The sequence below is a fragment of the Sphaerodactylus townsendi genome, linkage group LG15, assembly GCF_021028975.2.
Source record: "Sphaerodactylus townsendi isolate TG3544 linkage group LG15, MPM_Stown_v2.3, whole genome shotgun sequence".
Classification (NCBI taxonomy): Eukaryota; Metazoa; Chordata; class Lepidosauria; order Squamata; family Sphaerodactylidae; genus Sphaerodactylus; species Sphaerodactylus townsendi.
In genome coordinates, this window is record NC_059439.1 from 19,522,755 (window position 1) to 19,807,577 (window position 284,823).

The window sequence follows — 284,823 nt, forward strand, 5'->3', positions numbered from 1 at the left end:
GTTCATCGCTCAGTGTCAGTGTTCCTACCTCGTAGGGTTGTTGGGGGATAAAGTGGGGGGCGGGCACCCTTAATTCAGCCTGGAGCATCTTGGAGGCATGGCAGGCAAAGAATTGAATCGATAAATCATCTTGCAACCCATGTCCTGCAATCCAGCTAAATAAACCATTCGAAGCACTACTTAGCTGGTTGCAGGAAGCTGCTGTCAACATTGGCCTATCGAAGCCCGGTATTCCCTGCTCTGACTGGCAGCAGCTCTCCCGGGTTTCAGGCAAAAGTCTTTCCCGTCACTGACGACGTGATCCTTTTTAACTGGAGATGCTGGAGGTTAAATGTGGGATCTTCTATGTGCAAAGCGGATCCTCGTCCCACTGAGCTGCAGCCCCTCCGCACCACGAAAGTAGCACTGATTGTTTGATTGATTGATTTCCTGTTTTAGAGCTATTTGCTCCCTGCTCTGGGCCGAGATGTTCACAAGGCGACTTACAGTCAAATGTAACAAAACAATGAAATGTGTACGATAGGTGGAATTATACTCAAACCAATGTAAATCCGATTTTTTTTAAAAAAACAAAAAACTGGCAAAGCTATTAAACAGTGATGAAAATTAATGAACTGTCTTCACTTGAGATTAATGGAACTTCACATTGTTTTGTCGAAGACTTTCACCGTCGGATTCAACTGGTTGTTGTGAGTTTTCCGGGCTGTGTGGCCGTGGTCTGGTAGATCTTGTTCCTAATGTTTTGCCTGCGTCTGTGGCTGGCATCTTCAGAGGTGTATCACAGAGGGAAGTCTGTTACACACTGTGTCCAGTGGCACAGTGTATAACAGGACAAAGGGGGGAGCAGCAGTGGCATAGTGGTTAAGAGCAGGTGCATTCTAATCTGGAGGAACCAGGTTTGATTCCCCACTCTGCCACCTGAGCTGTGGAGGCTTATCTGGGGAATTCAGATTAGCCTGTGCACTCCCACACACACCAGCTGGGTGACCTTGGGTTAGTCACAGCTTTTCAGAGCTCTCTCAGCCCCACCCACCTCACAAGGTGTTTGTTGTGAGGGGGGAAGAGAAAGAAGTTTGTAAGCCCCTTTGAGTCTCCTATAGGAGAGAAAGGGGGGATATAAATCCAAACTCTTCTTCTTCTTCTTTATAACTTCTCTCTGTGATACACCTCTGAAGATGCCAGCCACAGATGCAGGCGAAACCACGGCCACATAGTCTGGAAAACCCACAACAACCAGAACTTCACATTGTTAGTTTTGCTCTCCGGTAACTTTTGTGACTTGCCCCCCAGTCAGGGCATAAAGTACAACAGCAGTGCGAGTGTTCGGCGGGAGACCTGGGTTCAAATGGACACAGTTACGAAGCTCACTGGGGAAATATGATCCATTCATTCCCTTTTAAACTCTGCCATTGCCAATCCCAAGGTGCTGAATATTGCATGGGAAGAGGTTGAAACACTTGCCCCAAACCGGAACTGTTGCCTGATATGCTACTTAGTGTGGCAGGATCTAGCTAACCTTCCCTTTTAACCTAACATAGCGCACCGGGTTTTTGTGAGGATAAAACAGAGGAGAAGAGAACCCTTTATGTTGTCCTGGGCTTTCTGGAGGAAGAACTCGACAAGATTTGATAGGTCAAAAAAAAAACCCCAAACCAGAGTTCATCCCTGCTAGATGGAAAACTGTCCTATCCAAATCTGGGCTGTGCAGTGTGGTGTTGTGGTTAGGAGCAGCAATCTGAAGAACTGGGTTTGATTCCCCACTCCTCCTCATGCCTCTAATCTGGTGAACCAGATCTGTTTCCCCACTCCTACACATGAAGCCTGCTGGGGTGACCTTCCGCCAGTCCTCTCAGAACTCTCTCAGCCCCACCCACCTCACAAGGTGTCTGTTGTGGGGAGAGGAAGGGAAAGGAGCTTGTAAGCTACCTTGAGTTTCCTGACAGGAGAGAAAGGCAGGGTACAAAACAGAGGTTGGATCCAACCAGTTCTCACCACTTCTCTAGAAGTGGTTACTAATTTTTTTCTGAATGCCGAGAAGGGGTTACTAAAGCAACCTCCCTGCCCAATAGGGACTGGAGGTGCGTGTGTGCGGCGCCGCCACTGTTTGAATCCCACCACCATTGGAACCTGTTATTAAAATTTTTGGATCCCACCCCTGGTACAAATCCAAGGCCTTCTTCAACTCTCCTTCTATTCATTTTCTATTAGTTGAAAGGTCTATCCCTGTTTTACTAACTCAAGGACTCTTAGAATAATAACGCAACACATTATTTCACAGCGCTCGTTCTCTGACCGCAGATTCAACTCGGGCAATAGAAAATACCTTTTCTCCAAAGCACAATGTATTTAGAAAAAGCTGAAAGAGTTTAGTGAAAGATCAGACTTTGAATGCCTACTAGCCATGACAGTTACATGGAACTCCCATGTTTAGAAAAAAAACCGAGCTCTAAATACCAGATGAAGAAGATGAAATACAAAGTGTGCCCTTCAGAGTCATGTTTGAGAGGTTTTTGATGAAAGCCTAGAGAAACAGAAGGGGGGGGGGGGTTGGCCACGAGCTGCCAAACTAACTCTTAGAAACCCCCAAATAGTCAAGGTCTCTGCAACTCCTTACTTTTGAGGCAAATCTGAAGCACATGAAGCGCTTTCATTTTTTGGAGGGGAAAACATGGACTTCCCTTTCTTCATAAAGCCGGCAGGGTCTGCTTTTGTGACACTCAATGACACCGATGGGCCATCATTCAGTTCAGCCGAAACAGAAGAACGATTTCACATATGTTTTGCCTGTGGAATTAACCGGTGCTAGATAGCTACAGGCTTGAATGGTTCTGAAAAGCTACTTAAACAAGTTCATGGAGGATGCATTTCACAATGGCCATTAGAAGAAGAGGAAGAGGAAGAAGAATTGGATTTATATCCCCCCCCTTTCTCTCCTGTAAGGAGACTCAAGGTGGCTTACGAGCTCCTTTCCCTTCCTCTCCCCACAACAAACACCCTGTGAGGTGGGTTGGGCTGAGAGAGCTCTGAAGAACTGTGACTAGCCCAAGGCCACCCAGCCGGGGGGTGGTGGAGTGCACAAGCTAATCTGGTTGACCAGATAAGCTTCACAGCTCAAGTGGCAGAGCAGGGAATCAAACCCTGCTCTCCAGATTAGAGTGCACCTGCTCTTAACCACTGCACCACGCTGGCTCTCATCCACCCATTAGTCATGATAATAATATGGAACCTCCACAGTTAGAGACAGTGTACCCCTGAGTGACAGATGCTAGAGACAAACAGTGGGAGAAGAGAGTATTTTTGTGCCACCCCCAGGGGCATGTGCTGGCTACTGGGGAGACCTGCAGTCTGAGCCACCTGGGAATGTTTTTCATGTGCCTTTATAAGATGACACAAAGATCCATTAACAAGTTACAGTGGAAGCACTCAAGGCACACACAAATGGCTGCTCATAAAAAAATACCCCTCAAATGCTACTTGCAATGGCAACGCTGAACATGTTTTTCTAAAGGTTGCATCTCGTAAAGGAGACCATTTCCACAAGTCTGCCTTCTAGATACCCAACAAGGACAATGAGGCACTGCAGGCCGAAGGGGAACATTTCGGGATCCTTTGGGTAATGGGTACCAGTCTCGCGTGGTGCACCCCAGAATTCTCTGCCACGTTGGATAGGATCTGGGAACGCATCGGTTGGATCCTGGGACTCTAACATATCGCTCAGATTAGTAGTGCTACTAATGGCAGTCATAATTATAATAATAAATACATTGGTTCTTCAAGCTGTAATGCCTCCTTAGACATTCCTGTTGGCTAATTTAGGGGGCGGAGAGCTGAGGTCTTTGGGAATTTAATGGGGCAGAGGCAGAAATGATGGAACAATGTAGATCCTTTGAGGGAAGCAGTTTTGACCCATGGAAAATTAGTTATGTAGCTCTCATGCGTAGGTGGGTGGGGGGAATGACATATTCCCATCCATCTATTGAAGAAGATACAGGCTAAGCGTTAGGTCTGCCCAAGATCTAGCCTCAATGATTTCATCAGTTCTTTTGAATGAACCGTTTCCTGCCACTGGAGCGTCTGCTGGAGTTGTCCAGAGCACTATCTGGTTGGTTTTCCTGGGATCAGTTTCCATTATTGGCATCTGAGGATGTGGGCAAGTTGCTTGCGGGAATCCGGCCCAACGCCTTTACCCTGGATCCTTGCCCATCTTGACCGATTGAAGCTAGAGGGAGGGGAGGGGTGGCATATGGGCCCAGGAAATGGTTAATGCCTCACTGAGATGGGGAGTGATATACCACCATCAGCCTTGAAAGAGGCAGTGGTCCACCCCTCACAGCGTGGTGTAGTGGTTAAGAGCAGGTGGATTCTAATCCAGAGAACCGGGTTTGATTCCCCGCTCCTTCACTTGAGTGGCAGAGGCTTATCTGGTTCCTCACTCCTACATTCCTGCTGGGTGACCTTGGGCTGGTCACAGTTCTTGGGAACTCTCTCAGCCGCACCTACCCCTATTGTGCGGAGAGGAAGGGAAAGGAGCTTGTCGGCCACCTTGAGTCTCCTTACAGGAGAGAAAGGTGGGATATAATAAATCCAAACTCTTCTTCTTCTTCTACTGAAGTGGTCCTCCTGAGACAATGTCAAATTATAGGCCAGTGGCCACTATCCCCTTTTGGGGCAAGATCCTGGAGAAGGTGGGGTGGGTCAACCGCAGGCACACTTGGAAGAAATGGATTATCTAGAATCCATGTCAATCTGGATTCAAGTCAAGGAACCTTTACTGGCATAATAATAATACAGTGTTGTATACATAGGGTTCATTCAGTGGAACAAGGGAAGAAAAACTAGCATAAGAATATAAATGAGTTTTTATACATTAAAAAGAGGAGGAAAAAAAGGGGAAGGAAGGTATTGTTCAAATTTTGCTCCTGGAGCTCTGGCTTATGTGCAAGTCTAGAAATTTGGCAACTGCATCATTTATATCACTGCTAGGATTGTCTAATAAAAAGATAATCTTTTGTCAATTAGGCACATGTTTAATCAGCAGGGTTGATAAATATTTGGTTCTGGGTACGGTGTAAAGGGGGCAGTAGGATATGGTCTAGCACAGGTGTCAAACTTGTGGCCCTCCAGATGTTCATGAACTACAGTTCCCATCAGCCCTTGCCAGTATAGCCAATGTTCATGTTGGGAGGGACTGATGGGAATTGTAGTTCATGAACATCTGGAGGGCCACGAGTTTGGCACCCCTGGATGGAGTCTACACAATTTCCATTGCACGCACATAACCTTTGATGATAGGGAGTTTTTGGTGAATCTCCCTGTTAATACAGCTGATGGAAGAGCATTGCAGCGGGCCAACATCCTTGCTCTTTGTAAGCTGGGCACAATTATTTGATGAAGTGTTGGGCCCCGCTATTTCCAAAACAAGGAATGATCAATCTGGATTCAGGTGGGGGCTCAGCACTGAAACTGCCTTGGTTAAACTGATGGATGACCTTGTCCGGGAGTCCTGCATCGCTGTTGGATTCTTCTTGGCCCATGGCAGCCTTCAAAACCATCAAACATGGACTCTTGCTGGACTGTCTGTGGGGAACGGGAGTGGGAAGCTCTGTTTTACAGTGGTCCTCCCCAGTGGTGGGATTCAAATATTAACAAAGCTTGGCCAGCAGTACTTAAAAACACCAGAAAAAGGTGAAGGGCATGCTAAGTTCATGGACAATGGACTCCACCAAGACACAGGATTTGCATTCACCAATACTACTACTACTACTACTACTACTACTACTACTACTACTACTACTTCTTCTTCTTCTTCTTCTTCTTCTTCTTCTTCTTCTTCTTCTTCTTCTTCTTCTTCTTCTTCTTCTTCTTCTTCTTCTTCTGCTTCTGCTTCTGCTGCTGCTGCTGCTGCTGCTGCTGCTGCTGCTGCTGCTGGGAATGCAAATGTGAATCACTCCCTGGACTGAAAACCCCCACCCGCAATACAACACTATCGACCACACCTTTGCATAGCAAGTTCCACTCGAACACTTACTGACTGGTTCTTCACCCTGGGACATGGACAATATATACCCCACTAAAAATTCCCTTCTCACTGGACACAGTGGCTTCTTCCACATGCAAGCAAAATAATGCACTTTCAATCCACTTCCCCAATTGTTTGCGAGTGGATTTTGCTATTCCGCCCAGTAAAATCCAGCTGCAAAGTACACTGAAATTGGATTGAAAGGGCAGTATTCTGCACGTGCGGAAAGGGTCACTGTGTAACAGACTTCCCTCTGAAGACGCCAGCCACAGATGCAGGCAAAACGTTAGGAACAAGACCACGGCCACACAGCCCGGAAAACCCACCACAACCAATTCAGCAACTGTCTGTTTACAAGCACCATTTTGACAACCGGTTCTGCCGAAGTGGTGCGAACCAGCTGGATCCCACCACTGGTCCTCCTCCTCCCTCAGTGGGCTGTAAGCTCGCATCCCTCCAGTAGAGTTCCTCAGGGCTCAGTACTGTTCCTTGCACTATGTCACATCTATATGAAGCCCATGGCAGTGTTTCTCAGGAGCACCCTGTTTCTTCACTATTTCGCTGCTCAGGAAAAAAAACAGTAGAGGGGATGGAGGCAGAATTCCACAGTTCTTTGGAGGACTTGGGTTTCATACAAGGCAGCCAGAGAGTTCCTTCTCAAGCCAAAAGAGAGAGAGAGAGAGACAAAAAGGATACAAATTCCTCAAGGCCCAGGGAAAACATGGACAAATAATGTAAATAGGAAATTTCCAAAATGCACAGGGGAAGCAACAGCCATTCAAGCCACACAACCCTTTCCCCCCAGCTGTGGCCTTCCCCAAAATCTCAAGAAAAGCAGCAAGTCCATCTTGTGGTTTTTTGCTCTCCCAGATCCTAGTCTGACAATCTAACCACTACAGCGTGGTGCGGCAGTTAGGAGCAGGTTTGATTTCCCTGCTCTGCCACTTGAGCTGTGGAGGCTTATCTGGTGAACCCGGTTAGCCTGTGCACTCCAGCACATGCCAGCTGGGTGACCTTGGGCTAGTCACAGTTCTTCGGAGCTCTCTCAGGCCTTCCCACCTCACAGGGTGTTTGTTGGGGGGGGGGGAAGGGAGAAGAGATTGTAAACCCCTTTGAGTCTACTTACAGGAGAGAAGGGGGGGATATAAATCCAAACTCTTCTTCTTCTTGTACACCATTCTATCATTGCTTAGGGGCAAAGTCAGAGATAGTTGAAAGGTACACAGGTCATTTAATAGAGCAGTCAGTCCACTATGAACAGAAAGACCTGCTCCGTCGTGCAGCAACATTCGTGGACCCTTGGAAGTTTCTCCCACAGGATGTGATGACAGTAACTAATGCAGATCAGACTGCATCTCCTCTGATCTGTCTGATTCACACAATTAATGGGCATTCAGAGTGCTTCACATGTTTCTTCTGGCTGTCATCGTGGCAGCCTTGTGAAATTGGCCTGTAATCATCTGTATGGCCATCTTGCAAATGTGGGACTTAGGCAGGGCAGCTTGCCGTAAGGAAATCTAGTGTGTCTTGGTGATTTCCAAGCTGGATCTGACCATCTAGCTCAGTGTTCCCTTACAGTCATCACTAACCAGGTTCCCCTTGGCCCTCAAAATGGAGGGGAAGGCCTTTCCCTCAGCATGTGATCCTAGAAGATATACTGCTCCTGCACTTGGAAGTTCCTTCTGGTTATTGATCAACCAATCCTTCCTGAACAAATCTAGCCTGGGTAATAAGTCATATAAGGTCTCATAGCCTTCCCCTGTTGCATGTCACGTCCTGCTGGTTCTCAATCCTCTGCATAGAGTTCACCTTCCAAAGTGGTCATTTTCTCCAGGCGAATCGCTCTCAAGTGCCTTGAGATTAGTTGTAATCTCAGGAGATCTCCAGCCACCGCATGGAGGTTGGAAACTCTACAACCGCAACAGAGAGGAACAACATGTGACCCAGGCTGATGACGCACAAGGCGTTTGCCATGTGGTGCAGGTGAACGCCTGTTGCAGCAAGATTTCTTGTACAGATGTATTTCCTCTAGTCCCACTTTCACTTTCCAATCTCTCCATGGCAAGAGAAGCCACAGATTTAATTTGCCTCGCCGCTGTTAGGTCTTGAGCCTTGAATCAATAAACGGACCCTGGATTGTTGATAATTAGCGTTTATTAGAAAGGTAACAAAGGACACAGCTTGCAAGAAGCTAGTTCTGCCAGACGTGGCTTTTGCGACCCCCTTTATCCAGAAACAACCCCCCTCCAGTTTTCCCAAAGAATGTAGAAAAGAGATACATTGTAGTCTAAGCGCCCCAAGGTCAATGACAGATAGAGATAATGCCACCTGGCCTCCTATCCCCACAGGACAGCAGAAACAATCCTTTTCCCATGGGAATAGAAGGTGTCAGGGATAAGCCTAGTTATCTACCAAGCATGTGAAACCATAAAAGCAAGATCAAGGAAAGAATGTCCAATGACCATAGTGCAGGCAAAGCACATATATCTAAAAGCAGTTACATTGACAGGAACCCATCTCCATCACCCAGATACAATCACTGTCTGTATTTTATGTAGCCATGGCATGGAGTTAGGAACGCATCTCAATCAACGAAGGGCCATCCCAGACACGTCTCTGGCATTTGCTGCTAGAGATTCCATCTAGCTATCTTGGTGAAAAGGGATTGATAGAGACACCCTACATCAGTGGTGGCGAACCTTTGGCACTCCAGATGTTATGGACTACAATTCCCATCAGCCCCTGTCAGCATGACCAATTGGCCATGCTGGCAGGGGCTGATGGGAATTGTAGTCCATAACATCTGGAGTTACATGAATGTGTCTAATCTAATCTAATCTAATCTAATTTTTAAAAAGCTGTCTGAACTAGTAGCCATCCCAATATCGGGTGGCAGCGTGGAGAATGAAAAGAATGGTAAGAAATCGGCCTGTCATCATTTGTATGGCCATTTTGCAAATGGGGACTTAGGTAGGGCAGCTTGCCGTAAGGAAATCTAATGTGTCTTAATGATTTCTGAGCTGGATCTGACCATCTAGTTCAGTATTCCTTTACAGTCATCACCAACCAGGTTCCTCTTGGCCCTCAAAGTGGAGGGGAAGGCCTTTCCCTCAGCATGTGATCCTAGAAGACATACTGCTCTTGTACATGGAAGTTCCTTCCAGTTATTGAAAAACCTGTCAATTTTAGAGCCAATGTGGTGTAGTGGTTAAGAGCAGGTGCACTGTAATCTGGAGAACCGGGTTTGATTCCCCGTTCTGCCACTTGAGCTGTGAAGGCTTATCTGGTCAACTAGATTAGCTTGTGCACTCCAACACATGCCAGCTGGGTGGCCTTGGGGCTAGTCACAGTTCTTCGGAGCTCTCTCAGCCCCACCCACCTCACAGGGTGTTTGCTGTGCGGAGTGAAGAGAAAGCAGATCGTAAGGCCCTTTGAGTCTCCTTATAGGAGAGAAAGGGGGGGATATAAATCCAAGTCTTCTTCTTCTTCAGATGGGATGTCTTCTGCCTTCCAGCGCTTTGAACTGAAGTGAGCTTTACAGTGGTTGCATCGCGGCAGTTGGCCAGCCATAAAAGCCTCTGAGTTTCTTCCTTGGCAGCACCTCCCTTGCATGATCAAGACACCAAGTATTCTTTGATGTGCTTGGTTCTTTATACAATACTCTGGCAAGGCCCGGCACAACTGTACAATATCTCATCTCGTGTAACTGATGAGAGGAAGAGCCATGAACTTCCTGGAGCAGATGTGCACTCCAGCAGAGTAGAGGTAGAGTGCACATGGTGTGCAGCACACCTTCCAAAAGATAAACACACACACACACACACACACACACACACACACACACACACACACACACACACACACACACGTGGGGCCACCACAAAGCTAATGGCTTTGATGCTTTCAGGACGAACGCTCCAGCATTGGCTGGTGACGATGGGATACACAGACGCCAGTGAAGACATCAACAAGGGGAATAATGTCTTCACTGGCAAATTGACTGCTGTGTCTGAAGTTGTGACTGCCACTGGCAGCATCGGAAAAAGGTGAGGTGACAACGGCAATGGACAGAGGTTTGGTGGGTCAGTTGAAGAGGCTGTGTGGGCCCCATTTGGGCATCAGATGCCAGCTGAAAGAACTGATTGGTCAGATCTGCAGTGTGCCGTTTCACATCCAGTAGAGGCAACTGCAGGGTCAAAGCTATTGCACTCCCAACAGGGGCAAGTTCAAGACCGTGACTATTTCACTCCCACTAGAGGAAAATTGCAAAATCAGAACTATTGCACACAACAAAGTGATAATTACAAAATCTGGACTATTTCATTTTCACTCTCAGCTGGGGAAATTTTAAAATCAGGACTATTGCACTTCCAGAAGCAGTAATTACAAGACCTGAACTATTTCACTCTTAGCTGAGGAAATTTCAAAATCAGGACTATTGCACTTGCAGAAGTGGAAATTATGAGAACTAGACTATTGTACTCCTGGCTAGAGAAACTGCAAGATCAGGACTGTTGACTACCAGAAGGAGTAATTTACAATATCTTGACTATTTCATTCTCAGCTGGGAAAATTGCAAAATAAGGCCTCTTTCACTCCCAGAAGGAGAAAATGTAAGATCAGGACCTATGTAAGATGTTAGAGATTGGATTTATTGTTTACATGTGTATCTCATGCTTCCTCTAAGAAGGTCAAGGTACCACAGGTAGTTCTTGTCATGATATATAAAAATAAAGGTTCACAAAAGGTTCATCTTCTAATCAGCAGAAGTTTGCCAACAGCAAGGCCGGAGACAGTAAGTCTAGGGCGAAGTAGCAACAGTTGACCTTTAACATGATTGGTGAGTTCAACTGTGACTCTAGACCAATGAGAGGCTGTTGCCGGGGTGGGGGGGAAAGTATCCTTGTTGGATGTACAAGAACCATTGCATAGTTCTGAGTCTAAGTTGAGTCTGTTCAGTGTGGGTTCACCGTTGTTCTTGCTGAAGAGTTCTGTATAATTTTATAGTCTTGTGTAGCATAGACTTGTGTAACCTTGCAACTGATAAAGTAAAACCTTCCTATGGAAAGAACATCTTGCATGGAGAGTATTCTTTTCCAAGTGGTAGGAGGCTGCAGTGAGTGCAAGAAGACTATAGACCTTCTCATCTTACCAGAATGACTCCACTTTAAACTCTGCTGATAGTTCTCTGTTCCTCCATTTCAGATTAATTAATTAATTTATATCCTGCCCTTTCTCTTGGTTCACAGCGACTGCGTGTTCACTACACCCACAAAACAGGTAAGTCTGAAAGTTGATGACTGCCCAAAGGTCCTACCCAGTGAGTTTTGTGCACCTAATCCATCATTGCCCCATACCTGCTTTCAAGTTAAAGAGTACATATGGATTGCAGCAAATCCCAAATGTAACACTTGTGTGACAAGTAGCATAATCGCCAGCACTAACTTATGCTGGGCTTCCTCCATGCCCTCATTGCCAAATAGCACAGCACCAAGACTGCTGACATCTTTGGGGAGAAACTATGCAGGGGCCAAGCCTGGGGTGAGGAAAAGGCCATGATGACATCAAAAGCTCCATGCTTTTGTACTGAAGTGGGTACCGCAGAGTACTGGAGTGAGTACTGGAGAGCAGAGGTGGGATCCAGCAGGTTCTCACAGGTTCCCGAGAGTAGGTTACTAATTATTTGTGTGTGCCGAGAGGGGGTTACTAATTGGTGATTTTGCCACGTGATTTTTGCCTTAGTTACGCCCCTCCTCTCAGCAGTAGCGCGCAGAACTTGAAGCAGTCTAGCAGGAGGTGCACCAGTGTGCATGGCAACCTGCGCCTGCGTGCATTCGTTTCCCGCCCAAGGACCGGCGCAGTGGCTGCGTCCTTGCCACAGCCCTGCCCAGGAATGCCCCGCCCCCGGAATGCCCAGCCCCATTGGCGCTACGCCACAGTTTGAATCCCACCACCATGGGAACCTGTTACTAAAATTTTTGGATCCCACCACTGCTGGAGAGGCAGCATGGTGTAATGGTTAAGAGTGGCAAGCTCTAATCTGGGAAACGGGGTTTGATTCCTCACTCCTCCACATGAGCAGCAGACTCTTATCTGGTGAACTGGATTTGTTTCCCCACTTTTCCACACGAAGCCTGCAGGCTGACCTTGGGCTAGTCACAGCTCTCTCAGAACTCTCTCAGCCCCACCAACCTCACAAGGTGTCTGGTGTGGGGAGAGGAGTTTATAAGCCTCGAGACTTCTTACAGGACAGAAAAGTGGGGTACAAATGCAAACTCCTCCTCCTCTCCTCCTCTTCCTCCTCTTCACGAGGTTCCCGGGATCCCCTGCAGGATTCTCATCCAAGCTGCATACTCATTGTGAAACAATCTATTTATGTTGCTTCAGAAACATAATAGACATTTTTCTTACATTACTGGCAAGAGTGTATTGTGGGATGGGACCAGTGGTGGGATTCAGCAGGTTCATACCACTTCGGCAGAACCGGTTGTTAAAATTGTGCTTGTAAACAATCAGTTGTTAAATTATTTGAATCCTACCGCTGGATGGGACTGTGTCTGCTTTCTGAGTAGGAGGGGCACACGATAAGTCTGAAGGAGGTCCAGAGAAAGGATGTAAAGACCCTCAAAGTTACCTAGCCTGAAACGGGTCTCTGAACAGGAACAGTTTTTTCATGTATGCATACCCTGTTTCCCCAAAAATAAGACATCCCCGGAAAATAAGACATAGTAGAGGTCTTGCTGAAGTTCTAAATATAAAGCATCTCCCGAAAGTAAGACGTAGCAAAGTTTTTGTTTGGAAGCATGCCCGTCGACCAGAGCATGCAGCTGTGGAGCAGAAAAATAAGACATCCCCTGAAAATAAGACATAGCACATCTTTGGGAGCAAAAATTAATATAAGACACTATCTTATTTTCGGGGAAATACGGTAACTATATGTAGACATAGGCCCCTTCCGCACATGCAGAATAATGCACTTTCAATCCACTTTCACAACTGCTTGCAAGTGGATTTTGCTATTCCGCACAGCTGGAAAGTGGATTGAAAGTGGATTGAAAGTGTATTATTCTGCTTGTGTGGAAGGGGCCATAGACAATAAGAATGTAGCAAAAAATAGGCTGTGTATTGGTTATAATTATATTTTTTCATTGTGAGGACTATTATGATTGCTACGTTTGCTTAAATTTGCTTATTTTTAAGATCTTTAACTTCTTTCTTTTTCTGGATTTCTTCAGTTGATAAAATAAATACACATTTTCAAAGGAACAGTTTCTTCTTTGCCCTGCAGATACAGGCTTGGTTTCTTCCTGGGAAACATCTTCCAGCCCAACTGTCCAGTGTGCCGGGCAGCTCTGTGTCTGCCCCTTCCCTCTTCCCGCAGCGGATTCCAGCTTTTGGTTAGATGCAGTGATGAGTTGTGCCCAGGATCAGAAAGGTAGAGGAGGCTGGATCTTTTTTTAGTTTAGAAAAGACAATGGTGTTTATTGCTACTGGCGAGGACAGGCAGGGACACAGCATTGCTTGGATAAGGAAGAGGCATTTAGTTTGGCCACTGGGATTTAGGATGATTTCCCCAGCAGTGACTCTCGGAGGTATGACGTAAGCATGGAGCTTTTGATGTCATAATGACCTCAGCAGTGTTCCAAAGCATGGCTGTTGTGCAGCCTGATCCTACGTGTGTTTGTTCAGAGGCACGTCCCACTGAGCTCACGGCTCTTCGGCTACAGCCAAGGGGAAAAGCAGCCTTTTGCAGTATATGGGCTGATGGATCGAGGCGAAGGGACTCTGTCATCTTGAAGACACACACAACACCCAATAGAAAGCACCACAGACACATCTATTGCACTGACAAGAAGCTGCCTCCTGCAGAATTAGCACATCGAGGCTGGTATTGCCTGCTTTGACTAGCAGCAGCATACCCAGGGTCTCAAGCTGCAGTCTTTCATCACCTTTCATCCTTTGGATTGGAGACACTGGAAATAGGAACTGGGATCTTCTGCGTGCCAAGACGACGCCCTGTCTTCTCCTAACCCAGGGGTAGGGAACCTGCGGCTCGAGAGCCGCATGCGGCTCTTCTGCCCTTGCACTGTGGCTCCACGAGCCGAGCCGCTGGCCCCATCCTTGCCCGCCCTGAAGGCAGCAGGGCAGGCGCACTAACTGCCCACGGTCAGCTGGGCCGCACCGCGGGCTTCCCCTCTCGCCCGCCCCGCTGGAGCGGGGCGGGCACTTTCCCGGCGGCCGGCGAGGCCAAGCCGCCGGCTTCATCCTTGCGGGCGCATCCATGCGCTTCTCTGAATGAGCGGAGTAAAAGGTAAAAAAAACCCCTATATGTATAGTGTTATCTTTATTTTAAATGTCAAAAATTATTTGCGGCTCCAAGTGTTTCTTTTCCCGTGGAAAACGGGTCCAAATGGCTCTTTGAGTGTTAAAGGTTCCCTACCCCTGTCCTAACCAATGTATGAGTCTGCCTCCTGCTGAGTCAGTCCATTGGTCTGTAAAAATCACTATTGCCTACTCTGACTGGCAAGCTTTCAGTGGGTTTCATGTCATCTGCTTCATGAGAAGTAGAAATCTGGGGCCTTCTTTCAAAGAAGACCCTCCACCTCTGTATCACAGCCCTCTCCAAATGTTAGCACACAGGCTGGAAAGAACTGTAATTATTCTAAGGGGGGGGGGGAATAATCCTCTCAGCAAAGCACAAATTAATCCAGATATCCCCCCCTTTCCATGATCTCCCTGCACTTTTATTTTCAGAGACCACAATTCGCCCCATTTCAGTTTCCATCCTGCCTCCTTTTCCCAATTCATCCTTTCCTCTCTCTCTTCCTCCTCCTGGTGTCCCCCATTCATGCTTTCTTTGCCTCTCTCCTCCATTCATTCCCCTGCCCCCCTGCGCATCACGTTTTCATTCATTCCCTTTTGGGCTCTCGGTTCATTGGCTTCTTGGGATGTGTGTGGGATGTGTGCCTGTGTAGGGATGAAAGGCAGCCTAGAAATGTGTTTGGGCAGGGGGGAGGCAAGAAGGAGGCTGCGGTGGCATCCTCCAAACAACATGACATTTCCTTTAAGGTTTAGGGCACCTGAGGTACCAGGGAGGGGGTTTGAGGGGGTTCGGAAGGACTGTGTGTGAATGAGGGAAGAGGAAGGCAGCATCGGCAGCCAAAACGTGACCATCCTGGATCTGTGGATGCAGCCAGAGCCGCAGGCACGGAGTGGAGACACACGTGGGAGCTAAAAATAGCGCTTCTCGGCCCCCGCTCTTGCTGGCTGGGGTGGGGGCACTGGGAGCTAAAAATACTTCACATGCCAGGAGAGAGGCTGCTCCCTTCTGCACAGGGTGACCCTTGCGGGACTTCTTCCCCTTTCCTCTTCTGGCAAAAGAGTTCCAGACACGCACCTGGACTCCCCACCCCCACCCCACCCACCAATGCACCAGTCGCTCAAAACCCCTTTTATAGCATTCACCGTGTCAGCCAGCACGTTTCTAGCTGGCTCACTGCAGCGTACCTGAGCCGATCACATTTTTCTCTCGCAGCCACCTTGCGGAGCAGAGTAGGCTGGGGATGGTCATAAAGCAATCCCCCTCCATACAGTGGTCCTGATGCTCTGACCTGGGTGGCTTACAGAACGAAGAAGAAGAAGAAGAAGAAGAAGAAGAAGAAGAAGAAGAAGAAGAAGAAGAAGAAGAAGAAGAAGAAGAAGAAGAAGAAGAAGAAGAAGAAGATTTACATCCCACCCTTCTCTCCTGTAAGGAGACTCAAAGTGGCGTACAAGCTCCTTTCCCTTTCTCTCCCCACAACAGGCACCTTGGGGCTGAGAGAGTTCTGAGAGAACTGTGGCTAGCCCAGGGTCACCCTACAGCAGCGATGGGGAACCTTTTTGAGACCGAGTGCCCAAATTGCAACCCAAAACCCACTTATTTATCGCCAAGGGCCAACACAGCAATTTAACCTGGATACTGAGGTTTTCGTTTAGAAAAAACAGTTGGCTCTGAGGCGCACGTTACTCGGGAGTAAGCTTGGTGAAGCAATCGTGCAACGCTTCAAATGGGTGAATCGCGACCTTAGGAGGGTTTACTCAGAAGCAAGCCCCGTTGCCAGCAACCGAGCTTACTCCCAGGTAAAGGATCATGCCCAGGCCAGCCTAGGTGTGTGTGTGGGGGTGATTTTCCGCCCCCCCACATGATGAACTCTGTGCATGTGTGCCCACAGAAAGGGCTCTGAGTGCCACCTCTGGCACCCGTGCCATAGGTTCGCCACCGCTGCCCTACAGGAACATAGGAGTGTGGAAACACATCTGGTTCACCAGATAAGCCTCTGACACTCAGGTGGAAGAGTGGGGAATTAAACCCTGTTCTCCAGATTCAAATGCACCTGCTCTTAACCACTACACCACGGTGCCTCTAAGCAGGGTCCACCCTGGTTAACTTTTAGATGGGAGACCCGCAAGAAAAATCAGGGTCGCTATGGAGAAGCCGGCAATGGCAAACCACCTCGGTTCATCTCTTGCCTTGAAAAACCTGGGAGGTTGCCATAAGTTGGCTGCAACCTGGCGGCACTTTCCGCCATGCTTGGTACAGTGGTTGGAATCTAGGAGACCCGAGTTCGAATCCCACGCAATCTTGAAGCATGCTGGGACTAACCAACCTGGCCAATAGAAAAGATATGCAGGACAAGACATGGGATGGAGTCAGCAACAGGGAAGAGGGGAAAGGAAGTAGAGGGGTGAGACTAGGCAGACTGGCCGTGGGTGGAGGCCCAGGACAAAGCTGTACCCACTGGCAAATCTGCCCTGCTCTGGCAGCTGTCAGGGACGGCACCTAGTTGATTGAGATGCATTCCTAACTCCGTGCCACAGCTACATAAACGGCAGTGATTGTATCCAGGTGATTGAGGAGCATTCCTGACAATGTAACCGCTTTGCCTGCTAAATGTTACCGTCTTGGTAATGGAATCTTCTTTCCTTGATCTTGCTTTCATGGTTTCACACGCTTGGTAGATAACTAGGCCTATCCCTGACACCTTCTACTCCCATGGGAAACAGGATGTTTTTGATGTTCTGCAGGGGTAGGAGGCCAGATGGCTTTATCCTGTGGTGGGATCCAAAATTTTTAGTAACAGGTTCCCTCGCCAGCCCCGCCTCAGCAAAGGGGGCAGAGGCGTACCTAGGCAAACCTGAGCCCTGGACAAAACCTGAGTTGGATGCCCCCCCATGGGCAGCCACCCCACCACGACCCCCCCAATTTTTTTGCACCAGGTCATTTCTAAATCATCATCACATTATAGAAAATGCCCCAACTCACAAATCTGAATACAGCAATGGTGAAACAATGGTGAAACACACAGCAATGGTGAAACACACAGGTTCTTTGATAGAGACTGGTGAGATAAAAGGTACGACAGACTGAGAATCAATGAATTGCAGTACCTGAAAGGGATTAACCCAGTTCAGGGAGTTACATTATTAGTCGCAATTGCTATATGGAAACTTCACGTTCAAAGGCAGTATGCCTCTCGGGGAGGTGAGGGCGTGGAGATGGAGATGGAAAAGCGGACCCAATTAGTAACCCCCTCTCGGCGCACACAAATAATTAGTAACCCACTCTCGGGAACTGGTGAGAACCTGCTGGATCCCACCTCTGGCTTTATCTCTATCTGTCACTAACCCCGGGGCACCTAGAATCCAATGTAATTCTTGCTCACATTCTTCGGGAAAACGGGAGGGAGGATTGTTTCTAGATAAAGGGAGTCGCAAGAGCCAGCTGGGTCTGCAAGGTGGGTGCTTTGTTACCTTTCCAATAAATACTACTGGTCAACAATCCAGAGTCTGTTCGTTGATTCAAGGCTCGAGACCTAACAGCGGCGAGGCAAATTAAATCTGTGCTACGAGTGGCTTCTCTTGCCGCGGAGAGATTGGAAAGTGAAAGTGGGACTAGAGGAAATACATCTGTACAAGAAATCTTGCTGCAACAGGCGTTCACCTGCACCACATGGCAAACGCCTTGTGCGTCATCAGCCTGGGTCACATGTTGTTCCTCTCTGTTGCGGTTGTAGAGTTTCCAACCTCCGTGTGGTGGCTGGAGATCTCCTAAGATTACGACTAATCTCAAGGCACTTGAGAGTGGTTCGCCTGGAGAAAATGGCCACTTTGGAAGGTGGACTCTATGCAGAGGTGTACTGGGGGGAAATGGGCACGCCCCCAAACTTATAAAAGCAAAGGCCCCAGCACAGAGCCTTCCAGCTGCTTCTGTCTTCCCCAGAGGGTCCTCCCCAGAGGGGAGGGCAGAAGGGACTGCGGGCTCCAAGCCGGCAGCTGGGAAGGAGGCGAGGCTTGGGGGGGGGGGTCCCTCTGGCTTCCTTGGCCCCGCCCAGTGGTGGGATCCAAAAATTTTAATAACAGGTTCCGATGGTGGTGGGATTCAAACAGTGGCGCCGCCGCACACACGCACCTCCAGTCCCTATCGGGCAGGGAGGTTGCTTTAGTAACCCCTTCTCGGCACTCAGAAAAAATTAGTAACCACTTCTAGAGAAGTGATGAGAACTGATTGGATCCCACCTCTGGCCCCACCCATGTCTATGATGACATGGGCGGGGCCGAGGGCACCAGAAGACGACAGGGCAGCAGGACTTCCTGCTGCCTCGCTGTCTTCCTTGTCACGTGGGGGGCCAATTTTGCGCCCGCTGTGTGACCAGATCAGTGGCACAGGGGACAGAGGGCACCCCCTGTCCCTAGGCAAATACGCCACTGACTCTACGGCATTGTACCCTATTGAAGTCCTGCCCCTCCCCAAACTCCATCTTCTCCCAGCTCACCACCCAAATTCTCCCAGTATTTAACAACCCCAAGTTGGCAGCCCTAAGCACTCCCCTGGGTATTGTATATAACTACTATGATAAAATAATTAAAAGACATCTCTATACAGAGATGGGAGAGGACCCCAGCAAAGGAACTTGGGATTCTTCAAAGGGCTGCACATAGCAGAGGGAAGGACTGCTGCTCCTATACCCCCCCACCTAGTCCCACTGTGCTGCTCCAGCGTGGCCGACAACAGCTAGAGCTTTCAAAGGCTCAGGTTGACAGGAGAAATGCACTCATCGAAAAGGAATTTCCTGCCTCCATCCTGCCTCTCTTTGGAACCTTCCAGTTCCTTTTGAAACAGTCAGAGAGTGGCCTCTGGTGGCTGAAAGGAGACACTGCTATTCAATTACTATCCCCACAATAAAGAAACCGATCAACCTGAGTTTTCTTTCGCAGAATCAAAGAGTTGGATGATACCACAAGGGCCATCTAGTCTAACCCCCCCAAATGCAGAAGCAGATATCCAAAGCACCCCAGACAGATGGCCATCCAGCCTTTGTCTAAAAACCTTAAGAAAATAAGAAAGAGCCTGCTGGATCAGACTAGAGTCCATCTAGTCCCTCTAGGATGCCCTTGTGTTGCGTGCCATCATTGGCACGCCTGATATACTATCTAATCAGTACTGTCCCCTCCCGGCCTTGGGATCGGGCGCCATATATTATTGCTGCTGCTGTGTTTTATGGTTATAGATTTGTAAATTGTTTTAAATTACCTTAGTTTTTATGTGTAAAATGTTGTTTTTAGCCTGCTGTGTTTAATGTTATTATGTATTGTTGTTGCAGGCCTGCTGTACGCAGCCCAGAGCCCTTCGAGGATGGGCGGTTTAAAATCTAATAAATAAATAAATAAATGAATGAATGAATGAATGAATGAATGAATGAATGATAGATAGATAGATAGATAGATAGATAGATAGATAGATAGATAGATAGATAGATAGATAGATAGATAGATAGATAGATAGATAGATAATAGTCCAGCACTCTGCTACTCGCAGTGGCCCACCAGATGCCTTTGGGAGCTCACCTGCAGGATGTGACAGCAATGGCCTTCTGCTGCTGCTGCTGCTCCTGAGCACCTGGTCTGCTAAGGCATTTGCAATCTCGATATCCTTTTTGAGATGTGGCGACCAGAACTGAACACAAGTGCGGTCACACCACTGCTTTATATAAGGGCATGACAATCTTTGCAGTTTTATTATCAACTCCTTTCCTAATTATCCCCAGCATAGAGTTTGCCTTTTTCACAGCTGCCATGCATTGAGTTGGCATTCCCATGGAACTATCAACTAAGATGCCCAAATCCCTTTCCTGGTCTGTGACTGATAGCACTTAAAAAAATTTTTTTTTATGTATTATTTGAATTTTACAGTTTACAATAATATCCTTATTCATACATTTTCAAACAATACATTTTCCCCCTTTTCTCCCTCCCCCCGTTTCATCTTCTTCATAGTTTTGTCACACAAACAGCAGTAAGTTCATTCTCTGTAGCCTCTTCTCCCATATTTCTTCATTGACTTGAGCTTCTTTCATCCAGTCCCGTATATTGCCCATATCTTCAAAATTTCTTTCTGTTTATCTTGCCACGTCTTATTTTTGGTTAATATATCGAACATATCAAATGTCACTTGTTCTCAGATATATTCCAGCCATTTCTGAAATGTCCACTTTTTTCTTTTCTTTCCAGCCCAAAGCTATTGTTGCATGGGCTGCTTTAATCATTATTTTATACATATAACTATATTTTTTATCCACCCTTCTATCCTCCATTACACTCATGAATGTGACTGATAGCACTGACCCCTGTAGCGTGTATGTGAAGTTTGGATTTTTTTGCCCCTTCAAAGAAAGAGACCTCTCCCAACCCCTTCAAGGCAGCACACGCCGCTGTCGATCATCGCCCACCATTCAGGAGGCTCTTCCCAAAGTTCAGGTGGAATTTCCCCTCCTGCAGCCAGAATCTACTGCTCTGCTCAACTGTGACTACCCCAAGGTCACCCAGCAGGAATGTAGAAACACATCTGGCTCACCAGATAAGCCTCTGTCACTCAGGTGGAGGAGTGGGGAATCAAACCTGGTTCTCCAGATTAGAATCCACCTACTCTTAACCACTACACTATGCAGGAGCAATAACATCTCTAGGGTTGCCAGCTCTGGATTGGGAAACAGATGGAGCCTGGAGAGAGTGGAGACTATAGAGCAGAGGAAATTCAGTGGGGTATAATGCCATAGAGTCCACCTTCTAGAGAGCCATTTTCTCCACTGGGTCAGCTGGAGATCAGTTGCCATCCCAGCAGAACTCCAGCCACCCTCTAGAGCAGGGATCTTCAAACTATGGCCCTCCAGATGTTCAGAGACTACAATTCCCATGAGCCCTACCACTTGGCCATGTTGGCAGGGGCTGATGGGAATTGTAGTCCATGAACATCTGGAGGGCCATAGTTTGAAGACCCCTGCTCTAGAGACTGGGCAACCCAAAAAGTCCCTTAACATTTATCTGAGTTTGTTAACCATCATGTGCAGTGCGGCCCTGTTACCTGCCTAGAAAAGTCCTCTTGAATAATTCAGTTTTGCATAGTTGGCAGACAGCCAGGGGAGCGTGCTTTCTTGACCTCCACAAGCAGGCCATTCCATAACATGGGAGCCACAAGAGAGAAAGCGCGTGTACAAGCAGTCGTTGATTTTTGCCCTTTGGCAGGTTGGCACCTTCAGATACCTCTGCTGACATGGCCAAGACAAGAGCCAGCATGGTGTAGCGGTGAAGAGCAGTGGACTCTAATGTCGATAATCAGGTTTGATTCCCCACTCCTCCACCTGAGCGGCAGACTCTTGGGGGGGGGGGGCACAGGGGACAATCAGGTTTGATTCCCCACTCCTCCACCTGAGCATCAGCCCGTGGGATATTTCATGAATGACCCTAGCAATTGAGGTTGTGTGGTTCTTGGTGGTATAGTTGGTGATACTTTGGTGAGTTTTTAGAGATGGATATATATTTTCTATTGAGATTTTTATGTAGAGTTTTCTATTGATAAGAGTCAACCACAATGCAGTAAAAATTTAATTTATTTTAACAGATATCTATCAGACTTCGTAACCTCCTTGGGTTCCTGCTTAGGAATCTCCTAACTGATTCCCCGGATTGCAGAGATCAGTTCTCCTGGAGAAAATGGATGCTTTGGAGGGAGACAAACTCTATGGTATTTTACTCCACTGAGGTCTCTGTCCTCCCCAGGTTTCACCCTCAAATTTCCTGGAGTTTCCTGACCTTGAGACAGTAATGCTGCATCCTCCGCCCTCTGGTGGCCAGGGGGGGACATGGCAACCCTATCCTAGCCAGCACAGTTTTGCTCTAGATTGCTGCCCCCCCCCCCCAAATTAAGTTTAAAAAATCTCTAGGTGTTCTGAGCATGTAACATTTGACAATTTAAAAGAAAGAATTGCATACTGCCTCATGCAGCACCTCCCTTGGATGCATCTGGAGTCTTGGAAGCTTGACTACCCTACGTTCTCCTACAAATGGACCTTGAGGTTGTTTGCAGGTTCTAGCAGGGGAGAGCAGCTATTGCAGACCCTTGACTGCGGAAAGGTACAGTCCTTCTGTCTGGGATGGTCATCCTCTTCCACCAAGTGTGCAGCTTCAGGATGGACGCGCCTGGAGTGGGAAGGGAGGGAGGAGACACTCGCTTAGCCAGCCAGATCAGCAGAATCATAGACCTTGGTGATCAGTTTTTGCAGCCAGATTGCTTTCACATCCAAGACATGGGTTGGAGTTACCTGTAAGGACCATAATGTGAGAGCCAGCATGGTGTAGTGCATAGGTGTCAAACTCAGTCCCTCCAGGTGTTCATGGACTATGATTCCCATCAGCCCATGCCAGCAGGGCCAATGGCCATGCTAGCAGGGGCTGCTGGGAATTGTAGGCCATGAACATCTGGGGGGGCTGAGTTTGACACCTGTGGTGTAGTGGTTAAGAGCAGGTGGATTCCAATCTGGAGAACCGGGTTTGATTCCCCACTCCTCTACTTGAGTGGCAGAGGCTTCTCTGGTGAACCAGATGTGTTTCGGCACTCCTACATTCCTGCTGGGTGACCTTGGGCTAGTCACAGTTCTCTCTGAACTCTCTCAGCTCCACCTGCCTCACAAAGTGTCTATTGTGGGGAGAGGAAGGGGAAGGAGCTTGTAAGCCACCTTGAATCTCCTTACAGGAAAGAAAGGTGGGGTATAAATCCAAACTACTCCTCCTCCTCCTCCTCCTCCTCCTCTTCTTCTTCTTCTTCTTCTTCTTCTTCTTCTTCTTCTTCTTCTTCTTCTTCTTCTTCTTCTTCTTCTTCTTCTTCTTCTTCTTCTTCTTCTTCTTCTTCTTCTTCTTCTTCTTCTTCTTCTTCTCCTTCTCCTTCTCCTTCTCCTTCTCCTTCTCCTTCTCCTTCTCCTCCTCCTCCTCCTCCTCCTCCTCCTCCTCCTCCTCCTCCTCCTCCTCCTCCTCTGCTGAGAATAACTGGCCTATAGTGGTGGCTGAGTGGGGATTGAACTCCACATCCTGGGGTGATGCTCTAGCCCACAGGTGTCAAACTCATGGCCCTCCAGTTGCTGGCAGGGGATGATGGGAACTGAAGTCCATAACATCTGGAGGGCCACGAGTTTGACACCTATGCTCTAGCCATTACACCAGTTCTCTAATTCAACACATGTGGAACTTCAAGTGAGCTGAAATATTTGGTCAGCTGCTCAGGGCACTCAGTATGCACAGAGGCGCATGCCTTTCTGTACAAAAAGGTATAGGAGCATCATCTATGTGTGTGCACTTGCATGCTATGATTTAAAACGTGCATAGCTAGCGCCTGGTTGCGTCTGTTCATTTTCTTCTGATGGGAAGACGCACCTTGGGGAGATGCGCTCGATATGACAGCTTGCCGCTGTGAAGGCAGCTCTGTTTATTGCAAATGTGTATGTGTGCCTTTGCACATTTTGTGTGATATTAATGAGTGTGGGGATGTAGGTGCCAAGAGTTACAATCCTATTATACTAAGTATAGCGCAGAGACCGACAGTTTCATCCTGACATCCTCGTCAGTGTAACCTCAGCTCGTGGGTTCTGCGGGGCCGAACTTGGAACGAATCTTGCAAAACCATTTAAACTTATTTTTGTTTTTCACTTTTCAGTTGGAAGAACATAGATTAACGTAGAACTTACGAAAAGCAAACCATGATCTTATGCAAGTTTAACAACTAACTTTTCGCCTTTCCACAACTTGCCAGCCCCATTTTTTCCCCACCAAACAAGCACAGCCCTGAAACAATACATTCTAATATTTTACAATTATGTCCCTCCCTTACTAGTTCCCATACAATTATCATATGCTAATTACCCACGGGCATTGGGGTGCGCACAGTGGTGGGATCCAAAAGTTTAGTAACAGGTTCCCATGGTGGTGGGATTCAAACTGTGGCATAGCGCCAATGGGGCTGGGCAGGGCACGATGGGGGCGTGGGAGGGCATTCCTGGGCGGGGCTGTGGCAAGGACGCAGCTGCTGCACCAGTCCTTGGGCGGGAAACAAATGCACACAGGCACAGGCTGTCACGCACGCCAGTGCACCTCCTGCTAGACTGCTTCAAGTTCTGCGCGCTACTGCTGAGAGGAGGGCGTAACTAAGGCAAAAATCATGTGGCAAAATCACCAATTAGTAACCCCCTCTCGGCACACACAAATAATTAGTAACCTACTCTCGGGAACCTGTGAGAGCCTGCCGGATCCCACCTCTGGGTACGCAGTGGGACTGAAAACGCATTGGGGGAAGAAAATCTTGTCCTGACTCGATTCCTCTTTGCGGTGCACTGAGAGAGGAGGTGTGTCAGGGCAAGATTTTGTACCCTCATATGCTTCATTGTGCCCCGTGAGCGTTTCTCACTTTGCTTGGGGAAAGCAAGAGCAGTTCTGGGGTGGCTTTTCATGCCAGAGAGAGGCCAGGGCGGGAAACATCGGCACCTTAAGCAAGGTGTTAAGGGCCTATAATTAAATTTCAAGCTGTCAGCCTTGCTTCCTTCTTCTGCTTTCCATACATTTTGCACCCAATACCTATAGCAGATCTATTTCCAAGAAAGCAAGAATAAGCAGGGGTCCCGTACAGTGAAGCTCTATCATGTTCCTTTCAAGTATAGATTTCAGACATGTAAATCTGCAATGGGAAAAACTCAATTCAGAGATTGGAATACATCATATAATCTAAATTCAGTTGCGTCTGCTTTACACATTTGACTGCTGGTCCTAGCAATTGGACACCCATCCAGAATTTTCCTAGGTCCTACATACTTATCCGCCACGGTCTACGTATTCTTGGGGTCTGACTTTCTGTGAAAAAACTGAGACCGCTTGATTGAATTCTACGGTATAATCCTGATATTCAAGATATAATCTAGACGCTGAGTAACAAAATATCTGCTCTGCAGAACATCAATCTTCTTTGTGCGGGATACGTCGAAATAAAGTGTCATCCTGGTGCCAAATCATTTACATTGATATTTTGTGTATATATTTAACATTCTCAAACGTAATAATGACCATCTCCCTCAAAATGATTCATCTTCCCTTGTGCTTCATGAACCGTGACTATATACATTAACTTTTATCGTTCCAAGAGTTTTCCACTGTTCATCAACTGATAATGGCGCAGACCTTTCCCACTCATGAGCAGCTTCGACGCCAGCCGCTGTCCCTGGATCTAAAATTAATTCCAAGTCCTGTATTTTTCTCCTATCTCTTAACTCCCCTAATAGAATTATTCAGGGGTCTGGGGAAATTAACTATCCCATTGTCTCTTTGATTACCTTTATTACTTCTCCCCAATATATTCTAATTTTAGCATAAAACCACCCTAGGTGGAGAATATCTGTAGGATTTCATGGAGGTTTTTTCCCTCATTCCTTCCCTCTGCGACACTGAGGATTCGAAACTTATCTCACTCTTTCTCCAGCCCCCTCAAAAAAGGAACCGGAACCCTGAATTCTCAGTATCTGTCTACCTTTTTGCATTTGAGAGCAATTTCGGTGATGTATGGTGCCAACCGAATATGATATTCGTCTTATTCGGGCATTCAGATAATTTTATGCCCGAATGAGCCCGAATCCGAATTTTACCGAATATGTTCGGTATTGCTCAAGCCTAGTGCCAACAGGAGGGAAGGAAGCATAGCATGTATCACCCAGACTCTTCAGGTCTCCGAAGTTAAGCAGGAGTGGTACTTAGAAGGGGGGCAGTCGGAAGACTCTGCAGAGGCAGGCAATGGCAGACCACGATCCATTCTGCAGAACCTAAATAAAACATTTTGAGGAAGGAAATAAAAACATTTCCTCCATGGAGTTCCACGTTTTATTTACGTTTCCTTTGCAGGCTGTACCTAGTGATTTTTCCCCCGAAAACATTTTCATTTGCTGTGCGATCTCTTTGAGATGTCTCCCGTGCCTCCCAGACGTTTTAATCGGAGCCTGAATTGGCCCTTGTGCTATATTTCCATTGTTTTTTTTTTAATTTCAGGGGGAGGGTTATGTCTTCAAAGCTACGACGATGCAACCCCTGGAGAATCACAGTGCAAGGCTTTGAAGCCTCACAGCATTGGGTCCATGACGGTTTTTTTAAAAGAAGGGACACTCACAGAATGGCGGCCAGGAATAATTTTGTGGGGGCGAGTGCGAACAAAGGAAGGGGGACTGATGTTTTTAAAACGTTTTCAATGACTTTTGTGGAACAGGCCTACCTCTGCTTCTCACATGCCTGGAAATTCAGTTGCCCTAAATCGGCTGTGACTTGACGGCACTTCTTTACACACATGGTGCCAGGGCCATTTCTAAGTTCTGGGAAGTGCAGGCAAGATATTATCCAGAGGTCCCCTCCCTGAGCTTCTTATTATTGATACCCTCCACTTCCACTCTGAGTGAAGTGCACAGTAAAGTGTAATAATAAGATACAGTGCAATGGTACCCACATCTGTAGTCACCACGGCTGAAAGAGTGCTGATGCTGGGAGTGGTAGTGGTAGTGGTGGTGGTGGTGGTGGTGGTGGTGGTGGTGGTGGTGGTGGTAGTGGTAGTGGTAGTAGTAGTAGTAGTAGTAGTAGTAGTAGTAGTAGTAGTAGTAGTAGTAGTTTTGGATTTATATCCCATCTGGAGGAGGAGTTTTGGATTTATATCCCATCTTTCTCTCCTGTAAGGAATCTCAAGGTGGCCTACAAGCTCCTTTCCCCTCCTCCCCCCACAACAGACGTCTTGTGAGGTAGATGGGGCTGAGAGAGTTCCAAAGAACTGTGACTACCCCAAGGTCACCCAGCAGGAATGTAGAAACACATCTGGTTCACCAGATAAGCCTCTGTCACTCAGGTGGAGGAGTGGGGAATCAAGCCTGGTTCTCCAAATTAGAATCTACCTACTCTTAACCACTACACTATGCAGGAGCAATAACATCTCTAGGGTTGCCAGCTCTGGATTGGGAAACAGATGGAGCCTGGAGAGAGTGGAGACTTTAGAGCAGAGGAAATTCAGTGGGGTATAATGCCACAGAGTCCACCTTCTAGAGAGCCATTTTGTCCACTGGGTCAGCTGGAGATCAGTTGCCATCCCAGCAGAACTCCAGCCACCCTCTAGAGACTGGGCAACCCAAAAAATCCCTTAACATTTATCTGAGTTTGTTAACCATCATGTGCAGTGCGGCCCTGTTACCTGCCTAGAAAAGTCCTCTTGAATAATTCAGTTTTGCATAGTTGGCGGACAGCCAGGGGAGCGTGCTTTCTTGACCTCCACAAGCAGGCCATTCCATAACATGGGAGCCACAAGAGAGAAAGCGCATGTACAAGCAGTAGTTGATTTTTGCCCTTTGGCAGGTTGGCACCTTCAGATATCTCTGCTGACATGGCCAAGAGCCAGCGTGGTGTAGCGGTGAAGAGCAGTGGACTCTAATGTGGATAATCAAGTTTGATTCCCCACTCCTCCACCTGAGCGGCAGACTCTTATCTGGTGAACTGGAGTCATTTCCCCATTCCTCCCCATGAAGCCTGCTGGGTAAACTTGGGCCAGTCACAGTTCTCTCAGAACTCTCTCAGCCCCGCCTACCTCCAGAGGCATAGCAAGGGGGAAAAGCGCCCGGTGCATTCGTACGTCCTCCACCCCTGTCCCACCCTGGAACACCCCCGTCCCACCCCAGAATACCCTACCACGCCCCCGGAACGCCCTCGCCACACCTCACACAGGGACACACGCCCGGTGCATCATGCACCCCTCCGCTCCCTTGGATCTACGCCTCTGCCTACCTCAACAGGTGTCTGTTGTGGGGAGAGGAAAGGAAAGGAGGATCCTCTTCCTTGGATTCCCTTCCCGGTTTGGTAACGATGATTATATTGGCTACCATCGATAAGGAGGAGAGGTTGATTTTTGTGACGATACATATTTTAGTTAAAGGACCAGCCATTTCACATGTGACATTTTCAGTTTTCAATTTCACACTTCACTTGCTGTGCTCTCCTAAGTTTGGAAAGTAGGCAGATCAGTTGGAAAGAGTGAGAGTGTTGGAGTGTCAGGTCAGGCAGGTCCAGAGGCACCCATAAAGCAGAATGGCTCTCCGGGCCACGAACACCATCAGCTAAAGATGTAGGCCACCCACTCTGCAGCTAAGCAAGAAGTTGGGAAAGAAGTGGCCTGCAGTCAGATGATCAAGACCCACTCAGTCATTGGATTGCCTGAAAAATCTGACCTGGGAGGGGGGTCCAACTGAGGTTGTCAGCTTTGAGTTGGAAACATCTGAAAAATTAGAGGGCGGAGCCTGAGGAGGGTTGTGCTTCAGGAGGAGAGGGAATTCTCTGTGGAATAATGCCATAAAATCCATTTTCCAAAGGGGCCACTCTCTCCAGGTGGAACCATCTCTGTCACCTGGAGATTAGTTATAATCCCAGAAAATCTGCAGCCAACACCACCTTAGGTCCAACATAAGGTGGGTTCCAGAACTGGAGAGGAGGGTGCCAGAGGTGGGGCTACCAGGAGGTGGGGGGGGGGGTGCGCCACGCACCGGTTGCATGGTTTTGGGTCATGTGGGGGGTGCAAAATTCCCCCCGACCCCTCCCCAGGCCCCTCCCACGATGCCCCCCTGTGGCGCCCCCCTTCCCACACTTACCTTAGTTCCTTTCCTTTTCCTATAACTTTTTCAGGCTGAAAAAAAGGCCTGTTCACAGTACAGGCTAAAAACAGACTGAGGAACTACAGTTCCCAGGAGACCTTGGGGCTTGCAAGGTCTCCTGGAAAGAATAGTTCCCATCAGGCCATTTTTAAGCCTGAACTGTGAATAGGCCTTTTTTTCAGCCTGAAAAAGTTCTAGGAAAAGGAAAGGAACTAAGGTAAGTGTGGGAAGGGGGGAAGGAAGGGTGCCGCAAGGTGGGGGGCGGGGGGGGGTCGCCACAGGGGGCCATGGGAGGACGAAAAATATAGACTGCGCACCCGGGCGCAGTTTGGCCCAGCTACACCTCTGGAAGGTGCACTCCAGTATCCTTTTCCCCGCTCCCACTAAGCATATTGTCCCATCCTAGAAGAGAAAGTAGAACTTTTTCTTTGTCATTTTTCCAAAATATAATCAACACATACACCAGCAGAAACTTTTTCATGCTCCTTTAACCCTTGTGGGTGCTGGCCAATCGAAAAGGAGAGCGTCAAGGTGCCTGGCCCAGCAAGCAGTGGTGGCCTCATGCTTCTTGGTGCCAACCCTCAGGACTAGCTCTAGAACATAGCCAAGATGTTCAGAACTTGGTACAGATATGTAGTGGAAACAACATGGGGAAGGGTGGGGATCCCGTATCCTTTCTGAGCCTGGGGGAACTCTTGTAATTTTGAGAAGGGGTGGTGAACGCCACCCCAAAATGGCTGCTGCAGGAGGCGGAGCCAAATCCAAAAGGGTTGCTGCAGGAGGTGGAGCCAAACACAATGCCTCCTTCCTCCCTTTGCAAAAGGATAGAAGGGAGTAAAAAGAAAAGAAGGAAAACCAGGAGGAGGGAAGTGGGAGGAAGACAACGGGAGATAAAAAGAAAGGAAGGCTGAAGGGATAATGCTGTCTAAGGGAAGCAGAAGGGGTTCTCACAAGTCTTCCTGATTCTGCCTTGTGGCTGCTATTGAAGCCCTGGAAATCTTCTTTCATTTGCGTGGAGGCAGCTAATAATTAGCCCTGTCTCACAGTAGGGGGGCAATGCCAGATGGGGAAATTCCTAGCAATTTTGGAGCGTAGTCTCGGGAGATTTGGGAATGGAGATCGGGTTTGTGGAGGGGAGGGGGCCTCAATGTGGTAGAAGACCATAGAGTCCACCCTGCAGAGCAGCCATTTTCTCCAGGGGATTCAGACTTCTGGAGCAGAAGATCAGCTGCAATTCCATTTAAACCTCATAATTAACGTTATACTAATGTTACCATTTTAAACGGTTTAACTTACTTTTCGGCAGCCAATGAGTTGTAATTCAGGGAGGTGACCTGCCCCCCACTTGGAGGCTACATAAATTATTAAAATAAATAAAAGGGGGGGGTGAAGGGGTCGGCGGCGATGCGGAAGATGCAGGACAGGAACCGGTGGGCACAGAAGTAGATTGGAAGCAGGGCACTGGGAAGCTCCTGAGATGCTCCCTACATCTAATGATGCAAGAGGTCTCTGGAGCACAGTGAAATGCACCCATGCTTTTTGAAAACTGGCCTTGGCAACTCTCCATCCTTCCGGAGTTGATGGATTTGCAGGGCTCCTTTGAGTGAAAACCGAGATGACTCCTCACAAGTCTAGGCAGTGATACGGAGGCATGAACCGGCGGCACACATCTGAATCCCTCTTCGACGTCACGGGCGGAAACCAGATGAAATGCGACCGCCACACCTGCAGCCAACTTGAATTGGTTTGCTGTTCAGCCTTCCGAAAGGCTGTTAGGGAGCGGGAAAAGGTGTCGGAAAGGGCGACCCGGATGATGATGGAAAGGCGAAAGATTTTGCGGTGTTTTATTGTTTTAAAAAGACAAGTAATGGGATGAACTTTTTAGGCATTTTCGAAATTATGCACTGTACAAAGAAAGAGAGTAGATAGAATTATTTCTGCACTACTACCACACAGAGGCTGCTGGGGTCTGCAGTACTCTTCTGCACTACTAACATGGGGAGGTTACTTGGGGTCTGCACTACTCTTCTGCACTACTACCACGCGGAGGTTACCAGGGGTCTGCACTACTCTTATTCACTACTACCACATGGAGATTACTAGGGGTCTGCACTACTCTTTTGCACTACTACCACATGGAGGTTACTAGGGGTCTGCACTACTTTTCTGCACTACTACCACACAGAGGTTACTAGGGGTCTGCACTACTCTTCTGCACTACTACCACATAGAGGTTACTAGGGGTCTGCATTACTCTTCTGCACTACTACCACATGGAGGTTATTAGGGGTCTGCACTACTCTTTTGCACTACTACCACATGGAGGTTACTAGGGGTCTGCACTACTCTTCTGCACTACTACCACATGGAGGTTACTAGGGGTCTGCACTACTCTTCTGCACTACTACCATGTAGAGGTTACTAGGGGTCTGCACTACTCTTCTGCACTACTACCACATGGAGGTTACTAGGGGTCTGCATTACTATTCTGTACTACTACCACATAGAGGTTACTAGGGGTCTGCATTACTATTCTGTACTACTACCACATAGAGGTTACTAGGGGTCTGCATTACTCTTCTGCACTACTACCACATGGAGGTTGTTAGGGGTCTGCACTACTCTTTTGCACTACTACCACATGGAGGTTACTAGGGGTCTGCACTACTCTTTTGCACTACTACCACATGGAGGTTACTAGGGGTCTGCACTACTTTTCTGCACTACTACCACACAGAGGTTACTAGGGGTCTGCACTACTCTTCTGCACTACTACCACATAGAGGTTACTAGGGGTCTGCATTACTCTTCTGCACTACTACCACATGGAGGTTACTAGGGGTCTGCACTACTCTTCTGCACTACTACCACATGGAGGTTACTAGGGGTCTGCATTACTCCAGTGGTTGTATCTGGCAGCCATACATCTCTTCCGAAAGAGCTAAAAAGCACATTACATGTATCATATCAATCCCACCCCCCACCCCCCAAGAAGGGTCTTTTAGCAGATCCGCTTCCCTCTGACAAAGAGGCTGCCTCCACTGAATCCCTCCCTCTACCGTCTAACTCCCCTAAACCCAATAGTGTGTGGACTGCTTGAAGGCGATTTCTGGAAAGTGTGAAGCCACGGAAGAATGTGTGTATGCGTGCATAGTTGCCCGGGAGACCATAATGGATCAAAAATGTTCTGGGGAAAAATGAAATTTTGGAAGGCTGGAAATATTTTCCAAAATGTTGAGTTGGCAATCAACACTGTGTGTGTGTGTGTGGGCGGGGGGGGGAGGGCTCTCAGGTTGTTTGGATTCTGACCCATTTCTCTTTGGCCTTCATAAAGGGTGCTAATGTATGCCATACGCAAGTAGCAGCAGTTACTGCTGACACCTTGCATTGTGTGAGAGCCAGATTTACAGCTGGCGCGTGGAGGTGGCTATATCGAGCACAGCCAAGCGATGGGTGACCCCAAAAATCTGCGGCCTGGTGTGGCGATCGTTGGTGAGAAGCCCCGGGCAACGTAACGGGGGCCCAACACGTTCTGTTGTTCATTTCGCAGGATGCATCAGAGCATCTCTCCTAAGAGACAACTTGAGGGTCCTGTGCCAAGCAGTAAGGCAATGAAACGGGACCGTAAATCTGGCAGGAGATTCTGTATATTCAGGGGACTCAATAGATAGCTGGAAAAACAGAAAGGAGACTTCCCCTACTAAACATGGGGAGCACAGTTTGCCTGATAGATGGACGGACGGACGGACGGATGGACAGAGGGAGGGATATGGCTATCTATCTATCTATCTATCTATCTATCTGTCTGTCTGTCTGTCTGTCTGTCTGTCTGTCTGTCTGTCTGTCTGTCTGTCTGTCTGTCTGTCTGTCTGTCTGTCTGTCTGTCTGTCTGTCTGTCTGTCTGTCTATCATCTATCATCTATTCTATCTATCTGTCCGTCCGTCCGTCCGTCCGTCCGTCTGTCAATCAATCAATCAATCAATCAATCTAGATGGATGGATGGATGGATGGATGACAGGAGAAGGATAAAATGTGAAATGTATCCTCCCTATAAGAACCACAGCCTTTTATAATTAAGTAGCCAAACTATATTCACATTCAAAGCAAATCAACAAAGAGCTAGCATAAGAAAGACTGTCTGTAAAACTAAAACTATACAGTTTAACATTACTACTAATTGACAAGTGGCTTAATTATCCATATAGTTTCCACAGCCCAAGGACCAGTTATTACAAGTCCTTTATTAGGAAGCGGCACACGGGAGGACTCCCAGTAAGTAATAAATGTATTGTTTTACTGCCCTGGCATAAATCCGTGTATGGTATTATTTCCCTTTCAATAAAGCATCTCTAAAAAAAGATCTTCGTCCCATAAAAATCTTCATCCCATAAAAACCTTTGCCTGCCATTCTTTGCATCGAGCTTCCCACTTGTCCCTCCCAATACCGTAACACACAGATGTCAAACTCGTGGCCCTCCAGATGTTATGGACTACAGTTCCCACCATCCCCTGCCAGCATGATGCTTGCAGGGGATGATGGGAACTGTAGTCCATAACATCTGGAGGGCTACGAGTTTGACACCTATGCACGTAACATAAGGATTCCATTTCCTTTTCAAAATAGACAGACTTTGTTCCATGCTGAGCATCAGTAGGCTCTGCAGCAACGTCCCCCACCACAACCAAACAACTTTTTTTGCACCAGGTCAGTATATGGCCTGGGGAGGGGAGGAGGGGGGTTGATTTTCCACCCCCACGCAAATAAATGTCCTCCGCCCAGGAACATTTGACCCCATATGTCCCCCTGCGCGGTACGCCACTGAGGGGCACCATAAGTTGGAAGCGACTTGACAGCACATAACACTCACGCTGGGGTGCCCTAAGCCTCTGCCTCATGTGTTGCCTCCATAGTTGTGTGGTCCTGTTTTGTTGGGCCATGTGATCAGTGTGAGCCAAGAATTGGAGGAGAAGTCGATGTATGGCTACCAATCTTGATCCTCTTTGATCTGAGATTGCAAATGCCTTAACAGACCAGGTGCTCGGGAGCAACAGCCGCCGAAGGCCATTGCTTTCACCTCCTGCACGTGAGCTCCCAAAGGCACCTGGTGGGCCACTGCGAGTAGCAGAGAGCTGGACTAGATGGACTCTGGTCTGATCCAGCTGGCTTGTTCTTATGTTCTTATGTTCTTAATGGGAAACTTGTGACACTCAAACAAATCCTTGTTTGAATGCTTGTGAGTTATATGAGGCAGTGAAACATGTACCTGATTCCTGAAGCAGAGGCGTGGGATTTCATAACCACAAACTGGGTTAAGGATTGGTGTGTAACTAATGGGAAGCCGGGACTATGTGCAATTCCAGGACGGACTGATGGACTTGACACTCATATTGTGATCTGAGGGCAGAAAGGTATCTCGGTAGAACTATGTGTAACAAGGCAAAGATCTGAAGGGAATGACGGGTGGGTGGATAGGAGAACTAAATCTAGAAATCCTACTTCATCCCTTCCGTATCTCCCGGTCCCAAATTCTCTAATCTTTTAAGGCCTGAGAAGGCTTATTTCTCCCTTCTTCTCGGTCATTTTAATGGGCCGTCAGCAGCGTTCAATTTGCTGTCCTTTCCGGAGTGTTCTCATTTCATATCTTGGCATTTTAGGATGTTTTCTTTTTTCTTTTCCTTTCGGTTTATTTAAGATGTCATATTGTTCTGCAGACATGACTTGTCTGCGGGGGGTCCCATTTTGTAACTTCTGTTATTGATGCAGGGACCACTCGGTTTGCTGTTGTTGTGGTAGGGCAGTGATAGCGAACCTTTTCGAAACCGAGCGCCCAAATTGCAACCCAAAACCCACTTATTTATCACGAAGTGCCAACATGGCAATTTAACCTGAATTCGAGATTTTAGTTTAGAAAAAACAGTTGGCTCCGAGCCATGTGTTACTTGGGAGTAAGCTTGGTGGTAGTTGGTGGCTTTGCTTTGAAGCAACCATGAAACTCTTCCAACGGGTGAATCACAACCCTAGGAGGGTTTACTCAGAAGCAAGCCCCATTGCCAGCAACTGAGCTTACTCCCAGGTAAAGGATCGCACTTTAGCTCTTCGCATGAAAATCAGTGGGGTTTAACAGCGCTTAACAGGGTTACTTACACTGCTTCCCCAAAACTAGGTCCTAGGTTTAATGCTAATAATCGGGCCCAGCGGCCCAGGCCAGCCTAAATGTGGGGTGGGGGACTCTGCGCATGCCCACAGAGAGGGCTCTGAGTGCCACCTCTGGCACCCATGCCATAGGTTCGCCACCACTGTGGTAGGGGAAGATATGCTGTGTTTTGGAGGAAGTATGATGGCGTGGTTATTGGGGATCTAAAATAAGTCAGACAGAGGCCTTTTCCGCACTCCACCATTACCCCATTTCGAAGTTGTTTTCAATCCCATCATTTTCTACAACGTTTGTCCGCACTCCCCTCCTCAGAATGTCATTTCCAGGCTGCCATCATTTGGGGGTTTTTTCCCCACTCATGCGCTGTAGCGATGATTCACTGCCCTGCTGACCCGTTGATCTGAAAAAAAAATGAAGGAAAATAATAATAATAATAATAATAATAATAATAATAATAATAATAATAATAATAATAATAATAATAATAATAATAATAATAATAATAATAATAATGATAATAATAATAATTTGGGTCCTACAATGACCCAAAGTGCCGTCTCTGCAAAGAGGGTGATGAAACCGTGGAGCACATCATCTGCTGTTGTAAGAAAATAGCCCAAACTGACTATCTCTCGAACGTCAGCCACAATAGGCTAGCAGCAATGGTGCACTCTGGAACCTTTGCAAAAGTCACGAAGAGAGCCTGCCCTGTAGCAAGACCTGGTAATGACGAGCACAAGCTTCAGAGAAGATCACAGAAAAAAATGAAGAAGCAAAAATACTTTTAGAATACAGACAGACAGACACCTGGCACACAACACCCTGGTGAACATAACAGTGGTAGAGAGAAAAAAAAACATGTTTGGATCAATATAGATGTTGCTGTGCCAGTGTGACAACTTTAGAGGTAAGAAGGAGGACAAAAAGAGCTGGAAAAGATCACAAAATACAAGGGACCTACAAAATTGGTAGAGCTCGAAATCGAGCGGTGTGGCAAAAAAAAGAACAACAGTAATCCCACTCAAGTGAAGTTACGTGAGTTGCTCTAGGGAGAGAATCCCAAGAAATCTTGAAAAAAACATCTGGAAAGCCTAAACTTGGACAGAACATCCAGTCCACATGCTGCAAGAAAGCAGCACTTCTAGGAAAACTGCTGCACATATTCTGCATAAAATACCTCTAATATCCTAGAGTCCTTGGGAAGGACTCGATATTCAGAGATGAATTCCAGGACACTTTGTGCTGTGCTGTAATGTGTATAATAATAATAATAATAATAATAATAATAATAATAATAATAATAATAATAATAATAATAATAATAATAATAATGAAGAAGAAGAAGAAGAAGAAGAAGAAGAGTTTGGATTTATATCCCCCCTTTCTCTCCTGCAGGAGACTCAAAGGGGCTTACAATCTCCTTGCCCTTCCCCCCTCACAACAAACACCCTGTGAGGTAGGTGGGGCTGAGAGAGCTCCGAGAAGCTGTGACTAGCCCAAGGTCACCCAGCTGGCATGTGTGGGAGTGCCCAGGCTAATCTGAATTCCCCAGATAAGCCTCCACAGCTCAGGCGGCAGAGCTGGGAGCAAACCCGGTTCCTCCAGATTAGATACACGAGCTCTTAACCTCCTACGCCACTGCTGCTCCAATCTTGATCCTTTCTAAGCAAGAAAGGATGAAAATAAAAGAAGGCCAAAGTGGTGAGGCGAAAGATGAAAAAAAATGGTGGACCAAGTGCCAAAGGAGAGGTTGGGTAAAAGCACTGGGGTGTGGCTAATGGACAGCTTTTTGGCGGGAAAAAATGTTTCAGCATGACCACACTGTGAGGGAAGCTAGCTTGGAAACGTTTCAGGGGAAAAAATGGCGGTATTTTCAGGATCAATGGGGAATGTTTTTGTAAACTTTCACAACTGTTTGCAAGTGGATTTTGCTGTTGCACCCAGCTGCAAAGTAGATTGAATGTGGATTGAAAGTGCATTATTCTGCATGTGCAGAAGAGGCCGTAGAGAAGACACCATTGCATGTCATAGAATATGTATCTGCAGGAGGCGAGGAAATAGAGCCCAAGCCAGACTGTACAGGTGCCGAAGATCTGTTGGAAGCTGAAAGTATCACCACAAATCAGCATTTTGAAGAGAAAAAAAGGAAGGATGACGCGGAAAACTTGGGAATGCACTATTTTGGGAGCAATGTTGCCTGGAATATGGAGAGACAAGTGAGTGGATGGCTTCAGTTCTGGAGAAAGGAAGTACGTGTTGGAGCAGCCTTGGAAAGGAGCATATAATTGATCAACAGGAGTGACTTTAAAGCAGTGATGGCGAACCTTTTCGAGACCGAGTGCCCAAACTGCAACCCAAAACTCACTTATTTATCGCAAAGTGCCGACACGGCAATTTAACTTGAATACTGAGGTTTTAGTTTAGAAAAACGGTTGGCTGTAAGGTGCGCGTTAGTCAGGAGTAAGCTTGGTGGTAGTCGGTGGCTTGGCTTTGAAGCAACCGTGCAATGTTTCAAATGGGTGAATCACAACCCTAGGAGGGTTTACTCAGGAGCAAGCCCCATTGCCAGCACCCAAGCTTACTCCCAGGTAAAGGATCACACTTTAGTTCTTCCTATGAAAATCAGTGGGGTTTAACAGCACAACAGGGTTACCTACACTGCTTCCCCAAAACTAGATCTGAAGTTTAATACTAATAATCTCCCTGAAACAATTACACTAATTACACTGAGGGCCTGGTGGGGGAAGGGGGAGAGGTGTGCGGGAAGTGGGATGCTCCTCTCCCTTTCCTGTCAGTTGGTCGGGGGAAGGGGGAGGGGAAGATGATGGCACGCTGAGTGCTGCCTCTGGCACCCGTGCCATAGGTTCACCATCACGGCTTTAAAGTATACCCACTATGCCATATACTCTGGACTCTGAATTGGTGACTAACAGTGCAATCGTACTCTGGTTCCATATTAATCGGTTTCCTCCTCCTCCCCCTCCCTCCTCCTCCCTCCCTCCTTCCCTCCTTCCCTCCTTCCTTCCTTCCCTCCTTCCTTCCTTCCTTCCTTCCTTCCTTCCTTCCTTCCTTCCTTCCTTCCTTCCTTCCTTCCTTCCTTCCTTCCTTCCTTCCTTCCTTCCTTCCTTCCTTCCACGGAAGTGTTCTTAAGGATGGGACTGTAACAATGTCAACCTAACCAGAGTTAAACTGCTAGGATCAGTGCAATTGGAAGGCTCTGTGTTTAGGATTGCACGGCTAGGGCCTATACCAGTGATGGCGAACCTTTTTGAGACCGAGTGCCCAAATTGCAACCCAAAACCCACTTATTTATCGCAAAGTGCCAACATGGCAATTTAACCTGAATACTGAGGTTTTAGTTTAGAACAAATGGTTGGCTCTGAGGCCAACTCGGAAGTAAGTTTGGTAGTAGAAGGTGGCTTTGCTTTGAAGCAACCATGCAACTCTTCGAACGGGTGAATCACGACCCTAGGAGGGTTTACTCAGAAGCAAGCCACGTTGCCAGCAACTGAGCTTACTCCCAGGTAAAGGATTGTGCTTTAGTTTTTTGCGTGAAAATCAGTGGGGTTTAACAGCGCTTAACAGGGTTAGCTATACTGCTTCCCCAAAACTAGGTCTTAGGTTTAATGCTAATAATCAAGCCCAGTGGCCCAGGCCAACCTAGATGTCTGTGTGAGGGTGGTGGTGGGGGGGGCAATTTCCCCCTGTTTGTGCGTGCCCACAGAGAGGGCTCTGAGTGCCACCTCTGGCACCCGTGCCATAGGTTCGCCATCACTGGCCTATACTCATGTTTTAGTTGTCGTCAATCACCAGCATTTAAAAACTAACAAAAGCATCAGTTACAACTGCACTGCAAGAACATGGCCTGCATTTTGCAGCGTTTCCCATTTAATTTTCTAATTTTTCTCAATGCTTCTTTCTTTCCATCCACAAACTTCTCACTCTCTTCCACAGTGACGTCAATCCCCAAACCAAGTCTCTAGTCTAGCACTACTTGATGGAAAGGTGGTCCCACCAGAAATGCACCCATTTCCCCGTGGAGCCGGGAATCCTATTGACTTTGTTCCATTAGCCTGTCATTTCGTCCCTGGAATGAAAAGGAGGCATTTCATTCCTAAGGGCAACCCCACCACAGGGACAGTTTTGTTTATTTATTTTCAAAATGGCCTTGAGCTGCAAAAGAAACTCAGCCCCGTCCCTGATCCTGTGAGCATGACTTGTTTATTTCAATTTGATTTATTTATGTTTCAATTGATATCCCGCCTTATCGCCGCAGGGCTCAGGGATGCATCTCCCGTTTCTGTCCTCGACTGGAACCTCAAGCGGCTTTTCGCCTCCTTCTCCCTTCCTCCGCTTTATCACAACGGCCTTGCGAGGCGGGCCGTGCCGAGAGAGACCTTGAGGCCCACAGCAAGCTCTCGTGGCGGGGTGGGGATTCAAATTCAGGTCGTCTCAGATCCTAGCTGGACGCTCTAACCACTGCACTCTAACCACTCTCTGAACGTTACCCAGAAGGCTTGGACTTTCTACCTGTCTGGCCATCCCTACATTAGCCACAAGTCCAGAGGTGGAGAAACCCTGATAGGCTGTCCAGTTCCGGGCATCCTGCTTGTTTACTCTCCGGCACAAGGCTTCCTGATTGTTTGGACTGGTTTTGAAAAAAAAAGAAGGCAGGCGCTCACACAAGACGCTTCGGCGGCCTCCCTGCGAGCAAACCTGCGAGGCAGGCCCAGCATCAGGTGAGCCAGTCTCTCCCCCCCCAAAAAAACCCAGGTAGATAATCTCAGATCATGATTCTTCAGTCAATCTGAAAGCCAGGCTTAGGGAGGGAGAGATTTCTCCCCAGTGGGGCCAGCCTCTTCCTAAAGACGCAGTGGCCAAGCAGCTTCCTCTAGACACAGAGGCCAATTATAGGAACACCCTCTCCGCCCCCCAGCCAAATAGTCTCCCCCCACACCCCCAGCCTTCTCTGTTCCAAGGTCCCCCTTCCTTCCCCTTGCCAATCTCTCCCTCTCTCTTGGTCCACCGCTCTCCCTGCCGCCATCCATCGCTTCTTCTCTCCCCCCCCCGCACCCGAGACACTCTCCCCTCCCCCTCCTCCCTTCCTCTCCCCCCCCCCCCCCACGCCACTATTAGTATTCCGCTCCCGTCCCCGCTCCTCGCAGGAGCGCCTTTGCTGCAGCGCGCCCGGCGTCGTTGGTTGGTTGGCAGCCGGGTCGGGTCGCAGGCAGGACGAAGCCGGGGGGCTCCCCGGGCTTGGGTCGGTCGCCCTCCACCCCCCCGCCCCCCACCCCTCGGTGGGTTCCCCGTCGGGTCCGATCCGGGATCTGGATGGAGCCCCGGCGTTAAGGGGGCAGCCGGGGGGAGCCTGCAGCCTCCCTCCCTTGTGCGCCCCGCCACATCCCCAACTGGGCACGCGGAGGAGGAGGAGGAAGAGGAGGAGGAGGAGGGAGCGAGCAGCTGCGCCAGGGAAGGGGGTCAGGGGATGCTGCCTCCACGACGACCCCCAGTTTGGTGAGTGGGGGGGGATGGGGGGGCGAGGGAGGCGGAGGAAGGTGTTTTTTTATGGAGGGGGCGCAGGTGGGGGATCTAGCTAGGGGGAAAAGGCACAGGAAGGATCTCTGGAAGGACTGGAGGTTGTGGGATGGAGGAATGGAGCTCTGGGCGGGGGGATGTTGGATTCGGGGGGAGGGATGCTGGGGCACGGATGGAGCAATGGGTGGGTAGGGGGGGATGGGGGCAGGTTGCTGTGGAAACTGGCCCCTCTCCTGGTGTCTGGAAAATACAGCTCTGCCCTTAGCCCCATGGGCCTCGGATCCCAACCCCCTTCTCTTTCCTCCCCCCCACCCCATACACAGTTCTCCCAAGTCCCATTGGTCTTAATATTCCCCCCTGGGAGGTCTCCACACACCACAATTTGTCATCTCCCTGCCCTCTGATAAAGCATCTCTGCCCCCCCCCTCCCCAAGTCGTCTGAGCCCCCTTTCCTTTTCCATCCGCCTGCTCCCATAGCAACACAGTTTGCTTCCCCATCAAGCCGGCTGGTTTCTCGGGTCCAATGCCACACCCCCACAACGAGGGGGGGGGCGCCTTCTGCTGATGGACCCCATCTCACCTCCGTCTGAGCTTCAGCCCCCAAGGAAGGCACCTTTCCAACCGCCCCGTGGCTTCTTGAGGGGCATGGCACAGCCTCCCCCTTTCGGACTGTCTCTTGGGGACAGCCCCCCCCCCACACACTGTTTCAGAGTGAACTGCTTAAAGCCCCCTGTTCCTTTCTCCCTAACCGACCCTCCCCTTCCAAGGACACCAGTCCTATATTCCCAACCCCCGCTCCCCAATTTGATATCAGTAAAAGATCCCTCCCCAACGAACGCCACTATCTCAACTCAAGGGATTTCTGTGCCTCCTGTTTCTCCCTCATTCTTTCATTCTCCATTTCCCAAGCTTAGCATGTAAAAGACGCCCAACGAAGCATGTCTAACTCCCCATTCCAAGGGGGCCGAGTCCCCCCCCTTTCCTGCCGAGCTTTTCTCCAGTGCTCACCCCCAACTCTAGCCACAGGCCCTTGTGAATCCTGTCTCTTTAGGGACTTCCCCGTAACCATTTGCACTGAGAAAGGCTCTGATCCTCACACTTGGCCCTACTGGGTTTCCACCTCCCCAATAATTGGACCTCGCTCTTTGGGACACTTTTCTTTTGCTCCCTGGAGACTCCTTTGTGCCCCACCGACTCCTTCGAAGCCCGGCACCGTGGGGCATATTGATGCACAAATCCTGCCAATTTCACTCTTTGAATTCCATCTCTGTGGCCTTCTCCCCCCCCCCCTCTTCTCTCATCACAGAATTCCTTCAGGGTTTTTTTTTGTCTATGCCCACCACTGCCTGTTACCAGTTCCCACAATGTCCCTCCCTTCTGTGCCCCACCACCTCTGCACCTCCCAATCTAGACGCTGTTGTTTCTGCTTCCCCAATCCTTCCACCTCACCCCTCCCACAACAATGTGGACTCCCCTAATCACAATGCTTTACGGGGGCAAGACGACCTCCTCCAGGAATAAGGCCTGCTTCTTTAGAAACAGCAGATATAAGGCGATAAAACTTGGGTCTGGATCGTACCACTTCAGACTGCAGGGCATGACTGATGTAGTTAAATGTTGCTCTACTTCCACACTTCCTCCTTTTGCCTGGAAAACTATATAATAGGGAGCAGGGTTCTTATTTAGCTAGCTCTCTCGATGCAGGGAACGGTATGGATAATGTGAACAATCCATTATGGTATAGCTCTAGCACAGGGGTACTTCCTCATCTACCCTTTGCAAACGTTGTGTCAAAGTGTAATAGATTTTCGGTAGGATATTGGTATAAGGAAACTGGGGACTTGGGTTCTGAATTGACAGTTTTGTGCCAGAATATGTGTGTGTGTGTGTGTGTGTGTCATATCCTCCTAGATTTTTCTCTCTTTTTTTGGAAGTTGGTGGGTGCTTGAACTGGGGAACCAATATGAAGGGACTTCCAGGGGGCCAAGACTAGCAGTTTGTGTTTTATGGGGGAGTCACGGGAGCCGGGACTTGTGGAATGCATTTGGCGAATTTGTGGGGAATAGTTGTCAATGGAGCCTTTATACATCTGTCTGGCTGCTGCATTTCAAGTCGAGTGATGGGTCTGAGGCACTCGCAATTGCGGAGGCTATGTGGGGAATCTGGGGTTTTTGTGATTCTGCCGTTTTGTGTGGACCCGAGACGGGAGGGGTTTTCAACTTTGCAAAGCAGAATGGGATGTGGAGAACTTTTGTATGTTGGGCAAGCATTTTGTGGCACCCCGGATAAAAGAAACAGGCAATGGCTGAATCAGGCCCTGGGTCCCTCTAGGCCGGCCTTGCCCAAGGCAGCGGGATCAGCTCTCTAAAAGTCTCAGTGACCTCTGACCCCTGTGATTGAGACTGGGGGGGTTGTTATTACACACAAGGGTGGTCCCCCCCCCCAACAACTCCCCTTTCACCTCCACAGAGCAATATGGAACTGTGAGACTGGAAGCGTAGATAGATATCTGCGTGTGCATCCTTTGCCGTGGAAGGATATTGTGATGAAGGAAGTGTTTGTTGTGGGGCATGTTAAGGGTGATCTGCGGCTATCTGGGGACGACGTGGTTACTGCTGAAGGGGCGCGGGGAGAGCCGGTGATGGCAGTCGCGTTGACTTCTTAATTAGGAGTGCCACATAAACAGGAGAACGTTATGGATGGAATTTTCGGGGGGGGGGGGAGATCAGCGGGCGAGAGGGGTCATCTGCTTCTCGTAAACAGCCGGCCCCGTTGTTATGAACTTAAACGAAGAGCTCAGGACCATACGGGTCCGTTGCGGTTCTGCTCCTTAGTGCATTTTTTACACGAACGTTCCAAATAATATTAATAAGACCAAAACGGTACACGGATGTAGCTGCCAGGGGAAGAGGAGGAAAAAAAAAGGTAGCCAGGAGGATGTGCTAGAAATAGTTGCCATGGCGATAGGAACCAAAAGAATGGGGCTGGAAAGGGAGAGGAGAGAGGACCACTTTTAGTTTCCCACCCCAAGAGTCCGTCGCTTTCTCCCCCACCCCAAACGTTGTGACCCCGGCACACAAAACCGTGATGTCTGTCTCCACGGTTGGAGGTGGGTGGGTGCGAAAGAGAAGGTGCGTCTGAATTTTTCTGGCAGAAGATGTGGGTTTGGGCGTCTCTTGCATCTATTTGTGAACATGGTGGATTGTAGAAGGCTCAATCTTGCTCTAGGTGTGGTGACAAGAAGTGGAGATGGCATGCGGGGGTGAGGTGAAGTTGTGGGAACAACCGTTGAAGACGGGGAGAGCCCCTCGCCCCGGCCTTCTCCTACCATTTGCCTATCTTGTTCAGGATAATAAAGTATCATTAACCAATGATACTTAGCGGTAATTATGATGAATGATAATTATTAGGATGTACCGAATGAAGATACCCGAAAGTTTGGAGACTTTTGTTCCTGTGCAAAAGCTGGGGATTGGAAGCATTATTTTCCAGGCCTGGCTGCTATTATAATTCCTCTTGCATTCTTCCTTGCAGCAGAGTGGGTAAGCTACTGTGATGGCAAATTGTACTACGAGATAAATTACCAGGTACGGGTTGAATTAACAGAGACTTTAGATAATCTTCCCCTCTTCCTGTAAGATCATCCGATCCTGGCCTAGCCAAAGACAGGCTTGAAGGGTTGCCCTTTTTGTAGATGGGCCAGTTCTGTCTACATTTGGTGGTTCTGAAGTCTGTGGCAACCTGGGCACGCGCCCTGAAAGATGCACGTGATGACAAACGACATCCAGCGGCCATTGAAACGAATTTGCTCCTTTTGAATAGGAAGACACCAAGTTTCTGAATTCCCAAAGGAAGGCAGTAAACTAAGAGCCAGTCGTCGGAGCCATCCCCAAATGGACACAAAGTTGTCTTCAGTGAATATCCACGTCACACTGCATCATCAGCTCTATAATTCTTAGAATTCCTCTAATGCTGTCTTGGAAAGTTCATGTGCATTTCAAGAAGGTTGATTACCGAGCTCAAGTCTGCTAGGATGTTTTTCCAAGTTCCAGAGATAAGGTGCAAAAGTGGAAGCATCTCGGCCCTTCCGCACGTGCGGAATAATGCACTTCCAATCCACTTTCGATGCACTTTGCAGCTGGATTTGACTGAGCGAAATAGCCAAATCCACTTGCAAACAATTGTGAAGGTGGACTGAATGTGCTTTATTCTGTATGCACAGAAGGGGCCTTAGTTATACTTAGGCATTTATATCCTGTTTTTCTCTTCAGTGTGGACCCAAAACAGTTGTCTACATCATTTGCCCCTCCTTCATTTCATTCTTGCCACAACAACCCTGTGAGATAGCATTGGCTGAGGGTGTGTGGCCCTTTCCCCACTTACCTTTGACCACCCTTTGCTGTGTGCTGCTCTCAGCGCACAGCATCTCTGGTGCGCGCCCGGGTGTCCCCACGACCCCGTGCTCTGCGCGGGGTCATCAAAAGGCGCCTTTTTGAGGCGCGCCAGGGATGCCACGCACTGAGGGGGTGCGAAAGTGGCAGTGTCGGGGCGGCTGCGCTGTCGCTGCCCCTGTAGTGGGGAGTGCCCCGGGACCCTGTGCTACTTGAGACGAGTAGCGCGGGGCTTAAGTTAAGTGGGGAAAGGGCCAGTGACTGGCCTATGGTTGTCCTGTAAGCTTTCTTGGCAGAGTTGGAATTTGAACCTGGGCCTTCCAGATCGTAATTGGACACTTTATTACAGCTGCATGAAGCTGGTCTAGCTATTTTTTAAGAGAACCTTTGAGATGGAAGGGGCGTAAGAGCAGGAAATGCTGCTGTGAAAAGCATGGAAAGGCCCTGCGTTTTGCATGTGTGGTTGGTGGGCAGGAAGATTTTTGGTTTAGTATTAAGGATTTTTCCATCTTTGTGTTTTAATCTGTAAGTATTTGACTGCTGGGTCTTCTTTCCACGTAGTCTTGTTGTACTGGAGTATAGGCAATAGAGGTTTTTGTGTCAAGTGGGATATTTCTGTTTTGCCTGGCAGACATCTTGTCACTGGGGTGGAGGAAACCGGGAACCACTGCTAGGCAGCAGAACTGGTGAAAAAGTTCTGTATGGATTTCGTCTGAGGCAGAAAAGATGGCAGTCAAACTGGAGGTTGTGTGTGAGAGATTGGCAGTGACAGACAGTCAAGTTTTAGGTGAGAACTACATGGCCCCGAATTCAAATTTATCCTTAATCACATCATGAACTCACAAGCAAATTCTTATGTCCTCAGTTGTCCATCTGTAAAATGGGTATAACAGCAAACTGCTGCCACCAAGAGCTGGGTTTGATGCTATAGCTCACCTCTGGCTGGAACAGAAAAGAAGTAGTCTTGTGAACTGACGGAAGTGTTGCCTGACATTTTATGTATAAAAAAGGCAGCGCCGTTGAAATCAACCTTTGCAGCCTTAGGAAGTTTGGCGAATTTGTAGCTGAAATGTTGAGTTTTTGAAATGCCGGCTCGGGAGATGTGTTCATTATTTTGCACCATTAGGAAACCCAATCCCAACAACACCTAAAACTGAGGATGTTACAAAAACTAAATTGCACATTTATATTTTTTTTGCACAGTCTCGAGTTAGAAGATTTTTCCCCCTCCTCCTAATTATTTACAGCTCCAGCAAAGAGGCGTGGAGATGGTATCTGCTGGAATTGAGGAAAATGAAGTTTTATGGATGAATGATGGGGAAGTATTTTATTTATTCGCTCCATTTATGGCCTGACTTTCTTCCCAATGAGGACCCAAAGAGGCTTACATCTTTCTCTTAGCCTCCATTTTATTATTAACCTCACAACAACCTTGTGAGGTAGCCTGGGAGTGTGTGACTGGCCCAAGGCTATACAGTAGTCCTCTACGGATGAACGGGGATTTGAACCTGGGTAACTGAGATCTTAGTCTGAAACTCCATGCTGGCTCTCTCATCTCTAAAATGATGAGCGAGGTAAGAAGTGAGATTGTGAGGAGAATGTTGGGAAATGCTGTAGGAAGCAGAGTCTGACAGACAAGAAGAAAAGTTTGGATTTCTAGCCCACCTTTCTCTCCTGTAAGGAGACTCAAGGTGGCTTACAAGCTCCTTCCTCTCCCCTCCCTTGTGAGGTAGGTGGGGCTGGGAGAGTTCCCAATAACTGTGACTAGCCCAAGGTCACCCAGCTGAAATGTAGGAGTGCGGAAACAAACCTGGTTCACCAGACAAGCCTTCGCCACTCAGGTGGAGGAGTGGGGAGTCAAACCTGGTTCTCCAGATTAGAATCCACCTGCTCTTAACCACTACACCACTCTGGCTCTCAGGAGGAGGAGGAGGAAGAAGAAGAAGAAGAAGAAGAAGAAGAAGAAGAAAAAGAAAAAGAAGAAGAAGAAGAAGAAGAGTTTGGATTTATATCCCCCCTTTCTCTCCTGTAGGAGACTCAGAGGGGCTTACAATCTCCTTGCCCTTCCCCCCTCACAACAAACACCCTGTGAGGTGGGTGGGGCTGAGAGAGCTCCGAAAAGCTGTGACTACTAGCCCAAGGTCACCCAGCTGGCGTGTGTGGGAGTGTATAGGCTAATCTGAATTCCTCAGATAAGCCTCCACAACTCAAGCGGCAGAGCTGGGAATCAAACCCGGTTCCTCCAGATCAGAGTGCACCTGCTCTTAGCCACTGCTCTTAGCCACTACGCCACTGCTGCTCCACTACGCCTCTGCTCCACTGCTGCTCTATGGAAGATGACATAGATGTGGTTCCACCTCAGTGGGAGGGATTATAGCTCAGTGATCGAGCCCATACCTTACCTGTGGTATGTCTCAGGTTTGATAAGAGCCAACATGGTATAGTGCACAGGTGTCAAACTCGCGGCCCTCCAGATGTTATGGACTACAGTTCCCATCATCCCCTGCCAGCATGATACTGGCAGGGGATTATGGGAACTGTAGTCCATAACATCTGGAGGGCCACGAGTTTGACACCTGTGGTATGATGTCTAGATCTGGACTAGGACCTGGAAGACCCAGACTCAAATCTCTGCCATGGCAGCTAGCTTGAGTGACCTTGGGTCAGTCCCAGTCTTTCAACCTAAACCTCTCCTCTGAGTAGTTGTTGCAAGGATAAAATAGCGAGGACAGCAATGTTGTGAGTGCCTTTGGGTCTTCACTGAAGAGGACAATGGGGCATTGATAGCTGGATAAATGAGGTCAGTCCTTGGATTCTCCACTTGGATCTTAGATGGCAGGAGATGACCTGCTTTCTTCCTGAGATACAGGAACACCACTGTCAGTCAGAGGTGTCAATAAAAGGTTAGATGGGCCAAGATATGTATGTGGGTGGGTATGAATATGTGAGAATGAGTGATGGTTTGCAAGGAACAAACTTGGCAGTTGGGAGGGAAAGGAAGGCACTTTTATTTTTTTATGTTGGTTTAATACCTGCTCGTGCGTACCTGTGCTAGTCACGTAGGGCTAATTTTAAAGCCTAGCAGAGAATAAAATCCAGATTTTTTTCAGGCAGGCAAAAGCTTTTTTGCTTGGTAGGGATTCTAAGTCCCCTTCTTCCTGTTCACCAGGTGAGTTTAGTGTTTACAAGGCTGGTTTATGGGGGCTGAACGGGAGAGAGGGGAGCTTGCGGGCTACCGTGGGTCATGGAGTGGCAGAACGAAGGCTGGTGATTTGCACTGAGGGTCGTGGGCCGAAACGAACGCCTGCCTCTTTGAAAAGGAACCCTTGGGCCATTCAGTTTCAGAATGAACTGCTCAGCAATGTATGTGTTTGTAAGGTCGCAGTCAAGCATTGCCCCAGACTCATTTCCTCTGGCATCTTAGATCTGACACAGGTCTCATTTTATTTATTTTTTATTTATTTTATGAGATTTGTATGGATCCACAGGGCTCAGGGCGGGTCCCGGTATAAAACCTAACAATCAACAGATTTAAAATGCAGTCTCACTGCAGCACCTATGTACTGTAGACCCCTCTGTCCCACAGAAAAGATCCACACACAAGCACAAAACAGGAGCATAACATCACAATGGCTGCACCGGCGTAATGGTTGCTCCTGTCGCAACCGCTGGAAAGCCTATTGTTGATGAGCAGATGGTTATTAAAGCAGACACCGACATGACCATTTTGATGCTGCTTTATGCACGTTTTGGGGTTCTTCTTCCTGAGTCTGTTGCCTCGTGGCTTGAATGTACTTTGTTCACCATATGTTCAAAGATTAGATTTTTGCAATCACCTATTTATGCAAAAGTTGTTCACGGCACACAACAGTCACGCAGTTGCTTGGAAAGGTGAAGGAGGCGTCGAGTTCAGGGTTCTAGTGTCCATAGTGGCCAGTTATTTGTCCCTGGCATCTGGTATTCAGAGATATACTATTCCTGAACCTGGACGTTCCATTTAGCGATAGATACAGGCTTTTGACAGATCTCTACAATTTGATATAATCATATTTATTAGATAGTTATATCCCGCTTTTCTCCCTAATGGGGGTCCAAAGTAGTTTGTAACCAAATTCTCCCCTTCTCCCATTTATCCCATTTTCTCTGTATGGGAAAATAGCCTGAAAGCTTTTATGGCAGAGTGGACATTCAAAACAGGGCCTCATTGAGCCTTGATACTCTAACCCCTGCACCATGCTACCAATGTTTGACCTTCATCAGTGAATTTTCCAAGTCAGTGATGCCTTATTGAGAAACAGTTCTTCCTTGGACCGGTAATCGTCTACTACTTGTCCCCTTCATTAGGTGACACCCTCCCCGCCCCCGCCATGCCTTCCAAGTTCAAGTCTGACGAGGGAAGGGAAAAAATGTCTTTCTATCCTTGCTCCTGTGATTTGTGTTGACAGCGAACAAATCTGGCCATCTGCTCGTCATGAGCCTGGTATGATTTGGGCCAAGTCGAAAAGCTCCCGGCCACAAGCGGCATGGTGGTGCGAAGCGGATTGGCAACTCTGGCTGCAAATGTGGAATGCGAACGACAAACCCACTCACCCTGCTGGAGCTGCGCGGGAATGTGTCAGTCCAGGTTGCGAACAGTTGTGTCCGCGCCGAGCGGCTTAGCGGTGGCTTTGCGACGCCCAGGAGGGCTACAGATTCCACTCAAACTTGTTGGCCTGGGTGGAAGTCTCTTTAAACTCACACTAGCTTTTTTAGTTCACACCAACCCAAAACGTCTAGAGATGGATACACTGAGAGTCTATCAGTGAGTGATTTTCATAGACACTGATGCATAGCACTGCCAGATTACAAGGTTTTTTTTCCAGGTTTAATTATAAGCATCAGTTTGGCAAGAAAGCAGTAGAGATGAGCGCTGGCGAGGTGGGCATCGAGCAAATGCGCATGTGTAAATCTGGCTGAGGCAACGTTGTCTAAACAACTTTCTCGCTTTGGGGCTAATGGACAGGAGGCGAAACGCAAAGAAATCCCTTCTTTCCCCAAAGGGCAGGAGGTGTGAAAAGGGTGGAAGGTGGTTAGACTGCCGTGCCTGTGGAGAACAGGGGAATTGTGGGAAATGGATTTGAGCGAGACTGACAGAGCTCCTGTGTGCTGCCCTGGCGACGGCGAGAGAGCGCGGCAGATCTGCCGAATTAACATGGACAAGGGCAGGCAAACAAATAAAGGGTCTCTGATGATTTCCACAGAGGAGGATGGTAGGAAGATCAGGTGTTTTCACCGCTGAAAACTAATGAGAGAGGAGAGGGAGATTATATTGGGGAGGGTAAACGGGTTTGCTTGGCATAAGCGGCATCATTTATTATGATGGATGGATTGATTTGGGCAGGAATTGGAACGTTTGGTAGGGAAAGTTGAAGGAACGTGCACAGGGACTTTGGATGGCGGGCCAGCATCATTGGAAGGTGACTTCAATCGGATACATCCTGCATATTATTCAGGGTTTTTTTGCAACCATGAGGTCTAGGAACTTGCCGACAAAAAAGGAAGCAATGACCCCGGGAAGCAATGAAAATATAGGGAGGTCATGCACAGAGCTGCTATTCGTGCGTGTTGAATAATGCGCTTTCACCTGGGAAAATCCAGTTACAAACCACTGCTAAAGTGGAATGAAAATTCAAGCGAGGTGCATTCTTCAACACGGGCGAAAGCAGCCGTAAGCAACAGGTTGATAAACCCTCCAACGCATAAAGTACGGTGGCTCTGCGGAACTCATTGCCTCGGGATTCTTTGATGGTTAGTCGTATAAAAAGATAATGGCAGTGCAACTCATTCGTGAAATCTAATTGATCGTGACAAATTGATGGTACGAAGGAATTTTTTTCCAGCCAGTCAAATTGACTGATGACTGATTGTGAGTATTTTGCAGTGCTCAGTTTGATTCCCCGGTGTTCAGGTGGTCCGTTTGATTCTGCGCATCTTTTCAGCACCCAATCTCTTCCCTTGACAAGGAAGGGCCGTGCTTCTTGGGTCTTGTCTGAACGTGAGAGGCTGGGTTGGTACCATAAAGCTGGATTTGATCGCCATAAAAAAGCAGCATTCGTCACAGTTACATAAGTTAGCGCCATTAGTAGCTATTATCCCAAGTACTCCCAAATGCAATCTACATCTCTACGGGGGCAAAGGAACCCCTAACCATGCAGAGCAATCATCGAGACCATAACCGAAGTTCAAATGGCTAGACAAACCGTTGAAGCGACTTCGCGGTACGCAAAAGTCTTTGAAAATACAAATCACAGCGAGCAACAGATCGGATGGCAACCCAGGGCTAGTTCTGGAGTGGACCACCTTGTGTTAGTGAATCATGCAAAACTAAAGCAGGTCCTCCAATTACACAGTGATAAGGTCACTAGGAAGTAAAGAGGTACTGCAGCTGAGCAGCGGGTGGGGGATATCCAGAGAGGTGTCCACTGTGAAAGCTGGACAATGAAGACAGGTGACAGGAAGAAAGTAGATTTCTTTGGAATGTAATGTTGAAAGTGTTAGGGATAGCATGGCCCCCAGCCCCCCACCCCCCACACACAAATGACTGAGTCCTAGATCAAATCAAGACTGAATTCTCCCTAGAAGCTAAAAAGACTAAGCTGAGGTTGTCATACTGGTCTTGTAATGAGAAGACAGGAGTCACTGGAAAAACCAATAATGCTAGGAAAGGTTGAAGGCGGCAGGAAAAGAGGAAGAGCCAAGATGAGATGGATTGACTGTAGCCACGGCTCTCAGTTTGCAAGACCTGAGCAAGGCTGTTAATGATGGGATGCTTTGGTGGACACTGATTCATAGGGCCGCCAGCAAGGAAGTCTCTCACAATACTAGAACCAGGGGGCATTCTCACAATACTAGAACCAGGGGGCATTCATTGAAAATGCTGGGGGGAAGAATTAGGACTAATAAAAGGAAACACTTCTTCACACAACGTGTGATTGGTGTTTGGAATATGCTGCCACAGGAGGTGGTGATGGCCACTAACCTGGATAGCTTTAAAAAGGGCTTGGACAGATTTGTGGAGGAGAAGTCAATCTATGGCTACCAATCTTGATCCTCCTTGATCTCAGATTGCAAATGCCTTAGCAGACCAGGTGCTCAGGAGCAGCAACAGCAGCAGCAGAAGGCCACTGCTTTCACATCCTGCATGTGGGCTCCCAAAGGCACCTGGTGGGCCACTGCGAGTAGCAGAGAGCTGGACTAGATGGACTCTGGTCTGATCCAGCAGGCTAGTTCTTATGTTCTTATGAAGTGCCTTGATGGCCAGTGTGGTGTAGTGGTTAAGGCCAGGTGGATTCTGATCTGGGTTTGATTCCCCACTCCTCCACCTGAGTGGCAGAGATTCATATGACGAACCGGACATGTTCCCCGCACTCCTACATTTCTGCTGGGTGATCGTGGGCTAGTCACAGTTCTTCAGAGCTCTCTCAGCCCCACCTACCTCTCAAGATGTCTGTTGTGGGGAGAGGAAGGGAAAGGAGCTTGTAAGCCACTTTGAGTCTCCTTACAGGACAGAAAGGTGGGCTAGAAATCCAAACTTTTTTTCTTCTTCTGCTCCACTGTTCATTGCTTTTTTCATGGGTTTGCAATTTGCTTTCCATAATACTTGAGTTTTTTTTCCCTAATAAGTGCTGTGGTTGGGGAAGTGAGGAGTTTAGCTTATTAGACATATATCCTGCCCTCCCCCAGCAAGGATGTAGCTTGAAGCTATAGATTCTTTCCCTCCCCTTTCCTGTATGGAAGGTATACTGGAGAAAAGCCCCGCTGTGCTGGACTCTGCCCCCGTTTCCCCACATTCTTGTGCAGCCTAAACAAGGATTGACCCAGATTTTAGCCCGTTCCAGTTCTGGGGTTGAAACTGGTGATTTAAGTGGAGTAGAAATGTACCTGGGAGTGGGGGAGAGACACAGGCACAACAAATATTGTGTGAATACTGACCTATTTTTTTGGTCACGTTCCCTGCCATTGGTTCTTCCGTCGGCTGATTGTTCCTCTTTTTGAATTACTCACAGGGATGATTTTATCTAAGCAAGGACCACACAGTGAATGGAATGAAGCCAGTAAATAAAAGCATGACAAATCAGATAGGACAATAGGTTGACATCCTTGAAGGCAACGGGCGATGAGGGCAAGTGACGGCAATTGGAACAGATCATGTTCTTGCAAAGAGTTCGCCTCCCAGAAATCATTGGGTTCAATCCCATAAGCTTTTCTATGGGTGGAGGAGAGGTCCCTTCTGGCTACTGAAAAGGGTTTAGTGGAGGACATGGGACTCGCACAGGCAAATGCTACGTGTGACCAGATGCTACTATAACGAGGGGAACTGGGCAACATTTAGTGAACATACTAGCCGGATCCAACCCAGAAAAGCGGCGAGTTAGCTTTGGCTCTGTGTCCTAGTTGTAGTAAAAAGAGGACTCCCAATTAGCTTATCTTACCTACTAAAGAAGAAGAAGAGTTTGGATTTCTACCCAGTGGTGGGATTCAGCAGGTTCACAGATCAGCAGAATCAGTTGTTAAAATAGTGCTTGTAAACAACCAGTTGTTAAATTGTTTTAATCCCACCACCGGAACGGGTTGTTAAATTATTTGAATCCCACCACTCTTTCTCTTCTGTAAGGTGACTTAAGGTGGCTTACAAGCTCCTTTCCCTTCCTCTCCCTACAACAGACACCTTGTGAGGTGTGCGGAAGCACATCCGGTTCACCAGATAAGCCTCCATCACTCAGGTGGAAGAGTGGGGAATCAAACCCAGTTCTACAGATTAGAATCTACCTGCTCTTAACCACTAAGGGGGAAGGGGTGTACAGTGGTGAGGAAGTATGCTGCATAAACCCCCTCCCCTTCCAAAGCCAAGCACTGTTTCCCAACTATAAAAACATGGTTGCTGTCATAATACGATTTCCTGTTTTTCACGTGACCTCTGCAATTCAGCAAAAAAAAAAACCACAACCCAAAGAAGAAAAAAAACCCGATTTAATGTCATTATCCTCATGATGTTTATCAAGTGCCATTTCATTTTTGGACTCTAGTTTGTGTGATTTCATAATCTACGACGTTAAGCTTTCGCCTTCATCGGGTTACGGAGTCAAAATTATTCACTGTTTTTCACGAACGTATTTGACAGTGTTGAAAAATGGGCATGTTTTGGCACTCATTGCCATAAACCTGTGCATGGGTTTAAAAAATCACGGTCCCTTGCCCTTAGTCTTGCTTTCCCTTGAGGACATCATCTTTTGGTAGCATCCTGAATGGCTGTAATTTAAATTTGATTTTTATCATTTCTTTTATTTACGTTATTTATAGCTTGCCTTTCTCCCAGGGACTCGAGACAGATTACCCCAAGCGAGTCAATATAAGCAACAGGATGGGACATTCAATAAACAATGCAATGAATTACATCCTTTCTCATCGAAAGATCTGAATGAAATTTTGAATTCATCCGGGACCTTCCTGGACTTCTTTGTTCTAGAATGCTCCCGTTGGGTCCTAGTGCCCAGCAACAGTCTCTCCATTTCTCACCCACCCTCGCACTGCCCCAAACACCATGCCACCCCAAACACTGTGTGTGGGGGATAGGGAAGAAGAAGAAGAGTTTGGATTTATATTCCCCCCTTTCTCTCCTGTTGGAGACTTAAAGGGGCTTACAAACTCCTTTCCCTTCCCCCCTCACAACAAACACCCTGTGAGGTAGGTGGGGCTGAGAGAGTTCCAAAGAACTGTGACTAGCCCAAGGTCACCCAGCTGGCGTGTATGGGAGTGCAAAAGCTAATCTGAATTCCCCAGATAAGCCTCCACAGATCAGGCGGCAGAGCGGGGAATCAAACCCGGTTCCTCCAGATTAGAATGCACCTGCTCTTCACCACTACGCCACTGCTGCTGTTTTGCTGCCACAAACACCAAGCTGGGTCTGGCGGGACAGTGGCAGCAAGCTGCTACTCTGCCAGGCCTAGCTACAGCCTCCCCATCCCCCCATCCTTCTCTTGGCCCAAACACCAAGCTTTGCCTAGTGGGATAGTGGGGGCAAGCCGCCCCTCTCGTGCCAGGCCTAGCGGCAGCTTCGCCATCCCCCTGACCACCCTCCCCCTAACTCGCCATTCGGGATGGTTTTCTACTGTGGAAGCACACTCTACTGCCACACCACTATTGACCACACTTGCACCCAAAAGGCAGAAATGAAACGAAGAAGTATTCATATGACACGTTACCTGATGCAAAATTACACAGCAGGATCCTACTTACGGCAAACTGTACACAGTGGCAAAGACCACAGTGGCGTAGTGGTTAAGAGCAGGTGCATTCCAATCTGGAGGAACCGGGTTTGATTCCCTGCTCTGCCACTTGAGCTGTGGAGGCTTATCTGGGGAATTCAGATTAGCCTGTGCGCTCCAACACATGCCAGCTGGGTGACCTTAGGCTAGTCACAGTTCTTCAGAGCTCTCTCAGCCCCACCTAACTTACAGGGTGTTTGTTGTGAGGGGGAAAGGGGAAAAGCATTTTTAGCCCCTTTGAGTCTCCCAACAGGAGAGAAAGGGGGGATATAAATCCTCCTCCTCCTCCTCCTCCTCCTCCTCCTCCTTCTTCTTCTGCTTCTGCTGCTGCTGCTGCTGCTGCTGCTTCTGCTGCCTCTTCTCCTCCTCCTCCTCCTCCTCCTCCTCCTCCTCCTCCTCCTCCTCCTCCTCTATCCAAGTAACTTTGTGAAAGATTTCTACTGTGCTCCTCTACTGTCTGCAAAGAAAAGCCCTCTGGAAGAATTCAGTTTTACATAGTTTGCAGAAAGCCAGGAAAGCCATTTCACATAATGGAGCCATAACAAAGAAGGCATATGTGCAAGCAGTGGTTGATGTTACCTATCTGCAGGTTGGGACCTACAGAATCCTGATCCAATGGATAAAGGAGTGGTGGTAGGACATAGGGAATGAGGCTGTCTTGCAGATGTCATGGCCCAAGGCCGTGAAAGCCTTTGTACATGGTAGCCAGTACTTTAAACTGAGCCCAGTGTGTGATGGGCAGTTAGCAGAGTGACTGTAGAACAGGAGTAATATGCATGCTCTGTCTAGCTCCAAATAATAGTTGAGCCAGCGCATTCTTGTGTGGTGTAGTGGTAAAAAGCCAGTGTGGTGTAGTGGTTAAGAGCAGGTGGATTCTAATCTGGAGAACCAGGTTTGATTCCCCATTCCTCCACCTGAGTGGCAGAGGCTTATCTGGTGAACCAGATGTGTTTCCGCACTCCTGCGTTCCTGCTGGGTGACCTTGGGCTAGTCACAGTTCTTGGGAACTCTCTCAAAGTGTCTATTGTGAGGAGAGGAAATGAAAGGAGCTTGTCAGCCACCCTGAGTCTCCTTACAGGAGAGAAAGGTGGGCTAGAAATCCAAACTCTTCTTCTTCTTGCACCCACTGGAGTCTCCAAATTGATTTCGGGAGAGGATTCCCATGTCCAGTGCATTACAGTAGTATAATCTTGATGTTACTGGATCTAGGTGACTAGGTCAGCCAGATCAGTGTTAGGGGCATTTACAAACTAGGCTGAGTTGGAAGAAAGCCTCTTTTTTTGCAGCTGCGTTAACTTGCTTCTCTGGACAGCCAGCACGATGTAGTGGCTAAGAGCAGGTAGACTCCAACCTGGAGATCTGGGTTGGAGTCTCCACTCGACATGAGTAGCAGGCTCTTTTCTGGTAAACTGGATTTGTTTCCCTGCTTCTACATACAAAGCCGATGGGTGACCTTAGGCTACTCACAGTTCTCACAGAGCTCTCTCAGCCACACCTACCTCACGAGGTGTCTATTGTGGGGAGAGGAAGGGGAAAGAAATTTGTAAGTCACCTTGAGTCTCCTTACAGGAGAGAAAGGCAGGACACAAATCCAAACGCTTCTTCCTTAAAAGGGGCTTGGACAGGTTTAAAAAGGGCTTGGACAGATTTATGGAGGAGAAGTCAATCTATGGCTACCAATCTTGACCCTCCTCGATCTGAGACTGCAAATGCCTTAGCAGACCAGGTGCTCTGGAGCAGCAGCAGCAGCAGCAGCAGAAGGCCATTGCTTTCACCTCCTGCATGTGAGCTCCCAAAGGCACCTGGTGGGCCACTATAAGTAGCAGAGTGCTGGACTAGATGGGCTCTGGTCTGATCCAGCAGGCCCTTTCTTATGTTCTTATGTTCTCTGGCAAAAGATAGCATCGTGAAATCTTCTTGTCCACTAAGGAAGCAATCTTAAGTCTGCTGGGGAGTAGTCTTCTTTTATTTGGTAGGGCTTTCACCCTGGAAAGAGGCCTTAGGCTTGTGGCCTAAGTTCTTATTGTGTTTATCCTCAGAGTTATGGGGAACTGAAGTCCTCAGACAGCGAATTTCTCAGTAGGTATGCCTTTATTGCTTCCCCCCCGCCCCAATGAGCTATATTTGAATTATATAGTAAGAACTGCTGGTGGCCTGTCACTCAAGTGTGCCTTGTGAAATGTTAAGAGGTACCCAAGTGCTTAGAGAAAAGGAAATGCCCTGTCACTTTAATGGCGGGTTGATCGGTTATTATTTACCAGGTGCTGCTGTTTACCTCCATGTCATGAAAAGCTTTCTCTGCCAGTTTCCCTGCTTTAAGCCGCTGTTAAAGGGACCGGACATTTTACTCCAAACCTTTCGGCAGTCCTGCTGGTTGTTGCCCCTGTCTGGGGTGGATGCGGGTATTATATACATGGTGCACCCTTTGCAGATCTTGGTGCTGATCTTTGCTTTCATTTTGGAAAGATCTTTGTTATCTCAAGAGTCAAGTATGTTCTATCCCAGTGGTGGCGAACCTATGGCACGGGTGCCAGAGGTGGCACTCAGAGCCCTTTCTGTGGGCACTCATGCACAGAGTCCATCATGTGGGGGGGCGGAAAATCACCCCCTCACACACACTTAGGCTGGCCTGGGCATGATCCTTTACCTGGGAGTAAGCTCGGTTGCTGGCAATGGGGCTTGCTTCTGAGTAAACCCTCCTAAGGTCATGATTCACCCATTCGAAGCGTTGCACGATTGCTTCACCAAACTTACTCCCGAGTAGCGTGCGCCTCAGAGCCAACTGTTTTTCCTAAACTAAAACCTCAGTGTTCAGGTTAAATTGCTGTGTTGGCACTTTGCGATAAATAAGTGGGTTTTGGGTTGCAGTTTGGGTACTCGGTCTCGAAAAGGTTCCCCATCACTATTCTATCCTCAAGGGGAAGGGGTTTTTTTGTATGTTCTAAGGACATGTGAATTAAGAAGCGCTGGCCCCAGGGGGCACACTGCCCACGGGGACATACGGGGTCAAATGTCTCTGGGCTGTGGCCATTTAGTCACGTTTTCTGCCCCCACACCCCTCTTCCTTCCCCCTGGGTCCATACACCGACTTCAAGACCTGGTGCAAAAAACGTTGTTTGGTCATGGTGGGGGAAGGCAGAGGGGGCAGAAAACTCAGATGTTGCACTGGGTTACATTTCCCCTAGATATGCCTCTGATTGGCCCTGGCTAGTGTTTGGAGGGGAGACGACCCCCCCCCCCAAGGATTACCAGGTTTGTGACAGAGGTAGGCAATGGCAAACCACCTCTAAAAGTCTCTTGGCTTGAAAACCCTACAGCGTCTCTATAAGACAGCTGTGACTTTACAGCATTTTCCACCAGCGCAAAGGATATGTAGATTTTATGAGCCTTTCCACTGGTGGTCCACTGGCCACTCGAAAAGGCTGCGCCCAGAAAGCACAAACAAAAGCCACAGTTGAGGGATGTAGTAAGAATTCGGTAAAGGTGAGTGAAAAAACCGGTTGCATCCAACCTTATATGTATGTACCAGTGAACGTATTTCGGTCAAGAAAAGAACTTCTCTGTAGCATCCTTCTCCCTCCCACGTGCGTTCATTCCGCCTCCTCGCTGGGTATGAAAAGGGTTCTTGATTTGTTAAATTGCCACGTTTTGTGACATGTTTTCTTTTCTATTGTTTTAACTGTGCTCCGGCTTTGCAGAGAAAGGTGGATTCTGCAGGTGTTCAATAAGTGTGTAAAATGGAGACGTGTGCGCGTGTGGTGTACGTGTGCATGCAGAGATCTGGTGAACTCCAGAAAGCTTAAGAACGGAAATGAGTGTCAATAGATCTGAGTGGACATTTGAACCCGGATCTCTATTCTGAAAGCGCACCTCCTTTATCGTTGCTGCAAATGCCATACAACGTGGTACAAAACATCACCATATTTCCAGTGGTGGGAATTCAAATAATTTAACAACTGATTGTTTACAAGCACTATCATGAAAGCAAGCCTGGGTGAACCACGCTTGTTTCAGTAAAGGATGCTCAACATGTTATATTCCTTTTGGTTCTTTGTCCCTATTCCGGGAACCCATGGCCCAGAGATGCCTCTCTGACCACGTCTCAAGATGGAATTCCAAAATCCTTTGTTTTCCCCTTCTCAGGAAAACTCTGTTCAGGCCATGAGGTAACTTAGGCCTTTGAAGTTTCATCCTGGCACCTCTGCATAGTTTCCTGTCCTCCCTCCAGGAGATCAAAAGGCAAAGATGCTTTTTACAGTCATATGTGACGTTGCTAGTTTTACAGTACTATTCCATTACAAGATCATTTTAACAACCGGTTCTGTCAAAGTGGTGCGAACCGGCTGAATCCCACCACTGCATATTTCCATATTGTAACCCAGCCATTGAGTAGCCCGAATAGCCCAGACTCATCAGAGAAGAGTGAGTTTTGGATTTATATCCCCCCTTTCTCTCCTGCAGGAGACTCAAAGGGGCTTACAATCTCCTTGCCCTTCCCCCCTCGCAACAAACACCCTGTGAGGTAGGTGGGGCTGAGAGAGCTCCGAGAAGCTGTGACTAGCCCAAGGTCACCCAGCTGGCGTGTGTGGGAGCTTCAGTTGTAAGTAGGGCTGTCCCTGGTCACTGGTTGGATGGGAGACCATCATGGAAATTCAGGGCTGCTTTGCGGAAAGAGGAAATAGCAAACCACCTCCGCTTGTCTGCTGCTTGGAACGCCCCATACATGGGTTGAGTCATGAGCGGATGATGACTTGACGTTGTCTTTGTAACCCAACCCCTGAACCAGATCCAACCAGCTTCTCCACTGGTGAAGAAGGGAGCAGAAGTTCCCTTTGGCCATAATGAAAGGGTACGCTGGGGATCGTGGAACCCGCATGGACAAAATCCACGGGACATGCGGTCAAGTGTGAGAATTATGTGAGGTTGAGCGCAAGAGATCCCGTGACCCAGTTCCTGCGACAGGAAACAGAACTCGGCAGGTAGAAATCTCCACCCATATTTCTTTCCTTTCTTTCTTTCCTTCCAGACAAATCAAGTCTGGATGGGTATGTGTGAGCAAATGGGAGAGGTTAAATTTCACCCGAATTAGACAGTGATAAATGTAGGCTATGAATTCTTGGAAAAGTTCAAGGATGACCATCAGCCCAGAAACCCAGCCTTGGGAGGCAAGGAGCCAGAAATTAGTCTCATCAGGAGAACTAGGAGATGTAAAGGGGCAGATCACTTCCTGTCCAGAGCCCCTGATAGACTAAAATTGGACATAAGTGGGGTTTTTTTTGGGGGGGGATGTATGTTTAGAGGTGAGGAGGCCAGCTCTAAGGAAACTGCAAAGCATACTGGGGAATCACGACCCAAGTAACACAGAAGTGACCCAAGTAACACAGAAGTATGTTCAGGCTGCAGTGTATTCGGAGAGGTAGTGAGGCAGGACGCAGATTGAGGAATGCCCGCCACGATTTCTTGATCTAGCTCCCCCTGGGGTTTATTTTTGCTTCTTAAAAATTAAGACACCTCTAATGCACCTTTCCTTGCGGCTCAAGGCAGGTTGTGGTAAAACACAGATTATGCCCGTTAGCAGCTTGGACCCGCTGTTCCCCCCTCAGAGGAGTTTAAATGGTCATACGCCATCTGTATTTTAAATGGTTAAGAATGTAAGCGCTGCATTTTAATATTTAATATTTAATATTTAATATTTAATATTGTATTTTATCCTTCCACTTGTTTGTATTAATGTTGTAAACCGCCCTGAACCCCTCGGGGGAGGGCGGTATATAAGTGGAACAAATAAATAATTAATAAATAATTAATAGAACAAACCCCGAAATAATCCGCCTCCCCCAAACCATACCGGAAGCTTTGACCCCATTGAGCATTCTATGGAAACAAGAATTCTTGCCTGACTCTGTGGACCCCCGGGTAATTAAGACCCCCAGAGTTTTGCCCCCTTTGGAAAGCTCCTGTTGGCGACCCTGTTACCGGAGACCCTTTTCCATGGAGATTCCAGCGGTCGAACCAGAGATCTGACACACGCATGTTATGAAGTTACCCCACGAGAAGAGATTCTTGTCCTTTTTAATTGAACTTATATCCTGTTTTTCTCCTAGGGGACCCAAAGCAGATTAGCACAGCCTTCTTCCCCTCCATCCTAACATAAGAACATAAGAACTAGCCTGCTGGATCAGACCAGAGTCCATCTAGTCCAGCACTCTGCTACTCGCAGTGGCCCACTAGGTGCCTTTGGGAGCCCACATGCAGGATGTGAAAGCAGTGGCCTTCTGCTGCTGCTGCTGCTGCTCCTGAGCACCTGGTCTGCTAAGGCATTTGCAATCTGAGATCAAGGAGGATCAAGATTGGTAGCCATAGATCGACTTCTCCTCCATAAATCTGTCCAAGCCCTTTTTAAAGCTATCCAGGTTAGTGGCCATCACCACCTCCTGTGGCAGCATATTCCAAACACCAATAACAGCAGCAATCCTGTGAGTTGCAAGAGTATTACGGGCACTAAGAGTATCATGGGTGCTAGGTCAGCCAGCAGGCTTCCACGGTAGAGCGAGGATTCGAATTCGGTTGTCCCAGATCATCCTGCAGCACTCTAATCACCGCAACAGGCGGGGTGTCAACACAAGAAATAGAGTAGGGGAAATTTCCCTGTCTGGCTTTTGATCGTTTGGTTCACATGATCGGTAGTGGGCGGGGAGTACTGCTGCCAACCTCCTGTAGTTAGAAATCTCCTGCTTTTATAACTGACCTCCAGGTGGTGGAGATCAGCTCACTTGGAGAAAATGGCTACTTTGGAAGGTGAGCCTTAGGCCGTTATGCCCCATTGAAGCCCCTCCCTTCCCCAAACCCTGCCCTTCTCAGGCTCCACCCCCAAAATCTCCAGGGCCCCTTCCGCACGTGCAGAATGATGCACTTTTAGTTCGCGTTCACAATTGTTTGCAATTGGATTTTTAGTCCACGTTCACAATTGCTTGCAAGTGGATTTTGCTGTTCCACACAGTGAAATCCAGCTGCAAAGTGGGTTGAAAGTGCACCGTTCTGCACGTACGGAAGGGGTCCAGGTATTTCCCAACTTGGAGCTGGCAACCCTAAAAGGATCTTTCCCCCTTTTGCTACATGTCCTGGGGGCAGCCTGGACCTGGGATCTTTTTGCCTGCATTCTGCCCAGTGGTGGGATTCAAATAATTCAACAACCGGTTCTGCCAAAGCGGTGCGAACCGGCTGAATCCCACCATCGATTCTGCCTGGTTTTGCCCCCTCCCTTCCATGTCTCTGGGCTGTGCATTCCGGCACCAGGCAGAGAAAACAGGCATCATTATGCGAATGTGATCACAGCGGGAAGGGAGAGGTGGTCAAGCATGTGCTATGAGGGCATTACGCTCTGCAGCAAGATGTCAGTTGCACAGAGGGGGGAAAAAACAGTGGGACCAGTTTAGATCCTAGAGATCTGGGATCCTGAGCTTGGCTTCTGAAGCAGATTTCACAGGGCGGGCGCAGTCCCCTCGTCTAAAGGGTCTTGCTTGCAAATGCCCTCCTGTTCCCATTTTGGATCTTGGGTTTCAGCTTTAGCCACACGAGTTGGGCGATTTTTGCCTCGAAGAGGGGTGCGGGAGAGAGGCCGTCTGGATCAAATAGCAAGGAAAGGGCCGTTAGGCAGGAGCTGGAAGGCGAGAGCTGGAAGGCGACACGGGGAAAGTGCTGGTCCAGTGAAGGGTTTGCCCAAAATAAAACAGCTGATTTTCAAGAGCCGGCTTGTCAGAAAGAGAGGTGCCGGCAGCTCCGGGCATACATTTAATGCCCTGCTTTAATAGCACCTTTAAATGTGTCCGAGGAATAGCTTTCTCCCTTTCCTCCCCACCAAGGGGGAAGAAATTGGGGTGGGGGATGAAACAGGTGTGATGCTTGCGAGGAAAGATGTGTGAACAGGCAGGGAGGTGTGTCTCGGGTCCCCCCCCCCCCCACTCCCTTCCCGTCCTCTGCATATGTGTCAGACCCGGGCTTGTATTTCACAAACCCCTCTGCCTGCCTTCGTTCCCGTGCCCTGCTGCTCCCATATGGTGGGGGAGAGGCGCAGTCCCTCACCGCCATCCCTAAATCTCCTCTCTCTGCTGCCTCCTGTGTTGTGGGGGCTGGGGAACGTGGGGTGAATACCAGCAGGGGAGAGTGCCTTCTGGCTGGCATCTCTTCCCCCCTCTCTTTCCCTCCACCCCTGTTCCTCCCAGCCTCTCTCTCTCTCTCTCTCTCTCTCTCTCTCTCCCTGCTCAGCTGGTGGGGATGGAGCAGACCTCTGCGGTGGGCTCCTCCTTTGCATCAGTTCATTGCCATGCGCCTCACATCCCGGCTTGCCCGGCCCAGCCCAGCCAGCAGCCGCCAGCCGTTGGATGCCTCCAGCCACTGACATTGAGGGTGGGGGGGTTGCAGAATTGCAATGTGTGCGTGTGGTGGTCAGGCGAGGAACGGAGGTGGCGGCATGTCAGGATTCCTCGCAGGGGCAGGATCAGGGCCCCTCCGGGTCATCCGAGAAGGGCTCAGCTGGGGCCCGAGGCTCGGCTTTCTAGGAATCCCGTTGGGAGGGATCCAATGTGCATGAGGCACTGAAGGGAAAAGAAAGGGGAGGGCCTCTGAGCGGGTGCAGAGGGTTTTCTTCTTGCCTCCCTCTCCTTCTCGGGGATTAGAAAGGTGAGCGTCAAGGTCAAAGGGTGGCACACTGAGAGCCAGCGTGGTGCAGTTGGGGAAGAGTGGAGGACTCTGATCTGGAGAACTGGGTTTGATTCCTCACTCTTCTACTGAGGGGTGGACTCTTATTTGATGAACTGGATTCGCTTCCCCGCTCTTTCACGTGAAACTGTGGAAAGACCTTGGGCTAGTCCCAGTTCTCTCAAAACTCTCCCAGCCCCACATACCTCACAAGGTGTCTGTTTTGGGGAGAGGATGGGAGGAGGAAGAAGAAGAAGAAGAAGAAGAAGGAGGAGGAGGAGGAGGAGGAGGAGGAGGAGGAGGAGGAGGAGTTTGGATTTATATCCCCCCTTTCTCTCCTGTAGGAGACTCAAAGGGGCTTACAATCTCCTTGCCCTTCCCCCCTCACAACAAACACCCTGTGAGGTGGGTGGGGCTGAGAGAGCTCCGAGAAGCTGTGACTAGCCCAAGGTCACCCAGCTGGTGTGTGTGGGAGTGCACAGGCTAATCTGAATTCCCCAGATAAGCCTCCACAGATCAGGCAGAAGAGCGGAGAATCAAACCCGGTTCCTCCAGATTAGATACATGAGCTCTTAACCTCCTACGCCACTCTGCTAAGCCACTTCGAGACTCCTTACAGTTGAGAAAAGTGGGGTATAAATCCAGATTCTTCTTCCCTTCTAGCCACAGTTCTCTCAGAACTCCCTCAGCCCCACCTACTGCACAAGGCTTCTTTTGTGGGGAGAGGAAGGGAAAGGCATTTGTAAGCTATCTGGACTCTCCTGACAGGTCAGAAAGGCGGGGATAAATCAAAACTCTTCTTCTTCCCAAGAAGTCTGTCCGGATCCCTTGCTTTCAAAAAGAAATGGCCTCTTGGATGGTGGGGTTTGGCACAAAATGGGGGAAAGACCGGCAATGCTAAAGCGAGTTATGCCTTTCTAAGCCCATGTACTTCAGTGCATGTAATGGTGTTCAGGACTGCCCAGTGAGCCGTGCTCGAGACATGCAGCAGACTGAAGCAGAGGGAGGCGATGGAATGGATGTCACCATTTCAGAATGTAAGTGAGGGGCTTGCCTTTTTCACAGTCTGCCTGCAGGCATCATTCCCCGTAAGCAGAAAGCTAGCACCGCAATGCGAAGGGCTTGAATATGTCTCCCTGAAGTGCTCAATGTCTACTTACAGGGAGCATTTTTTTAAACATGGGGAGCATTAACAGCGTGATTCTCCTCACTTGCGGCCTGAAATGGGCTAGCCGTGTTCTATTGCTTCAGAGTTCTACCACTCCATTTTACGGTATGTCAGGACCAGGCACTGAGAATCAACCTACATGTTATATACAATAAAAGGGGTAAATTGCAGACTGCACGCCTTCTTTACATTGCAACTGGGGAAACAGCGTGTGTTCAATTTTTTTTTAAAAAATGCTCCTGTCGGTTAAAAAAAAATCTCCCTGCATGAAGCAAGGTAGAGCATCAAGGCAAGGTTTACGCGAAACCATTCCTCCACTCTGTTTAACCAGTTTACTACTTGCAACAATGCCAAAAAATGACAACATGGCGTAGAACTGTGGATTCAATCCACCACTTCATTCAGTGTAATGTGTATGTTGGCTCAGACCCAAATTAGATATGATGATCTCACCCTCTGTGTGTGAATCTTTTAAACTGCAGCCATGGGGGGTCCCGACTCGGATCAGAGCCGTGGTGTAGCAGAAGTGGGACATAACCTTTTACTCTTACAGTGTTTTCACAGTCTGAAGTATCTGTCCTTGGTCTGCGGGGGGATTGCTCTTTGCCCCATGGGGTAAAAATTCAAACACAGCACCCCTTCGCGCACCCTACGGCGAATAATAATTGTAAGAGTTGCTCCGAAAGTACAGAGGGAAGGGTTAAAAAAACAACCCTTCTCTTGCTTTTCACAGCTCTGATCTGAATCGTGGCCTACACGGCTACAACTGGACATGCAAGAAACATTAATAAATCTTCCACTGTCACCAGCAGCTTGGGTTTCAAAAAGGGAGAGGACCCTCAAGATTCCTGTTTTTCCTGGTCAGGGCACTCGTGTCTTTGTGTTTAGGGCAGGGGTAGGGAACCTGCGGTTCGAGAGCCGCATGTGGCTTTCCTGCCCTTGCACTGCGGCTCCACGAGCCGAGCTGCCAGCTTCATCCTTGCCTGCCCTGCAGGCAGCAGGGCGGGCGCACCAACTGCCCGTGGATGGCTGGGCCGCGCCGCGGGCTTCCCCTCTCGCCCGTCCCGTTGGAGTGGGGCGGGCGCTTTCCCGGCGGCCAGCAAAGCCAAGCCGCTGGCCCCATCCTTGCCTGCCCTGCAGGCCACAGGGCGGGCGCATCCATGCGCTTCTCAGAATGAGTGGAGTAAAAGGTAAAAACCCCCAATATATACAGTGTTATCTTTATTTGAAAAGTCAAAAATTATTTGCGGCTCCAAGTGTTTTCTTTTCCTGTGGAAAACGGGTCCAAATGGCTCTTTGAGTGTTAAAGGTTCCCTACCCCTGGTTTAGGGTTACTAACATCAAAGTGGTACATTGGAGTTCTCCCAGAATAGTATTTATTATTATTATTTATTTAACTTAATATACCGCCCCATCCCGAAGGGGCTCTGGGCGGTGTACATCATAAAACATCATACATAAAACAACATAATATATTAGCTAGAGGAGCGAATCAAAATTATAATTAACATCTACACTCCATCACTATAAAATCTCATTTAAAACAGCAGTTATTTCTTAGTACAGGCATCCCATGAAACCCTTACTTAAAACCTAAACCCTCCCAGAGAAGGGGGGGGGGGGGAAGACAGTGAGTCCCGATGATGTTAAGGGCCCCTCTGTAGCAGAAAGGAATAAAGGGGGCACTCTAGGACTTCCATTTCTCCTAGGCTCTGATCTGTGTCACTCTAGGACTTCCATTTCTCCTAGACTCTATGGCAGTGATGGCGAACCTTTTTGAGACTGAGTGCCCAAATTGCAACCCAAACCCCACTTATTTATTGCAAAGTGCCAACCCGGCAATTTAACCTGAATGCTTAGATTTTAGTTTAGAAAAAACGGTTGGCTCCCTCTTCCCCTGCCCCACCTGCTCGAGCAGGGGCCAGCCTGCTCTAGCCTCCAGCAAGTTCTGGTGCACTGCTCTGTGCCTCTCCAGCATCTCTGCCTCCTCTGTGTCCCACCCCCCGGGCAGCAGCCACCTGGAGCACAAGCACCAGGCCCGCCAGCCGAGTCCTCCCTGCTCACCACGGTGTGCGGACATAATGCTCAGTGGCCCAGGCCAGTCTAGATGTACGTGTGTTGGGGGGGGGGGTAATTTTCTGCCCCCCACATGACGAAGTCTGTGGGCGCGTGCCCACAGAGAGGGCTCCGAGTGCCACCTCTGGCACCCGTGCCATAGGTTTGCCATCACTGCTCTATAGTATATCTTAAAGTTCTCCCCCACAGCTACAACTTCCTTCAAGGGAATGATCTGTGATATACCATAGAGTCCAGGAGAGACAGAAGTCCTAAAGTGACATCATATCTGTGCTGTGCTCAAATCTCCTAGAATTTCCCAAGCTGGTGTTGCTGACCCTATTTGGGTTCGACTAAGAGGGTATCATACTTTGGTCACTTGTCTTTGAGAAGATAAGAGTCACTGGGAAAGGACAATAATGCTAGGAAAAGGTGAAGGCAGCAGGAAAGAGGAAGACCCTCGGACTGATGGACTGATTCTGTAAAGGAAGCCACGACCCTCAGTTTGCCAGATCCGATCAAGACTGTGGATGAGAGGACATCTCAATCTTGATCCTCTATGATCTGAGATTGCAAATGCCTTAACAGACCAGGTGATCGAGAGCAGCAGCCGCAGAAGGCCATTGCTTTCTCATCCTGCATGTGAGCTCCCAAAGGCATCTGGTGGGCCACTGCGATTAGCAGAGAGCTGGACTAGATGGACTCTGGTCTGATCCAGCTGGCTTGTTCTTATGTTCTTATGTTCTTTGAGGACAGTGATTCTTTGGGTCGCCCTGAGTCAGAAGTGACTTGACGGGCACTTAACACACACAACTGTCAGACAACTTGCAGTGGTTTGCTGAGAAGGGGGCGGATGCAGAATAAGAAGTGTGAACAAACCAAAGTATTCGGAAGAAAGGGGCCGGGAAGGAAAGATGGCTTTGTGGAGCCTCTCAATAGGAAACGTTCACTGCTGGGAGTGGCTGTCGACTGAATCCCTTGGCACGCGGACTCCTGGGTTCTCTGGAAAGTAGGATGGTGATGATGCCAGTGGATTGGGCGGGGGGGGGGGGGCAGGGGGAAGCAATGACATTGCTAAATGCTGATTCCGTCTTCGCACCCTCTCTGCAATGAAATACATCCTTTCCCTCCCCCCCTTTCCCTACATGTTCCTCCCAAAGGTGCTGCTGTCTATCTGGCAGGAATTAGTGCTGACGAGAAGGCGAGATTGGAAATTGATTCCCGGGGCTGGATTCATCTTCTCTCCCCGACCCCTATCGATGGCCTGTCTCCCCCTTGCCCTTCCTGTCTCCCTCGGAATCTTTTACCTGCTAGAGATGAGGAATGCAAAAAATGACCTCTGCCTCTCCCCCCTTACAACCTCATCCTTTGCAGAGTCCAAGTTTGCTCATAACTGATGTGAGGGCATAGCAGTGTGCTTTGCAGGGGGGAAACCAAGGCAAGAAGATCTGAAATCCCATGCTGAGGGGATTGCAGAGGGGAAACCGAGGCAAGAAGATCTGAAATCCCATGCTGGCAGGGGCTGATGGGATGCGTAGTCCATGAACATCTGGAGAGCCGCAGGTTGCAGACCCCTGTCCTAGAGAGCCTTAACTGCTGCTCAGTCATGCCTGAAGTAACAAGTCCTGCTTTCCTCTCAGAGAATCTCAGCGTCCTGGTCCAAAGAGCAGCAGTGGCGTAATGGTTAAGAGCAGGTGTACTCTAACCTGGAGGAACCGGGTTTGATTCCCTGCTCTGCTGCTTGAGCTGTGGAGGCTTATCTAAGGAACTAGATTAGCCTGTGCACTCCAACACACACCAGCCGGGTGATCTTGGGCTAGTCACAGTTCTTCGGAGCTCTCTCAGCCCCAACCACCTCACAAGGTGTTTGTTGTGGGGAGGAGAAGGGAAAGGAGTTTGTAAGCCCCTTTAAGTCTCCTTACAGGAGAGAAAAGGTGGGTATAAATCCACCTTTTCTCCTCCTCCTTTTCTTCTTCTTCTTCTTCTTCTTCTTCTTCTTCTTCTTCTTCTTCTTCTTCTTCTTCTTCTTCTTCTTCTTCTTCTTCTTCTTCTTCTTCTTCTTCTTCTTCTTCTTCTTCTTCTTCTTCTTCTTCTTCTTCTTCTTCTTCTTCTTCTTCTTCTTCTTCTTCTTCTTCTTCTTCTTCTTCTTCTTCTTCAGCTCTCCATACAACAGCCGCAGAGCCTCTTCAGAATTTCCAGTAGGGAAGGAGCCGATCTCCAAAGCCTGCTCACTTTACCCTGATTTTCACCGCATGTCCCTGCCCTTCTTTTGATATGGCTGTCAAATTACCATTCAGGGGTGTGCATATCTTAGTTCCACTGCTTTCCTTCTACACCTCTAATGTAGCGCTACGGAGTACGGGTGAGTGGGAAGTGCCGAGGGAAGCAAAATCAGCAATCTCAAACAGGCTTTGGTACCAGTAGGAAAAAGAGATTCCAGATATATTCATCTTTACTGTTGGCGAGAACCAACAAGGGATCCTCCAGGGGATTATGGAAAGGGAGAGGCTGCTGTCTCCCCCCACCCCTCACAGCCTTTCAACACAAGATCCAACAGCTGAATGCAAACCCTGGACCAATTCCAATTTGTATAAAGCATAAATTTGGTTAACAGTGAAGGGTGATTAGCTGTCAGGTCAAAAAAGCTGAGAGAGGCAGGCAGACACTCTGCCGGAGAAAGGCAGGGTGCCCTTCAGAGAAGGCACCACGTGCCTGTGGAATCAATTTAGCAATAACCAAAGGGGATTCAGTGCCCTGACTTCAGGATCCCAGTGGACTCCGCTGACTTCTAAAAATCCATGGGTTGTGCAGGGGAAGGGGAGGAGCAGCTCAGACGCAGGACGGGTTGCAGGTGGCGTAACTCGTAAAAGCCTCCTAGCGACCAGTGGCTTTCCAAAGGAAATCTACTGAGTTTGCAGCGAAAGGATCATTTGAACTCGGGGCAGTTTGTGAACCCGGTAGATTTCCTGAGGAAAGCTGCCGACTGCCAGCTTCTGCCATGCGGGGACAGCTGTCCAGGAGCAGGGTCCTCTGCGGAGTCAGGCTGTGACCCAAACTCATTACCACCTGGCGTGAGAGAAGTGCAAACCCATCTGGACGAGAAGGCTGCAGTCTGGGTCCTTTCTGGCTCTGCTGCTACCACTGCGGTCGACTGATGCTGGTTCAAAGCTGGGGAAGAGGAGGAAGGGCTGGAGAAAGGGGTCTGATTGGCTGGCCTTGCTCCTGGCCTCCTGCATTCTCCTGAGAAGTTGGGAGGACCAACTGGGCATGCGCATCTCATCAGAGGGCACACTGGGCTACTGAGTGGCCAGTAAAGGCGCTCTCTCTGCAGGCTGCAGGGGAAAGACTGAAAAGAGGAGTGGGAAATAGAGGAAAGAAGGTCCTCCATACCTGAAACACTGTCCGCCACAATGGGTCTCAAGCTAGGGCTCAGGAAAGAAGATTTGCCTGAAGTGCGAAATCTGGAAGCTCCACTGCAATAATAGCCATGTGATACCCTGACTTGGATAGCTCAGGATAGTCCAAATGTGTCAGATCTCAGAAGCTAAGCAGAGTCAGCCCTGGCTAGTATTTGGACAGGAGTTCTCCAAGGGTCATGACACAGAGGCCGCCAATGGCAAACGACCTCTTACTTTGAAAACCCTACAGGGTCGCCCATAAGTCAGCTGTGATTTGACAGGCCTTTTCCACCATTACCACCATTTAATGAGGATTGCTGAGCTACTGTATGGGAAGTAGCCCTTAAACAGGAATCTGTTGACATACGGGTGGATTCCGGACAGGTCAAATATAATGGGTGTAGAACATTATATAAACAGGGGGTTTTTTTGTGGGGGGGGGGGACTTTGCAGAGGTCCTGTTCTCAAAATGAGGTTGGCCCATTTTATTCCCCTCAACCTGGAGTTTTTGAAAATCACTTAACCAGTGATCCTTTTGCACAATCTCAGGTTGGAGGTGTTGTCGCGCGGACACAACAGGCGGGAGACACGTTGTTGCCCTCCCTTCTACCTGTTTTCTTTTAAGTTCTGCACTGTCCACTGTCAGGGAGAATCTGTCTACTCGCCACTCTGTGCAGGTCACTCAGCAGGTTATGGGCATTGGTCTGACTTGGAATAAGACAGATTCAAGTCTAATGTTAAGGGAGAAAAAGTCTTCACTCTCTCTTGGGCTATCCTACCTTATAGGGCCGTGGTGGTGAACCTTTGGCACTCCAGATGTTATGGACTACAATTCCCATCACCCCCTTCCAAGATGGCCAATTGACCATGCTGGAAGGGGCTGATGGGAATTGTAGTCCATAACATCTGGAGTGTCAAAGGTTCACCACCACTGTTATAGGGTTATTGTGGGGATAAAATGGGTGTGGAAATTTCATTCATTGCCTCAGCTCTGTAGGGAAAAATGTGACAGATTGAGAGGTGTTCAGGAGAAAGCCTGGTTTTATTGGAGCAAATATGTATGGTGAGGCCTACCAGATCTTTTTGAGTTATCTGCTCAGGTCCAACTTGTGAGGAGAGAGCCATAGATAACACCTTGGATACAACAGATCCCGACTTCGTTACCCTAAAACTGTTTTTTAAAAGATGAACTTCCACAGGTTCCAATGTGTTCATGGTGGAGTTCTTCACGAGTTCAAAGTGTGTAGGCCTGAAATTATTACGCCTGCTACGGGGCGCATCTGGATCTAGAATGATATGAGTACATCATCATTAAGACGTAGCTTTCGAGCACGGAATCTTGTGGCAGTTTTGAGTCATCTTGAGAATCAGCTTTCACTCTCCCCCCCGCCCCAGATGTCACAACCCAACTGTCTTGCGCTGACAGGAGCAACAGAAAACCTTACAAATATGTTGGCAGGCGCTCCAAAACTGGAGAATGTGGGGGGCGGGGGGAGAGAAGGGGAGATAGGATAGGGAACTTCCACTTGTCAGAGGGAACATCTTCTGGCATTCTTCCCATGCTACAAACATTGGAGCTTTTGAAATTAGGTTCGGAGAGGCTTTCCCCCTCTGACCTTAACACCCTGTACAGATCATCAGATAGAACTCTATTTTGGGACTCACCAGATGCCCACAGCAATGATCAGAAATCACCATGGGCAGCTGTAAAGAGGCAACTAGTATTCTCACAATACTAGAACCAGGGGGCATTCATTGAAAATGCTGGGGGGAAGAATTAGGACTAATAAAAGGAAACACTTCTTCATGCAACGTGTGATTGGTGTTTGGAATATGCTGCCACAGGAGGTGGTGATGGCCACTAACCTGGATAGCTTTAAAAAGGGCTTGGACAGATTTATGGAGGAGAAGTCGATCTATGGCTACCAATCTTGATCCTCCTTGATCTCAGATTGCAAATGCCTTAGCAGACCAGGTGCTCGGGAGCAGCAGCAGCAGAAGAAGGCCATTGCTTTCCCATCCTGCACGTGAGCTCCCAAAGGCACCTGGTGGGCCACTGCGAGAAGCAGAATGCTGGACTAGATGGACTCTGGTCTGATCCAGCAGGCTAGTTCTTATGTTCTTATGTTCTTAACTTGGCTTGGGGGGGGGGGGGGGAGAGTCATGAGAAGGGGCATGGATAGCTCAAATGTGGTTGAGTCACATATGCAGATGGGAGGAACATCACCCTAGAACAGTGGTGGCGAACCTATGGCACGGGTGCCAGAGGTGGCACTCAGAGCTCTTTCTGTGGGCACACGTGCACAGAGTTTGTCATATGGGGGGGGGGTGGAAAATCACCCCCCCACACACACACACACATCTAGGCTGGCCTGGGCATGATCCTTTACCTGGGAGTAAGCTCAGTTGCTGGCAATGGGGCTTGCTTCTGAGTAAACCCTCCTAGGGTCGTGATTCACTCATTCGAAGTGTTGCACGGTTGCTTCACCAAGCTTACTCCAGAGTAACACGTGCCTCAGAGCCAACCATTTTTTCTAAACTAAAACCTCAATATTCAGGTTAAATTGCTGTGTTGGCGCTTTGCGATAAATAAGTGGGTTTTGGGTTGCAATTTGGGCACTCGGTCTCGAAAAGGTTCGCCATCTCTGCCCTAGAAAGAGATAGGATATCCTCATAAGCCTTGGAGGAGATCTAATTTGTGGCATCAATTCTTATATTTAGGGCTGCCATTTTTCTCCCTGTGTCTTTGATAGCTACACAAGAGGCTGATATTCAACAGGGGAGGGTTTCCTGGCACGGTGAGGGAATGAAGCTTAACCTGTTGGTTTTGTGCCTGCCATAGGAGTTCTGTTAGGAGAAAGGAAGTGGCAGCTCTATTCATTCTTCTGTGCCCACGTTTATTTTGGATTCGGCACCTAAGGCTTTGAAGTAGTTCAGGTTCTTATGAGATGGGAATTGCTATAGAATTAGAATTAGATAGAAAATTGTCAAGGGGTTGGAAAATCCTCTCTTCAAGAAGGTTCTGAAGGGAATGAGATCTTTTAGTTTACAAAGAAGAGGAATAAGGGGGCATAATCCGAGTTTATAAAAGTATGAATGGCAAAAATGAATAAAAGGGGGGGGGGGGAAGGAGTTATTCTTGGCTGTAGAATTTGAGGCGAGGCCATCACAAGAAATGGCTGATCAGCAAAAATTAGGATGAACAGTTTTTATTACTGTTTTAAGAAGTATTTTTAAAATTGTCTCCTTTTTTATTGTTACCCCCTGGAGAACACTTCTGAAAAGGCAGTATACAGATATCCTAAATGAATACAAAATGATTAATGGAAGTTATTATTATTGACATGATGTGCTACCACAATAGTCATTAGGTCCCGTAAAGGATTAGAGGACAAATTTATGGAGGGCAGCACTATTGGTGGCTATCAGCCAGGATAGACACATAGAGCTTCCATGTTCAGAGACAGTCTACCACAGTGGTGGGATCCAAACATTTTAGTAACAGGTTCCCATGGTGGTGGGATTCAAACAATGGCGTAGCACCAATGGGGCTGGGTGGGGCACGATTGGGGCGTGGTCGGCATTGCGGGGGCAGGGCATTGCTGGGCGGGGCTGTAGCAAGAACGCAGCCGCTGCGCCGGTCCTTGGGCGGGAAACAAATGCACGGAGGCGCAGGCTGCCACGCACGCCGGTGCGCCTCCTGCTAGACTGCTTCAAGTTCTGCGCGCTACTGCTGAGGAGCGGAGGAGGGGCGTAACTAAGGCAAAAATCCCGTGGCAAAATCACCCATTAGTAACCCCCTCTCGGCACACACAAATAATTAGTAACCTACTCTCGGGAACCTGTGAGAACCTGCTGGATCCCACCTCTGGTCTACCAGCTGCTGGAATCATAGTGCCAGAGATAGTTATTTGGGAGTTTGAAACATTATCTGCCTGGCTATATTTATGGAGCAATGCTGAAGTTCTATTGAATCCAGCAAGGCCTGTGGATTGGTGTTTTTTTTTTTGGAGTGTACTTCATGGGTCAAACATGCCCTGAAAGACGAAGGGAAATAAAAGCTTTGCATATTAATTAAGCTCTGCAAACGATGGTTGGCGTTTTCCTCCCCAGCCACTGCAGATTCTCAAAACTTTCTTTTTTCTTTCTTTTGTAAAAATACAGCTGTGAGTCTCCGCTTGCCAAAGTCTGAGCAGATGGCAGATTCCCTGATTTTGCAGCGAGGCTGTGGGGGTGTAGATCACGCCTAAAAAAAATGCATGCATAATGAGGGTGGCTGTAGGGACAGGGAGGTCAAAGGGCACATCCCACTCACATGGTTAACCTTCCAGCGGGGGCCAGATATTTTTCAGGCGATACCTTGTTTGCCGCAAATTGCGACTCTTCACGGTTGTGTCGAGAGGTGTACGAAGGCTTATTTTTGAGCGTTTGTTGGCTGTGCAATTAACATCTTCGCAGCACGCATCGTTCTCTACGCAGGTACAGTGTAACCTGATTTGGGGGAAATGGCCTAGAAAATAGGGAAGATGTAAAGAAAGGCAAAGCTTTGGTGCATTAGGGGCTGTGCAGAAAAAGTAGTTCTGGCTGGGGCACCCTGTCGAGTAAGGGAAGCTGCATCTCTGGAAATCCCCCTTTCTGTCTAACAGTTAAAGAGTTAGAGAGCAAAGCCCCAATCCTCCTTGCTGGCCGAGTGAAGGAACTTACAGCCCCACCAAATTACTAGTAAAGACAACACACCGGTTTGTATGGGTAAAAAACATGGCCATCGCTTTTTATTACAACATATTGGCCCCTTCCGCACATGCAGAATAATGCACATTCAATCCACTTTCACAAGTGTCTGCAAATGGATTTTGCTATTCCGCACAGTAAAATCCAGCTTCAAAGTGCACTGAAAGTGGATTGAAAGTGCATTATTCTGCCTGTGCGGAAGGGGCCATTGATTCAAGGCAAAGAGAAGCGAAGGCGCAGCATGGGGATCTGATCTATGTGCTGGGCAGCCCAAGGGCTGTCCCCCAACACCCAACTTTTCCTCAAGCCCGCCTGCTGAGGAAAACTAGAACACACAGGAGCAACGATGGGAGAAACCAGCTGGGCAGCCGCCACTTTCTAGAGAGTCCGTTTGCTGCTAGGGGCGCAAGCCACAGTAGCCCATGTCTGGGCACCCAACCTTGCTCCACCCTAAACCTCTAATGGAGGTTCCCTTTCTTTCTAACAGTTAAAGAGTTAGAGAGCAAAGCCCCAATCCTCCTTTGCGTCTGGTCTTACTACTTGAAAACACTCCAAAACTGGAGTCACTTGCCTGCAAAAATCTCCATTCCTATTTCTTCTATCCACTAAGAAGAACAAAATCTGTTGAGTTATAGGCCAGTAGTGGCGAACCTATGGCATGGGTGCCAGAGGTGGCACTCAGAGCCCTCTCCGTGGGCACGCGCAGAGTGCCCCCCACACACATCTAGGCTGGCCTGGGCCACTGGGATCGATTATTAGCATTAAACCTAAGACCTAGTTTTGGGGAAGCAGTGTAGGTAACCCTGTTAAGCTCTGTTAAACCCCACTGATTTTCATGTGAAGAACTAAAGCACGATCCTTTACCTGGGAGTAAACTTGGTTGCTGTCAATGGGGGAATTTGCTTGCTTCTGAGTAAACCCTCCTAGGGTCGTGATTCACCCATTGGAAGAGTTGCACTGTTGCTTCAAAGCAAAGCCACCGACTACCACCAAGCTTACTCCCGAGTAACGCACGCCTCGGAGCCAACCGTTTTTTCTAAACTAAAACCTCAGTATTAAATTGCCATGTTGGCACTTTGCAATAAATAAGTGGGTTTTGGGTTGCAATTTGGGCACTCAGTCTCGAGAAGGTTCACCATCACTGTTATAGGCTGTCTCAGAAAAAGCTATTAGGAGGGTTGTATATTCCTATACTACAAAACTCAGCATGCTGGACCTTCTTTGTTGTAGAATGCTCTGCCTGGGTCTTAGTGCCTACCTAGCCCTGCTCTCCCGCATTCCTTTAAAAATTTGAAAGTAAAAATAGATTTTGGCATTCATATACAACATAATGCAGAAAAGAATGGTTTTTACAGACGTAGCATGTAAAAGTGGATGATAGTTCGCATATTCATTCGGGATTATATTTTAATGCGGAAGCATACAATTTTCTTGACCGTCGGACCTCGACTGACCATACTAACATATTTTTCTGAAATAGAGTTTAGGACCAGCCAACTGATGCAAAACAATGTACAAATTATTGAGCTCAACATAACTCTTCATCATGCTGAGTGTAACAGAATATAAGAAAATAATAGAGAGGTGGAAAGCAGGTATCTCTGACCACATCTGATCTTACCTGTATTTTCTGTGGCATGCAGGCAGGCACAAAAAATAACTGTATTCTCTGCTGGCATACAACACACTCTCTTCTCTGATGGTGTCTCATCTTTGACCAGTGGTGCCCACTGCCTGTTCTGCCCACTGCCTGTCCCAACCCCTGGATTCCTGCAAACTTTGAGGTTACGACCCCACCAGAAGGATTACAGTTTTGTTAAGCAAAATCATGACCTGCATGATAACTGAGCCTACTGTGTGCATTTTTTATGGATGGCTAAGGTCTCAGCAGTGTTACTGTGACTCCAGAATGGCATCACATAGACAAGAAAGTCTGCGTTGTGTTTCCAGTCCTGGTAGGGGAGCACATAAGGCCGTGGCTAACAAAGAACATAAGAAAGAGCCTGCTGGATCAGACCAGAGTCCATCTAGTCCAGCACTCTGCTACTCGCAGTGGCCCACCAGATACCTTTGGGAGCTCACCTGCAGGATGTGAAAGCAATGGCCTTCTGCTGCTGCTGCTCCAGAGCACCTGGTCTGCTAAGGCATTTGCAATCTCAGATCAAGGAGGATCGAGATTGGTAGCCATAGATCGACTTCTCCTCCATAAATCTGTCCAAGCTCCTTTTCAAGCTATCCAGGTTAGTGGCCATCACCACCTCCTGTGGCAGCATATTCCAAACAATGTTTCCTTTTATTAGTCCTAATTCTTCCCCCAGCATTTTCAATGTATGCCCCTGGTTTTAGTATTGTGAGAAAGAGAGAAAAATTTTTCTCCATCGACATTTTCGACCCCATGCATAATTGTATAGACTTCAATCATATGCCCCCTCAGACGTCTCCTCTCCAAACTAAAGAGTCCCAAACGCTGCAGCCTCTCCTCATAAGGAAGCTACTCCAATCCCTCAGTCATCCCCATTGCCTTTCTCTGCACTTTTTCTATCTCTGCGATATCCTATATCGATATCCTGTAAAGGTACAGGGGTGTATTCTGAAGGACAGGGTGTGCAAACTCAGCCTCAAGAACAGTGACTTTTCATAGCAGTCTCGTAGATGGGTTACCGAGTAGTATCTGAACGATATCTTTACATTTCTCCATGAAGCCAGAGAGGAGGTGGTCCCTCCTTTCTCCCCCTTGTTCCTCCCTAGGACTGGTTGTCCGCCTCCCTCTCTCTTCTGATCCAATGAGCAAGTCTCTGGGCGTGAGTCATCAAGTCTTGAGTAACCACGGGTGGCGTTCTACATGCATGTATGCTGTCCAGCCCCTGCAGATCATCAAATGAATCGATGACTGTGCAGGCCGGAAGATGTTGCAACTGCTTTGTGCTGAGGCAGGCCGTTGCTCTGCTCTGGCTGGCAGTGAGTCTCGAGGGAAGTTGGAATAATGGGAGATGTGTCGATGGGAGAAGATGGGATTTAAAGGTGCAAAACGAGAAGGTGGGATTTAAAGGTGCAAAACGAGTTTGGGGTGATTGCCTGGTGAAATTGAGACTCGGGCATGCAAGGCTAGCTCACCTGAAAGAGAGACAGAGGCCCCTTCCGCTCATGCACAATAATGCACTTTCAATCCATTTTCAGTGCACTTTGCAGTTGTGCGAAATAGCAAAATGCACTTGCAAACAATTGTGAAAGTGCATTGAAAGTGCATTATTCTGCATGTGCGGAAGAGGCCAGAGAGGGACTAGCCCAGAGTCACCCACTGATCTACGATAGCGGAGAGGGGAACCACTAGACTACACTGGGGAACCACTAGAGGGGAACCACTAGACTACACCGGGGAACCACTAGAGGGGAACCACTAGACTACACCGGGGAACCACTAGAGGGGAACCACTAGACTACACCGGGGAACCACTAGAGGGGAACCACTTGACTACACCGGGGAACCACTAGAGGGTAACCACTAGACTACACCGGGGAACCACTAGAGGGGAACCACTTGACTACACAGGGGAACCACTAGACTACACCGGGGAACCACTAGAGGGGAACCACTTGACTACACCAGGGAACCACTAGAGGGGAACCACTAGACTACACCGGGGAACCACTAGAGGGGAACCACTAGACTACACCGGGGAACCACTAGAGGGGAACCACTAGACTACACGGGGGAACCACTAGAGGGGAACCACTAGACTACACCAGGGAACCACTAGAGGGGAACCACTAGACTACAGTGCTGCAGTTGTAGAATGGTGTTCAGGTGCAGAATAGAAGAAGAAGAGTTTGGATTTGTACCCCACCTTTCTCAGCCGCAGGAAGTTTCAGAGTAGCAAACTCCTGTCCCTTCCTGTTCCCCCGACAAACACCTTGTGAGGTGCGGGGAGCTGAGAGAGTTTGGAGAGAACTGTGACTAGCCCAAGGTCACCCGGTAGGCTTCATGTGGAACAGCGGGGAAGGAAACCTGGTTCTCCAAATTAGAATCTGCCACTCTGGTGGGGGAGTGAGGAATCATGTGGAGGAGCGAGAAATCAAACCCGGTTCTCCAGATTAGAGCGCACCATTACGACTGCACCGCGCTGGCTCTCAGTTGTCTATAGCCTTGCGATAAACCTGTACTTCATTTCCACGCCATCTAACACCACCTATATCAATGCCATTAATGTCCCTCTGATATAACATCATTCTTGCCATCTATTTCCACGCCACATGTGACATTTCCTCCATTGTCGCCGTATAGTGTTTCAGGACAGCGGCTATTGCAGGCTTTTAGAATTATTTTCATTTGTCCTATTCAGCCTTGCTTTTTAGCGAGTTTTCTTTAAAACAAATTCTTTTTGGCCATATAAGGCCGCCTGCATTATATCCAGAGACTGCACATTCTTTGTCTGCTAGTTCTTTGGCAAAGTAATTTACTTCAGCCTGGCAAAATAAGTCCCAAGCAAGACATCCGCGCCTTTGCAAATGAATTAAAATAAACTTTGCGAAATCAGATGGGCTAGGGCTCTCAGAACTATAATGTGATAAGCAGACCTTAGGTTTTCTGCCAACAAGTGAAGCAGACGGTGTCTAAATCAAAATTTTCAAGGCGATTGTCATCGTAAAGATGCCCTTTTTTTTTTTTTTTTTTGGCTGTAAAGCGTGCTTATAGAGAGCTTCTTAATATTTTCCCTTGGAACATTTGTTTGGAAATGAGTACAAGTATCAAAAGGCCTATTCTGGTTTTCCTCTTATCAAGTTAGCGGTCAAGTAGCGGCAGGTGGGGCAAAGTGAGAATTTCAATGTGGATCTTAGCTTCTTCCGTGCTTTCACAAATTGGCCGAGCCACTGGGCATGCTGTCGCTAGTGCAGTGGTGGGATTGCACTTTGCGGCGTGAATACAGTGCCTGAGGTTGTGACGTTGTGCTAACACTTCATGCTGTTCCTCCACCCGCACACCCACTTGCACACTGAGGCCCGGTTCACAGATGCATGTTTAGAAGTGTGAATGTGTGACGAAGCTGTAGAAAATGTCTGTTCTGGCCCCTCTTCCCTTTGGCTCATTCCGCACATGCAGAATAATGCACTTTCAAACTGCTTTCAGTGCTCTTTGAAGCTGTGCGGAATAGCAAAATCCACTTGCAGACAGTTGTTAAAGTGGTTTGAAAATGCATTATTTTGTGTGTGCGGAAGGGGCCTTGGACTCAGAGGCAGTGCTTTTCAGTGGAGCCTGTTCACACATTTGACCGATGCCCTTTTTAAACACACCTGCTGGAGGGGTGTATCCCACGTGATCAAACACACGAAGGGTCAGATTCAGGCCGCTTTTCTGTAGGCGAAAAAGAAAGGTGTCCACTCCAAATGTTATGCGGAGCATTATAGGGCCGACAGGGAACGGGGGATTGTAAAAAGGAGGGGAATTCCAGGAGGTTGAGTGAAAAAAAACCTGATTGGATCCAACCCCCCAAAACGCTGTCACATCTGCTCAAACACTGTGCTTTTCAGCAGAAGTGATTCAAATGCTCATTTACGTCAATGCGGATGTGAACACAGACACGTGAAGCTGTCTAATTCAAAGGCTCGGCCTGCTCTAACTGGTCCTGGCTCTCTAGGGTCTGAGGCAGAGATCTTTCCCAGATCTGGGTTTTTTTTTCCACTGGAAACACCAGTGAGAACTTCCTTCCTGTTATTGACCACTGCACTGTGGGCCTATCCTTTGATGCTCGAGCTACATTTCAACAGACATGTGATCCCAAATCCATTTTTAAGGGGTGGGAACTGAAGAGAGGCTTGGCAGATAGGCGAGAATGCCATGGAGTGCTCTAGCCATCTCTCCATTCTCTCAACTTGCTTCCTCTGCCGTTTCCCCACTTTTCTTCACAGCTTCTTCCTGAAGCTGTGTCCTCACTTTCCTGCCTCACAATTCTCCCTCATGGCGTCTCCCATTTTTCTCACAGCTCCCATCCCACGACTGCTTCCCTGCTTCCCCTTGACTTCTTGTCATTGCTGTTGTTCTCTTTCTCCTACCTCGGCACCTCCCTCAGAACCACTTTCCACCTTTCCCTGCCACAACTGTTTCCCCATGGCTGGTTTGACCTACTTTCCCCTCACAACTCTCATTGCTGTTTTCCCTTTTCTCCACAACTCTTCCCCAAGGACTGCTTCCTCCTTTTCCCTTCACAACTCCTCCTGACTTCATTCCCCAATTTTTACCTCACAACTTCTTGTTGTTTCCATCTTCTCTCTTTTCCCCTCACAGCTCCTGACCACTGACTTCTTTCCCCCCTTTTCCCTCACATCTTCTCCCCCACAACTCCTTCCCACTTCTCCCTTCACCGTTCCTTCCCCATGGCTGCTTCTCCCTGATTTCTCCTCACAGTTCCTCCTCATGACTATCTCCTCCATGTCCACCTCGGTTCTTCTACCTTGGCCGTTCCCCTCATCTGGGTTCCACGTGAGTGCTACTAAACCAACATGGATGTAGAACTCCATGTTTGCCTCATGATGTCTTGTCGCTGGCCAGAATGTGCTCCTCTTCGCAAGTACAACAGATGATAGGATCTTATGTGTGTAGTTAATGGCTCCCTTTTGTCTGGAGCAGAACGGAAAGACGGAGGCAGTGTACCACTGTGACGTTCTCTCCAGAACGGGGGGGAAAAACCCTTAGTCCCTATGACTTCCTATAAAACCTCTGGGGCTGCACATTTAATGCCGATGGTGCACTGAGGATATCTCTCTTTGATGATCTCTAATGAGCCTGCCGTACAGATGGCATTCAGTGGGAGGAAGTGGTGCAGCTGGCATGTGCTGGGATTTGGATGGTGGCATAAATCAGGGCTTGAGCAACCTGCTCCGTGCACTGGAAACTTCCCACGAGCCAACTGAGGGGACTGGCGGATAATTGGAACATTGCACCAAATGGTCCTTGAATTCCTTCTTCTGTGTCCTTTTGCAGCTGGGTGTGATGGACCATGTCTGGAGTGGGGAGCCCTCTGTCACCAACACTATCTATGGCTTTCTCTTTCCATTTTCCCTTACTCTGAGGATTAATTACTTCTTTGGACACACACAGTAACCTTGTATCAAGTCAGATCATTGGTCTATCAAGGTTATTCTGGTTGTCTGTGACGGGCAGCCGCTCTCCAATGTCTTCAGATTTTCATATCACTTTCTACCTGATCTTTTTAACTGGAAATACTGGGAATTGAACCTGGGGCCTTCTACATGCCAAGCAAGTTCTCTCCCATTAAGCCACAGCCTCTCCCCTAAAAGTCACTGAATCTGAAGGGATACGAGCTTGTAAGCCACCTTAAATCTCCTTACTGGAGAGAAAGGTGGGGCATAAATCCAAACTGCTGCCGCCACCACCGCCTCCTCCTCCTCCTCCTCCTCCTCCTCCTCCTCCTCCTCCTCTTCTTCTTCTTCTTCTGCTGCTGCTGCTTCTGCTTCTGCTGCTTCTGCTGCTTCTGCTGCTTCTTCTTCTTCAAGTCAGACCAATGGTCTATCAAGGTCTGTGTTATCTGCATTCCCATCACCAACCAATCCTTCATCTGGGGATGCCAAGGACAGAGCTTGGGATGTTCTGCATGCAAAACATATGCTGGACCATCGAGCCCCTGCCCATTCTTTTGGGTTTACTGTTACACTTCTGCTGTGAACGCAAGTTTCATTGCACAGCTTAAGTGGGAAGGAAGCCCTTTCCAGCTGCCAAACTTCCCAACAGGGCTGAGAAGCATAATCATGGGTAGCAATCCAGCAACATCTCCCCCTTGCCCAGAACCAGGAAAATGTCCAGCTCACTTCAGAGTGTGGAAGTTAGGCCAATTTGCCCTGGGCATCTGTTCATCCTTTTGTATGGACGAGCCGGGTAGTTAACTGGATGGCAAGCCTCAGGTGCTTGACTGGTTCCGCTTAATTTGCAATATTTCTGTTCTGGATCCAAAAATGCAAAAAGAAATTAGATATCCTTTGGAGATCACAAGTTCAGGGGGGGGGGATATAAAACTGAATCTGTGTTTCTTCTCTCTTGCCATCTGATTCCCAAAGCCTCCAGCATGTATTGCAAATACATTTTCAGGCTTATCTCCACAACAACAAGGACCTCAAACAATAGCTGCCTTAAAAAATGAAAGCGGGAAAATCTCACCGGAGCGTGCAAAGAGCTGCCTCGGGGCTACATGAAGCCGGAGGGCTCTTGCAGACCACCCGCAGTGAAGATGCCGGCAATTCCCGGGTTTAATATCATCTTGAAATTAAAACAGAGATAACTGTAATTAAGGATAATCACAGGTGGAAGGCCAACACCCACATTTACGGGGACGTCTTGGGATGGGATTGCCATGCCGATAACATTCCTCAGGGAAAGTTTGTCAAAACTTCTGCTCAGGTATCAAAGCTGCTCAGGTATCAAAGCTGATGGCATTTCTGTTGCGGATGTAATCTGCGGTGGGATTCAAATAATTTAACAACCGGTTCCGGCGGTGGGATTCGAATCGTTTAACAACTCATTCACAAGCACCATTTTAACAAGCGGTTCTACCAAAGTGGTGCGAACCGGCTGAATCCCACCACTGGATGTAATGGCTTTTCAAATCTCAGTCTGATCCTGGCCAAAAGCGGCAGGGCAGAAATGATGTTGAAACCATTCCTCCCAGTGGTGGGATCCAAAAATTTTAGTAACAGGTTCCCATGGTGGTGGGATTCAAACAGTGGATAGCACCAATGGGGCTGGGTGGGGCACGACAGGGGCGTGGCCAGGCATTCGGGGGCGGGGTATTCCTGGGCGGGGCGCTGTGGCAAGGACGCAGCCACTGCGCCGGTCCTTGGGTGGGAAACGAATGTACACAGGCGCAGGCTGCCACGCACGCCGGTGCACCTCCTGCTAGACTGCTTCTAAGAGTTCTGCAATGGCGGCTACTGCTGAGAGGGAGAGGGTGTAACTAAAGGCCAAAAAAATCCGCGTGGCAAAATCACCCATTGTGTAACCCCCCTCCTCTGTACGCACAAATGGTGGTGAAACCTACTCTCGGGAACCTGTGAGAACCTGCTGGATCCCACCTCTGATTCCTCCCCAATACTGGCGAAGGTCTTCATCCTGTGGAAAGCCCAGCCATCAGTGGAGAATATATTCAGGCATTGGGGCATGGCTGGATTCTTTGGTAGGCTTAGAACATTCTGTTTAGTTATCTGTCAATGTGGGGTTAGCCAGTGATCACAAACAGGGCGGCCAATAGGAGTTTTTGTAACCTGGAAAACAATCCGCAGTGGGCAAACACGGACAATAGCTCGGAGGCAGGAAATGGAGGCTCGGGAAAGGAATGCCCAGCTGCATAAAGAGCAAAGGAACCCTTGTGGTAAATTCAACCAAGTGGCAGTTTTGACAAACTGAGCTCCCGTGATTCACCCCCACTCCCGACAAACACCTGGAATATACTATTTTAGACTGCAGTTGGAAAATTCTATGACTGCATTTTTTCCCCTGCAATTTAAAAGCAAGCTCCCCGTGCATAGAAAGTTAGATGTCTGTCAGGGGGGTCCAAGTCATGCCTTTCTGAATAGGCCAATGTTGCAAGGGGGGAGCTGCACCCCACCACCCTTCGTGGCACAGTGAAAGAACAGGGCCCACAGACTAGCTTAGAGTTGCCAACTTCCAGGGAAGGACTGGAGAGCTCCTGGAACTACATCTGATCCCCAGACTACTGGGATGAGTTCCCCTGGAGGAAATATCTGCTTGGGGGGTGGGGGATCCTGATGAAGTTTCTCCCCTCAGCAAACTCCATGGTCCCCTCTAAATCCCCAGGTCTCCCTCCAAATACCCATGAGTCACCTTCAAATCCCAGGGAATTTTCAAACCGTGAGTTGGCAACCCTGCTTCCAGTTATAGCAGATCAGGGTTCATTCATTCATTCATTCATTCATTCATTCATTCATTCATTCATTCATTCATTCATTCATTTATTTATTTATTTATTTATTTATTTATTTATTTATTTATTTATTTATTTATTTGAGGCTTGAGGTAGTTTCCATTATCAGTATCAATGCAGAATTAGAACATCTCGAAAGCAACTAAAAACTATTGAAAAACTATTCATCCGTCTACAAAGAGGGCAAAATATCCCTATCGCTGAACACTGCCAGATCTTAAAGGAGGGCAAATTAAACAAAACCATTCATCTGGATGGAGGGGAGAACCATTCATCTGGATTAATGGAGATGGAAAGATAAAGGGTTGGAGGTGGGAGAGCAGGGTGGTAACTACTGCTGCGTCAACCATATGCCTTGTGGAATATTTCTGTCTTACGGGCCCTGTGGAATTGCATTAAATCCCACAGGGCTCTGGTCTCATTGGTCAGAGCTTTCCATTAGGCTGGGACCAGGGCAAAAAAGGCCCTGGCTCTGTTTGAGGCAAGCCAGGCCCTTTCCCCACTTACCTTAAGCCCCGCGCTACTCTCCTCAAGTAGCGTGGGGTCCAGCTGCACTGCCCACTTCAGGGGCGGCGAGAATGCAGCCGCCCCGATGCTGCCTCTCTCGCGCCCCCTCAGCTCGCGTAATTCCTGGCGCCTTTTTAAATGGCACCTTTTCGCAGGGTCGTGGGGAAGCCGGGGCGTGCACCAGGAATTGTGCGCGCTGGGAATTGCGTGCAGCAACCCTCCGACAAGGGTAAGTGCGGAAAGGGCCCCAGACTTCCCTCGGGCCAAGGGCCACAAGCAAACTTTCACTTGATGATCTCAGTGTCTGTTGAGCTATAGAAGATCAGCATTTGTCTCCCTTCTTGTTTTGGCCCCTTCTGCACTTTCAATCCATTTTCACAATTGTTTGCAAGTGGGTTTTGCTATTCCACACAGTAAAATCCATCTGCAAAGTACATTGAAAGTGGATTGGAAGGGCATTATTCTGCACGTGCAGAAGGGGTCTTTTTGTGGAACAAGGCAAAGAGTTCTTGGCCCTTAGCTTATTCCTTGTGGCTTGGAGGGGGCCCGTCCAATGGACCATCCCTGGAGTGAACTGAATTTTCTTTTGCTGGCTTTTCTGTTTTTGTTTGTTTGTTTGTTTGTTGTTTGCTAAGCAGCTCTTGGGTCCTTACAGAGAGAAAAGTAGCCAATCAATGTTGAAATAAATAAAATCTTTCTGCTTTTCGAAGTCTGATGAGGACATTATTATTATTATTATTATTTATTTAATTTGTATACCGCCCGATCCCCGAAGGGCTCTGGGCGGTGAACAACATTCACTACAACATCAACAGGAGCGGTCGTACAAATATAAACACATAGGCTCCATCCCATAAAATAGCTTAAAACTCATAAAACAGCAAAAAACCATAATACATAATAAAAGGCGTCCGACCCCAATTTAAAACCTACCCCCATGAAAGAACTTCCTTGGGTTCTGAACTGGCACAACTTTCCATTTATTTTGTTTCTATTCTACTTTTTTCCCTGCCATCATGAAACTGAAAACAGCATCCACAGGCCTTCCTGGAGGGTTTCTCATCCAGACAGCCTGCACATCAGCAAAATGGCCGCATCCTTTTACCTCAGAAGTCATTGCTTTCTGTGTGCGAAATGCCCTCTCTGGGCCTTCTCGACCATAGCTTTGCTCATTATCGATCATGCCCGCCAGCCAATCTCTCCCTGGCTATTCAGCTCTCCACAGAACTGATTGGCTGGATAATTAATTTGCTGCTTAATTAACTCACTTTGAGAGGAGATCCTCCAGTTGTTTGTGGTTGCACTTGTGTCTGCCACAGAAGGTTAGAAATAATTTTTCAAACACTTAGCTCTGAGCATCCAATCTTTAGAGACTTAGATTTGGACACGGTGGCATTCCTACTGCTGTCTTTTGGTTTTTTTTAAAAAATCTGTCTCATCCCTTTTGCTTCAAAGGACACAACTAGGCTGCAAATCTGGTCCAGTGCGAACACCCACCGGGTGGCCACAGGCCAGCCGTATCTGTCAGCCCAAACCACTCCACAGGGCTGTTGTGAGACTAAAACAGAGAGATGTGAGCTGTTTTGGGTCCCTGCTGACGTGAAAGGTGGGGTATGAATGAAGTCAAATTAAAAGGAAAAATAATACAGGGGCTTTTGAACATGCTCCCCTAATGCTGTGCCTACTTTTCCTGTGCTGAAACAAAGTTGTGCGCCAATCGGATTGCAGGAAAGTTGGTATGGCTGCGAGGGTTCGTTTCTGTATGTCTTCGCAACGGTGCTTGCGTTGAACGAAATTTTAAAAAGGGAAGCGTTTCCGTGCAAGGTGCAAAAGCAACCTGAATCTTTTCCATGGATGCCAGTCGCTTCCCAAATGCTTAATGGGCACAGATGCGAATGGAAAAAAGGAAAACGGGTTCATTTATAACAACTGCAACCCGTTATAAGTAGGCTGTGCGAATTCACCAATATAAAACTAACATGGCAATACATTATAAGGAAGCAAGGTAGATAGAAAGGGGCGGCAGGATGATGGGGAAAAAACATGGCGGCCTCAACCCTATTGCTGGGAGTACAGGTTTGGCCCCTTCCACACATGCAGAATGAAACACTTTCAATCCATTTTCAATGCATTTTGCAGCTGGATTTTACTGTGCGGAATAGCAAAATCCACTTGCAAACAATTGTGAAAGTGGATTGAAAGTGCCTTATTCTGCACGTGCGGAAGGGGCCTCTGTCTTGCAGGCCCTGCAAAACTGCATCCAGTCTTGCAGGTTCCCAAGTCTCATTGGGCAGAGGGTGCTACCATATACATTCAAATGGTCAGATTTATCACTGAAATACCTGCAAGTGGTTGCCGGGAGAGGATCAGGAACACAAGGGTCGATTCCACACTTGTGTTATGGACCTAAGTTCGAGCTGCGTTCGACCTAAGTGCTCCGCACAACCACTGGGATCGACATGGTTTTGTACCACCTTCGCCCCGTGTAACGGTCAAATTTCCAACTCCAGGTGGGAACTACTACTTTTTCAGGGAACCACGCTCGAACTCAGCTCGATTCCAGTAAAGTACGGAACCTCTGGTGCCAGGAGTCCCCCATTCAGCCAATCACAGCTGAGTGTTTCGGGCATGCATACAGCTGGAGAACCGCTGCGGCAAAAATTGCGCCTAGTTTTTTCCCCCTCTTCTTTCTTGCGTTTGAAGCGATGGCTGCTCACACAAACTGCGCACAATTTCCACATACCAATGTAAGCGGCCAATCAAAAAACGTTACCTTCGTCCCTCCATTCCTGTGGCAATTTTTTTTAATAACGTGTGTGGGGATAGACGGAACATGGCCGTAGAACAGTAGCCAATTGGAATGGAGCGGCGGAGAGGCACAGGATGATTCCTCCCTCCGAGCTGGGATCAAGCTGGTTGCAGTGGGGAACAAGAATGGCTTTGGCCTAGGTTAGTACCCTTCTCAGGGAACTGGGTCAAACCTTTTTTACTCGTGTGCGGAATCGCCCAAGGATTGGTTTTCTGGAGCAGATCCGTTGACTCCAGAATCCTTTCTCAAGAGCCGCTGGGCAGATTCCTCCAGAAACTCTTGCACAGGGGGGCGATGGCAACGGGCTTGTACCATCCTCTCGCACTTGCAGAAGTACCTTCCTTCAAAGGCCGAGTCCACTACTGTGCTAATAGCCATTGACAGTCTTGACCCCAGTGCTTCTGCTTCTCCACAGTTCACCGAGACAAGTGGAGAGCCTGAACGTTTGTGCGCCATTCTCACCCAGCACACACGTTTTGGCGTTTGTATTTGAGTACAATAGAGTAATGGGAGAAGCACTGCCCCCTTCCTTTTTACAGGAGACGGTGGAGACGGAATTAGGGCCCTTTTCTCCCAGACAAGAGCGGCACTTTGCTACCGAGACCTGCCCCACTCATACAAGGAGATAATTGCAGGAGCCGATTGTTCCAGCAAGACGTTTTTTGGTACAAAAGAGGAAGCCGGTGGGAGGAAGCCTGTGCCTTAAACTTACTTCTTCAGAAGCACCATTTGGCATTGTCTAGACTTGCAATTTCTTATCCTCCAAAGGTTCTCTTTCTCCCCCTCCCCCTCTCATGGCCCCACCTCCTGGCAACATGCTAAGATCTCAGGTCCCAACTGGATGGAGAGGAACTCTCGCCTGTGGAGATCAGCTCTAAGAATTGTTTCAGAGCAGATCTGAGCAGCGCAGAGGCCAGCATGAAAGGCGAGGTGCTCAGCGGAAGAGCGCATGCTTTCCTTGCCAAAGGTCTCTGGAGTTCGGTCCCGGGGATCTCCAGTTAAAGGATCTCACACAAGACGGGCCTCTTTCTGCCTGATATTCAGTCAGGGGTCCATTCTGCACAGCACAAATAAGAAGTCTGTGAAACATCTTAAACCTTAAATCTGTGAGACGTCTTGTGACTCTGCGCATCTGAAATAAGATGTCTGGGAGGTCTCTTAAAAGGAGGAGAATAAGAGTTTGGATTTATACTCCACCTCTCTCAGCAGCAGTGGCGTAGGAGGTTAAGAGCTCATGTATCTAATCTGGAGGAACCGGGTTTGATTCCCAGCTCTGCCGCCTGAGCTGTGGAGGCTTATCTGGGGAATTCAGATTAACCTGTACACTCCCACATACGCCAGCTGGGTGACCTTGGGCTAGTCACAGCTTTTCGGAGCTCTCTCAGCCCCAACTACCTCACAGGGTGTTTGTTTGTGTCTCCTGCAGGAGAGAAAGGGGGGATATAAATCCAAACTCTTCTTCTTCTTCTTCTTCTTCTTCTTCTTCTTCTTCTTCTTCTTCTTCTTCTTCTTCTTCTTCTTCTTCTTCTTCTTCTTCTTCTTCTTCTTCTTCTTCTTCTTCTTCTTCTTCTTCTTCTTCTGAAGCACCCCTAGCTGAGCTGAACTATGTACATTTTGCCCACTCCCCACTTCCTTGTTGTTTCTGTGCAACCTCCGTTTGGGGAGGTTTCCTGCTGCCTCTTTTCCCTGCCATCTTTGATCTAGCATTAGTTTGCTTGATTGTGTCAATTTCTTGTCAATTTCACATAGTTTTTTTTTTTAAAAAAAGGAAACCCCTTCTGATCCTTCTGAAATGAAGAGTGGAAGGAGCTGCTGTGTTGGGGGTGGGGGAAGGTGGAGAGGAGTGAGAAAACCTGAAGAACTCTAAACCCATGCTGATCTCCTTCGCTTTCCCCGCAAAGGGAGAGGGAAAGCGGCACTTTCAGAGCTTTTGGAAACTGTGGGGATTATCTGGTCTGAAGGCAGGGTGACTGCCAAAGAGGGGAAGAATTGTGCGTAACCAAGAATCAAACCCAGTGTGGGATCCAAAAATTTTAGTAACAGGTTCCCATGGTGGTGGGATTCAAACAATGGCGTAGTACCAATGGGACCGGGTGTGGCGTGGCCGGGCATTCCGGGGGTGGGGCATTGCTGGGCAGGGCGTGGTAAGGACGCAGCCGCTGCGCCAGTCCTTGGGCAGGAAACGAATGCACGCAGGTGCAGGCTGCCACGCACACCGGTGCACCTCCTGCTAGACTGCTTCAAGTTCTGCGCGCTACTGCTGAGGAGCGGAGGAGGGGCGTAACTAAGGCAAAAATCACGTGGCAAAATCACCAATGAGTAACCCCCTCTCGGCACACACAAATAATTAGTAACCTACTGTCAGGAACCTGTGAGAACCTGCTGGATCCCACCTCTGATCAAACCCCAAGGGAATGTACACTCCATGTAAAGGAGACCCCAGGTGTCTGATTTCTTTTAAATTTCTTTTAAAATTTTATTTTATACAATTTCTTTTGAAAAGGACAGTGTCAAAATTCTGCATGACAAAAAAATAGCATCTTTCAAGCCGCTCTCCATTAAAATAAAGTAGCGTTCTTTTTCTTTTTTTTTATTTCAAGATTTTCAGTGTGATCCTAAGCAAAAGTATACTCTTCTAGGCCCATTGACTTTAATGGACTGAGAATAGTATTAAAACTGTGCCATTGATCACCCCCAACAGTTTTGCAGCTCAAAGCCTCTCAAACTTTTCACACAAGGCACAATAAGTCGGAGGCCTATTTCTTTTAGAGTATCTTACGTTCGCTGTCCCTGTTTAGCAGGTACCGGGGCTATTTTCTTGCACCTGCTTCCCCTGGAAAATGCCCCATGGTTGCTTTTTTGTAAACATCTGCACAAATTTTGTTAGCACAAGTCGCTTGCACTTCAGTTCTTCAGTTCTTCAGCATTTGGGACTCTTTAGTTTGGAGAGGAGACGTCTGAGGGGGGATATGATTGAAGTCTATAAAATTATGCCTGGGGTAGAAAATGTTGACAGAGAGAAATTTTTCTCTCTTTCTCACAATACTAGAACCAGGGGGCATTCATTGAAAATGCTGGGGGGTAGAATTAGGACTAATAAAAGGAAACACTTCTTCACGCAACGTGTGATTGGTGTTTGGAATATGCTGCCACAGGAGGTGGTGATGGCCACTCACCTGGATAGCTTTAAAAAGGGCTTGGACAGATTTATGGAGGAGAAGTTGCTCTATGGCTACCAATCTTGATCCTCCTTGATCTCAGATTGCAAATGCCTTAGCAGACCAGGTGCTCAGGAGCAGCAGCAGCAGCAGGCCATTGCTTTCACCTCCTGCATGTGAGCTCCCAAAGGCACCTGGTGGGCCACTGCGAGTAGCAGAATGCTGGACTAGATGGACTCTGGTCTGATCCAGCAGGCTTGTTCTTATGTTCTTATGTTCCGCTCTTTACCCCTGAAAATTAAATCTTTTGGTGGACGGGGAGGTGCATCTGGTCCCTAAAGGATGTGTAGGTGAATGTGTGCGCATGAACTTTGAAGCAAAAACAATACATGTGTTCTGAAGGCTTGTGAATCTCCCTTTCTGCAAAGCCGTTTGTCAATTCCAGAGACTTGATCCATGGGCGTTTTAAAACCCCTTCCTGTTTTCCGCAGAAACATGCAAACGTGCTTTTGAAAGGGCCATCTCTCACACATGTTCACCAAGAGAGCAGAAAGAGTGCTTTATGTCCCTATAAAGAGGGCATTTGCCTCTGCCTGCCTATTTCCCCCACTGCAATTGCTCAGGTATATCTCGAAAGGTTGATAACATATTGTGAGACAATTAAGTAGAGCCATCACCTCCTTGCCTTTTAAATCACTGGGTGACAGGGCTATTGCAGAATAAATGAATATATAGTGTGCATCGAGCAGTGAGGAATCTTCGGCAGGGAGTAACATATGTGGGGGACTTGTGGTTTGAGGCTTTCAGAAGATCCTTAGAAAAATTATAGGGGTATTATGAACATCATCTGGGTGGGAATATATAGAAGGTGGATTTTTATTGCCTTTGCCTTTAAGGTGACCGGGTGCAAGAGAGTGCAGGGCCCCTATCTTTCTGGATCCTGTGTGAGATCAATAACGGCTAAGGAACTGAGCTATCCATTTGAACATCACTTGTTGGAACGCTGTCTGTGATCTGAAGTCACGAATAGAAGAAGAAGAGTTTGGATTTATCCCCCACCTTTCTGTCCTGTAAGGAGACTCAAGGTGGCTTACAAGCTCCTTTCCCTTCTTCTCCCTACAACTGACACCTTGCGAGGCAGGTGGGGCTGAGAGAGTTCCGAAGAACTGTGACTAGCCCACGGTCACCCAGCAGGAAGGTAGGAGTGCGGAAACGCATCTGGTCCACCAGATAAGCCTCCACCACTCAGGTGGAGGAGTGGGGAATCAAACCCAGTTCTCCAGATTAGAATCCACCTGCTTTTAACCACTACCCCACGCTGGCTCAATCCAGAGCTCTCAGGTGGGCTAGGATGGCGCTGCTCTGGTGCTGCCCCTCCCCCTCCAAAGGGCTTTCTTGTAGCAAGAGAAACCCAAAAGTTTTTGTTTTGTTTTGTAAGGGCGAAATCCCCCCCCCCCCCCCCGGCAGGGAATAGAGATACACCAACAAAATCAGTCCCCGGTGGAAACTCTGAAATGCCTAAAATTATTTTATTAAAGAATTAAAATATGGCACTTTATTTTAATTTCTATCCCGCCCTACCCCAGTTGAAATCGTAAAACAAGAAATATAGTTTAAGCAATGATCATGACCACACAAATCATACAAGAGCTGACTAAGAGAAAAGAGATGAAGCTGGATTAGAGCATCCTTTGTTTGGATGCTATCTGTGATGTGAAATCAATTTGCTCTCGTTCAGCCACATGGGTTGGGCGGGATGGCAATATTGACCTTTAAAAAGAAAAGATTAATACATGAGAATACCCCCAAAGTTCTACCTAAATGCAAAATGTTATCCCCACATACAGTTTCAGCACGTGCAGCATCTCTCCTCCTTACGGTGAAAAGTGGGCACCTGCCGAAATTCTCTGTACTTAAGGACACAAGCAGAGCCCTTCCGCACAAGCAGATTAATGCACTTCCAATCCACTTTCAATGCATTTTGCCGCTGTGCGGAATAGCAAAACCCACTGGCAAACAATTGTGGAAGTGGATTGAAAGCGCGTTATTCTGCACGTGCGGAAGGGGCCACAGTAGCCATTCAACAGCACTGCCCTGGCAGATGGCCAGAGGGTAGTTTTTCGTTCCCCGGAGTGAGCAGAGGTCAGGCAAGACGAGAGGACCAATAGCCTGTCCTCTAAAAGTGCGGTCTCAAGAATGGCTCCCCGTTCTTTCTTGTTCAACTCTGAGATTCCTTCCGACCTGAGAAAAATGCATGAATAAATTTAATGGTGGCTCCTCTCTAGAGTTGCTAACTGCTGGCATCGGCTGGAGATCTCCTGTGATTACAATTGATCTCCAGCCAATAGAGATGAGTTCACCTGGAGAAAATGGGTGTTTTGGAAGGTGGGCTCTATGGCATTGTACCCCATTGATGTCCCCAAACCCCACCCTTCTCAGACTCCATCCCCAAAAGCTCCTTCCCCAGTCCAAGTCACTGATCTCCATCTCAGCCTGCTCCGGTGAGTAGAACTTCTAGGATGCCAATGACAGTATCTTAGAATCATAGAGTTGGAAGAGACCCCAAGAGCCATCAAGTCCAACCCCCTTAACAATGCAGGAACACAACAATCAAAGCACTCCTGTCAGAGGGCCATCCAGTCTCTCTTTAAAAACCTCCACAGAAGGTAAGAGATGTTACAAGACCGTCTTGCCTTCCATTACTTTGGGGGTCTGTGTTTGTAGAGGAGGAGGAAGAAGAGTTTTGGATTTATACCCCCCCCCCTTTCTCTCCTGCAGGAGACTCAAAGGGGCTTACAATCTCCTTGCCCTTCCCCCCTCACAACAAACACCTTGTGAGGTGGGTGGGGCTGAGAGAGCTCCGAGAAGCTGTGACTAGCCCAAGGTCACCCAGCTGGCGTGTGTGGGAGTGCACAGGCTAATCTGAATTCCCCAGATAAGCCTCCACAGCTCAGGCGGCAGAGCTGGGAATCAAACCCGGTTCCTCCAGATTAGATACACGAGCTCTTAACCTCCTACGCCACTGCTGCTCTGTAGAATACAGAGCTGTGTTCACTTCTCTATCTTGCAACTTGGGAAACCCTAACTTGCAGCTGTGTCACGCTCTCGATAAAATAGGGGCACCCGCCCGCCACAGTTGTTTCAGATCACGGCAGATATCAATTGAGTTTGGGCTGGTCAGCGTGTTTATGTGTGAACAGCTGGCGAGTGGCTTCCTACCAGCTGTTCTGCAGGTGAATGTGGGAGGAGAGGCGCTCTTTGACTACCAAAGAGGCTGTGCTGGAGATCATAGGACAGTGATGGCGAACCTGTGGCACGGGTGCCAGAGGTGGCACTCTGAGCCCTCTCTGTGGGCACGCACAAACAGAGTCCCCCCCCACCCCCCACACATCTAGGCTGGCCTGGGCCGCTGGGTTCGATTATTAGCATTAAACCTAAGACCTAGTTTTGGGGAAGCAGTGTAGGTAACCCTGTTAAGCGCTGTTAAACCTCACTGATTTTCATACAAAGAACCAAAGCGCGATCCTTTACCTGGGAGTAAGCTCAGTTGCTGGCAATGGGGCTTGCTTCACCAGCAAGCTGCACCTCCTAGGGTTTTGACAGTTTACCCCTGGGAAAGAGTTGCACGGTTGCTTAGGAGAAGCAAAGCCACCGACTACCACCAAGCTTACTCCCCGAAAGTAAAGGCACACCTCAGAGCCAGCCGCTTTTTTCCTAGCAGAAAACCTCAGTGAGATCCAGGTTAAATTGCCGTGGTTGGCACTTTGTGATAAATACGTGGAGTTTGGGGTTGCAATTTGAACACCTCTCGGTCTGAAAAAAGGTTCATGCCATCACTGTCATATGGGACAGTGATGGCGAACCTGTATGCAGGTGCCAGAGGTGGCACTCCCTGGAAGACACCTCTGTGGGCACGCACAAACAGAGTCCCCCCCCCACACATCTAGGCTGGCCCTGGGCGCTGGGTTAGATTATTAACGTAAAACTTCAGACCTGGATTTTGGGGAAGCAGTGTGGTAACCCTGTTAAAAGCTGCTGTTAAAGCCTCACTGATTTTCATACACAAAGAACCAAGCGATCCTTTACCTGGGGAGTAAGCTCAGTTGCTGGCAATGGGGCTTGCTTCTGAGCAAGCTGCACTCCTAGGGACAGTTTACCCCTGGGAAGAGTTGCCTGGTTGCTTGAGAAGCAAACCACCGACTACCATAAGCCTCCCGTGAGGCACTTCGAACAGGCAGAAAAACCTGGCAGAAAACCTCAGTGAGATCCAGGTTAAATTGCCGTGTTGGCACTTTGTGATCATCACGTGGGTTTAGGGTTGCAATTTTGGGCACTCGGTCTAGAAAGGTTAAAATAATCACTCAATGGGACAGTGATGGCGACCTGTGGCATCGGTGCCAGAGGTGGCACTCCCCAGCCCTCTCTTGTGGGCACGCGACAAACAGAGTCCCCCCCACCCCCCAATATCTAGGCTGGCCTGGGCCGCTGGGTTCGATTATTAGCATTAAACCTAAGACCTAGTTTTGGGGAAGCAGTGTAGGTAACCCTGTTAAGCGCTGTTAAACCTCACTGATTTTCATACAAAGAACCAAAGCGCGATCCTTTACCTGGGAGTAAGCTCAGTTGCTGGCAATGGGGCTTGCTTCTGAGCAAACACTCCTAGGGTTTTGATTTACCCCTGGGAAGAGTTGCACGGTTGCTTCGAAGCAAAGCCACCGACTACCACCAAGCTTACTCCCGAGTAAGGCACACCTCAGAGCCAACCGTTTTTTCTAAACGAAAACCTCAGTAGTCAGGTTAAATTGCCGTGTTGGCACTTTGTGATAAATACGTGGGTTTGGGGTTGCAATTTGGGCACTCGGTCTCGAAAAGGTTCGCCATCACTGTCATAGGACCTGAATGCTATGCAAGATGTGGGCTGCTGTGATAAAGGGAATTGGGAGTGCCTGTGCAGAAAATGTGATCGAATCCACCCCACAGCCTCCATTAGATCTCTTGCACCAAGTGTACTATCCTGTCTTTATCTGTTCCCTGCTGTGTTTTAATACATTTTGATGTTTCCCTGAGTGTTTGGAGAAGGATATGTTAGAGCTTACTGCAAGGGGGTAAAGAGACATTGGCAACGTGTGTGCATTCCTTTTAATCTGTCCCTACGAAATCGGCCCCATTGGCAGTTCTCGCACGGACCTATTATTAGCTTTTGCTGGTATCATAAACATGTGAGTGGATCACAGTCATTACACCCTGTGTGGTTCAAAAAAATTCATCACCCAGGATATTTCTTTATTGAGGGTGGGGGTTGCATATTTGAACGCATGGAGTTGCTTATAGAAGAAGAAGAAGAAGAAGAGTTTGGATTTCTATCCCCCCTTTCTCTCCTGCAGGAGACACAAAGGGGCTTACAATCTCCTTGCCCTTCCCCCCTCACAACAAACACCCTGTGAGGTGGGTGGGGCTGAGAGAGCTCCGAGAAGCTGTGACTAGCCCAAGGTCACCCAGCTGGCGTGTGTGGGAGTGTACAGGCTAATCTGAATTCCCCAGATAAGCCTCCACAGCTCAGGCGGCAGAGCTGGGAATCAAACCCGGTTCCTCCAGATTAGATACACGAGCTCTTAACCTCCTACACCAGTGCTTATACTGAGTTAGGCTGTCGATTCATCCGTTCTGTAGCGTCTGCTCTTATGGTGGTTCTCCAAAGTCTCCAGCAAAAGTCTCTCCCAACACACTTATCACCCAAGACTGGAGCTACTGTGGAACTGGAGTTGGCTTTTTGTATTCAAAGCACGTGTGGCACCACTTAGCCGGAGCCAGAGTCACCCCCTTCTAGCCATGTAGATTTCAGCGAATTTAGAGGGGTATAGGATCACGCTGTCAAACACAGGAGTTGCCCCTTAATGCCCTTCGATCACCCTAGCATGCTCAGTCACAGCGGATAGAGTAGATTTATCCGTACTCTTTCAATGGGAATTTGGTCTCTCCAGTTCACAGCTCAAGATCTGAATGGAATGGCTGCACACAACGTAAGTCCCTGTGGTAGGTCGACAGTTGGAGCTGTGGAGATTAGCCAGGCCTGTTACAAACACAGAGTTTTGCTTTCTGACCTCATTTCTGTGCTTAGAGGGATCGTTGGCCATGAGGACTTGGCCCTGCACTGTACTGTTGCTCTGTTGTAAATGGTTCTCCGGCCCCGTGCCCTTCCATCTATAATTTTCAATGTTTTCTCTGCAAATATCATACCCTTTGGAATTTCAGATAATATAGGCACTGTTGCAAAACCTGCATTCTGAGTCCCTGTCCCTCCAGCGTTATAAATGGTGGAATATTTTTGAACACACCTGAACACATGAAGTTGCCTTATTCCAAACCAGCCTATTGGTATATCAATGTCAGTACTATCTTCTCAGACTAGTATTGGCTCTCTAGAGAAGAAGAAGAGTTTGGATTTATACCCCACTTTTCTCTCCTGTAAGGAGACTCAGTGTGGCTTACAAGCTTCTTTCTCTTCCTCTCCCCACCACAGACACCTTGTGAAGTAGGTGGGGCTGAGAGAGTTCTGGGAGAACTTTGATTAGCCCAGGGTCACCCAGCAGGAATGCAGGAGTGCGGAAACACATCTGGTTCACCAGACAAGCCTCTGCCACTTAGGTGGAGGAGTGGGGAATCAAACCCGAGTCTCCAGATTAGATCTAGGGTCTCAGGGTCTTTCACACAGCCTGCTCCCTAATCCTCTTAACTGGAGATTCCTGGGATCGAACCTGAAACTTTCTGCATGCTGAGCCGATGCTCTACCACTGAGCCACAGCCCCTCCCCTCTTCTCTAGCTGTCCTATGCTGTATATCTGTGTTTTCAAATAGCATGTCCTGTATTGATTGGGTAGCAATATATAACTATCGTGTAACACGTCGTCATAAATTCAAAATGAACCTCATTATGCTGTAATGTGTGAAATGGCAGGCTGTGCTCGGCACGATGACCTGGCACTCCTGCTCACACATCGACAGATGTGGAATAGAGGTCCTTGAGCCGCAAAGAAAAAGGCAGGGTATAAATATTTGAATAAGTAAATTAATCTTCTAGAAAGCCAAGCGCTGCGATCCAAAGAATGGCACTGCTTGCTGCTCATACGAACGATGTTTCGAAAAGTCGTCCTGACAGTCTTCCCGAAAAACGGGATGAAACGGAGACCATGATTGACCATGCTGTAGGAAAATCTGTCCCTTGTAAATAGGGGCAGGTGGAGTCTGGCGATGTTATTCTATTTATTTCGATATCGTTTACATCTAAATAGGATCCTCAGATCCTCAGGAGCAGCAGTGGCGTAGGGGTGGGGGGGGGGGGGGGTGGGGGGGGGGGGGGGTGGGGGGGGGGGGGGGTGGGGGGGGGGGGGGGTGGGGGGGGGGGGGGGTGGGGGGGGGGGGGGGTGGGGGGGGGGGGGGGTGGGGGGGGGGGGGGGTGGGGGGGGGGGGGGGTGGGGGGGGGGGGGGGTGGGGGGGGGGGGGGGTGGGGGGGGGGGGGGGTGGGGGGGGGGGGGGGTGGGGGGGGGGGGGGGTGGGGGGGGGGGGGGGTGGGGGGGGGGGGGGGTGGGGGGGGGGGGGGGTGGGGGGGGGGGGGGGTGGGGGGGGGGGGGGGTGGGGGGGGGGGGGGGTGGGGGGGGGGGGGGGTGGGGGGGGGGGGGGGTGGGGGGGGGGGGGGGTGGGGGGGGGGGGGGGTGGGGGGGGGGGGGGGTGGGGGGGGGGGGGGGTGGGGGGGGGGGGGGGTGGGGGGGGGGGGGGGTGGGGGGGGGGGGGGGTGGGGGGGGGGGGGGGTGGGGGGGGGGGGGGGTGGGGGGGGGGGGGGGTGGGGGGGGGGGGGGGTGGGGGGGGGGGGGGGTGGGGGGGGGGGGGGGTGGGGGGGGGGGGGGGTGGGGGGGGGGGGGGGTGGGGGGGGGGGGGGGTGGGGGGGGGGGGGGGTGGGGGGGGGGGGGGGTGGGGGGGGGGGGGGGTGGGGGGGGGGGGGGGTGGGGGGGGGGGGGGGTGGGGGGGGGGGGGGGTGGGGGGGGGGGGGGGTGGGGGGGGGGGGGGGTGGGGGGGGGGGGGGGTGGGGGGGGGGGGGGGTGGGGGGGGGGGGGGGTGGGGGGGGGGGGGGGTGGGGGGGGGGGGGGGTGGGGGGGGGGGGGGGTGGGGGGGGGGGGGGGTGGGGGGGGGGGGGGGTGGGGGGGGGGGGGGGTGGGGGGGGGGGGGGGTGGGGGGGGGGGGGGGTGGGGGGGGGGGGGGGTGGGGGGGGGGGGGGGTGGGGGGGGGGGGGGGTGGGGGGGGGGGGGGGTGGGGGGGGGGGGGGGTGGGGGGGGGGGGGGGTGGGGGGGGGGGGGGGTGGGGGGGGGGGGGGGTGGGGGGGGGGGGGGGTGGGGGGGGGGGGGGGTGGGGGGGGGGGGGGGTGGGGGGGGGGGGGGGTGGGGGGGGGGGGGGGTGGGGGGGGGGGGGGGTGGGGGGGGGGGGGGGTGGGGGGGGGGGGGGGTGGGGGGGGGGGGGGGTGGGGGGGGGGGGGGGTGGGGGGGGGGGGGGGTGGGGGGGGGGGGGGGTGGGGGGGGGGGGGGGTGGGGGGGGGGGGGGGTGGGGGGGGGGGGGGGTGGGGGGGGGGGGGGGTGGGGGGGGGGGGGGGTGGGGGGGGGGGGGGGTGGGGGGGGGGGGGGGTGGGGGGGGGGGGGGGTGGGGGGGGGGGGGGGTGGGGGGGGGGGGGGGTGGGGGGGGGGGGGGGTGGGGGGGGGGGGGGGTGGGGGGGGGGGGGGGTGGGGGGGGGGGGGGGTGGGGGGGGGGGGGGGTGGGGGGGGGGGGGGGTGGGGGGGGGGGGGGGTGGGGGGGGGGGGGGGTGGGGGGGGGGGGGGGTGGGGGGGGGGGGGGGTGGGGGGGGGGGGGGGTGGGGGGGGGGGGGGGTGGGGGGGGGGGGGGGTGGGGGGGGGGGGGGGTGGGGGGGGGGGGGGGTGGGGGGGGGGGGGGGTGGGGGGGGGGGGGGGTGGGGGGGGGGGGGGGTGGGGGGGGGGGGGGGTGGGGGGGGGGGGGGGTGGGGGGGGGGGGGGGTGGGGGGGGGGGGGGGTGGGGGGGGGGGGGGGTGGGGGGGGGGGGGGGTGGGGGGGGGGGGGGGTGGGGGGGGGGGGGGGTGGGGGGGGGGGGGGGTGGGGGGGGGGGGGGGTGGGGGGGGGGGGGGGTGGGGGGGGGGGGGGGTGGGGGGGGGGGGGGGTGGGGGGGGGGGGGGGTGGGGGGGGGGGGGGGTGGGGGGGGGGGGGGGTGGGGGGGGGGGGGGGTGGGGGGGGGGGGGGGTGGGGGGGGGGGGGGGTGGGGGGGGGGGGGGGTGGGGGGGGGGGGGGGTGGGGGGGGGGGGGGGTGGGGGGGGGGGGGGGTGGGGGGGGGGGGGGGTGGGGGGGGGGGGGGGTGGGGGGGGGGGGGGGTGGGGGGGGGGGGGGGTGGGGGGGGGGGGGGGTGGGGGGGGGGGGGGGTGGGGGGGGGGGGGGGTGGGGGGGGGGGGGGGTGGGGGGGGGGGGGGGTGGGGGGGGGGGGGGGTGGGGGGGGGGGGGGGTGGGGGGGGGGGGGGGTGGGGGGGGGGGGGGGTGGGGGGGGGGGGGGGTGGGGGGGGGGGGGGGTGGGGGGGGGGGGGGGTGGGGGGGGGGGGGGGTGGGGGGGGGGGGGGGTGGGGGGGGGGGGGGGTGGGGGGGGGGGGGGGTGGGGGGGGGGGGGGGTGGGGGGGGGGGGGGGTGGGGGGGGGGGGGGGTGGGGGGGGGGGGGGGTGGGGGGGGGGGGGGGTGGGGGGGGGGGGGGGTGGGGGGGGGGGGGGGTGGGGGGGGGGGGGGGTGGGGGGGGGGGGGGGTGGGGGGGGGGGGGGGTGGGGGGGGGGGGGGGTGGGGGGGGGGGGGGGTGGGGGGGGGGGGGGGTGGGGGGGGGGGGGGGTGGGGGGGGGGGGGGGTGGGGGGGGGGGGGGGTGGGGGGGGGGGGGGGTGGGGGGGGGGGGGGGTGGGGGGGGGGGGGGGTGGGGGGGGGGGGGGGTGGGGGGGGGGGGGGGTGGGGGGGGGGGGGGGTGGGGGGGGGGGGGGGTGGGGGGGGGGGGGGGTGGGGGGGGGGGGGGGTGGGGGGGGGGGGGGGTGGGGGGGGGGGGGGGTGGGGGGGGGGGGGGGTGGGGGGGGGGGGGGGTGGGGGGGGGGGGGGGTGGGGGGGGGGGGGGGTGGGGGGGGGGGGGGGTGGGGGGGGGGGGGGGTGGGGGGGGGGGGGGGTGGGGGGGGGGGGGGGTGGGGGGGGGGGGGGGTGGGGGGGGGGGGGGGTGGGGGGGGGGGGGGGTGGGGGGGGGGGGGGGTGGGGGGGGGGGGGGGTGGGGGGGGGGGGGGGTGGGGGGGGGGGGGGGTGGGGGGGGGGGGGGGTGGGGGGGGGGGGGGGTGGGGGGGGGGGGGGGTGGGGGGGGGGGGGGGTGGGGGGGGGGGGGGGTGGGGGGGGGGGGGGGTGGGGGGGGGGGGGGGTGGGGGGGGGGGGGGGTGGGGGGGGGGGGGGGTGGGGGGGGGGGGGGGTGGGGGGGGGGGGGGGTGGGGGGGGGGGGGGGTGGGGGGGGGGGGGGGTGGGGGGGGGGGGGGGTGGGGGGGGGGGGGGGTGGGGGGGGGGGGGGGTGGGGGGGGGGGGGGGTGGGGGGGGGGGGGGGTGGGGGGGGGGGGGGGTGGGGGGGGGGGGGGGTGGGGGGGGGGGGGGGTGGGGGGGGGGGGGGGTGGGGGGGGGGGGGGGTGGGGGGGGGGGGGGGTGGGGGGGGGGGGGGGTGGGGGGGGGGGGGGGTGGGGGGGGGGGGGGGTGGGGGGGGGGGGGGGTGGGGGGGGGGGGGGGTGGGGGGGGGGGGGGGTGGGGGGGGGGGGGGGTGGGGGGGGGGGGGGGTGGGGGGGGGGGGGGGTGGGGGGGGGGGGGGGTGGGGGGGGGGGGGGGTGGGGGGGGGGGGGGGTGGGGGGGGGGGGGGGTGGGGGGGGGGGGGGGTGGGGGGGGGGGGGGGTGGGGGGGGGGGGGGGTGGGGGGGGGGGGGGGTGGGGGGGGGGGGGGGTGGGGGGGGGGGGGGGTGGGGGGGGGGGGGGGTGGGGGGGGGGGGGGGTGGGGGGGGGGGGGGGTGGGGGGGGGGGGGGGTGGGGGGGGGGGGGGGTGGGGGGGGGGGGGGGTGGGGGGGGGGGGGGGTGGGGGGGGGGGGGGGTGGGGGGGGGGGGGGGTGGGGGGGGGGGGGGGTGGGGGGGGGGGGGGGTGGGGGGGGGGGGGGGTGGGGGGGGGGGGGGGTGGGGGGGGGGGGGGGTGGGGGGGGGGGGGGGTGGGGGGGGGGGGGGGTGGGGGGGGGGGGGGGTGGGGGGGGGGGGGGGTGGGGGGGGGGGGGGGTGGGGGGGGGGGGGGGTGGGGGGGGGGGGGGGTGGGGGGGGGGGGGGGTGGGGGGGGGGGGGGGTGGGGGGGGGGGGGGGTGGGGGGGGGGGGGGGTGGGGGGGGGGGGGGGTGGGGGGGGGGGGGGGTGGGGGGGGGGGGGGGTGGGGGGGGGGGGGGGTGGGGGGGGGGGGGGGTGGGGGGGGGGGGGGGTGGGGGGGGGGGGGGGTGGGGGGGGGGGGGGGTGGGGGGGGGGGGGGGTGGGGGGGGGGGGGGGTGGGGGGGGGGGGGGGTGGGGGGGGGGGGGGGTGGGGGGGGGGGGGGGTGGGGGGGGGGGGGGGTGGGGGGGGGGGGGGGTGGGGGGGGGGGGGGGTGGGGGGGGGGGGGGGTGGGGGGGGGGGGGGGTGGGGGGGGGGGGGGGTGGGGGGGGGGGGGGGTGGGGGGGGGGGGGGGTGGGGGGGGGGGGGGGTGGGGGGGGGGGGGGGTGGGGGGGGGGGGGGGTGGGGGGGGGGGGGGGTGGGGGGGGGGGGGGGTGGGGGGGGGGGGGGGTGGGGGGGGGGGGGGGTGGGGGGGGGGGGGGGTGGGGGGGGGGGGGGGTGGGGGGGGGGGGGGGTGGGGGGGGGGGGGGGTGGGGGGGGGGGGGGGTGGGGGGGGGGGGGGGTGGGGGGGGGGGGGGGTGGGGGGGGGGGGGGGTGGGGGGGGGGGGGGGTGGGGGGGGGGGGGGGTGGGGGGGGGGGGGGGTGGGGGGGGGGGGGGGTGGGGGGGGGGGGGGGTGGGGGGGGGGGGGGGTGGGGGGGGGGGGGGGTGGGGGGGGGGGGGGGTGGGGGGGGGGGGGGGTGGGGGGGGGGGGGGGTGGGGGGGGGGGGGGGTGGGGGGGGGGGGGGGTGGGGGGGGGGGGGGGTGGGGGGGGGGGGGGGTGGGGGGGGGGGGGGGTGGGGGGGGGGGGGGGTGGGGGGGGGGGGGGGTGGGGGGGGGGGGGGGTGGGGGGGGGGGGGGGTGGGGGGGGGGGGGGGTGGGGGGGGGGGGGGGTGGGGGGGGGGGGGGGTGGGGGGGGGGGGGGGTGGGGGGGGGGGGGGGTGGGGGGGGGGGGGGGTGGGGGGGGGGGGGGGTGGGGGGGGGGGGGGGTGGGGGGGGGGGGGGGTGGGGGGGGGGGGGGGTGGGGGGGGGGGGGGGTGGGGGGGGGGGGGGGTGGGGGGGGGGGGGGGTGGGGGGGGGGGGGGGTGGGGGGGGGGGGGGGTGGGGGGGGGGGGGGGTGGGGGGGGGGGGGGGTGGGGGGGGGGGGGGGTGGGGGGGGGGGGGGGTGGGGGGGGGGGGGGGTGGGGGGGGGGGGGGGTGGGGGGGGGGGGGGGTGGGGGGGGGGGGGGGTGGGGGGGGGGGGGGGTGGGGGGGGGGGGGGGTGGGGGGGGGGGGGGGTGGGGGGGGGGGGGGGTGGGGGGGGGGGGGGGTGGGGGGGGGGGGGGGTGGGGGGGGGGGGGGGTGGGGGGGGGGGGGGGTGGGGGGGGGGGGGGGTGGGGGGGGGGGGGGGTGGGGGGGGGGGGGGGTGGGGGGGGGGGGGGGTGGGGGGGGGGGGGGGTGGGGGGGGGGGGGGGTGGGGGGGGGGGGGGGTGGGGGGGGGGGGGGGTGGGGGGGGGGGGGGGTGGGGGGGGGGGGGGGTGGGGGGGGGGGGGGGTGGGGGGGGGGGGGGGTGGGGGGGGGGGGGGGTGGGGGGGGGGGGGGGTGGGGGGGGGGGGGGGTGGGGGGGGGGGGGGGTGGGGGGGGGGGGGGGTGGGGGGGGGGGGGGGTGGGGGGGGGGGGGGGTGGGGGGGGGGGGGGGTGGGGGGGGGGGGGGGTGGGGGGGGGGGGGGGTGGGGGGGGGGGGGGGTGGGGGGGGGGGGGGGTGGGGGGGGGGGGGGGTGGGGGGGGGGGGGGGTGGGGGGGGGGGGGGGTGGGGGGGGGGGGGGGTGGGGGGGGGGGGGGGTGGGGGGGGGGGGGGGTGGGGGGGGGGGGGGGTGGGGGGGGGGGGGGGTGGGGGGGGGGGGGGGTGGGGGGGGGGGGGGGTGGGGGGGGGGGGGGGTGGGGGGGGGGGGGGGTGGGGGGGGGGGGGGGTGGGGGGGGGGGGGGGTGGGGGGGGGGGGGGGTGGGGGGGGGGGGGGGTGGGGGGGGGGGGGGGTGGGGGGGGGGGGGGGTGGGGGGGGGGGGGGGTGGGGGGGGGGGGGGGTGGGGGGGGGGGGGGGTGGGGGGGGGGGGGGGTGGGGGGGGGGGGGGGTGGGGGGGGGGGGGGGTGGGGGGGGGGGGGGGTGGGGGGGGGGGGGGGTGGGGGGGGGGGGGGGTGGGGGGGGGGGGGGGTGGGGGGGGGGGGGGGTGGGGGGGGGGGGGGGTGGGGGGGGGGGGGGGTGGGGGGGGGGGGGGGTGGGGGGGGGGGGGGGTGGGGGGGGGGGGGGGTGGGGGGGGGGGGGGGTGGGGGGGGGGGGGGGTGGGGGGGGGGGGGGGTGGGGGGGGGGGGGGGTGGGGGGGGGGGGGGGTGGGGGGGGGGGGGGGTGGGGGGGGGGGGGGGTGGGGGGGGGGGGGGGTGGGGGGGGGGGGGGGTGGGGGGGGGGGGGGGTGGGGGGGGGGGGGGGTGGGGGGGGGGGGGGGTGGGGGGGGGGGGGGGTGGGGGGGGGGGGGGGTGGGGGGGGGGGGGGGTGGGGGGGGGGGGGGGTGGGGGGGGGGGGGGGTGGGGGGGGGGGGGGGTGGGGGGGGGGGGGGGTGGGGGGGGGGGGGGGTGGGGGGGGGGGGGGGTGGGGGGGGGGGGGGGTGGGGGGGGGGGGGGGTGGGGGGGGGGGGGGGTGGGGGGGGGGGGGGGTGGGGGGGGGGGGGGGTGGGGGGGGGGGGGGGTGGGGGGGGGGGGGGGTGGGGGGGGGGGGGGGTGGGGGGGGGGGGGGGTGGGGGGGGGGGGGGGTGGGGGGGGGGGGGGGTGGGGGGGGGGGGGGGTGGGGGGGGGGGGGGGTGGGGGGGGGGGGGGGTGGGGGGGGGGGGGGGTGGGGGGGGGGGGGGGTGGGGGGGGGGGGGGGTGGGGGGGGGGGGGGGTGGGGGGGGGGGGGGGTGGGGGGGGGGGGGGGTGGGGGGGGGGGGGGGTGGGGGGGGGGGGGGGTGGGGGGGGGGGGGGGTGGGGGGGGGGGGGGGTGGGGGGGGGGGGGGGTGGGGGGGGGGGGGGGTGGGGGGGGGGGGGGGTGGGGGGGGGGGGGGGTGGGGGGGGGGGGGGGTGGGGGGGGGGGGGGGTGGGGGGGGGGGGGGGTGGGGGGGGGGGGGGGTGGGGGGGGGGGGGGGTGGGGGGGGGGGGGGGTGGGGGGGGGGGGGGGTGGGGGGGGGGGGGGGTGGGGGGGGGGGGGGGTGGGGGGGGGGGGGGGTGGGGGGGGGGGGGGGTGGGGGGGGGGGGGGGTGGGGGGGGGGGGGGGTGGGGGGGGGGGGGGGTGGGGGGGGGGGGGGGTGGGGGGGGGGGGGGGTGGGGGGGGGGGGGGGTGGGGGGGGGGGGGGGTGGGGGGGGGGGGGGGTGGGGGGGGGGGGGGGTGGGGGGGGGGGGGGGTGGGGGGGGGGGGGGGTGGGGGGGGGGGGGGGTGGGGGGGGGGGGGGGTGGGGGGGGGGGGGGGTGGGGGGGGGGGGGGGTGGGGGGGGGGGGGGGTGGGGGGGGGGGGGGGTGGGGGGGGGGGGGGGTGGGGGGGGGGGGGGGTGGGGGGGGGGGGGGGTGGGGGGGGGGGGGGGTGGGGGGGGGGGGGGGTGGGGGGGGGGGGGGGTGGGGGGGGGGGGGGGTGGGGGGGGGGGGGGGTGGGGGGGGGGGGGGGTGGGGGGGGGGGGGGGTGGGGGGGGGGGGGGGTGGGGGGGGGGGGGGGTGGGGGGGGGGGGGGGTGGGGGGGGGGGGGGGTGGGGGGGGGGGGGGGTGGGGGGGGGGGGGGGTGGGGGGGGGGGGGGGTGGGGGGGGGGGGGGGTGGGGGGGGGGGGGGGTGGGGGGGGGGGGGGGTGGGGGGGGGGGGGGGTGGGGGGGGGGGGGGGTGGGGGGGGGGGGGGGTGGGGGGGGGGGGGGGTGGGGGGGGGGGGGGGTGGGGGGGGGGGGGGGTGGGGGGGGGGGGGGGTGGGGGGGGGGGGGGGTGGGGGGGGGGGGGGGTGGGGGGGGGGGGGGGTGGGGGGGGGGGGGGGTGGGGGGGGGGGGGGGTGGGGGGGGGGGGGGGTGGGGGGGGGGGGGGGTGGGGGGGGGGGGGGGTGGGGGGGGGGGGGGGTGGGGGGGGGGGGGGGTGGGGGGGGGGGGGGGTGGGGGGGGGGGGGGGTGGGGGGGGGGGGGGGTGGGGGGGGGGGGGGGTGGGGGGGGGGGGGGGTGGGGGGGGGGGGGGGTGGGGGGGGGGGGGGGTGGGGGGGGGGGGGGGTGGGGGGGGGGGGGGGTGGGGGGGGGGGGGGGTGGGGGGGGGGGGGGGTGGGGGGGGGGGGGGGTGGGGGGGGGGGGGGGTGGGGGGGGGGGGGGGTGGGGGGGGGGGGGGGTGGGGGGGGGGGGGGGTGGGGGGGGGGGGGGGTGGGGGGGGGGGGGGGTGGGGGGGGGGGGGGGTGGGGGGGGGGGGGGGTGGGGGGGGGGGGGGGTGGGGGGGGGGGGGGGTGGGGGGGGGGGGGGGTGGGGGGGGGGGGGGGTGGGGGGGGGGGGGGGTGGGGGGGGGGGGGGGTGGGGGGGGGGGGGGGTGGGGGGGGGGGGGGGTGGGGGGGGGGGGGGGTGGGGGGGGGGGGGGGTGGGGGGGGGGGGGGGTGGGGGGGGGGGGGGGTGGGGGGGGGGGGGGGTGGGGGGGGGGGGGGGTGGGGGGGGGGGGGGGTGGGGGGGGGGGGGGGTGGGGGGGGGGGGGGGTGGGGGGGGGGGGGGGTGGGGGGGGGGGGGGGTGGGGGGGGGGGGGGGTGGGGGGGGGGGGGGGTGGGGGGGGGGGGGGGTGGGGGGGGGGGGGGGTGGGGGGGGGGGGGGGTGGGGGGGGGGGGGGGTGGGGGGGGGGGGGGGTGGGGGGGGGGGGGGGTGGGGGGGGGGGGGGGTGGGGGGGGGGGGGGGTGGGGGGGGGGGGGGGTGGGGGGGGGGGGGGGTGGGGGGGGGGGGGGGTGGGGGGGGGGGGGGGTGGGGGGGGGGGGGGGTGGGGGGGGGGGGGGGTGGGGGGGGGGGGGGGTGGGGGGGGGGGGGGGTGGGGGGGGGGGGGGGTGGGGGGGGGGGGGGGTGGGGGGGGGGGGGGGTGGGGGGGGGGGGGGGTGGGGGGGGGGGGGGGTGGGGGGGGGGGGGGGTGGGGGGGGGGGGGGGTGGGGGGGGGGGGGGGTGGGGGGGGGGGGGGGTGGGGGGGGGGGGGGGTGGGGGGGGGGGGGGGTGGGGGGGGGGGGGGGTGGGGGGGGGGGGGGGTGGGGGGGGGGGGGGGTGGGGGGGGGGGGGGGTGGGGGGGGGGGGGGGTGGGGGGGGGGGGGGGTGGGGGGGGGGGGGGGTGGGGGGGGGGGGGGGTGGGGGGGGGGGGGGGTGGGGGGGGGGGGGGGTGGGGGGGGGGGGGGGTGGGGGGGGGGGGGGGTGGGGGGGGGGGGGGGTGGGGGGGGGGGGGGGTGGGGGGGGGGGGGGGTGGGGGGGGGGGGGGGTGGGGGGGGGGGGGGGTGGGGGGGGGGGGGGGTGGGGGGGGGGGGGGGTGGGGGGGGGGGGGGGTGGGGGGGGGGGGGGGTGGGGGGGGGGGGGGGTGGGGGGGGGGGGGGGTGGGGGGGGGGGGGGGTGGGGGGGGGGGGGGGTGGGGGGGGGGGGGGGTGGGGGGGGGGGGGGGTGGGGGGGGGGGGGGGTGGGGGGGGGGGGGGGTGGGGGGGGGGGGGGGTGGGGGGGGGGGGGGGTGGGGGGGGGGGGGGGTGGGGGGGGGGGGGGGTGGGGGGGGGGGGGGGTGGGGGGGGGGGGGGGTGGGGGGGGGGGGGGGTGGGGGGGGGGGGGGGTGGGGGGGGGGGGGGGTGGGGGGGGGGGGGGGTGGGGGGGGGGGGGGGTGGGGGGGGGGGGGGGTGGGGGGGGGGGGGGGTGGGGGGGGGGGGGGGTGGGGGGGGGGGGGGGTGGGGGGGGGGGGGGGTGGGGGGGGGGGGGGGTGGGGGGGGGGGGGGGTGGGGGGGGGGGGGGGTGGGGGGGGGGGGGGGTGGGGGGGGGGGGGGGTGGGGGGGGGGGGGGGTGGGGGGGGGGGGGGGTGGGGGGGGGGGGGGGTGGGGGGGGGGGGGGGTGGGGGGGGGGGGGGGTGGGGGGGGGGGGGGGTGGGGGGGGGGGGGGGTGGGGGGGGGGGGGGGTGGGGGGGGGGGGGGGTGGGGGGGGGGGGGGGTGGGGGGGGGGGGGGGTGGGGGGGGGGGGGGGTGGGGGGGGGGGGGGGTGGGGGGGGGGGGGGGTGGGGGGGGGGGGGGGTGGGGGGGGGGGGGGGTGGGGGGGGGGGGGGGTGGGGGGGGGGGGGGGTGGGGGGGGGGGGGGGTGGGGGGGGGGGGGGGTGGGGGGGGGGGGGGGTGGGGGGGGGGGGGGGTGGGGGGGGGGGGGGGTGGGGGGGGGGGGGGGTGGGGGGGGGGGGGGGTGGGGGGGGGGGGGGGTGGGGGGGGGGGGGGGTGGGGGGGGGGGGGGGTGGGGGGGGGGGGGGGTGGGGGGGGGGGGGGGTGGGGGGGGGGGGGGGTGGGGGGGGGGGGGGGTGGGGGGGGGGGGGGGTGGGGGGGGGGGGGGGTGGGGGGGGGGGGGGGTGGGGGGGGGGGGGGGTGGGGGGGGGGGGGGGTGGGGGGGGGGGGGGGTGGGGGGGGGGGGGGGTGGGGGGGGGGGGGGGTGGGGGGGGGGGGGGGTGGGGGGGGGGGGGGGTGGGGGGGGGGGGGGGTGGGGGGGGGGGGGGGTGGGGGGGGGGGGGGGTGGGGGGGGGGGGGGGTGGGGGGGGGGGGGGGTGGGGGGGGGGGGGGGTGGGGGGGGGGGGGGGTGGGGGGGGGGGGGGGTGGGGGGGGGGGGGGGTGGGGGGGGGGGGGGGTGGGGGGGGGGGGGGGTGGGGGGGGGGGGGGGTGGGGGGGGGGGGGGGTGGGGGGGGGGGGGGGTGGGGGGGGGGGGGGGTGGGGGGGGGGGGGGGTGGGGGGGGGGGGGGGTGGGGGGGGGGGGGGGTGGGGGGGGGGGGGGGTGGGGGGGGGGGGGGGTGGGGGGGGGGGGGGGTGGGGGGGGGGGGGGGTGGGGGGGGGGGGGGGTGGGGGGGGGGGGGGGTGGGGGGGGGGGGGGGTGGGGGGGGGGGGGGGTGGGGGGGGGGGGGGGTGGGGGGGGGGGGGGGTGGGGGGGGGGGGGGGTGGGGGGGGGGGGGGGTGGGGGGGGGGGGGGGTGGGGGGGGGGGGGGGTGGGGGGGGGGGGGGGTGGGGGGGGGGGGGGGTGGGGGGGGGGGGGGGTGGGGGGGGGGGGGGGTGGGGGGGGGGGGGGGTGGGGGGGGGGGGGGGTGGGGGGGGGGGGGGGTGGGGGGGGGGGGGGGTGGGGGGGGGGGGGGGTGGGGGGGGGGGGGGGTGGGGGGGGGGGGGGGTGGGGGGGGGGGGGGGTGGGGGGGGGGGGGGGTGGGGGGGGGGGGGGGTGGGGGGGGGGGGGGGTGGGGGGGGGGGGGGGTGGGGGGGGGGGGGGGTGGGGGGGGGGGGGGGTGGGGGGGGGGGGGGGTGGGGGGGGGGGGGGGTGGGGGGGGGGGGGGGTGGGGGGGGGGGGGGGTGGGGGGGGGGGGGGGTGGGGGGGGGGGGGGGTGGGGGGGGGGGGGGGTGGGGGGGGGGGGGGGTGGGGGGGGGGGGGGGTGGGGGGGGGGGGGGGTGGGGGGGGGGGGGGGTGGGGGGGGGGGGGGGTGGGGGGGGGGGGGGGTGGGGGGGGGGGGGGGTGGGGGGGGGGGGGGGTGGGGGGGGGGGGGGGTGGGGGGGGGGGGGGGTGGGGGGGGGGGGGGGTGGGGGGGGGGGGGGGTGGGGGGGGGGGGGGGTGGGGGGGGGGGGGGGTGGGGGGGGGGGGGGGTGGGGGGGGGGGGGGGTGGGGGGGGGGGGGGGTGGGGGGGGGGGGGGGTGGGGGGGGGGGGGGGTGGGGGGGGGGGGGGGTGGGGGGGGGGGGGGGTGGGGGGGGGGGGGGGTGGGGGGGGGGGGGGGTGGGGGGGGGGGGGGGTGGGGGGGGGGGGGGGTGGGGGGGGGGGGGGGTGGGGGGGGGGGGGGGTGGGGGGGGGGGGGGGTGGGGGGGGGGGGGGGTGGGGGGGGGGGGGGGTGGGGGGGGGGGGGGGTGGGGGGGGGGGGGGGTGGGGGGGGGGGGGGGTGGGGGGGGGGGGGGGTGGGGGGGGGGGGGGGTGGGGGGGGGGGGGGGTGGGGGGGGGGGGGGGTGGGGGGGGGGGGGGGTGGGGGGGGGGGGGGGTGGGGGGGGGGGGGGGTGGGGGGGGGGGGGGGTGGGGGGGGGGGGGGGTGGGGGGGGGGGGGGGTGGGGGGGGGGGGGGGTGGGGGGGGGGGGGGGTGGGGGGGGGGGGGGGTGGGGGGGGGGGGGGGTGGGGGGGGGGGGGGGTGGGGGGGGGGGGGGGTGGGGGGGGGGGGGGGTGGGGGGGGGGGGGGGTGGGGGGGGGGGGGGGTGGGGGGGGGGGGGGGTGGGGGGGGGGGGGGGTGGGGGGGGGGGGGGGTGGGGGGGGGGGGGGGTGGGGGGGGGGGGGGGTGGGGGGGGGGGGGGGTGGGGGGGGGGGGGGGTGGGGGGGGGGGGGGGTGGGGGGGGGGGGGGGTGGGGGGGGGGGGGGGTGGGGGGGGGGGGGGGTGGGGGGGGGGGGGGGTGGGGGGGGGGGGGGGTGGGGGGGGGGGGGGGTGGGGGGGGGGGGGGGTGGGGGGGGGGGGGGGTGGGGGGGGGGGGGGGTGGGGGGGGGGGGGGGTGGGGGGGGGGGGGGGTGGGGGGGGGGGGGGGTGGGGGGGGGGGGGGGTGGGGGGGGGGGGGGGTGGGGGGGGGGGGGGGTGGGGGGGGGGGGGGGTGGGGGGGGGGGGGGGTGGGGGGGGGGGGGGGTGGGGGGGGGGGGGGGTGGGGGGGGGGGGGGGTGGGGGGGGGGGGGGGTGGGGGGGGGGGGGGGTGGGGGGGGGGGGGGGTGGGGGGGGGGGGGGGTGGGGGGGGGGGGGGGTGGGGGGGGGGGGGGGTGGGGGGGGGGGGGGGTGGGGGGGGGGGGGGGTGGGGGGGGGGGGGGGTGGGGGGGGGGGGGGGTGGGGGGGGGGGGGGGTGGGGGGGGGGGGGGGTGGGGGGGGGGGGGGGTGGGGGGGGGGGGGGGTGGGGGGGGGGGGGGGTGGGGGGGGGGGGGGGTGGGGGGGGGGGGGGGTGGGGGGGGGGGGGGGTGGGGGGGGGGGGGGGTGGGGGGGGGGGGGGGTGGGGGGGGGGGGGGGTGGGGGGGGGGGGGGGTGGGGGGGGGGGGGGGTGGGGGGGGGGGGGGGTGGGGGGGGGGGGGGGTGGGGGGGGGGGGGGGTGGGGGGGGGGGGGGGTGGGGGGGGGGGGGGGTGGGGGGGGGGGGGGGTGGGGGGGGGGGGGGGTGGGGGGGGGGGGGGGTGGGGGGGGGGGGGGGTGGGGGGGGGGGGGGGTGGGGGGGGGGGGGGGTGGGGGGGGGGGGGGGTGGGGGGGGGGGGGGGTGGGGGGGGGGGGGGGTGGGGGGGGGGGGGGGTGGGGGGGGGGGGGGGTGGGGGGGGGGGGGGGTGGGGGGGGGGGGGGGTGGGGGGGGGGGGGGGTGGGGGGGGGGGGGGGTGGGGGGGGGGGGGGGTGGGGGGGGGGGGGGGTGGGGGGGGGGGGGGGTGGGGGGGGGGGGGGGTGGGGGGGGGGGGGGGTGGGGGGGGGGGGGGGTGGGGGGGGGGGGGGGTGGGGGGGGGGGGGGGTGGGGGGGGGGGGGGGTGGGGGGGGGGGGGGGTGGGGGGGGGGGGGGGTGGGGGGGGGGGGGGGTGGGGGGGGGGGGGGGTGGGGGGGGGGGGGGGTGGGGGGGGGGGGGGGTGGGGGGGGGGGGGGGTGGGGGGGGGGGGGGGTGGGGGGGGGGGGGGGTGGGGGGGGGGGGGGGTGGGGGGGGGGGGGGGTGGGGGGGGGGGGGGGTGGGGGGGGGGGGGGGTGGGGGGGGGGGGGGGTGGGGGGGGGGGGGGGTGGGGGGGGGGGGGGGTGGGGGGGGGGGGGGGTGGGGGGGGGGGGGGGTGGGGGGGGGGGGGGGTGGGGGGGGGGGGGGGTGGGGGGGGGGGGGGGTGGGGGGGGGGGGGGGTGGGGGGGGGGGGGGGTGGGGGGGGGGGGGGGTGGGGGGGGGGGGGGGTGGGGGGGGGGGGGGGTGGGGGGGGGGGGGGGTGGGGGGGGGGGGGGGTGGGGGGGGGGGGGGGTGGGGGGGGGGGGGGGTGGGGGGGGGGGGGGGTGGGGGGGGGGGGGGGTGGGGGGGGGGGGGGGTGGGGGGGGGGGGGGGTGGGGGGGGGGGGGGGTGGGGGGGGGGGGGGGTGGGGGGGGGGGGGGGTGGGGGGGGGGGGGGGTGGGGGGGGGGGGGGGTGGGGGGGGGGGGGGGTGGGGGGGGGGGGGGGTGGGGGGGGGGGGGGGTGGGGGGGGGGGGGGGTGGGGGGGGGGGGGGGTGGGGGGGGGGGGGGGTGGGGGGGGGGGGGGGTGGGGGGGGGGGGGGGTGGGGGGGGGGGGGGGTGGGGGGGGGGGGGGGTGGGGGGGGGGGGGGGTGGGGGGGGGGGGGGGTGGGGGGGGGGGGGGGTGGGGGGGGGGGGGGGTGGGGGGGGGGGGGGGTGGGGGGGGGGGGGGGTGGGGGGGGGGGGGGGTGGGGGGGGGGGGGGGTGGGGGGGGGGGGGGGTGGGGGGGGGGGGGGGTGGGGGGGGGGGGGGGTGGGGGGGGGGGGGGGTGGGGGGGGGGGGGGGTGGGGGGGGGGGGGGGTGGGGGGGGGGGGGGGTGGGGGGGGGGGGGGGTGGGGGGGGGGGGGGGTGGGGGGGGGGGGGGGTGGGGGGGGGGGGGGGTGGGGGGGGGGGGGGGTGGGGGGGGGGGGGGGTGGGGGGGGGGGGGGGTGGGGGGGGGGGGGGGTGGGGGGGGGGGGGGGTGGGGGGGGGGGGGGGTGGGGGGGGGGGGGGGTGGGGGGGGGGGGGGGTGGGGGGGGGGGGGGGTGGGGGGGGGGGGGGGTGGGGGGGGGGGGGGGTGGGGGGGGGGGGGGGTGGGGGGGGGGGGGGGTGGGGGGGGGGGGGGGTGGGGGGGGGGGGGGGTGGGGGGGGGGGGGGGTGGGGGGGGGGGGGGGTGGGGGGGGGGGGGGGTGGGGGGGGGGGGGGGTGGGGGGGGGGGGGGGTGGGGGGGGGGGGGGGTGGGGGGGGGGGGGGGTGGGGGGGGGGGGGGGTGGGGGGGGGGGGGGGTGGGGGGGGGGGGGGGTGGGGGGGGGGGGGGGTGGGGGGGGGGGGGGGTGGGGGGGGGGGGGGGTGGGGGGGGGGGGGGGTGGGGGGGGGGGGGGGTGGGGGGGGGGGGGGGTGGGGGGGGGGGGGGGTGGGGGGGGGGGGGGGTGGGGGGGGGGGGGGGTGGGGGGGGGGGGGGGTGGGGGGGGGGGGGGGTGGGGGGGGGGGGGGGTGGGGGGGGGGGGGGGTGGGGGGGGGGGGGGGTGGGGGGGGGGGGGGGTGGGGGGGGGGGGGGGTGGGGGGGGGGGGGGGTGGGGGGGGGGGGGGGTGGGGGGGGGGGGGGGTGGGGGGGGGGGGGGGTGGGGGGGGGGGGGGGTGGGGGGGGGGGGGGGTGGGGGGGGGGGGGGGTGGGGGGGGGGGGGGGTGGGGGGGGGGGGGGGTGGGGGGGGGGGGGGGTGGGGGGGGGGGGGGGTGGGGGGGGGGGGGGGTGGGGGGGGGGGGGGGTGGGGGGGGGGGGGGGTGGGGGGGGGGGGGGGTGGGGGGGGGGGGGGGTGGGGGGGGGGGGGGGTGGGGGGGGGGGGGGGTGGGGGGGGGGGGGGGTGGGGGGGGGGGGGGGTGGGGGGGGGGGGGGGTGGGGGGGGGGGGGGGTGGGGGGGGGGGGGGGTGGGGGGGGGGGGGGGTGGGGGGGGGGGGGGGTGGGGGGGGGGGGGGGTGGGGGGGGGGGGGGGTGGGGGGGGGGGGGGGTGGGGGGGGGGGGGGGTGGGGGGGGGGGGGGGTGGGGGGGGGGGGGGGTGGGGGGGGGGGGGGGTGGGGGGGGGGGGGGGTGGGGGGGGGGGGGGGTGGGGGGGGGGGGGGGTGGGGGGGGGGGGGGGTGGGGGGGGGGGGGGGTGGGGGGGGGGGGGGGTGGGGGGGGGGGGGGGTGGGGGGGGGGGGGGGTGGGGGGGGGGGGGGGTGGGGGGGGGGGGGGGTGGGGGGGGGGGGGGGTGGGGGGGGGGGGGGGTGGGGGGGGGGGGGGGTGGGGGGGGGGGGGGGTGGGGGGGGGGGGGGGTGGGGGGGGGGGGGGGTGGGGGGGGGGGGGGGTGGGGGGGGGGGGGGGTGGGGGGGGGGGGGGGTGGGGGGGGGGGGGGGTGGGGGGGGGGGGGGGTGGGGGGGGGGGGGGGTGGGGGGGGGGGGGGGTGGGGGGGGGGGGGGGTGGGGGGGGGGGGGGGTGGGGGGGGGGGGGGGTGGGGGGGGGGGGGGGTGGGGGGGGGGGGGGGTGGGGGGGGGGGGGGGTGGGGGGGGGGGGGGGTGGGGGGGGGGGGGGGTGGGGGGGGGGGGGGGTGGGGGGGGGGGGGGGTGGGGGGGGGGGGGGGTGGGGGGGGGGGGGGGTGGGGGGGGGGGGGGGTGGGGGGGGGGGGGGGTGGGGGGGGGGGGGGGTGGGGGGGGGGGGGGGTGGGGGGGGGGGGGGGTGGGGGGGGGGGGGGGTGGGGGGGGGGGGGGGTGGGGGGGGGGGGGGGTGGGGGGGGGGGGGGGTGGGGGGGGGGGGGGGTGGGGGGGGGGGGGGGTGGGGGGGGGGGGGGGTGGGGGGGGGGGGGGGTGGGGGGGGGGGGGGGTGGGGGGGGGGGGGGGTGGGGGGGGGGGGGGGTGGGGGGGGGGGGGGGTGGGGGGGGGGGGGGGTGGGGGGGGGGGGGGGTGGGGGGGGGGGGGGGTGGGGGGGGGGGGGGGTGGGGGGGGGGGGGGGTGGGGGGGGGGGGGGGTGGGGGGGGGGGGGGGTGGGGGGGGGGGGGGGTGGGGGGGGGGGGGGGTGGGGGGGGGGGGGGGTGGGGGGGGGGGGGGGTGGGGGGGGGGGGGGGTGGGGGGGGGGGGGGGTGGGGGGGGGGGGGGGTGGGGGGGGGGGGGGGTGGGGGGGGGGGGGGGTGGGGGGGGGGGGGGGTGGGGGGGGGGGGGGGTGGGGGGGGGGGGGGGTGGGGGGGGGGGGGGGTGGGGGGGGGGGGGGGTGGGGGGGGGGGGGGGTGGGGGGGGGGGGGGGTGGGGGGGGGGGGGGGTGGGGGGGGGGGGGGGTGGGGGGGGGGGGGGGTGGGGGGGGGGGGGGGTGGGGGGGGGGGGGGGTGGGGGGGGGGGGGGGTGGGGGGGGGGGGGGGTGGGGGGGGGGGGGGGTGGGGGGGGGGGGGGGTGGGGGGGGGGGGGGGTGGGGGGGGGGGGGGGTGGGGGGGGGGGGGGGTGGGGGGGGGGGGGGGTGGGGGGGGGGGGGGGTGGGGGGGGGGGGGGGTGGGGGGGGGGGGGGGTGGGGGGGGGGGGGGGTGGGGGGGGGGGGGGGTGGGGGGGGGGGGGGGTGGGGGGGGGGGGGGGTGGGGGGGGGGGGGGGTGGGGGGGGGGGGGGGTGGGGGGGGGGGGGGGTGGGGGGGGGGGGGGGTGGGGGGGGGGGGGGGTGGGGGGGGGGGGGGGTGGGGGGGGGGGGGGGTGGGGGGGGGGGGGGGTGGGGGGGGGGGGGGGTGGGGGGGGGGGGGGGTGGGGGGGGGGGGGGGTGGGGGGGGGGGGGGGTGGGGGGGGGGGGGGGTGGGGGGGGGGGGGGGTGGGGGGGGGGGGGGGTGGGGGGGGGGGGGGGTGGGGGGGGGGGGGGGTGGGGGGGGGGGGGGGTGGGGGGGGGGGGGGGTGGGGGGGGGGGGGGGTGGGGGGGGGGGGGGGTGGGGGGGGGGGGGGGTGGGGGGGGGGGGGGGTGGGGGGGGGGGGGGGTGGGGGGGGGGGGGGGTGGGGGGGGGGGGGGGTGGGGGGGGGGGGGGGTGGGGGGGGGGGGGGGTGGGGGGGGGGGGGGGTGGGGGGGGGGGGGGGTGGGGGGGGGGGGGGGTGGGGGGGGGGGGGGGTGGGGGGGGGGGGGGGTGGGGGGGGGGGGGGGTGGGGGGGGGGGGGGGTGGGGGGGGGGGGGGGTGGGGGGGGGGGGGGGTGGGGGGGGGGGGGGGTGGGGGGGGGGGGGGGTGGGGGGGGGGGGGGGTGGGGGGGGGGGGGGGTGGGGGGGGGGGGGGGTGGGGGGGGGGGGGGGTGGGGGGGGGGGGGGGTGGGGGGGGGGGGGGGTGGGGGGGGGGGGGGGTGGGGGGGGGGGGGGGTGGGGGGGGGGGGGGGTGGGGGGGGGGGGGGGTGGGGGGGGGGGGGGGTGGGGGGGGGGGGGGGTGGGGGGGGGGGGGGGTGGGGGGGGGGGGGGGTGGGGGGGGGGGGGGGTGGGGGGGGGGGGGGGTGGGGGGGGGGGGGGGTGGGGGGGGGGGGGGGTGGGGGGGGGGGGGGGTGGGGGGGGGGGGGGGTGGGGGGGGGGGGGGGTGGGGGGGGGGGGGGGTGGGGGGGGGGGGGGGTGGGGGGGGGGGGGGGTGGGGGGGGGGGGGGGTGGGGGGGGGGGGGGGTGGGGGGGGGGGGGGGTGGGGGGGGGGGGGGGTGGGGGGGGGGGGGGGTGGGGGGGGGGGGGGGTGGGGGGGGGGGGGGGTGGGGGGGGGGGGGGGTGGGGGGGGGGGGGGGTGGGGGGGGGGGGGGGTGGGGGGGGGGGGGGGTGGGGGGGGGGGGGGGTGGGGGGGGGGGGGGGTGGGGGGGGGGGGGGGTGGGGGGGGGGGGGGGTGGGGGGGGGGGGGGGTGGGGGGGGGGGGGGGTGGGGGGGGGGGGGGGTGGGGGGGGGGGGGGGTGGGGGGGGGGGGGGGTGGGGGGGGGGGGGGGTGGGGGGGGGGGGGGGTGGGGGGGGGGGGGGGTGGGGGGGGGGGGGGGTGGGGGGGGGGGGGGGTGGGGGGGGGGGGGGGTGGGGGGGGGGGGGGGTGGGGGGGGGGGGGGGTGGGGGGGGGGGGGGGTGGGGGGGGGGGGGGGTGGGGGGGGGGGGGGGTGGGGGGGGGGGGGGGTGGGGGGGGGGGGGGGTGGGGGGGGGGGGGGGTGGGGGGGGGGGGGGGTGGGGGGGGGGGGGGGTGGGGGGGGGGGGGGGTGGGGGGGGGGGGGGGTGGGGGGGGGGGGGGGTGGGGGGGGGGGGGGGTGGGGGGGGGGGGGGGTGGGGGGGGGGGGGGGTGGGGGGGGGGGGGGGTGGGGGGGGGGGGGGGTGGGGGGGGGGGGGGGTGGGGGGGGGGGGGGGTGGGGGGGGGGGGGGGTGGGGGGGGGGGGGGGTGGGGGGGGGGGGGGGTGGGGGGGGGGGGGGGTGGGGGGGGGGGGGGGTGGGGGGGGGGGGGGGTGGGGGGGGGGGGGGGTGGGGGGGGGGGGGGGTGGGGGGGGGGGGGGGTGGGGGGGGGGGGGGGTGGGGGGGGGGGGGGGTGGGGGGGGGGGGGGGTGGGGGGGGGGGGGGGTGGGGGGGGGGGGGGGTGGGGGGGGGGGGGGGTGGGGGGGGGGGGGGGTGGGGGGGGGGGGGGGTGGGGGGGGGGGGGGGTGGGGGGGGGGGGGGGTGGGGGGGGGGGGGGGTGGGGGGGGGGGGGGGTGGGGGGGGGGGGGGGTGGGGGGGGGGGGGGGTGGGGGGGGGGGGGGGTGGGGGGGGGGGGGGGTGGGGGGGGGGGGGGGTGGGGGGGGGGGGGGGTGGGGGGGGGGGGGGGTGGGGGGGGGGGGGGGTGGGGGGGGGGGGGGGTGGGGGGGGGGGGGGGTGGGGGGGGGGGGGGGTGGGGGGGGGGGGGGGTGGGGGGGGGGGGGGGTGGGGGGGGGGGGGGGTGGGGGGGGGGGGGGGTGGGGGGGGGGGGGGGTGGGGGGGGGGGGGGGTGGGGGGGGGGGGGGGTGGGGGGGGGGGGGGGTGGGGGGGGGGGGGGGTGGGGGGGGGGGGGGGTGGGGGGGGGGGGGGGTGGGGGGGGGGGGGGGTGGGGGGGGGGGGGGGTGGGGGGGGGGGGGGGTGGGGGGGGGGGGGGGTGGGGGGGGGGGGGGGTGGGGGGGGGGGGGGGTGGGGGGGGGGGGGGGTGGGGGGGGGGGGGGGTGGGGGGGGGGGGGGGTGGGGGGGGGGGGGGGTGGGGGGGGGGGGGGGTGGGGGGGGGGGGGGGTGGGGGGGGGGGGGGGTGGGGGGGGGGGGGGGTGGGGGGGGGGGGGGGTGGGGGGGGGGGGGGGTGGGGGGGGGGGGGGGTGGGGGGGGGGGGGGGTGGGGGGGGGGGGGGGTGGGGGGGGGGGGGGGTGGGGGGGGGGGGGGGTGGGGGGGGGGGGGGGTGGGGGGGGGGGGGGGTGGGGGGGGGGGGGGGTGGGGGGGGGGGGGGGTGGGGGGGGGGGGGGGTGGGGGGGGGGGGGGGTGGGGGGGGGGGGGGGTGGGGGGGGGGGGGGGTGGGGGGGGGGGGGGGTGGGGGGGGGGGGGGGTGGGGGGGGGGGGGGGTGGGGGGGGGGGGGGGTGGGGGGGGGGGGGGGTGGGGGGGGGGGGGGGTGGGGGGGGGGGGGGGTGGGGGGGGGGGGGGGTGGGGGGGGGGGGGGGTGGGGGGGGGGGGGGGTGGGGGGGGGGGGGGGTGGGGGGGGGGGGGGGTGGGGGGGGGGGGGGGTGGGGGGGGGGGGGGGTGGGGGGGGGGGGGGGTGGGGGGGGGGGGGGGTGGGGGGGGGGGGGGGTGGGGGGGGGGGGGGGTGGGGGGGGGGGGGGGTGGGGGGGGGGGGGGGTGGGGGGGGGGGGGGGTGGGGGGGGGGGGGGGTGGGGGGGGGGGGGGGTGGGGGGGGGGGGGGGTGGGGGGGGGGGGGGGTGGGGGGGGGGGGGGGTGGGGGGGGGGGGGGGTGGGGGGGGGGGGGGGTGGGGGGGGGGGGGGGTGGGGGGGGGGGGGGGTGGGGGGGGGGGGGGGTGGGGGGGGGGGGGGGTGGGGGGGGGGGGGGGTGGGGGGGGGGGGGGGTGGGGGGGGGGGGGGGTGGGGGGGGGGGGGGGTGGGGGGGGGGGGGGGTGGGGGGGGGGGGGGGTGGGGGGGGGGGGGGGTGGGGGGGGGGGGGGGTGGGGGGGGGGGGGGGTGGGGGGGGGGGGGGGTGGGGGGGGGGGGGGGTGGGGGGGGGGGGGGGTGGGGGGGGGGGGGGGTGGGGGGGGGGGGGGGTGGGGGGGGGGGGGGGTGGGGGGGGGGGGGGGTGGGGGGGGGGGGGGGTGGGGGGGGGGGGGGGTGGGGGGGGGGGGGGGTGGGGGGGGGGGGGGGTGGGGGGGGGGGGGGGTGGGGGGGGGGGGGGGTGGGGGGGGGGGGGGGTGGGGGGGGGGGGGGGTGGGGGGGGGGGGGGGTGGGGGGGGGGGGGGGTGGGGGGGGGGGGGGGTGGGGGGGGGGGGGGGTGGGGGGGGGGGGGGGTGGGGGGGGGGGGGGGTGGGGGGGGGGGGGGGTGGGGGGGGGGGGGGGTGGGGGGGGGGGGGGGTGGGGGGGGGGGGGGGTGGGGGGGGGGGGGGGTGGGGGGGGGGGGGGGTGGGGGGGGGGGGGGGTGGGGGGGGGGGGGGGTGGGGGGGGGGGGGGGTGGGGGGGGGGGGGGGTGGGGGGGGGGGGGGGTGGGGGGGGGGGGGGGTGGGGGGGGGGGGGGGTGGGGGGGGGGGGGGGTGGGGGGGGGGGGGGGTGGGGGGGGGGGGGGGTGGGGGGGGGGGGGGGTGGGGGGGGGGGGGGGTGGGGGGGGGGGGGGGTGGGGGGGGGGGGGGGTGGGGGGGGGGGGGGGTGGGGGGGGGGGGGGGTGGGGGGGGGGGGGGGTGGGGGGGGGGGGGGGTGGGGGGGGGGGGGGGTGGGGGGGGGGGGGGGTGGGGGGGGGGGGGGGTGGGGGGGGGGGGGGGTGGGGGGGGGGGGGGGTGGGGGGGGGGGGGGGTGGGGGGGGGGGGGGGTGGGGGGGGGGGGGGGTGGGGGGGGGGGGGGGTGGGGGGGGGGGGGGGTGGGGGGGGGGGGGGGTGGGGGGGGGGGGGGGTGGGGGGGGGGGGGGGTGGGGGGGGGGGGGGGTGGGGGGGGGGGGGGGTGGGGGGGGGGGGGGGTGGGGGGGGGGGGGGGTGGGGGGGGGGGGGGGTGGGGGGGGGGGGGGGTGGGGGGGGGGGGGGGTGGGGGGGGGGGGGGGTGGGGGGGGGGGGGGGTGGGGGGGGGGGGGGGTGGGGGGGGGGGGGGGTGGGGGGGGGGGGGGGTGGGGGGGGGGGGGGGTGGGGGGGGGGGGGGGTGGGGGGGGGGGGGGGTGGGGGGGGGGGGGGGTGGGGGGGGGGGGGGGTGGGGGGGGGGGGGGGTGGGGGGGGGGGGGGGTGGGGGGGGGGGGGGGTGGGGGGGGGGGGGGGTGGGGGGGGGGGGGGGTGGGGGGGGGGGGGGGTGGGGGGGGGGGGGGGTGGGGGGGGGGGGGGGTGGGGGGGGGGGGGGGTGGGGGGGGGGGGGGGTGGGGGGGGGGGGGGGTGGGGGGGGGGGGGGGTGGGGGGGGGGGGGGGTGGGGGGGGGGGGGGGTGGGGGGGGGGGGGGGTGGGGGGGGGGGGGGGTGGGGGGGGGGGGGGGTGGGGGGGGGGGGGGGTGGGGGGGGGGGGGGGTGGGGGGGGGGGGGGGTGGGGGGGGGGGGGGGTGGGGGGGGGGGGGGGTGGGGGGGGGGGGGGGTGGGGGGGGGGGGGGGTGGGGGGGGGGGGGGGTGGGGGGGGGGGGGGGTGGGGGGGGGGGGGGGTGGGGGGGGGGGGGGGTGGGGGGGGGGGGGGGTGGGGGGGGGGGGGGGTGGGGGGGGGGGGGGGTGGGGGGGGGGGGGGGTGGGGGGGGGGGGGGGTGGGGGGGGGGGGGGGTGGGGGGGGGGGGGGGTGGGGGGGGGGGGGGGTGGGGGGGGGGGGGGGTGGGGGGGGGGGGGGGTGGGGGGGGGGGGGGGTGGGGGGGGGGGGGGGTGGGGGGGGGGGGGGGTGGGGGGGGGGGGGGGTGGGGGGGGGGGGGGGTGGGGGGGGGGGGGGGTGGGGGGGGGGGGGGGTGGGGGGGGGGGGGGGTGGGGGGGGGGGGGGGTGGGGGGGGGGGGGGGTGGGGGGGGGGGGGGGTGGGGGGGGGGGGGGGTGGGGGGGGGGGGGGGTGGGGGGGGGGGGGGGTGGGGGGGGGGGGGGGTGGGGGGGGGGGGGGGTGGGGGGGGGGGGGGGTGGGGGGGGGGGGGGGTGGGGGGGGGGGGGGGTGGGGGGGGGGGGGGGTGGGGGGGGGGGGGGGTGGGGGGGGGGGGGGGTGGGGGGGGGGGGGGGTGGGGGGGGGGGGGGGTGGGGGGGGGGGGGGGTGGGGGGGGGGGGGGGTGGGGGGGGGGGGGGGTGGGGGGGGGGGGGGGTGGGGGGGGGGGGGGGTGGGGGGGGGGGGGGGTGGGGGGGGGGGGGGGTGGGGGGGGGGGGGGGTGGGGGGGGGGGGGGGTGGGGGGGGGGGGGGGTGGGGGGGGGGGGGGGTGGGGGGGGGGGGGGGTGGGGGGGGGGGGGGGTGGGGGGGGGGGGGGGTGGGGGGGGGGGGGGGTGGGGGGGGGGGGGGGTGGGGGGGGGGGGGGGTGGGGGGGGGGGGGGGTGGGGGGGGGGGGGGGTGGGGGGGGGGGGGGGTGGGGGGGGGGGGGGGTGGGGGGGGGGGGGGGTGGGGGGGGGGGGGGGTGGGGGGGGGGGGGGGTGGGGGGGGGGGGGGGTGGGGGGGGGGGGGGGTGGGGGGGGGGGGGGGTGGGGGGGGGGGGGGGTGGGGGGGGGGGGGGGTGGGGGGGGGGGGGGGTGGGGGGGGGGGGGGGTGGGGGGGGGGGGGGGTGGGGGGGGGGGGGGGTGGGGGGGGGGGGGGGTGGGGGGGGGGGGGGGTGGGGGGGGGGGGGGGTGGGGGGGGGGGGGGGTGGGGGGGGGGGGGGGTGGGGGGGGGGGGGGGTGGGGGGGGGGGGGGGTGGGGGGGGGGGGGGGTGGGGGGGGGGGGGGGTGGGGGGGGGGGGGGGTGGGGGGGGGGGGGGGTGGGGGGGGGGGGGGGTGGGGGGGGGGGGGGGTGGGGGGGGGGGGGGGTGGGGGGGGGGGGGGGTGGGGGGGGGGGGGGGTGGGGGGGGGGGGGGGTGGGGGGGGGGGGGGGTGGGGGGGGGGGGGGGTGGGGGGGGGGGGGGGTGGGGGGGGGGGGGGGTGGGGGGGGGGGGGGGTGGGGGGGGGGGGGGGTGGGGGGGGGGGGGGGTGGGGGGGGGGGGGGGTGGGGGGGGGGGGGGGTGGGGGGGGGGGGGGGTGGGGGGGGGGGGGGGTGGGGGGGGGGGGGGGTGGGGGGGGGGGGGGGTGGGGGGGGGGGGGGGTGGGGGGGGGGGGGGGTGGGGGGGGGGGGGGGTGGGGGGGGGGGGGGGTGGGGGGGGGGGGGGGTGGGGGGGGGGGGGGGTGGGGGGGGGGGGGGGTGGGGGGGGGGGGGGGTGGGGGGGGGGGGGGGTGGGGGGGGGGGGGGGTGGGGGGGGGGGGGGGTGGGGGGGGGGGGGGGTGGGGGGGGGGGGGGGTGGGGGGGGGGGGGGGTGGGGGGGGGGGGGGGTGGGGGGGGGGGGGGGTGGGGGGGGGGGGGGGTGGGGGGGGGGGGGGGTGGGGGGGGGGGGGGGTGGGGGGGGGGGGGGGTGGGGGGGGGGGGGGGTGGGGGGGGGGGGGGGTGGGGGGGGGGGGGGGTGGGGGGGGGGGGGGGTGGGGGGGGGGGGGGGTGGGGGGGGGGGGGGGTGGGGGGGGGGGGGGGTGGGGGGGGGGGGGGGTGGGGGGGGGGGGGGGTGGGGGGGGGGGGGGGTGGGGGGGGGGGGGGGTGGGGGGGGGGGGGGGTGGGGGGGGGGGGGGGTGGGGGGGGGGGGGGGTGGGGGGGGGGGGGGGTGGGGGGGGGGGGGGGTGGGGGGGGGGGGGGGTGGGGGGGGGGGGGGGTGGGGGGGGGGGGGGGTGGGGGGGGGGGGGGGTGGGGGGGGGGGGGGGTGGGGGGGGGGGGGGGTGGGGGGGGGGGGGGGTGGGGGGGGGGGGGGGTGGGGGGGGGGGGGGGTGGGGGGGGGGGGGGGTGGGGGGGGGGGGGGGTGGGGGGGGGGGGGGGTGGGGGGGGGGGGGGGTGGGGGGGGGGGGGGGTGGGGGGGGGGGGGGGTGGGGGGGGGGGGGGGTGGGGGGGGGGGGGGGTGGGGGGGGGGGGGGGTGGGGGGGGGGGGGGGTGGGGGGGGGGGGGGGTGGGGGGGGGGGGGGGTGGGGGGGGGGGGGGGTGGGGGGGGGGGGGGGTGGGGGGGGGGGGGGGTGGGGGGGGGGGGGGGTGGGGGGGGGGGGGGGTGGGGGGGGGGGGGGGTGGGGGGGGGGGGGGGTGGGGGGGGGGGGGGGTGGGGGGGGGGGGGGGTGGGGGGGGGGGGGGGTGGGGGGGGGGGGGGGTGGGGGGGGGGGGGGGTGGGGGGGGGGGGGGGTGGGGGGGGGGGGGGGTGGGGGGGGGGGGGGGTGGGGGGGGGGGGGGGTGGGGGGGGGGGGGGGTGGGGGGGGGGGGGGGTGGGGGGGGGGGGGGGTGGGGGGGGGGGGGGGTGGGGGGGGGGGGGGGTGGGGGGGGGGGGGGGTGGGGGGGGGGGGGGGTGGGGGGGGGGGGGGGTGGGGGGGGGGGGGGGTGGGGGGGGGGGGGGGTGGGGGGGGGGGGGGGTGGGGGGGGGGGGGGGTGGGGGGGGGGGGGGGTGGGGGGGGGGGGGGGTGGGGGGGGGGGGGGGTGGGGGGGGGGGGGGGTGGGGGGGGGGGGGGGTGGGGGGGGGGGGGGGTGGGGGGGGGGGGGGGTGGGGGGGGGGGGGGGTGGGGGGGGGGGGGGGTGGGGGGGGGGGGGGGTGGGGGGGGGGGGGGGTGGGGGGGGGGGGGGGTGGGGGGGGGGGGGGGTGGGGGGGGGGGGGGGTGGGGGGGGGGGGGGGTGGGGGGGGGGGGGGGTGGGGGGGGGGGGGGGTGGGGGGGGGGGGGGGTGGGGGGGGGGGGGGGTGGGGGGGGGGGGGGGTGGGGGGGGGGGGGGGTGGGGGGGGGGGGGGGTGGGGGGGGGGGGGGGTGGGGGGGGGGGGGGGTGGGGGGGGGGGGGGGTGGGGGGGGGGGGGGGTGGGGGGGGGGGGGGGTGGGGGGGGGGGGGGGTGGGGGGGGGGGGGGGTGGGGGGGGGGGGGGGTGGGGGGGGGGGGGGGTGGGGGGGGGGGGGGGTGGGGGGGGGGGGGGGTGGGGGGGGGGGGGGGTGGGGGGGGGGGGGGGTGGGGGGGGGGGGGGGTGGGGGGGGGGGGGGGTGGGGGGGGGGGGGGGTGGGGGGGGGGGGGGGTGGGGGGGGGGGGGGGTGGGGGGGGGGGGGGGTGGGGGGGGGGGGGGGTGGGGGGGGGGGGGGGTGGGGGGGGGGGGGGGTGGGGGGGGGGGGGGGTGGGGGGGGGGGGGGGTGGGGGGGGGGGGGGGTGGGGGGGGGGGGGGGTGGGGGGGGGGGGGGGTGGGGGGGGGGGGGGGTGGGGGGGGGGGGGGGTGGGGGGGGGGGGGGGTGGGGGGGGGGGGGGGTGGGGGGGGGGGGGGGTGGGGGGGGGGGGGGGTGGGGGGGGGGGGGGGTGGGGGGGGGGGGGGGTGGGGGGGGGGGGGGGTGGGGGGGGGGGGGGGTGGGGGGGGGGGGGGGTGGGGGGGGGGGGGGGTGGGGGGGGGGGGGGGTGGGGGGGGGGGGGGGTGGGGGGGGGGGGGGGTGGGGGGGGGGGGGGGTGGGGGGGGGGGGGGGTGGGGGGGGGGGGGGGTGGGGGGGGGGGGGGGTGGGGGGGGGGGGGGGTGGGGGGGGGGGGGGGTGGGGGGGGGGGGGGGTGGGGGGGGGGGGGGGTGGGGGGGGGGGGGGGTGGGGGGGGGGGGGGGTGGGGGGGGGGGGGGGTGGGGGGGGGGGGGGGTGGGGGGGGGGGGGGGTGGGGGGGGGGGGGGGTGGGGGGGGGGGGGGGTGGGGGGGGGGGGGGGTGGGGGGGGGGGGGGGTGGGGGGGGGGGGGGGTGGGGGGGGGGGGGGGTGGGGGGGGGGGGGGGTGGGGGGGGGGGGGGGTGGGGGGGGGGGGGGGTGGGGGGGGGGGGGGGTGGGGGGGGGGGGGGGTGGGGGGGGGGGGGGGTGGGGGGGGGGGGGGGTGGGGGGGGGGGGGGGTGGGGGGGGGGGGGGGTGGGGGGGGGGGGGGGTGGGGGGGGGGGGGGGTGGGGGGGGGGGGGGGTGGGGGGGGGGGGGGGTGGGGGGGGGGGGGGGTGGGGGGGGGGGGGGGTGGGGGGGGGGGGGGGTGGGGGGGGGGGGGGGTGGGGGGGGGGGGGGGTGGGGGGGGGGGGGGGTGGGGGGGGGGGGGGGTGGGGGGGGGGGGGGGTGGGGGGGGGGGGGGGTGGGGGGGGGGGGGGGTGGGGGGGGGGGGGGGTGGGGGGGGGGGGGGGTGGGGGGGGGGGGGGGTGGGGGGGGGGGGGGGTGGGGGGGGGGGGGGGTGGGGGGGGGGGGGGGTGGGGGGGGGGGGGGGTGGGGGGGGGGGGGGGTGGGGGGGGGGGGGGGTGGGGGGGGGGGGGGGTGGGGGGGGGGGGGGGTGGGGGGGGGGGGGGGTGGGGGGGGGGGGGGGTGGGGGGGGGGGGGGGTGGGGGGGGGGGGGGGTGGGGGGGGGGGGGGGTGGGGGGGGGGGGGGGTGGGGGGGGGGGGGGGTGGGGGGGGGGGGGGGTGGGGGGGGGGGGGGGTGGGGGGGGGGGGGGGTGGGGGGGGGGGGGGGTGGGGGGGGGGGGGGGTGGGGGGGGGGGGGGGTGGGGGGGGGGGGGGGTGGGGGGGGGGGGGGGTGGGGGGGGGGGGGGGTGGGGGGGGGGGGGGGTGGGGGGGGGGGGGGGTGGGGGGGGGGGGGGGTGGGGGGGGGGGGGGGTGGGGGGGGGGGGGGGTGGGGGGGGGGGGGGGTGGGGGGGGGGGGGGGTGGGGGGGGGGGGGGGTGGGGGGGGGGGGGGGTGGGGGGGGGGGGGGGTGGGGGGGGGGGGGGGTGGGGGGGGGGGGGGGTGGGGGGGGGGGGGGGTGGGGGGGGGGGGGGGTGGGGGGGGGGGGGGGTGGGGGGGGGGGGGGGTGGGGGGGGGGGGGGGTGGGGGGGGGGGGGGGTGGGGGGGGGGGGGGGTGGGGGGGGGGGGGGGTGGGGGGGGGGGGGGGTGGGGGGGGGGGGGGGTGGGGGGGGGGGGGGGTGGGGGGGGGGGGGGGTGGGGGGGGGGGGGGGTGGGGGGGGGGGGGGGTGGGGGGGGGGGGGGGTGGGGGGGGGGGGGGGTGGGGGGGGGGGGGGGTGGGGGGGGGGGGGGGTGGGGGGGGGGGGGGGTGGGGGGGGGGGGGGGTGGGGGGGGGGGGGGGTGGGGGGGGGGGGGGGTGGGGGGGGGGGGGGGTGGGGGGGGGGGGGGGTGGGGGGGGGGGGGGGTGGGGGGGGGGGGGGGTGGGGGGGGGGGGGGGTGGGGGGGGGGGGGGGTGGGGGGGGGGGGGGGTGGGGGGGGGGGGGGGTGGGGGGGGGGGGGGGTGGGGGGGGGGGGGGGTGGGGGGGGGGGGGGGTGGGGGGGGGGGGGGGTGGGGGGGGGGGGGGGTGGGGGGGGGGGGGGGTGGGGGGGGGGGGGGGTGGGGGGGGGGGGGGGTGGGGGGGGGGGGGGGTGGGGGGGGGGGGGGGTGGGGGGGGGGGGGGGTGGGGGGGGGGGGGGGTGGGGGGGGGGGGGGGTGGGGGGGGGGGGGGGTGGGGGGGGGGGGGGGTGGGGGGGGGGGGGGGTGGGGGGGGGGGGGGGTGGGGGGGGGGGGGGGTGGGGGGGGGGGGGGGTGGGGGGGGGGGGGGGTGGGGGGGGGGGGGGGTGGGGGGGGGGGGGGGTGGGGGGGGGGGGGGGTGGGGGGGGGGGGGGGTGGGGGGGGGGGGGGGTGGGGGGGGGGGGGGGTGGGGGGGGGGGGGGGTGGGGGGGGGGGGGGGTGGGGGGGGGGGGGGGTGGGGGGGGGGGGGGGTGGGGGGGGGGGGGGGTGGGGGGGGGGGGGGGTGGGGGGGGGGGGGGGTGGGGGGGGGGGGGGGTGGGGGGGGGGGGGGGTGGGGGGGGGGGGGGGTGGGGGGGGGGGGGGGTGGGGGGGGGGGGGGGTGGGGGGGGGGGGGGGTGGGGGGGGGGGGGGGTGGGGGGGGGGGGGGGTGGGGGGGGGGGGGGGTGGGGGGGGGGGGGGGTGGGGGGGGGGGGGGGTGGGGGGGGGGGGGGGTGGGGGGGGGGGGGGGTGGGGGGGGGGGGGGGTGGGGGGGGGGGGGGGTGGGGGGGGGGGGGGGTGGGGGGGGGGGGGGGTGGGGGGGGGGGGGGGTGGGGGGGGGGGGGGGTGGGGGGGGGGGGGGGTGGGGGGGGGGGGGGGTGGGGGGGGGGGGGGGTGGGGGGGGGGGGGGGTGGGGGGGGGGGGGGGTGGGGGGGGGGGGGGGTGGGGGGGGGGGGGGGTGGGGGGGGGGGGGGGTGGGGGGGGGGGGGGGTGGGGGGGGGGGGGGGTGGGGGGGGGGGGGGGTGGGGGGGGGGGGGGGTGGGGGGGGGGGGGGGTGGGGGGGGGGGGGGGTGGGGGGGGGGGGGGGTGGGGGGGGGGGGGGGTGGGGGGGGGGGGGGGTGGGGGGGGGGGGGGGTGGGGGGGGGGGGGGGTGGGGGGGGGGGGGGGTGGGGGGGGGGGGGGGTGGGGGGGGGGGGGGGTGGGGGGGGGGGGGGGTGGGGGGGGGGGGGGGTGGGGGGGGGGGGGGGTGGGGGGGGGGGGGGGTGGGGGGGGGGGGGGGTGGGGGGGGGGGGGGGTGGGGGGGGGGGGGTGTGGGGGGGGGGGGGGTGGGGGGGGGGGGGGGGGGGGGGGGGGGGGGTGGGGGGGGGGGGGGGTGGGGGGGGGGGTGGGGGGTGGGGGTGGGGGTGAGGGGGGTGGGGGGGGGGGGGGCGGGGGGGGGGGGGGTGGGGTGGGGGTGGGGGTGGGGGTGGGGGGGGGTGGGGGGGGGGGATGAACATCTGGAGAGCCGCAGGTTCCCTACCCCTGCTCTATACTTTACCTGAGGTGATCATTTTCCATCTTCATACCAGTCGGGAGGGCTTTTGATTTTTTTTAATAATGATAATTGATTTATTGATATACTGTTGCGCAGGTCAATTGTGAGGAAAGCTTCGTCAGTTGGTCTCAGTTGGCCAGTGTGGTGTAGTGATTAAGAGCAGGTGGATTCTAATCTGGATAACTGGGTTTGATTCCCCACTCCTCCACCTGAGTGGCAGAGGCTTATCTGGGGAACCAGATGTGTTTTCGCACTCCTATGTTCCTGCTGGGTAACCGTGGGCTAGTCTCAGTTCTTCAGAATTCTCTCAACCCCACCTAGCTCACAAGGTGTCTGTTGTGGGAAGAGGTAGAGAAAGGAGGTTGTAAGCCGCCTTGAGAGAAAGGTGGGGTATAAATCCAAAACTCTATCTTCTTATGGCAACCCAGTAGGGTTTTCTAGGCAAGAGACTAACAGAGGTGGTTTGCCATTGCCTTCCTCTGCATAACGACCCTGGTATTCTTTGGCGGTCTCCCATCCAAGTCCTAACCAAAGCCGATTTTGCTTAGCTTCTGAGATCTGATGAGATCAGTCTAGCCTGGACCATTCAGGTCAGCAGTGATGTGGTGGTTAAGAGCAGGTATACTCTAATCTGGAGGAACCGGGTTTGATTCCCCGCTCTGCCGCCTGAGCTGTGGAGGCTTATCTGGGGAATTTAGATTCGCCTGTGCACTCTAGCTGGGTGACACATGCTAGCTGGGTGACCTTGGGCTAGTCACAGTTCTTCTGAGCTCTCTCAGCCCCACGTACCTCACAGGGTGTTTGTTATGGGGGGGGGGGGGAAGAGAAAGGAGTTTGTAAGCCCCTTTGAGTCTCCTATAGGGGAGAAAGGGGGGATATAACTCCAACTCTTCTTCTTCTTCTGTGCATGTATCAATTGTCAATTTTTACAAAATACTCAAAAAGTATGCATGCGCAGAGAGGAAGTAGCCTCCTCAGAGGACTGGGCAAGGGTAATGCTGATGTGGTTGGGACTGGAAAGATCTAGACTTTCATATCTTCATTGGGGGCGGGGATGGTTTTGTTGCAGAGTCTCTAGAGGTTTGCAGCAAAATAGATTTGGGGGAAATCACAGACAAGACAAGGGACTCTTGGGAGGCGTCTGAAAACCAAGCTAGGAATCCAAGAGGTCTGTTAAAATATATCCATTATGCATTTTATTGCATTGTGCTTAACTGTTATCAATAGAAAACAATACACAAACGTCGCAATAGAAAACACATCAACAGCTAAAAGCACATGTAACATATACCACAAATAACTACAAGAGTTCAGTTGTTAGGCTCATACACAACATAACCCAAAACCTACCCCAAAAAGGCCTGATGTGTTTTGATATCACTGGATCTTTTTCTGAGGTCAATAAATAACCCACACATATCTAGATATAAAATCTGATTTACAGCCCCACATGTTAGATATAGGTCCTACGTTAAAAAACCCAGAAATAACAAAATATTAAAAAAAATATAATAAACTCAAACAAATTTTTCAATTTGACAAGAAGGATATTGACAAGCTGGGATCCAGAGGAGGGTAACCAAAATGGTAAAAGGTCTGGAATCCATGCCCTACGAGGAGAGACTTAGGGAGCTGGGTAGGTTTAGTTTGGTGAAGAGAAGGTTAAAAGGTGACATGATAGCCACGTTTAGATATTTGAAGGGATGTCATGTCGGTGAGGGAGCAAGCTTGTTTTCTGCTGCTCCAGAGACTAGGACCAGGAGTCGTGGGTTCAAGGGGAAGGAAAAGAGATTCCACCTAAACATCAGGGAAAACTTCTTGACAGTAAGGGCTATTTGACAGTGGAATGCACTTCCTCAGAGTGTGGTGGAGTCTCCTTCTCTGGAGGTTTTTAAAGAGAGGCTGGATGGCCACCTGCCAGGAATGCTTTGATTATGTGTTCCTGTATGGCAGGGGATTGGACTTGATGGCCCTGGGGGTCTCATCCAACTCTATGATTCTATGATTCTGTGACATTTAAAAATAAACCCTTGTTCACAATATCGTCCCATCTGGGGCAAACAATCGATGTGTCACTGGGTGGGGCTTCTGTTGCTTTAAGAAAAGAGGCAATGTGTACAGTTATCTGGAGAGCCCCTTTTCATTATTTTCAACAGGTGTAAATTGTTCCGCACGCTCATTAGTTTCCAGAAGCCGAATGTGGTGTCATGGGACTGGCAATTGCAGGTGTATGTATGGATATTTCTGGGCAAAATACTTTTTTATTATTCCTGCTGATTCTTAGAGTTGGAGATTTGTTTCAATCCCCAAATTGTCTGCCTTTGCTCGGAGGCATTCCTTCGTCTTCTCATCTGGCTGCATTAGTACACATAGTGGAGATGTGCAGACGTCCACGATGAATATTTACTACGAACGGTACTAAGTAGAATAAATCAGGGTTAAAGTGGATTAGGCATGTTCACATAGGTTACTGGAAAACAGAAACTAAATCATTTCAGACCTTCACAGTCTACCAAGTGATAAAGCCAGATTAAATCAAGGACATCTTAGTGTGTTCACCATGTTAAACTGGTATCAATCCTGGAGTAATCAATCCTGAGAGGCAATATCTGTCGGCTAATTCCAGATCAAAATTGAACTGACATTTCATTTGTTCCGTGCATCCGAAGTATGTAGCAGCCGTTACTCTAGAGCACAGGTGTCAAACTCTTGGCCCTCCATATGTTATGGACTACAGTTCCCATCATCCCCTGCCAGCACAATGCTCGCAGGGGATGATGGGAACTGTAGTCCATAACATATGGAGGTCCGCGAGTGTGACACCTATGCTCTAGAGTAAATGCTGTGATCTCAGCAACAATTGTTTGTGAAGCCAGTCGTGAGAAGCAGGGCCACCAGATCTTGTATGATTGGTTGGTAGGCATGGGAGAAGAAAAAGAAGAAGAGTTTAGATTTATACCCCACCTTTCTCTCCTATAAGGAGACTCAAGGTGGCTTACAAGCTCCTTTCCCTTCCTCTCCCCACAACAGACACCTTGTGAGATCGGTGGGGCTGAGGGGACTATGACTAGCCCAAGGTCACCCAGCAGGAAAATAGGAGTGCAGAAACACATCTGGTTCACCAGACAAGCCTCTGCCACTTAGGTGGAGGAGTGGGGAATCAAACCAAAGTCTCCAGATTAGATCTAGGGTCTCAGGTAGAGGTCTTTCACACACCCTTGCCTAAAAAACCCTACTGGGTTGCCATAAGAAGATAGAGTTTTGGATTTATACCCCACTTTTCTCTCAAGGTGGCTTGCAAGCTCCTTTCTCTTCCTCTTCCCACAACAGACACCTTGTGAGCTAGGTGGGGCTGAGAGAATTCTGAAGAACTGAGATTATTACCCAGCAGGAACATAGGAATGCAGAAACACATCTGGTTCACCAGATAAGCCTTTGCCACTCAAGTGGAGGAATGGGGAATCAAACCCGATTCTCCAGATTAGAATCCACCTGCTCTTAACCAGTACACCACACTGGCCAACTCCTCCTCAGGAGGTGGAGTGGGGAATCAAACCCGGTTCTCCACGCTGGCTCTAGAATCCCATTGGCAGGTTTCAGATCTAAGGGGGTGCATGGGGGTACCTACCCGGGGTAGCATGCAGAGGGGGCAGCGGCGGCAGCAGTTTATATAAAGAAAAAGACAGGCATATAATATACGGGAGTGTCAATTATGTACTTATTGACCCCCTTTAAAAAAATGTAGATCTGATCCTGCCAATTGGAAGCCGGGTTTGCATGGCGCGATCAACGAGGGTACATGAAAAGAGCTTCATCTTGTCATATGTGAGAGAGCACGAATTTGGTTAGGGTTGCCAGCTCCAGCTTGGGAATCTCCTGGAGATCTGGGGGTAGAACTGGGGAAGATAGAACCTCAGTGGGGTACAGTCAACAGTTCCATAGAGCCCCCCCCCCCTCCGTGACATCCATTTTCTCCAGGTAAACTGATTTCTGTAGTCTGGAAATGAATCGTAATTCTGGGGGGTCCCCAGGTCCCACTTGGAGGCGGCCGTCTGTAAATTGGGTCCTCGGTTCAGGTGCTAGTTTGTTTCCCTTGGCTCTTAACTATGGCTCCACTCCTAGTCACACTCCTAGTAACATTTCCCAGGGAGTAAGCCCTGTTGAATTAAACGGGACTTACCTTTGAGTAGACCTGCCCAGGCGTGTTCTCTTGTTCACTTGCCCTTCAATCCTGATGTTTGCTCAGAAGTCATTTCTGCCGACTGTAACCGGACCTTTTTGTGCGAGCAAATATGCTTTAGGAATTGCACTCTGACTTTAATTTACATTGAATCAAGGCAAACAAACCTTTTTTCTAGGGTCTCCAGGCCGGGAACGCGGTGCTCAGATAAAGCAGGATGGGCCTGCAGCGATTGATTGAGGGACCCCAGCTGAGCTGCCTGTGGCTTAGTGCATAGGTGTCAAACTCTGGCCCTCCAGATGTTAGGGACTACAGTTCCAATCATCCCCTGCCAGCATGATTCTGGCAGGGGATGATGGGAACTGTAGTCCATAACATCTGGAGGGCTGTGAGTTTGACACCTGTGGCTTAGTGGGTGGAGAACATCCTTTGTGTCAGACGATCCCGGGTTGAATCCTACCCTTGGCATCGCCAGATGAAGGAACTTGGGGAAAGGCCTTGCTCTTCCTGAAGGCTGGGGAGAGCTGCTTCCAGTCAGGACTAGCAATATTGAATCCGACGAACCAATGGTCTGCTGAGCTACCCATTAATCAATAATTAATTAATTAATCAAGGAGCAGCAGTGGCGTAGGAGGTTAAGAGCTCGTGCATCTAATCTGGAGGAACCGGGTTTGATTCCCAGCTCTGCCGCCTGAGCTGTGGAGGCTTATCTGGGGTATTCAGACTAGCCTGTACACTCCCACACACCCCAGCTGGGTGACCTTGGGCTAGTCACAGCTTCTCGGAGCTCTCTCAGCCCCACCTACCTCACAGGGTGTTTGTTGTGAGGGGGGGAAGGGCAAGGAGATTGAGTCTCCTGCAGGAGAGAAAGGGGGGATATAAATCCAAACTCTTCTCCTTCTTCTAATTAATTACATTTATTAAATTTACATTCTGTTTTTCCCAACCTAAAGGTGGTGTACAGACATACTGAAAACAATGTGTAAAAACCACACATGAGACCATCCTTCAGCCCCTAACAGAAGTCAAAGATGGGGAACCACAACCCAAGCCTATGAAAACATTCAACTAAGTATATAGCAAGAATCGGGGGGTGGGGTGGGGGAATGTAATGTCAAATGTCAATTGTGTGTTCGTGGATCTTTGTCGGGAGGATTGTGGTGAGGATAAATGGGAGGAGAGGAGGACAAGGTAAGATTCTTTGGGTTCCCGCTGGAGAAAAAGGTGGGATTTAAATAAAGTAAGTAGTTAAATAAATAAGGCAGCTTTATATCTTGAGACTAAAAGCAGGAACCAATCAGCCTTTCTGCTGATGAAAAGGCAAGGAATGGTCCCTTTTTGTGTGTGTTAAGTAGCACCAAGTTGCTTCTGATCCACTGTGACCTAATGCATCAATGTCCTCCAAAGTCGGAATCAAAACTTTCTCAAGTCTTATGAACAGAGGGCCCTGGCTTCCTATATAGAAGAAGAGTTTGGATTTATACCCCCACCTTTCTCTCCTGTAAGGAGACTCCAGGTGGCTTACAAGCTCCTTTCCCTTCCTCTCCCCACAACAGACCCCTTGTGAGGTAGGTGGGACTGAGAAAATTCCGAAGAACTGTGACTGGCCCAAGGTCACCCAGCAGGAATGTAGGAGTGCGGGAACACATCTGGTTCACCAGATAAGCCTCTGCCACTCAGGGGGAAGGAGTGGGGAATCAAACCCGGCTCTCCAGATTAGAATCCACCTGCTTTTAACCACTACCCCACGCTGGCTCTCCGCAAAGTCTTGGGCCCCTTCCGCACACACAAAATAATGCGTTTTCAAACCACTTTCACAAGTGTTTGCAAGTCGATTTTGCTATTCCGCGCAGCTTCAAAGAGCACTGAAAGCAGTTTGAAAGTGCATTATTCTGCATGTGCGGAATGAGCCTTGGGGAGAGTCAATCCATCTCAGGTTGGCTCTTCCTGTTTTCCTGCTGCCTTCAACTTTTCCTAGCTTTATTGTCTTTTCTAGCAGGTCTTATCTGCTCATAATGTGCCCAAATTAAAATGGTCTCAGTTTTGTCATTTTAGCTTGACAAAGTCGGGCTTGATTTGATCTAGAACCCCCTGATTTGCCTTTTTGTCAGTCCGTGGTGTCTGTCACACTCTCTTCCGACATGTTTCGAAGGAATCTATTTTCATCCTGACAGCTTTCATCATCCAGCTTTCACACCCATATATAGTTCTAGGGAACACTTATTAACTTGACCTTGGTTGTCAGTGACACATCCTTACCCTTGAGAATCTTTTCCAGCTCCTTCAAGGCAGCCCTTCCCAGTCTCAGTCTCCTTCGGGTTTCTTGTTTGCCGTCTCCCTTTCGGTTGATGGTGGGGCCAAGGAATAGGAAGTCTTGAGCAATTACAGTTTGTTCATTGTCAGTCGTAGTCTACACTGGAGATTGTAGGACTCCTGTGGATAAAGGTTGTGTGGGTTGTGAACTATTGTAAGTCAGAGGCGTAGCTCCAAGGGGACAGGAGGAGCATGACACACTGGGCGCCCGCTGCTGTGGGGGTGTGGCGAGGGTGTTCCGGGGGCATGACAGGGGTGTTCCAGGGCAGAATGGGGGCATTCCGGGAAGAATTGATAATAGAACTGCAAAGATTGTCATGCCCTTATATAAAGCCGTGGTGCAACCGCACTTGGAGTACTGTGTCCAGTTCTGGTCGCTGCATCTCAAAAAGGATATCAAAGAGATAGGAAAAAGTGCAGAGAAGGGCAACGAGGATGATTGAAGGACTAGAACACCTTCCTTATGAGGAGAGGCTGCAGCGTTTGGGACTCTTTAGTTTGGAGAGGAGACGTCTGAGGGGGGATATGATTGAAGTCTATAAAATTATGCATGGGGTAGTAAATGTTGGCAGAGAGAAATTTTTTTCTCTTTCTCACAATACTAGAACCAGGGGGCATGCATTGAAAATGCTGGGAGGAAGAATTAGGACTAATCAAAGGAAACACTTCTTCACGCAACGTGTGATTGGTGTTTGGAATATGCTGCCACAGGAGGTGGTGATGGCCACTAACCTGGATAACTTTAAAAGGGGCTTGGACAGATTTATGGAGGAGAAGTCGATTTATGGCTACCAATCTTGATCCTCTTTGATCTGAGATTGCAAATGCCTTAACAGTCCAGGTGCTCGGGAGCAGCAGCCGCAGAAGGCCATTGCTTTCACATCCTGCAGGTGAGCTCCCAATGGCACCTGGTGGGCCACTGCGAGTAGCAGAGAGCTGGACTAGATGGACTCTGGTCTGATCCAGCTGGCTTGTTCTTATGTTCTTATGTTCTTAAGAGGTGGAGGATGCACAAGTTCACCAAGCTCTTTCCCCCCTTTCTACGCCTCTGTTGTAAGTAGAGGAGTGAAAAAGCTGACTGGCTCCAACCCTAAGGTTGTGAGGGGAACTGTCCATTGAACATAGAGCCAGGGTGGTATGATGGTTGGCGTATCCAAGTACAACCAAGGAGACCCATGTTCAAACTCCCACTCTGTCAGAAAGCTCACAGGGTGACCCTGGGATAAGCAGCGTGATGTAGTGGTTAAGAGCAGGTGGATTCTAATCTGGAGAACCGGGTTTGATTCCCCACTCCTCCATCTGAGTGCCAATCTGGTGAACCAGATGTGTTTCCTCACTCCTACATTCCTGCTGGGTGACCTTGGGCTAGTCACAGTTCTTCGGAACTTTCTCAGCCCCACCTACCTCACAAGGGGTCTGTTGTGGGGAGAGGAAGGGAAAGGAGCTTGTAAGCCACCTGGAGTCTCCTTACAGGAGAGAAAGGTGGGGCATAAATCCAAACTCTTCGTTCCCTCTCTGCTTTGGTAAGGATAAAATGAGAGGGTAGAATCCCCCATGCTACCATGATCTCATTGGAAGAGAGTCTGGGCAAGAAAACTGAAATAAACAGTGTAAGCAAGAGGTATTTTTAATTTTGTGACATTTCCACTCCTTTCATTGCTATGCATTATTCCACATCCCCACTGATCCAAATGGCCTAGTTTTATTCCTGTAGCATCTTGAAAGGGCACATCTACAACACGGACATAATTTGTCATAATCCCTTCTCTCGAAGGAGGGAAAACCCAAAGGATCCAGAATCTGGCGAGGACTAGGGGATTCAAACAGAGTTCCCAGCCTCTCTCAGCAAACTACAAGTCCCATTAGTCTTTGGAAGAAGCCATGATGGTTAAATGGGCAGTCAAAAACCCAGAGTCAGGTTTGTAATGTCTGAATTGTTCAGCCACATAATTCCAGGAAGAGACTCAGTAGTATTCTCGATGCACAGTAACAGTGGCTAATATCACTGCTCGGTAGGCTTACCAACGGCCCCTTCCACACATGCAGAATAATGCACTTTCAATCCACTTCCACAATTGTTTGCAAGTGGATTTTGCTATTTTGTACAGTAAAATCCAGCTGCATTGAAAGTGGATTGAAAGTGCATTATTTTGCACGTGCGGAAGGGGCCACTGTGTCACCATGGCGCTTTGTCAGTGGTGATGTTCTTTATCATTCAGGTAGCAACAGCCGAAAGAACTCTGGCGTCCATCTCTAGCTGGGTTCTAAATATCAAAAACACACATTTATTTATTACAAATTAAAATCATCTACACTTGCAAAAGGCCTCACACATACAATATCACAAATATGCAGAAGAATCCAACGGGACATTTTTTGACCCTTGAAAACATTCACGTTTTAACCAACTGGTCATTCATTTGCTCCAGGCTAGAAGGATTTCCTAGGACTGAGGCATTATAAGATTTTGCCCTAGCAGAATTGAGCATGATTGGCACATTGTATTATACTCTTTAAGAGGATATAGCTTTGTGTGGAAGATCCGAGTGCCAGTTTTAACCACTGTCCATCAACTGATCTCAGTCATTAAAAAATTGCATTTTGTAGTCTGGTAGCCAAACACTGTATTATTGTATTATTTTTGACCACTAAGGAAGGCCAGTGAGTCAAAAAGGTGTCCCACTGGATCCTTCTGTATATTGTAATTGAGATATTGTATGCATAAGAACATAAGAAAGAGCCTGCTGGATCAGACCAGAGTCCATCTAGTCCAGCACTCTGCTACTCGCAGTGGCCCACCAGGTGCCTTTGAGAGCTCACATGCAGAATGTGAAAGCAACGGCCTTCTGCTGCTGCTGCTCCTGAGCACCTGGTCTGCTAAGGCATTTGCAATCTCAGATCAAGGAGGATCAAGATTGGTAGCCATAGATTGACTTCTCCTCCATAAATCTGTCCAAGTCCCTTTTAAAGCTATCCAGGTTCGTGACCATCACCACCTCCTGTGCAGCATATTCCAAACACCAATCACACGTTGCGTGAAGAAGTGTTTCCTTTTATTAGTCCTAATTCTTCCCCCCCGCCCCAGCATTTTCAATCCATGCCCCCTGGTTCTACTATTGTGAGAAAGAGAGACAAATTTCTCTCTGTCAACGTTTTCTACCCCATGCATAATTTTATAGACTTCGATCATATCCCATCTCAGACGTCTCCTCTCCAAACGAAAGAGTCCCAAACGCTGCAGCCTCTCCTCATAAGGAAGGTACTCCAATCCCTCAATCATCCTCGTTGCCCTTCTCTGCAGTTTTTCTATCTCTTCGATATCCATAAGGCTAGGCTATTACGGGCCTTTGACAAGTGTCGATGATTTTAACTTGTAATAAATAAATGTGTGTTTTCAATACTTGGTAGTTTTACATTTAGGTGCCCCTCGGACAATTCTGTAACTCTGACTTTTTCAATACTTCGGGCAAAATGTCTAATGAAATGCTTTTAATTTATACTATTTATTTATACTATATTTTTAAATTTATACTATTAATCTATACTATTTATTTAGACTATCTCTAAAGTTTTAAATGTCTATTTTTGTATTATTTATACCATTGATTGTCCTGATCGTTTTGAACGCTTTTCTTGTGAGCCACTCTTGAGTCCTGTGGGAGACTGGCGGGATAGAAGTGTAACGAAATAAAACAAACAAATAGATCATCTGCACAGCCAATCAGAAGGCTTCTCGGCAAAATCTCTCAACTGGCACCACCCACTTTCTAAGGGCACTCGGTGGGCACCAGAAAATGTGTTGGTTGGCACCATAGAGCACCTAGAGTAAGGTGACCAGATGGTCACCTTTGTGGCCCAGGATGGGGAAGCGGCAGCCGCAGTGCCTTCTGGGGCGCTTCCCTGATTCCTGACTGGGGAGCGCCGCCGCAAAAGGCAGTGTGCTGCTGCGGGCCATTGTCTGTAATCGGGACAATGGCATAAGCCTAGTGGGACGTGGGACACTCTACGCAAAAGCGTGAGTGTCCCGCGAAAATCGGGACGGATGGTCACCCTAACCTAGAGGTGCTATCATGAGGGCCTCGTTAGGGGTAAAAATCATAGCACCATGGGAAAAATGATTAGAGCATCCAGACATTTTCTGACCATTTTTCTCCCATTCCTGAAGAATGCGGGACTGGGACTGCTGGAGGCAGGCGTTGGACCACTGCGGGTGAGCTGGCAAATGGCAAACCTGCTGGTTTTCACTCCCTCTCAAGTAATTCCATCACTCTGTAAAGATCTACTTTCCCTGTCCCTGGCGTATCAGCCAGATTGTCCTTTGTGTCATGCCAATCCCATCTGATGTCTGTAGCTTGGCTTACTGCCCACCCCCCTGTGAGATTAGCCAGCATTATTGTGCACTGACAGCAGGCTGTGTCTCTTTCTGGCAATGTGTTGTTTAACAGCCCAGGCCCGATACGGTACATTCCAGTTTCCCTTTCCACACCTGAACTGTGTTCTTTGCTCTATATGGTTCCTCTTTTTTTAAAAAAAAACCCTTTATTTTCTACATTTTCACAGCCTACTAATTTAATTTAAAAGCTTAACTTCCTAACCTCCCTTTTTATTTTCCTTGTTTACACTAATCCCATCTTTTCTTTCTTCCCCACTTTTCTTTGCCAGACTCTCCATTTTTTAAAAGGAAAGTGTGAAGAGCAGTGGCGTAGTGCCAAGGGGATAAGGGGTGCATGACGCACCGGGCGTGGGCCGGTGTGGGGCGTGGTGGGGTCACATGGTGCACGTGTGCCCCGGGCACAGTTCCTCCTCACTCCGGCCCTGGTTAAGAAACTGTAAAATATCGAGGTTGGGCTAGGCTCTGGACACCCTGCTCCAAATTCCCACTCTGTCAGTAGCCTATTTTTAAGCCTAACCGTCCTTGCAGGGTGGTTGTGATGATAAAATGAAGGTAGGGAGAATGATGTTGTAAATTGCTTTGGGTCCGCATCAGGAGAAAAGTGGGGTATAAATGGGTAATGCATCATCAGGTTATTGTGTGAATCTGAACGGAGGATGGTGGGAACCTCATAAGCCAACCCGAGCTCTTTGGAGCATGAATAGGCTAAAACAATGTGCTTTATAAATTATTTCTACCTCATTTTATAATTTTCCATCTCCCCCCCCTTTTGCCTTCCTTGAAGTTTTTTCTAATTTCCAGTGATCTTTCTCTGTTGTCTTTTATTATTATATTTTTTCTTCTAAGTGTTTTATGTATATAAGCCGAGTAGCCTTTAAAATAACCCTGTGAGGTGGCCCAATATTATAAAACCCCATATTACAGATAGGAAAGGGACTAAGGTCCCTTCCGCACATGCAGAATAATGGACTTTCAATGCACTTTGAAGCTGGATTTTACTCTGCGGAATAGCAAGATCCACTTTCAAACAATTGTGAAAGTGGATTGAATGTGCATTATTCTGCATGTGCGGAAGGGGCCAGAGAGCATAGTGACCTCTCTGGTTCTATTCAGGGCCACAATCAGAGGGCCTGAGCATGCTTAACTCTATGCCAAGCCTGAACTGTCCCTGGAAGCTGTCAGAACTGAACTGAGGCTATTGTGCTTGGGTCATGTAATGAGAAGACAAGAGTCGCTGAAAAAGGCAATAATGCTAGGAAAAGTGGAAGGCAGCAGGAAAAGAGGAGGTCCCAACTGGAAGTGGATTGACTCTGGCCCCTTTTACACCTGCAGAAGAATGCACTTTCAATTCAATTGTTTGCAAGTGGGTTTTGGTATTCTGCGCAATAAAATCCAGCTTCAACGTGCATTGAAAGTGGATTATTCTGCACGTGTGGAAGGGGCCTCCGTAAAGGAAACCACGTCCCTTCGTTTGCAAATCTCGAGCAAGGCTAATTAGGATAGCACGTTTGGGAGGACGTTAATTCAAAGGGCTTGAGTCAGAAGTGACTTGCTGGCCATTAACACACACACAACTCTGTGCTGGAGCTGGTGTGACCAGGGTGTGGTTTCAATATAGGACCCCCCCCCCCTCCGCTCACTATTTGCTCTTACAGAGCCCTTGGTCTAATTCATAGGTGTCAAACTCACAGCCCTCCAGATGTTATGGACTACAGTTCCCATCATCCCCTGCCAGCATGATGCTAGCAGGGGCTGATGGGAACTGTAGTCCATAACATCTGGAGGGCCGTGAGTTTGACACCTGTGGTCTAATTTCTTTGTTTTTCCTGCTCCCGTCTGTTCCTTTTCTTTCCCCTTCTTTGTTTCCTCTCTCATTTCTCAAGAGAGAAACATGAATAAAGAAATTATTCAGGCCATGTCAGACTAGAGAGGTGCCTTGCGGTGCTCCTCTAAACAGAGCCACACCTCTGCCCGTGAACTTCAGTGGACTTGGGAGGGTCCCGCTCTCTCCAGGATGACTCTGTCAAGCTTGGCAAGCCAGAGCTGTAGAAAAGGCTGGCGGGTTGGGACGAAGTAATAAATGTCCGTCATGCGGCTCTCATGTCCACAAGTTGTTGCTTCTCCAAATTTCCCGGCCACATTTTCAGATCTTGGGGCCTGCAGATATTGTTTTTGACAACATATTATTTCATGACTAACAGCCTCCTTCCTCCTTAACGCTCAGCTAGAACGGCAGCCGTCGTTTTCAGCCTGGAAGCATCATCATCCAAAGCCGGGCGCAATCTTCCCTTTGCCATGACATTAAATTATAGTGTGAAGGGTACATTTGCCTCTCTCCTTGTGGATGGAGGGCGCTGCTGATTGGCAGCTGTCTGCCTTTGCAGGTTGATGATCAGACACTTTCTCTGCTGGAAAACAGGAATGGCTCGTCTCCCTGCTTAATTCAGCAATTGCTCGAGCATTGATCTAGTCATAATGGAGGTGGCAGGGAAACCGGGTTTCTAATTCCCGAATTGCAAGAGCTTCACACTGAATGGCTGAATTGACTTTGGTTGATTCAGTTTCATTCCAAATGTATGTCATTGATTGCCCAGCTATGGGCAGGGGAGGGTGAGTCTACTTTGTGGGGACATACTGGGACTGTCTCTTCCAATAAGTCCCCCGAAGGATGCTGCGTTTGGCAAGCAACAACCTACGGGTGATCCCTGTCCCGAAAGATGTCCAGTGGTCACAACCAGAGGTGTGGTCTTTTCGGCGCTGGCCCCAATCTGATGCAATTCCACAGGGTTTGTAAGGCAGAACTGTTCCACCAGGTATATGGTTGAGGCAGCTTGAGTGTTTGTGCACAAACCCGGGTTTGCTATCAGAAGACTGGCAAGAGTTGGTCGCAGCAGATTTTTAATAGCAGGATTTGAATAAATTGTGGTTTTATTATGACATCAGCTTGCAACTATGCTCTCTAGTTCATCATCCAGAGTTCTTAATTTTTTTTAAAAAAAAGACTAATAACACAGCAAGACGGAAACAGTTGACTTCTACATTTAGAAGAAGAGTTTCGATTTATATCCCCCTTTCTCTCATGTAAGGAGACTCAAAGGGGCTTACAATCTTCCTTCCCCCCCCCCCCCACAACAAACACCCTGTGAGGAGGGTGGGCCTGAGTGAGCGCCGAAAAGCTGTCACCCAGATGGCCTGTGTTGGAGTGCACAAGCTAATCTAGTTCCCCAGATAAGCCTCCACAGCTCAAGTGGCAAGGCGGGGAATCAAACCCGGTTCTCCAGATTAGAGTGCACCTGCTCTTAACCACGACGCCACTGCTGCTTTAGGACCTCTTCCCCTTCCTTGCCTGTTAAATGTAGCATGAGCAAGGCTTGGGGTCCCTCCAGGCTCATTAAAAACATATTTTTTGGCTGCCTGAGACTGCATTAAGAGTGACTCCCAACTCAACACACGGCTGCTTATGTCCAAAGTTGTCTAGGTCTGTCTTAATTAAAACAAAATAATCTAGCACAAAAATTGTACATCTGCATCTGATTGTGGGGGAGAGAATGCTAGCTAGGTCTGACACAGACACAGATACACACACACCACCGGGTACTGAAAGAGTATCCGACAAAGAGAAGTTTGACTTTTGAAAACTTCTACCCTGGAAATCTTGTCGGGACTTTAAGGTGTCACTGGACTTGAATCTCGCTCTCCTACTCCAAAAAAAGTTAGGCTTACATTTTTAAAATCTTGTCTAAAGGGATCCTGTCAAAACAGCTGACATCCAGAACTGGCTGTTGGGAAATGACAGTCAATAATATTACCACCTGTCTTGAAGCTATTTGCACAGTTATGAAATGCTGCGTGTTTGTTGTGGGGGGGGGAGGGCGGGGGGACTGTTTCTCACCAAGAAGGTTTGTAGATGATTTCTCTGCAGTTCGATCCTATTTTAATTGGTGTGATGGTTCATTGATTATCAGGCGGTTTGTCAGTTTTGATTCTTCTCTGTAGGGGTTTTGGGGGAGGGGAGTATAACTGTTAAAGGTGAGCAAAGAAATGGATTTGGGCTCCGAAGAAATAGGATTCCCCTTGATAGAAGCATGGAGCCTCTTTGGGATCGTTCTCCAAAACTAGTTGGTTTCCTAACTCTAGCCTCCCCAGAGGTCCTGTGAACTATTCTGTCCTTCGGGCCCAGCAGAATTGCTTTGTCCTGCAGAGCCTAGGTCTCATCTGACGGAGCGCTCTACCAGGCTGGGGTCTGAGCTGAAAACCCCTGAGTGTGAGAGTGCCAGTATTTCATAAACCTGGGACAGAAGAGGATATGGATCAGTTGAAAGTATACAGAAGAGAGGAACAAATCCTGCAAGGACAGGCTAAGACAGCTGAACAGGTAGAGGGAAAGAAGATTATGCAAGGACATAGCCTGACACTTTTTAATGACTAATATGCACTTCGGATAGAGGTGGGGAAGCCGTGCTTTGATCAGCAATGGAAAGGATAAGAGGGGGTGGCTCTGAATTACCAGAAATCCAACTCATGTATAAGCAGAGGCGTAGCTCCAAGGGAGCGGTGGGGTGCGTGACGTACCGGGCGCGCGCCCCTGTGGAGGTGTGGTGAGGGCGTTCCGGGGGCGTGGTAGGGGCATTCCAGGGGTGGGGCAGGGGTGTTCCGGGGTGGGGTGGGGGCAGAGGGTGCACTGGTGCACCGGGCGCTTTCCCCCTTTGCTACGCCTCTGCGTGTAAAGTTATGAAGCTGACCAAGAGTGCAGGCAGTGTGGGGGGAAGCATCTGTGGGTGGTGGGGGAGGTGATTTAAGACAGGCTACACGGCAAGGTTGAATGGAGCCTGCCAATCATGCGCATACTCAACATACCCGCTCCTTGAATATATGCAGCTGCTCCCAAGGTCTCCCAACTCTGCAGGCTCTTCCCTACCACCAGCCACCTAATCCTTCTCATTTGAGCTGCCTGGGATTGAAACTGAGACTCCTTGGCCCCTTCCACACATGCAGAATAGTACACATTCAATCCACTTTCACAACTGTTTCAAAGTGGATTTTGCTATTCCGCACAGTCCTCGCCAGGTTTAATGCTATGCCTTCTGCCTTGTTACATGGCAGATTTAATAAGCAAGAAAAGGCTAAAAGATTGTGCCCATGTAACGATGGCTCAGTTGAATCTCTGGCCCACCAATTACTTCACTGTCTCAGATTCAAGGAAATCAGATCCAAGTATGTGAATCTCACTCCTTTACATTTACCCGATCTCCCCGATTTAATTAGATTACACTACTTGTTGGACAACCCTGATCCTTCTCTCTGTATGATAGTGGCAGACTTTCTCCTGGAAATTACTAAATGCCAGTAGATTTCCTTCGTCCTAACATGTATATCCTGTATTGTATATGCTTTTTAATCTGTTTTTATTATTGTTGTACTGCTGTCTATGGCAATAAAGGCTTGCTTCACATATTCCGCACAGTCAAATCCAACTTTGCACTGAAAGTGGATTGAAAGTGCATTATTCTGCATGTGCGGAAGGGGCCCCTTGCATGCCAAGCAGACACTCTTGACTTTAAGCTGCCACGACTCCTCCTCTATGTCCAGAACTGCGTACCATTCCTCACATTTATATAAAATGGCGAGGATGTCTTATTCCTTCTCAGCAGCCCAATGAGGTATGCCGGACTGAGAAAGAATGCCTGCCGCAAGATCACCCAGTGAAATTCATGACCCATGCAAGGGTTTGAAGCTTTGGGTTGGGTCCAGGGTAAAATTCTCCCTGTCTGGAGATGGGAGATGTTCACAGATTCCCCCCTTCAACCACAGATGAGCAAACCCCCTTCCCTTGCTGCTCCTGGGATAGACGCAGTCAGAATTTCACAGTAGGTGACATGCAGCCGATAGCATTTGACAGCTGACATATAGCACCAGTTAGCATTTGATTGTATCTGACATGTAGCCATGACTTTTTGATAGTCACCAACAGCCGACTTATAGCAGTTATCAGCACCTGACAGCTGATTTGCGACAGAATTTAGGGAACGTTATATTTCAAGTTTGGGTGCCCAATTGAAATTTTTCAGAAATCCGAATGGCAAAGGCGCAGAGAGGGGTTTCAGCTTCAGGATAGGAATTCTATCGTTTGCCGGGTTTCAAAACGTTGCAGACATTTCCCTTCCATTCACCCAGGGTCACAGCTAGCATCTGTGAAATGGCAGGGAGTTTCATTTTCTTTGTCCACTTTATATATTATACTGAGCTATTTTGCTAATTTTATAATCCAGTTTTGCACCATTGAGTTGCATCAAGATGACCTTTGCACTCGATCCCACCCAATTCCCCTTGTGACCCGCTCTGTCCCATATGGGTTTCACACATGCAGCTTCCTTGATTCTTAGTAGTGGTCCAAAGGGGGTGGTCGAAAGGGACCCACACCTCCCTTTCCCACTAATGAAAAAGCTGTCTGGATCCAGCATATTGTGTGTTGTATGTACTAATTTATAGTATGTTATGTATCTTTTTTTAATGCACTGTTCTCTAATTTTGTAATGCAGTTTTGTTTCATTTGTACCAGTGGGATCAGGCTTAGGCCCCTTCCGCACATGCAGAATAATGCACTTTCAATCCACTTTCAATCCACTTTGCAGCTGGATTTTACCTGGCGGAATAGCAAAATCCACTCGCAAACAATTGTGAAAGTGGATTGAAAGTGCATTATTCTGCATGTGCAGAAGGGGCCGAAGAAAAAGGAGTTTATAAACTGCTTTGAGCCTCCTTATAGGAGAGGAATCCAAACTCTTGTTCTTTTTCACCAGTAGAGATGCTGACTAGACCAAATCTGATGGTTTTCTTTCAGATTTCCCCCTTTTGTGCACATTCAAAGGCACCAACAACAAACCAGGGAAACAATGGTAGGGTCAGGTCAGGTAATGTAAAGGAAACATTAACTCAGTGGGCAGCGGTGGAGGGAAAGCCAAATTTGGTGTTCACTATTCACCTGAAAGAGATTGACAATAGAATAGCCAGTATTGTAATGCCCTTTGTGTATTTAGCTCTGTGCTGCAACCGCATTTGAAATGCTTGCATGCAGTTTTGGGCCCTGCATCTCAAAATAGATACTGTAGAACCCGGGGAAAGTAAGGCAAAGTAAGCTAAATCAGCAAGTGGTCGGAGCACCTTCTTTGCAGTGAAAAGCTGAAGGAATTGGGGCTTCCCAGAGGTGGGATCCAACCAGTTCTCACCACTTCTCTAGAAGTGGTTACTAATTTTTTCTGAGTGCCAAGAAGGGGTGACTAAAGCAACCTCCCTGCCCAATAGGGACTGGAGGTGCGTGTGTGTGCGGCGGCGCCACTGTTTGCATCCCACCACCATCGGAACCTGTTATTAAAATTTTTGGATCCCACCACTGGGGCTTCCCCCATTTTGAAAAACAATGTCCAAGTGAGAGGGAACCTTAGAAAAATAGGACTGGTATAAAGAAAGCATGTAGGTGCATATTCCACGTGGATATTTTCTCCCAGGGTGAACACATCGTGCATGCTTTCCCTTCTGGGGTGAGCTTCTGCAGGGTACTCTTTGGGAAATGACACACATAATGAAAGTTTGGTAGGCTGCTCAAGGGTTGACCATCCAAAAAGCATCTATATGCAGTGGTGGGATTCAGCCGGTTCGTACCACTTCGGCAACGGCAGAACTGCTGGTGACCCCTGGCCCCGCGATGATACGGCTGGCCTCGACCTTTACGGCTCTGGCCCCTGCCTGGTGGAATGCTCTACCTCCAGCTGTCCGGGCCCTGCGGGACCTTGGTGAGTTCCGCAGGGCCTGCAAGACGGAGCTATTCCACCGGGCTTTTGGAGAGGCCGGCCGTGGTCCTACTGCCCCCCACCGAATCTGAGGCTGCCTGTTTCCATCTTTTTATCTTTGGTTGGGCCTGATCCATTGATAACACCGCGGGCCCTATCTTTCTCCTCCCTTCCTTGGCCTTGGTTCGGGTGCCTGTTTTAAATAATTTTCGTTTTAAAATACTTAGTTATTTAATCTATTTGCTGCATAGGTTTTTAAGGGATTAAGTTTTATTTATTTATTTATTTATTTATTATGTGATTTATAAGCCGCCTTACCCCCGAAGGGCTCGAGGCGGCTCACAGAATAGCTGCACGTTCAACAACAATCAACAAAACATATCAATTACAAGGGTGCAGCTTTATAGGCTGATCCGTTGATTTGATTTGTTGATTTGCTGTTTGTTGGAACAGCCAAGTTGTGAGCCGCCTCGAGCCCTTCGGGGATGAGGCGGCCTATAAGTTTAATTAATTAATTAATTAATTAATTAATTAATTAATAATTAATTTGAATCCCACCACTGCCTATATGCAGTGGTGGGATCCAAGAATTGTAGTAACAGGTTCCCATGGTGGTGGGATTCAAACAGTGGCGTAGCGCCAATGGGGCTGGGCAGGGCACGACGAGGGCATGGTCGGGCATTCCGGGGGTGCGGCATTCCTGGGCGGGGCTGTGGCAAGGACGCAGCTGCTGTGCCGGTCCTTGGGCAGGAAACGAATGCACACAGGCGCAGGCTGCCACACACATCGGTGGACCTCCTGCTAGACTGCTTCAAGTTCTGTGCGCTACTGTTGAGGAGCGGAGGAGGGGCGTAACTAAGGCAAAAATCACGTGGCAAAATCACCAATTAGTAACCCCCTCTCGGCACACACAAATAATTAGTAACCTACTCTCAGGAACCCGTGAGAACCTGCGGGATCCCACCTCTGCCTATATGGCTAATGGCATGAATATAGCAGTATCTCTAATAGAAGGCTTTGAGACCAGAGAGGAGTAACAGGCCAGAATCTCTATTCTAGAGCCAGTTCTTATATAGGCCGCACACGCAGAATAAGGCACTTTCAATCCGCTCTCACAACTGTTTGCAAGTGGGTTTTGCTTTTCCGCACAGTAAAATCCAGCTGCAAAGCAGATTGAAAGTGGATTGAAAGTGCCTTATTCTGCATGCGCAGAACGGGAGGCAGCTAAGCAAAAAAGAAAAAAGGATTGCTTTGGAAAATTGCAAGATTATGTGCCATTGCGAAGGTATGCGAAGTGATTCAACCATCAGGGAACGACAGCCCCTGTGGATATTGTTTAATGTCAATTTTGTTGTGAGCCCTTTGTAAAAAGGACTATTAGGTTTATTGTATTGTCGAAGGCTTTCACGGCCAGATTCAACTGATTCTGATGGGTTTTCCGGGCTGTGTGGCCATGGTCTGGTGGATCTTGTTCCTAACTTTTCGCCTGCATCTGTGGCTGGCATCTTCAGAGGTGTATCACAGAGGGAAGTCTGTTACACACTGTGTCCAGAGAGAAGGAAATGTTTGGGGTATATATTGTCCGTGTCCCAGGGTGGGGAACCAATCAGTAAGTGTTTGGGTGGAACTTGTTATGCAAAGATGTGGTTGATAGTACTGTATTGCGGGTGGGGCTTATAACAGACTTCCCTCTGTGTCACAGACTTCTGTCTGTGTTAACCTCTGAAGATGCCAGCCACAGATGCAGGTGAAATGTCAGGAACAAGATCCACCAGACCACGGCCACACAGCCCTGAAAACCCACCAGAACCAGTTTGTGTTTTTTTGTAACATGCCTGTGTAGAGATTGTTTATATTGTGCAGTATAAAAACTTATTTGTAATGGTTTAACTTCCAGTTGGTGGCTGGAGATCTCTAGGGCAGTGGTGGCGAACCTATGGCACGGGTGCCAGAGGTGGCACTCAGAGCCCTCTCTGTGGGCACGTGCAAACAGAGACGCCCCCCCCCCACACACACACACATCTAGGCTGGGCTGGGCTGCTGGGCTTGATTAAAGGATCGCACTTTAGTTCTTTCCATCAAAAGCATTAAACCTAAGACCTAGTTTGGGGGAAGCAGTGTAGGTAACCCTGTTAAACGCTGTTAAACCCCACTGATTTTGATGGAAAGAACGAAAGTGTGATCCTTTACCTGGGAGTAAGCTCGGTTGCTGGCAATGGAGCTTGCTTCTGAGAAAACCCTCCTAGTGTTGTGATTCACCCGTTGGAAGAGTTACACAGTTGCTTCAAAGCAAAGCCACCGACTACCACCGAGCTTACTCCTGAGTAATGTGCGCCTCGGAGCCAACCGTTTTTTCTAAACTGAAACCTCAGTATTCAGGTTAAATTGCTGTGTTGGCACTTTGCAATAAATAAGTGGGTTTTGGGTTGCAATTCGGGCACTTGGCCTCAAAAAGGTTCGCCATCACTGCTCTAGGGATTACATGTGATCTCCAGGTAACAAAGATAACTTATCCTGGAGACAGTGGCCACTTTGGAAGGTGTTCTCTATAGCATTATTATGCCCCACCAGTTCTTCCCACTCCCAAACCCTGCTAATCTGGGCTCCACCTCCTACACCTCCAGGAACTTCTCAACCCGGAGGTGGCAACCCTACTCCATGCGCCTGCTCCCTCCTCCAACCGCTGCATCTGCAGCAGCTTTTCCCGCTCCCGGGTCAAAAGAACCGGGGACGGTTTTCCCTCCCTCTCTGCTTCCTTGTACTACAAGGGTCCACTTGATGAAATTGATCGGCTTTAGATTCAGGACAGACGAGAAGAAAAGCGCTCGGCACACAACGTGATTGAATAAATCCATAATTTTGCAATTCATGCTCTGATCCAGCAAGACTCGTCTTGTGTTCTCTCGCCAGCCGTTCCCCCCGCTCCGCGCACCGCTGCAGCATTCCAAATGTAGGCGGCGTTTGTTGCTTTTATGCAAGCGCCGGTGACATTTATGCTCCGATCCTATGTATCTTTGCTCAGAGGCCCGCGCCATTGTGTTCAGCGGGGCCCACTTCCCTGCCAGTGCGCGGCCTCCGCCTCTCTGCCAATAATAAAAAGGAAATTAATTTTTCATGCCGTTTAAAGCATGAATACTTTACCGAGACCCAAAGTAAACATCCGAGAGGTTTCGGAGGGAATCTGGCATTGTGTAACGCCGTGGATGTCTCTGGATATGTTTTCCAAGAATCGTTTAATTGCTGGTCAGGGGTTCAACACTTTATTTAGATTTTTATCACAGCCCGTTCCAGGGCTTAAATAATTTAAAATAAACGCTATCGAGTACAATCCAGCGAGCAGGCCTCGCATGCCACATTCCCCCCCAAAATAAATGGGAGGCATGAAAAAGGACGAGAGCGCTCATGAGGGAACAGGCAAATAATGCACATAAAGTACAGAGATATAAAAGGCATTCATTTGAAAAGGGACTTTTACCATCCATTAAAAAATGCCAGCAAGCATTGAACAATCTCATATTGTTGTATGAGGAGTCTCAGGTTAGCGCCCCAGAGAGCCTTCTTGAGCGTTTTATAATAACTTACGAGCCCCTTTCCAGAAAACATTTATCCCCCCTCCCTTCTTCCAAGGAGCTCAAATTCATTCATAGCCCTTCTCCATTTATATTCACGATAACCCTGCAAGGTAGGTTACACTGGGGGGTACCCGAACTAAGGCCACTATGGCCGATTATACACTGCTGCTCTCCCGTGCAGCGAGGGAATATTTCCTTTGTGGCAGAGATTTCTATACAGATGCACTTACACTTAACAGCATCACTGATCCCGGGTAGTCAGAGTGGGGAAACCTCCAATGTTTCTTCTCGGTTTGGGGTTTCACTCCCTCAATTCAAGCCAAGAATGAAGTTTGGGCGGGGGATGGGGGGTGGGGTGGGGGGTTGGAGGAAACCTCAAGAGCTTGATTTCTATGCCCTGTTGGTTGGCTGTCCAGGGCAGCCGATTGGCCACTTTGTGAAACAGGTTGCTGGATCAGATGGATTCCTGGTCTGATCCAGCGGGGCACCTCTTGCACACCGATAAGAGAGCCAGTGTAGTGTGGGGATCATGTACTGGCCTAAACCTAAGGTGATCTAGGTCCAAATCTCTACTTTCTATAAAATTATCTGAGACCCCTTCCGCACATGCAGAATAATGCACTTTCAATCCATGTTCGCAATTGGGGTTGTGTGTGGGCTGGAGGCTCGTGTTCTAGTAGCATTTTCTCCTGACTTTCACACAACACCCCAGTGATCCCGGCCAAGAAAGCCTTCGACAGTACATATTCGCAATTGTTTCCAAGTGGATGTTGCTATTCCGCACAGCTTCCAAGTGCATTGAAAGTGGATCGAAAGTGCATTATTCTGCATGTGCGGAAGGGGGCTGAGCCTAACCGACCTTTCAGGATCGTCCTGTGGCTAAAACAGAGGACGGTGGCGCCATACCTGTATTACCTTACTTCCTTTGTACTCCTCCGTTCTCCCCCATGCAAGCCAAAAGTGGCCTCTATCATTCTCCTCTCCCCCACATCCTCACAACAACCCTTTGAGGTAGGTTAGGCGGAAAGAGTGTTACTGACCCAAGGTCACCCAGCAAGCTTCCATAACAGACGGGGGATTCATAAGGACATAAGAACATAAGAACTAGCCTGCTGGATCAAACCAGAGTCCATCTAGTCCAGCACTCTGCTACTCGCAGTGGCCCACCAGGTGCCTTTGGGAGCTCACCTGCAGGATGTGAAAGCAATGGCCTTCTGCTGCTGCTGCTCCTGAGCACCTGGTCTGCTAGATCCTGGTCCGACACTCTAACCGCTACCCCACACTGCCTTCCCTGAGCTCCATAAAGGGAGAGCGGGCCTGAAAAAAAAAGGAAACGTTCAGCAATGGAAGAAAGCTGCTGTAATACCCACATTGCCATAAGGATGTCTGGTGGACCAGATGGTCAGTTCCCCTCCGACGGCAGGAGCAAGGAGCAGATCACTAGGGGCTTCTCTCACTGGCCAAGGGCAGCTGGGTCATCCTGTCGTCATCCTAGACCGAGCACGAGCATGCTTTGTAAACACTTGCTTTGCCCTGATACAGTCCGGCTGGTTTCCCTCGGCTCTCGTCTTCCTCCCCCTTCCCGTCTGCTGTCTTGCCTTCCCGACTGTGAAAACGAGGGCAGGGCTGGTGTCTTCTTCGCCTGTAAGCGTAGCACCTGCCGGCGGAGCCAAGTGTTGGATTGCCTTTGCTGCGCGCGGCTCCGGGAGGCCGCCGGCATCTGAAAAGCAGGATCGAAATATAATGAAAAGACGTCATTTAAAAAAAAATTAAAATGGGAAAACCTTAAGCAGCAGTGGCGTAGTGGCTAAGAGCAGGTGTACTCTGATCTGGAGGAACCGGGTTTGATTCCCAGCTCTGCCGCCTGAGCTGTGGAGGCTTATCTGGGGAATTCAGATTAGCCTGTGCACTCCCACACACACCAGCTGGGTGACCTTGGGCTAGTCACAGCTTTTCAGAGCTCTCTCAGTCCCACTCACCTCACAGGGTGTTTGTTGTGAAGGGGGAAGGGCAAGGAGATTGTAAGCCCCTTTGAGTCTCCTACAGGAGAGAAAGGGATATAAATCCAAATTCTTCTTCTTCTTAACCTGTCTGTCACATTTGTCTCTTTGCTCTTCCTCTAAGGAGCTCAGGGAAGCATATAGGTTCTCCCTGATCTTGCGCTGGATCCTCTCGGTCATCCTGCGAGGTAGGCTAGGCCAGGGGTAGGGAACCTGCGGCTCTCCAGATGTTCAGGAACTACAATTCCCATCAGCCCCTACCAGCATGGCCAATTGGCCATGCTGACAGAGGCTGATGGGAATTGTAGTTCCTGAACATCTGGAGAGCCGCAGGTTCCCTACCCCTGGGCTAGGCTGAAAGAGAGCGACTGGGCTCTAGCCCACCTGAGTAATTTTGTGGCTGAATAGGAAAGTCTATTGCCTAAAAGAGGGCTTAACTGCTGGACCACGAGTTCACAGTGGGCTGCTGCCCGTGAGATCCATAGACGGCCAGCGGGGTGCAGTAGTTAAGAGCAAGTGGATTCTAATCTGGAGAACCGGGTTTGATTCCCCACTCCTCCACCTCAGTGGCAGAGGCTTATCTGGTGAACCAGATGTGTTTCCACGCTCTTATATTCCTGGGGGGGGGGGGCTTGGACTAGTTACAATTCTTCAGAACTCCCTCACAAGGTATCTGTTGTGGAGAGAGGAGGGGAAAGGAGCTTGTAAGCCACCTTGTGTCTCCTTACAGGAGAGAAAGGTGGGATATAAATCCAAACTCCTCCTCCTCCTCCTCCTCCTCCTCCTCCTCCTCCTCCTCCTCCTCCTCCTCCTCCTCCTCCTCCTCCTCCTTCTTCTTCTTCTTCTTCTTCTTCTTCTTCTTCTTCTTCTTCTTCTTCTTCTTCTTCCATAAGCTTGCTGAGACTCTGCAATGCAGACCATGTCCCAGGACTGGTTGGGATGTGCCTGAGCCCCAGCAGCCATTGTAACTGATGCAGGCTTAACCATATGGGTGAACTTACATTGGCTTATACTGCGTCCCAAGCAAAGTGGTCCTTCTTGAGCTACTAGTAGGATTGGGAGGGCTGGGGAAAGGCGGGTGCTGTCAGGCAATGGTGTGACATCACTTCCGGGGAAACCTAGGAAGTGACATCATGCCTCTCTAGGAATTGCCAGAAACTCTGCGGTTTTTGTTTTTACCTGAAAGTGATACATTACGTCACCTGGCAGAGATATATTTTTTCTCCCACTAGCTGTCAGAGTACCAGTGGACAATGGAGGCGGGTGATTTTAACGTCCCCAAGTTGCTTTGGCTGCAGAGGGAGGTGGGCAGTTTATTTCTTAAGGAAACATCTAGGCCAGTTTCCCTTAAAAATAAAATCACACCCAAAGTGGCTTACCGAGACTTCCATAGCTGGTGTCATTACAAGGAAGGTCTTCATTAGGCCAGCAGTTCTGGCATGGGTCTCTATACAATTAAGGGGCTCTTCTTGCCAAGTTGCAACCTGGAGATTTCTCCTTCATTTTTAATTCTGCCTCTGAAAAGGGAGAGAAAGCCATTTGGTCTCTCTCTCTCTCTCTCTCTCCCTCCCTCTCTCTCTCTCTCTCTCTCTCTCTCTCTCTCCCTCCCCCACCCCCAATTTCCCCCTTCATCAGCCCAGCAATTCTTAGCCATGTTGATTTGACAATCTGCAAGGTACAGCAAGGACAGCTCCTCTTTAAAAGTGCTAGTCCGCAACGTGGAGTTTTCCTTTCAATCTGGCACCGAACCGTCTCCCTCCTGTTTTCCGCTGGGTCTTAGGCCCCTTCCACACATGCAGAACAATGCACGCTCGATCCACTTTCACAATGGTTTGCAAATGGATTGTGCTCTTCTGCACAGTAAAATCCAGCTCCAAAGTGCATTGAAATTGGATTGAAAGTGCCTTATTCTGCAAGTGCGGCAGGGGCCTTCCCCTCTGCCTCTTTTTCTGCCAGCGGTGGCAATTCTGTGTTTGTCTTATAGCATATGAGAGCGGCAGGTGGCCGATAAAACCAGCTGGGGTGAACGGGCAGGAAGAATGGTAGCAGCTTGGCCTTCCACCTACACAGAGGGAAGGAGAATCTCTGGGTTGCAAGCTGGCCGCTCCGTTTCGTGTTGCCAAATATAGCCTCTGCCCTCCTGGGCTCGGTGGCGAACCTTTTCCCAGACACACCAGCATGTATGTTTGAACACACCTGTCTGTTTCCATCCCATCGTTCTCACAGGCAGGCAGGGAGGAGGAAAGGCTGTTTCTCGCTGAACGACTCAAGAGGTAAAAATGTTGCCACAATCCAGTGCTGCGGCATTTAATTTGCTGATTAAAATTAACGTGCTAAAGTGAGCTAATAGCATGTTAGCTCTGAGAACTTAAATGCTTCCAGTATATTAAAAAACTGCTGTACGGGGATCATGTGTCACTGAGCAATATTCCCCCCCATGCTCCCGAAATTGGCTAATGGATGCGCGCCCACCAAGTGTTCTTGGCAGCAGTGCGATTCTGCCTGGTTATTTGCGCATGGCTCCGTGTGTGTGTGCTTGTAAATGGCAGCGGGGGGCAGTTATTCTATTTTTCTCTCCTACTGGCTCTAATCTGGCATCCACCTGGTCTGCCGCTATCCACAGGTGGAAAGATACAGTGTCTCCAGAAGCCGAATGACAGCACAGGGGTTCGTAAGGAGTTTTTCTCCAGATGCCCAGGCCTAAAAGAACATCTCAATGACAGGAAATGCAGAAGAGTGATGTAAAAGGAGAGCTAGCATGATGTGGTGGTTAAGAGCTCGCGTATCTAATCTGGAGAACCGGGTTTGATTCCCCATTCCTCCACCTGAGTGGCTGAGGCTTATCTGGTGAACTAGATGTGTTTCTGCACTGTTACATTCCTGCTGGGTGACTTTGGGCTAGTCACAGTTTTCTCAGAACTTTCTCAACCCCACCTACCTCACAAGGTGTCTGTTGTGGGGACAGGAAGGGAAAGGAGCTTATAAGCCACCTTGAGTCTCCTTACAGAAGAGAAAGGGGGAATGTAAACCAAACTCCTCCTCCTCCTCTTCTTTTTTTCTCCTCCTCCTCCTCCTCCTCTTCTCCTCCTCTTCTCCTCCTCTTTTCCTCCTCCTCCTCCTCCTCCTCCTCCTCCTCTTCTCCTAGTCCTCTTCTCCTCTTTTCCTCCTCCTCCTCCTTCTCCTCCTCCTCCTCCTCTTCTCCTCCTCCTCCTCCTCCTCCTCCTCCTCCTCCTCCTCTATGCAGTGGCGTAGGAGGTTAAGAGCTCATGTATCTAATCTGGAGGAATCGGGTTTGATTCCCAGCTCTGCCGCTTGAGTTGTGGAGGCTTATCTGGGGAATTCAGATTACCCTGTACACTCCCACACATGCCAGCTGGGTGAGCTTGGGCTAGTCACAGCTTCTCGGAGCTCTCTCAGCCCCACCTATCTCACGGGGTGTTTGTTGTGAGGGGGGAAGGGCAAGGAGATTGTAAGCCCCTTTGAGTCTCCTGCAGGAGAGAAAGGGGGGATATAAATCCAAACTCCTCTTCCTCTTCCTCTTCCTCTTCCTCTCTTCCTCTTCCTCTTCCCTCTCTCTCCCTCTCCTCCTCTTCCTCCTCCCCTCTTCCTCCTCTCCCTCCTCCTCCTCCTCTTCCTCTTCCTCTTCCTCTTCCTCTTCCTCTTCCTCTTCCTCTTCCTCTTCCTCTTCCTCTTCCTCTTCTTCTTCTTCTTCTTCTTCTTCTTCTCTTCACAGTTGTTTCTGAGTTCCCACGTGGATTCTGTTGGCGTTGCCCTCAAGGGAGTTGCTGAGTCCCTAGCAGAAAAGACTGAACAGAGTCAGGCCTTGCCACATTAAAAAAATGTCCTGCTGGATCAGACACCGGCCAATCTAATCCAGTATTTTGCCCCACATGTTCGCCAACCAGTTGCTCTGGAGGACCAACAAACAGGGAGTAGAGAGGAAGACTAGAGATTTGTGGTCAGTTCATTGTGGGTTTTCTGAGGACTGCAGCCGCTGCCTGACGGCGCCAGCTCCCGAGGCCCGCCTCGCTTGGATGGAGTCCCACAGGTCGAATCCCCACCTGACATGATCCAGATCCTAGAGCTTCTTCATGTCCCGCTGCCAAACAGCTTGAGAGATCAGCCTAGATGCACACTGAGCTGAATGCGCAGTCACATTTATGCTTGGCTGGCGATGACACGAGACCGCCACATCTTAAGAGGATAGTTGCGCAAGCAGCCCGTGCGGTTGACCTCTTCTGCATTTTCCCTGGACGTTCCGTTGCCGAAGACGAGTCCTTGTGGGCTCTCTCCCGTCATCTCCAAATGGCTGTTTTGGGCAGTGAGAGCAAAGGGAGTCAGTCTGGTTCCGATAGCTAAGAGCCGGCTGCTCTGAAGCAGACACCTGCCGAGCGAAGGACACATGTATCTTTGGAAGATTATGAAGAAGGGGCTTACAATCCCTTCCCCCCTCACAACAAACACCCTGTGAGGTAGGTGGGGCTGAGAGAGCTCCGAAGAACTGTGACTAGCCCAAGGTCACCCAGCTGGCGTGTGTAGGAGTGCACAGGCTAATCTGAATTCTCCAGATAAGCCTCCACAGCTCAAGCGGCAGAGCGGGGACTCAAACCCGGTTCCTCCAGATTAGAGTACACCTGCTCTTAATCACTACGCCACTGCTGCTCCTGTACGTGGACTCCTGTAGATTTAGAAGGGTGTAGACGTCTGGAGAAAGCAACAGCAAACCTCCCCATAAACATAGGCCCCTTCCGCACACGCAAAATAATGCGTTTTCAAACCACTTTCACAACTGTTTGCAAGTGGATTTTGCCATTCCGCACAGCTTCAAAGAGCACTGAAAGTAGTTTGAAAGTGCATTATTTTGCATGTGCGGAATGAGCCATAGTTTGCTAGGTAACAGTTTGATCTGACGAAATGACCCAGTGCTTGCACGGCCTTTACCTTCTTTAGCCTGCTCCGGTTGGCACTGTAGTGTATGAACAGGGTAGCCGGGTCTGGGCTGCAGGGAGCTGTCCAGCACTATCAGGAGAATGGATGAGCCAGCAAAGACTCAATTGATGGCTTATGCAGGGAACAGATAACCTCGCCCCGTGCCAGTAGCCAGAGCTAGATCCTTGAGAGCCTGCGGAGTTACATCATGATGCTAACCTCTTGCATTAGACTGGGACGTAGGACACTTGGGCCTCTTCCGCACATGCAGAATAATGCACTTTCAATCCACTTTCACAATTGTTTGCAAGTGGATTTTGCTATTCCGCGCCATAAAATCCAGCTGCACAGTGCATTGAAAATGAATTGAAAGTGCGTTATTCTGCATGTGCGGAAGGGGCCTTGGAGCTGCATGCGTACTGTTCTTTGCCTGCCTTAAGCTTGAGCTCAGATCCTCCACCTCATTTGGTCCGGGCAGAGATTCTGGGGTTACTGGAGATGGACGGATCCTCATCTGCTTCTTGCAGTGGCTCTTGAGCAGCAGCCTACTGTGGTAGCAAAGGCTGGGGGCAGACCTGTAGCCATGGTGGTGCAAAAGGGGGCTGCACCCCAACAATCAAGAGAAGTTCAGAGGTGGCTTGCCATAGCCTTCCTACGAGAGCCAGCGTGGAGTAGTGGTTAAGAGCAGGTGGAGTCTAATCTGGAGAACCGGGTTTGATTCTCCACAGTGAGGCTTATCTGGTGAACGAAATGTGTTTCTGCACTCCTACATTCCTGCTGGTTCACCTTGGGCTAATCACAGTTCTCTCAGGACTCTCTCAGCCCCACCTACCTCACAAGGTGTCTGTTGTGGGGAGAGGAAGGGAAAGGAGCTTGTAAGCCACCTTGAGTGGGATATAAATCCAAGAAGAAGAAGAATTTGGATTTATATCCCACCTTGCTCTCCTGTAAGGAAACTCAAGGTGGCTTCCGAGCTCCTTTCTCTCCCTCTCCCCACAACAGACACCTGGTAAGGTAGGTGGGGCTGAGAGAGTTCCCAAGAACTTTGACTAGCCCAAGGTCACCCAGAAGAAATATAGGAGTGTAGAAACACATCTGGTTTACCAGATAAGCTTCTGCCACTCAGGTGGAGGAGTGGGGAATCAAACCCGGTTCTCCAGATCAGAATCCACCTGCCCTTAACCACTACCCACTCTGTTTGAGTTCATGTGTTCCAGTTGCCCCAATTTACCAGGGACAGTCTCAATATTTTGGTCTCGATCTCTGGAGTGTCTCTTCTGGTCTTTCGGGGATTCCTTCTTAAATTTTTAATGGTGGGAGTTGTTAGCGTTTTTGCCCTTTCAGATTCCGCTCCCCCCTCTTTGGATTCATCAGGGAGTTAAATCTCAATGGCAAGTGAAAACATCCCGATTCTAATTCATGTGGAAATATTATCCCTCTTTACATGTTCTGCTTGACTGTGTATGTGGAATGTATGTGCTGTTCATGATCTTCCTAATATACGTGATAGACATTTCTTCTGGAAGGGGCAGCGCATTGATTTTTCCACCTCAGAACACACTTCCAGACCCCAGAGATGCCCCGCTTTCTTTCCATATGTATGGTCCCAGTGCCAAGGACTTCATGACTGAAAAGGGGCCCTGCCTTAGTTCCCCAACATCTCCCGCTAAAGGAGATGTTAAAGGAGCAGCAGTAGGAGGTTAAGAGCTCATGTATCTAATCTGGAGGAACCGGGTTTGATTCCCAGCTCTGCCGCCTGAGCTGTGGAGGCTTATCTGGGGAATTCAGATTAGCCTGTACACTCCCACACATGCCAGCTGGGTGACCTGGGGCTAGGCACAGCTCTTCTGAGCTCTCTCAGCCCCACCCACCTGACAGGGTGTTTGTTGTGAAGGGGGAAGGGCAAGAAGATTGTAAGCCCCTTTGAGTCTCCTGCAGGAGAGAAAGGGGGATATAAATCCAAACTCTTCTTCTTCTTCTTCTTCCTCCTCCTCAGTCCCTGGAAAGCCACTACCTGTCTGAACGGACAAGACTGAGCCTCAAAGACCAAGAGGCTGATTCAGTCTCAGGGGTGTTCGTGTGTTCGTGTAACTGCAGCTGCTGAAGTACTTCTTATACCGTTGATAAGCAACTGTAGGACTTGATGTTTTTTCTGGAATATCCTGATCCCAGAAGACAAGTGCTGCTTTGTCCTTTGAATCAGGACAGGACAGGCTAATGCAGAGGTTATGAATATTCAGCAACCAATCCACACATTAGAGCGTGTATCGATCGGGTCTGGTGTCCAGCTGCCCTCTCCCCTCTTTCTCTCCTTCTTTGGCTGTTCGAGTTTAGATCTCGGGTCGTATAGATGGGAGCTGTCTGATGGGTACTTTATGTTGTCGATTTTAATTGTTAATGCAGCGTCGTACACCTTTCGGAGCTCGTTTTACAGGGAGAGCAGTTTATAAACCGAATTTTAAAATTATAGATGTTCTCACCTACTCGGTGTCCAGTTTGGATAAGGTTCACAGAAGAAAGAGCTTCTGCCTGGCCTTCAGCACTTGTTTTCCAACCTGAAATGTCCCTCCCCCCAACCCCACTGGGGAAACAAGTCCTTCCCCTTGTCTCCAAATTACTGTTTTTGCATTGTCAGGAGAAAAGTAACCCGTCTTCAGCTCTCCCGGGCTCTTCTGCACAGGCCAATAAATGCGGGATAATCACAATATAATACCTGTTTTGGGGGGGAACTACACATGAATCCCGCTCCTAACACGAGTCCGCTCCGCGTTCCCCCCCCCCACCTGGGTTTTTCAAGAATCGCACTATCAGCGATTCTTTAGTTTTAATGTGGACTGCAGCTGCGGCCGACTGAATGGCTGCCCCGGGAAGTTTGTTACTCGCCTGCACTTCCCCTTTTTTCCAGTTTCCGCCTTTCTGCTGCTAAGGAAGGGTGCAGGGAGGGCAGCACAGCTGTGGACATCCATGCCTGCCTGGCTTTGTAGCTACGCTGCAGAGGGAGGTGAGTGAAAAAAACCCCGCAAATCCGTGCGAAGGTGCGACGGCAACCCACACTGCCTCCACGGGTTCCATTCGCTGCCTACATGGAGGCATGTAAACGCCCTGACGGCAACACAAGTTGCTTCATGAGATGAAACCTTTAATGGCGTATATATAAATTATACAATAGAAATTAAAATTGGCTGGTAAAAAAAGTAAAAAAAAACAAGCATCATGAGAGCTGGAATATTAAGCCACTGGATTGGGATCGAGTCTACTAAGCATTTGGGAACGTTCAGTGATGACAACACACAAGAATCTATCAGTTTGTTCGATAGTAGCAGTTGAGTTGCTGTCTAACAAGAACAAAGTTTTGACAGCATCTGTAGTGTTGCCTAGATCAGCTAAGAGAGGATTAAGTAGTCTTTCCCGCTCTACAGCATATAAAGGGCAATATAATAGAACATGATGGACGGTTTCTTCAAGACCAGGATTGCAGGTGCAAGATCTATCAGAGGATGGAAGATGGTGCTCTCTGTTGTATCGTCTGGTAGAAGGAAGAACGTTGCATCTGGCTAAGGTGACAGCGCATCTCAGAGTGGGCTCATGTAGAAGATGTAGATAGCAGGAGTGGGAAAACGAGGCAAAATATGTAGATGGATTGGAGAGCAGGTTTTATTTGCTTGTGCCATCAGTTTCTGGAAGTCCTGCTCAAAGAGTCTTTGCTTTATGAGACGGTATATCTCATTAGCCGTCATAAGAAGAAGATCATCAAGTTGCTTAACCCACTGTATCCATGCTGAAGGGGCCTCAGAATTGCGTTCAGGCCTATTTTATCTTTGACCACTGCAGTAGGGTTGCCCCCCCCCCGCACCGTTTCAGATCAGGAAAGCCATGCAGGGGTGAGGAGCGGATTCCCTTTACCATGTGCAGTGTGGTTATCATCCATGCTGGGCACCACATGTGCTGAAAATGAAGAGAACTTAAATATTGTAAGATTGTTCCATGGCGAGTGGGACCCCAGACCCCAAAAGCCAAAAACGCAGTCCATGAAATGCCTTTATTAGAACCCAGTGACACCTAACAGCGTGCAGGCTTTTGTGTTCTCCGAAACTCTTCATCAGTTCACGGAGGGAAACAGAGAAAAAGCCGGTTTTAAGCCGAATTTTCCAGTCATTGCATTAAGCAGGCCTCATGCCAGCAGATGGCAGATTTTGTGACAGGCAATAAAGATTTAGGTTTCAGGTTGCCACAGGCCATGAAAGCAACAGGTAATAACAACATTATACACCATGGCAACAATCCCCCCTGCAAAGTCTCTCGCCGACGTGACTCCGACTCCCTTTTCAAGGAAAAGGAGCAGAGATTGCCGGGAAGTCTTTACGTTCCAGAGGTGAATTTGTCATGTCGCGACGCACCGAAGCCCAATCGAGCAGTCATTACTTCGCAACGTATTTTCGTATTCGCGGGCCTGACCGGTGTTTTTGTAAGGTGTGAGTTGGCCCCTCCGAGTCGCTTATTTTGCAATGTCTAAAAATGGAACGAGTCAGAGGCAGAAGGGAGTTGCAGTCAGTAATCACCCTATCAGGGTAATGGGCCTTAAGAACCCTGGGTTATCATCACAGGATTACGTTCCCCCTCATTAATGGCTCTCGGGAGAGAACTCCTGGCCGTTAAAATGGGGCTTTTTTTAAAAAAAGGAAAAGAAACTGAATTTCTCCCCACCTCCCAATCCCTCCCTTTTGTCAGAGTGAGGCTGGCGAACGTAACTGAACCAAAGAGCTTAGAAACAAAATGAAAGGACATTAATTTAAGATGAACACCAGCTTAGGGGGTGAAATCAGCCGGCGAAGGTTGGGAGAACTAAGCAGGTTATCCTGCGAGAAAGGCTTCTTGGCGGAGGATGGTGTGATAACAACCCTCCAGCGTGTTAAGAAAGAAAGATATTCAGCGTCTCGCCGCCGAAGATGAAGGAGAGAGCGAGGGTCTTATTTTGCAGAAAGGCTTTATTCAGGCGGCATCTTAGGGAAAGCACTCTCGCTCCCCCGGTGCGTTCAGAGAAATAATACCCTAAATGCTGTTAAAATCATACACTGCAGCATGCTGAGATGGAAGGTCCGGGGGGCGGGGGGAGTTTTTCTCAAGTGACAAGCCTTCGTACCGCCGTTATCATGTCGGGGAGAAAACCACTGCTGTGTAGCGTAATCTGTAAACCCAGTATGAATGTATCTATTAAATCCCCTGATAACAGAGGCACTAATAGTCGTTTCTCTTGAACAGTGAAATACATGGCCTGTTTTATGGACCTACTGAAAATTAGGTCTCCATCTGACAAAAGGGTTGGTAGATCCTCAGCGTCCCAAACCTCGAGACACGTGGTAGGACTTGGTGGTTTCATGGGGCAGGGCTTGGTGATGTCGCATTGAATGGCAGCTCAGTGGTAATGCTTCCACTCATACCTATACTCTGTTTCACATAAAGATGTTAGTTTGGTCAGTTGAGGCGCAGCAGTTGAGAAACTTGCATGCTTCCGCATTAGAATATAGTCCCTAACAAATATGAGAATAGTCATTCATTTTTACACACTGCCTTTGTCAAAACTGCTCTTTTGGGCATTATTGAACATGGTAATTGGATACAAGTGCATTTATGCCCAAATGTATTTTTACATTCAGACATTTAAATGGATGGGGGGAGCAAGGCTGGGGAGGCACTAAGACCCAGATGGAGCATTCTACAGCAAAAGAAGGTCTGCATGATTTGTTCCGTGGCAGAGGAATATACAATCTACTAATATCTTTGTGTGAAATAGAGTTATAGGTGTCTGTGAGTGCAGGGGCAGAGAGAGGAAGAACTGCACCCGGGGCATGCACGTGCCCTGCGCCCCTGCCATGGCGCCGCCCACCCCTGCCCGGAATGCCATGCCCCCGCCACGCCCCCACTGCGGCGCATTCCCCCGCCCCATTGGCACTATGCCACTGTGTGAGTGTACGTTGTCATAATCAGATGGTTTTGAAAGGATGACCCACACAATTTGCAAACAGCATGAACGTTAACTGTTCATGAAACATGAACTGTGGTTGAGCAGCAGTGGCATAGTGGTTAAGAGCAGGTGCACTCTGATCTGGAGGAACCGGGTTTGATTCCCCGCTCTGCCGCTTGAGCTGTGGAGGCTGATCTGGGGAATTCAGATTAGCCTGTGCACTCCCACACACGCCAGCTGGGTGACCTTGGGCTAGTCACAGTTCTTCGGAACTCTCTCGGCCCCACCTACCTCACAGGGTGTTTGTTGTGAGGGGGGAAGGGCAAGGAGATTGTAAGCCCCTTTGAGTCTCCTTACAGGAGAGAAAGGGGGGACATAAATCCAACTCTTCTTCTTCTTCTACTTCAACATGTGTGTTCTCAGGAGAAAACCTTCTCAGTAGTGGAACCATAACTGTAGAATACCTCCCTGAGAGACCCCTACCAGCAGGAGTGTAGGTTTATAAAATGGTACCTACAGCTAACCCTGGGCACTGCCCCCTGTGTCCCCTCTTGCTACGCCAGTGCCTACCTGGCTCCATCTCTGTAGTTTTTTGGGTGGGCAAGGCTGAGCCTGTTTTTGGAAAGATTAAAAGAAAGGGTTCAGTTGACTGTACGGTGCACCATTTCAGCAAAGTTCAGAGTGGCTATGATGTCTCTTTTAAAGCCAGTGAGGAGTTCTAGCAGTGGTGTAGTGGTTAAGAGCAGTGGCTAAGAGCAGGTGCACTCTGATCTGGATGAACCGGGTTTGATTCCCAGCTGCTGCTGCTGCTGCTGCTGCTGCTGCTGCTGCTGCTGCTGCTGCTGCTGCTGCTGCTTCTTCTTCTTCTTCTTCTTCTTCTTCTTCTTCTTCTTCTTCTTCTTCTTCTTCTTCTTCTTCTTCTTCTTCTTCTTCTTCTTCTTCTTCTTCTTCTTCTTCTTCTTCTTCTTCTAGGTATCACCTGTATCACCTGTATCTGTTTACTATCTATGCTTATCTTTCATATCGATTGTGTATGGCTGGGGTGAGGGTGGAAAATATTTCAAACAAAAAAAGCCCCGGAGAACCAGTATGGGAGTCACGACTGAATCTTACCAGCTTCTTTGAAAGCCACTTTTGAGGTACCTGAAGCTCAGGTTGAGATCAGGGCAGGCTAGCAGGGAGAGGTGGAGGTTTCATCTTTCCATCCTTACGTTGCCCCGTCTATCAAATCAGCCACTTGCCTGGCTTTTGTTGCCCTTGGAAGGAAAGAAAACGGAGCAGGCTAATCGAAGCGAGGGGCAGTTTTGATACAGAAAACCACTTAGGAGTGAGGTATCCTCTCCCCTCCCAGGTTGCTTCCAGTTGAAATCGGAGCCTCACACAGCTAAAAAGCAGCTTTCAATGACACGGGAACATCTGCAAGATTCTGACCCTGGGTGGCCACTTACTCTCGGCCGCAGTTGTCCAAATGTATTATAGGCGTAATAACACTGACTTACCTGACAGGGTAATTGTGAAGATTGCTCAGCGTACGTGATGTTCTGTTTAAATGCTGGGGTTGGTTGTTAACTAAATCATTTGACTCTAAAAGCACTGTCAAAATGATTCCCTGTTACTTATGGAATTCTTTCTTGCCCCCTCGGTTGACAAGGATAACTTTCTCAATTGTTCCAGTGGGACAGTTCTGATGAGGAAGGGTAACTTTCTCAATGGCTCTAGTGCAGTGGTGGTGAACCTATGCCACTCCAGATGTTCATGGACTACAATTCCCATCAGCCCCTGCCAGCATGGCCAATTGGGCTAATTGGCCATGCTGGTAGGGGCTGATGGGAATTGTAGTCCATGAACATCTGGAGTGCCATAGGTTCGCCACCATGGCAAGTGGGATGGTTCTGATGAGGAAGGGTAACTTCCTGAATGGTTCTGGTGGGACGGTTCTGATGAGAAAGGGTATCTTTCTCAATGGTTCTAGTGGGATGGTTCTGATGAGGAAGGGTAACTTCTTCCATGGTTCTAGTGGGACAGTTCTGATAAGGAAGGGTAACTTCCTCAATGGTTCCGGTGGGACGGTTCTGATGAGGAAGGGTAACTTCTTCCATGGTTCCAGTGGGACAGTTCTGATGAGGAAGGGTAACTTCTTCCATGGTTCTAGTGGGACAGTTCTGATGAGGAAGGGTAACTTCTTCCATGGTTCCAGTGGGACAGTTCTGATGAGGAAGCATAACTTTCTCAATGGTTCTGGTGGGAGAAATGGCTCTAGTGGGATGGTTCTGATGAGGAAGGGTAACTTTCTCAATAGTTCTAGTGGGGCAGTTCTGATGAGGAAGGGTAACTTCTTCCATGGTTCCAGTGGGACAGTTCTGATGAGGAAGCATAACTTTCTCAATGGTTCTGGTGGGAGAAATGGCTCTAGTGGGATGGTTCTGATGAGGAAGGGTAACTTTCTCAATAGTTCTAGTGGGGCAGTTCTGATGAGGGTAACTTCTTCCATGGTTAACTTCTTCCATGGTTCTAGTGGGACAGTTCTGATAAGGAAGGGTAACTTCCTCAATGGTTCCAGTGGGACAGTTCTGATGAGAAAGGGTAACTTCTTCCATGGTTCTAATGGGACAGTTCTGATCAGAGAAGCAGCCCACCAACCCAAAAAAATGTGAAAGGGTTTTAGGAGATAATCCACCTGGTTTGTGCAAAGTTTTCTATTCCCTGTGGAATTCTAACGGCCTAGTGCAGTGGTTCTCAACCTGTGGGTCGGGGCCCCTTTAGGGGTCGAATGACCCTTTCACAGGGATCACCTAAGACTCTCTGCATCAGTGTTCTCCATCTGTAAAATGGATAAATGTTAGGGTTGGGGGTCACCACAACACAACGAGGAACTGTATGAAAGGGTCACGGCGTTAGGAAGGTTGAGAACCACTGGCCTGGTGTCTCATTTAGATTCCGGACAGGGGGTCATACTCTATTTTATTTTATTTTTATTGACAATACCATTAACCTTCCCAGATGCAGGGCAATAAACGAGAAGGAAACTGGTAGATGAAACCACATCCTCAAGGCCAGCTGGAGGGTTTGTGCCTCTGCTTCAAATCCTGGCCTCTTCACCTCTCCGTGTTCATTAGGAGGCGCAGCCCTTCCGTCTTCCGTCTTACCTTCTCGGTTACCCAGCAGCAGACCTTCTTTATCCTTTGTGGAACTTTTTCTGCCAGCCGAGGAGACCTTCCACTTTCCTCACAGCATTCTGAGTTTCGATACTGTTGGAAGCGAAGCAGGGTCAGAGCTTGGAAGGGAGACCACCAAGGAAGGCTCCGCAGAGGAAGCCAGACCGCCTCTGCTTTGCACTTGCCTTTGAAAGCTCCTGCAACTTGACGGCTACCACTTGACGGCTCTTTACACACATGACTAAGGCCCCTTCCGCACGTGCAGAATAATGCACTTTCAATCCACTTTCAATGCACTTTGCAGCTGTGCAGAATAGCAAAATCCACTTGCAAACCATTGTGAAAATAGATTGAAAGTGCATTATTCTGCATGTGTGAAAGGGGCCTAAATGAGATTCTTCATGAGCTTTCTGTGATGTCTCAGCAGTATAGCTGGTAGGCACCAGGAGAGACAATTTCCAGCTTCTTCATGGTACTTTTCCCTCAGGCTCTTGAGGGTCAAAACTGACTGGGAGGTCCACGAATGTGCTTCCGAGTTGTTCGCTTCTCCCTTTTTAAAATTTTGTCGAAGTAGGAGTGCGGGACCCATTTTTTGAACCTGTTGCATTTTCGGAGGCCCCCGTTTGCAAAGTTAGCTCTGCAGTCCTCAACATGAAATGCAGGCATCCGACACTCGCTCACGCTGAACAAATTTCCACGCTATTTTCCACGCTTCAGGTTCATGAATACGCCGCACGGCTGAGCGACAGGCTGTATTTCATGGCCGTTTCCGCACATTATGCAGAGGCAAATCCAGATAGGCCCTGAAGTTTTCCCTGAGTCCCCTCTCCCAGGTCCCTGAGTTTCTCTTCCTCTTCCCTGACTTTGTGACCCACCTGCAAGGGAGTCGAGACCCGCTGTTGGATCCTGGCTCAAAGTTGGAGAACCTTTGTTTTAGAAAACAGAAGCACTAGACCTTCATGCAGAGTGAGACCACAGCAGTGTGTGTGTGTGTGTGTGTGTGTGTGTGTGTGTGTGTGTGTGTGTGTGTGTGTGTGTGTGTGTGTGTGTGGCAGGCGCGCCAACTTTTAAATAGACAAATAACCTGGGAGCTCATTCGTGGATCTCCCTGGATCCCATCTTTCCTTTCCTTTTTGCCCGTGTACTAGCACATTGTTTCCTGTGTTCCAGCTCTTCGGCCCCTTCTGCGCAATGCATTCCGCACGATGCAGCTGTATTGTGCGGAATAGCAAAATCCACTTGCAAACAATTGTGCGAGTGGATTGAAAGCGCCTTATTCTGCATGTGCGGAAGGGGCCTTTGTTTTCACAATCCTGCCTTCTCTTGTTCCTGCATCTATGTTTGCTTCCTGTTTGCCTGCAAAGCAAACATCCACGGGGTAAGCAGTGCATGCATAAACAGCGCAGCTACATTTTACACACGCACACGAATGCTGGCCCTTCTTACTACTAATCTGTAATCCCTGTTGCTTTTCTCATCCCAGTTAAGTGCCTGGACACTTTGCAGATTTCTGATCCTATTTTGATCATTCTAATCCCATCAGTGCCTGGAAGGGGGCGGGGGGCAGGGGACAGGATTGCAAAGAATAATCTGTACTCTCTCTGTCTCTCCATTATAGCATCTGCTTCCTATAACCACATGGCCCAGGGATGTGCTATAAGTTGTATTGAATTACTTGCGATGATTTTTCATTGTTACGCTGCTCTGTGTCCAGGAACTGAAGGAAACTGTTTGCGTGGCCCTGGAGGAAGAAAAAGTGGGGAGGAGTTTTTAAATTATTTATTTCTACTATCTTTAGCTCCACTCCGTTTTCACTGAGGTCTGAGGTGGATTGCTTTAAGTTTTTAGAACTTGGATTGCAGATTCAAGGCATCAGTTTCTAGTCCTTGATATTTTGGACACACACGTAACAGACTCACTGAGCATTTCAAGGGCTTTAATTCATAAGAACATAAGAAAGAGCCTGCTGGATCAGACCAGAGTCCATCTAGTCCAGGGGTCTTCAAACTACGGTCCTCCAGATGTTCATAGACTACAATTCCCATAAGCCCTACCACTTGGCCATGCTGGCAGGGGTTGATGGGAATTGTAGTCCATGAACATCTGGAGGGCCATAGTTTGAAGACCCCTGATCTAGTCCAACACTCTGCTACTCACAGTGGCCCACCAGGTGCCTTTGGGAGCTCACCTGCAGGATGTGAAAGCAATGGCCTTCTACTGCTGCTGCTCCCGAGCACCTGGTCTGCAAAGGCATTTGCAACCTCAGATCAAAGAAGATCAATTCAAAAGGGAGCTGCGCATTCTATGCTGAGAACTTGATTTGCTAGCCTGGGTAATAGCAGTTTAAACCTGGCCTTTTCCATTGACAAAATGGTGGGGAAAGAAAGGGTTAAAATTTCCCATCTCTTCCTCTGTTCGTGATAAAGCAATCCCAAAGGCTACATTTGCAAAAAGCCCTTTAAAATATACACAGAGAGCAATCCAAGCATATAGATAAGCTGCCTTGTCTGAGCTTGCTTTTCATGTCTAGTGTGAGGGTTTTTAATCACGTAATATGCAGTAATAGGCACAAGTTATTAATTTGCCAATCTTTTCTCTTCTGCTCTACAGCAATCCTTAACAATGTAAACTCCCCCTTTGGAGTCTGAAATGCACCCATTTGGTATACTTCCCTTTTTTAATGAAAGCTTTTGCATGTGCTCGAAGCCCTGGGTATAGCGCAGGAACTCATTAACTAGGCAAACCCATCAGTCAGTCAAGCCCACGATTTTACCCATGAGGTATTTGGAATCTAGAGATTCCCTTCAAACTCATAATGGCCTGGCTTACAATCTTGGACGGGGGTGAGCCATTTAAACGCACTGAAATCTTTTGTCCTTGGGCCTAATTCGATGCGATAGCAGGAAATTTGTGATCCCATGATTCTTCACACACACACACACACACAGACACACAGACAGACAGACAGACAGACAGACACACACACACACACACACACACACACACACACACACACCCAACAACAACATTGAAATACCAGGCTGTGTGGGGCTCCAGTTCATGTTGGTGCCATTCAGGGACGGGAGAGAGGAGCAGCAGTGGTGTAGGAGGTTAAGAGCTGGTGTATCTAATCTGGAGGAACCAGGTTTGATTCCCAGCTCTGCTGCCTGAGCTGTGGAGACTTATCTGGGGAATTCAGATTAGCTTGTACACTCCCACACACGCCAGCTGGGTGACCTTGGGCTAGTCACAGCTTCTCAGAGCTCTCTCAGCCCCACCTACCTCACAGGGTGTTTGTTGTGAGGGGGGAAGGGCAAGGAGATTGTAAGCCCCTTTGAGTCTCCTGCAGGAGAGAAAGGGGGGATATAAATCCAAACTCCTCCTCCTCCTCCTCCTCCTCCTCCTCCTCCTCTTCTTCTTCTTCTTCTTCTTCTTCTTCTTCCACACTCAAAAAGTCTTTCCCTCCTGAAATTATTTTTTCCATGTTTTTATTAAGGGGAAAAAGACAGGCACGTGTTGTTGCTAGGGGAAAAGACCTGCATGGACCAAAGCCATGTGAGAAGGTGGTCGTAGAAAGAAAGGGAATTAGGTGGGATTGAATGTAAAAACTGGCGGGAGACAATTTTGTTTTTCCCAGGGGAAAAAAAAGTTGCAGCTCCAGCTGAGACCAAAAGTCTCTCACATTTTGTTTTGTTTGGAAAGATTTGAAATTCACCCACATTTTGGATTTTGCTGCTCCAGTTCTGGGCGAGGCTTGACTGGGCAACTTTATCATCATCATCAGATTAGCTTATTTGCTTCCGCCATCGGCCATAACTAAATTACCAAACAATATAACCGCCTTTGAAAGGCAATAAACAGCTACCCAGCCGTAAACATAAAACATAATCTAAAATCCTCGCTGAGCAAGACTTCATCAAAGGCTCATTAGACAGGCTCGCTTTGATCCAAAAGACAATCAAACGCAGGGGTGTCAACAGTGGTTAATTGCCTCCACTGTCTTTTAGCCAGGGCTTAGACAAAAACTGTAACTGGCTGTAGGATCATCTAGAAATTTGGGTTTTTTAAAGGGGAAAAACCTAGTTTCTATCACTTACACTGATTTTGAATGAGAAATTTCAAATTTGAGTCTTGGCCAAATTCAAGGCCGTTTGTGGCACTGAAGCAGAAGCAGAAGCAGAAGCAGAAGCAGAAGCAGAAGCAGAAGCAGAAGAAGAAGAAGAAGAAGAAGAAGAAGAAGAAGAAGAAGAAGAAGAAGAAGAAGAAGAAGAAGAAGAAGAAGAAGAAGAAGAAGAAGAAGAAGAAGAAGAAGAAGAATTTAGGGCGAGGATTTGCGAGGAGCCGAGGATACTACCACCAAGGAGGGCGAGGGGAGGCGGAGGACGGCGAGGGGAGGCGAGGGCGGCGAGACGGAGGCGGAAACATTTGAAGAGTGGCAGGCAGGGAGGAGGAGTTTGGATCCCCCTTTATATCCTTTGGATCCCCCTTTATATCCTCCTTTTCTCTCCTGTAAGGAGACTCAAAGGGGCTTACAATCTCCTTTCCCTCCTCCCCACCCACCCCCAACAAACACCCTGTGAGGTGGGTGGGGCTGAGAGAGCTCCAAAGAACTGTGACTAGCCAAAGGTCACCCAGCTGGCATGTGCTGGAGTGCAGAAGCTAATCTGGTTCACCAGATGAGGCTCCACAGCTCAAGTGGCAAGAGCAGGGAATCAAACCTGATTCTCCAGATTAGACTTAACCACTACATCACGCTGGCTTTCTGTTTGCCCTTCTTTGTTCAGATTTTCACCAGTGTCTAGTAATCCAGCTGGCTGCTAGTTGTCAAATACTAAAGACTAGTGAATGTCAGAGCCCAAACAGTGAATTGGATCCCACCAGAGTTGATGCTGGGGTGAGCAAAAGGAAGTGCCCCCTTTGAGCATCCAGCAAAGGCTATGCTGAGGATCTGGGTGGATAAAATCTTTATGGAACAGTGGGTGGTAGTTAGTAGGAGAACTGGACAAGCATGAGTGAAAAATCAGGCTGGGTAAATATTAAATGCCAGCTACCAAACAGTGTCAAATCTCAAACGTTCAGTATTGAAAGCAAATGTCAGGCATCAGCTACCCGGTGCCGAAATCAAATATCCGTCAGACATCGGAGAATATCTGGTGACTATCCGAGGAACAATGGAGAGGAGAATTCTTGGAGACGGAATTTAGGTCTGCCTCTATTTTTGGCTTAATGCCCCTTTTTATCCGGGGCTCTGGTACACGCTGGGCCTCTTTGAGCCTGCTACTCAATGCTGCCCTGCGTGATCTCTCTCTGGCATCCGAATGCCCTTTTCAGAAAAGCGGCCACCAGTTTTCTTGTCGCCTTTCAGCGATGCCGTGTCCCCCAAGCGCATAATTGCCTGGCTCCCCCCCACCCCTCCCTCCCCTTTCATTCATCCAAAGATCCCACTTGCTTTTCTGCAAGATCCTGACCTAGCCGTGGCTTCCTGTTTGTGCTCCAGGTCTTGTTAACAAAAGATGTATTCTTTGCGTGTGAATGTTTCAACTTTGCCCTCTCCCTCTCCTTCTCTCCAATGCCCAACGGCGTCCAGGAATGTAATTGCCTGAGCAAATCCTTTTGGCTAGACTGCAGAGCATTTCGGATGGAGGCCGGAGCCCAGACTTAATTTAACCCCATTCCTGCTCCTCCTGGAGAAATCCCACCGGTTTTTGTGTACTGGGCGATATTTGATTCATCAGTAAGGAACTCAGTGGAATCCTCTAACTCAAATTCATGGGTGTATCTACAAAAAACGGTGCCCAGGGCAAGCTCTTAAACTGCACCTCCCCCCAATTTCTTGTGATCTGGATGTTATGCCCCTCTTGGTACACCCCAAGATCACGTTAGCCTTTTTTGTCACTGCATCACACTTAGTGCTTATGTTTCATGTACTGTCCACCTGTACCCCAAGACTTTGTTCTCACACACTACTACACAATAGTGTATCCTCCATCTGAAAACAGCCCCCCCTTTCCCCACCCTTTTAACACCCTACTCATGGTGCAATTAACAAGATCCAGGAGCTTTAGTTTCAGGGCCCATACCAGATTTTGGTGGGTGCTCAGCAAGAGACCCTCTGATCTGTCCCCTACCCCAGCACTGCTCATATCCTTCCCTCTTGGCAACATATCCCTTAGAGCCATTAAATGTTCCTTAAAGCCATTGAATGTCACCGACCCAGAAAACTGGCAAAGTAGGGAAACCTCATAAGTTGCCAGGTCCAAGTTGGAAAATACCTGATCTCTGTTGCTTGTAAATGACTTGTAACAGCAGGAGATCTCCAGTCGCCATCTGGAGGTTGGCTACCCTAGTTTAATGCCATAGGCCCAGCTCTTCACAACCGCCATTTTCCTCCAGAGGAACTGGTCTGACTTGTCTGGAGATCAGTTGTAATTCCATGAGATCTCGTGGCACCACCTGGAAATGGCAACCCTAGGAAACCAAGACAGGGGTTGGAGAACCTTTCTTAGGAGGGAAGGCTAAAAAGTGTGTGGGGGGGAGGGAGATTCAGTTAAAAAAAATGTAGGGGACACCCTGAGCTGGATGGCCTCATCACATCAGATCTCCAGAGCTAAGCAGGGTTGACCTAAGGCTAAGTTGACCAGATGGTCACCTTTGCTGAACGGAGGACGGTGGAAGCAGCTGCACGCGACGCAGCAAGCAGCTGCAGAAAGCGCCCCCCCCCAGAGGCTTTTCGTCGCAAGGGCTCCTGCGTCGCTGACGTGCAGGAGGCTGCTGCACTGCCTTGCGCCCCAGAAGGCAGTGCGGCAGCCTTCAAAAAACCGGGACACTTGAAAAAACCCGCAGGACAAATTGTTTTAAGGCGGGACTGTCCCACCAAAAGCGGGACGTCTGGTCAGCCTATCCAAGGCCAGGTTAGTACTTGAATGGGAGACCATCAAGGAAGTCCACGGTTGCTACACAGAGACAAGCAATAGCAAACAATGTATTGTCAAAGGCTTTCACAGCCAGACTCAATTGGGTGTTGTGGGGTTTCCAAGCCATGTGGCCGGGGTCTGGTAGATCTTGTTCCTAACGTTTCGCCTGCATCTGTGGCTGGCATCTTCAGAGGCATGTCACAGCAAGATGTGTTTCTCTCTGGCCCTTCCGCACATGCAGAATAATGGACTTTCAATCCACTTTCAATGCACTGCAGCAGGATTTTTACTGTGCAGAATAGCAAAATCCACTTGCAAGCAATTGTGGAAGTGGATTGAATGTGCGTTATGCTGCATGTGCGGAAGGAGCCTCTGTGACACAGCGTGGAGTGGCTGTGAGGTGGGGTAGATATTTTTTCCGCTTCTTAGAGGGGTGAAGCATGGGTGGACACCTCCAGGCTACTGGCACCCGGGACAAGAACCTCCCTTGCTCCACCCTCATTATGCCTCCGGTGGTAGAGAACTGCCTTTCCCTCATTCACCTCCACAACAACCTTTTGAGGTAGGCTATCGAAGCTCAGAGGGGCTTTGCACAAAACAGGTTCCAGTTTCAATCCCCAACAACTCCAGTTAAAAGGACTTGGTAACAGGGGATGTGAACACCTCCTGCCTGAAACCCTGAAGAACAGCTTCCAGTCAGAGGAGACAATTCTGAACTTGGTAGGCCAAAAGCCTGACTCAGTAGAAAACATACAGGATAAAACAGAGAGTGACTGAATCTCATTCGATACTTTGAGTTTCCTGGAGGAAGGATGTGAGAGAACCAACGTGCTCCTCGATTCCTCAGTGGGAACCAGCCTTTTAATCCGTGAGCGCGGTTTTAATCGGCGGGGCCAAAAAGTAAAAAGCACACTGGGTTATTGTTATCGCTGTTATCGTTCTGGTGTGTTCCTGTAACGGGGAATTAAACATATTTTACAGATGGTTTGCCTTCTGACAGTGAGCCGCGAGCTTTGTTAAGTTACAAACGATCTGGCGCTTCCTTTGATATCTCAAAATGGCCCCCGTAATGGTAATATGTGGATTTATTTCAGTTCAATTGATTAATTAAACAACGAATTGGTTAAGGGGCAGCTGGTGAGTGAAGTACAAATGTTTCATGGATTGAGAATGCTGGGGGTTTTTTTAAACCCATAGACTAACTTTGCTGTAGCGGCGTGGTCTCAATACCTAAGATCAGTTACATTACCAAGGCCTTTGGTTTGAGAGACTATCGGGGACTTTAGAAAGCTGCTGAGAGCAGAATGTTGTACGTGGACGAGAGGGTACATATTGGAGATGGATCACTGCCTTGTTGGATTGATTTCATGCCCATTGCCCCCTCTGAGCTTCGATAGCCTACCTGAAAAGGTGGTTGTGGAGGTGAATGAGGGAAAGGCAGGCAAACATCGCTGCCTATACGTTTCCTTTCAAAAATGGCAAATCTGGTCAGAAGGGAAATGGAGATGAATTCAATCTGTATAGAGCAGGGGTCTGCAACCTGCGGCTCTCCAGATGTTCATGGACTACAAATTCTATCAGCCCCTGGTATAGAGTGAGGCTGAGGGCAATGGGTATGTGGAGCAGCAGTGGCGTAGGAGGTCAAGAGCTCGTGTATCTAATCTGGAAGAACCAGGTTTGATTCTCCGCTCTGCCACCTGAGCTGTGGAGGCTTATCTGGGGAATTCAGATTAGCCTGTACACTCCCACACACGCCAGCTGGGTGACCTTGGGCTAGTCACAGCTTCTCGGAGCTCTCTCAGCCCCACCTACCTCACTGGGTGTTTGTTGTGAGGGGGGAAGGGCAAGGAGATTGTAAGCCCCTTTGAGTCTCCTACAGGAGAGAAAGGGGGGATATACATCCAAACTCTTCTTCTCTTCTTCTACGTACATCCAAGGAAAGAAGAGTGGATAGTGCTGGATGACTCTGAGTTCAAATTCTACCCACTCACTTGTGGCCTGGAGAAAGTCACTGTACCTCAGATTATCACACCTCAGAAAATACAGTCAGAGTTATGGTTGCCAGGTTCTTGGAAGGGAGGGGGAAATGCCCCTTTCCATTAATAGAGGCTTAATGGAATGTCATTTATTTGCTGTGAAAAGCTTTGGCTGCCCATTTACACACATTAAGCTCTGTTAATGAGACAGGACCTTCTTCTCCCGGCCAATTGACAACCGTCGTCAGGGTTAGGCCGCACGAACTGCCTTGAGCTGCCCAGAGGAATCTTGAGATACCAGCGCAGTAATTTAAACAACAACAACACGGATTTGGCGTGCGGCGTCAAATGACAGTGACAGGGCTATATTAAGAAATGGCTGTGTTCTCAGAATAAGAGCTGCAAGTGTGAACTTGAAGGGGACAATGTCCTAGCTTTTAGGAACAGGCAACACAGGGTGACCTTCCTTGACAGTAGGTCTGTACCCAAGGTGGGGTCAGTAAATGTCTGCCTCACCTGAAAATGTGTCAGGCCCACCAGGTGAGGAAGACTTGACTAACGGTCATGCTCGGGGGTCTTCAAGGCAACATTGGATAGGCCTCCTACTGCCTCAGGACTTGGAATTAGACTGTGAAACATTGGCTCATTCCGCACATGCAGAATAATGCCCTTTCAAACTGCTTTCAGTGCTCTTTGAAGCTGTGCGGAATAGCAAAATCCACTTGCAAACAGTTGTGAAAGTGGTTTGAAAACGCATTATTTTGCGTGTGCGGAAGGGGCCATAGTGTGGAATAAATGGTTAGCTAGAGAATTAGACAAGGGATGCTGAAGAGACACCCCATTCGAATCTCCATTTGCCCATGAAACTCAAAGGCTTCCGCAACTGAGGCTCCTTCCGCACACGCAAAATAAGGCGTTTTCAAACCACTTTCCCAACTGTTTGCAAGTGGATTTTGCTACTCCGCACAGCTTCAAAGAGCACTGAAAGCAGTTTGAAAGGGCATTATTCTGCATGTGCGGAAGGAGCCTGACTTTTGTGGGTTTTCTGGGTTGTGTGGCCGAGGTCTGGCATTTTTTGCTGTTCATGTTTCATTCATGTCTATGACTGGCATCTTCAGAGGCATGCTGCAGCAAGATGGGTTTCTCTGCATGGCGCCGTATGGAAAGAAATACCGTGTGCCACGGAAGGGGAACACACCTTACTGTGACATGCCTCTGCAGATGTCAGCCCTAGACGGGGCGAAAACTGGCATCAGAAAGAGAGAAAGTGTATATGTGCTTGGAAGAGAGCATTGGTATTATCAGACACCTCCACTGCTCTTAAAATAGCACATTTGTCTCCACCGATCCTCGTCTGATTTGAAAATATGGACACAATAGTTTCTTCAGCTGATGAATATGGAAGCACTGCGTTTTCCCCCATCTCTTTGGTGGAGGTAATGCTGAATCCCAGAACAGCCTTCCCCACGTATATCCTTCCTGAAGACCAGAAGAGAGTCTTATCTGTGAGAAAGAGCCCAGCCTCTAAGCCTAATAACCCTGAGCCATTCTATTTCTTGCTATGTGTTGCGGGAGCAGAAGGTGTCACCTCTGGGACTCTTCAAGGGCATGCCCTGGTGAAATATGTATCTCACTGAGGCACAGTGTGGAGTGACACAAAAAGAAACAAATCTCACTGTGACCTGCCTCTGAGAATGCCAGCCATAGATGCGGGTGAAACGTTAGGAGCAAAAACTACCAGACCACAGCCACACAGCCAGGAAAACCCAAAACAGTCATGGGATAACCTTGGCTAGGCACTCTCTACCTCATGAGGTTGTTGTGTTTGAGGATAAAATGGAAGGGGAAACCGTGAGGTGAAACATGAACTAGACAGGATACCCAGGATTTCAACTGGCGATTCTCTGTAAGGTCCCTTCGGCACATGCAGAATAATGCGCTTTCAATCCACTTTCAAAGCACTTGGCAGCTGGATTTTACTGTGCAGAATATCAAAATCCACTTGCAAACACTTGTGAAAGTGGATTGAAAGTGCCTTATTCTACATGTGCGGAAGGGCCCCAATTTTCAGTCATGGTTTTTTGCAGGAAATTTGTTTCATTTTGTTTTTAATCCATGACTAACCTATTAACTCCCTTTTTTAAATCACCCCTCCTCTTGGCCTACGTATTGTCCATTTTAGCCAAGAGTTTCTGGCAGCCAATAAAATGATGGCATGCAGGATAGCCAAGCGGGAAATAATGCAGATTGGTTCATTCGAGCCTGATGTCATTACAACCGTGTTGAAATACTGGCATCAAGTCTTTGCAGCTGGGAATGGCCTGCAGAGTGTGTGTGCGCGTGTATGTTTGTATATATGTATATCTGTTTAACGAGATGTCTACTTTACTCTTTTGCTAAAGCTCCAGATGAGTAATGGCAAATTTGTTGTGTAATCATAGATCCCTGTTATTTCCCTAAGTTAGCCAAACTGTTAAAAAAAAAGAAAGAAAAACACTGGAAGATAACCCTGAGAATCCACTGTTTGAGATAATGGATAGATTGCTATATTTCGGGGCAACCAAATGCTCCCTTACATTGAGTTAGGAAATAAAAGTTAGGGAGCAGCAGTAGCGTAGTGGCTAAGAGCAATGGCTAAGAGCAGGTGCACTCTGATCTGGAGGAACCAGGTTTGATTCTCCGCTCTGCCGCCTGAGCTGTGGAGGCTTATCTGGGGAATCCAGATTAGCCTGTACACTCCTACACACGCCAGCTGGGTGACCTTGGGCTAGTCACAGCTTTTCGGAGCTCTCTCAGCCCCACCCACCTCACAGGGTGTTTGTTGTGAGGGGGGAAGGGCAAGGAGATTGTAAGCCCCTTTGAGTCTCCTACAGGAGAGAAAGGGGGGATATAAATCCAAACTCTTCTTCTTCTTCTTCTAAAAAGGGTGCTGGGTTCAAAAAATGAACGTATTTGTGCATTGGAGTGTTGTGGGGTTTCCGGGCTGTATGGCTGTGTTCCAGTAGCATTTTCTCCTGACGTTTCGCCTGCATCTGTGGCGGGCATCTTCAGAGGATCGTGATGATGCCAGCCACAGATGCAGGCAAAACGTCTGGAGAAAATGCTACTGGAACACAGCCATACAGCCCAGAAACCCCACAACGCTCCAGTGATTCCGCACTTGAAAGCCTTCGACAATACATATTCGTGCATTCCTGCCCAGGAGAGCCCTGGAGTTGCTTTGAATCTTCAAAGGGTCTGTGCTATCCTTTTAAAGCGAGTTCATCCGAACTACTTGAATGCCTTTGCAGGCTCACCCAGCCGTAACGAACTCCCAACTAGCAGCCTGCTCTTCAGCATGTCTATTCAGAGACAAGTCCCTTCTGAGTTCAAGGGGCTTACTTCTTGGAAACTGTATTTCGAAATCTACACATGTCTAAAGTATCAGAAGGCGAGTGCAAAATTGTAGCGCTATAAGTTGCGGACAGATGCAAATTCTGGAGCGACCCACTTTTGCAGAGTCGTTCGGAACCTGTAATCCTTTGGAAGGGCGAGAGATGAGAAGAACCGCAGAATGAAATGCTGTTCTGTGTTTTTAAAAATCCCTCCCCCTCCCCAAAAAATCAGTGTTTTGGGTTTTTTTGCTTTGTCTTCTCCTTTTCTCCATGATGGATTAGTTTTTCATCGGCAGGTAGTTTTGTGATACGAGGAAACGTTCGGTCGAACAGCCTCCTTGGTGTGCGTTTGGAAGTGGCATAGTTCTGGGTGTTTCATTTATTATTCTGAATATAATATATATAGAGAGAATAAAGAATAGAATAGCAATGAGTGGCGCCGATGAAGGAAGATTGTCTTTCTTTCATTTGATCCAGCCAACTTCTCACTGAGGCTGATTCCGCATGGTCCAAAAACAGCGGTGTGAAAACAGTATAAACCCTTTTACACCATTTTAAACCCTTTTACACCATTTTCACACCGTTTTCACACTGCTGTTTTTTGCCCATGCGGAATCAGCCTAAGTCTTGCTCAGTTTCCCCTCTTTATAAAAGCCTCCAACTCATGTGAGTTTTCCATGCAGGTCCCGTGATCCTCAGGGTATCTTTTACGCAGTGGCGTACCACGCAGGGGGACATATGGGGTCAAATGTCCTTGGGCTGCAGCTATTTAGTCACGTGGGGGTGGAGAATCATCCCCACACCTCTCCCCCTTCCCCCCAGGTCCATACACTGACTTCAAAACCTGGTGCAAAAAAGGTGGTTTGGTCATGGTTGGGAAGGGCAGCCGCCCATACGGGGGGGGGGGGGGGCTCAGATTTTGCACCGGGCTACATTTTGCCTGAATATGTCTTTGCTTTTGTGGGTGGCCAAAGGGGATGTCTCCTCCCTTTTCTAACAGTGGAAAAATTGGATGGATCCAAACCTTTGTCTTGAATCGACGACAAATGTCTTGAATCGACGACAAACTCGCTCTACGCGGGCTTACCTCTAGCCATGATCCGGAAATTGAAACTCGTACAAAATGCAGCAGCCAGGCTCCTCTCTGGGGCAACAGCGAGGCACCGGATTACGCCGGTCCTATACCAACTGCACTGGCTGCCAATCGAGTACCGGGTCATGTTTAAAGTTTTGGTATTTACTTTCAAAGCCATTCGCGGCCTTGGCCCTGCTTATCTGAGGGACCGTCTCTCCCTATATCGCCCTTCTAGGCCCCTCCGCTCGTCAGAGGCGGACCTACTGGTGATCCCTGGCCCCAAGGCGATCCGGCTGGCCTCTACAAGGGCCAGGGCTTTTACGGCTTTGGCCCCTACCTGGTGGAACAGGCTTCCAGGTGAGATCAGGGCCCTGCGGGACTTACAAAGTTTCCGCAGGGCCTGTAAAACGGACCTGTTCCGCCAGGCGTTTGGCTAGCCGGGATGATGTCAACTCCGCCATAAGAACATCTGGCCTCCCGTGGGTACATAAAGGGGGAAGGAGGGGTTGTTTAGTATTTTATAGTATACTATAGCCATCTGTAGTTAGTATTTTATATATTATTTTATGTAAATTATGTATTGATGTTTTACATTGTTTTAATGTTGATGGACACCGCCCTGAACCTTTTGGGAGGGCAGTATACAAATATAAATAATTAAAAAAATCACTTTCATTCATGTGACCCTAAGCCTCTGATTATTGTCGTGTTTCTGAGTCCCGATATCAGACTTTGTCTAATTTCTCCTTCTCCTTCTCTCTTTCTTTGTTGTTCCCAGTTGCTAAAGACCCGAGCACCCACCCGGCTGTCCACTGAAGCATGACCATTGGGCATGGCCACCCACCGCTGCACTCGGAAGCCTTTGCTGGCACCCGGAGTCTCTAGAATGGTTTGGAAGCATCTGGTCCTCTTCTTCCTGTGGCTGCCGTCGCTGGTCTGGGGTGGCGCCTCCCCCACTTCCTGCCCGGCGGCCTGTTCCTGCAGCAACCAAGCCAGCCGGGTCATCTGTACGCGCCGGGAGCTGGTGGAGGTGCCCGAGAGCATTTCCATCAACACGCGGTACCTCAACCTGCAGGAGAACAACATTCAGGTTATAAAAACGGACACTTTCAAGCACCTTCGTCATCTCGAGATTTTGCAGCTCAGCAAGAACCTGATCCGTAAGATCGAGGTGGGAGCTTTCAATGGTTTGCCCAACCTCAACACGCTGGAGCTCTTCGACAACCGGCTGACCACCGTTCCCACTCAGGCCTTTGAGTATCTCTCCAAATTGAGGGAGCTGTGGCTGAGGAATAACCCCATCGAGAGCATCCCTTCCTACGCCTTCAACCGAGTCCCTTCCTTGCGCCGCCTGGACCTCGGAGAACTCAAGAAGCTGGAGTACATCTCAGAGGCAGCCTTTGAGGGCTTGGTCAACTTGCGCTACCTGAACCTGGGCATGTGCAACCTCAAGGATATCCCGAACTTGACGGCCTTAGTGAGGCTGGAGGAACTGGAGCTATCTGGGAACCGCCTGGACATGATCAGGCCAGGTTCCTTCCAAGGGTTGACCAGCCTGCGCAAGTTGTGGTTGATGCATGCTCAGGTGGCCACCATTGAACGCAATGCCTTCGACGACCTCAAGTCCTTGGAGGAGCTCAATCTCTCTCACAATAACTTGATGTCCTTGCCCCATGATCTCTTCACCCCCTTGCACCGCCTGGAGCGTGTCCATCTCAATCACAACCCTTGGCACTGCAATTGCGACGTGTTGTGGCTCAGCTGGTGGCTCAAAGAGACAGTGCCCAACAACACCACTTGCTGTGCCCGCTGCCACGCTCCACCAAACCTCAAAGGGCGGTATATTGGAGAGCTGGATCAAAGCCATTTCACTTGCTATGCCCCTGTTATAGTCGAGCCTCCCACTGACCTTAATGTTACAGAGGGGATGGCGGCTGAGCTGAAATGCCGGACGGGGACTTCCATGACTTCGGTCAACTGGCTGACGCCCAATGGAACACTGATGACACATGGTTCCTACCGGGTGCGCATCTCAGTCCTCCATGATGGTACTCTCAACTTCACCAATGTGACCGTCCAGGACACGGGGCAGTACACCTGTATGGTGACCAATTCAGCTGGCAACACCACGGCTTCGGCCACACTCAACGTCTCAGCTGTAGACTCAGCCACCAATGGTTACACCTACTTCACAACAGTGACTGTGGAGACAATGGACTCGAACCCAGATGAAGCCACCCCTGCCAAGAAGGATCCTGGTCCAACCCCTTCACAAGGCTGGGGTATGACTTATTCCACCACCTCGCTGACGCCCCGCAGCACCCGCAGCACCGAGAAGCCGTTCACCATCCCCATCACCGACGTCACCGAGAGCGGCATGAAGGACCTGGACGACGTCATGAAGACCACCAAGATCATCATCGGCTGCTTCGTGGCCATCACCTTCATGGCCGCCGTCATGCTCATCGTCTTCTACAAGCTCCGCAAACAGCACCAGCTCCACAAACACCACGGCCCCACGCGCACCATCGAGATCATCAACGTCGAAGACGAGTTGCCTGCTGCGGCCGGAGCCCCCGGCGACAGCCACCTGGCCCTCCCCACCATCGAGCACGATCACCTCAACCATTACGCTGCTTTCAAGGCTCACTACAACAACAACAGTGGAGGCGGACCCCTCACCTGCGGCTCCAAGAACCCCATGCTCAATTCCATCCACGAACCTCTCTTGTTCAAGAGCAGCTCTAAAGAGAACGTCCAAGAGACACAAATATGACGGCCAACGGACCCAGGCAACGGGAGATAGTTGCGTGGTGGGAGGGTGGCAGTGTATTCGTACATGTGGCGGGGGGAATGTTGAGGAACATCTCCTTGCCACAAAATAAAAAAAACACACAGGTCTTTCCACCGCCGTGGCAGATCTTGGATGCTAAGCGCCCCCAGCGGACACCGGTTCTCACCAACTTAGCCTTTTATGTTCTCTTTTATTTTGTTCGCAGAACAAGGTACTGCTCTCACCTTCCGCCTGACCTTTCGTTTCCTCCCCTCCTATATTTTTTTTTCTACCGATCTCCCTTTACATTGGAGACTCTCTTTTTTTTTATACACATGGGGCTGTTTCTGTATCCAACTACCTGCTGTATTACTTTACAAAAAGAGAGAGAAAGCGAAAGCAAGAAGAGAAACCTTCGAAACAGGACAAATAAGGAAGGAACGAGCATTCGGATCCGTTTTTCTTTTGGCGTCACGGGAATAAACTTAAGGAAGAAAGAGAAACCCAAGCGAAAAGGGAGGGGGGGGGAAAGTCTTATTTTGAACTGCTTTCCGTCAAAATTCTATTTTCATCCAAATGGGATATACAAAATAAATAAATTAAATAAAAGAGACGGAAGGTCTTGGTGGTGCCAGGGTCCGTCCCCCCACCCCACCCCTTTGGAGCACGTGGGGATGCCAGGCGCACAGGGTTTGAGGGAATTTTTTATGACTAGTATTATTACTATGGGATGGCAGGCATGGCCGGTGTGCCCCCCAGAGACACAGGGGCGAGGAGGTATTTTTTAATTTGTAATAATCTGGGGGTGGGACTGTGGGGTTTGGTTGGGGGCTGCACTTCCGGCCTCTCAAAAGGTCTGTTGATTTCCCTTGGCATTTTGGGGTCTGGTCTGAGTTTCCTATTTTAATAAAATCCATAAAGATGTTTCCAACCCTCCCTAGGGTGGTTCTTTTGGGGGCAAGCGTGAGCCACCTGGATGGCGAGGCAGTTGCTGGGGGTGGATTCTCAGGTTGCACAAAGGGGTGCTACAGGGTGATGATCAGGAATGGTATCTGCCGTGTGATGCACATGACGGTCAAAACGACAGGCGGTGTCGGAACCCTGTGTTTGAATCGCCCAAAGAGTGTATGTGAGAGGCAGGGTTTGTCGCTGGAAAACAGGTAAGGACTGGAGGTAAACTGCCTCTTTTGTCCTTTCATACAGTTTGCCACACCCACAAACGTGTTACCTGTTTAGCGTCCTTGGTTTAAATTCAAAACATATTGGGGGAAAAAAAATAAAAAATTGAGAGCCAGCATGGTGTAACGGTTCAGAGCAACAGACGCAAAGCAACTTCCCACAATGGATAGCTAAGAACATAAGAAAAGTAGGTGAGGCTAAGAGAGGTCTGAGAGAACTGTGACTGGCCCGGCAGGTTTCAAATGGAGGAGCGGGGAAACCAATTCGGTTCACCAGATAAGAACCTTCTGCTCCTGTGAAGGAGTGGGGAATCAAACCCGGTTCTCCCCTCATGGTTGAGACTCCACACGGTTGAGAAACATGGGGTACAAATCCAAACACCTTGTTTGTCTCACTGAAAACGGGCCTCCAAACACCTTGTTTGCCTCACGGAAAATGGACATTCTCTACCAGGCCTAAAAGCAGCATGGGACAGTTTGAATCAGGGAGATGGCACAGAGACCCCTTCCGCACATGCAGAATAGTGCACTTTCAGTCCACTTTCAATGCACTTTGTAGCTGGATTTTACTGTGCAAACAATTGTAAAAGTGGATTGAAAATGAATTATTCTGCATGTGCGGAAGGGGCCAGAGAGAAGAGGTGACCCCCCTCCACACATTCCCTGTGCCACTGCCCTGTTCTATATTACCCCCCACTCTATATCCCTTCTTGTTGTTTGCAGCAACAAGCTACCTGTAGGGATTTCAGTGTTGGGGATCTTTTGTCTTCGGGTTTCTGCCTTCTGACCCTCAGGCTCTTAGAGGGCCTTTCCCCACTCTCTTGGATCCCCCCTATGCCGCACGCTGCTCTCAGCGTGCGGCATCCCAGGCCCACGCCCGGGTGTCCCCGCTCTGCGCGGGGTCATCAAAAGGCGCCCTTAAGAAGGGTGCCTGGGATGCCGCGTGCTGAGGGGGTGCGACAGCGGCAGTGTCGGGGCAGCTATGCTGTCGCCGCCCCTGTCGTGGGGAGTGCCGGGGGACCCTGCGCTACTCTCCTCAAGTAGCGCGGGGCTTAAGGTAAGTGGGGAAAGGCCCAGAGATGACTAAGGGCCAAGCCACATGTTAATGCAGCCACAGGTGCTACCTCTGACTGCCAGTGCCATTTTTAAAGGAAATTTAGTCAGCCCCATTCTGCAAAAGCACCATTCGGAGGAGGGGGGGACTAAAGAAAATGGCACTGGGGGGCAGACTCTGAAATTGTGCTCCCTGCCAAACATCTGTTATTCATCTTTCAGATAACTGTCCGTGGTCTGTCACAAAAACCAGATGAATGTTATTTGTAAACCTATCCGCTGTTTGTATGGGTTTATAGCCACATGGGTTCATAATGCGTCTGGAGAGTCCTGAACATGAATGGATCTTCTAATGCTGTTTTGTCCTATTTCCTAACTCCTCAGTGAGGTATTTTCCCCCAATCTAATTGCACTGTTAGATCAGCTTACATATTAGAAGTCGCCATCCAGTTGTAGGAAAGCAACTGCAGAACCCACTGCACAGCTTTTGGGTTACCAAAAGCTGCCTCTCCCCCCAGTAAGAGGTAATGTAGATCTTAGAAATAAAACATACTAATGATCAGAAAATAAACTAATTCGAAGCTGACACCGGCAGAATCGCTGGCAATATCAACAACCGAAACCCGTGTTTAGCCAAAACCATTGATAAAGGCAGCAAAAACTATTCAGAGGGCCTGTTGAGAACCTGGAGAGATACAATATTTTTGCCTCATGCTCACAGTTATAAGGGCCAGGGGGCTGTGGGGCACAAATGAGATGCCACCACAGACAAGGCCCTGTTCTGCTACTCAGAGAGCAGAGATTCTAACAACTGACTGTGTGGGAGCAGGATGTCCTTCAGATGCCCTCGTCCCTAACCATTTAAGGCCTTAAAGGTAAGAACCAGCACTTTAGAGATGTGTATTTATCCCTCGATATGCGGAGAAAACTACAGGGTCACATCTGCACACGCTAAATAATCCATTTTCAAACCACTTTCACAACTGTTTGCAAGTAGATTTTGCCATTCCGCACAGCTTCAAAGAGCACTGAAAGCAGTTTGAAAGTGCATTATTCTGCATGTGCGGAATGAGCCTCAGAGCTGAGAATAATGCATTTTCAATCCACTTTCAATGCACTTTGCAGTTTGTGGAACAGCAAAATCCACTTGCAAACAATTGCAAAAGTGGGTTAAAAGTGCATTATTCTGCATGTGCGGAAGGGGCCTGAGCTGTGTGGAAAATGACCTCTGTTGCCGAATCTGCTGGCTGACATAGAATCCCCAGAACAAAATGTTCTTTGAAACTCACGCTTCTAGCCCTCCTGGTTCTAAGAAAGCAAAGCGTTGGGAGTCCGTTGCAGAGAAATGCAAAAAAATGCATAGGTTTCTAATTGGTTTCTCATTTTTTCAGCGAGAGATCGGCACGTGCAAACGTGTTCGTGCTATTTCATTTCTTTCTCCACACCCCACCCCTCTCCCTGTAAGCAGTTTAAAGCAGCCTTTGCCCTTGAGGTCAGATGCATTTGGAAAAGAGACCAAAGGGTCTAATAAACAGATTGACCGATGGTGCTGGTTGAACAAGCAAGCATTCTGAGTGCAGAGAAACAAGCGCACAGGCTGTGGGAGGGACACAGCAATATCAGTCTTGCTTTCCCACCTGGTCCCCCCAAAAATCCAAATTAAATCAGCTCCGGAGAGAGTGCCAGATTGATTCCACCCATATAGGTGGGTGTGCTTGGAACAAAGAAGAACCAAATTGTCTCATCACTAAGCACTGTTTCCTCAGCGTCTAATGCTCAACGACGCTCTTTGCACACACAAAAAAGCCTCAGGCAATTCCAAGTTTAAACCCTGGGCCTTTCCCCACTTACCTTAAGCCCTGCACTACTTGAGGAGAGTAGCGCGGGGTCCCCCGGCACTCCCCACGACAGGGGCGGTGACAGCACAGCCGCCCTGACGCTGCCGCTGTCGCGCCCCCTCAGCGCGGGGTCATGGGGACGCCATAGGGGTGATGGAAGAGAGTGGGGAAAGGCTCCCTGACTCCAGAGAAGCCACAATCAGGGTTGTCTAAGGTTCCCAACCTCCAGGGGCAGGCAGGAGATCTCCTGGGATTACAATTGGTTTCCGGATGCCGGAGATCATTTCCCTGGAGAAAATGGCGACTGAGGAGGGTGGATTCTGTACCATGATGCCTGTCAAATTCCCTGCTCAGACAATAAATGACTTGATTGGTTCAAGGCTTTTATTGAAGACATGTCAGGAACATAAGAAGAGAGTCCTGGCGAAAAACGCGGCAAACCCTTGATAATATGAGTGTAAGATCCCCACATGAGAAGCAGACAGCCTGCCTTGTCCAGCCTGGAGTCCCTTCCCAGCCACAAACCCTTGATAATATGAGTGTAAGATCCCCACATGAGAAGCAGACAGCTTGCCTTGTCCAGCCTGGAGTCCCTTCCCAGCCACAAACCCTTGATAATATGAGTGTAAGATCCCCACATGAGAAGCAGACAGCTTGCCTTGTCCAGCCTGGAGTCCTTTCCTAGCCACAGAACTCCCAAGGCCACAGCTAGAAGTGCTGCACCTGCAAGAGTGAAAGCAATTCCCCCCCTCCCCATGGCACCATCATGACAATGCCCCACTTAAATCCCCCAACGCCCCCCAAATCTCCAGGTGTTTCCCAAGTGGGACTTGAAAACCTTAAGGTTGTCTGAGCAGAGGGGCCTAAAGGAAAGATGCTACTCTACATACCAGTGTGGACACGTCATACCAGGAGAAGAACTGGTCTCGTTCCCTCCCATCCTAACCATTAGGATAGCAACTAATCACAAATTAATTGAAAACGTCCTATTCTTTGATATGCTACTGCAACTAATCTGGCTCCATGGCTCATTCCGCACATGCAAAATAATGCACTTTCAAACTGCTTTCAGTGCTCTTTGAAGCTGTGCGGAATAGCAAAATTCACTTGCAAACAGTTGTGAAAGTGGTTTGAAAACGCATTATTTTGCGTGTGCGGAAGGAGCCCATGAGCCTTCTTTTTCACTCCATTCTTACTACAGCGCCCATTTTGCCTATTTTTAGTCCAAACGGTTGCCACGATTCCATCCACAGCGTAGCCTTTTATTGATGGTCAAAAGGGTCTTCTCTTCCCTTATTCCCTAGTGGGAAAGATGCTTGGATCTGACACAAAATATTGAAAACTGGGACTATTCCGGAAAGGTGTTAATCTTTTTAAAATTTCCGGTAGTTGGCCAAGGATAATGGGTGGAAAGAATTGGAATATAGATGTAAAATGACAAGGATGTTTTCCACCCAGTGAAGAGAACACATCGCAGCACAGAACAAAATTGCAGTGATAAGTTTCTTGCACGACATCTTAGCCAGTCACTGCCTCGGCTGTGCGGAAGGGTTTTCTGTATAAGCTACTGCAGCACTGCCATTTCCCTGGTCCCTTCCGCACACAGAGAATAATGCACTTTGAATCCACTTTCAATGTACTTTGAAGCTGGATTTGACTGTGCGGAATAGCAAAATCCACTTTCAAACAATTGTGAAAGTGGATTGAATGTGCATTATTCTGCGTGTGCGGAAGGGGCCTCTGTGTTCCTATTGCCTTCTTATTGACCTACTATGCATTTACACGTTTCTTCTGCTGCCTGGTTTGCTAGTAACAACTACTGGGGTGTAACTGTGTTGAGAAAGACTGCCATTTGCCCTGTTGTGTGAAAGATTAAGTCAGGTTAATTTCCTCATTCTTTCTTTCCCTTTAGTGGCACTGTCTGCATGCCTCGTGGTGCATGCCATAAATTCCATTATGAGTTCTTGGAGTTACACACAGGATACACCGATATTGCTAATCTCCCTGTGTGTGAATGGCTCCTTCCGCACATGCAGAATAATGCACTTCCAAACTGCTTTCAATGCTCTTTGAAGCTGTGTGGAATAGCAAAAAATCCACTTGCAAACAGTTGTGAAAGTGGTTTGAAAACACATTATTCTGCTTGTGCGGAAGGGGCCAAGGTGTGTGTGATGCATTGCCCTGTGCACACGTTTTCAAAGGCGTTTCCCCAAGAGTCATTATTCCTGTGTTTAATATCCTCCAAACATTCGCACTCAGCACCTGAACAATGCAAACGTCTCTGCCTGCCCTGCCACGGCACGTCATTCCCTGCAGCAACAAACGCCTCCCTCATCTTGTCTCTGTTCGTTTGCCTCTTCTCTGAGATTGCCAAATGTCTTCCTGCATGTGCTGTGTAAGCAAGAAGGTTATTTGCCTATAAAACAGGGATTTCCTGCCCTCCTGCCTGAAAACTTGGCAGGGTGAATCCCACGAGTGAGGGCCACAATCCGTGAACATTTCCTCTCCATTTTAGCCCTGCCAGGAGTGTCTTTTGCTTTAAATCGTGCGTGCAATTAGAGGGCTTTTTCTTATTTGTTTTTTTGGCAGACAGGCTTCTGTAGGTAAACAGTACAATCCCTGAAAATCCCATCCGAAATCCCATCAAAAGCTATAGCAGGAAAGTGTGTTTCCCCTTGAAACCAAGAGAAGGGGAAAAAATGGATATTATCACGAAAACAAACATGGGTAAGGAAAGTCAAGTAAACTGGTAAACGTTTTCAAAACAAAAATGCATGTAGACTCTTAATTACAATTGTACCAACATTATTCTGGGGGGGGGGGGAGGTGGATACTCTTGACAGAGGTTTATAAAAGCTGGTGAAGAAGGCAGATAGAACCTTTTCTCTCTCTCCCATAATACTAAAGCTCAGGGACACTCAATCAAGATGATGGGCCATAAATTCAGGATGGACAGAAAGCAGTACTTCAAATAATTAAATTGTGGGATTCATTGCCAGCGGACTTGGTGATGGCCACCAACGTAGATTGCTTTAAAAAGGGGGTTAGACAGATTCATAGAGGATGTGTCCATCAACAGCCACTAGCCGTTGCGACTACAGGGAATTTTCATATGAGCGCTAGAATGAGCACTTGGACGCAACATCAGGAGAAAGCTTTCAACTCCAGGGCAACTGATTGTCTGCTGTAAGAGACAGGATGCTGGTCTAGATGCTGGTCTAGATGGGAGCGCAAGGATCGGCAACCTTTAGCACCCAAAGAGCCCCTTTGACTGTGCGGAATAGCAAAATCCACTTGCAAGCTATTGTAAAAGTGGATTGAAAGTGCATTATTCTGCATGTGCGGAAGGGGCCAAGTTCTTTTCTTTGAGTAGCAAAGTTAAATTGGCCATCTCCTCCCACTCCAGTACCTTCACCTGTCATTTTTCAACTATAGGTATAGCCAGAAGTGGGATCCAGCAGGTTCTCACAGGTTCCCGAGAGTAGGTTACTAATTATTTGTGTGTGCCGAGAGGGGGTTACTAATTGGTGATTTTGCCACGTGATTTTTGCCTTAGTTACGCTCCTCCACTCCTCAGCAGTAGCGCGCAGAACTTGAAGCAGTCTAGCAGGAGGTGCACCGACGTGCGTGGCAGCCTATGCCTGCGTGCATTCGTTTCCCGCCCAAGGACGGGCACAGCGGCTGCGTCCTTGCCACAGCCCCGCCCAGCAATGCCCCACCCACGGAATGCCTGGCCACGCCCCAATCGTGCCCCTCCCAGCCCCATTGGCGCTACGCCACTGTTTGAATCCCACCACCATGGGAACCTGTTACTAAAATTTTTGGATCCCACCACTGGGTATAGCTGGAGTTTTCCATTTCTGTGCAAAGCATATTCTTGCTGATACCGACATGTATAAAAACCGAAGTTCCATGTTTTCCTCCCAGAGATCTTATCCATAAGTGCCAATACATAATCCCCAGGTTTCATTTGAGTAATAGACTGTAACATCTTATGGATTGTTGTATGTATTGACCTCTGTAATTCTTTAGCTCATCTTAGGTCGCCTTCTAATGATTCTGGCAATGATCGATCCAGGTTGTGAATCTGAAAGGAAAGGACGGTTCAAATGTGTATGGAGGGGAGGAAGGGAATTTATATTCTCCTTTATCTGAAAAAAGTTTTGCATTGTCATTATATTTAAAAAAGAAACCCAACCAACACACGAATGTGAGAGAGGGAAGCAGCAGGATTTTTTTTTTAAATGGTCTTCCGGTGGATAACAAACTGGACGCGAATCAAAGGAGCGAGGCTTTGCGGCCAATGGAATTTTAATCTGTATCAAGTGGAGCATTGTTTCCCAGACTTGAGAAGGGACACTGCCATGGTACTCTGCATTATTAAAATGTAGTTTAGTGTTCTGTGTTCTGTTCTGGGCACCACCAGTGTTCCAAACCGATCTTGGCAAGGGAGACGCTGCGAATATTTCCAATCTGCTGATTTGGTTTCCACTGCCCCATCATCCGCCGATGCCAGTAAGTGTCCGAGAATACATGGCAAATTGGCGCGAGCTATTGACATTGTTGCTTGAAAAACAAAGACAAATCCGTATATGAAAACTCGCGGCAACAATTGGGGGAGATGAGAGGGCACAGGTCATCTCCCATGTCCTCTCAGTACTAAATTTTAGATCGTATACATCTGCCTTCTGTCCCATGAACATTCGACTACATTCGAACATTCGAGCAGCAGTGGCGTAGAGGTTAAGAGCAGGTGCATTCTAATCTGGAGGCACAAGGTTTGATTCCCCGCTCTGCCGCTTGAGCTGTGGAGGCTTATCTGGGGAATTTAGATTAGCCTGTGCACTCCCACACATGCCAGCTGGGTGATCTTGGGCTAGTCCCAGCTTTTCGGAGCTCTCTCAGCCCCACCCACCTCACTGGGTGTTTGTTGTGAGGAGGGAAGGGAAATGAGATTGTAAACCCCTTTGAGTCTCCTACAGGAGAGAAAGGGAGGATATAAATCCAAACTCTTCTTCTTCTTCTACTTTTGAAATGTGGATCTCAATACATGATGCACCATTAATCCAATGGGGAAATGAGCATGAGACTGCAGTTCCAGATTTTTTTTTTTTAAAAAAATTCAAACTATGATTTGAGTCTTCATGCATGAAAGCTGAATATCCCTGATAACGAGAGCTTGGATCCCAGGCTTCTATCTGTTTCTTGATCCATTGTGGAGGCGATTCCCCACTGCCAGGCTTTTTTCAGCTCACTGAATGACTATGGCCCCTTCCGCACATGCAGAATAATGCACATTCAATCCACTTTCACAACTGGTTGCAAGTGGGTTTTGCTATTCCGCCCAGTAAAATCCAGCTGCCAAGTGCAATGAAAGTGGATTGAAAGTGCATTATTCTGCATGTGCAGAGGGGGTCTTTGAGATGCATCCAGCCAGTTTTTCTGCTGGAGAGGATGGGAGGACAGAGTCTCCTTTGACCACCAGAAATGGCTATGCTGGGGATCATGAGAGAAGTGGATAAAAGCTCTGTGGGATGGGAGATTCTGTATGGAAGGGAAATGGTTGAAACTGAGTGAAAAAGATTACTACATTCAACCCCCTGGTCTTCCTAACTCTGGAAGAGTGTACTCTGTAAAGGTGAACAGAAGAAGAGGAAGAAGAAGGGTTTGTATTGATATCCCACTTTTCTCTCCTGTAAGGAGACTCAAGGTGGCTTACAAACTCCTTTCCCTTTCTCTCCCCACAACAGACACCTTGTGAGGTAGGTGGGGCTGAGAAAACTGTGACTAGCCCAAGGTCACCCAACAGGAATGTAGGAGTGTGGAAACACATCTGGTTCACCAGATAAGTCTCTGCCACTCAGGTGGAGGAGTGGGGAATCAAACCTGGTTCTCCGGATAAGAATCCTCCTGCTCTTCTGGTGTAGCGGTCTGCACAAAAGCTCTGCACAAATGAAGAAAAGGCCGAGGACCCAAGCCAGCAAAAAAACACAAATTTTGCACATCTTCTGAGCGAGTTGGGAAGTATTCCAAAGAAAACCACAGAAATTACGGAAGAACTAGAAGGCATGTTCTGGTAAAATAGATTGAATGAAGGAGGTCTGTCTAACCTAGAGAAAAAGTGCATTAATAGAGGAAGGTGTGGTCATTTAAAAAAATTAGAATACAGTATTTATTCACTCTGCCTTAAGAACATAAGAACATAAGAACAAGCCAGCTGGATCAGACCAGAGTCCATCTAGTCCAGCTCTCTGCTACTTGCAGTGGCCCACCAGGTGCCATTGGGAGCTTACATGCAGGATGTGAAAGCAATGGCCTTCTGCGGCTGTTGCTCCCGAGCACCTGGACTGTTAAGGCATTTGCAATCTCAGATCAAAGAGGATCAAGATTGGTAGCTATAAATCAACTTCTCCTCCATCAGTCTGTCCAAGCCCCTTTTAAAGCTATCCAGGTTAGTGGCCATCACCACCTCCTGTGGCAGCATATTCCAAACACCAATCACATGTTGCGTGAAGAAGTGTTTCCTTTTATTAGTCCTTCTTAGGATAGAACAGCAGTATAAAATGACAGAGGAATGATATGCATTGTCAATCCTGGAGAGAATGTTATTGTGGACGTACTTCAATGGGAGCAAAGATCTCTGAATCCAGTAGAACTGGTTCAAAAGGTGTGTGTAAAGTGCCATTCAGTTGCAGGCAGCTTATAGAGTTTTCAAGGCAAGAGACTAACAGAGGTCGTTTCCCCACTTACCATCAACCACCCTGACGCGCGCTGAGGGGGCGCGAGAGCGGCAGCATCGGGGCGGCTGCGTTGTCGCCGCCCCTGTAGTGGGGAGTGCCGCAGGACCCCGCACTACTTGGCGAGAGTAGCGCATCAGATGGTAAGTGGGGAGACGACCAGAGGTGGTTTGCCATTGCCTTTCTTTGCATAGCAATCTTGGTATTCCTCAGATGTCTCCCCTGCAATTCCTAAACAGGACCGACCCTGCTTAGCTTTTGAGGAGATCAGCCTAGCGTGGGAGAGTTCTATCCACAATGGAGTGAGATACCAACAGAGCATCATCCTATGATTTTCAGAAGAAAGACATCATTTAGAAGTCCTTCTCTTAGAGCAAAGCTGTTTCCAACTCCGTGGCCCTGCATGTACTGCACAATATGAGAAATTTGAGAATCCCTATATTTAATAAGAACGCTAACAGGGTTGTTGTTTTTTTTGACACCGTGCCCAGTAAAATTTAGAATGCCGTTGAGCAGGTGGGGCGGAGCATGAAAATTATGTGACATCGCAGAGGTTGAAATCAGCCAGCACTTTGTCTAACAACTCTGCTCAGCCCGACCAAATAAATGTGTCGTGCGCTGCTTTGTATTAAAAGGCGATGCAATCTAGCAAGCTGTGGATCCATGTGAGTGTGAGGCTTGCGGTAGCTGAGTGGTGAAATGGGAGATACTGTGAGCTGAAAAACGTTGATTGACAATCACTTCAACCTGGCCCTTTGCCATAAATCAGCATGCTAGAAAATGACCTACCGCCAGATCACATTGACTCATCCTCTCATGTGTATGCCGAAACACAATCACATGGGAGAAGATGAGTGAGAATTAAGTATGCGCATGACGCGCCTGCAGAATATACTCATGATCGTGGCTGATTAGGGGAAATGGCTGTTCTAGACCAAGAAACAGCCGCTGGAATCTTTTCCAGCAAGTCGTGTTTTGCTTGGCCTTGTAGTAGCCACATCCCTTTCATTAACTATAGCCATTACCACTTTGTGGCCCCTTCCACACACGCACAATAATGCACTTTCAATCCACTTTGAAGCTAGATTTTACTGTGCAGAATAGCAAAATCCACTTTCAAACAATTGCGAAAGTGGGATGGATGTGCATTATTCTACATGTGCAGAAGTGACCTGTGTTTTCTCTTCTTACACCCTTTCAGCAAAGAAATAGGAAATCCTAGAGAACCAAGATACTACAGAGCACAGAGTCACTTCCGGCGGATTCTGGAATGTGGTAACAATGAACAAAATACACTTTCCTAGCTTAGTGCTTGACAGTATTCCACTGGGGATACCCAAGTTCAAATCCATGCTCAACCGTAAAGGTGTCTGAGAGACCATAAGCCAGTCACTTTCTTCCTACCTTGCAAGGTTGTTGTGTGGACAAAAAGGGGAAGGGAAAACATGTATGCCATGATAAGCTCCTCTGAGGAAGGGTGGGATCAAGTTGAAACAGGTATCACTGAACAACTGTGATCTATTCCCAGTACATTGAGCACAATGGAGGGCTTGCTTCCAGGGCAAAGGGGGTGTCCGAGGCCCAGTGAAGGAAGAATTGCCCATCCCATTTCTGCAGTGTTTCAGAACACAGTCTGAAAAACTCTCTAAAATATTTCAGCAGTACTTTATTGGGGGGGGGGGTAACTCCCTTGTCCCCACTAAAGTTTTTGCTGGTATCAGAATATCCCCACTGACTCTGTAATGCTTATGCCGGGATAAGTTAGTTTGTAAAACACTGCTGGACTTGGGTGCTGTGTGGTTTCCGGGCTGTATGTCCGTGTTCTAGCCTGAGCATGGTGGCTGGCATCTCAGAGATCCATCTGAAGAGTTTTCAGCCACAGATGCAGGCTTAAGACGCCAGGAGAGAATCTGGCCAGAACACGGCTGCATTCTGAAGCAGCCAACGGAAACCACACACCAAAGCGATTCCGATACCATAGGAAAGCCTATCGACAAATACACTGCTGGACTTGTTTATTTTCACATGCACGCATCGCACGCATCGCGACGCGACGCGACGCACGCAAGACGCGACACACACACACACAGGTCTCCCACACTTTTGAACCTGTAAGCCCCTTTGAAATTCTGACATGGGAGCATGGATGCAATCACAAAATGGTTCCCCTGAGAGGCGGAGCCACAAACACAGAGGCTGCATAATGGCAGGAGAGAAGAGGGGTCATTAAAAAGACCCTGAGAAAGAGGGGGGGGGAAGAGGAACTGGAATGCAGCCGATTGTTGTCGAAAGCAATTACCAGTGTTATTTTAACCTAGTGTTGCTAATCAGATTCTCGAGGGCTGATTAGAGGGGCATTCCGCCCAGGCCAAATAGGTTCAAGCCCCTTTGAAAAGCGTTAGGGGGGGAAAGTTCCCACAGAACTCCCCCCTCACCCAAACACATCTAACCTGTTATATTCAGCTGAACCTGGGTTAAACAAAAGTTGCTAAATTAGCCACTTTTTTTCCTTCAACCCCGGTTGCAGAGACTTCCTGCTTGCATGTGCAAACTACCCCAAGGAGGAAGTGTTCTGTTTCTTCCGTCCACCATTTGGGTGGATTCCCCAGGCAGCCACCGTTAGAGTGGATTCTCTAGGCGACCGCCATGTTGTGCCAGTAAGTGGGGGAGGGGTTCTCGGGTGTGGGGGAGTTCTTGGGGGGGGGGGGTTTCCCAGGTGGGAGGGATTCTTGGATGGGAGGATTCTTGGGTTTGCGGTTCGCAGGGAAACACAGCTTTTCCTGCGTGAACCGTGCTGCGTCCTGGCGCTGAATCTCGGCTATCCCGGCTGGCCCCTGCATCCTCTGTGGAAACGGCAGCACAGGTAACATGGGTTCGTTTAACCAATTAGCATTGCCTATGAAGAATCCTCCCAAAACCACACTGGGCATTGGCCCTATCCTGCCCCACCAGTTTTCGTGGGCCCCAAGAAAGGTGTTGGTGGGTGCAATGGGGCGCATGGCACCATATTCAGGATCCCTGGTTTGGAATGTAGCAGTTCAGACGGTAAGAAGGGGCTCCCTTATTTGAAGACCACCCCAGAGGTGGGATCCAACCAGTTCTCACCACTTCTAGAAGTGGTTACTAATTTTTTTCTGAGTGCCGAGAAGGGGTTACTAAAGCAACCTCCCTGCCCAATACGATCAAGAGGCGCAGCGCTGTCTTGGCCGCGCCACTGTTTGAATCCCACCACCATCGGAACCTGTTATTAAAATTTCTGGATCCCACCACTGGACTACTCTGTACCTTCACACACCCACACCTACACACACCAAGTCCTTGCACGCGGAACACTGTTATTTCAGGGGAAGGCTGTTCTCCTTGCCTCTCTTCTTTTCTCCCTGCATCTCTTTTTCCTGCCTGGAGGGGGTTCTTTGTTTCTGGAGAGAATTTGGTCCCAGGAGCCTCCCCTCGCTGTCTGCAGTGGCACAGCCCAGACACACGTTGCCCACTCCGGTGAGGCCTGAATCTTCCGCTCCTGGATGTGTCATTGGTTGGCACGCTTCCCTGGGCAGCGGTGCCGTTTTCTGCTCCCGTTCCAAGGGCTGGCATACGCAGATGCCCTTCCACTTCCGTTTGCTTCATCGGCATGTGGCTCCTCGCCTGACCTTGAGCGCAATAATTTTGGCGGATCGCACGGGTTGTGTTGACAGCGGTGCCGCAGAAAGCGTTAGTTCCCATGAAAGGCACGTTACATCTCTGGGCCCGGGAAGGGTGAACCGCCACCCACCTTCAGTGGCGAGAGGTCCCACCAGGCTACTGGGGAAAACAAGAGTCGTGACTCTAGTGGAACAGCATCAACACACATGTGAACACACAGCACAACGTACACACACTGCTACTTGTGAAGAGCTATTTTTGACACAACGAAGGACGTCCGTTTATCTATCCACACATATAGCAAGCCTTTCCAGAGGGCTTCTTTGTTGTGGAACCAAAATTATGGAGCTTTCTTTCCAGGGAGATCCTCCTGTCCCCCTTTATCACTGTATTTCCATCAGCAGGTGAGGACTCTATTTGTTTTGTCTGGCAGTTCCCTCAATGACCCCTCTTTTCAGCAGTGGCAAAGGAGGTTAAGAGCTCCGTCAATATCTGTCTGGAGAAATCCAGGAGTTTGATTCTCCAGCTTCACGCTTCTGAGTAATGTGAGGCTTATCTGGGAATTCAGATTAGCCTGTACACTCCCACACACACGCCAGCTGGGTGACCTTGGGCTAGTCACAGCTTCTCGGAGCTCTCCTCAGCCCCACACCCACCTGGCCGAGGTGTTTGCTGCGTGAGGGGGGAAGGGCATGCATTGTCCAGCCTCGGAGTCTCCCTGCAGGAGAGAAAGGGGGGATGTAAATCCAAACTCTTCTTCTTCTTCTTCTTCTTAAGAAGGGTGGACTCTTATCTGTTGAAGTGGATTTGTTTCATCATTCCTCCACATGAAGCCTGCTGAGTGACCTTGGGCTAATCACAGTCCTCTCAGAACTCTCTCAGCCCCACCGGTCTCACAAGGTGTCTGTTGTGGGGAAGGGAAGGGAAAGGAGTTTGTAAGCCACTTTGAGTCTCCTTAAAGTTACAGAAAAGCAGGGTATAAATTCACATTCTTCCTCTTCCAGTTTTATTTTTTAATTTGCTGTCATGTTGTTGACATATGTATTATTAAGCTCTAGTTTTTCATTGGTTTTATGATGCATGAGGTTAAGAGCTCATGTATCTAATCTTGGAGGAACCGGGTTTGATTGTCCGGGCCTGTCATTTCGAGCTGTGGAGGAGGTGCTTATCTGGGGAATTCAAATTAGCCTAGTATACTCCCACACACACGCCAGCCTGGGTGACCCAAGGCTAGTCGCAGCTTCTCAGAGTTTCCTCTCAGCCCCACCACCACCACAGGATGTTTTGTTTTCAGAGGGGAAGGGCAAAGAGATTGTAAGCCCCTTTGAGTCTCCTATAGGAGAGAAAGGAGGGATATAAATCCAAACTCCTCCTCCTCCTCCTCTTCTTCTTCTTCCTCCTCCTCCTCCTCCTCCTCCTCCTTCTTCTACTTCTTCTTCTTCTTCTTCTTCAGACAGAGTTTTCCTAACCTTTTGCAGCCCATCAGCCAGCCAGCCACTCTACATAGAACCACCAGACTCTTTGGTCTCTTCAGTACATGCAGAATAATGCACTTTCAATCCTCTTTCAATGCACTTTGCAGCTGTGTGGAGCAGCAAAATCCACTTGCAAACAATTGTGAAAGTGGATTAAAAATGCATTTTTCTGCATGGGCGGAAGAGGTCTTTCTCTATGAGAGCTGCTGGGAGGGTGAAAACCTTGTGGGTGGGTGTTAGTGAAGGGGAAGAAGAGGAGTTTCAGAGGAGGGCAGGAAGTTAGGCGGGAAAGAACTTGATGGAAAGAAGAGAGGGGAACAGAGTCGTGGAGAGACCTGTGAGGTAGGGAAGGGATGGGATGGGATGGCAGAGAAGGGTATGCAGAGAGGCTTGTGGCAGAGCAGAAAGAAGAGGGGAATACTGAAACAGAGAAAGGGTCTTTTTCACATGCAGAGAATAATGCACTTTCAATCCACTTTCCATGCACTTTGAAGCTGTGCGGAATAGCAAAATCCACTTGCAAACAATTGTGAAAGTGGATTGAAAGCACATTACTCTGCATGTGTGGAAGGGGCCCCAGTCATGTAGGATATGGAAAGAGAGAAGGAGATAATGAAAATTGTACAGACCTAGTGATAGAACACAGAGGAGAGAACGATGTGAAATACTTTGGTTCCCTGTTGGGGGAAAAAGCAGGTTACAAACGAAGTATGTGAAGGAATACACACATACACATACACACATACATATACATACATACATACATATACATACATATATACATATATATAGTACAGTACAGTACAGTACAGTACAGTACAGTACAGTACAGTAAACCTTTATTAGGCATAAATAGTTCTACATACAGTATGTTCGTATCATAAATAACAATACAACTATAGAAACCCAATGTACAAAGTTAGGCTAAATTATACACAGACTTTCTGGAGACCTATTTTTATATCCAGATGTTAGTTAAAATCAATTTAAATAACTTCTCACGTTTGTTAGAATGATTTAAGCTTCAGACATTGCATCAATGTGACTGAATAATTTGGCAGATTGAGAGTCACATTTTAATACCGTCTTTGAGATATTACTTCAGCTAGATAAGCAGCAACCTTAGAAGTTATCTCAGAAGATGCCTCATTTAGTAAATAATTCACTACATATGCCAGAGGCAAATTTGTTTTGGCTTTAAGAATCGGGGTTATATAGTGACTATAACTGCACGTGACATCGAGTCGTCTTGTTGCGATATCGCAGACGCACGCATCGCGACGCATTAGTCATACTCTAATACATACATACATACATACATACATACATACATACATACATACATACATACCATGTTTCCCCGAAAATAAAACAATGTCTTATGTTAATTTTTACTCCCAAAGATGCGCTATGTCTTATTTTCAGGAGATGTCTTATTTTTCTGTGTTCTGTTCGTCGGGCATGCTTCCAAACAAAAACTTTGCTATGTCTTACTTTCGGGGGATGCCTTATATTTCGCACTTCAGCAAAACCTCTACTACGTCTTATTTTCAGGGGATGTCTTATATTCAGGGAAACAGGGTACATACATACATACATAGATACATACATGCATACATACATACATACATACACACACAAAATAGAAAGAATGTGCCCTAGAGAGATAAGAAGAAAAGGGCAGAGCTCTATGGAAACCAAAGTTTGTTTTGACCATCAGCCCCAAGTTTGTAATGTTCTATTCTAACAGTGGGGGTGTTTTTATCTATGTGTGTAAAGAGCCATGAACTAACAGCTGACTTATGGCAAACCACAGTAGGGTTTTTAAGGGCGGAGACTTTACAGAGGTGGTTTGCCATTCTTTCTCCTTTGCACACTGCGACTTGGTGTTTCCTTTGCAGGGTCTCCCATCCAAGCAGTTAGGTGGGATCCAAAAATTTTAGTAACAGAGTTCCCGCGTGGTGGTGGGATTCAAACAGTTAGGGCGGGGCACGACGGAGCCTGACGAGCGGCCAGTGTGAGCATTCGAGGGAGTGGGGAGCATTAATAATTTCTCTGTTACTGTAAAAAACTCTTTCTGTAAAAAAAAAGTTCCTAATTTCCAGCTGGTATCTTTCTGTCCATAATTTAAACTCATTATAGCAAGTCCTATCGTCTACTGCCAACAGAAACAACTACTTCTCCTCTAATTGAGCTGCCTGTCAAATACTTCTAATACTTTCAAATACTTTGATTTTGTTTCTAGAAATCAAAGAAAGATACTTTCCTTAAACAAGGAACTTTCACCTCATATTGCTAAAACATGCTTCTTTAAAACAGCCCAACAGGAGGAGAGATTATCCCGCTTTTCTACCTTCGCTAACCAGCCACATAGTAGGAAAGTCAACAGGGACTTTTATGATTTTTTGGACCTAATGGAATTTCTAAATGGAAAAGCAGACCCACTTAAAAGTAACCCCCTCTCGGCACACACAAATAATTAGTAACCCACTCTCGGGAACTGGTGAGAACCTGCTGGATCCCACCTCTGCATCCAACAAGGGCCAGCCCTGCTTTGGCTTCTGAGATCAGGCTAGCCTTGGCCGTCCAGGTCAGGGTTCTTTTCACTTAGAGATTCCTTATAATCTGAGCCCCTAAACTGTAGTTTGTCCAGTCCAAGCTTATGAATGCCAGCCTCCATGATAGGCACAAGGCAGAATAGTCTGGGAAGATTCGGATGGTGCTGAAAAGCCAGCTCTGCCAGACGTTAACAAAAATCCTCCTGGCTGTTAAGAAACCCTCTGGAGTGAACCAGAAAAATATGTAAAAGCAGCCCTCAGATTGACTCGAGACGTTCCCGCCCCTGTCCTAAATTAAGGATCAAGTCAGAAGCGCTTTCTCTTTAATTTCGGCCTGTCAAATATTCGTGCTTCAACAAACTCACATGGATCTCCCAGAACAGCTGCCAAACCGCCACGGTGTCTCCAATTATTAAGATTTCTTAGAGAGAGAAAAAATTGACAACCTTAACTCCTCGATTTAAAATGAATGTGCCATTTTGTAGGCCTGGAGCTCCTAAAGGACCGAGCCTGCAAAGGCTGGAGTTTTTCTGTGGGAGATTGGTCTCAGTGGGGGGCATCGGGGTCATGGCTCCCCCCTCCCACATGCACGCCACCTGAGCATGAGTTAGGCAACATACATTTCCATCTCTTCCTCAACTTCCTTTGCCCATCTTGCTTCCATTTTTTTCCTAGGGCTGCGGGATCCCCTGCAGGCAACATTAAAAGCCGCGATTAGGGAACCAATCCTGTCAAAATGACACCACCTCGAGAGACACCGGAAGGGAAGCATGGGGGGACTGAGGTGGGAACTCCCACAGCCGGTTCTAGCTCCAGGGGGCAACTGGGGAGAAGACCGGGCCGAGCAGAAGAGAAACAGATAGAAGTGAGGACAGATCCGGGATTAGGGTGGCCAATCCTGCCTGGCCGTTGGTGGGGGGAGACCAGGGGTAGGAGTTTGTCAGGATCCAGGCGTTGGGAAACTCTACACTTTCAATCCCACTTTCACGAATTGTTTTGGAATTGCAGAATTGGGTTTTGATGTCTCTCACTCCCCACCTGAGTGGCAGAAGGAGGCTTATCTGGAGTAAGAACCAAGGTTTGTTTTCCCCCACTCCTGCCATTTCTCCCAGCCTAGGGGGGGGACCTTGGGCTAGTCACAGTTCATTCCAACCCAGGGGACTGACCTCAAGGGTCTGACCTTCCCTTACTCCCCATGAAGGGTGCTCTCCTGGAGGAAGATTCCTGTTGTATAGTTTGGATTTTTCTCTCCTGGAAGAAGAAGAAGAAGAAGAAGAAGAAGAAGAAGAAGAAGAAGAAGAAGAAGAAGAAGAAGAAGAAGAAGAAGAAGAAGAAGAAGAAGGAGGAGGAGGAGGAGGAGGAGGAGGAGGAGGAGGAGGAGGAGGAGGAGGAGGAGGAGAAGGAGAAGGAGAAGGAGGAAGAGGAAGAGGAAGAGGAAGAGGAAGAGGAAGAGGAAGAGGAGGAGGAGGAGGAGAAAGAGGAAGAGGAGAAGAAGAAGAAGAAGAAGAAGAAGAAGAAGAAGAAGAAGAAGAAGAAGACAGCCAGCCAGAAGCAAGAAAGAAGAAAGAGAAGAAAAGAAAGAAGAAGAAGAAGAAGAAAGAAAGAAGAAGAAAGAAGAAGAAAGAGTGGATTTATATATCCACCTTTCCTCTCCCTGCAGGGAGACTCAAAGGGGCTTACAACTCCCTTGCCCACTGCACCCCATCGCAAATCAAACAACACCCTGTAGAGGTAGGTGGGGCCAGAGCTGAGGAAGCTCTGGGAGAGCTGTAGATCTTCATCTACAAGGTCACCCAGCTGGCATGTGTGGGAGTGTACAGGCTAATCTGAATTCCCCAGATAAGCCTCCACAGCTCAGGCGGCAGAGCTGGGAATCAAACCCGGCTCCTCCAGATTAGATACACGAGCTCTTAACCTCCTATGCCACTGCTGCTCAAGGTGGCCTACAAGTTCCTTTCCCTTCCTCTCCCCACAACAGACACCCTGTGAGGTAGGTGGGGCTGAGAGAAGTCTGAGAGAACTGTGGCTAGGCCAAGATCACCCAGCAGGCTTTTTGTGGAGGTCTGGGAAAACAAATCAATTTCATCAGATAAGAGTCCACCACTCTGGTGAGGGAGTGGGGAATCAAACCCGCTTCTCCAGAACGGAATCCACCTGCTCTTAACCACTCCACCACGCTGGCTCTGTACTGGCTCCCGCGAACATCCTGACTCAGCAGATTGGGCAATGTGTTCTTCCAAGCTGGAGACATCTAAGCCTCGCAGAAGGAGAGGCGGTATCACATGAACAGACAACGCGAGTCAGCAAAGGTTCCTGACGGATCATTAAGCAATAGGCGTTTTGTATTTCATGCCCTCATGCTCTGAGGATGGAATGTGAGCTGTCAGTCTATTTCCATCATCCTTCTCCTGCCCTTCGTCCATCTTTGCACTCTCTCTTCCCCTCCAAGGTTCAGCTGTCAAGGATCCAGATGTTGCTGCTGCTGCTTGGGAATTCTTTACATCGCTCTGATCTGTATATTGTAGTCAGGCAGAAGCATTGCACCATCGCTATAGAGAGCTCGGTTGCTATGGTGAATCCTCTGCCCGCATCTCCCCCCATCACCTCCCCTCTCCAGACCCCTTTTTAGCACAGAGTACCAGATAGCAATGCAGGGTCCAGGAACACTTGACAGCAAAGGCGTCAGGAAGAGTGAACCGCGGTTGACCCAGGGGCTTGGGACCAATTTGTATAAGGCAATTTAGCACCTTGTGGATGAAATGAGCGGCCAGTTCTGGTTTGATCGCCTGCAACTCCTATAATTGGGCAGGGGCTGAAGCCTGTCCTTAGGAATGCCATTGTCAGGGGTGTGGGATGGAGGGGCCTGACCCTGCCCCCCCTTAGGAAGATTGCAGGTCCTTTTCCCTAAATTAGCCCCCCCCTTTTAAAAAAAAACACTCCTGGAGAGAGCCAATGCGGTGTAGTGGTTAAGAGAGGTGGACTCTAATCTGAAGAACCGGGTTTGATTCCACTTCCATGCTCCTCCACGTGAGTGGTGGACTCTTATCTGATGAAATGGATTTGTTTCCCCAGTCCTCCACAAAAAGCCTGCTGGGTGATCTTGGTCTAGTCACAGTTCTCTCAGATGTCTCTTATGGATTGGGCCCTTCGACGGGCGCAGGCCAGAAGCTGGGTCGGCGCGTGGCAGCACCGGACTGAGCGCTGGGACCCGTCTCGCATGGGCGGGTCCCGGAAAAGCCGGGAACACCCGTAGCGCCGGTGGAGTGCCGGGCGCCCGCCCGACCCTCGGGCGTGACCCTGGGCCTCCGGGCGCCGCGGGTCAGGTCTGGGGACACGCTATTCGGCCTAACTGGCGCTCTCTGCTCCGGCAGCAGAGCCAGGGGGGGCGTGTCCCCAGGCCTCGGCGACGCGCCGGAGGCCCAGGGACAAAGTGTGCCGGGCGGGGGAGGCGGTGTGAAGCGGTGTTGTTTTTTTCAAAGTCCTAGGCTTTGTGTGCCCTGATCTAGATGTCCCAAGCTAGTTATAATACACTAAGGCAGAATCTCTTGCGCTGTAAACTGTGCTTGGAAAATTCTGGAGCTGACTGTTTTTTTGATTCCCAAATAAATGTTACCTGAGAGAACTGTTTTACTGTTCGGACCAGTAAAATAGAGTTTGATAACCTTACCTGTAATCTGTAAGCATAGGGGCATACAATGCCTAGACAATAAAAACAGCCTTATTGGAACCAACCATGGTATACTTAATGCTTATTTTCTGTTTCCAGTTGCAGACAATCTTGGAAGCTCACAGGCTACAACATGAACATGAAGGCCTTCTCCTATTGTTGGCTCCCTCATATTCATCAATGATATACTGCCCCTGAATGTGGAGGTTCCATTTAGCTGTTATGGCTAACTATTTTCAATAGATCTAAACATATGAATTAATGCAATGGACATCATCTTGTATTGGTGAATTTCAGGTTAATCATGCTTTATCCAGCAGTCTATTATCTAAATTGGGTGCCTCCTGCAAGAAGAAGGAACGTTGCCCTCACGCCTACATTTTTCATCATCTTACAGACTTTGATCTTGTGAAAGGATCTGCAATACGGCGTGCAGTTTCTGATCATTCCTTATGAGGAAGGAGTTCTTAAAGCTCAAAAAAGCATTTGTGCAGCGAAACTGATAAGAGGGCAACCATATTAGTCTTTTTGACGCCTGGTCCATTTGGTGCTTTTCTTTAATTATTACTGATGTGTCTGTGTGCATTAACCCCTTTGAAGGGAACTCACACGCACTCACATATACTTTTCATGGCCGACCCAGCACTGGAAATAAAGCAAAAGGGCCCATTCTTCTGGTGAATCTTTGGCAAATTAGCAGGGAGGGAAATGAAGATACGCCAGCAGTGAAACAGGTGTGATTTCTGAACCTGAAACAGTGACTGTAAAGTTTTGTCAATTTCGTATTTCTTTCGCTGTCTCAAAGAGCCTCCATGAAATTGATGAGGTTTTTGATCGTGCCAATGTCCCTGGATAGGAGGGGCAGTAAATGGTGTCACCAATGTTTACCAAGTCCCACCTGCCCTTGGGTTGCCGACTTTAGTCCTTTCAGCTGTCGTTTTCATACCAACCTGTTACATAACAATTATCAGATCATTTTGAGAAACTTCAACCAAAATGTGAATCACTCCCTGGACTGATAAGCCCCACCTGCAATACAATACTATCAACCACATCTTTGCATAACAAGTTCCACCCAAATACTTACTGATAGATTCCCCACCCTGGGACATGGACAATATATACCCCAAACATTTCCTTCTCTTTGGACAGTGATACACCTCTGAAGATGCCAGTCACAGATGCAGGCAAAACGTTAGGAACAAGATCCACCAGACCACAGCCACGCAGCTCAGAAAACCCACCAGAACCCGTTGAATCTGGCCGTGAAAGCCTTCGACAATACATTCAACCACCTCGCCTCTGCATATTCAGCCTCAATTAAAAGGATAGGAATTTTCCCTCCTCGGCTAGCTGGCTACTTTACCCTCCATTACCCAGGATGGAGATGCAGTGTCTCAATAATGTGGGGAAAATTAGCTCAGAGCAGACTGCTTATTAATATCGCAAGGGGTTGGGTAGGGAATCTTTAATACCAATGTATACGAAGATCAGCTCTTGGAAGAAAATCCACAGAGAGGAATGTAAAGCAAATTTGACAGTCTTTATTGGAGGAATGTTCACAAACACTTGATTTAACGCAATAAACACCCATACGCGCACACACATTCCTAAGATATAAATAGGTTGGAAAATGGGTTTGGAAAAGGGTGGTATATATGGGTAATAAGACCAGATCGCAACGTGAAGAAGATCTGGGGTTCAGAACCAAATGGCCAGTGTTTGGTTCCAGGAGGCAACGCGTTGGGCACAGTTGCAAAGATGGAAAGGTGTCAGTGGTACTGGTGGTTGGCCCTTTGGATGGTAGGATGTTTATAGGGTGACCAGCCACCTTTGGGGGGTGTCAGGATGACCTTTGGGAGGTGTCCAGATGGATTGTTTGAGAAACAATAGAGTGCACTGTAAGGTGGTCAGGAGGAGTTAGTTACAGAAGGGAGAATCTGTGTTAAGATAATCAGGGGAGCAATGCTATCAGGGGTCCTCTTATAGCTAGAAATGAGTATCCGTTCAGCAGGGCTACTGTATCGTGTTGAGGACACATTCTTCCTTGAGAGCATGAGAACAGAAAGGAAAAAAAATCCTGGAAGTTCCTTGCAGGTAGACCTGGCTGTTGCCAGAGAACAGGCTCCCCATCTCTGGAACACCAGAACGACCCTTTAGGCTGGAATGCAGCCAGGGATACCTGTGAATAAGCACTGCCTTCCACTATGCCAGGGCGGTATGGTAACACCACCATGCTAGGGTTGCCAACACACCTGGAGAAATGCAACTTGCCTTTTTGACCGAGGCTGAGCATATGGAAAAGGACAGTTGAAGCTTTTCATGGCCGGGAGTCAAATTGCAGCACCTGATAAATTACGTCTTATTAAGCTTCTGTTCAAGAGACAGGACATCCCCCCCCCCTCCCTGCCCCCTGCCCCCCGCCCCGGCAGTTGGCAATGTAATCCCCCACAACAAACATTTCACATATGGAACAGATCTCAAAAGTGAAAAGAAACTATTCCCGGAGGTATGATTTTACTTGTAAAAATCCTTCGGGGAGGAATGAAAATGTCTTCTCGATCAAATGCACCAGCCGCTCGCGAGTGAAACCGAAGCCTGAATGCAGAAAGGCTGAGACGAGGTTTTCAGTTCGCCTTCCTGTGTGGCCATTGATCACTCCAGATATCTCGCAGAGGAGAATCTAAGCTTGTTTTCTCTTCCACACCTGCACAGCCGACTGTGACAGAAGCTTGAAAGCACTTCAAGCGATAATGTGTGGAATCTGTCTAAGTACCCCTGTCTTAAGTGCCTTTGAAGAAGCATCCCATAACAGATGGAAGTAGAAGCACAATAGGCTGAGTAGAAAAGGGCATGGAGGCTGGACACAGAGGGACACTTGAAGCAGCAGGAATGAAACTGATAGCACAGGACAGTGAAAGCTGGGGTCCGTGTGTTTTCAAACTTCCCCTGTCTAACAAGGGCTAGATCAGGAGTCTCCAACAGGTAGCTGAACAGCAGAGCTACTGGTAGTTTGTCAGCTATTGCAGAGTTGCTCGTGCATCCCCGAGGAGGAGGAGGAGGAGGAGGAGGAGGAGGAGGAGGAGGAGGAGAAGGAGAAGGAGAAGGAGAAGGGGAAGGGGAAGGGGAAGGGGAAGGGGGCCCTACGGCCATACCACCCTGAACACGCCCGATCTCGTCTGATCTCGGAAGCTAAGCAGGAAAGAAAAGAAGAAAGAAGAAGAAGAAGAAGAAGAAAGAAGAAGAAAGAAGAAGAAAGAAGAAGAGAAAGAGAAAGAAGAAGAAAGAAAGAAGAAGAAGAAGAAAGTGGGGCCTGGTTAGTACTTGAAGATAGAAAGAGACAGCCACCGAGGAAATTTGGATTTATACCCCTCCTTTCTCTCCTGTAAGGAGACTCAAAGGGGCTTACAATCTCCTTTCCCTCCTCCCCCCTGCCAACACACACAACAAACACCCTGTGAGGTGGGTGGGGCTGAGAGAACTCTGTAGAGCTGTAACTAGCCCAAGGTCTCCAAGCTGGTGTCTGTTGGAGTGCACAGGCTAATCTAGTTCCCTAGATAAGCTTCCCAGCTCAAGTGGCAGAGCGGGGAATCAAACCCAGTTCTCCAGATTAGCGCACACCTGCTCCTAACCACTATGCCACTGCTGCTTCTGAAGATCAATGAAGAGATCTTCAAAAAGTCTGCTCCAGGATTTTTTAGAGATATGGGAAGGGAACTCTGGGGTCATCTAGTCCAGCCCACTGCACAATGAAGGAAATTCACAATTACCTGCCCTTCATCAGCCCCACTGACTTGATGCCCAGAAGTTGGCAAAAAGCCCTCCAGGATCCACGGCCTGGAGAAAAATGGCTTCCAGGCCCCAAAGCAGAGGTGGGAGCCAACAGGTTCTCACAGGTTCCCGAGAGTAGATTACTAATTATTTGTGTGTGCCGAGAGGGGGTTACTAATTGGTGATTTTGCCACGTGATTTTTGCCTTAGTTATGCCCCTCCTCTCAGCAGTAGCGCGCAGAACTTGAAGCAGTCTAGCAGGAGGTGCACCAGCGTGTGTGGCAGCCTGTGCCTGCGTGCATTCGTTTCCCGCCCAAGGACCAGCGCAGCGGCTGAGTCCTTGTCACAGCCCCGCCCAGGAATGCCCCGCCCCCAGAATGCCCGCCCCCACCCCTGTCGTGCCTCGCCCAGCCCCATTGGCGCTATGCCACAGTTTGAATCCCACCACCATGGGAACCTGTTACTAAAATTTTTGGAACCCACCACTGCCTCAAAGTGCTGATCAGCATTTCCCTAGACATGTAAGAAAGGGTGTGAGAGCCAAGTAGTGACATTACTCAGTGAAACAAGCTTCCTTGGGAAGAGGGGGATCTGCCTAACTTCATAGAATCACTATTGCTGTCAGATGGCCCCCAACCCTCTGCTTGAAAACCTCCAAAGAAGGAGAGCTCCCCTCTTCCCGAGGAAGCTTGTTTCACTGAGGAATTGCTATAACTGTCATGAAGTTCTTAATATTTAGCCCAAAACTCTTTCCATTTCATTTCAACCCATTGATTCTGGTCCGACCTTCTCGGGCAACAGAAAACAACTCTGCATAGTGTCTGGATCGGGGGATGTAATTGTACCTCTCTATTCAGTGTTGGTTAGACCTCACTTGGAATATTGTGTACAGTTCTGGGCACCGCAATTCAAGAAGGATATTGACAAGCTGGAACGGGTCCAAAGGAGGGCAACCAAAATGGTCAAAGGTCTGGAATCCATGCCCTACGAGGAGAGACTTGGGGAGCTGGGAATGTTTAGTTTGGTGAAGAGAAGGTAAAGCGGTAACACGATAGCCATGTTTAGATGTTTGAAGGGATGCCATGTTGGTGAGAGGAGCAAACTTTTTTCCTGCTGCTCCAGAGAGTAGGACCGGGATAATGGATTCAAGGTGAAGGAAAAGAGATTCCACCTAAACATCAGGAAACACTTGCTGACAGTCAGGGCTGTTCGACAGTGCACTGCCTCGGAGTGTGATGGAGTCTCCTTCTTGGGAGGTTTTTTAAAAGAGGCTGGATGGCCATCTGTCAGAAGTGCTTTGATTGTGTGTTCCTGCATTGCAGGGAGTTGGATGGGGGTTGATGGCCCTTGGGGTCTCTTCCGTTGTGTGGAATCCTATCGAAAAGACTTACGGAAATCAACATACACTACGTCTATAGCAGGGGTAGGGAACCTGCGGCTCTCCAGATGTTCAGGAACTACAATTCCCATCAGCCTCTGTCAGCATGGCCAATTGGCCATGATAGCAAAATCCACTTTCAAACGCAAAAGCAGATTGAAAGCGCGTTATTCTGCGTGTGTAGAAGGGGCCTATCTGGGTCTCTTCCAAATCCTAGGACCAAAAAACTCTGTCCTGGGTAACGTTTGTGTCTGGGGGAGGGGGGTAACTCGAGATTTCTTTTATTACTCTGAAGTAATAAAAAAAAGCAGATGACTCTGAGCCGGAATGTTTTTTAAGAAGACAAATTGGACAGGGGGACAGTTCTGTACGAGCCTCTGTTGCAAATCTTTGTTCCGGTTGTCATATGCAGAGAGCCAACACTTTTTTTTTAACATCCTTGCTTTTTGCAGGAAAGATCTAGCAAATCTTTTATTGTCCTTGTGGGCTTCTCAAGAGCACACACCAGTGGGGCAGAGGGAGGGGAAATCGTGCATTCCTTGGCAAGTCCCCTGCTCACACCTGTCGGCTGAGCTGTATTGCTTTTTTGCATTGCTTTTCTGTTCAGTGTCTCTTGCCACACACACACACGGCTTTTGACTTGTGATTCCCTAGAGATCGCTCTGGCCAAGCACATTAGCAGCTCCTCCCCCCCCCCCACCCCCCCACCCCGTCTTTCTCTCACACACACACACACTCACGCACCCCTCAGAGATTCACAGACAGGTGGGGAGACCCTGAGATGCTGCCTGTTTTCTCTCTCCCACACCCCACCCTCTCTGGTCCCTATGAAGCCCAGTCGTCATGGCAACCCTGCAGCCACACTGTGGCTCCCTTGTTGCCATGGCGATTCCGCCACTGCTGAGGATTTCTGTTGCCATAGCAATTCTGCAGGCTCCGGGCCAGGCGGCGGCAGCAACAGTGCAGCGGTGGGGAGGGGGAGGCAAATGAGGGGAGGAGACTGGAGAAGGGGGGCTCTTCAAGAAGCCCCTCCTCTGAAGAAGCATCAAATAGATCTGAGATTCCTGGGCGTTCGCCATCAGCTCTGCAGGGTTTATAGCAAGACAGTCTTGTTGTTTAGCTCCGGGCTGGGACAGGAACAGGGGTAATAAAAGGAGGGCGTGCATTTGACCATGTGCAGAATACTTTTGGGGAAGTCATCACTAATCCAAATGCGGTTAGGATTGGGCACGAAATGCCTTCTTTGCCCCCACCTCTCTCTCTGCTGTTTTATTCAACTGAGATCTTAGTGATTTGTATTGCCTGTGGCTGTAAACTGGGATGATTTGATTACTATTCAGGCTTAGTTGGATTTTCTATATTTAGGTAGTTTACTTTTTATTGTTCACTGTCTTCAGCAGGTGTCTGGAAAAGGGCCTACAGATGTTCCAGATAAATAAATACGGAACTGCTTCCTGGTCTAAGGCATGAAGTGATCTGGGTTTGAGCCGCAATTTTTTTAAAAAAAACAAGAACAAATTGCCATGTGATTTAGGTGGATCTACTCAGAATCCAACAGGTCTAGTCAATGGGGCTTACTCTCCGTAAAGTTTAAAACACTGTTGCCATAGCAACATTCCACCTAAACATCAGGAAACACTTGCTGACAGTCAGGGCTGTTCGACAGTGCACTGCCTCGGAGTGTGATGGAGTGTGATGGATTATCGAGTAAGCAGCATCCTTTTGTTATCCCCTCTGGTCTCCACTTCCTCTTCCAGCATGAGAGAGACAGTGTGGTGTAGTGGTTAAGCCTGGTGGATTCTATTCCGGATGACCACGTTTGATTCCCCACTCCTCCCCAGCCTCTAATCTAGGGAACTGAGTTTGATTCTCCGCTCCTCCATTGAGCAGCTGAGTCTAATTTGGAGAACCAGGTTTGTTTCCCCACTCCTCCATGTGAAGGCTGCTGGGTGGCTTGGATCAGTCACAGTTCTCTCAGAACTCTCTCAGCCCCACCTGCTTCACAAGGTGTCTGTTATGGGGAGAGGAAGGGAAAGGAGTTTGTAAGCCACCTAGAATCTCTTTGCAGCTGAGGAAAGCAGAATATAAATCCAAATTCTTCTTCTTCCTCCTCTCTCTGTTTCCCACCCTGTGAATTTGTGCTAATCAAGGTAACTCCCCAAGTCATTAAAAAAACTTTTGCTTTTCTCTTGGAGACACAGGAGAGCACACCTGAGTATGAGAGGCTAGTGTGGCAGAGAGGTTAAAGTGTCATGCTAAGCTCTGGGAGACCCAGATTCAAACCACACCTCTGCCATGGAGGCAGTAGCATACCAGGGGTAAATGGTGCCAGAAGAAACTGCAGTCCTAGCCTCGGAGACCTTCTTTTATAAGCACTGAGGCCGAGGGTGGGGCTTGGGGAACAGGAAGGGGTGGACTTCCTGCTCCTCAAGCCCCACCCCCAGCCTCAGTACTTATAAAAGAAGGTCTCCAAGGCCGGGACTGCAGTCTCTTCTGGCCTGCCCGGAGGGGAGGTTAGAAGAGACTGCAGGCTGCCAGCTGGGACCCCAGTCAGCAAGGGGGGAGGGAGGCCAGGAGTGTTGAGGGCACTTGAAGGCAGCAGGAAGTCCTGCTGCCTCGTTGTTTTTGTGTGCCTCAGGCGTAGTCGAGGCGGGCAAAAACGACGAGACCGCAGGACTTCCTGGTCACGTGGGGGGCTGATTTTGCACCCCCCATGTGACCAGAAGAGTGGCGCCCGAGAACAAGGGGTACCCCTTGTCCCTAGGCAGATATGCCACTGCATGGAGGCTTGTTGTGTGAACTGAGGTCGATCACACAATCTCAGCCTTACCTGCCTCATAGAGGTGGTATTGTCAGGATAAAATGGAGGAGGAGAGAACAATGTAAGCAGCTTTGGGTGCCCATTGGAGGGAAAAGTAGAAGAGGAAGAAGAAGAGTTTGGATGTCTCCCTACCTTTCTCTCCTGTATGGAGACTCTAGGTGGCTTACAAGCTCCTTTTCCTTCCTCTCTCCACAATAGACACCTTGTGAGGTAGGTGGGGCTGGGAGAGTTCAGAGAGAACTGTGACTAGCCCAAGGTCACCCAGCAGGATTGTAGGAGTGCGGAAACAGATAAGCCTCTGCCACTCAGGTGGAGGAGTGGGGAATCAAACCCAGTTCTCCAGACTAGAATCCACCTGCTCTTAACCACCTCACCACACTGGCTCATGTAGGGTATACATGAACTATACAAATGATGTAAAGAGTTCTATTTTACCACCAAGCTGTCATGTCCTGTTGCTGCTACACTCAGGATTAGACTTTTATTTTAATATGTCTGGTGGGAAATTCTCTGTGGGGAGACCTGCAAAAGAAGTGGTTCACCAATGCGGTCCTTGGAGAACTTGCATTTTCGTCTGCAATTGGTTGGATCCAACCACCTTTTCCACTCAATTTGCCTCCTTACTGCCGGCCCCATCCCACATGGCATTTGGGGTGCAGATCCCGTGATCCCCAGCATGGCCTTTTCTAGTGGTCAAAGGGGACTTTTCCCTCCCCGCTAGCAGCAAAGCTGATTGGATCCAACTCAACGTCCTCAAAATACATCTTTTTACTCTCCCTCTATTCCAAAAAGCATCCAGGGCATAAAACAAACCCCAGAAATCTACTGATTTTTGCTACTGGGGGGCTTCTATCTACCCAGTGGCGTATCTGCCTAGGGACAAGGGGTACCCCTTGTCCCCGGGCGCCACTCTTCTGGTCACGTGGGGGGGCGCAAAACCGTCCCCCCATGTGACCAGGAAGTCCTGCTGTCTTGTCGTTGTCGCGTGCCTCGACCCGTCTGAGGCACGCAAAAACGAGGCAGCAGGACTTCCTGCTGCCTCCAAGCACCCTCAACCCCACCCTGGACTCCCCCTCCCTTCCTTCCCTCCCTACCAGTGGGGCTCCCAGCCGGCAGGGGAAGTCTGGGGGGGAGGTGGGCACCCTAGACCTTGCCTGTGTCCATGGTGCCATGGGCGGGGTCGAGGGGAGTGGGGGGGTGGAGCCTGGGGGCATCAGAGAGCCGAGCTGGGGTGGTGGGGGGGGCAGAGCCTGGGGGGCATCCTGGAGACAATTTGTCTCCGGGCGCCAGTTACCCCTGGTATGCCTCTGTATCTACCCCAGCTGTATTGGAGCAGAATGTCCCCGAGTTATTGCAAAGGAAACCGAATTAGAGGAAGCACCGCAGTGAAGTGTTACTAGGTGCAGACAACAAGATTTTACTGTAGAATGTACACTTCACCATAGGTCAGTGGTGGCGAACCTATGGCACGGGTGCCAGAAGTGGCACTCAGAGCCCTCTCTGTGGGCACGCGCATGCAGAGTGTCCCCCCACACACATCTAGACTGGCCTGGGCCTCTGGGCTCGATTATTAGCATTAAACCTAAGACCTAGTTTCGGGGAAGCAGTGTAGGTAACCCTTTTAAGCGCTGTTAAACCCCATTGATTTTCATACAAAGAACTAAAGTGCGATCCTTTACCTGGGAGTAAGCTTGGTTGCTGGCAATGGGGCTTGCTTCTGAATAAGCCCTCCTAGGGTCGTGATTCACCCGTTGGAAGAGTTGCACGGTTGCTTCAAAGCAAAGCCACCGACTACCACCAAGCTTACTCCTGAGTAACGCACGCCTCGGAGCCAACCGTTTTTTTCTAAACGAACACCTCAGTATTCAGGTTAAATTGCCGTGTTGGCACTTTGCGATAAATAAGTGGGTTTTGGGGTTGTAATTTGGGCACTCGGTCTCGAAAAGGTTCACCACCACTGCCATAGATACACGTATGGAGCAGAATAACAACCACTCTCCACACCAACTCCATAATGATGGGGGTTTTCCTTCCCAGCTTATGTAGGTTTTCGAGGGGGCGAGTGCGGACAAATGGGGAGTTTTGACATTGTTTTCAGGGGCTGATGCGGAAAGGGCTGGGGTCTGATCTTGAACGCAAGTTCCCACCCCCGCCCCATTTCCACAACACACGCATTTTGCTCTTGCCTAGAAGCTCTGGCTGTTTTTTTTCCCCGCTTTTGTCTTTCTCTGGACTGAGCAGAAGAACAGCAGAAACCCGGAGGCATTTTTTAAGGTAAAAGTAATTCAACTGCGCCAAGGCTAGACAGAGCCGCTGACCCAGACTTGCCTCAGAGATCTTTCCCAGTGGGCGGCAGACAGTCAGCCGTAGCTTCCCCCCAGACATGCACAGGCCTCTGAATCAAGGTATGTGGCGAGCTTTTCGTCTTGCTCAGGGTTCGTGCTACTGATACGCGCTGCCCGGCTGTCCAAAAGAGGTCATTTTGCACCCCAAGTGTGCTTTGCCTTCTACTGCGTTCCTCCCAGCATTACTGAGCCCGTTCGTTTGACGGCAAAAATGTTCCTGACGGTTTTCTCAGTGCCATGACACCTGCCAAGCTTGGGGGTTGTGTACGAAGGACTTAAATATGGCAGTGGTGGTGAACCAATACTAGAACCAGGGGGCATTCATTGAAAATGCTGGGGGGAAGAATTAGGACTAATAAAAGGAAACAGCTTTAAAAGGGGCTTGGACAGATTTATGGAGGAGAAGTCGATTTATGGCTACCAATCTTGATCCTCTTTGATCTGAGATTGCAAATGCCTTAACAGACCAGGTGATCGGGAGCAGCAGCAGCAGAAGGCCATTGCTTTCACATCCTGCAGGTGAGCTCCCAAAGGCACCTGGTGGGCCACTGCGAGTAGCAGAGAGCTGGACTAGATGGACTTTGGTCTGATCCAGCTGGCTTGTTCTTATGTTCTTATGTTCTAAATAGAGGTGCCACACAACTGCCTCCCCCACAGTGTGGTAAAAAAGGCCTTGCATTGGGCAAAACTGTACAGACAAACTCAGCCATTCTGGGGTGAATGCTAGTCTGGTCTGGGAAAGTCTGAAGAATGTGTCTATGATCCTGCCAAGTTGTAAGGAGGGCGGGGCTACTGAGAGCCCCCAAAGGCCTCCAGACATATTTGGATCTCTGGATCTTGCCCCATGTTTTAAAATTCATTCATTAACGATCTTCATTTGCACCCTGCATTTCTCCCCAGCGAGGATCCAAAGTTTACAGCATTTTCACTTTCTCCAGTTTTTCCTCACAAGAACACTGTCAGACAGGTTATACCAGTGGTGGTGAACCTTTTCGAGACCGAGTGCCCAAACTGCAACCCACTTATTTATCGCAAAGTGCCAACATGGCAATTTAACCTGAATACTGAGGTTTTAGTATAGAAAAAACGGTTGGCTCCAAGGCATGCGTTACTCAGGAGTAAGCTTGGTGGTAGTCGGTGGCTTTACATTGAAGCAACTGTGCAACGCGTCGAACGGGTGAATCACGACCCTAGGAGGGTTTACTCAGAAGCAAACCCCATTGCCAGCAACCGAGCTTACTCCCAGGTAAAGGATCATGCTTTCGTTCCTCCCATGAAAATCAGTGGGGTTTAACAGCGCTTAACAGGGTTACCTACACTGCTTCCCCAAAACTAGGTCTAGGTTTAATGCTAATAATCTCCCTGAAATAATTACACGATTATCACATGACGAACTCTGTGCACGCGTACCCACAGAGAGGGTTCTGAGTGCCACCTCTGGCACCCGTGCCATAGGTTTGCCACCACTGGGTTATACTGATGCAATTGGGAAAAGATAACCCAGAGAGCTTTCAAAAGAAGCCTTGTGAGATAGGTCATTTATTTACTGTTGTATTTATTTAATTCATTTATATCCTGCTTTTCTCCCCAGTGAGCTCAGAGCAGCACACGGTATTCTCCTCTCCTCCGTTTTATTCTCACGACAACCCTGTGAGGGGAGCTAGGTTGAGAGAATTGGGACTGGCCCCAAATCAGTCAGAACTTGAAGGAAAGGCCAAAGTGTGTGGGTGTGAAGGGAAAACTTCCATGGTAGAGTGACCTTGGGCCAACGTCTGTGTGGGAGGGGGAGGGGTGAGAGCTTCCAGGCAGAGTGGGGATTCGAACCTATGTCTTCCTGATCTTAGTTCAGTGTTCTAACTACTTTACTTTGTTTTGTCCCCCTTACAGTCAGAGGAATTCATCGAAGATATTTGATTGGAACAGGTATATTTCTAGGGTTTCCCAAAGTGGCCAAAGCCCCAATTATGGGGCACCCCAGTACAATTTTTGGGTAGGGGATCCCCAGCAAGTTGTCAAGTAGCAGAGCACAGTGTTCTATCAACATCACCAAAGGTTGTGGCTTTTTGATCCAAAGGAAATGAAACACTCTAGTGTGGGGTAGCGGCTAGAGTGTTGGGCTAAGATTTGGGAGACCCAGATTCAAAGCTGAACTTCTGCCATGGAAACTCACTGGATGATGTTGGGCTAACCACATAATACTGTCAGCCTAATTGAGGAGGAGGAGGAGGAGGAGGAGGAGGAGGAGGAGGAGGAGAAGGAGAAGGAGAAGGAGAAGGAGAAGGAGAAGAAGAAGAAGAAGAAGAAGAAGAAGAAGAAGAAGAAGAAGAAGAAGAAGAAGAAGAAGAAGAAGAAGAAGAAGAAGAAGAAGAAGAAGAAGAAGAAGAAGAAGAAGAAGAAGAAGAAGAAGAAGAAGAAGAAGAAGAAGAAGAAGAAGAAGAAGAAGAAGAAGAAGAAGAAGAAGAAGAAGAAGAAGAAGAAGAAGATAAACCTCTGCCAATCAGGTGGAGGAGTGGGGAATCAAATGTGGTTCTCCAGATTAGACTCCACTTGCTCTTAACCACTCTACCATGCTGGCTCTCGTTGGAAGGCTATGGCAAACCACCTCTGAACTTCTCTTTGCCTTGAAAACCTTACATTGCCTCCATAAGAGGAGGAGGAGTTTGGATTTATATCCCATTTTTCTGTCCTGTAATGAGACTCAAAGTGGCTTACACGCTCCTTTCCCTTCCTCTCCCCACAACAGACACCTTGTGACTAGTAGGTGGGGCTGGGAGAGTTATGAGAGAACTGTGACTACTAGCCCAAACAGGAAAGTAGCAGTGCCAAAACACATCTGGTTCACCAGATAAGTCTTCCGCTCAGGTGGAGGAGTGGGGAATCAAACCCGGTTCTCCAGATTAGACTCCACCTGCTCTTAACCACTACACTACGCTGGCGCTCGGGTTTGTTGTGAAAAAGAGTGGAAGACAGAAGAACACGGTGAGCTGTTTTGTGGCACCACTGGGGAGAAAGGTATGGTTTAAATCAGGGGTAGGGAACCTGCGGCTCTCCAGATGTTCAGGAACTACAATTCCCATCAGCCTCTATCAGCATGGCCAATTGGCCATGCTGGTAGGGGCTGATGGGAATTGTAGTTCCTGAACATCTGGAGAGCCGCAGGTTCCCTACCCCTGGTTTAAATAAAGAACATAAAACACATGCATGGCTCCAGGACTTCTTACAATTTGGGGAGGGGTGAGAAAGCTTTTATACAAGCATCCGTTTCTCACACCTTCCATTTTGCTCTTTCAATTCACCATTCACCCATTCTACACTGACCCCCTGCCAATCACCCTCTTCCTCATTACCCCCTCCTCTTGCTAAAAGACCATTCTGGCTCTCTAGCTCCTCCCCACCCTAACCCTTAGGCTGCCCAGCCTTCTCCCATACTATGTCTGAGTCTCCGTTCCCATAAGCAGGGATTAAGGAGAAGCAACCGATCCAGGTGATGTTATAAAAAGCAGACAGTCTCGTGGCTCCCTGCTGTGTCCACCGCTGCGAATCTCCAATGTCGTCTTTCGCCTCAAGCGCCTGCTGGTGCAGATGTCAGCAGAAACCACAGCTGCCTCCGTAGACCGGTGATGCGAGACACTGGCCTACTTGCCTCAGGCGCTGGCTGGGCCCAACGCATGGCTCCTGCCCGCTTGCCTTGCGCCTGGTCTGGCCTTCGCGTCTGTAGGTGTCAGCCTGTGCCCGAATCCAGACTCCCCAGAGCTGGTATTAGAGATACATTCTAAGATGGAAAGACACCGCTTATGCCTTGGGGAATGAGAAGAGTTGCTAGCAGAGAGGGAAGCGAGTCCCGAATTCACCTCAGCAACTCTTTTTCTCTGTGGACTATGGGCCTTTCCCCACTTACCTTAAGCCCTGCGCTACTCTCCTCAAGTAGCGCAGGGTCCCCCTGCACTCCCCACGGCAGGGGCGGCGACAGCTCAGCCGCGCCAACGCTGCCACTGTCGCGCCCCTTCAGCGTGCGGCATCCCTGGCGCTGGAGAAAACGGCACCTTTTGATGACCCCGCACAGAGCGCGGGGTCGGGGGGAAGCCCGGGTGCGCGCCAGGGATGCCACGTGCGGCATAGAGGGGGATCCTTGTGAGTGGGGAAACGCCCTGTGTTCCTTTTTGGCGAGCAAAGGCTCGAGGGGATTGGCAGTCCTTTATTTATTTATTTGACTGATCGATTTGATTTATTAGATTTGTATACCGCCCTCCCCCGAAGGGCTCAGGGCCAGGCGGTGAACAACAGCTGCAAATATACCACCAACAATCATGAGATTAAGCAATAACCATCAAATAACATAATGTCAATGAGCACGAAATAATAAACATAGTATTATAACAAAACATTCTAGATGACAATAAATATAACATTTTAAACATGGGATTATAATAACAGAAGCATCAACGTTTCAACATCATAATTTCAACTCAATTTTATGTGGATGCTTCTGTGTAAACTTTAAGGGTTTTAATGTTAATGTTTATATTTATTGTTTTATCAGCCTGTTTATGGGCCCTGTACACCACTCAGAGCCCTCCGCGGGCTGAGCGGTCTATGAAGTACAATCATCATCATCATCATCATCATCATCATCATCATCATCATCATCATCATCATCATCATCATCATCATCATCATCATCATCATCACAAAACAGAGACATCAATAATCCTGTCATCCTAGAATATGGTGACCAGACGTCCCACTTTTGGTGGGACAGTCCCACCTTAAAACAATTTGTCCCATGTCCCGCGGGTTTTTTGAAGTGTCCTGATTTTTGGAAGGCTGCCGCACTGTCTTCGGGGGAGTGCCCCAGAAGGCAGTGCGGCAGCCTCCCGCGCACGTGGCCTCAGGAGCACACTGCCTTCTGGGGCACTACTGGTTTACCACCCTGTGACAGGGCAGGAAACCGGGGAGCGCACCAGAAGGCAGTGCGCTCCTGTGGCCGCGTGCGCGGGAGGCTGCCGCACTGCCTTTTGGGCGCAAGACAGGGTGGGAAATGGGAGTGCCCCAGAAGGCAGTGTGCTCCTGAGGCCGCATGCTCCTGCAGCCACGTGTGCATGCGCGTGTGCGTGTGCGCGGTCACTTGCCTACCTACCCGTCCCGGTTTACAAAGGTGACCATCTGGTCACCTTATCCTAGAATAACGACAACATCAGCATTTCAACATTCCAACGTTTGTTTGTTTGTTTTGGGATTTTTACCCCATTCAACCCTGAGGGGCTCAGGGCGGCAATACAACATCATAAAAACACTATTACGATTAAAACCACAATAAATATCCTATAAACAAAAACAATTCATGCAATATAAAACAGCTTAAAACAACCAAGATGGCAACTTAAAAACCCCAAATTTATTCCCCGGGAAGCCAAAAAATAGATGTCAGCCCGGCTGGCCTCCAGAGAAAGCCCGGCAGAATAGCTCCGTCTTACAGGCCCTACGGAAACAACTCAAGTCCCGCAGGGTCCAAATCTCATTCAGGAGAGTATTTCACCAGGTAGGGGCCAGGACCAAATAGGCCCTGGCCTTTGTCGAGGCCAGCCGGATAGTTTTCAGGCCTCCTGCCTTTGGCTTTATCCTGTCCCCCCAGCAGAGCACAGTGTGCATAAACTAATTTCAAATCTTCGCTCAGGAACCACAATCTGCAAATCTGAGCATATGAGTTTCCTTTGCAGAGTTTCATGGGCTTTAGCCATCTGACAGGCATGGTTTGGCATAGTAGTTCAGAGCAGGTGGTCTCAAATCTGGAGAACCGGGTTTGATTCCCCACTCCTCCAATTGAGCAGCGCCGGCAGACTCTAATCTGGGGAATTGGATTTGTTTCCACACTCCTGTGCGTGAAGCCTGCTGGGCAATCTTGGGCTAGTCACAGTCCATTGTGGGGAGAGGAAGGGAGGGAATTTGTAAGCCACTTTGAGACTCTTTGCAGTTGAGAAAAGCAGGGTTTAAATCCAAACTCTTCTTTTTCTCCTAGCGGAACACTGGGTTGGATCCAGACAGCTTTTGTGCCAGTGGTAAAGGAAGTATGGATCAGAGGTGGGATCCAGCAGGTTCTCACAGGTTCCTGAGAGTAGGTTACTAATTATTTGTGTGTGCCGAGAGGGGGTTACTAATTGGTGATTTTGCCACGTATTGATTTTTTGCCCTTGAATTCGCCCTCCTCTCAGCAGTATTGTGCTTAGCGCAGAATTTGGAAGCAGTCCTAGCAGGAGGGGTGGTGCACCCGGCCTGATGCTTTGATGGCGAAGCCTTCAGCCTGTGTGCATTCGTTTCTCACCCAAGGACCGGCGCACCGACTGTGTCCTTGCCACAGTCCTGCCCAGGAATTCCCAGCTACACCCCCGTTGTGCCTCGCCCAGCCCCATTGACACTACGCCACAGTTTGAATCCTACCACCATGGGAACCTGTTATTAAAATTTTTGGATCCCACCACTGGTATGGATTCAGTTTGACCCCCCCACCCACCACCTTCAAGGGCTATGCTGGAAAGTCGTTGTGGCATAGTGGTTACAGTGTCTGTGTCATACTTGGTTTCAGGAGTCCCAGGTTCCAAACTCCGCTTGCACAATGGAAAGTTGCTGAGAGATCTCGGGCCAGTCTCACAATCTCAATTTAATTTACCTCAGAGTGTTGTTGTGAGGACGAAACATAGAAGAGAAAGGTGTAAGCCACTATGGGTCCGCAGAGGGGAGAAAGGCTGCGCATCAAATGAAGTGAGCAAGTAAATCAATAAATCAGGGAACCAGCTCGGAGAAAAGCTGTGTGGGAAGGAGGATATAGAAAGCAAGAGAAGTGGGTGAGATTTTATGAAAAGTCTGGCTAGCTCTAACACACTGTCCCTATTCTTCCCTTGGGGAGGGCTGCTGTGGATTTTTCTTTTTAGCAGGGGGAAGTTCTATGCATGCACTAAAGTTCTCCAGCTTTCAGCCCAGTTTGTAAGCGTGGGATGGATGTGAGGGGACAGTTGCAACTTGACTCTAATGCACATTAATGCACACACATGGATGCACTCGCCTCACACATTGCTTATCCAGACAGTAAATATTGCTGAATCTGTAAGAACTGCAGCTCTTCTATAATAAGCGCAACCAGATCTGCTGTGGAGGTAAACATTCTAGGAAGGAAGGAAGGAAGGAAGGAAGGAAGGAAGGAAGGAAGGAAGGAAGGAAGGAAGGAAGGAAGGAAGGAAGGAAGGAAGGAAGGAAGGAAGGAAGGAAGGAAGGAAGGAAGGAAGGAAGGAAGGAAGGAAGGAAGGAAGGAAGGAAGGAAGGAAGGAAGGAAGGAAGGAAGGAAGGAAGGAAGGAAGGACGTTATGGGATCCTTCCATGTGGATATTTCAAACTCAAGCACTTTGGAGCATCCTGACCACATTGTCCTCTGACCACGTTGTCCTCTACTTAACCCCTTCTCAGGTTTTCTCAGCCTCTGGCACACTGTTCCTGAAACCAGCTTTACTACAATAGAATGGCGGCCCAATCGTGTTAGCACACCGGGTTGCCGTTTTGATGGTCCCACCTCCCTTGGCATCATCGTCTTGCCGTCGGCTGCCACGTTCCTCACTGCACCACTGCAAAGGGTTTTGACGGTTTCCTTTTTTAAAAAAATCAGGAGTTGTTATAGCGCTATAATGCCCTTATAAAGCTCTCCAGGGATAGAGTGGGGGGAAATGCAGGCAGGGTAAACAGCAGCCATGTGCCCAAAAACTCCTGTGCAGATGCTGTATTGCCCATGCATCTGTACCTTGTTTCCCCGAAAATAAGACAGTGTCTTATATTAATTTTTGCTCCCAAAGATGCGCTATGTCTTATTTTCAGGGGATGTCTTATTTTCCTGTGTTCTGTTCGTCGGGCATGCTTCCAAACAAAAACTTTGCTACGTCTTACTTTCGGGGGTTGCCTTATATTTCATACTTCAGTAAAACCTCTACTACGTCTTATTTTCTGGGGATGTCTTATATTCGGGGAAACAGGGTAGTGGCATTGAATGCAAAACAGAGAATCCTCAGAGAGAGCAACCGTGGTCGGTGAGTCAGAAGCCAGTAAAGGGCTCTTCCCTCACTGGCTCCAGACACTGAGCAGCCTCCTTGGAGGCACGTAACAACTATGAGGACCAACTCATTCACATGGTTATAGTGCTCTGCCTCAAGTACATGCATGAGACTCCACAGGACACTGACCCAGTGTTGGACACAGTGGAGGTGGACTCCTCACAGGTTGAACTCCTCCCTGCAGAGGGGATTATATGAATTACGACAGAGATTTGGGAGAAGCCAGCCTCTGGGTTGGTCTCCACTCCACAATCTGACTATTTTTACCACTATTTTTTACCACCATCCCACCCCTAACTCCGGTCGTTTCCCCACTTACCTCGACCAAAGGTTGCTCTGCTTTGCGTACTCCCATTGTGCAGCGTCATTTCCTAGTGCATTACCTCCTGGAGCTTTCCCCACAATCAAAAATAGCCATTTCAAGGAGCACGCAGGAATGGCTAGCTTTGGCAGCTGAGGAAGCGAAACCTTTGAAACAAGCGGCCCAGTGTTAAGGGGCAGCCCTGCGTTAGCCAGCCAAAGCCCTGTAGTGGGAGTGCCAGGGGACCGCCACCTTCAGGGGAGAGTAGCTGCAGCATGGCTCAGCAGGTAAGTGGGGAAACAACCTCCCTGGTGGTGAAACCGATCTCAGCAAAGATCTGAGATGGTGCCCCCCTTAGGTGGTGGTCCCCTTGGGTAAGGAGGGAAGGAAGCGGGACACTGTGGGATGTCACATATACTCGGCAAGGGCCATGGTCCTCTGGGTATCTAGTTACCAGGCCATACAAGGCTATTATCAATATTGTCGAAGGCTTTCACGGCCGGAATCACTGGAGTGCTGTGTGGTTTCTGGGCTGTATGGCCGTGTTCTAGCAGCGTTCTCTCCTGACGTTTCGCCTGCATCTGTGGCTGGCATCTTCAGAGGATCTCTGAAGGTGCCAGCCACAGATGCAGATCCTCTGAAGATGCCAGCCACAGATGCAGGCGAAACGTCAGGAGAGAATGCTGCTAGAACACGGCCATACAGCCCAGAAACCACACAGCACCCCAGTTTTATCAATATTATTTGTGGGAACAGTTGTGGGACTATTGGATAGTATCCAGGGAGAGTCCTTAGAATCATTGCGCCTCCTGCAGGCCTGGAGGGCCTTCAGCTCGCCAGGACTCAAATGACTTTGGCGAAGCATGTGGCAGACGGTTGTGCAAGGAGCACAGCCGCTGGCATTGTTAAGTGCCACCACACATGGCTGTGATCCTCTGCCCTGCCCCAAGACATGAAGTCCGACACTGAGGACCTTTCTTTTGATGGGAAAGACCTCTTTCACGAGAGCATGGACAAGGTGCTCCACGGCCTCAGATAGGACAGGCAAACTTCCCACACATGCCAGCTGGGTGACCTTGGGCTAGTCACAGCTTCTCGGAGCTCTCTCAGCCCCACCTACCTCACAGGGTGTTTGTTGTGAGGGGGGAAGGGCAAGGAGATTGTAAGCCCCTTTGAGTCTCCTGCAGGAGAGAAAGGGGGGATATAACTCCTCCTCCTCCTCCTCCTCCTCCTCCTCCTCCTCCTCCTCCTCCTCCTCCTCCTCCTCCTCTTCTTCTTCTTCTTCTTCTTCTTCTTCTTCTTCTTCTTCTTCTTCTTCTTCTTCTTCTTCTTCTTCTTCTTCTTCTTCTTCTTCTTCTTCTTCTTCTTCTTCTAAGTCCTTGGGAACAGACTGCTTCTTCTTTCCATCCAAGGTACAGTTTAGGTGTGAAGTATTTCCCAAAATTACAACCATGGGAATTGTCCCCAGTATGGTTACCCTCATCAAGGGTCACAGTTCAGACCAGGGTACCCTCCATTCCAGAAGCCAGCCCAGAGGCAGGGGCAAAAAGTGCAATGGCTCTCCTGAACATTCAGCCTCAGTAGGGAAAAAGCCTACGGCATCCCTTGACAGGGCAATCACTAACTCAACACCTCTGTTGCAGATTGATAATCTTTTATCACATTTCCTACAGAATTGGTTGTTATGTTGTGCTGATAATTGGGTGTGAACAGGTATTAAAGTTGGCTATTCGTTGGCATTCCTCTTTCTGCCTCCTTTGTCCACAAGGTTCACCCGATCTCGGCTGACTCTGATGCCCTGGCATCGGAAGTCACAGCTCTCCTGAATAAAGGTGCAATCAGGTGACAGTCAGTGTTAAGAGCAGGTGCACTCTAATCTGGAGAACCGGGTTTGATTCCCCGCTCTGCCACTTAAGCTGTGGAGGTTTATCTGGTGAACTAGGTTAGCTTGTGCTCTCCAACACATGCCAGTTGGGTGACCTGGATTAGTCACAGTTCTTTGGAGCTCTCTCAGCCCAACCCCCCCTCACCGGGTGTTTGTTGTGGGGGAGGGAAAGGCGATTGTAAGCCCCTTTGGGTCTCCTTACACAAAAGAAAGGGGGATATAAATCCAAGTCTTCTTCTTCTGAGTGCCCAATACCTCCCCAGGGAAGGGGTCCTGCTCCTGCTACTTCTGAAAATGTAAAAAGGATGGTGGACAACCACCCATCTTGGGTTTACAGGGTCTAAATAAGGTCATTACCCCAAGAAAGTTTTGTATGCTGCCTGTGCCTGATACCATGCCTTTATTAGATAAGGGAACCTTATTTGTGGTCATAAATCTAAAGGATGTGTGTTTTCATGTGGCCAACCATAAAAATCATTGCAAATAGCTTAGGGGTCAATTGTTCCCTGACAAAGTGTGCTAAAGCGTAGTCTTGAGTACTTGCCTAGGTAGTGTCACAATTTCACCTTCCACAAAACGTAGTCCTGCCAGTGTTTTCCTAGGACCTTCAACGGTCTTTAAGAACCAGATGAGTCGAGCTACATTGCAATTTATGCTTTGTCAATGGTACACACCCATCACCATGCCCCTCCCACCTTCCCCACTGTGGAGTCTCATCAAATGAGGCAGATGGCACCTCGGAGCAGCAAAGGAAGATATAGGTCGAATCCCCACTTGAAATTTGCACGCAGATCCAAACCTGTTTGTTGTGAAACCGTGTCCTCTTCACTGGAGTTTCTCCCTCCCCACCCCAGTGAACACACAGCAGACACACAGCAATCCCCATTACCAGGCAAGCTCACTTCGCCGGTCTCCCCTGATGGGCTGGCGTGCCTTGATGGGGCGGGACCTTTTCCCACTGTGGAAACGTACATTGTAGGGGCGTGATTTTTAAAAAGCAGGTAAAAGTTTAACGTTTGACTGTTTAACTGTGCAAACAGTTAATCGTTACCTGTGTAAACCATGAGCGATTCAAAGTTACGCGTTTGACTGTTTAACAGTTGCATCCCCTTCTGCTGGCCAATCGCAAAAGCAGAAACGAAACCAAAGAAAGGCTGCGTGCGCATTGCAGCGCTGATTGGTTGCCCGAATTCTGCGTCACACTCCAGGGCAGGAAACGAGTCAGGGTTTCAACCCTCATCCCTCCCCTCGGATCAGCTCTGAACTGTGTTAATGGGGTCTATGCCACTTGCAACCAGGTCCTTCCAGAATGCGCATTAACAGGGAGAACGAGAGCCAGAAACGGTATCTGCCTCGCAAGCAATGGGGAGGTCGTCCCTCAAACCTGGTTAGTTTGTGTTCTGAAACCTGGCTAAGACGGTAGTGGGGATTCGACCTTAGATGGAAAGGTGTGCCCCTCCTCCTTAGTCATGTGACCTGGTTGGAGGGGAGCACCCAATAAGCAACCTAAACCTCTTAAATTGCTATCAAAGATCTCCGTGGCTGACCTGCACAAGTACAGTCCCACGTGGGGACTTGTCAGGATGCCATTTGGGGGGGGGGGATTGCTGAGAAGTGCTTTGGATTTGCAGGTTCTGGTTATCAGTTTCCCTGGCTTTGGAGCTCACTGGTTGGGACGGGCTGCCAGGCTGGACTTTTCTGTCTTTCTTAGTTCACACGAGGGGGTGGGGATTTGCTACAACATATGATCAACTGCTTGGGCGCCTTTTTGCCAGAACTGTCTTTGGCTGTCTCTTTCATCTATGCAATAAAAATCCTTGAACCCACCAAGTGAAATTATCATCTGAACTGGGAGATTGAGAGGGCTGAACAGAGGACCACTAGATGAACAAACAGTTACAGTGAGCAATACTGTTTATCTTACCATCCTCTCTAATTGTGTTCATTCTGCCCTTGCAAGATCTTCAACTTCAACCAGAAGGAAGAAACCATGAAAGGACAACTTCAACCGGAAGGAAGAAACCATGAAAATGAACAGAATTTGGCTGCCAGTGTTGAAAAACTCTAGAATCAAGACAGTGACAAATCAGCTCCACACAAACACAGGACAACTACAGACAATATCAATCAAAGGAAACAAAGACCAGGATACTTCTATTCAGATCCATTCACCTAGTGACCTTGCTATCTTCATTGTTACTCCCAGGCTACAGACTTCTTTGTGACTCACATACCAGGCTACTCTATTCAGAGGGCCTCACCTTTTGACCTCACAGTATATATACTTCACTTGCTTTCCATTCCTACTATCAGATCCTCTGAAGATGCCAGCCACAGATGCAGGCGAAACGTCTAGAACACGGCCATACAGCCTGGAAACCACACAGCACCCCAAGATCTTCTTGTTTTCTTCTTTGAACACCAGACGCTGAGTCTTGCTTCGGCAACAACCCTGTCTCACAACAGTGATATCACTGCGATGCCGTCTGGTTGCAGCTCAGGAGCCATTTGGGAGTGAAATGTGGGGCCTGGCTGTGGAAAGGTTGAGAACCATCGTTGCTGGTGCTGGAAAACTTGGGGGCAGTGGTACAGAGCACTGCGGCAGTGGTACAGAGCACTGATTGTGCGTGGAAGGGAAGGTTTCCAGTGGTCTGGTTGGAAAAATGTCCTGTCCCTTTTAATAAAGGTGTAATGGCCTGTTCTTTAGGTGACACTATTCACCTCTTACCGTGAAAAGCTTCACGGGCCCAGTTTGACATGCTTTGATTTTAAAAGAAAAATAAAGTAAAGAATGTTTGAAGTCTATAAAGATATGATTGAAGTCTATAAAATTATGCATGGGGTAGAAAATGTTGACAGAGAGAATTTTTTCTCTTTCTCACAATACTAGAACCAGGGGGCATTCATTGAAATTCTGGGGAGAAGAATTAGGACTAATAAAAGGAAACACTTCTTCACGCAACGTGTGATTGGTGTTTGAAATATGCTGCCACAGGAGGTGGTGATGGCCACTAACCTGGATAGCTTTAAAAGGGGCTTGGACAGATTTATGGAGGAGAAGTCGATTTATGGCTACCAATCTTGATCCTCTTTGATCTGAGACTGCAAATGCCTTAACAGTCCAGGTGCTCGGGATCAACAGCTGCAGAAGGCCATTGCTTTCACATCCTGCATGTGAGCTCCCAAAGGCACCTGGTGGGCCACTGCGAGTAGCAGAGAGCTGGACTAGATGGACTCTGGTCTGATCCAGCTGGCGTTTGTTTATGTTCTTATGTTCTTATGTTCTGAATTGCCCTGTTGAGCAGCATCTTTTTTAAAAAAAATCAAACAAACCAATTATTGCTTGCAAGCCGAACGGTAACATTCTTGCTGACAGTAATCCAAAAGATCAACTCGGGACTCGGTTTGTACAAGCGTTTTTTCCCAGGTTGACCTTTAGAACTCAGTGGGGCAAACAGTAGCAAGGGAATCAGAATGTGGCGGGGAGGAAGAACACTGAACTGCCTCCGAGGCAGTTTCCCCATGCGTTCCAGGAGCCAACCCTTGACATTCAGAACAGAATTTGAGGCCGAGCCCCGGCAAATTTGTGAATTAGGCTCAGTCTCTTCTCCCAGCACTGGGATTCTAATTCATTTCCTGTGTCGCCCACCCCCCCCCCCCCAATCAAGTCACAGTTTGCAAATATGAAAATTTCAAGCAGATGCCTGTTAGGTAGCTCGGTGAAGGTGAACCTATGGCACATGTGTCAAAGGCAGTGGTGTAGCGCCCACGGGGCGTGGGATACAATGCCTTGGGGCAGGGGCATAACCAGGGGTTGGAGGGGCAAGGAGGGGGCATTGTGGGCCATTGAGGGGCGGGCGGCGCTGCAGCATGGGCGCAGGGCACACACGCACCCCAGGCACAGTTTTCCCTCACACCACCCCTGGACAAAGGGGACATGCCACAATGTTTTGGATCATGCACCAGTTGCCATTTCTGCACAAGTTATTGGAAACGTTTTGAAAACAAATCTCCCTGTTTGTTCACACTCACTCCCTCGAAATGACTCCTTGCTGCTATTTTGTGGTAGTGCCATTTTTTTTAAAAAAAAATCTTTGGCTCTGATGCTACAAAGCTTCAAGGGCTCGTGCTGCAATTCTCTAGGGGTCATGTCTTTGAAACTACAGAGACAAGACCCTCAATTTTTTAAAAAAAACTGACAAAAATACAATGCGAGACAGCCAATGCAAGATCAGAAAATGGTGCCAACTAGGAAGTCCAGTCTATTTTCTCTAGGGGAAGTGATCCCTCTCAGCTGGAGATCCATTGCGATTCTGGGAGATCTCTAGGCCCTCTGCGGAGTTTGACAACCTTACCATGGATATTCTAAAGGGATCCCCTGGCAGAGAATTATAGGAAGGGCTTCTGCAGAGGTAATGCCAGAAACTCAGTAGCAGCAATTTACAAACCAGACCATATCGCCTCGCTCCTTTACTCCCATCGCCCTGGAAGCACTTTGCTTCTTGAGGCCCTTTATACGCAAAGGGTTAGCCGAGAGATATTAGCCCAGAGCTCCAATAAGCCCTTTCCTCCTTTGGGATGCTGTGGTGGGCTGGAGCGTTTGTTTAGATGGTTTAATTGACTGTAAAGGAAGCTTCGGGGAGGTGCGTTAAAATGGTGGTAAAAGCCTCTTGGCTCATAAATGCTGAGTGGGGACTACTTAGGAGGCCCCGAGAGACTAATAACGGAAACCGCTCATCCCTCTGCCAGGAGGGGGCAACGAGGAGCAGCGGTTTCCACCTGGAGGGAGGGATTAGACATTTGCATCCCCATTATGTTTCCAAGTGCAGCTTGAGTTAATTTGATCTAGGTGGAAGTGACCCAGGTACAGGCAGGGGTTCCCCCCTTTTTCCTCCTGGGCTTTTAACAGCAGTACAGGAGGCAGGAATTCAAGCATCAAAGTTCAGCTCGGAAAAGAGGTATCTAAGGAGGAAACATGATAAGAGGCTTATAATATTATGCACGGGGCAGAGAGGGCGGGTGGAGAGAACCTTTTCTCGCACTCCCAAAATGCTAGATCTCAAGGGCATCCAATGAAGTGGATGGGAAATAGAGTCAGGATGTGTTGTCGAAGGCTTTCAGGGTTGGAATCAGCAGGCTGTGGCGGGTTTTCTGGGTTGTGTGGCCATGGTCTGCTCCTAACGTTTTGCCCGCCTCTGTGGCTGCCGTCTTCAAAGGCGTGTCATGGTGAGACGTGTTTCTCTCCAGGGCACAGATGCCGGCCCTAAATGGTTACAAAATGTTAGCCACAAAAACTACCAGAGCGTGGCCATGTAGCCCAGAAAACCCACAACAGCCTGTTCCAACATAGACAAAAGAAAATATTTGTTCACCTGAAGCAAAACCAATGTGATTTTGGGCTGTATCAATAGGCGTATAGTGTCAAGATCGAGGGATGTAATTGTACCTCTCTATTCTGCACTGGTTAGACTTCACCTGGAATATTGTGTACAGTGTACAGTTCTGGGCACCACAATTCAAGAAGGATATTGACAAGCTGGAATGGGTCCAGAGGAGGCAACCAAAATGGTAAAAGGTCAGGAATCCATGCCGTACGAGGAGATAATGGGTGCAAGGTGAAGGAAAAGAGATTCCGTCCAAACATCAGGAAAAACTTCCTGACAGTAAGGGCTGGCAGTGGAATGCACTCCCTCAGAGTGTGGTGGAGTCTCCTTTGAAGGTTTGTAAAGAGAGGCTGGATGGCCCTCTATCAGTGCTTTGATTGTGTATTCCTGCATTGTAGGGGGTTGGACTTGATGGCCTTTGGGGTCTCTTCCAACTCTATGATTCTATGAACCACTGTGCTTTATTTTCATATGGATATCATTCATTCATTCATTCATTCATTCATTCATTCATTCATTCTTTATACATACATACATACATACATACATACATACATACATACATACATACATACATACATACATACATACATACATACATACATACATACCCTGCCTTTCTCCCCTAACGGGGATCCAAAGCGCTTTGACATCATTCTCCTCTCCTCCATTTTATCCTCACAACAACCCTGTGAGGCAGGTTAGTCTTCAAGTGTGTGACTGGGTCCAAGGTTACCCAGCAATCTCTGATGACGGAATGGGGGATCGAATCTGAGTCTCCCAGACAGTATTCTGACACTCTGCACCTCCCCACGTGCATATGCAGCAAACCAGTGAATCCCAGTTCCAGGACACAACTGCTTCTATGCTGCGTGGTTGTCCCCCCAATTGAACTGGTCAGCCACTGTGTGCCCCCTTACGCACATAATGCAGAATAATGCACTTTCAATCCTCTTTCACGATAGTTTGCAAGGGGGGGTTGCTATTCTGCGCAGCTGCAAAGTGCCTTGAAAGTGGATTGAAAGTGCATTATTCTGTATGTGCGGGAGGGGCCTGTGAGATGGGGTGCTGGATTAGATGGACTACCTGTCTGATCCAGCAGGGATCTTCTTAGTACTCTCCAGATGCTGTCCCTGTTGAACTCTTTCCTGCTGAGCAGTTGCAAAAAAACTGACGACAGCCACATATCCAATATAGGGTGTAAAATTCATGTTTACCTTTTATTGTGTATCTTTACCAGGCTCAGGGCGCTTTGGCAATACGTAACATACTGTATTGTTATATTTACTTTCCGAAGTGATGTCCTTGGTCGATACTGCAGGTCAGTTTCTTTGTGATTAGAAAGAACACTGGGGACTTACGCTGCCTTCATCGTAGCTGTTGTCACTGCACAAGCAAAACGTATTAGAAGCACACAGCTCTAGCAGCAGACACCACAACAAGAACCCTGCATCAGATTTTCAGAGTGGCTGTGTGAAAAAGATCCCACCACTAAAGCTCCTTCCTTCCTTCCTTCCTTCCTTCCTTCCTTCCTTCCTTCCTTCCTTCCTTCCTTCCTTCCTTCCTTCCTTCCTTCCTTCCTTCCTTCCTTCCTTCCTTCCTTCCTTCCTTCCTTCATTCATTCATTCATTCATTCATTCATTCATTCATTCCTTTTTCTTCCTTCCGTCCTTCCGTCCGTCCTTCCGTCCTTCCGTCTGTCCTTCCGTCTGTCCTTCCGTCCTTCCTTCCTTCCTTCCTTCCTTCCTTCCTTCCTTCCTTCCTTCCTTCCTTCCTTCCTTCCTTCCTTCCTTCCTTCCTTCCTTCCTTCCTTCGGGTGCTTTCTGTTACATCCCCTACCTCTGTAGATTAACCCAGGCAGTGTGGTTTAGGGGTTAAAGTCAGTGGTGGGATCCAAAAATTTTAGTAACAGGTTCCCATGGTGGTGGGATTCAAACTGTGGCGTAGCACCACTGGGACTGGGTGGGGCATGACAGGGGCGTGGCCGGGCATTCCTGGGGGCCCGGGCGAGCTGTGGCCGGGGGCCCCAGCCGCTGCGTAATCCTTGGACGGGGAAATGAATGCCATGAAGGCGCTTGAGCTGCCACGCCGCGCCGGATTGCACCTCCTGCTAGACTGCTTCAAGTTCTGCACGGTACTGCTGAGAGGAGGGGCGTAACTAAGGCAAAAATCACGTGGCAAAATCACCAATTAATAACCCCCTCTCGGCACACACAAATAATTAGTAACCTACTCTCGGGAACCTGTGAGAACCGGCTGGATCCCACCTCTGGTTAAAGTGTCGGCACAGAACCCACAAGACCCTGGCACAGATTCTCACATTGTGATGAAGCTCGGCCTTTCAGTTAGGAGTCCAGTTCTCAGTTTACTCCTCGTGTTCGCCAGGTGCTCAGTCTACAAATGTGTCCTGCTCTGGGATCTTTACCCCCAGGCTTGTAAGATCCAATCTGAATTAGGTCTGTGGCATGTGGGGAAAGGGCACTTAAGTCTCTTCCAACCTGGGCCATTTTCCCCACCTGAAACAACTCCAGGGAACTGCTATTTGCCTCGTTAAATGACTTTCCTCAAAGGAACAAATAGTGGCCCACAGGGCAGTTTCAGGTCAGGAAAACAACATGGAAGTAGGGGTGGGTAGCGTGGTGGCCAAGTTTGCTGATGATACCAAATTATGTAGTGTGGTGAGAACCGCAAAGGATTGCGAAGAGCTCCTAGCGGACCTTGATAAATTAGGTGAGTGGGCTAAGAAATGGCAAATGCAGTTCAATGTAGCAAAATGTAAAGTGATGCACATAGGGGCAAAAAATCCAAACTTCACATACACGCTACAGGGGTCAGTGCTATCAGTCACAGACCAGGAAAGGGATTTGGGCGTCTTAGTTGATAGTTCCATGGGAATGTCAACTCATTGCATGGCAGCTGTGAAAAAGGCAAACTCTATGCTGGGGATCATTAGGAAAGGAATAGATAATAAAACTGCAAAGATTGTCATGCCCTTATATAAAGCAGTGGTGCGACCGCACTTGGAGTACTGTGTTCAGTTCTGGTCGCCACATCTCAAAAAGGATATTGAAGAGATAGAAAAAGTGCAGAGAAGGGCAACGAGGATGATTGGGGGACTGGAACACCTTCCTTATGAGGAGAGGCTGCAGCGTTTGGGACTCTTTAGTTTGGAGAGGAGACATCTGAGGGGGGATTTGATTGAAGTCTATAAAATTATGCATGGGGTAGAAAATGTTGACACAGAGAAATTTTTCTCTCTTTCTCACAATACTAGAACCAGGGGGCATACATTGAAAATGCTGGGGGGAAGAATTAGGACTAATAAAAGGAAACACTTCTTCACAAAACATGTGATTGGTGTTTGGAACATGCTGCCACGGGAGGTGGTGATGGCCACTAACCTGGATAGCTTGAAAAGGGGCTTGGACTTGTAGATTTATGGAGGAGGAGATCGATTTATGGCTACCAATCTTGATCCTCCTTGATCTGAGATTGCAAATGCCTTAACAGTCCAGGTGCTCGGGAGCAACAGCCGCAGATGGCCATTGCTTTCACATCCTGCATGTGAACTCCCAAAGGCACCTGGTGGGCCACTGGGAGTAGCAGAGAGCTGGACTAGATGGACTCTGGTCTGATCCAGCTGGCTTGTTCTTATGTTCTTACGTTCTTATGGAGGAAAGGACTGAAGACCTGTTTCCACACCTTCCATAGTCCTGAACTGAATCAGGCCACAATGCCTCTGGTAATTAAGGTTGGGTATTGAACTTCTAGCACCCATCTGCCCCTCGGTGAACTTGCGAAAGGACATGAAGAATACGTAATAGGTGAGTTGACGCTCAAGTGAGTCTAATTCACAGTACTGATGTGAAGATAAAAAGGGAGGGGCGAGCCATGTATGCTGCTGGGATCTTATTGGGGAAGGGTGGGATAAACATGTAGCTAGATACATAACTACCTGGAGGGAAGGTTATTTACGCTTTCCAAAAAATTTCATTGTATCTCCACAACAGATAAAAATAACATGCTGTCCATCTCGTCTAATACTATTTAGTTAATAGATTGAAGAATGTGTGGGTGGGTGTGCCCTGAAGTCATAGCTGACTTATGGCAACCCCATAGGGTTTTCTTTCTGTCTTTGTTAAAAACAGCTTTATTTTAATTAACAATAAAACCAACAACTAAATTTTACTACGATTACAACGTAATTTAGAGTCGAAACTTCTCCTTCGTCACGAAGCCATTAATCCGTCCTCTGTAATATATACAATAATAGGAAGGATAAACAACAGAAAACACAGTTTAAATTACACTGTTATCTTCTTTGTCATTCTTCATTGCTCTATATTGCCCTCTCTTGAGGAATATCCATTGTCTTAAAAGTAATCATATTCCATCTAATTAACAGTTAGTTCTCCATTATTAGGGAATATTTAGTTTGATCCAAATTAATTAAATGCTCAGTCAATGGTTTCTGCGTATTTTCGTAAGTATCCAAGTTTTCTTTTTTCACATATGTTGTTAAACTTATCTGCTGTCCTGAATTCTTGTATTTTTATAATCCATTCGTTGGTTGTCGGAACCAATTCCAATTTCCAGTTCCTGGCCAAGACTATCCTTAAGAACATAAGAAAGAGCCTGCTGGACCAGACCAGAGTCCATCTAGTCCAGCACTCTGCTCCTTGCAGTGGCCCACCTGATGCCTTTGGGAGCTCACCTGCAGGATGTGAAAGCAATGGCCTTCTGTGGCTGCTGCTTAATTTATTTGTATCCTACCCTTCCTCCTACATGGTTCTCTACTTCTTCTATCATCACAACAAAGGAATATGAGGGGAGAAAGACTGACAAACTCAATCCAGTGAATGTATTGTTGAAGGTTCTGGCTGTTGTGGGTTTTCCAGGTTGAGCGGCCATGATCTGGTGGTTTTATCTTTTAACAACTCTACTCAGCTGCTGCGTGAATTCCCTGATCAGCCCTAAAAGTCGTCATAATAGCCCAGTGGAAGAAGGTTAGCATGATAATCCACTTATTATAGGGATGGGCTGGAGCTCAGTGATCATGGGGTTCAGTCCTAGACCCCGCACTTGCAACCCCTGGGAGATGTTGGGCAGAGTCATGACAATGGCTGTCATGCTGACAGGATAACATCATTTCCAGGCCGAGGCGTAGCTCTGAGGGGATGGAGGGGACGACGCACCGGGCATGCGTCCCTGTGAAGGTGTGGCAAGGGCATTCCCACCGTGTGGTGGGCATTCCAGGGGCAGGGCAGGGGTGTTCTGGGGCGGGGTGGGGGCGTTCCGGGGCAGGGCGGAGGATGCACCGGTGCACTGGGTGCTTTCCCCTTTGCTACGCCTCTGTTTCCTGGTTTGTGCAAGAAGTGATGTTGTGGCATTGGCACAATGCTGATTTCCCCCCTGCAAATAAACACACCCGTGCTACTCCACTGTGCAGGAATGTTGGGGTCTCGCAGGAGGTTTCCTACCATAATGGTGTTGGAAGTGGAGGACTTTACTTAGCTCCGGCCTCAATGACAGAGAGGAGCTGATCAGTGAATCAGATAGCGGGGGGGGGGGGAGGGGGGTCAAGACACTAGGCACCTTGTCTCTATGGCTCTGACACTATCCCTTTGATGTGTAGATTACTACTCTCAGAGAACTTCCTTTCTTCTTGGTTCTCCTCCACTCTCCCCTCATTAGTTGGAAACCATGAATTAGCTCCGAGCTTCTTTTGTTGCCAGCACACACACACACCCCTATGTAAGCTTCACTGTGTTTTGTCTCCGTGCACTCTGCTGTAATGAAAAAGGTATCTTTTACCAGAGAAAATTACCACCAAATGGGAGATGTGGCAAGCCCACGAACCAATCCCCGTATCTTTAGTTGGAGTAATCACGTCTGAAATAGCTCTCCCCGAGACCCTGAAGAGCTGATGTCCGTCACAGCGGACAAGGCTGACCTTGACAGATTAATGAGCTCACTCAGTATAAGACACATTCATGTATTTGTGGGTGTTGCAGGCGAGGGAAAAATATTGAGTTCTGAAAATGTAACTAATGAAGAGGAATAGCTGCTGCGATGGTGACTATTCTCATTCTAAGTTTATAATAATATGATCTGGATGGAGAACCTGTTATGTCTCACACACAAACCCAGACTGTAACATCATTTCCAGGCAAAGGTGTAGCTCTGAGGGGACAGGGGGCATGACGCACCGGGCATGCGTCCCTGTGGGGGTGTGGCAAGGGCATTCCCGGCGTGTGGTGGGCATTTCAGGGGCACGGCAGGGGTGTTTCGGTGCATCCATTTTTGTAACATTTTGCCGATATTAGTTATTTACCGGTATATGTAAAAAAAAGTATCCAGGGTACTACGAGAGCCAGTATGGCCTAGAACAGTGGTTCTCAACCTGGGGGTCGTGTTGTTGCCCCAGAGTCAGGCCAGCCCTTCACAGAAGTCCTAAGACCATCAGAAAACGGTCTTTTTATATTTTATATATACCAGTTTTATGGTTGGGGGTCACCACAATGTGAGGAACTGTATTAAAGGGTCACGGCATTAAGAAGGTGGAGAACCACTGGCCTAGAACCTTGAGAGCTGGATAAGTTCAGTTCTCTGGGCAGCCTCAAAGTAACACGCTGTCGGAATTTACCTCACCAGATTGTAAGAAAAGTCAAGGTTTACTCAAAACAGTTCAGCACTCGAAGGAGCAATTGCTCCCCACTTTTTTTTAAAAAAACTGGTCATTTGCCACCTTCTTGTATCCCAAGGATCAGCAGTCTGAGGCAGTCATCTTATTTTACCTCATAACAGAGTAAGCCCTGAGAATAAAACTGGCTCTGTCATCAATGGGAACTTTACTGCGTTAAATCTGGTCCCATCATGTTTTTGTTTTACTTCTGGGCAACAGAGAACTTTCTTAGACTAGGGGAACCATGGATGACTGCGCACCAAAGTCTATTAAGGAAACCAGGCTCCCTGCTTCAGCAGAAGACATCTTGGCCTCCTTTTACCGCCTGGCATCCCTGGGTAGGGCAACGAGAGAAAAGATGGCCAGAAAAGCAACATTGCACTGATGGTATGATGTCACTTCCACATTTTTACTGGATGTCACCTGGAAGCGGCATCATGGCATCAGTGCTCTAGGATCTGGACCGAACACTGCAGAGTTTTGGCACATCCAACAGAATCGCATTAGTGGTGTGATGTCACTTCTGGGTATTAGCGGGAACTAATGTTGTGCTGTTGATGTGATGCCATTCCTCTACCCCGTCTCCTTCCACCTGCTGGTTACCAGCTGGCATCCCTTCCAGAACTGTGCATCAGCTGTAATTTATTCCCAGTTCGAGAGATGGCATTCTGTGTGACTGGTCCTATATTCTTGTCCGCTCAGCCTCGCTTCCTTGCTGGGGTTCCATCAAGCCACCATCCTTGTTAAGCTGGGTCATCTAGCTGCTGTCTTGGTCATTGCCAGGCAGTTTCCCAGAGGATGACCAAGGCGGGTGTGAGGATTTCAGAATTGCAGATCAAATACTGAGTGGAATGTCGTGGCCCTTGTCCCCGAAAACAGCCGCCCGGGGCGGAAAGTGTTAGCAACAAGCAACAGCGTAGCCTGCAAGCAGGAGTGTCTATGGCACGTTTACCACTCGGCCGATGTGCGGGTCAGCATGTGACTTGGTTACCCGGCGCAGTTTTCTCCTTCCCGCGGCCACGGCCGTCTTTGAGCGTTACAGTCAGGATGATTTTTGCAAGCATGACATGGGGTGTGTTTATCCCTCGGAGAGTTCAACCGTGGCACATAATATTGAGCTCAGGAAAGAGGGAGGGATTATTTTTAAAAAAATAAACCCCGAGCCCCTCCCTGCCAAGCGTAACCTTTTCTCGAGCGCAGCCGAGTGACTGAGGTGCTTATTATATCTTCACGTAAACACGATTAATGTATTTCTTTTACTTAAATAGATGCTTTTTTTTCGCCGCCGCTTGCGCAAACTGCAATTACCACTTCAAGCGCTTGTGCCATCTTATTGGATGTGAGAAAGGGAACGCCGCTTCTGGCCTCGCACGGTGGGAGCTGCCAGCTCCATTTGCATTCCTCCTCGCAACTCGGGCAAACTGTTGTCGTCTGGGAGGGCCCCAGTGGTCGGCTAAACTCTTTTGTACCGCGCAAAGGTGCCCTGTGGGCAAGGGAATCGGTAAGTGACCCAGCTGCTGGAAAGCCTTTGCTTGGCTGGTAGCAATGGCTACTCCCTCCCCCACTGACACCCACACCACGGGAAGAAGAAAAGCATGTGGGAGGATGTGTGTTTTCTCCTGAGGAGTAGGAAAGGCGCCATCTGAGAGAGCAGCAGGCTCTGTGGTGGTGGTGGTGGCCTGCAGTGCCTCAGAAGTTGAGTGGAAACCAGCTAAAGAAGGATGAAGAGCAGGCCTCTTCCTGGGGTAGAAAAGGAAGAAGGAGAAGAAGAAGAAGAAGAAGAAGAAGAAGAAGAAGAAGAAGAAGAAGAAGAAGAAGAAGAAGAAGAAGAAGAAGAACAAGAACAAGAACAACAAGAACAAGAACAAGAACAACAAGAAGAACAAGAAGAAGAAGAACAAGAACAAGAACAAGAAGAAGGAGGAGGAGGAGGAGGAGGAGTTTGGATTTATATCCCTCCCTTTCTCTCCTATAGGAGACTCAAAGGGGGTTACAGTTTCCTTGCCCTTCTCCCTCACAACAAACACTCTGTGGGGTGGGTGGGGCTGGGAGAGCTCCGAAAAGCTGTGACTAGCCCAAGGTCACCCAGCTGGCGTGCATGGGAGTGTACAGGCTAATCTGAATTCCCCAGATAAGCCTCCATAACTCAAGCGGCAGAGTCACTGCGCCACAGATCTGCCTTTCCTACACCAGCCATATGTGGAGCAGACCTTCTCACTTATCATTCTGTCCCAGTCAGCAGAACCAGTGAAGCCTGCCCCATCGCTGTGGCAGCGAGTCATTTCCTTCATGCTGTTAGCTGAACAACAAAGATGAGGCATGCACCGCTTGCTGGAAAACAAGGACAATTCTGCGCATTCATGAGGACTAGAAACTTCTGTGGAAGGGCGAAGAGACTGCTGAAACTTCCCAGAATGCATATTTGATGCCAGATCCTAGCTGTGGAATCTAGTACTAATATATGAATACACCTGCATGCCGTTTGCGGATTTATATTGATACCCCGCTTTTCTTTCTAAAAGCATGACATTGTCATAGAACAGTGGTGGCGAACCTTTGGCATTCCAGATGTTATGGACTACAATTCCCATCAGCCCCTGCCAGCATGGCCAATTGGCACTCCAGATGTTATGGACTACAATTCCCATCAGCCCCTGCCAGCATGGCCAATTGGGACTCCAGATGTTATGGACTACAATTCCCATCAGCCCCTGCCAGCATGGCCAATTGGGACTCCAGATGTTATGGACTACAATTCCCATCAGCCCCTGCCAGCATGGCCAATTGGCCATGCTAGCAGGGGCTGATGGGAACTGTAGTCCATAACATCTGGAGTGCCAAAGGTTCACCACCACGGTAATAGAATCATAGAATCTTAGAGTTGGAGGAAACCCCAAGGGCCATCAAGTCCAACCCCCTGCAATGCAGGAACACATCATCAAAGCCCTCCAGCCTCTCTTTAAAAACCTCCAAAAAAGGAGACTCCACCACACTCCAAGGTAGTGCATTCCACTGTCGAACAGCCCTTACTCCGTTTGCAGCCTTGCAACACCAACCCTGTGAGGTAGGTTAGGCTGAGAAAGCGGGTTGGATCCAGCCAGCTATTTCACTCCATCTTGCTCAATTCCCTTCCATACTACAGTCCCCATTCCACTTGGCTTTTAAGCATACAAGTCCTACGGCCTCCCAGCATGGCCTTTTTGGGGAGGTCAAAGAAAAAACCTCCTTTTTTGAATAAGCAGCACATCTAACCTATTGGCCAGCCCAAGGTCACGCAACGAGATTCCCCCAGTGAATAACCAGCTGCCTTGTCGCAGGATAAAATAAACACCTCTCGCGCCGCAGATCTGGAGAGAAACTGCCTTCCCGTCGCACGACACTGTTCCGGCGTGTCTGTTTTTGACTCAGAACGAACGTCACAGTGTTTTTAAAAGCAATCTGGAAGATCGTGGGAGCCCTGGAAGGGGAAGCAGCCGGTTGACAGGGAAAAGGTTCGCCTCTCCAGCCTTGACCAATCGCTACAAACGGACGGCGCCTGGGTAGCGCTGGGCCTATCTGCAGGATTCCAGGGAGAATCCGCTTCTTCGCTCCCGGGTAATTAAAACTAGCAGCTAGTAATTTGGCTCTGACACTCAGGGTGGTAGATGAGCATTCAAACCTGGAGGGGGGGTTGTTTCACGACAGCCGGAGGGGGGGGGACGTTCATGTGTGTGTGTGTGGGGGGGGGGGGGGGTTCTGCAGAAGCAAAGCTCTGGAGCGACAGAAAAGAGGAGAGAAAGTTGTTTGGCTTTTGGAGGATGCAGGCAAAACAGAACCCGACCAAACTGGTTGCGTAGAACAAAGGTGGGTCATATAAGGATGTCGGCTGGGGAGTTCCCCCGAATAACAGCTAACCTCCAGATTGCAGACGTTCCCCTGGAGAAAATGGATGCTTTGTGGGTGGACTTTGCCCCTCACTGAGGTCCTCCCCAGACTCTATCCCCAAATCTATAGGAGTTCTCCAACCTAGATCTGATAACCCCACCAATCCCCTGCGGCAGGCCAACCTGGATCTGATAACCCTGACAACTCTAGTGTAATGGAGCAGTTAAGGCTGGATCTGGGAGATCCAGGCTGGAATCCTGACCTTGCCATGGAAATCTGTTGGGTGATCTTTGGCCGGTTCCTCTCCTCTTCACCTGTTTCACAGGGCTGTCATAGGAAGAGTAGGGGAGAACAATGCATTCTTCTCCAAGCTCCTTTGAGGGATAAAAAATGTGCAAACTAATTTTTATCTAGGGGGATGTTTCCTGGCACCCACACCTCCCTTCCCTGAAGCAAAGAACCAGCTTCGACTTTACAGTGTTTTGGGTTTTCCGGGTTGTATGGCCGCCGTGTTCCAGTAGCATTTTCTCCTGATGTTTTGCCTGCATTTGTGGCCGGCATCTTCATCCTCAGAAGATGCCAGCCACAGAGGCAGGTAAAACATTGGGAGAAAATGCTACCGGCACATGGCCATACAACCCGGAAAACCCACAACACCCTAACGATTGCAGCCATGAAAGCCTTTGACAAATCTTTGGCTTACTTCGACCTCTTTGGATCAGAAGGTTTGTCAGGAAAACCCAGAAGACATCACCTTTGTGTTGGCTGGGAGGACCCATTTGGAAGCTGTCCCATCTAGAATACGCGCATAATTGGCTTGGAACTTCCTGATATTCTGTCATTGGCTGATGCAGCCACCCCCCCACCCCCAGCCATTTTATGATGGCCCCTACCTGCCCTACAAACTCAACATGAATGGGAACCCCATTATGTAACCCTTACATTCACTTGTGTCCTTGAGACACCAGGGGCACAATCACGTTCCTTTAAAAAGTGGGGGTTTGACATTTTAAAGAGATAAGACTAGAAGAGAAGAGGAGAAGAGTTTGGATTTATATCCCCCCTTTCTCTCCTGCAGGAGACTCAAAGGGGCTTACAATCTCCTTGCCCTTCCCCCCTCACAACAAACACCCTGTGAGGTAGGTGGGGCTGAGAGATCTCCGAGAAGCTGTGACTAGCCCAAGGTCACCCAGCTGGCGTGTGTGGGAGTGCACAGGCTAATCTGATTTCCCCTTATAAGCCTCCACAGCTCAGGCGGCAGAGCTGGGAATCAAACCCGGTTCCTCCAGATTAGATACACGAGCTCTTAACCTCCTACGCCACTGCTGCTCCTGGTTTAAGGGACCATGAGACCTGGTTTAAGGTATCTGGTTACCATGATCTGGTTACCAAGAAAGAAGGAACGGGTAGGAATTGGGGCTCTGTAATCCATGGATGTGAAATATGGGAATCCTTCAAGTTCCAGGATCCAGGAACGATCAAGGTGAAGAGGTGACATGATAGCCGTGTTTAGATATTTGAAGGGATGTCATGTGGGTGAGGGAGCAAGCTTGTTTTCTGCGGCTCCAGAGACTAGGACCAAGAGTCATGGGTTCAAGGTGAAGGAAAAGAGATTCCACCTAAACAGCAGGAAACACTTCCTTCCAATGAGGGCTGTTCGACAGTGGAATGCACTACCTTGGAGTGTGGTGGAGTCTCCTTCTCTGGAGGCATCATAAAGAGAGGCTGGACTGTCAGGAGTCCTTTGATCGTGCATTCCTGCATTGCAGGGGGTTGGACTTGAGGGCCCTTGGGGTCTCTTTGAACTCTATGATTCTATGATTTTAATATTTTGTGAAGTAGGGGAGAGGAGAGATTCACTCACCCATTGTGATCCCTAGAATATTTTTTTTCATCCTAGCCGACTTCTAGGGTGTTCCAGCCTGATGCGGCAGGAGTGTATCACACTTTTAAATGTCCATGAGATCGCTTGTGTGTGTGGGGTGAGGGGTGGGGGTTGCTTCTCTGGCCCAGTAGCTCCTTATTGTTGAATTTGGAGTCCTGTGCTTTTAGCAGCACCCCTCTCCCAGTCAGGTCCGCCACACAATCCTGTCTTTCGGGGAAAGACCCCCCCTTGCTGCGGACTGGGGGCTTCTCCGCCCTGGCTGCAAATAACCTCTCTTCTGCCTCCTCTTTCTTGGCTTTATAGCAAACCACCAGCCTCATGAAGAATTCTGAAAACTTCAAAACTTGCTATTTGGGATATTCTTTCGTTTCATGCCGTGTGGCGTAGTGGTTAAGTGGCGTAGTGGTTAAGTGCTTGCACTGCCACTCACTCGGTCAGGAGTTTGAGCCCCCTGTGGGTCAGATATCCTGGCAGCTGGCTCGTGGTCAACTCAGCCATCCATCCATTCCTTGGTCGGTAAATGAGTACCTAGCTGATAGCCAGGGGGTAAAGAATAGCCGGGGAAAGCAATGGCAAACTACCCCACAAAAGAGGCTTGCTTATGAAATCACAGCTCGCAGTGGTACCCCAGGGTTGGACACGACTGAAGGGGAAACTTTACCTTTACCTTCGTTTCATGCAACGCTCAGTTCTGCCTTCGTGGCGTGGGCCATTTTTGTTTCCCTGGCCGATATGGGCACCTACAATCTTGGCGGATATCGGATGCCTCTGTATCTAGGCTCTGAAGATTCTCGTTGGTAATCTACTCATGCCTCTCTGTGTGAAGGCCAGGGCAGTGCAAGGCGGAGGGAGATCACTAAAGGAGTATCTTGCACAGTGTTCAAAAGCCCAATGGCCAATTCCTCAGAGAACCTCAGGGGGGATCTTGCATCGGGGTCTGTGGGGAGAGCTCATGTCAACCCCACTCCTCGCCCTTGCCAAGTGCCCCCTCCAGGAAAGGGGGGGGACACGTTGAGACTAAATACTGCAACGCTTTGAAAATCGCCGCATCTCTGAATCCGACCGTCCCTCCCTCCACTGCATCACTGCTGCGGAGCAGTGCTTTTCACTGCCTGCCAGCGTGGCTATAGCAACTGGCTGGCATGGCAACCTCAGGGTAGAGAAGCAAGCAAGAGGAAGGGGAGGGGCTGTTGGGGGGGGGAGAGAGAGAGAGGACGGTGGGGGCTGTAGAATGGGGCGAGACACAGTGGCCACACTTGGGTTGCCTAGATCAGGGGTCTGCAACCTGCGGTTCTCCAGATGTTCATGGACTACAAATCCCATCAGCATGACCAATTGGCAGTGGCTGATGGGAATTGTAGTCCCTGAACATCTGGAGAGCCACAGGTTGCAGACTCCTGGCCTAGATGGACAGATTCATCAAAGGACAAGGACAAAATGTGGAGTCCAGAGCACCAGCCGGGGGTGGGGGATTGAAGTGTGGCCTGGATGTGCTCTCATATCATTCTCTTTCTGGACAGACAGACAGACAGACAGACAGACAGACAGACAGACAGACAGACAGACAGACAGACAGACAGACAGACAGACAGACATGTGTCTCCATCTCCTTGTCTATTGTGAGTGCATTTGTGCATGCCTACCTGAGCTCTGAGCTTGTGGATCCCTAAGGAGCAGCAGTGGCGTAGGAGGTTAAGAGCGCGTGTATCTAATCTGGAGGAACCGGGTTTGATTCCCTGCTCTGCCACCTGAGCTGTGGAGGCTTATCTGGGGAATTCAGATTAGCCTGTACACTCCCACACATGCCAGCTGGGTGACCTTGGGCTAGTCACAGCTTCTCAGAGCCCTCTCAGCTCCACCCACCTCACAGGGTGTTTGTTGTGAAGGGGGAAGGGCAAGGAGATTGTAAGCCCCTTTGAGTCTCCTGCAGGAGAGAAAGGGGGGATATAAATCCAAACTCTTCTTCTAAGCGACTACATCTGCACATGAGGTGACTTCCATCGCTATGGATCTCAAATCTGTGTGTGTGTTTTTGTACTCTTCTGTGTACCAGTCCATGGCTGGGACGAACAGAGCCCCTGGTTTTCACAAAGACAGGAGTTTGCAGCCAACTCCTGCCCGCCCGCTTTCTTACAACACCTTCTTCTGCTTCATCAAGCGCTGCTCCAGTGACACCCTGACCTCTGAGACAGCATTGGGGAAGCTGCCGCCGGAAGGGGGAGCCGAAATGCTCCATGCGGGACGCTGTGTGTGGATCGTTTTTTTGTTTTCGCATGCAAAAATGTGCCGGTTTACGTGACTTTGTCTTGATCTGTTTTATACGCAGCGCAAATCTCCCTGTCTGGAGAATCTGAGCTTTCTGGCACATTTACAAGCTCGATTTACAAGGGGACGTGAGAAATGCCGAGCTGTTGGCAATTATTCATGTTGATTGCAGGGGATAATTACTAATTAAGGCATTGAGACAATAGAGGACTTGTTTTAGCTTACTGTTGTTGTCTTTCATATGTTCGGGAGTTTTCAACAGGTTACTCCACCTGAGATGCCAGAATTAGGTGGCATGCAAATTTCCATCCATGAAGTATTTCAGTGCATGCGCTTCAGGTAGCGTTGGGGTGTGTGGATTTCTATGTGACGGTGCAATAGTATCCCATTCAGAATGGCTCAGCTGAAAACGTTGGTGCAAATCTGTATATCTTCCAGCAAAACCTTTTCATAAATATAAGGTGGTTTGATGTCCCCTCCTTGAACTGCGATTGTTTGGTGGGCTTTTACATGTCAGGTGCCTTCCAAGTTCTCCCCAGCTCCACTGTAGGTTTCCCCATAACTGCTTTGGTAAGATATTTCTTACAAGATTGTACATAAGATAGACCTGGGGGAACATGCAGACAGGTGGGCGTGGACTTCTCTACCTCCTAATTCACCACTGGTGTCATTCTCCTTTGTACCACTATTCCCTCCCCCCCCCGCCCCCTGCCACCACCACCACAAAGCTGGAGGGATTTTTCAGGGTGGCCCCCTCCCCCTCCCTTGCATGCTACCCCTCCCCCTCCCCTCCCTCACACCCCTTCCCTTGCATGCCACCCCGCCCTCTCCCTCCCTTCCCACTCCCTCTGCTAGGGTGGGTGGGCCATGTCCAGATGCTGGGCCCCCTCCCCCTCCCTTGCATGCCACCCCTCCCTCCCTCCCCCTCCCTTCCCACTCCCTCCACTAGGGTGGGTGGGCCATGTCCAGATGCCGGGCCCCCTCCTTCCCCTCCCTTGCATGCTACCCCTCCCCTCCCTCACACCCTTTCCCTTGCATGCCACTCCTCCCTCTCCCTCCCTCCCCTCCCCTCTGCCTCTGCTAGTGTGGGTGGGCCATGTCCAGATGCCGGCCCCCTCCTTCCCCTCCCTTGCATGCTACTCCTCCCCCCTCCCCTTCCCTTGCATGCCACCCCTCCCTCTCCTTCCCTTCCCACTCCCTCCACTAGGCTGGATGGGCCATGTCCAGAGAGAGAAGGGGAGGTGCATTTTCCTTAAGGAGATACCCTTAAGGAGATACCTGGAGGTTTGGGGGGAGGAGCCTCAGGAGGGCGGAGGAGAAGGACCTCAACAGGATATGACACCATAGAATCTACTCTTCAAAGCAGCCATTTTCTAACTGATCTTGGCCATCTGGAGAGCAATTGTGATAGTGGGAGATCTCCAGGTTGGCTTCTCTAGCCTATTTTTTTAAATTCTGGTCTTAAGAAAAGAGTAACACTCCTGCTTCAGATGGGGATGGGACAGATGGGATATCACAGAGATGCACTGCTGCAAATGCCCCAGGCTTACAATGAAAACAGAACAAGACATCGTTCTTACACCAGTGCAGGTGTGCTTGGATGTTTGCGAGGGATTAATGTTTGTGCCATGTTAAGGTATAAGATGGCCAAAGGGATAAGGTGGCATGTCATTTGTTTAGCAGGTATGCCTATCGATGTGCAAAGGAAGGAAGGAAGGAAGGAAGGGAGGGAGGGAGGGAGGGAGGAAGGAAGGAAGGAAGGAAGGAAGGGAGGGAGGAGGAGAAGGAGGAGGAGGAGGAGGAGGAGGAGGAGGAGTGGTTTGGATTTATATCTCACCTTTGTGCCCATGTAACGATGGCTCAGTTGAATCTCTGGCCCACCAATTACTTCACTGTCTCAGATTCAAGGAAATCATATCCAAGTATGTGAATCTTACTCCTTTACATTTACCCGACCTCCCCGATTTAATTAGATTACACTACTTGTTGGACAACCCTGATCCTTCTCTCTGTATGATAGTGGCAGACCTTCTCCTGGAAATTACTAAACGCCAGTAGATTTCCTTCGTCCTAACATGTATTTCCTGTATTGTATATGCTTTTTAATCCGTTTTTTATTGTTGTTGTACTGCTGTCTATGCCAATAAAGGCTTGCTTCAAAATATCTCACCTTTCTCTCCTATAAGGAGACTGAATGTGGCTTACAAACTCCTTTCCCTTCCCCTCCCCACAACAGACACCTTGTGAGATAGTTGGGGCTGAGAGAATAGTGACTAGCCCAGGGATAGGGAACCTGCGGCTCTCCAGATGTTCAGGAACTACAATTCCCATCAGCCCCTACCAGCATGGCCAATTGGCCATGCTGACAGAGGCTGGTGGGAATTGTAGTTCCTGAACATCTGGAGAGCCGCAGGTTCCCTACCCCTGGACTAGCCCAAGGTCACCCAGCAGGAATGTAGGAGTGCGGAAATACATTAGGCTCACCAGATTAGCCGGTGGACGAGTGGGGGAATCAAACCTGGTTCTCCAGATTAGAATCCACCTGCTCTTAACCTCTACACCACGCTGGCTCTACACACTACACATGCCATAAACTGAACCAGTGTGGTAAAATAATTAAGAAGTAAAATAGGACCAAGTAGGCTTGAATTCGCTCTGCCATGACCCCTGCTGAGCCAGCCACTATCTCTCAGGCAAGCCAATCTCGTAGGTTTAGTGGAAGGGCGGGAATGAAAGGGAACCGTGAATTCCATCTAGAGTGGAATAGAACACCCTAGTAAATAATGACTAATAAATTGTGAATAGCTACTTGTGTGTGTAATTGCTGGTGCTATAGAATTTGCTTGTAGGCTTGAGGACAGTGCATTTTACCTCACGTTTTCAGCAGAATTCCAGGTCTAGAAAATTCTTCCTCTTTTGTTTACGAGGGGCGGTGAAGGTCTTTGTGGGAGATGTGGGCTGTCAGGTGAACTTCATCTCCTAGAAACAGTGGCTGCTCTGAAACCAAATTCCAGTCGTTAGGAAGACGTAAAGATTTTAAAAGATCGGTCGCATTTGTTTGGCGGATGTGGACTCGGTGGCAAGACGTGGTGGGGCGGGGCGGGGCGGGGACTTCTTTCACACAGGAAGAAAGGAGGATGTTGTGAAGCCGTTTTCTAACGTCTCCTGCAAACGCAAAACTCCCTGGCTCGCTTTCAGTATTGTATGACCTGCCATTTTGCTCAAAGGGTGCAGATTTTTGAAGTTATTTGAAGAGAAATAGGGCTTCCGATGGCTAGTTTTGGCAGTTGTGCTAGGGTAGCCGCTGGCAGGGGTAACAAAGCATGGGGTTGCCAGATCTAGGACAGGGAACTCCTGAAGATTTGGGAATGGAGCCGGGGAAGGACAGAAAGCTCAGTGGGGCACTGTGCCATAGAGCAGTGATGGGGAACCTTTTCGAGACCGAGTGCCCAAATTGCAACCCAAAACCCACTTATTTATTGCAAAGTGCCGACACAGCAATTGAACCTGAAAACTGAGGTTTTAGTTTAGAAAAAACAGTTGGCTCTGAGGCGCATGTTACTCAGGAATAAGCTTGATGGAGCAATCGTGCAATGCTTCGAATGGATGAATCACGACCTTAGGAGGGTTTACTCAGAAGCAAGCCCCATTGTCAGCAACCGAGCTTACTCCCAGGTAAAGGATCATGCCCTGGCTAGCCTAGGTGTGTGCGGGGGTGATTTTCCGCCCCCCTCCCCCACATGATGAACTCTGTGCATGCGTGCCCACAGAAAGGGCTCTGAGTGCCACCCCTGGCACCCATGCCATAGGTTCACCACCGCTGCCATAGAGTGCACCTTCCAAAGCATCCCTTTTCTTCCATGGATCTAATCTCTGTAATCTGGAGAGGAGCTGTAATAGGGGATCCCCAGATCCCACCTGGAGGCTGGCATCCCTAGTTGTGGCTCACCAAAGAGCAGAATCTTGGAACAAGAAAGGATTAACTGACTCAGCCTCATTCCCACGGCTCGAGCCTCATCAACTCTCCTCCTCAAAGATTAAATGAGCCCAAAGGGCCGAGTTCACAGACTCCTTGTGAACTTTTCACATTCTTTTCAACACGGAGGCAAACTGTGGCTGAATTATTTCTGCAAGGCTCTCCAACAAGCCCACAGCCGAACTGGGATCTGAACTCAAGACACCCGGCTCAGCAGTTAACTAACATCTCATCTGCTGGGCCAAGGTTAGGCCCTACGAGTCTGTATTTGACAGGAACTAGCTGTGAGGCTCCCAGGGCAGAATTATGTTAGAAAGAAAGAGTGGTTTTTTCCCCCCTACAATAAGGCAAGCATTCTCTCTGTTCTCCAAGGACAAAGAAAGCCAAAGAAAAAAAAGATGCAGAGACTGCATTTAACTGTGAAGCCAGTCAGCCTGTGTTGCACGGCAAAGAAACATGCCGAAGGTATCACCGGATGCCCGAATGATCAGCGAATTTTCTCAGGCAAAGTACGAGCTCCGTGCACTCCTGCCCCACTGGTCCAGAACGTACCTGGAGATTAAAGGGAAACGTGAGGACGGCATGAGCATAAGGCATGTCATGTTCCCTTCCAGCCACACGAGGCTACTCAGCCCCGACCCCTGTTGGCGGAAACTTGCACCTCAGCTCAGATTCGCTCTCATTACCGGGTGTAGTGCAGCTGACTCGCGGCTCCTGAGCCGAGCGCCTCAGAGGGCGGGACCACCTTCCTGCGCTGGCGCTCCCATTGGTTGCTGAACTCCTGCTCATGCGCATGCCTGTGCTTTTTGCTGCCGCCACGAGTCTCCCCTTCTGCGCATGGGTGAAATACTGAGCTGTGATTGGCTAGATGGCAGAGTCGAGTCAACTGAGATTCTGCACTCCGCCGGCTTCTGCTCGAGCACAACCCGAGTCAGCCAGTCGACTCAACCCCCCAGTCGAGCTCAGAAATTCAACGGCAAGAGGGGGGTGAGTCAAGTCAGACACGAGTCCGACGCTACGTCTGTGCGGAGGACTCGGGTTGGACTCAAGTCGATCCAAGGTCGACTCCTACAATGGGGAAGGGGCCCATATAATATCATAGAGTACACCTTCCAAAGTGGCTATTTTCTCCAAGTAAACTGGAGTTTAGATGTAACAGCAGAAGATCTCCAGCCCCCACTGGTAGCTGGCCACACTACAAGGTGGAGCAAAAACAAAAATCCCATGTGGACAGTCCAGGTTGATGTTTGGCCGAACTATAAAATGATTACAAGTTGTTGTGTATTAGTACCAGATTCTTGCAGCGTATAGGCCCCTTCCGCCCATGCAGAACAATCCACTTTTGATCCACTTTCAATGCTCTTTGCAGCTGGATTTGACTGTGCGGAATTGCAAAATCCAGTTGCAAACAAGTGGATTGAAAGTGCTTTATTCTGCAGGTGCGGAAGAGGGCCATAAACTACTTCTTTTGCAGAAAGTGGTATTGCCTACAAGGTAGACACTGAATACAAGCGGATATATTCTATTACCATATTTCGGGTAATATAAACACTGTACAGACGACTTGTTCTGTGACCCAAAGCGCACTGTGCTAATAAAAATAATGTTGGGGTCATGTGTAATAAAATGTTTACACTTCTATAAGCTTATACATTCATGTATATAATAATCATTTAGCCTCAAAATGGACTGTTGTTTTTTGATCTCTGCTACTACGGCGTTGCCCTTTTCTTTGGCTTGCATTTGAACTATATAGCCTGCATTTCCATAGCTTCATTAGACAAGATACTGCTGGGCTAGGGAGGTTGATCTCAGCTGTCTTTGGAAGGGACAGCGAACAAAAACATACAGTTCTCAGCATTTGGAGCGAAAGGACAACTCCTGTAAGCACAGCAGCACCATGCGAAACTCCATCTGTTTGTCATTTTCTGCCTGTTTAAGCTAATAAGATCACTCTTTTCTCTCTCTCTCTCTCTCTCTCTCTCTCTTTTCTTTCTGATGAGGCACGGAGCAGCAGCGAACAACTTCGGGAATCCACAAAGGGATGAATAGACAGGATCTCTGAGTGCCACCAGGGTGCCCTGTGACCCGAACGGAAGGCAACATCTGGAGCCAATTGTCAACATCCTCTGGAGCGTGGGAGGGGGGAACTGGAGCCCAGGCTCCCCCTAGTGGCAGGAGGACACTTGTCAAGGATAGCTGGGAGAGCAAGGGTTGCCAGCTCAGGGTTGGGAAATTCCTGGAAAATTGTGGGTAGGCTGGGAAGGACAGGGTTGGGAGACAGGAGAGCGCTCAGCCCAGCATAATTTCATACAGTCCACTTTCCAAAGCAGCCATTTTCTCAAGGGGAACTAATCTCTGGCCCCTTCCGCACAGGCAGAATAGTGTACTTTCAATCCACTTTCAATCCACTTTGCGGCTGGATTTTACTGTGCGGAATAGCAACATCCACTTGCAAACAAATGTGATTCAAAGTGGATTATTCTGCAGGTGCGGAAGGGGCCTCTATCAGCTGGAGGGCAGTTGTAATTCTGGGAGCTCTCCAGGCCTTGCCTGAAGATTGGCAACCTTTTGTAAGACGTAGGGAAGAGAGACTGATCGATACCTTGCAGCAGAGGTGGGATGTGTAACATCATATGGACATGGACTAGTCATTGGCCCACACCACTTGGTGTTCTTTTAGCCGGAGAAAAATTGCTGGAGCATTCGATCAGCCAAAGGTAAGCGAGCTCTGCTAGGCACTCATCTGGGAGAACTGCTTCTGTGAGGCTTTGTGGTTTTTGGCACCGCCAAAGAGGTTTAACATCAACGTCTCTTTCTGGGCTGCCACTGACAAAACGCTTCATTTTGTAGGTATAGATTATTTTGTACTGTCAAGCATTTTTATTCTGCAGCTCTGGGCCAAATTAGCTCCCAAGGCATCTCACCGCAAAACAAGATACGGTGCTTTAAAACAAGTAAAATATTAAGCCTCGGAATGACGGCTTCATAAAAAGCTGAAAATCTCGCTGACGTCTTTAAGCGGCGCGCAGCGCAATATTCAGCTGAGTTACCACCCTTCGAAGCCCACGGGGAATGGTGGGGGGAATCTCTGTTGAGGATTGCTGTGCTAAAAAAAAACAGAGGGGAAAAAACAGGCAGCGCAAAACCATTCAATTGTAATAAATGTGCAGAATTGTATCTGCTTACCAGGGTTCATTCTGCACTAGATTTATTGTTACCAACCTCTGGGTTGGACTTGGAGTTCTCCTGGAATTACAATAGATTTCCAGAGTCTCCAGGAATTTCCAACACTGGTGTTGGCAACCATTTTTTTCTCTTTTTATTTCTTTTTTTAAAAAAACCAGAAAAAAACAAGAAGCGTTTGGATTTATATGCTGCTTTTCTTAACCACAAGGTGTCTCAAGTTCTCTCCAAACTCTCTCAGCCCCACTTACCTCACAAGGTATCTGTTGTGGGGTGAGGAAGGGAAGGAGTTTGTAAGCTGCTTTGAGACTCCTTAGAGCTGAGAAAAGCAGGATATAAATCCAAACTCCTCCTCCTCCTCCTCCTCTCCTCCTCCTCCTCCTCTTCTTCTTGTGTGAACTCAGCATTTGTTAGGAGAGGTTGGGCCTGGAGAACTGGAAAACTGGGTGTGTGTGTGGCTGAAAGAGGTTGAATAGAAATATGCAGAGATTCATATCAGGATATGAGGATCAACTATGTGGGTTTGGATACAGTAGAATACAGCCTTGGTTTACCAAAAGTGTGATTTGTCCAATAAGTAGCTCCTTGATGCTACGATGAAAAAGGCAACAGGGTCCTGAAAGAGAAGAAAAGTGTAGACAGGCCTTGGCTGAATGGTAGAACATCTGCTTGCTATAGCAATATGATACAGAAGCAGAACAAATAAAAGATTGTATGGTAAAATGGATGCAGAATTTTAGAGAAAATATAAGTATGGCTCAATGGGAGTGTCTTGGGACTAAATAAATACATTTTACTAAATGTCAAATGTTAAGAGAAAAATTGGTGTAAAATGTTTTAGATGTTGTATTACACCTAAAAATCCTGCTAAAGTTAATAAGGATTATATTGGTAGATGTTGGAAAGGTCAAAATACAGGTGCAACTTTTTTCATATGTGATGGGCATGTAAAAAAAAGCAAGAAAATATTGGATTAAGCTTCATGATGAAATGCAAAAAACAATTAAAGGTAAATTTCTATTAAATCCAAAAAGTGTATTGTTAAGTATTCGGCCAATTAATCTACCACAAGTTTACAATGAGTTAAGTCTACGGTTACAACAGCAAGATAGAAATCAGAGCAATCTCTGGATCTTACAGAATGGATGAATAGACTAACAGAATATGCAAAATTGTCAAAGCGGATATCTTTGCTACACAAGTCAACTACAGAATATAGAAAGAAATCAAATCTTTTCTGGGACTACATAAATCAAGGTCTGGGACAATAAGAAACAAAATGATGAAAGTTTAAAAGGTTGGTAGATGTAAGTAAGCTCCACAGGTCATGTAATAACGTTTTCTTCTAATTATTATTGTGGTTGATTTCACAGCTGCCAGATCTTTAGCTGGTTGTTGGCCTTACAATTCGAGCCTCACCCAGAGGCCTAGGAAGTCGCAATGTATCGGCATGGTATTTGCGTGGGTCCCAGCACGGCTGCCTTCTAAATCCAAAGGGAAATTAACCAGATGTTAATTTTGTCAATTTGAAGATGTTTCAAGTGCTGCCCTAGTTTTTTCGGAATGGCATATAACTCACCGGACAAGGATAAGAATGTGACCATAATCAACATAGCAAGACCTGGGGACAGCGGGGTTGTTGAAAAAGAACATGAGAGGGGGGCTAAATATCATGCGAGATTCAGAAACTATGGCACAAACCAGTGGAGGTCATCCCAGTAGTAATTGGCACGCTGGGCACCATTCCTAAAACACTAGGGCCACCCTTGAAACATCTTCAAATCGACAAGATCAACATCTAACAGGTTGACAAGGCAGCCCAATGTTACATTAAAAGCACAAGACAAAGGTTGCAAATAGTACGGAACATCCCATTATAATTTAAACGCTATAATATTTTGTGAGGGAAATGTGAGGAATAATTAACAGAATGATGAAAAACACCCCTAGTGAGGACTACGTGCTGAATATGTAAACCGTCTGGATCGAAAAAGGAGTTGGATCGCTTTGGAGTTGTCCGGGGGGGGGGGGGCGAGGGGGGAGGAGGGGATGTGAAACTTCAGCCAACAGTGATTAATCTCGGATGGCTTGTTCACACATGCAAGTCACTCCTGGATGCAATGGCCAGCTAATTGCCCAGCCGCCTCTGTGAGGGAATTCTGCTAGCCCTGACCTTCTACCTGCATGAGAACAGCTTATTCTCTGAAGGATTACCGGTCCCAGGCTAATCATTAATGTCTTTCAGGGACTGATCGACCAAAGGGCACCCAGGCAAATAATTCGCCTGCTTCTCATTGCTATTCTGAAGGAGGCAGAATAGGCAGAGAAATAGCACAACAAGCCCCGGTGAGTCAGTTTGCAAGGGGATATGGAGATGTGGACCCATTGAGAGAAGGGGAGTGGAAGGGCGGGGGGTGGGGGGGACGGAAGTAAAGCAAGGCTAGATAGCTAGCGAGAGAGGGATTCATGGGTAAAGGGTGGATGGGTGTTGACGATAGAAAGGAGGAGGCATTTTAGGCATCGTTAACAGAAGCTTCATATCCAAGTCATGGAAAGTCACATAAGTCAGACCTCGTTCGGAATATTGTGTCCAGTTCTGGGGGCTGCACTTTAAGAAAGAGGTAGACAAATTGGAACAGGTTCAGAAGAGGGCAACGAAAAGGGACACAGGGTCCTGAATTCAAGGGAGGGGGGGAAGGAGAGGAGGAGATGAAACGGAGACGTGGTCACCCTCTTTCAATATCTGAAGGGCTGTCACGTAGAAGAGGGGCAAGACTAGTTCTCTACTTCTAAACTTTATCAAATGCAAGGAAAGAAGCCTCTATTGCAGTGGTGGCGAACCTTTGGCACTCCAGATGTTATGGACTACAATCCCCATCAGCCCCTGCAAGCATGGTCAATTGGCCATGCTGGAAGGGGCTGATGGGAATTGTAGTCCATAACATCTAGAGTGCCAAAGGTTCGCCACCACGGCTCTATTGTGTTCTCAGGGGTCCCCTATGGTATTCCCTCATGAGTCTGGTGGGCTTTATTGCTTTTTAAAAAAAACTTGGTACAAGATATGTCATCATAGAGTTAAGCTGTAGCAATATAGATAGATAGCAACACTTTTTAAAAATAGCTGCCAAAAGTCTGAAATCGATGGGGGAAGGGAAGAGCATGCACAAGAAGAAATCGAAGATTTGGGGAAAGAGGTGTAGGGATCCATCTCTTTCTATGGAGGCAAAGCAAAGGAGGAGTGGCCAGAACCCAGGGCCAATCAGCTTTGAAGGGAGCCGTGGCCAGAACCCAGGGCCAATCAGCTTTGAAGGGAGCCGTGGCCAGAACCCAGGGCCAATCAGCTCTGAAGGGAGGAGTGGCCAGAACCCAGGGCCAATCAGCTCTGAAGGGAGGAGTGGCCAGAACCCAGGGCCAATCAGCTCTGAAGGGAGTAATCTCAACAGTGGGGGGCATAGTGAGAGCACCAGGGGCGCTCTTGCCCTGGGTGCCAGGTGCCTGAGGGTACCCTGGCTGCCCCACCACCATTTCCACAAAAAGCCCCTCATATGGTGCCTTAAAAATGCACAGAATCTCTATCCTAGGTGCGCCAAGGTCAGCAAGACATTGAGGGTGTGGGGACACGGCCAGATAGGAGTGCCTTGGGCAGAGGAAAGTTAGCTGTATTTTAAAGCTCCGTTCCTTTAAAAATGCAACTAACATTCCTCCATCCGAGGCACACTGAGGCCAGCAAGATACAGGGGGCAGAGACAACAGGGAAGGAGCGCGCCCTCCTTGGCCTTGTCTTTACCCCACTGTCTTGCTGGTGCACCTCGGATAGAAGTTAGGAACCATAGGGCTTTTTTGCAGGGGGCAGCAGGGGGTTGACAGTGGGGCAACTGTGAGGGGGTGCAGCTGTTGGGAGGGGTGCAGTGCCCGGAGCGAGCCCCAGGCGCCATTTTTTAATGCCTCTGGATCTCAATCCTGGAAAGAGAGAATCGAACAGAAGACTTTCCCCACAGTGAGGTTGAGCGTAACTGAATCTACCTCTATGTGTATATATGTATACATTTATTTATTCATGTGTGCCCTGCTTCCAGGAGGTAAAGTGGCATGGTATAGCCAATCTTGTCAGATCTCAGAAGCTAAGCAGGGTTGGTGCTTGGAAGGGAAACCCCCAAAGAAGGCCCTGTAGAGGAATGCAACAGCAAACTACCTCTGCTTCTTACTCTCCTTCAAAACCCCTTGCTGGGGTTGCCGTGCTCAGCTGTGACTCGGCAGCACTTCATACACACACCCTGCTTCCCCCCACCCATAGGAACTCAAAGCAGCTTCCAACATCATTCTCACCCTCCTCCACTTTATTCTTGCACCAACAACCCTGTGAGGTGGGTTAGACTGTGAGATAAGAACTAGCCCAAGATCAGTCAGCAAGCTTCCATGGCAGACTGGGGATTCAAACCTGAGTCTTTGGGGCCATAGCTGACACTTGAGTGTAGCCAGCATGGTGTAGTGGTTAAGAGCAGGTGGATTCTAATCCTCCACCTGAGTGGCCAAGGCTTATCTGGTGAACTAGATGTGTTTCCGCACTCCTATATTCCTGCTGGGTGGGTGGCCTTAGGTTAGTCACAGTTCTCCCAGAACAGCTTCACCTACGTCACAAAGTGTCTGTTGTGGGGAGAGGAAGGGAAGAAGAAGAAGAAGAACAAGAACAAGAACAAGAACAAGAACAAGAAGAACAAGAACAAGAACAAGAAGAACAAGAAGAACAAGAAGAACAAGAACAAGAACAAGAAGAAGAAGAGGAGGAGGAGGAGGAGGAGGAGGAGGAGTTTGGATTTATATCCCCCCTTTCTCTCCTATAGGAGACTCAAAGGGGCTTACAATCTCCTTGCCCTTCCCCCCTCACAACAAACACCCAAGTATCTCTTAGTGGCTGGCAACCCTAGGTCTATGGACGTTTCCTCCATGCGTGAACCAGCTTTAAAAGGCCCCAGAAGAAGAAGAAGAGGAGTTTAGATTTATATCCCCCCTTTCTCTCCTGCAGGAGACTCAAAGGGGCTTACAATCTCCTTGCCCTTCCCCCCTCACAACAAACACCCTGTGACGTGGGTGGGGCTGAGAGAGCTCTGAAAAGCTGTGACTAGCCCAAGGTCACCCAGCTGGCATGTGTGGGAGTGCACAGGCTAATCTGAATGCCCCAGAGAAGCCTCCACAACTCAAGCGGCAGAGCTGGGAATCAAACCCAGTTCCTCCAGATCAGAGTGCCCCTGCTCTTAGCCACTGCTCTTAGCCACTACGCCACTGGGAAAGGAGTTTGTAATCCACCTTGAGTCTCCTTACAGGAGAGAAAGGTGGGGTATAAATCCAAACTCTTCTTCTTCTATGCGATAGAAATACATGTCCTCCTCTAGGTCAGAAGTGCCACACACACACACACATACACACACACACACACACACATGAACAATGGCAGATTCAGGCAGTTAATGCATCTGGGGGTTTCGGGAAGCGCCGAGAAGTGTAAAGCTCTTTATCAAATGCAGGGGAAATTATGGCCTTCCATGTCAGTCGAGAGCAGTTAGCACACTGTTGGAAGTGGAGACCTGTCACTTCCTTTGTGGTCCTCCTCGGGAAGAAGTGATACTTATCGGAGTTAATTAAATCATGCTGGAGTTGGTAGTCTGGGGGTGATGCGTGGGTCATCTTGCATGATAACTCCTTAACAGTGAAAGGAAAGAGGAGTGTGCGTGCACGCGTATATAAATACACAGGCGCATTAAAAATGGCAATTACTGGAATACCAGATGAAATAAAGGAATCGTTTCTATAGCTAAAGTTCATGATTTGTGGGGGTTTCTTAGGTCGATTCCCCACTCACGATTAGATGCATGCTCATCACAGAAAATATCCAGGTTTCCAGCAGAACTCCCCACTACACCAGTGCCGAAAACGGATTGACCCCCGTCTCTGCCGCTCCACGCTCCACACCCCCCCGGCGCACGTTATTTCAGAACCTGGAAGAAAGTAGACCTTTTGAAAAAACATGCGCTGAATGTGGAGCAGTGGAGAAATTCGGGGGTAAATCTGGTTTCGTTTTTCCCGCCACTGGTAGTGACGTGGAGCCTTTCGTCCAATCAGGAAGCATTTTTTGAAAATTTTGCGGAGCAAAGATTCATGTCTAAACGAAACAACGTGGGGCCGGTTTGAATGCTTCACTGAGAAAAGGCAATACAATGAAACACTAAACGTCGTATCCATGTATCCACAACCGCATAGGGTTGTTCTGTGCATGCTTGCAGAAACGTGAATCCATCAGTTTGAAAATAAAAAGAAATTCCCGCCCCAGCACAAAGCAGCAGCCAATCAGGATAGCCCCTGAGTGGATTGTGCGTTTGATCCGCCGACAGTGGGTATTCCTGCCTGGCTGCTGCGTTGCTGCCGCTTATGGGACAGAAGCTGCAGTGTGGGGACCTTGAAACCATGCACAAAAGGCACGTGCTCAAACCTAACCAGTTTGTATCTAGTTTCATTTTTGAAGTGGGGAACCGACCTTAGTAATGTATTTGGTAATTTCTGTTTTAGACCCTTGTTTGTATTTATTAAAAACAAACCAAATAAAGGGTCTAAAACAAACCAAATAAAGGGTCTAAAATAGAAATTACTACATACATAGACGACAAAATACATGAGATGGAACTAATGGCACATTTTGGCCGGGGGAAAAAAATCAATTTTTCCATTTCTTCAGACTTTTATAATAGGTAGGTTAGTTTGCTTAGACAAATGCATTTTGTCACCTTCTCCAACCACTCCTCCTGCTTTGGGATTCTCTTTTTCTTCCAATTCCGGGCAAATAGTCACCTTGCCAACGTCACTGCATTATAAAGCACAAATTCACAGACGTCTTTCGAAAGGAAAGTTCACCATTTGCAGCCCCCTCCAGAATTTTTTAGATGAAAATATGGATGCTTTTCATGTCCTTGTTCCCATAGCAAGGGTCACTTTGGCTGGGCCCTTCCTCCATTTTCCACAGCCGTCTATGTCTCCCGCTGGGTTCCTTCCCTCTGCAGTCGTGTGCTCTCTATGGCTTTAAAAGCGAAGCACAATGGTGGCGGTTGTTAAAGACAGACTAAGAAAAAAAGTGAAATTGCCTTACAGAATGCTAAAAGCTCGAACTCCGCAGCGGTGTGAGAAACGGCATGCTGCGTTTGGTGCCTCAACATTCAGGCGTGCGAGTTCGTGGGCATGTGCGCTGGAGAGAAGGTGTGCCCACCTCTCACCTGGAGATTCAACTCCTAGAGACCCCGAAGGAAAAAAGCTGAGCATGATGGGAGTAATTCTTTGAAAACAAGGCATCCTCAAAGGCAAAATTGAAGGGGGAGAATAGGGACCGTGCTGTGTCGGAGAAAGTTGCAAGAGTGGGATTGTTCTTGGTAAATAACGACGGCTGCGGCATACTAATGGAGGGGTGAGAAACCAAGAGATGGACGGGGAAGTGGGAATCAGCCCTTAGGACTGATTTCCAGGAGACGAGCTCTACACAGGGTCCTCTGCAAATAGCTCAAACAATATCCCTCACTAGACCATGTGTGTTTGGAGTGACTGTATCAGGTGAGGTTAACGCTGCCTGCAATCATGACCAGAACAGGAATAGTGTACTTTCGGAACGGAGGCGATTTTGTATGACTCGTGAAGTTCACAGGTTGAGTCCAGAGTCCCCCACATCTAAAAACCTTGTCTTATGGAAATAGACCATCAGATGCACCTTCCGCACATGCAGAACAATGCACTTTCAATCCACTTCCAATGCACTTTGCAGCTAAGTTTTACTGTGCGAAATAGAAAAATCCACTTGCAAACAATTGTGAAAGTGGATTGAAAGCGCATTATTCTGCATGTGCGGAAGAAGCCAGAGTCACAGTTTTTTCCTCTTTGGGAGTTTGAGCATGCTAAACCCTTTCTCTCCCTCCCTCTATTTTATTTGTAAAGGTAAAGGTAGGCCCCTTCCGCACATGCAGAATAATGCACTTTCAATCCACTTCCAATGCACTTTGCAGCTGGATTTTACTATGTCGAATAGCAAAATCCACTTGCAGACAGTTGTGGAAGTGGATTGAAAGTACTAGGTCATTACTGACCCATGGGGTGACATTACATCACTACATAGATTATATTTACAGGGTGATGTTTCATTGCTTTCCCCAGTTGTCTATACCTTACCCCCAGCAAGCTGGGTACTCAGATTTCAGATTCAGAGACCTTTATTAGGCATATACAGCATGGGGACAAAAGGAAAAGGTAAACCCAATAGAGAACAGTGAAATAGTGTGAACAGAAGCCAATGGAACCTAGTTCAAAGTGTGCAGCAAAAATTTGGCTATGATTTCCGTTATATCAGCCTCAGGATTGTTGAGCAGAAGAATCATTTTTGTGTTGATAGAAAGATCTGTGAACCCAGCTGAGGCTAAGGCAGAGAAATCGGGCCTAAAGCTGTTCTACTTTGGGCAGGAGAGCAAGATGTGTTCAAGAGAGTCAGTACAGGAAAGCCAGAGAGAACAATGTCGATCATGCCGAGGGATGGTTGTGGTGGGTTTTCCGGGCTGTGTGGCCGTGGTCGGTTACATCTTGTTCCTAACATTTTGCCTGCATCTGTGGCCGGCATCTTCAGAGGTGTATCACAGAGAAAAGTCTGACCTTGAAGTAAAAACGATGGAAAGGAATTGCATCTTGCTCTTGAAAGAGAGCTCAGTACTCCTCTTATTTGCCTCGTAGTCAACCTTGAGCTGGCTCCCCAAAACTGACTTCTGTTGGGATCGAACTCAGACCACAAGCAGAGCTTGGACTGTGGTGCGGCTGCTTACCATACTATGAGGCTCTTCTCATTTTATGTGTATGTAAGTACATTTTACTGCATTCGCTCATGAAGCATAGCAAACATTACAACAAATATTAATTCAAGATAGCGAGAATACAACAAACATTATGTGCAACAAATATTAATTAAAACTAACGAGGAAAGAATAAAATCAACAGCTAATATATAAAATTAAACAGTTCAAATCATTAAAATGTCGTCAATCAAACAACGTTCCTCGGCACTCTATTAATATATTAGTGCCACTAAGTGTAGAATTAATGTTATGGTCTACATATTGAGTGAATTCTCATATACTTAAAAGAAGTGGAAATGCAATTGAATGTGCAGCTGGTTCTTATATTTTTATTTGGCTTGCAGCAGTGGCGTAGTGGTTAAGAGCAGGTGCATTCTAATCTGGTGGAACCGGGTTTGATTCCTGCTCTGCCGCTTGAGTTGTAGAGGCTTATCTGCAGGGGCGTAATGAGGCAGCCCTGGGCAAACTGTAGCCCTGGGCAAAACCTGAGTTGCATGCCCCCCCCCCCCATGGGCGGCCACTCCACCACAACCAATTTTTTTTTGCACCAGGACATTGGTGCCTGCAGGGGGTGCATTTTTAGACATATCAGCACCAAAGTTATGGTACCCCATCCATCATTCTTTGCTAAGGAGATGGGGGCTACCCTTTTGAGGGTCCATAACTTTGGACCCCCTGAACCAAACTGCACCAAACCTTTGGGGTGCCATCATGACAGTCTCCAGATGATACCCTGAATTTTTGGTGATGATACGTCCAAGAATGCCCTCCTTGCAAGAACATCCCGAAATTTGCCCAAGAATCTTTGTTCTGCATTGAGTTTTCTGCATTGCTGTCCATGGGGGTTGCAGGCTGAGGGGGGCACATTTCTGAAGGCACAGTCTCAAAACTTTCAGGGTCTCATCAGGAGACTGCCCTAATGATACCCCCCAAATTTGGTGCAGTTTGGTTCAGGGGGCCCAAAGTTATGGACCCTCAAAACTGTAGCCCCCATCTCCTATTAGCTCCCATTGGAAACAATGGGGGATAGGGGCACCCCCTTTGGGAGTCCATAACTTTGGACTCCCTGAACCAAACCTCACCAAACTTGGGGGGTAGCATAAGGACCGTCTCCTGATGATATGCTGAAATTTGGTGCCACTAGCCTAAAAATTGCGCCCCCTGCAGGCCAAAAATGGGAAACCACTAAAATACCCAAAAACGAACCCAGCATTTTGATGCCCCCCACAAGGTGATGCCCTGGGCAGCTGCCCACCTTGCCCAATGGGCATTACGCCAGTGCTTATCTGGGGAATTCAGATTAGCCTGTGCACTCCCACAAACGCCAGCTGGGTGACCTTGGGCTAGCAGTCTCAGCTTTTCGAAGCTCTCTCAGCCCCACCCACCTCATAGGGTGTTTGTTGTGAGGGGGGAAGAGCAAGGAGATTGTAAACCCCTTTGAGTCTCCTACAGGAGAGAAAGGGGGAGATATAAATCCAAACTCCTCTTCTTTCCTTTTCTGGGGCCTTTTAATGCTGGTTCATGCATGGAGGAAACGAGGTAGTTCATAGGCCCAGGGTTGCCAGCCACTAAGAGGGACCTGGTGAACGACTGATCTCCAGAATATTGCAATCAGTTCACCTGCAGGAAAAGACAGCATCAGAGTGTAGACTGTAGGGGTGAGCCCGCGAACCCAGCAGAACCATAGAAGGAGCGCCTGGCATGCTGGTGCCGGCTACGGCCTTCTGGGCGCACTCGCTCCCCCAACCCCCGTTCCCCCATGAGTCACAGGTCATGAGATGCCTGACTCACGGTCACCAGATGTCCCAGACAAAGGGACAAAGGGGCTCCTGCCCCCAGGTGTGGATTAGATCCAGACGCTGATGCTTCCTCCTGCACGTAGCAGCCCTATGAGATCATGCATCACATGATGGTCTCCCGCTCTCCCGCTCTCCCGCTCTCCTGCCTCCCGGTCCGCCCACATTGCCCCCCCTCTTGTAAACCCTAATAAAAGGAGGCAGAGCCTAGCACACGGCAGAGTTGCCAGGATCACGGAATCCCGCGCTTCCTGCCGCTGGCGCTCTCCACCAGATGGAATCTCCACGTCTCGTCTCTTCCTTGGGGCCTCGTGGGCAAGACTACAAGCAGACTCTACTTTATTACCAAAATCCTAGGGCTGCTTCCGCACTGGTTATCTGCCTCGCATTGAGCATCCATTCCTTTTGGTCAGATACTTGGATACGCACATGTTTCCCCTGCTACCCAGAATGTGATGGTTGCCCGCTGACTTTAATCCTTTCCAGGCACACACTCCCTCACTAAGGATTGCTAAAATAAATACTTGAGGCAGATTTGAAAACTTAAACAGATTAAAGATTTATCAACAGATAGAAGAGATGGGAAAGTGAGGATTAATAACCTGGAGGTGGATTTCGCTGAGGCAAGCAAGGCAGGAGGCAGGATAAATACACATACACTATACACAAAAGGTTGGCACGGAGTTTCAGAGGTTTTGTTTCTCAGCACAGCACTTAATAAGATTGTTCGGTTTCAGTTCAGCTTGGATGTTATAAAGGCCCAATGAGGTGGGGGAGTGAATCCACTGGTGGATGTGGTGCATGGCCATGCTGGCATATTTGCACTCTCTGGGCCACTTATCCCAGCAGAGGGGTGATTTCACCAGTGTTGGTCATTACTGCCCCCCTAGGGCCCCAGCACTGACAGTGGATGCCAGGGTTGCGGCACCTCTGCCATGACTGGTGTAGTGGGGATGGACCAGGGGTGTGGCCAGGGAGGAGCTAACTTTAGTCAGCTCCCTCCCGGCCATTTGCAGCATTACTGCCAGCAGCCAGGAATTTAGACGTCTGCCACCTGGGAATGTAGACTTGTGTATTGCTTACGTCTCTTATCTGTTTTGTCACCACACTAGGATCTCTGGCAGGCAGAATGTCTGAGGGCCAAAGCAGGAGGCGAGTTGGTGTTGTGGGCTTCGGACATTTGGGTAAGCAGCTTCTAAGGTGGGACTCACCGCTCTTATGCCATCTGTGGCTCAGTTGTTGAGTGTCTGCTCAGCATGCAAAAGGCCTCAGGTTCAGTCCTCAGCAGGTGCAATGAAGGGAGGAGCAGCAGTGGCGTAGGAGGTTAAGAGCACATGTATCTAATCTGGAGGAACCGGGTTTGATTCCCAGCTCTGCCGCCTGAGCTGTGGAGGCTTCTCTGGGGAATTCAGATTAGCCTGTACACTCCTATACACGCCAGCTGGGTGACCTTGGGCTAGTCACAGCTTCTCGGAGCTCTCTCAGCCCCACCTACCTCACAGGGTGTTTGTTGTGAGGGGGGGGAAGGGCAAGGAGATTGTAAGCCCCTTTGAGTCTCCTGCAGGAGAGAAAGGGGGGATATAAATCCAAACTCCTCCTCCTCCTCCTCCTTTTCCTCCTCCTCCTCCTCCTCCTCCTCCTCCTCCTCCTCCTCCTCTTCTTCTTCTTCTTCTTCTTCTTCTTCTTCTTCTAAATATGGCAGTAGGAAGAGCCCCGTGGGCAGTCTTGGAGAGCTGCTGCCCATCAGACAGTTCTGGCCTTGACACATCAGTAGTCTGACTCAGTTTCATATGTTCACCCAACTCCCTTGCTTCAACAGTAAGCCAAGCAATTCTTTACTGAGTGTGTGTGAATAGGATTTGCAGATGTTTCATGCTAACATGGGTATTTCTTAATTTCAAAGAGCCTTGTTGAAATGCGCCCCGTAGAATATCTAAGAATGTCCTATTTTGGAAAAAAAAAGTCATGATTTTGGAGCCCGTGTTATGTTTGCTATTTTCATTCAGTAATTCAGGGCCTCTCCAGTGCACTAACTTGGTGGTACTGTATCTTCTGTTATATTCCATTTGGTCCTTTACCTTCATAAATACAGTTTTGAGGGCTACTGTGTGTCGGGTTTTTACTTATAGCAGTTGGTTCTTTTCCTCTGCCATTTAGCCTTCACTCCATGTTTCTGCATGGTGGCTGATACAATTGGTTTTTTAAAAAAAACTGAGCTGATGGATGGGACAATGTGTGGGAAAGCCCCTCAATCATCTTGAGCTCATCCGAATGATAAACAGGACAGTCCCGTTGAACGGATCACTTTCTATTGAGACCAGGTAGGGTTGTGTGACACAAAAGAGGATTTTCAAGAGTTAGTGGAACTGTTTCCTAAACAGAAGAAGAAGAGTTTGGATTTATACCCCACCTTCCTCTCCTTTAAAGAGATTCACGGTAGCTTACAAGCTCCTTTCCCTTCCTCTCCCCACAACAGACACCTTGTGAGGTAGGTGGGGCTGTTCTGAGAGAACTGTGACTACCCCAAGGTCACCCAGCAGGAAGGTAGGAGTGCGGAAACACATCTGGTTCACCAGATAAGCCTCTACCACTCAAGTGGAGGAGTGGGGAATCAAACCCTGCTCTCCAGATTAGAATCCACCTGCTCTTAACCGCTACACCACGCTGGCTCTCCATGAGTTGAGATGAGATGTTCTTGGCCTGGATCAAGAGGGGATTTCAAACCAGTGAAATGACTGTTGATCATGCATTTTCCTTACAAACTTAAAGAAGGATGAGGAGGTTGCTACAATGTCATGGGAGGGCATGAATCAATGGATGGTCTACAATTTGGTTTGGTAGCATCCGAAGCAGTCCACCCTTAAAGACAATAATCTAGAAGAACAGACACCTTGTGAAATAAGTGAGATTGAGAGAGTTCGAAGAGAACTTCTTCTGTTGATGGACCAGCCATATGTTCTGGCTCGGGGTTTGGAGGTTGTGGTGGGATGGTTACAATGGAGCAGACTGAACCTGAGTCCAATGAAGTTGGAGGTCCTGCGGCTGGGATGAGGTGCACCGGAGAAGGATTTAAACTGCCACACTTGGATGGTTAGGCTACACCCACCTCGTCTGCCAAAAGCCTGGGTGGGATCCTTGTCTTTGGAGCCCCAGGTCACACATACAGACAGACTGGCTTTTTTCCAACTTTGCTAGGCCAAGCAGTTGGCCCTGTATCTGTCCCATTCAGATTTTGCCACAGTGATCCATGCGATGGTCACCTCCATGCTAGATTACTGTAACTTGCTCTGTGCTGGCCTGCCCTTGAGACTCCTCTGGGAACCACAACTGGTCCAGAAGGTGGTGGCAAGAGTGCTCACCGGGACGCTGGTGAGGGAACACATAACACCTATTCTCCATCACTTTCACTGGTTACCAGTTGAATTCTGGATCGTTTTCAACGTTTTGGTACTAACTGTTGAGGTTTTGAACAGTCATACTTGCGAGACCGCATCTCCCTGTATTGACCAAGGAGGACTTTGCGGTTCTCCGATAGCAATCTCTTAGTCATCCTTGGCCCCAAGGACATACTGCTGGCATCTACCATAGTAGATCTACCATCTGCTCTGACTCCTACGTGGTAGAACATGCTACTGGCTAACATCAGAGCCCTATGGGTCATTACACAGTTCTGGGAGGCTTGCAAAACTGAGCTATTTTGCCAGGCGTACAGCTAGCGTCATAAGATCTACACTGAGTTCAGCTAGCCCCTGCGATTTTATTCCCCCTTTTGTGGAAGGAACGTAAGTTTACATGGGTTAAGTATTGACTAACTGTCATTTAAAGAGTTTTATGTTAGAATGTTTTCATTATAATTATATAATTTATTGATCTTGTAATGTGATTTTAATTATGCGGGTTAACCACCCGGAGCCTAGCTTCAACTGGGGAGGGGTGGGGCGGGGGGGATATCAAGTTGAATTAAAAATAAATAAAATGTGATTGACCCGAAATCCCCCAGCAGGCTTCATGTGTAGGAGCAGGGAAACAAATCTGGTTCACCGGATAAGAGTCTGCTGCTCATGTGGAGGAGCAGGGAATCAAACCCTGTTCTCCAGATTAGAGCCCACCGGCTCTTAGCCACTACACTACGTTGGCTCTAGTTCATAATATCCAGGCAAGGAAAACTATAAAAAATAACAGATCAACTGTGCTTGAGAAATCAACAAGCATTCATAAAAGTCCACAAAAATTAGCATAAAATTAGGTAGGAGCATAAAATTACGTAGGAGTTAAAATAAGGCAGGAGCATAAATCCAAAACAGTGTTATGTACAAAAACAATGCGGTGTTCGATGTCTTGGCAATTTATTACAGTTCAAAGCAGGCTAGTATAAAGACAACAGGGCAGGGAGGTGTGTGGAAATATTTTTGAAATAAAATATAAACAAGGGAACTATATCAGTTGAAAAACAACAACAAAGCAGCCCATCCTAACAAGGAGACATGTCTTACTTGATCAGATAGTTGTTTTATAGTGTGACTGAACATGAACCGAATACTCCAATGAAGGACATAAAAGATGGGTCACACCTGAAAGGACAGCTTTTCTCCTTCCTTCTCTTTCAAGTTGTCGCCGTCTGACGCTTTCTTTCCTTTCCCTTCTCTTCTGAGGGGGTCAGAGATTGCTTCTTGGAACTTCTTGGCTGTAACTGCTGCAAGCTAGCTAAAAACGACCAACATGTGTCCTCTGTTATCTGGCTCTTGGAAGTTGGGAAGATTATTAATTTGGTCTTGGGTTTGGCAGAGCTAACCCTGTGGTGAGATTTAGCCCCAGGCCAATTTCAAGAGCTATGAGGAAGTCAGCCATCATTTATCCAAAACACAGAACTTTTTGCTCATTATGTACATCTTAACCGAGGAGTTAATTGGTCGAGAATGCTTCGCAGTTGTTTCTCAAGTAGGTTTTGAGTCTCTCACTGAGAGGAATGAAAGGCTGTTTGAAATTAATCCAGGTTCAGGAACTTGGAGGAAAAACGTGGTCATTCGCACATCCACAGTAGTAGTTGTCGCCACATTTTCTTCTTGTGTAATTTGCTTTAGGAAGACTGACATTCATGAAGAGGACCCTCCCCAGGCTTGCTAGAAGAATCTTTCTCAAAGTACATGTAACCTCTAACTGTGGGTTCTGTGGGGCAGAACTTGGAAGGAGTTGCAAAGAACTGAATTTTAAAACAAAATGGTTTACTTCCTTAACAAATAACACTTTTAACATTAACATTTAACATTAACAATTTGCAGTCCTTCTAGGTTGCATTTCAAGTCCTTATCTTGACAATCTACTGATAAATGCCAAGTCCAATTCTTCCTGCTGGTGGTTGGCTTATGAAGACTTCAGAGGCTTGGTGAATGGGATCCAAGATGATGAAGGTCCCCAAACGAACTCCCATCAACTACATACATAGCAAGCCCTGAAACAACAAATTCTAACATTTACAAATGTAGCAAAAAATAAACAACTCCCTTCCCACTAGTTCCCAACAACTTTGCAGTTACCTTAAACAAGGTGTTAAGAGCTTATAAAGAAGTAAATCAAGGTCCCAGCCTGGTAGCCTTGCTTCCTCCAACTTCACCAGTTTTTGCAGCCTTCTCCTGCTTTGAGTCTCCACCCCTTTCTGGGTCAACCCATTCTGAACATAGGGGTTACACAGACACACCTGTTCTAAAACCAGAGTATTTGACTTGGAGACAGCATGCCAAGTTGCCTTTATTCTTCGATTTGTGCAACCTGTAAACTGTCCATTTGATAGGTACTAAGGACTAATGGAACCATTCCCTACTTTCTTGTATGTTGATTGCGTCTCTAATGATACCTTGCTGAATGAAACCAGGTGTCACATCTGGTGTATTATTTTGTTTCCAACCATGTGTTTGCATGTCAGGCTTGAAATGCTATTGGCTCCTCCCTAGGTAAGGTTGATGCAGAGGTGGGATCCAACCAGTTCTCACCACTTCTCTAGAAGTGGTTACTAATTTTTTCTGAGTGCCGAGAAGGGGTTACTAAAGTGACCTCCCTGCCCAATAGGGACTGGAGGTGTGTGTGTGCGGCGGCGCCACTGTTTGAATCCCACCACTATCGGAACCTGTTATTAAAATTTTTGGATCCCACCACTGGGTTGATGACCTCTAGATGGACACTGGACTTCTCCTGGAATGATGTCAGATCTTCAGGACACAGGGAGCAGCTCTCCTGCAGAAAATGGCAGCTTCTGAGGGTGGGCTATATGGGAACACACACATCCCTGTTGAGTCCCCTCCCCAAACTCACCCTTTTCCAGTCACCTTTCCCAAAACTACTCCATCTTGTTCACACAATGACAGATTATGACAGGGGTCTTCAAACTATGGCCCCCCAGATGTTCATGAACTACAATTCCCATCAGCCCTGCCACTTGGCCATGAACATCTGGAGGGCCATAGTTTGAAGACCCCTGGATTATGACCTTAAGGTCTGGAGTACAATGTTATTGATCATTAGCCGTCCTTTATGCAACAACCATTGCGATCATCATTAATGTGACTGTCCTTGGCAGAAGAGAAGAGGTGGGCTTCAGTCTGGAGAACCAGGTTTGTTTCCCTACTCCTCCACTTGAAGCCTGCTGGGTGACCTTGGGCCAGTCACAGTTCTCTGAGAACTCTCTCAGCTCCAACTACCTCATAAAGTGTCTGTTGTGGGGAGAGGAAGGGAGAAGTTTGTAAGTCGCTTTGAGACTCCTTGTGGTTGAGAAAAGTGGGGCATAAATCCAAACTCCTTTCCTTCTTCTCGTGACGTAAGTGTTGGATGTAGCAATGTCTAATGCGCAAAGGAACTGAGAAGAAGGCCCAGCAGGCAGCGGGCAAAAGGTCAGCTAGAGGGGGCTGTAAGGTTAGTGACCCTTCTGTCCTTTTGTGTCACCTCTTGTCTGTCCTTAGACTGACACTCTCAGATCTAATATCCTGCTTCTTCTCTGAAGTTAGTTGCAGAGACTCTTCCAAGCTAGCAAGGTAGCAGCATATTACCATTCCCTCTTTCCCACCCTAAATGTAGTTCCTAATAAACATTTACCTTTTACCCGTATTCATCAGTGTGTTAGCGACTTCTCTGTGTGGTAAAACCCAACAGTAACCGCAGCACGGTAAAGGATATTCTTACGATAATGTGCCTGGCCATTAATTGAGTACACTAAAATCAACAAAGTTCAGTAACCAAAGGAGGTTAACTTACTCTGATCCCTCTTTAATACTATGTGGAATCTCTTCGGTCCCGAGGAATGCGATCCATAATTAATTGAGCACCAAACAAGTGGATCGTCCAGAAAACTCGTCGTTATTCCAATCTGCCAGGGATATTCACATTAATGATTATTGCAGTAGTGATTGCATGAAGGACTGCAAATGATCCATAACATTTTACTCCAGAGCCGAAGGTCATCAGTTGTTGCTGTGTGAACAACACAGAGCAAAGGTGATTCTCTGTATAGTAAATTAAAATTTGGAAGGTTTTCTATTTAGAGATCCCTTTATTCTATTATGGCCTGGTCACAGTTTTATTTGTGTGTTTACTTATACTGCAGCCCCGCTGCATGGGGGGTTTGGACTCTGTTTTCATGCCGCTGTTTTTGGCTCATGCGGAATCCACCTAAGATCAAAGCGAGCTCTGCCTGCTGAGCCAAACCTTTAATGTTTCTTACATTTAAATAAGGCTCATTCCGCACATGCAGAATAATTCACTTTCAAACTGCTTTCAGTGCTCTTTAAAGCTGTGCGGAATAGCAAAATCCACTTGCAAACAGTTGTGAAAGTGGTTTGAAAATGCATTATTTTGCGTGTGCGGAAGGGGCCTAACTGAAGCTGTGAATACAGGATAAGACCTCCAGGTAAATGTGCCAGGATTTCTCGAACTGTGAGAAAAAGAGAAAAGTCCAGTACCTGTGATACATTTTTGTACCCAGGTCAGTATCTTGTGCAACGACTCCGGGATGATGGTCTTCGACATGGCTTGGAGCTGGCCTTTGTTTGGAATCGAGACGCCAGTAAATTGAAGGGGACGGTGCCAGCGGAGCTGCAGTTGGGGAAGCTGAGTGATTTCTCGGAGCGGTGAGCCAGCTGACCTGGCCAGGTTAGGCAGAATGACATGCCAGAGACCTACAGGCATGCATGTCCCAACGTACGCTCGTAATTGCTACAAATAAACAATGGGTTGGATCCAGCGATGGAGAAAGGAAAACACACTTTGCGCAGTTCCACTTACGCGAGCAGTAGTGTGATAACTGCGGCAGTCTTTGACAAAATAACAGTGTGTTGTCTGGAGCAATGGAATGTAAAAGAAGCAATTTGCATGATTTTATATCATTTGCATTCGAAATTGCACGTGTGGGAATCTTCCATGGGATCCAAACCACTATGCTTCCAATGCGCACACTTCAATACTAGGGTTCCCAACAGTGCCTTAGGAAATGCTGGGAGATTTGGGGAGCAGTGCTTGGAAAGGGTAGATTTTCGCTTCCAGGTGACCCCCAGGAATTTCCATGCATCTCTGCGGTTAAAGACCACCAATATCACTGGAAATTCATAGAGCATCACAATGGAAATATTTTATGATTTTATGATTTTAAGGCTAAGAGATTGGGGATGGGGACAGGGAATTTCCCACCGAGCCTGAGAAATCAAGACCCCTACACAGGACCAAATTGTATAACTGTACCAGAGGCGTAGCTCCAAGGGGACGGGGGGTGCAACGCACCGGGCGCGCGCCCCTGTGGGGGTGTGGCAGGGGCATTCCAGGGGCGTTCTGGGTGTGCGGCAGGGGTGTTCTGGGGCGGGGCGGGGCGGAGCGGAGGATGCACCAATGCACCGCCTCTGAAGTGTACAGTAATTCCCCCCCACACACACACACACACAATTTATGCAGAATTTATTTGGCTGCTTTCATGGAATGATTGCCTGCCTTAAGCCCAGAGAGTGGTTCACACATATGTTCAGTCTTGCTCACTTGTTGGCTGTGATCCTCACCTAGGTCACCATTTGTATAATGTCTAATCCAGTCTTTTCCCACGTTTGCTCTCTCCCAAGCCATGCTGACATCATTATCGAAGTGGCTCATCCCTGCATCGCCCAGGTTCATGGGGAGTCCTTTCTCAGAGCTGCAGATTTCATGGTGAGGGTTTCTATCGAATTGAAACAAATATACCTTCCAAGAGTACGTCATGGGGGTTTTGGGCTCTGGGTCTGGTTCTGTTTGTTCCCCCCTTCACACTTCTTCCAGCGTACACACTGGTCTTCATCTCTGACATGGATTTTCATCCCTCTTCTCATACTTCCAAAAGGATTTTAAAAAAACTTTACGAGGCACCATTTAAACATTTGTCCATGAAAATGGCCTTTTCAACACAGGGCCATTTTGTGCGTTCACTCCTTGCCTGCCAAAGCCCTTTGCCTCATTTTAGGAGCCTTTCAGAGCATTTTGTGAGATTTTGCAAGGCTTAACCTTCACAGCATCGACTACGGAAGACTCAGGGAATTGCAGCACAAGGCTTTGAAGCATAGAACACTGATTTGTCCACGCACTGGGGGAAAAAACATGGCAAAACAGAAAATGGCGGCCAGGAATAATTTTGAGGGGGTGAGTGCGAACAAAAAGGGTGGGGGGGTTGAAAGCATTTTACAAACGTTTTAGGAGATGTGTGCGGAAAGGGCCGATGTTTATTCTGAGTCTTTAACTCACATTGTTGTCGGTGGCGGGGCGGGGCTTTATGACTGCACCAGCCAATCAGCCTTCTGCATAATCAAACAGGGAAGGTGAATTGGGCTTTTGGGAAGGGTGGTGGCTCAGTGGTAGAGCATGCAGAAGGCCCCAGGCTCAATCCCTTGCATTTCCAGCAGAAAAGAATCAGGTAGGAGGCAATGAGACAGACTCTTTATCTGAGACCCTGGAGAGCCAGTTCCAATCTGAATAGACAGAACTGATCTCCATAGACTGATGGTCTAATTCTTTTTGAAGAAGGAGGAGGAGGAGGAGGAGGAGGAGGAGGAGGAGGAGGAGGAGGAGGAGGAGGAGGAGGAGGAGGAGGAGAAGAAGAAGAAGAAGAAGAAGAAGAAGAAGAAGAAGAAGAAGAAGAAGACGAGGATGAGGACGAGTTTGGATTTATATCCCCCCCCTTTCTCTCCTGTAAGAAGACTCAAGGTGGTTTACAAGCTCCTCTTCCTTCCTCTCCCCACAACAGACACCTTGTGAGGTAGGTGGGGCTGAGAGAGTTCCGAAGAACTGTGAATAGCCCAGGGGTCTGCAACCTGCAGCTCTCCAGATGTTCATGGACTACAAATCCCATCAGTAGTCCATGAACATCTGGAGAGCCACAGGTTGCAGACCCCTGGACTAGCCCAAGATCACCCAGCAGGAATGTAGGAGTGCGGAAACGCATCTGGTTCACCAGATAAGCCTCTCAGATGGAGGAGTGGGGAATCAAACCTGGTTCTCCGGGTTAGAATCCACCTGCTCTTAACCACTACACCACACTGGCTTCATGTTCCACCACCTGTTTGGGCAACAGCTGTGGCTCGATGGGAGAGTGCCTCAGATTCAATCCGCAGCATTTCTCATTAAAAGGATCAGATAGGAGGTGATATGACAGACTGACCAGCAGAGCTGCTGCCAAACTTGAGCAGACAAGATTGATGTGGAGATTCCACAGGTTCCTGACTCAGTACAAAGCAGCTTTATCGTGTTTCTCTCACTGTCTCTCTCTCCTCTCTGCATCTTGTCCTGTACTTCATAATGCCATTATTTGGCACTACATAAATATCAAGGGAGAGTACGATATGTGCTTCTGGCTGTAACGGGGCCCCTCGGGCTTCCGCCATCGACCGCTGACAAAAATTTATTTGCCTGTTAGGTGGGGTCTCCAACAGCCTTGGCAGATGTAGGGACGGAGCGGAAATTGCGGGAAGTTGCACGGCAGTCTGGACACACCCTCTATATCCCCAGCGGAGCTCTGTGGGGTGGGCAAGATATCCAGAGGATGGATGAAGGAGGAATGCTTCAGGTAAGATCCCAGAGAGGGAAGACAGATGGAGAATGGAAGGGACGGTAGAACGGAGGTGATTGGCTGGCCTTGCACATGGTGAGGAACAAATGAGCGAAGAACAATACACCAATACACGTTGTGCCCCCCGCTGCCTGGCTTATCTTCCTCACCCCCAATAACACCGTCCCTCACTAAAGAAGGATTGTTCTGCTCCCCAAGCATAACTGTTTCTGGCGCCCTGTGCCCGGCCAGGACAGAGTGGGAGAGTCACAAGCAAGGTTTAACAGTTCAAATAAAAGGTTTGATATTTAGAAGAATGGAGACCCTAACTTAAGGTGACCAGATGGTCACCTTTGTGAAGGAACTAAGGTGAGCGGTAGGTGGCCCAGCGTCGCTTTTCAGCCCAGGAGGCTGCTTACTGCCTTCTGGGGATTGCCGTTTCCCACCCTGTGACAGGGCAGGAAAGGGCAAGCCCCAGAAGGCCGTGCTCCTGCGGCTGAGCGCGCGGGAGGCTGCTGCACTGCCTTGCACCCCAGAAGGCAGTTTGACAGCCTCCCAAAAATCGGGACAATTGAAATAATAGGGACGCGGGACAAATTGTTTGAAGGCGAGACTGTCCCGCCAAAAGCGGGATGTCTGGTCAGCCTGCCCTAACTCCTCCCAGGGTCTGCTTAAAATAAAGTACTTGCTTGACGGAACAGTAGAAGCTGTAGACTTTTGTTCTTTCCTTGACTGCTTCCCGGAAAATCCACTTCTTTAAGTTCCTTGAGTCTTTCTCTGGCTACTAGTCTCTGTAAACCTCAACTTTGTGCTCTCAGTACACCTTGGACGTGGGAAAATACTTCTGCCTCCTAACTCCTTGGGCACCTGTACTGAACTGAACTGAGTTAAACAGGGGCATTGCTGGATGATAACAGAAAGACTGCCTCTAGGGGAAACTTCTTAAAGGGACAGGGGCAGAGGTGGGATCCAGCAGGTTCTCACAGGTTCCTGAGAGTAAGTTACTAATTATTTGTGTGTGCCGAGAGGGGGTTACTAATTGGTGATTTTGCCACGTGATTTTTGCCTTAGTTACGCCCCTCCTCTCAGCAGTAGCACGCAGAATTTGAAGCAGTCTAGCAGGAGGTGCACCGGCGTGCGTGGCAGCCTGCGCCTGCGTGCATTCGTTTCCCACCCAAGGACCGGCACAGCGGCTGTGTCCTTGCCACAGCCCCGCCCTGGAATGCCCGGCCACGCCCCCGTCGTGCCCCGCCCAGCCCCATTGGCGCTACGCCACAGTTTGAATCCCACCACCATGGGAACCTGTTACTAACATTTTTGGATCCCACCACTGGACAGGGGCAAACTAAAATTCCCTCCCTTCAGAGACTATATAGAGGACTAAACCCATGCTATCTAAGGAAACTGATACAAAATAATGAAAATAATAAAGGCTTCTATGGGGGCATGACAAGGATTATCTCCCTGGTCCCCAGTATAGTATTTTAGTGCGGCTAGATTCAGTTGGCGTCAGTTCAGTTTGTGTGATCTTCAAGAAAAAAAAACAGGAGAAAAAATATCCAAGGAATTTGAATCTGGGTTTCCCACATTCAAATCAGACCCTCTCCGCAAAGGCTGGCTGCTCTTGGATGGGTTGCACGTATGGCCACCATTGTTGTTATTCTTTAGAAAGCATTATCAGTTTACAAGTTGCTCGACCGAAGAATTTGTGCAATAAAATGCAGGCCCTGAGCCATTCACCATCTAAATGACAGGGATGGAAATCTTAAGCTCCATGAGGTTTCTAACTCCCTGTGTTTCCCTGTTCTAGGCACTGACGGTCACCATGACGAAACACCCTGACAGCTTCCGCCTGGGTGGGCACCTGGGAGAGCTTTTACAGTGTGCCCGGCAGGAGCGCACAATGCTGTACGAAGGCCCTGTACGAGGACTGTGTCCCCTAGCCCCGAACAACGTCAACACCATGGCAGCGGCCTGCATGGCTGCCCCTAGTCTGGGCTTTGATGGTGTCAAAGGGTGCCTTGTTGCTGACCCCAAGTGAGTCACAGACCTTCCCGCCCAGTATGTGGGGATGCTGGCCCAAGCTGCTGACCTGGCATAATTTTTCCTTCTGTTGGACTGATTGCAGTTCTGTATTGCAGCCTTCCAGACTACCATGTGGTGGAGACGGAGGCAACCGGGCCAGGCGGCTTCTCTGTCCACACCAGGCGCAAGAACCCAGCTGCTTACAGGGCTGTCACAGGGGCAGCCACCTTTGCTGCTTTCTGGAGTAGCCTATTGGGTGAGCATGAAACTCCTAGGTCTCCAAGAGAACCCCTACGTAAGGCAGGAAATTGGGGGAGATTGAGAAGGAAAGTTGGCTAGCTCCATCCCTACGGACTCTACACTAGAGAACCAGGTTTGAGTCCCCGTTCCTCCAAGTGAGTGGCGGACTGTTATCTGGTAAACTGGATTTGTTTCCCTGCTCCTCCACATGAAGCCTGCTGGGTAATCACAGTTCTCTCAGAACTCTCTCAGCTCCACCTACCTCACATGGTATCTGTTATGGTAAGAGAAGGGCAAGGAGTTTATAAGTTCCTTGCGTTTGAGGAACATAGGGTATAAATCCAAATTCTTCTACTTCGTCTTCTTGATGATGTGACAACTCTAATCATGAATCTGACCCCCATCTTGACTCAAAACATTTGTTATAGCTTCTTAAGAAGCAGCGTAGGGATGGAGCTAGCCAACTTTCCTTCTCAATCTCCCCCAATTTCCTGCCTTACGTAGGGGTGCTATTTGTGGCGTTTGGCTGGTAAATCCCAGGTGAAGCATCCCTGTTCCCTGCCACAGTTCAAATGGTAGAAAATTGGAGAGTGGAGTGGAGAGATGTCATTGATGTCACTTCTAGCAAAAACCCGGAAGTGACATCACCACCACTTCAGCTTTTTTCCAAGATCTGCAAAATCTTAGTGCATCAGTGACGTCATTTCCTGTGATGTTGATGTGTTGACGATGTCCTTTTCCTGTTCTCTCCACAAAATCTCCCACGGGTTCCAGGCATCCATCTGGCAATCCTAACCAGCATTGCCATGGTTTCTATCCATGCAGGTCCCATTGTTAAAGACAGCTTTGAAGACCAATTCCAGCTTTAGGAACATGGATGACTAAAGCAGTTCTTTTGGGGGTGGATAGAGGTGGAAAAGTTATCCAGACTTTGACTGTCTCTTCTGTCCTCTGAACAGTATGCCGAGGCCATGGAGGACAGGTCTACCTCTGCTGAGACTTGGTGCATCCATCTCAAGAAGATCCAAAGAAGACACCTGTTGGTGCTAGAGATGGAGTTATGTGGGGATGGGGTGAAAGGAGTGAAGGAAATACCATCTCTTCCCCATTTTTTTGCTATTATCCTTCAATCCATCAATGCGTGGAGTGGTGGTTAAAAGTAGTGGATTCTAATCTGGAGAACCAGGTTTGACTCCGCACTCCTCCACACGAGTGGCCAACTCTTATCTGGTGAACTGGATTGGCTTCTCCGCTCCTACGCTCCTGCTGGGTGACCTTGGGCTAGTCACTATTCTCTCAGAACTCTCTCAGCCCCACCTACCGCACAAGGTGTCTGTTGTGGGGAGAGGAAGGGAAAGGAGTTTGCAAGCCATTTTAAGACTCCTTACAGGTGACCAAAGCAATATATAAGATGTCGCCGTCGTCGTCTCCTTCTCCTTCTCCTTCTCCTTCTCCTTCTCCTTCTTCTTCTTCTTCTACTACTACTACTACTACTACTACTACTACTACTACTACTACTACTACTACTACTGATAGGCAACCCCCCCATCTATTTCCTTAAAATATAGTCTTTTTCCTTCACCCACACCCTTGGTTCTTATTGGCTCCACCAGCTAACCTCTTCCACACCACTGACCGTATGAATAACCTCCAGACTGCAATTAAGGGAGAATGTAGGGTTCCCAACACTGTCTACAGAAATATCTGGGAGTGCTGGTGGGCAGGAATATGATGCCATAGATGCTGCCTCCAAAACTGTTTTTTTTCCTCCAGGGAAACTGATCTTTACTCTGGAGATAAATGGTAGATTCCAAGATGTGGTTGGAAATCTTAGGAACAAGTCCCCACTGAGCTTGCCTTGGGAGGAAAAACAATTAGAGACAAGAGATCCTTTCTTCCGATACAAATATGCTTTCATCTTTCTAGGATGTTTCTGCCCATTTTGCCCAAAATGCTGCTACAATCTAAGTAGCACTTTGGGCAAGATCTGCCGCAGCACTAGGAAGTTCAAAATAAATGCTAGGAAGTTAAACACCCTCCAGAGCAGTAGTTCCCCACCTTTCATATCACCAATCGCTCACCGGGGTTGCAGCTTAATAGACATAAAAAGCCTACTTTCCCCAAGAAAGACATTTATATTTCAACAGGCATTCCGCTGTTATGTTTGTTATTTACAGTAAGTTTTCAGGACATCAAAAAAAATTGTGGAAGCAGCTCTCCAGGGTTTTATCTAGAGGCCTTTCATATCACCTACAACCTGATCAGAGGTGGGATTCAAATAATTTAACCCCTGGTTGATTAGAAGCACCATTTTAATAACTGGTTCCATGGGAATGTCAACTCAATGCATGGCATCTGTGAAAAAGGCAAACTCTATGCTGGGGATAATTAGGAAAGGAGTTGATAATAAAACTTCAAGGATTGTCATGCCCTCATATAAAGCCGTGGTGCGACCGCACTTGGAGTACTGTGTTCAGTTCTGGTCGCCACATCTCAAAAAGGATATCGAAGAGATAGAAAAAGTGCAGAGAAGGGCAACGAGGATGATTGAGGGACTGGAGCACCTTCCTTATGAGGAGAGGCTGCAGCGTTTGGGACTCTTTAGTTGGGAGAGGAGACGTCTGAGGGGGAATATGATTGAAGTCTATAAAATTATGTATGGGGTAGAAAATGTTGACAGAGAGAAATTTTTTTCTCTTTCTCACAATACTAGAACCAGGGGGCATTCATTGAAAATGCTGGGGGGAAGAATTAGGACTAATAAAAGGAAACACTTCTTCATACAACGTGTGATTGGTGTTTGGAATATGCTGCCACAGGAGGTGGTGATGGCCACTAACCTGGATAGCTTTAAAAGGGGCTTGGACAGATTTATGGAGGAGAAGTCGATCTATGGCTACCAATCTTGATCCGCCTTGATCTCAGATTGCAAATGCCTTAACAGACCAGGTGCTCGGGAGCAACAGCCGCAGAAGGCCATTGCGTTCACATCCTGCATGTGAGCACCCAAAGGCATCTGGTGGGCCACTACGAGTAGCAGAGTGCTGGACTAGATGGACTCTGGTCTGATCCAGCAGGCTAGTTCTTATGTTCTTATGGTTCTGCTGAAGTGGTGTGAACCAGCTGAATCCCACCACTGAACCTGATCCTTTTAGCCAGAGACACCAGGGGTTGAACCGGAGACTTTTGGCATGCCAAACACATGCCCTACCACTGAGCCACAGCTCCTATCACCATGGCAGCCATTTTGTGGTTGGTTGTACCTCCCTGGCAGCCATTTTGTGGTGGCTCCCTAAGGTTCAATAAAATTGGGGACCCCTACTCTAGGAAATGAGGAGCCTGCCAAATCCTTTGTTTTTCTCTGAGAGGGACCAGGATGCAAATCTAGTACGCCTCCCCAAACAGGGAGTTGCTGAGGTCCCTGAAAAAACTTCAGAAGTCCAGTATAAATTACAACGAACCTGTTCTTCTCGTTCTCTCTTCCCCCCTCTTCTTTTCAAAGCTCATTATACTTTAAATTGCCTTTTGTATGTCTTGCCTTGACGTTGTATTTTGATCGGGGCTGTCATCCGATTAAAGACGTCGTGAGTTGATCAAAAAGGCTTTTAATTGGCTAATTTAACTGATTGAACATTGAGGCCCTGGTTTTATTTTTAAGCTCAAGCGTTTGTAAGGCAGGTGAGATACGTCGAGAAGTGTTGTGATTGTTTGTTGACTGCAAGAGAGGGGGAAACCCCTTAAAAATCTGATCCGTGTACTGCAGGCACTGCTTGTGGTGGTTAGCACATGGTGGGAGCAAGCCGAAGTGGCAGGTCTACTCAGAAGTAGGTCCTGATCCTAGGAGCACAGTCTGCATCTAGCACTGTGCAATTCAGCATCTGTGATAGGGTTTCTGTGAGACGCAGCGGTTCTCTTGTTCTGGTAACGTGCACGTAGGTTGCCAGCAATCTGTCAATACCGTCGTGCTTTATAAATTAAAACAAATCACAGTCCCGCAAAACATAATAGATGTCTCTGATTCCAAACACTGCAGAGTACAGGGAGCGATACCCACAGGGAGTCTGCTACAAAGGTTGTGGGAGATCGGGAGAAAACATTGCTCAATTCTTACCAGATTGCCAGTGCTAAAGAAGCGTTGAGTTCATAATGAGGTTGTCAAAAGGTAAAGGATGCGGCCTTCCCACCCCCCTCACTTCCCCCAGCATTTTCCAGCTCCTTGGAGCCTTAAAGATGGCCTCTTCATCTCCCACCAACAGGTCTGATATTAACAGCTGCAGAGCAGGTGGAAATTCAACAGAGGCAGCTTCTGCTTGCATGGGGATTCAATAATCAAGTTGCACTTGCTGCAGCTGTATCTGTGTGATGCTAAGTGTGATGTACAGTGGTGGTGAACCTATGGCACTCCAGATGTTCATGGACTACAAGTCCTATCAGCCCCTGCCAGCCTGGCCAGTTGACCATGCTGGCAAGGGCTGATAAGGAATTGTAGTCCATGGACATCTGGAGTGCCATAGGTTCGCCACCACAGGGTTAGGAGCTGGGGCCCTAGCAACTGTTACTTGGTTCCATTATCTCATCGCATTCTGCATTAGATTTGATGGGTTAGATCAGTGGTTCTCAACCTGTGGGTCGTGACCCCTTTCGGGGTCAAACAACCCTTTCACAGGGGTCACCTAAGACTCTCTGCATCAGTGTTCTCCATCTGTAAAATGGATAAATTTTAGGGTTGGGGGTCACCACAACATAAGGAACTGTATTAAAGGGTCGCAGCATTAGGAAGGTTGAGAACCACTGGGTTAGATTCAGCCAGCTTGTTCATTCTCATCTAGTTCTTTTCTTTACAGCAGTTGCTGTGTCATCTGGCTTTTGTTCATAATCTTAGCCTAGTACTTTTGGAGGACAAGGGCCCCACACTCCTTCTAGGGTTGCCAGCCCTTCACTGGCAACTGGTAGAAGGCTGCCGACTCGGGAGGGAAAAGACAGATGAAACTGACATCACTTGATGTGGCTGCATTGCTTACAGGTGACACTCTAGGAATTTCCCCAATCTCTATGATAAAAAATCATAGAGAATGGAGGGGGGGCATTCCTAGAGCATCACTTGATGTATCAGTGGCATTCCGAGTCTCTATCTGTGCTGCATTGACTGATGTTGACTACTCTGTCTTTTCTCCTCACTGCTCCAAGTGAATGCCAGCAGGAAAAAGGACAGGGCAGTGCCAGGGGAGTTTGCCCACTGATACTGGGACAAGAGCATCCCTACTTTCTTCTTTATCACCAGCGAAGAAGTCAGTCGGGATCCAGCCCATTGTTATTCTATTCTGCTGCTGTTTGAAGTGTCTCACCCATGTTCAAAGTAATCTAACATCTCTTTTGATTGCATATTATTTTACTCCAGCCAGCCTTTCTTCGTAATACCCCACGCTGGCGGGGCATAATGCTATGGAGTCTACCCTCCAAAGCAGTGATTTTCTCCAGGGGATCTGACCTTGGTCATCTCCAGTTCAATTGTTAATAGTGGGAGATCTCTAGGTACCCCCCTAGAGACTGACAGCTGTTGCTGGCAACCCTCGCATTTGAAATGTGCACCTGTCAAGCCTGCACCATTCTGGGCCTGGCAGTTTGCACTTCCACACCTTGGCTGCAGGTGGCACAGCCATTATCATCGCTCAAGTCTACGGAGGTCTCCCCCTGCTTGCATGTAACTAGTCAATAGTGCTTAATCGTTCATCCTTATCTGCCTTCCTGAAGGAGTGAACTGCCTGTCCTAAACAATGCCGCTGTTCCCACCATCCTTTTACATGCTGATATTATGGGAATGCGAGGCTGGGGGGATTCTGGGTTGAACCTTCCTTTAACTTACAGGTACATACCAGAAGCCAGACAGCCAAACTTTAGTTTCGGCTCTCAGTGCCCTGGGCTGACACGGTTCCAATAAAGCTCTTGAAACCTTCCTGAGTCTCGTTGATGACCGGAGTAACAGGCCCTAACAGCACCATACCTCAGATTGACAACGGCCAAATGGGGTAAGGTTGCCCACACTGGATTGGAAATTCCTGGAAATCTGAGGACAGAGCCTGGGAGCATTACAATGCAGGAGATATCAGTGCCTCAAAGATATCAGTGGCCCTTTGTCAAACACCTAATAGATGACATATTCTTCCCTTTCTCACACTTCCCACATGGCGTTGGACTTGGGTCTAAGAGCACCAGGTTCATATCCCCTTCTGCTAAAGAACCTTGCTGGGTTATCTTGAGCCTGTCATTCAGCCTGACCTACCTCACAAGATTGTTGTGAGGATAAGATTCAAGGAGGGGAGAACAATGTTATAAGCAGCTTTTGTCTCCCCCAAGGAAAGAAAAATGAAGTGTAAGTTAAAAAAAAACAAAAAAGAAATGTAGTTTTAGCTATAATTTAATGATTTCAGGAATATGGAAACTATCGGTCTTGTAACTGGGCCCACTCAAAAATTACATCTGCTAGCCAATACATCACTCCAGGCGTCAAGCAGAGACCACTTAAAAGCAATAATCTCTAAACCTTGGTAGCGATTGGATGTACGCACCCTGACATGGTGATTATTCTTAGATTGTCAAAAATCAGATGTGTGCCTTCTCTATCTCTTTGCACTGAAATATTTCTGAAATAGCAGACAGTGGCTGATAGACGTTTATGCCACAACGTATTCCTTGGCCTTTTAGACGATCCAAGACTGTTGCTTATGTTCTGCTTGACCGACAACACTAGACCCCCTCCAAAACACATCTTGTTGTGCACCTGAGCTTTTGTTTTGTAGAATCTGGAAGCTGTTTTGTATATTGCAGCTTTTGGACACACTGGCAAATGCAGCTCTTGCTCTTCTCCTGTGTGCACGTTGGGAGGGGCGCTTTGCCCCCTTCATAGCTAGAAAAAGTGCAAAACGAAGTTGTGTGTGTGTGTGTGTGTTACTATGTTTATGTGTCTGTGTATTACTATGCTGTTTACTGTTTTGTACAGAACAGTAAACAGCATAGTAACACACACACACACATAAATATATACACACAGAGACACAGACAGGTAAATAGATAGACACACACACGTGTGTGTGTGTGTGTGTGTGTGTGATTAAGGGGGTGAGCAAGTTCTCTTGCTATATGCCTTCACCCAGAGGAACATGCTATTCCGCATGTTTGCCTCTCCCCGCACCACCTTTTTCTGCATTGA

At 52.8% G+C, this 284,823-nt stretch overlaps 2 protein-coding genes and 1 long non-coding RNA gene across 3 annotated transcripts; 2 read left to right on the forward strand and 1 right to left on the reverse strand.

The window, feature by feature from the left end:
* Positions 1 to 40,333: 40,333 nt before the first annotated feature.
* Positions 40,334 to 184,594, forward strand: LRRC4B (leucine rich repeat containing 4B). The gene is made up of 2 exons (XM_048517843.1): positions 40,334 to 40,701; positions 181,669 to 184,594. The coding sequence occupies exon 2, from the start codon at positions 181,723 to 181,725 to the stop codon at positions 183,664 to 183,666; it is 1,944 nt and encodes a 647-aa protein (XP_048373800.1). The 5' UTR covers positions 40,334 to 40,701; positions 181,669 to 181,722; the 3' UTR covers positions 183,667 to 184,594.
* LOC125445029 lies at positions 95,981 to 96,635 on the reverse strand. Its single transcript, XR_007246259.1, has 2 exons — positions 96,545 to 96,635; positions 95,981 to 96,029 (listed from the first exon to the last, which is right to left on the reverse strand). It is a non-coding gene; the product is annotated as an uncharacterized LOC125445029 (long non-coding RNA).
* Positions 184,595 to 255,950: 71,356 nt separating the features above from the next.
* ASPDH (aspartate dehydrogenase domain containing) lies at positions 255,951 to 278,828 on the forward strand. Its single transcript, XM_048518154.1, has 9 exons — positions 255,951 to 255,990; positions 262,396 to 262,517; positions 265,423 to 265,494; positions 272,280 to 272,424; positions 273,400 to 273,484; positions 275,220 to 275,369; positions 277,162 to 277,388; positions 277,493 to 277,632; positions 278,576 to 278,828. The coding sequence occupies exons 3-9, from the start codon at positions 265,440 to 265,442 to the stop codon at positions 278,611 to 278,613; spliced, it is 840 nt and encodes a 279-aa protein (XP_048374111.1). The 5' UTR covers positions 255,951 to 255,990; positions 262,396 to 262,517; positions 265,423 to 265,439; the 3' UTR covers positions 278,614 to 278,828.
* The last annotated feature ends 5,995 nt before the right edge of the window (positions 278,829 to 284,823 follow it).

Excerpts from the sequence above, each read along its gene's own strand:
- ASPDH (XM_048518154.1), top strand. The coding sequence starts at position 265,440 with ATGTCTGAGGGCCAAAGCAGGAGGCGAGTTGGTGTTGTGGGCTTCGGA. Across the intron at positions 265,495-272,279 it reads TGTGGGCTTCGGACATTTGG|GTCAGTATCTTGTGCAACGA; the intron begins GTAAGCAGCTTC and ends TTTTGTACCCAG. Across the intron at positions 277,633-278,575 it reads TTTCTGGAGTAGCCTATTGG|TATGCCGAGGCCATGGAGGA; the intron begins GTGAGCATGAAA and ends TCCTCTGAACAG.
- LRRC4B (XM_048517843.1), top strand. The coding sequence starts at position 181,723 with ATGGCCACCCACCGCTGCACTCGGAAGCCTTTGCTGGCACCCGGAGTC.